Source organism: Cetorhinus maximus, chromosome 22, assembly GCF_964194155.1.
Source record: "Cetorhinus maximus chromosome 22, sCetMax3.hap1.1, whole genome shotgun sequence".
Lineage (NCBI taxonomy): Eukaryota > Metazoa > Chordata > Chondrichthyes > Lamniformes > Cetorhinidae > Cetorhinus > Cetorhinus maximus.
In genome coordinates, this window is record NC_135900.1 from 3,590,175 (window position 1) to 3,837,474 (window position 247,300).

Genomic DNA, 247,300 nt, shown 5'->3' on the forward strand with positions numbered 1-247,300 from the left:
CCAGCTCACCACCGGCTCTCTCAGCTCCTCCACTACTGCTAAATTATCAGACTGCATATCCGACATCCAGTACTGGATGAGCAGAAATCTCCTTCAATTAAATATTGGGAAGGCTGTGGGAAATGTTTTCAAACCTCACCACAAACCCAGTTCCTTTGTCATTGACTCCATCCCTCTGGCTGCCAACTCTCTGAAGCTGAACCGAACTGTTTGCAACCTCGCTATCGTATTTGACCGGGTGATAAGCTTTCAATCACTATGACCACCTAATTCCACCTGCGTAACACTGTCAGCCTCCGCCTTTGCCTCAGTTCATCTGTTGCTGAAACCCTCATCCATGTCCTCGTTACCTTGAGATTAGACTATTCCAGTGTTCTCTGACCAGCCTCCCACCTTGCATCCTCTGTAAACTTGAGCTCGTCCGAATGTCTGCTGCCTGGATCCTAATTCACACAAGGTCCTGTTCACCCATCGGCCCGTGCTCCATGTCCTACAATGGCTCCCAGTTTGGCAACACTGTGTATTAAAATTCTCGTCCTTGTTTACAAATCCCTCCATGGCCTTTCCCTTCCCTATATCTGTAACCTCTTACAGCCCTACAATCTCTGAGGTCTCTGAGGTATCTGCACTTCTCCAATTCTGACCTCTTGCACATCCCCAATTTTAGTCTGTCCACCATTGGTGGCTGCACCTAGGCTGCCTGGACCCTAAACTCTGGGATTTCCTCCCTAAACCTCCCTCCCCTCTGCCTCTCTCTCCTCCTTTAACACACTTCATAAAATTTTGATCAATTTTATCTTTGATCAAGTTTTTAGCCGCCTGTCCTGATGTCACTTTATCTGGCTCAGAATCAACTTTTATTTCATAACGCTCCAGTGAAGTGCCTTGGGTGGTTACACTGCATTGAAGGTGCTATATGAATGCAAGTGTTGTTTTATTCAGTGCCATTTATGTCCCTGTTGCCTCACGGCCAATACTGAAAGCAGAGGAGAGTGACCACGCTCCTCTGGGCTGAGAGGTGTCAGCTGTGGCTCAGTTCATAGCACCCTCGCCTTTGAATCAGAGGGTTGTGGGTTCATGTCCCACTCCCGGAAAACCAAGAACTGTGAATGTACTCGAAAGAGTTGCAATCTGTGACTGTTGATAACTCGAAAGAGTCTCCTCTGGGCTGAGCTGTCCCACCTCGGACGAAACAACTTCTGGTGCTGGGATTATGCTCATTGTCTGGCCCAGCGCAGTTCATTCCCCCCCCTTTTGCAAGATCATTACTTCTCCTGTCGACACTTGTTTTCTGTCAGTGTTGCCTCCTAAGGGCGGCTTGGCCAATGAGCAGACAGCAGCCATTCAAAGGCGAGCTTGGGGAGTCCTTTACTTCCCCTGTGCAACAATCAATCTGGGAGCTCATTAGTGCGCGGGCAATGCAGGGCTCAGCGCGGTCACACTGCACACAGCAAAGGGACAGCATGGGCTAAAACAGAATCACTTTTTGTTTCTGCTTAATTACGGGGAAAGCTTTTCATTGTCCAGCAGCAGGCGAGGATGGAGTCTGCCACTGTAGCAGACAGTTTTATCCGTTACTCTTCCGAGATCAGACTGTGTCCTCTTTATTGTTCCAACCCCGACACCCCGCCCGATGCATGTAAGCAATCACAATGCCATCAGATCGGCTCACCATCACGTCATAAATACTACACAAAAGTTAACCGCCTCACTTAAAGGACGACATTGCACGGCTGAACCCTTGTCCCGCACCTGAGGTGACAACGCCCAGGTTTAAGTTCAAATTTCAATGGTCAAAATGCAGCTTCAAATGGAGAATTCCCATCTGGGTTAAGCCTTATTGAAAAAAGGAAACCGAGTTTTTACAGCGGCGCAGCGCTCTCTCAGAGCTCGGACGGTCTCTGTACTTTGTTGGCAAAGCTGACCTTTTATTGCCCATCCCTTGTCCACATTTAGTACAACTGAGTGGTCATTTCAGGGGGCAGTCAAGAGTCAGCCACTTTGCTGTGGGTCTGGAGGCACGTGTGCAGGCTCAGACCAGGTAAGGACAGCAGATTCCTTCCCTAAAAGGACCTTAGTGAACCAGCTGGGTTTTTACAACGATGGTCAGTTTTACTCACAGCAAATTTTTAGTTCCAGATTTTGTAAGATGGAATTCAAGGTCACAAATCTGAATTCCCACTCTCTGGATTATGAGTCCAGTAACAAAATACTACAGATAATGCCCCAGACTCCACCATCACCATCCTTGGGTATGTCCTGTCCCATTGGCAGGACAGACCCAGCAGAGGTGGCGGCACAGTGCTATACAGTTGGGAGGGACATCGGAGTCAACATCGACTCCGGACCCCATGGCCTCATGGCATCAGGTCAAACATGGGCAAGGAAACTTTCTGCTGATGACCATGTACCACCCTCCCTCAGCTGATGAATCAGTGCTCCTCCATGTTGATCATCACTTGGAGGAAGCACTGAGGGTGGCAAGGGAACAGAATGTACTCTGGGTGGGGGACTTCAATGTCCATCACCAAGAGTGGCTCGGTAGCACCACTACTGACCGAGCTGGCCGAGTCCTAAAGGACATAGCTGCTAGACTGGGTCTGCAGCAGGTGATGAGGGAACCAACAAGAGGGAAAAACAATCTTGACCTCATCCTCACCAACCTGCCTGCCACAGATGCATCTGTCCATGACAGTATCAGTAGGAGTGACCACCGCACAGTCATTGTGGAGATGATGTCCCGCCTTCACATTGAGGATACCCTCCATCGTGTTGTGTGGCACTACCACTGTGCTAAATGGGATAGATTTCAAACAGATCTAGCAACTCAAGACTGGGCATCCAGGAGGTGCTGTGGGCCATCAGCAGCAGCAGAATTGTACTCAAACACAATCTGTAACCTCATGGCCTGGCATATCCCCCACTCTACCATTATCACCTAGCCAGGGATTCAACCCTGGTTCAATGAAGAGTGCAGGAGGGCATACCAGGAGCAGCAACAGGCATACCTAAAAATGAGGTGTCAACCTGGTGAAACTATAAAACAGGACTACTTGCGTGCCAAACAGCATAAGCAACAAGTGATAGACAGAGCTAAGCGATCCAACAGCCAATGGATCAGATCTAAGCTCTGCAGTCCTGCCACATCCAGTCGTGAATGGTGGTGGACAATTAAACAACTCACTGGAGGAGGTGGCTCCACAAATACCCCCATCCTCAATGATGGAGGAGCCCAGCACAGCAGTGCAAAAGATAAGGCTGAAGCTTTTGCAAACGAGTTAGCTATGATGGATTGGGAAATGTTACCGAAAGGGATGATGGTGGATAGGCAATGGCAAACATTTAAAGATCGCATGGGTGAACTGTAACAATTGCTTATTCCTGTCTGGCTCAAAAGTAAAACAGGAAAGGTGGCCAAACCATGGCTTACAAGGGAAATTAGAGTTAGTACTAGATCCAAGGAAGAGGCATACAAATTGGCCAGAAAAACAACAGACCTGAGGATTGAGAGCAGTTTAGAATTCAGCAAAGGAGGACCAAGGGATTGATTAAGAAGGGGAAAATAGAGTACGAGAGTAAGCTTGTGGGGAACATAAAAACTGACTGTAAAAGTTTCTATAGGTATGTGAAGAGAAAAAGATAGGTGAAGACAAATGTAGGTCCCTTATGGTCAGAATCAGCAGAATTTATAATGGGGAACAAAGGAATGGCTGACCAACTAAATATATACTTTGGTTCTGTCTTCACAAAGGAGGACACAAATAACATACCAGAAATGTTGGGGGACAGAGGGTTTAGTGAGATGGAGAAACTGAAAGAAATCAATATTAGTAGGGAAATGGTGTTGGGGAAATTGATGGGATTGAAGGCCGATAAATCCCCAGGGCCTGATAATCTACATCCCAGAGTACTTAAGGAAGTGGCCCTAGAAATAGTGGATGAATTGGTGGTCATCTTCCGAGATTCCATAGACTCTGGAACAGTTCCGCCAGATTGGAGGGTAGCTAATGTAACTCCACTATTTAAAAAGGGAGGTAGAGAGAAAACAGATAATTATAGACTAGTCAGCCTGCCGTCAGTAGTGGGGAAAATTCTGGAGCCTATTATAAAAGAATTAATAGCTGAGCACTTGGAAAACAGTGGCAGAATCGGACAGAGTCAGCATGGATTTTTGAAAGGGAAAACATGCTTGACAAATCTACTGGAATTTTTCGAGGATGTAACTAGTAGAGTTGATGAGGGGGAGCCACTGGATGTGGTTTATTTGGACTTTCAGAAGGCTTTCGACAAAGTCTCACAAAAGAGATTAGCATGTAAAATTAAAGAGCATGGGATTGGGGGTAATGTATTGAGATGGACAGAAAACTGGTTGGCAGACAGGAAACAAAGAGTAGGAATAAACGGGTCTTTTTCCGAATGGCAGGCAGTGACTAGTGGGGTACTGCAGGGATCGGTGCTGGGACCCCAGTTATTCACAATGTCTTTTAAAGATTTAGATGAGGGAACTAAATGTAATATCTGCAAATTTGCAGATGACACAAAGCTGGGTGGGAGGGTGAGCTGTGAGGAGGATGCAGAGATGCTTCAATGTGATTTGGACAAGCTGGGTGAGTAGGCAAATACATGGCAGATGCAGTATAATGTGGATAAATGTGAGGTTATCCACTTTAGTAGAAAAAACAGGAAGGCAGATTATTATTTGAATGGCTATAAATTGAGAGAGGGGAATGTGCAACAAGACCTGGGTGTCCTTGTACACCAGTCGCTGAAGGTAAGCATGCAGGTGCAGCAGGCGGTAAAGAAGGCAAATGGTATGTTGGCCTTCATAGCGAGAGGATTCGAGTACAGGAGCAAGGATGTCTTGCTGCAATTATACAGGGCCTTGGTGAGACCACACCTGCAATATTGTGTGCAGTTTTGGTCTCCTTATCTGAGGAAGGATGTTCTTGCTATAGAGGGAGTGCAGTGAAGGTTTACCAGACTGATTCCTGGGATGGTGGGACTGACATATGAGGAGAAATTGAGTCGGTTAGGATTATATTCACTGGAGTTAAGAAGAATGAGGGGAGATTTCATCGAAACCTATAAAATTCTAACAGGGGTAAACAGGGCAGATGCAGGAAGGATGTTCCCGATGGTGGGGGAGTCCAAAACCAGGGGTCACAGTCTGAGGATAAAGGGTAAACCATTTAGGACAGAGATGAGGAGAGATTTCTTCACCCAGAGAGTGGTGAGCCTATGGAATTCGTTACCACAGAAAGTAGTTGAGGCCAAAACAGTGTATGTTCTCAAGAAGGAGTTAGATATAGCTTTTGGGGCAAAAGGGATCAAAAGATATGGGGAGAAAGCAGGAGCAGGCTATTGAGTTGGATGATCAGCCATGATCATATTGAATGGCGGAGCAGGCTCGAAGGGCCAAATGGCCTACTCCTGTTCCTAGTTTCTATGTTTCTATGTTTCTAACAATCCACAGCCAGAAGTGCCGAGTGGATGATCCATCTTGGCCTCCTCCAGAGGTCCCCAGCATCACAGATGCCAGTCTTCACCCAATTTGATTAACTCCACATGATATCAAGAAATGGCTGAAGGCACTGGATACTGTGAAGGCTATGGGCGCTGACAGTGTTCTGGCAATAGAACTGAAGACTTGTGCTCCAGAACTTGCTGCGCCCCTAGCCAAGCTGTTCCAGTACAGCTACAATACTGGCATCTACCCAGCTATGTGGAAAATGCCCAGGTTTGTCCTATATACAAAAAGCAGGACAAATCCAACCCGACCAATTACCATCCCATCAGTCTACTCTCCATCATCAGTAAAGTAATGGAAGGAGTCATTAACAGTGCTATCAAGCGGCACTTGCTTAGCAATAACCTGCTCACTGATGCCCAGTTTGGGTTCCGCCAGGGCCACTCAGCTTCTGACCTCATTACAGTCTTCGTTCAAACATGGACAAAAGAGCTGAACTCCCGAGGTGAGGTGAGAGTGACTGCCCTTAACATCAGGACAGCATTTGACTGAGTGTGGCATCAAGGAGCCCTGGCAAAACTGGAGTCAATGGAAATCAGGGGGAAAACACTCCATTGGTTGGAGTTATACCTAGCACAAAGGAAGGTGGTTGTGGTTGTTGGAGGTCAGTCATCTCAGCTCCGGGACATCACTGCAGGAGTTGCTCAGGGTAGTGTCTTCGGCCCAACCACCTTCAGCTGCTTCATCAATGACCTTCCATCATAAGGTCAGTAGTGGGGATGTTCACTGATGATTGCACAATGTTCAACACCATTCGCAACTCCTCAGATACTGAAGCAGTCCATTTCCAAATGCAGTAAGACCTGGATAATATCCAGGCTTGGGCTGACAATTGGTAAGTAACATTTGTGCCACACAAGTGCCAGGCAATGGCCAACTCCAACAAGACAGAATCCAACCATCGCCCCTTGATGTTCAATGGCATTACCATCACTGAATCCCCCACTATCAACATCCTGGGGTTACCATTGACCAGAAACTGAACTGGACTAGCCATATAAATACAGTGGCTACTTGAGCAGGTCAGAGGCTAGGAATCATGCGACGAGTAACTTGCCTCCTGACTCCCCAAAGCCTGTCCACCATCTATGAGGCACAAGTCAGGAGTGTGATGGAATACTCCCCACTTGCCTGGATGAGTGCAGCTCCTACAACACTGAAGAAGCTGGACACTGTCCAGGGCAAAGCAGCCAACTTGATTGGCACCACATCCACAAACATTCACTCCCTCCACCAACAACGCACAATAGCAGCAGTGTGTACCATCTACAAAATGCATTGCAGGAATTCACCAAGGCTCCTTAGACACCACCTTCCAAACTCACGACCACTACCATCTAGAAGGACAAGGGCAGCAGATAGATGGGAACACCACTACCTGGAATTTCCCCTCCAAGTCACTCACCATCCTGACTTGGAAATATATTGGCCGTTCCTTCACTGTCACTGGGTCAAAATCCTGGAACTCCCTCCCTACAGCACTGTGGGTGTACCTACACCACATGGGCTGCAGCGGTTCAAGAAGGTCACCGCCACCTTCTCAAGGGAAATTAAGGATGGGCTATAAATGCTGGCCCAGCCAGCGAAGCCCACATCGCATGGATGAACATAATAAAAGTATGGTGCCTGGAGGACACGAGTGAATCAATCGGATTTTTGCAATAATGCAGCAGCTTTCCCAGGCAATTCATTGAATTTCATCTCACTATTTACTACAGTGGGATTTTGAGCCCATGACTGCTGGGTTATTAATCTAGTACAATAAACGCTACATTCACGCTACCAGCATGACTATATGCATAGCACTCTCATCTCTGAGCCAGAAGGCTGTGGGTCACTTCAGGGATATGAGCACATAATCTGGACTGATGTTCTCAGTGCAGTACTGAGAGAGCACTGTACTGTCAAGAGGTGGCCCCTTTTGGATAAGATATCAAACTGAAAAACCTTTTCGTGTGGCCATAAAAGATCCATGGTACTATTTTGAAGAAGAGCCGGTGTCCTGGCCAATTTTTATCCCTCAACCAACACATTACTAAGGCCAATTATATGGTCATATCACATTGCTGTTTCTGGGAGCTTGCTGTGCATTAATTAGCTGCTGAAGTTCTTACATTACAACAGTGACTGTACTTCAAGAAGTACTTCATTGACTGTGAAAGCTCTTTGGGATGTACTGAGGTCAGAAAAGGTGGTGTAGAAATGCAAGTTTTTCCTTTCTTTGACAGTATGATTCAGTTTCTGATTTTTTTTCTTGTAACCCATGTCTCTTTTGGTCAGGTTCGGCCTTTAATAGTTGCTCTAAGTCTGATATTAAATCTTACTCATTTTTTTTTCTCTCTAACAGTGGTTTCCTGAGGTCGATGATAGGAAAAATGGATTTTAAAGCCCTGGAGCTGGGAGTAGACAGAGCCAAGGTAAGCACACATTTTCAGTTCAAAATAACTAGCCTGCTCTGTGAGAATCTGCTCATTGTACTGTCATACCTTGATATCAATAGCCAACAGAAAAACTGTGTGCATTTATATAGCACTTTAAAACGTACCAAGGTGCTTCACAGGTATGTACTCAGACCAAAAAAAATGACACCACACCACATAAGGAAATATCCAGAGAGGTAACTAAATGCTGGGTCATAGATTTTAAGGAGCATCTTAAAGGGCAAGAGAGAGATAGAGAGTGGGAGTCAGGGAATTCCAGGCCTTAGGCCAAGCCAGCTGGAAGAATGGCCGCCAATGGTGGACTGATGGAAATCGTGAATGCTCGAGAGGCCAGAATTGGAAAAAACACAGCGATCTCGGAGGGCTGCAGGGCTCCTGCAGAGGAGTTTACACGAGATAGGGAGGGATGGCCACAGAGGGATTTGAAAACAAGAACAATAGTTTTAAAATTGAGGTTTTGCTGAACCGGGGGCCAATGTAGGTCAACAATCACAGGTTCAATGGTAACCCCTAGAATGTTGATAGCAGAGGATTCAGTGATGGTAATGCCATTGAATGGCAAGGGGAGATGGTTAGATTTACTCTTGTGGGAGATGGTCATTGCCTGGCAGTTGTGTGGCGTGAGTGTTACTTTCTATTTGTCAGCCGAAGCCTGAATGTTGTCCATGTCTTGCTGCATATGGCCATGGACTGCTTCATGAGAGTTGCGAATGGTGCTGAATATTGTGCAATCATCAGCGAACATCCCCACTTCCGACCTTATTTTGGGGGTAAGGTCATTGATGAAGCAGCTGAAAATGGTTGGGCCTAGGACACTACCCTGAGGAACTCCTGCAGCAATGTCCTGGAATTAAGATAATTGTCCTCCAATAACCACAACTACCTTCCTTTGTGCAAGGTACGACACCAACCAGTGGAGAATTTTCCACCTAATTCCCCTTGTGTTATGGCACAGTGGATGGTAAATGCTGAGTTGTTCAAATCCCAGAGGGAAATTTGAAACAACTATTTTACAATTTGTATATATTTCGAGATGCGGCCTTGAATTCAGTCATAATAAGGCAACTGAGTCTTACAGCTTTCTTACAAAACTAAATTAAACCTTTCTTAATAAAAAATGATTTTAAGCACATACCTTGGTTTACAAATTACTACTATGGTAACTCCTAGCTCCCCTGGTTAATCTAACTCCCAGTTACACTTCCATTAACACAACACTAAAACACTTAGGTTTAAAAAGACCCAGGCAAAGTAACATGATACAGTCAAATTCAAAGTGAGTTTTCTTAACTTCAGTTCTCGCAGACGGCAACTTGAGGCTTAGAGGCTGGTGGCTTTTCACACTTCTTAGATCTTAGAATTCCTTCCTCTTACACATAACCTCATCTCCTTTATACAGATTTCTCCATTTTCAATGTAAATCCCATTGTCCCAATACATCTTTTCATCTCTGCTGTCCAAATAATAAAAATCTTTCATAGTACCAATTTTATCAGTAAGCTTTGGGAAAAATAAACACACTGTTTGACTTCTTCTGGCTAAGTGTAACATTTCACCACCTCTTTTGAAATTCAAGTTACTCTGGTTTATCTAAAATGCAAATTTTTCCCTTACACCTCACATTCTAAAACTTCAGCCATGTTTACCTATATAACATTTCAAACCTAGCTTCTCTTCTTGATACATCAAAGCCTTCAGACCAGCTGTCTTTAATTCATTAAGTTCATCCCCACACACTCAGACACAAACACACACTATTCCTATCTTACAATAAATTCCAATAACGTTATGAAAATTGTTATATTATTGACTTCAATTTTGCTGGGTTCCTTGATGCCACTCTCAGTCAAATGCTGCTTTAATGTTGAGGGCAGTCACTCGCACCTCACTTCATGAGCTCAGCTCTTTTGTCCATGTTTGGACCAAGGTTATACTGAAGCCAGGAGCCAAGTTGCCCTGGCGGAATCCAAATTGAACATTGGTGAGCCAGTTATTGCTAAGTGCCACTTGATAACACTGTCAATGACACCTTCCATCACTTTGCTGATGATTGAGATGGGACAGTAATTGGCTGGGCTGGATTTTTCCTGCTTTTTGTGGACAGAACATAACTGGACAATTTTCCACTTTGTTGGGTAAATGACAATCTTGTGGCTGCACTGGAACAGCTTGGCTCGGGGCATGGCTAGTTCTGGAGCACAAGTCTTCAGTACAATTGCTGGAATATTGTTAAAGCACATAGCCTTTGCAGTATCCAGTGCCTTCAGCTGTTTCTTGATATCACATGAAGTGAATCAAATTGGCTGAAGACATCTGTGATGCTGGGGAACTGCAGAGGAGGCTGAGATGGATCATCCACTTGGCACTTCTGTCTGCAGATGGTTGCAAATACTTCAGCCTTGCCTTTTGCACTGATGTGCTGGGCTCTGTCATCATTGAGGATGGGGTTGATGTTGAAGCACTATTTGTTTAATTGTTACCACCATTCACGAATGGATATGACAAGACTGCAGAGCTTTGATCCTATCTGTTGGTTGTGGGATCGCTTAGCTCTGTTTATTGAATGCTGATTCTGCTGTTTAGCATGTAGCCCTGTGTTCTAGCTTTAACATATTGACACCTCCTTTTTAGTTATGCCTGGTGCTGCTCCTGGCATTCCCTCCTGCGCTATTTATTGAGCCAGGGTTGATCCCCTGGCTCGATAGTAATGGTTGAGTGAGGGATAAGCTGAGCCATGAGGTTACAGATTGTTGTTATATACAATTCTGCTGCTGCTGATGGCCCACAGTGTCTCATGAATGCCCAGTTTTGAGCTGTTAAATCTGTTCTAACTTAGCATGGTGGGAGTGCCACACAATCAGTGTGAAGATGGACCTTGTCTCCAGAAGGACTGTACGGTGGTCACACTGACCAATACTATCATGGACAGTATTACGACAGGTAGATGAGGACATGGTCAGGTAGGTTTTCCCCTCTTGTTGGTTCTCTCATCACCTGCCAGAGGCCCAGTTTGGCAGATATATCCTTTAGGTGCTTTAGGAGACCCGAGCCTGCCCTGACCACGGGTCTCTAGAGTGAACAGGGTCAGTGAAATACATAGACCGGTGTATGGTCTGAGTATAATTATTCTGTTCCAATATGGTGTTTATCTGGGTGATGCTTGAAAGCTTTAAAGGTGTTGTTTGGTCTCTGGTTCCACAGGAATGTGCTGGAGTGTGCTCCCCATTGTTTCCCATCATCCCCCTGCAGTCTCTCCAGGCCCCATGTGATCCTCAACGCAATCGATAGTTTTCAAAACTTGAAGCAATGCCAGCTAATTCTAGCAAACCGATTGAAAGTTATACTCTTGCTAACCGGATGCACCAAAGCTTTAGAAGACGCCCATCACAAAGGTCTCCCAGCATCAGCGGGAGATTATTTCCTGATAAACCTGCAGTAATTACATCGCTGAAACCTTAATCCCTGTTCATCAAAGACGAAGGATTGACTGATAATTAACATCTGCACATGGAGCCATTGCCAACATAGAAACCAGCAGAGGGAAAGGACAAAGTTCTGTTTAAGATTAACCCTTAGATTGCCCGTAGATCCAGGGAAGTAGCCACCTTCTTGAATCACCAATTCATTAAAAATATATTTTGGAACTATATCACCATTCCTTCATGGTCATTGGATCAAAATCCTGGGACTTCCTCCCTAATAGCACTGTGTGTACATCACACTGACCGCAGTGGTTCAAGAAGGTGGCTCACCACCATCTCTTCAAGGGACAACTAGGAATGGGCAATAAATGCCAACCTTGTCAGTGATGCCCACACCCTGAGAATGAAGAAAAATTAAATGTGTTTCAACCCTGTGGGGCTTGATTTTCCTCTGCTTAATGCCAAGAAACATTCAGTTCTTGGAGGAAAGCAAAGGGAAAAGGTTAGGGACATGTGGCACCTGATCTCTCTCTTCACGTCACGATTGGATTTTGAAGGATCGTTCAATGTGGAATATGGTATGTTAGCATTGTGGTTATGTTACTAGACTCATGATCCAGCAGCCTGGACTAATGATCTGGTGATAAGAGTTTAAATCCCACCATGACGGCTGGAGATGTAAATTAAATTAAATCTGAATAAAAAACACTAGTCTCAATAATGGTGACCATTGAATTACCAGATTGTTGCATCCTGGTCTGGCCTATATGTGACTCCAAACCTACAGCAATGGTTGACTCTTTACTGCCCCCTGAAGTGGCCTTGCAAGCCACACAGTTAGGTTCAAGAAAGTGGCTTATCAACACCTTTTCAAGGACTGTTAGGATCTGGTAATAAATACTGCCCTTGCCAGCAGGATAATAGCAGGTAACTGAAGGAGGGGTGATGTAATGACACCTCAGGCCTTATGCTTCTCTCTGTACAGCAACAGGAGCAAACAGGCCTTGGCACTGAGCCCTGATCCCCCGTGGATCCAGGAGGGTCTGTAGCCTCTGCAAACTTGAGCTCACCAAAGCTTTGTTGCCTTTAAACTAACCCTCACTGAGTACTAATCACCCGTCAATCCCTGTGATTTCTGCCCTAATTGGATCCCAGTTTAGCAGCCCCATGACTTTCAAATTTTTGTTTAAAAATTCTCCCGTGGCCTCACCCATCTCTGTAATCTCTTCTGGTCTTACAACGCTCTGAGATATCTGTTCTCCTTCAATTCTGGTCTCTTGTCCATCCCCCACTCCCCTCATTTGTAGCCTTGCCTTCAGCTATCTAAACCCTAAGCTCTGGCATTCCCTCCTGAAATCTCTCCACCTCTTACTCCTCCTTTAACACCTGCCTTAAAACCAACTTCTTTCCCCAAGCTTTTGGCCACCTGTCCGAATATCTCATTTGGCTCAGTGTCAATTTTTTGACTGACTGATACTCCTGTGAAGGAACTCAGGACATTTAAGCACATGAACAGTGTTATATAATGGTGCTATCTTATTGTTGAGTGACCTGAGAGGATGAGTAGCTCTTTCTCGTTCTCTTCTATTTCCTAAATGATGATGAATAATCTGCTCTGAAGACTCACCTTAATCTCCACTACAGGAAAGGTTAAAGCTGCAGCAGGCACACACTGGCAGTAATGTCTATATAAGATTTTGCTTTGGTAGATATAGTCAGCAGGGCAATGACAGGACAATCCATTCAGGAGCATGGTATTATGTAAACCTTTTATTCCCAAGCTTGGCTGAGGTGTCCTTCTAACATTTGCATAGGTCACAAGCCGCTATCTAGTTCGATATGCAGCATCGCTTCTCAATTATCCCTTTGATATAGTCCCATATATAAAGACACACTCACACTCGTACCACCTACTGATGCTTCAGGGACAGCTGGCAAAAGACGATCAGAATGTTTGTAATCAATTGAGAGTGGCTGACTCCATTTCTTTCACATAATGGAACGCTTTTGTTTTGTGTTCCTAGGGACCAGCACCTTATCAGTTCACTCGGTTACTTTTTTTTATCTTTCTGTGCTCGCTCGCAAATCCTCCTGGATTTATTGCAGATGCAGCCAGCCCAGTGAAAATAATCGTACAAGCGAAGAGGCTCATCAACTCCTGGCTAGAATGCTGAGTGATTCCAATGGGAAATTAACCAGACAAAAGAGGCAGTGGGGTGATAAATGAAGAAAAAGCTTCAGTCTTTTCAAGACCTTGGACAAGAGCTTGGTCAAAGCTCAGCAGTAATGTTAGTAAACCCTCTCTCTCGTGCTAAAGCATGGTTTGTTCTCCCAAAACCACCAAGTACAGTACTAGGGAACACCTTAAAGAGCACACAAGCTCTGTCTTCCCTTAATAGCCCATGGAGTTTCATACAAACAAAAAAAATAACTTGCATTTTTATAGCACCTTTCAGCCTGTCCCAAAGCACTTCACAACTAATGAAATATTTATTGAAGTGTCGTCACTGTTTAATGTAGGAAATGCAACAGCCAATTTGCGCACAGCAAGCTCCCACAAACAGCATTGTGATAATGATGTTTCATTGATGTTAGTTGAGGGATGAATATTCAATATGACAATTCAAAATACTGTCATGGGATCTCTTGTGTCCACCTGAAAGGGCAGAAGGGGGCCTCAGTTTAATGCCTCATCCAGCAGCCGGCAGCTCTGTCATGCCTCAGTAGTGTGGCTCAGTGTCAATTTTTGTCCCATTCACACTCCTATGCAGTAACATGGGATGTTTTAGCTCGTTAAAGGCACTATATAAATGCAAGTTGTTGAGAACAATCCAGAAAACTACAACAGTCTTCCATGACTGTATCCCTCATCGAGCTGTTAGTGGGGTTAGACCTATATGGAGGGTGGGCTTTATGGGCTCAAGCATATGAAGTTGGGGAAGGGGTTTTGTCACCCACAGCCACTGGACACGATGGTCCTACTGGATGTCAAACTAGAATCCCGAGCTGGGGCTCCAGGCTGTTCCAAATGGGGTTCGAACCCACCAACCCCTGACTTAGGTTGGGGGGGGGTGGTGGTGGGGGGGGGGGGGGGGGCGGATGTTAGGTGGGCACACTATCAATAGCCTTGCTGCATGGTCCTGAGTGACGAGCAGAAATGATGGGCTACAAATGTCCTTTAGACTCTCCAAGTTGACTTTTATGTTGCTTTGTGCATAATTTAAACTCAATTCCCCGTTCATTTGCTGTCCAGAAGAAAGTTACCATAGCAACCTCAAATGAATTGCAACATTTGGAATAAACACATCTTTGACCCAGCGCATGTGAACTGTGCTTCACTTCATACCCAACTTACACTGCATTGTGAACGCCCAAGGCTGCTGCAGGAAGGGGCCATCTAGAATCTAATAGGAGCTCTGTTGGAAACAAGTCACTTTAAATGTTGACTCACTGAAGATTGCTGGCCCAAAGATTATGTCACAAAAAGGCTTTGGCTGCGAAATGCCAGCTCTTTTCAACTTGGAATCACTTACTGGAGTGATTATTACAGATCCATTTTACGTTTACAGCAAAGTTTTCTTGTTTTTTTTCCTGTATGATCGGGCGCTGGGTGGAAAATCTTCGCTGTGACTTAATTGAATTGTACGCTTCTGTTCGAGAAGAAAAAAAAAATGTCCAGATAAAATCTGTGGCAGTAGAGACTGCGGATGTTAATCACCTTGACACATTAGGGTATAGAAAGCAGCACTGGGAGGAACGTTCTACCTCTTCACTTACTTTATAATTAGACTGACCGACTTGAATGCTTTGAAGTGTTGGGGTTAGTGCCAGGGGATTACTGAAAGTTATTAAATTGGATGCGGAATCAGTGCAAAAAAAAAACAGGTGCACTAACAATGGGGGGGAGAATGGAACATTAAGGTCTGAAGTCTTCCAGTTACAGGGACATTGTAAAATTCATTACATTTGAAAGGCACAGATAATGTGAGCAGCCAATGAATGCACCCTGAGTTCGCCAGAAAGCAGCTTTTAATCAGCCATTCTTTTGCTTGTCACTTCTCCTCCTCCTTGCTCAGCACTTAAATATATCTGAATCTTCTTGGTTGCCGATGTGCTTCCTTCGTTCCTTCCCTTCATTTACAATATTCCAAATGTGTCACCAGCTCTGATTGTGTTTGAACCGCACTTTAAAGTTCCACCTTTCGCCAAGGATTGTTTCTGACTTTTCCTTCTCCCATTTTGATTGGTTAAAAATTATAAATTTACTGGACTATCTGAAACATGAGGAAACTTGAAGCTGCACCAATTGTGTAGGAAAGTGTAACTAGTTCACCCACGATTAGTTACCCAAAATCCTAACTGGCACCAAGTCCAATTCATGCATGACTCTTTATGTTTGTTGATCCACACTGGCTCTTGTCCAGAAATGGCTTAGATTTAACATTTTTATTCTTATTTTCAAATCCTTCCAAGGCCTCCTCTCTCCCTCTCTCTCCCTGTAACCTCCACCAGCCCTACAGCTCTCCCAGGTCTCCATGTTCCTCCAGTTCTTGCCTCTTGCACTGCTCCAATTTTCTTTAGAAGAAGAGGCTCTGAAGAAGAGTCATATGAACTCGAAACGTTAACTCTGTTTCTCTCTCCACGGATGCTGTCAGACCTGCTGAGATTTTCCAGCATTTCCTGTTTTTGTTCCTAGTTTCTTTGCTCCACCATTGGCAGCCATGCCTTCATCTGTCCAGGCTTAAGCTTTGGAACCCTCTCTCTAAACCTCGCTACCTTTCTCTTCTCCATTTAAGACATTCCTTAAAACCTACCTCTTTGACCAAGCGTTCAGTGACCTGTCTTCATATAATATTACATGGCTTGGGTCCGATTTTCATAGAATAGAATCATAGAATAGTTAGAGAAAGCTATTCAGCCTGTTGTGTCTGTATTGGCTTTCAGAAGGAGCAATTCACCTAGTGCCACCTCCTCACCTTTTTCCCATAGCCCTGCATATTCTTCCTTTTCATATGATAACCTGATCCCCTCTTGAATGCCTCGATTGACCCTGCCTCCACCACACTCTCAGGCAGCACATTCCAGAAACTAACCATTTGTTGCGTGGGAAGTTTTTCCTCATGTCACCATTGCTTCTTTTGCCAATTACCTTAAACCTGTACCCTCTGGTTCTTGATCCTTCCTCCAATAGGAACAGTTTCTCCCTGTCTACTCTGTCCAGGCCCCTCATGATTTTGATTACCTCTATCAAATCTCCTCTCAAACTTCTCTTCTCCAAGAAGAGCACTTCCAACTTCTCCAATCTATCCACATCACTGAAGGTTTGTTCGATAGTTGCCCCTAGTGAAGTGCCTTGGGAGGTTTCACTATCGTAAATGCAAAAACTCTCTGACATCAAAGAGCTCAGAGGAAAAGTTTGATTCCCAATTGAGAACGGAGCGGGTACTGCATTCCCTCATTTGTCAGCTGTGGTTCAGTGGGCATTGCTGTCACCTCTGAATCGGGAGGTTTGTGAGTTCAAATCACACCACAAAGACTTGAGCACAAAATCCAGGCTGACACTCCTAATGCAGTACTGAGGGAGTGCTACGTTGTTGGAGGTGCCCTTTTCACATGTGACATTAAACCAAGACCCCAACTAACGTCTCAGGTGGACATAAAAGGTCCCACTCACTGTTTTGACGAAGAGCAGGGGAGTTCTCCCTAGTGCCCTGGCCAATATGTATCCCTCAACCGATCACTAAAACAGCTGATCTGATCATCATCTTACTGTTTGTGGGATCTTGCTGCATGTAAATTAGCCGTAAAGTTTCCTGAATTACAAGTGACTACAGATCAAAATGACTTCATTGGCTCCAAAACACTTTGAAACGTCATGAAAAATGGCAGATAAAACTACATGTCCTTTCCTTTCTGTCAAATTTTTACCCATGTGGCTGAACGGAATTCCAGTAAATGCATCACTGACTTTAGATGCTGAATGGCGAGAGTAATTGGGCCCAGGATATGGAAACATTCTACTTACAGAATCCAAAAGAGAAACTGAGCCGTTAAAACAGGCAGACGATGCAAGAATTTAGAATGGGAATTACAAGGGAAGAGAATTTCTGGAAGACATATATCGTGGAGCCAAGGCAGGAGCAAGAGGGGGGTAGTAGGAAGTGAGAACTTGTAGAAATGCCAAATTACAGATGAACAGAGCTTGGCAGTGGAGAAGCACATGGTGTGGAACCTGAATCAAAATGGTGTTAATCGCCTCTTTATCTTGTTCTGTCACAGAGACTTTTAAGAGTCGAGCCCCACCATCTGATCAATAAGTCCAGACTACCCGCATCCTGAGAAATGAGTAACAACGCAGTCAATTCACAGTGAAAAGGATGAATATTTTGCTTTAAAAAAAGAGACGCCTTAATGGTCAAAGACATCCTATCTATGTACAATCACAATCCAAATAATCCAGCATTCATATATTTTGCTTTTTAAATTTCTTATTCTGCTGTCTAGAGCCAGCTCTGGTTTGATGGTTGTCTCTGAGACAGAAAGTCAGCGCCCAAACTCACTTAAGTGACTTGAACACGTGGCCTCAGTTGACCCTACAGAGCTGCACTCTCGGAGGTGTCACCTTTTAACTGAAAGGTTAAATCGAGGCCCCGTCTGCCCTGTCAGTGGACCTTGCTGTGCATATCCTCTGCTTCTGCTTTACTTGTGTCGGCATCACAGGCTATTATCCATATTCCATCAACATTTATATGGTAGCGCTAGCTAAACCAGGCATGTCCTGCTGAGATCATAGTCTTCACTCTCTCACTTTTCCAGAACCGCTTCATCCAATTCAGGGTTGCGGGGAGTTGGAACCTATCACGACAGGTAATGGGTGCTAGGCGAGGGAGATTCTAGTCCAGATAATGAAAATTTTTTAATGGGAATAATATAAGACGGATTTTGAAAATTTCGAGTGCTGGGGCTATGGCTATTTCCTTTGGCAGCTTGTTCCTTTGTAGGATTGTCCTTGGGAAGAAAGATTGCTGATACACTGTCTTGGAAACAAATGGTTTGGGTGGATGCCAGAGGGCACCAGGTACTTACTTCTGACAATTCCCACCAGTCCGTTCCATATTTTACAGAACACGGTCACTGTATTTTTCTCCCTCCGTTACTGCAGTGATTTTCATTCCAAATCTTTGATCCAGGATGTGACACTGAAGGAAGAATTTTGCCCCCCTTGGGGGGAAAGTGCAGGGCCAATTAAGGCCCGCCCAGCGTGACGTCCGCCAGGAAACGCTATGCGAAAGAGCCTCAGGGAGATGAGTGCGCTCTTTCGAATGCACGTGTGAAAGAGCGCACTCATCTCCCTGAGGCTAAGTGCTGCCTCAGGGAGATCGGCACCAAATTCAGAAATGGTCAATGCACAAAATTAAAATTTCCCTGACATGTCCCCTCATGTGGCGCTGTCACATGATTTGGGGCACGTCCATCACTTTCATTCAAACTTTTATGAAATTTTAAAAAACCTACATGAAACCTCATCCCGCCCGTGGATGAGGTTTGATGCTTTTTCTGAAGCCCGCCAGGGCTCCCGGCCTGCCCGCCAACCTTAAGCTTGGACGGGCAGGTGCATTAACTAGCTCAATTACTTTTTAAATGGCCTCAACTGGCCGTTGACAGATCAGCAGGCACACAGCTGCTTCGACTGCGCCCCCTCCGACCTGAAAATTTAAATGACGCGGGGTAATGTCGGGAGTTCAGCCCAACATCATTCCGGGTCATTTTACGCGTCGGCGAGCGGGCCCCGCCCTCAATATCCTGACCTGAGTATATTTCCCAAATTGATTCGTGTAGAATCGTGCAGCATGTCTTTGGATCACTTCAATCTTATTTATATCTCTGGCCATATAAGAATCACACACACAACTTGGACAAACAAATGTTTGGTAAGCTGTAACTCTGATATTTTTGTTGCAATACCAAAGATTCCTACTCAGAAATGCAAGAACCTGGTTTGCGTTGGGTGTTACCTGCTGAATATGGAATCCCCGGTGAAGATTGCTTTTAAGATGAACCCTCAAGTATGGTTGTGTATCTACCTGTCGGAGAATTTGATTCCAGAACTTAAAGCTGGTGGATCCCTTTTGTTGGTAATGCACATGTCATAGCATTTGGCATTGAATACCATCTCCCATTGGTCCTGCTATTCTCGCAATTCCAGAAGATTATCTTGCAGTGAATTGATATGATTTTGAGGTTTCCCTGATGCGTAAGCCACACAGTCATCTGCAACTAGTCATACCCTGTTTTTTAACTTGTTGGGAAGATCATTTATTTATGTCAAGAAGAGTAGAAGTTCCCTGAGGCATTCCAGAGAGGACATCTCTAGGAGAGAGTGATTCCCCATCACACCACTCTTTGGGCCATAACTTCCTCAGAGTGGCAGTCAGTGCTGGATTGCCACTCCACGCCCAACTGCTCACCCAAAATTTCTTCCATGCCTTTTTCACCCGACCTTCCGACTCAGGCTGGGCAAGATCCAGGCAGAGCAGCTGTCTCCGAAGCACAGCAACGCAGTCTGGAAGGGTCGGATTGAAGAAGGACACACCCGCTGAACCAGGTAAGTTTAAAGGGCCAACTGAAATTGACAGGCCAGGGAGAAGGTAAGTGCCTCAGGTAAGTGGATAGGGTTTGGGGAGTGTGGGGGACCGGAGGTCGGGTGGGGTTGGGGGTGGATCGGACATCGGTGGGGGTTTTATGGTTTGGACATCAGGCGGGGTGGAGAGGGTCAGACATCGAGGAGTGGGGGGGTGGGGAGGGTCAGGCGTCCAGGGGGTTGAGGTTTCAGACATCAAGTGGGAGGTCAAACATTGGGGGGGTAGAGGGGAGTCGGACATTGGGGGGAGTGGGGGCGTTCGGATATCGGGGACGTCGGGTGTTGGACATCGGGGGGTGGGGGTAGATCGGACATTGGGCGGTAGAGGGTGTCAGACATTGAGGGGGGTGTGGGAAGATGGGGGGTGGATCAGAAATCAGTGGGGGGAGGCAGTGGGTGTTGGACATGTGGGAGTGGGGGAGTCGGGGTTTGGGGGGGGCTCAGACATCAGGGGATGAGCGGGAGTGTCAGACATCACGGGGGTGGGGGGATGGATTGGGCATCAGGGGGTGGGGTGGGATGGGACCTCAGGGTGGGTGTGTGGAATGTCAGGGGTGATGTCCGGTGGGGTCAGGAGGGGATAGGGCCTGCAAGTGGGGTGGATGTGGGAGTCTGCTCTGGTCGGGTGGGGGTGTCGGGATGGCGCGGGGGTGGGGGCATCGGGTTGGGTTGGGGGGATGGTGTCTGGCCTTCCGGGGTGGGGGTGGGGGGATCGAGTTGGGTTGGGTCGGGGACAGTGCCATGGGGAGTCGCAGGGGGTGTAGTCGGGGGTGTGGGGTGAGTCCTGTGGGGCAGGGGTGGGGGTGGTGGTTGGTCTGTGTCTTTACAATAGTTACCCAGACATTAGAGCAGGTTTTAATTCTTCTAACTTTTTCTGAGTGACTATTTGTGAAAAACAGCTGGAACCATCCGAAGTTTGCGATTTAAGTTGCATTTTCACAATGGTTCACAGCACAGGGCAATTACCCAGAGGATATTTGCACTTCTGGGCAATCGCCGTGGAAACCCTGACCTTTGAAGTTCCGAGTGGGATGCCCCAACGCATCTTTGGGGTACCCTCCCAAATCCGACTCTGGGGAGCTCGGAAGTTATAACCCAAGGTCTTCTGTTGGTAAGGAAGTGTCGGATCCAATTTAATAACGTCCCCCTGATTCCCTAATAGTGAAGTTTAGACAAGAGCTTTTCATGAGGAACTTTGTCAAAGGTTTTTGAGATTTCTAGTCTTGTCATGTGAGTAGTTTCATCTCTTTTGAGACTTGAAGCATTGACAGCCTGTGAAAGCTGTGTTTCGATTGATCATTTTGACTGAAGACCATGCTGACCATCCAGCAGAATATTGTGAGCTTCAAAGTGCTTCACCACATGAGAATGAACAATGTGTTCAAGCAATTTCTAAATGACACTGGTGAGGGATACCGGTCTGTAGTTTACTGGCTGAATTTTATCCTTTTTTTGAATATGCCAAATCATTGTCCTCGCAAACATCACTCCACCACACATCCCCGTCTGACAAAAACCCACTGGCTGGTTGAAACCATCTGTGCTGTACCCTCACGTACCACTCCAGGATGACCTGTTCAACCCATATGCCCCATATGGAGCCCCTTCCTGAGCAAGATCTACCAACACACACCCTTTAGATCAAGGAATGGGAAACATGGGAAGTCGCTAACAAGTTTCTTGTGACAAACCCCTTCTGTCAAATGGGAGGCTTTGAACTACCACAGTGACAATGGTCCTAGCTAAACAGGTTCAGGACAGGTCGGGGCCCCTGTGCTGCCAACCTCCACCACTGGGGCCTCAGTACAAACACCTTATGTACTTGTGGGGAGGCACAAACAACGCTGCACATCACCGAGGAGTGACCCCTCTACAGACTAAGTGACGGACTAATCACTTTAAACTCAGCAAATGAGGAGGCTATCGCTTGGCTTCAGGGATTTGTATTTGCTCAATAAATATGCCACAGATGTTAGCTTATCTGGTAGGTAGCCAGTGTTCATTGACTCTTAAAACAGATTGGTCCACATTGGAGCCAGTTCATCAGCTGCTAACTTTAAAATCCAAGGGGAGATGTCATCTGGACCGGGAGCTTTATTTGGATTTATCTTTTGCAATAATTTCAAAATGGCCTTTTTACTTGTAAATGAGGTTTAGTATGCCTGACCACTGTCTAAGCCGGGTATGTGTGTTAAATCTTCTTTGGTAAATACACAGGAAAATTGATCACTTAGTGCTCCTGTTTTACCCTTAGGATCACATATAACTCGATTGTCTATTTTGATGTCTGAAATGCCCACTTCTTCCTCTTTAGTTTTCTTAGTGAATAAGCTGCCGCTTTTCCTCATGGAATGTCTTATATTGACATCCCTGTTTTCATTGCAATGGGAGTGTAAACACACGGATCTCTGTGGGAATGTGTAACTTTCAAACCTGCAGACGGAGATTGCAATCCTGTGGGCGCCCTGGCCAAACGGTAGCAGGGATGAACAGGCTGCAGTTATGTGGAGAAGCTGGGGAAGTTCATCTTATAGGTTAAACAGGAATTTGATAGAGAGGCTCAAAATTATGGAGGGCTTTGATAGAGTAAATATGAAGAAACTGTTTCATTGGATGAAGACGAGCAGCCAGATGACCCAGGTTTAAGGTAACTGGATAACTGAGGCAGAGATGAGGAGATTTTTTTGTGCACAGTAAGTTGTCGTGATCTGGAATGCGCTGCCCGGATGAGATTCAATCAAAAGGGTATTGAACAAACACTTGAAAAGGAAAGATTTGCTGGGCTATGGGGAAAGAGCAGAGAGAGTGGGAGCAGCTGAATAGTTCTTTCAACGAGAAGGCCCAATTACGATGGGCTGAATGGCCTTCTTCTGTGCTGTATCATCCATGAGTCAATGGTCTATTTATTGTTCTATATCTCAGAGACCAGCCAAATATTTGTGTCCCACTAAGACTCAAGTGATAGATTTTGATTATCTTCAATGTAGTTTTTAAGGAATCTCTTTTGCTTTTTTCAGCAACTTTTCCTGTGTAATTTGGATTCAGAGTCATCCACAATCAGCGTCCAGCAGTTTCTGGTGGAGTTGAAGGCTGGTGGAATAAGCAGGGTCCACGAAGAGGAAGTCAGAAAGGAACTCCAACACACAAAGGCATTAGACCTGCTGGACTTCCTTACCTATCTGCCGCTTTTTGTCCTTATCCACAATTCAGTTGTCTCGAACCCACTGGATGATTCCCGGACACTCTGATGAGGTATGCAGGACCTGTTCATGTTCCAGAAAGAACGGAGAAATAACTTGCATTTATTTAATGCTTTATCACATTTCATAGGGTGTCACAAAGGACTTCACATCCAATGGGACAGATTGTGACTTTGTGTGATTGGGTAGGACAGTGATCGTGAGTCGGCAGACTGTTTTACATCTCTGTCCAATTGACCTCGTCGGAAATAAAAACGGAGGAGATGTAAAACGGGGGTTACCAACTCATTATCCTATCTCAGAGAGTCAGAATCTATCCCAGTCAATTACTTTGAAGTAATCTCTCGGCCAAATGCTGCAGCCAATAAACACACATCAAGATTCAATAACAATAATAAGGTGAATGAGCTGGACCAGAGTTTTACGTTAATTGGGTGGGTGGGTACCCAACCTGTGGGTACCCAACCTGTGGGTACCCAACCCGAATGCATGTGAAATTGCGTGAAATGACATCAGGCGTGTGTCCCGACATCATTGTGCACACGAGCGATATTGAGGTTGGTAAGTGCGCACGGGGGTCAGAGCTGTGCCACCAACAATTCAAGGGCCAATTAAGACCATTCAAAAGACCATTTTACGTTGCCCGTGCGATTTTGTGCTCATCACACTGGCAAAACAGGCGGGCGGGCAGTCCATTTTTAACAAATTGGCATCCATGGGCGGGATAAAAAGGGTCTGGAGCATTGCCATTGTGAGTAATGAGGTGTTTAGGAGATAGTTTGTTGCTTAGTGAAACTTGACAGCTTCACCTCTGTTTTGAGCTTCAGTCTTTGCATTGTGAGCCTTCATGTCAGGACACATTGGTGTCTCCAAGGCCCCTGCGGGATTTATACTGTGTGGGCCCTTCCGGCCAGCAGACAGCCTTCTGTTCCTCTGGTAATGGGGATTGTCTTCTCCACTGCTGGCAGCTCCTCTGAGGAGGAAGAGAGGGGCAGAAGGGAGAGGAGGCCAGGTGTCCGCAGGCAGCGTCCAAGGGAGTGACCTGTGGGAGGGAGAGGATCAGTCACATGGGGCATAGGGTCAGCAGGGAGCCCAAGGCGGAAGAGGCCGCAGAAGACGCCACTATCCTGCTGCCAGAGCGTAAAGCAATGCAGCTACCTCAATATGTCCGAGGTGCAGTGCTGAAGGAGGCTTCACCTCTCCAGGGAGACTGTGACCTCCATTTGTCAGATGATCAGGCCTGAGATCAGCTTCGACTGTGTGGGTGGACACCCCATGCCAGTGGCTCTGAAGGTCACAGTGGCCCTCAACTTCTATGTCTCCGGCTCTTTCCAGGGCTCAGTGGGGGATCTGTGTGGAGTCTCGCAATCAGCTGTCCACAGTTGCGTGAACCTGGTGACTGATGCTCTGTTCAGGTGGTACTGACATTTCTTCATTTCTGGATGGACAAGACCAGCAAGGCTGAGAGAGCCAGAGACTTCGCTGTGATTTCTGGGTTCCCCTGTATCCAGGGCACCATCGAATGCCCACATGAGGTGCTCCCTGTGCCTGGGCCTCTCCTCTCACAGGTCACTTCCCTTGGACACTGCCTATGGCCACCTGGCCTCCTCTCTCTTCTGCCCCTCTCTTCTTCCTCAGAGGAGCTGTGGGTCAGCCGGTGCCCTCATCAACAGGAAGGGATTCCACTCCATGAACATCCAGATAGTGTGTGATCACAGAATGCAGATTCTGCAAGTCTGTGCAAGGTCCCCTGGCAGCTCCCATGACGCTTACATCCTCCGACACTCACAGGTGCCGAGGCTGTTCATGTCTCCAGCCCGGCTGGATGGACGGCTGCTGGGTGACAAGGGCTATCCACTGAAAAGGTGGATTATGTACCTCACTGGTACCCAACAGCAGAACCAGAGCAGAGGTATAATAGGAGTCATGCCTCTACAGGGTGGTGATAGAGAGGATCGTTGGTCTGCTGAAGATGAGATTCAGATGCCCGGACTGTTCGGGGGGGAGCACTACAATACGCCCCAGAGCAAGTGTCTCTGACAGTCATTGCAGGCTGCACTCTCCACAATCTGGCTCTGGTAAAGGGGGACCCACCGGTGGAAGAGGATCTTGAGGCAGCTCCACAGGCCACAGATGATGACTCCTGTGGTCGATCAGAAGAAGGGCCCAGGGAAGAACACTGTGAGGAAGTGGAGGCAGACCTCTGGAACCATCAGGGTGGCAGGGACACCAGGTGGGCCTTGATCCAACGCTCCTTCAGCTCAGCTGCCAAGGCTCTGTTTCTGCCTCAGGCCAGGGCTGCCGCCTCCTTACCGAATATTTGAAACGACCCATTCCATTGAACCCAAAGTCCACCCCGTACCTGTGCAATAAAGTTTTGAGCCCCTCACATCCAGTATGCGATACTGGCGTGCCCTGTACCTATAAAACAAGTGAAGCATACTCAGGCCATTAACACAAAAGCAACATTTATATCATGTTGGCACTCACAGAAAATAAACATAACAATATAAGGTGTTAATGGTCACAGCAGTAAACAAATTAACAAAACATCACGGAACAGAAGATCACCCGTGAACAGTCCCTCTTGTGCTCACAGTGCCTTAAACTTATGTTTGCGAGCGCGGCGTCTTGGTGACCTCTCCTCACTGGCAGCAGCATTGGACACAGTCTGCTCACTCTGCTGTCCTGTTGGCCTTGATGACCTTGGCGGTTGTCCTCAGGCCAGTGGAGCCTGTGCAGGCCCCGCCTGGGAGGGAGTGGCCAGTGCCACGGCTGCCATCTCCCCAGTCATCACAGCCTCATCAGATGCCACAGTCACTGGCAGAGGGACAGAGGAGCTGCTGTTGTCATCCAGAGCGCCCTGAGAGAAGCCCGCAGAAACGACAAGCAGCTCATGCACCAACGTTAAGTCCGTCTGGACCTCCCTGCTCACCATTGATGAGCGGGCACCTAGCAGAGATACTAGGTGCCTCATCCATCTCCAACACTGGCAAAGACCTCCTGAGGACCTCCTGTTTGGGAGTGCAGGTCTAAGCGTGACTCCAGGAACCCCTGATTCTGTCCCTGGAGCTGCCTCTCCATGAGAGTCACCACTCTCTCAATGGAGGATGCAGTGTGCTTGGTGCTGAGGGTCAACGCAGTGCTCACAGTCCACACAGACTCCTCCATGACAGAGACCATGGCACGCAGACCCTCAGGAATCCCCGCCAGATCCTCCCATGCATTCTGCTGGACATCCAGCCTCTGCCGCCAATTGGACAACTCTAGAAGCCTGTCATCTGTCTCAGACTCAACATGATCCTAGCCTCCAGCAGTCCTCCAACTGCTGGCACCCTTGGCACTCTCTGACCCTTCCTGCTCCTCATGTGAGTGTGCCGTGCCCTCACCACTATGCACCGACACTGTAACTGATGATCTAATGCCCACCGAGGTGCTGGTACCTGTGTTGGTGGCTGGTGCAGAGAGGGGTATGATACAGGTGCATCTGACGGCCACTGGTCCACAGGCATCAAGGGTGGCTCCTTGGGGTCCTGCACTCGTTGGCTGGATGGCGATTCTAGGAGAGAAAAACAACATGTCATTGGTATCAGTCATCACACTGTCACTGTACATGCTGGGCGGGCTGGTGAGACAATGGAGATCTGCATCATGGTGCCATTGTCTTTCAATGAACAATTCGAGTACCCACAGGACTTGACCTCCAGCCTGGCATGCCCAGGAGGTGCAGACTCCATTGCTGCTCAAAATAAATGTTTCGTCAAACAACTCCAAAGCTACAAAGTGTCTCCTGGCAGCCTTCAGGGAGCTGCCTCTGCTGCTTTTAAATCCCCCACCGGGTCGCCATTGTACCCGGCGCCCAACAGGCTCCCACCCCCTTGCCCAGCCCTCCCGACCATTAAGCAGACGCATTTCATGCTGGGCGGCCCTTAATTGGCCACATCGGAAACACGATCCTGCCCAGGAGGGGATTAAACATCCGGTTCCGAGCCCACTGACCTGGAGCGCAAGCCAAGCGTGAAATTCTGGCCCTGGATTTTTTTTTTGGCGGCGGGGCAGAATGTTGATCAGGACATCGGGAGAACTGCCCTTCTCTCCTTTGGGCTGAAACAATGAATATCTAACATCTACCGGAATGGGCTGAGAGTTCCAAGGTTCAATGCCTCATCCGAAAACCAGCACCTCCAACGGTAAGGCACTCCCTCAGTACTACAGTAGGCTGCCAGCCCAGACTATGCATTCAAATCCACAAGCTTGTGACTCAGAGGGAAAGGCTGGTACTAAGTCGTGCCAAACGTCACAGAAAATAGCAAAGCCTTTTCAATTATTCCTGGTCACTCATTCAGAATGTACTCAGGAGCGAGAAGTGTAGGTAAGTTTAGATCATTGAACATTTGTCAAACATAATTCACATAAGGTCCACAATATCTAGTTGTTTATTCATGCTTAAACTTAAGCTCCACTATAAATTTAAAATTATCTTTGCAATTTATAGTATGTGTGCTTTATTGCATTTGTTAGTACAGTTAAGGCAGAAATTGTGATTATTCTCCTTATAACAGCAAATGTTAATCAGTGATTTAATAGAGGTGTTCAAATTAATAAAGGTTTTGATACAGTAAATAAGGAGAAACTGTTTCCACTGGCAGGAGGGTCAGTAACCAGATGTCACAAATTTGAGGTTATTGGCAGAAGAACCAGAGGCAGGGATGAGGATAAAAGCAGCGTGTTGTTGTGATCTGGAATACGCTGCCTGAAAGGACATTGGTAACAGCTTCAATAGTAACTTTCAAAAGGTTTTGCATGAATTTTTGATTTTTGGAAATATTTAGAGATCTATGGGGAAAGAGTGGGGGAGTGGGACTAATTGGATTGCTCTATCAAAGAGCTGACAAAGGCATGATGGGCCATATAGTCTCCTCCTATGCTATAGAATTTTATGATTCTAAAAAAAATGAGTAAATATTTGTGGAGTGAATTTCTTGACAGCACCGCACTAACAGTGGGGATTTACAGGCAACCAGTGCATATCAGAAATTCACAGGTCCACCACCCTCGATATTCTTCGATTGAAATTCATCGACAAAAAGTTACGCGCTTGAAGAAGTCGGGCTGGGGGTCAGAATTCTGTGATATATACTATCAATGGATGCATCAGAAAGCCTCTCCATTTTGAATGGCTGGGGTTTTAATTTAAAAGGCTGCCATAGACAACATTACTTGTCTATATAAAGGAAAAAGGAGGAAGAACATTCAGCCCATCAAACCTGTTCCAAAGTTGAGGAATTTCTGACACTGTTGCTGAAGCCCACCAGAGAAGGCAACCTCCCAAAAAAACCCACTTAAGGGGGTTAGCCATGGCTTGTCACCTCTGCTTGTCATGTGTTCAAGCCCCACTCCAGAGAATTGAGCATAAGATCTAGACTGACATGTCTAGTGCAGTACTGATGGAGCACTGCAGTGTCAGAGGTGCCATCTTTCAGATGAGTTGTCAAACCAAGGCCCTATCTGCCCACTCAGTTGAACTTAAAGATCTCCTGCCACTATTTGAGGAAGAACAGGGGGAGTTCTCCCTGGTACCTTGACCAATATTTATCACTCAATCAACATGCTGAAAGCAGGTTATCTGGCCGTGTGTCTTCTTGTTGTCTGTGGGATCTTGCTGTGTGCAAATTCGACTGCCACGTTCCCTACATGATAACAATGACTACGTTTTAAACGGTATTTTAGTGACTGCAAAGTGCTTTGGGATTCCCTGAGGCCATGAAAGTTGCGATAAAAATACAAGCTCCTTTTTCTATGAATTAAGATTGGTGCTCGTATTGTACCAATGCTCTTTCCAAGTTGCCTTCTCTGCCTCTTTAACTGCGGCTAACCCGTTGCAAAACTGAACACTGACTAAACTATGACATTCGTTGAACTGGTCAACAACCAGTTTAAGACAGCTTGAGGAGAAATTTGATATCAACCTTTTGAGCATCTTTATGAAAAATGCGTCAATTCAACATTTCTACCCTGCTGGTGGTAACATGGGGCAGGATTTTCAGGTCGGCAGGTGGGCGCGATCGGTGGGCCTGGGATCAGCGGGGAAACGGGCCACCGCCCGCGATCAGCCCACGAGCGCGATTTCACACCCACCCAGCATGAAACGTTCCCAATGGTCGGGAAAGGTCGGGCGCGGGCAGGGGCGTGTCGTGCGTCAGGTCCAATGGCGACCCAGCGGGCAGTTTAAAAAGGGCACCGGCAGCCCCTTGAAGGCGGCTGGTGAAGAAGCAGACAGTCTGCATTGTGGAGACGGTACTTATGGCCTCAGCAGCAACTGGAAATGCCAGGCGGGTGGGCAGGTTGGGTGGGCACTCGGCTCCCCACCTTTCGGATGAGTGCCTCGCCTTGCTCCCGCAGGAGGTTGCTGCCAGGGTGGGCGCCCTTGTCCCAAGAGATGCGAGGGAGAGGTTGCTACACCTGATGAAGGAAGCCTGGGAGGAGCAGGTCAGCAGCCATGATGTGGTGTGGCGCACGTGGGTGCAGTGTCGCAAGAGGTTCGATGACCTGCTGCGCTCAGCAAGGGTGAGTACCATATTGGCATGGATCAGTGTGCAGAAGTGTTAAGGGCTGGCTGTCCCTCTGTGGAGCTCAGGGGTGTTAGAGTCTGAGTGCCAACTGCCAATGACGCCGGAGCTGGCCATGGGGGTGAGCCCTGACTGTTTGGGCTGAGCGCCTTGCAGCTCGAGGGCCACGACTTGGATGTGCCTTGTGAGGTGTTCCCCAGCTGGGGTTGGCCAGGCTGCAATGGCACTGGAGGTAGAGAGTGGTCACAGACGGGCGGAGGCCCACCCAGCCTGCTAATGCTGACCAGGGTCGAGGAGGATGCCCTTGGGCTGGACAGCCAGCACGCTCTCCTTGCACCTGGTCGTGGAGAGGCTGGGGTGTCAGGCGAAGGTAAAATGTGCACAGAGGTGAGAGTTTTGGATTGTGCAACCATTCTAGTGTAGTCTCTTCATTAATGGGAGCCTCAAACCTGGAGTCCCCATTGATCGTTGAAAGACGATGGCACCATGATGCAGATCTCCATTGTCTCACCAGGGTGCCTGGCATGCACAGTGACAGTGTGATGACTTTAACTAATGACAACGTTGTTCCCCCTTAGATTCGCCGGCATGCACTCATTCGTAGGACCCCAAAGAGCCACCCCTGACGCCAGAGCGTTGCTGTGCTTCATCTGCACCTGCATCACACCCGCTCCCTGAACCAGGCACCAATGCAGATGCCAGCACCTCGGTGGGCATTAGATTGTCGACTACATTATTGCTGCACATTGGTGAGGGTACTTCACAGTTGCATGAGGTGCAGGCGGAGGCAGAGAGTGCTCAGGGTGCCGGCAGTCGGAGGACTGCAGGAGACCAGGATGATGCTGGGTCAAAGGCAGGTGATGAGCCTCTGGAGTTGTCCATTAGGCGGCAGATGCTGGATGTCCAGCGAGATGTGTAGGAGGATCTGGTGGAGATTCATGAGGGCCTGTGTGCCGTGGTCTCTGTAGTGGAGGAGTCCATGTGGAGCATGAGCACTGCGTTAACCCTCATGGCCGAGGGCACTGCCTCCTCCATTGAGAGAGTGGTGACTCTCATGGAGAGGCAGCTCCAAGGACAGAATCAGGGGTTCCTGGGGTTGCGCTCGGACCTGCAGCCCTCACACAGACAATCACCTCAGGTGGTTAGTGCGAGTGTGGGAGGTGGATGAGGCACCCAGTATCCCAGCTAGGTGCCTGTCCATCAATGGTGGGCAGGGAGGTTGACAGCGACCACAGGTTGGCGCATGAGCTGCTTGTCCTCTCTGCGGGTTCCTCTCAGGGCGCTCTGGATGATGGCAGCAGCTATTCCGCACCTCTGCCAGTGACTGTAGCATCTGATGAGGCAGCGATGACTGGGGAGATGCCAGCGGTGGCACTGGCTGCTCCCTCCCAGGCGGGGCCAGCACAGGCTCCACTGTCCAGAGGACGACCGCCAAGGTCATAAAGTCCAACAGGTCAGCAGAGTCAGCAGCTGCCTCCAACGCCGCTGCCAGTGAGGGAGTGGGGGGAGACACCAAGATGTAGCGCTCACAAACGGAAGTTTAAGGCACTGTGAGCACAAGAGGGATTGTTCACGGGTGATCTTCTGTTCAGTTATGTTTGGTTTGTATGTCTACTGGTGTGGACATCAACACCAGTAATGGTCATGTCAATGTGAATTCAACGTGGCAATAACATTAAATTTGCTTTTGTTGTGATACCCTGAGTATGCTGCACCTTTTATTTTGGTGCAGGGTACGCCAATGTGTAATGCTGGACGGGAGTGGCTCTAAACTTTATTGCACAGGCACTGAGTGGACTTTGGGTTCACATGACAGGGGCATTTCGGACATCCTGGATGGAGGTGGCAGCCCTGGCATGAGGTGGGAGCAGTTCTTTGGTAGCCTAGCTGAAGGAGCGTTGGATCAAGGCCTTTCTGGTGTCCCTGCCTCCCTGCAGGTTACCGAGGTCTGCCACCACACCCTCAGCGTTCTCCTCACCGTGCTCCTCTTCTGACTCACTACTGGATTCATCCTCTGTGGCCTGTGGAGCTGCCTCAAGATCCCCTTCCTCCATTGTGTCAATACCAGATTGTGGAGAGCACAGCATGCAACCACTATCAGTGACACCTGCTCTGGGGGGTATGTAGTGCACCCTCTGAATGACCCAGGCATTGGAAGCGCATCTTCAGACGACCTATGGTCCTCTCTACCACTGCCCTTGTGGAGGCATGGCTCCTATTATAACGCTGCTCTGTCTCTATTCTTGGGTGGCAGAGCGGCGTCATAAGCCACCTTTTCAGTGGATAGCCCTTGTCATCCAGAAGCCACCCATCCATCCGGGCTGGGCATTGAAGAGCCTTGGCACCTGGGAGCGTCTCAGATGTAAGTGTCATGGGAGCTGCCTGGGTACCTTGCACAGACTCGCAGAATATGCTTCCTGTGGTCACACACTATCTGCACGTTCATGGAGTGGAAGCCCTTCCTGTTGACAAAGGCACCCGGCTGACCCACTGGTGCCTTGATGGTCACATGTGTAGTCAATTACACCCTGGACGTGGGGGATCCCAGCAATCGCTGCAAAGTCTCTGGCTCACTCTGGCCGGCCTTGTCCATACGGAAATGAATAAAGGTCAGTACCGGCCTGAACAAAGCTTCTGTCCCCAGCTTGATGCAACTATGGACAGCTGATTGGGAGACTCCACAAAGATCCCCCACTGACTCCTGGAAAGCTGCATCGATGTTGAGGGCCACTGTGACCTTCAGAGCCACTGGCATGGAGTGTCCACCCACACAGTCGGAGCTGATCTCAGATCTAATCATCTGACAAATGGAGGTCACCAGTCTCCCTGGAGAGGCAGAGCCTCCTTTGGCATTGCGCCCCTGGCATGTTGAGGTGGCTGCATCTTTTTTTTTATTCATTCGTGGGATGTGGGCGTCTCTGGCTAGACCAGCATTTATTGCCCATCCCTAATTGCCCTTGTTCAGGGGATATTTAAGAGGCAACCACGTTGCTGTGGGTCTGGAGTCACATGTAGGCCGGACCAGGTAAGGGCAGCAGATTTCCTTCCTTAAAGGACATTAGTGAACCAGATGGGTTTTCAAGACAATCAACAATGGTTTCATGGCCATCATTAGACTTCGAATTCCAGATTTTTATTGAATTCAAATTCCACGATCTGCCGTGGTGGGATTTGAACCCCAGAGCATTACCCTGGGTCTCTGGATTACTGGTCCATCAACAATACCACTACACCACTGCCTCCCCGCCATCGCTGCCTGTAAGTCCTGGCAGCAGGTTAGTGCCATCATTTGTGGCCCATTCCACCTTGGACTACCTGCTGGTCCTGCACCCCTTGTGCCTGTGACTCTCCTCCCACAGGTCGCTCCCCTGGATGCTGCGTAGGGACACCCGGCCTCCTCCCCCTTCTGCCCCATTCTTCCTCCTCAGAGGAAGTGGCCTCCAGTGGAGACGACAATCCCCATTACCAGGATTACAGAAGGCTGCCTAATGCCTGGAAGGGTCCACATGGTCTGAATGAAGCCTTGAAATGCTAACAATGAAGCCCTGAACAGAGATGAAGCTACCACATACAAATAAGCAACCAGCAGCGAACTATCTCCAAAACTCCTCACTGCTCACACTGGCACTGCTGCTTTTTATCCCGTGCTTGGATGAGGTTTTGCAAAACGTGGGCTGCCCGCCTGCCTGTTTTGCCAGTGCGATGAGCACGAAATCACACAGGCAACGCAAATCTTGGTCAACTGCCTTTTTATTGGCCTTAACTGACCTCTTAATTGATGGCGGGTGTGGCTCCGACACCGGCGCTTGCCCGCCGACTGAAATATACCGCGCACTTTCACGTCCAATCGGGTCGGGTGCGTAAAATTCTGCCCATGAGGAAATACAATCTGCAGCACAAGGAGTGAACAACAAACACTACCGAGCATAAGAGAAATGCTATATAAAGTTACATTGTGAAGTATGCACCCCACCAAATCTCTGTTTCATTTGCAGCTGATCTGTTTCAGTTAAGAAACAGTTGTGTGCATTGAGGTATGTTATGCCTCCTAGAGACCTTAGAAAGGTATTCACGTTTTCAGTGACTGACTGGAAGGATCACATGACAGGATTTCAAGTTTTAACACTTCTACTATAACATTTTACATTGTGAGGTTGTGAAGAGGACATGAGGAGGTTGTAGACAGATATAGATAGGTTGAATGAGTGGGCAAAGATCTGGCAAATGGAGTTTAATGTGGGAAAATACGAAGTTGTTCACTTTGGCAGGAAGAACAAAAAAAGCAGAGTATTACTTAAATGGAGAACGGCTGCGTAATTCTGAGATGCAGAGGGATCTAAGTGATCTAGTACGAGTCACAAAAAGTTATTATGCAGGTACAGCAAGTCATTAAGAGGCTAATGGAATGCTATCCTTTATTCCAAGAGGAACTGAACTTAAAAGTAAGGATGTTATGCTTCAATTATACAGGTCATTGGTGAGACCGCACCTCGAATACTGTGTGCAGTTTTGGTCTCCTTATTTAAGGAAGGATGTAAATGCATTGGAGGCAGTTCAAAGGAGGTTTACAGATTGATACCTGGGATGAGTGGGTTGTCTTATGTGGAAAGGTTGGACAGAGTGGGCTTGTTTCCACTGGAGTTTAGAAGAGTGAGGGGTGATTTGATTGAAGTATACAAGATCCTGAACGGCCTTGACAAGGTGGACGTGGAAAGGATGTTTCCTCTTGTGGGTGAGTCCAGAGCTAGGGGGGCACTGTTTTAAAATTAGGGGTCACCCTTTTAGGACAGAGATGAGGAGAAATTTTTTCTCTCAGAGGGTTGTGTGACTTTGGAATTCTCTTCCTCAGAAGGTGGTGGAGGCGGAGTCATTGAATATTTTTAAGGCAGAGGTAGATAGATTGTCTTGTTAGGCAAGAGAATCAAAGGTTATTGGGGTTAGATGGGAGCAGGCTTGAGGGGCCAAATTGTCTATTCCTGTTCCTATTTCTTATAACAAACAAACTAAAAGCAACAGTGACTAAACATTATTTCAGTGGGCAACTTATAGTCTAAACTACAGAAAAATTTCCTTATTTAACCATTAAAATGTACAGTAAAAACCCCCCACAATTAGACTTTACTCTGTCCCTTAAGTGGACACTTCATCTCCAGGAACCATTGCAAGGCTATTCTTAGCTCCTGATGACTAGATCCCATTTTCACATTTCCAGCCAAATAACTTCTAATCCCTGAACTGATTTTCACAGTGAGGCTTACTCTGGAGATCCCCCCACTCTAGCCAAAGCTAGGCCAATCTTCCGGCCTTATTTAAATCCTCACAAATTTGGTCTCCTCAATTCGAACATGAGCTCCCACCCACATTCTGCATGGTGAACAACAGGGACTGACTGCCTCTATCGCTTTACTCTCTCACTCTCTCAGCTTCTTGCAGACTGCCCTGCCTGTGATATTCAGGCATATCTTAAGAAAAACTCTTGTAACCCAGTTCCGCAATGGTTTACTATGTCCTCTTCCCCTCTCAGAGCCAGTGTCCATGGCAACATGAATCAGAAGGGCCTTGTATCCAGGTATAAATTCTAATTAGTTATCATTTAGAACCCCCAACTCTAATCTCTACTGAAATGAAACACACAGTTTAAAGTATAACGGTTATAAACCTGACATCCCTCACATTTCCCTGTGAGACTCGGAGACAAACAGTCTACCCAGAGTCATCACAGATGCCCTTGCCTTGTCCCCCAGATATGAATGTCTTGCACGATCTTCCCAGGAATTCAATCCGTGCCTCACTGGCCCCATCGCAACCAAACCACCCAAACTTGTTTTTGAGTAGAATTCAGAAGAGGTCGTATGAGCCCTTTATTCCTCTATTTTACCCTAAATTAAAAAGACAGTACCAAAATATAACAATCATACCAACTTTGTATTTGAAACAGGCACACAAGCCATTATATTTGTGCAAAATACTTCATATTCCGATGTGTTCAATCTGTGATGCCTGTGTCACGTCCAAACTCTGGGCCCCTGGTAATCTCGGCCTCCTCCGGAGGTCCCCGGCATCACAGATGCCAGCCTTCAGCCAATTCGATTCACTCCACGTGATATCAAGAAATGGCTGAAGGCACTTGATACTGCAAAGGCAATGGGCCCTGGCAATATTCTAGCAATACTATTGAAGACTTGTGCTTCAGAACTTGCCGCGCCCCTAGCCATGCTGTTCCAGTACACCTGCAACACAGGAATCTACCCGGCAATGTAGAAAATTGCCAAGGTATCTCCTGTGCACAAAAGGACAGGACAAATCCAACCCGGCCAATTACCACCCCATCAGTCTACTCTCGATCATCAGTTAAGTGATGGAAGGAGTCATCAAAAAAGTGCTACCAAGTGGCACTTGTTTAGCAATAACCTGCTCACTGACACTCAGTTTGGGTTCTGCCAGGGTCACTCAGCTTCTGGACTCATTATAGCCTTGGTTCAAACATGGATAAAAGAGCTGAACTCCAAAGGTAATGTGAGAGTGACTGCCCTTGACATCAAGGCAGCATTTGACCGAGTGTGGCATCAAGGAGCCTAGCAAAACTGGAGTCAGAGGGGAAACTCTCCACTGGTTGGAGGCATACTGAGCACAAAGGAAGATGGTTATGGTTGTTGCAGATCAATCATCCCAGTTCCAGGGCATCACTACAGGAGTTTCTCAGGGAAGTATCCTAGGCCCAACCATATTTAGCTGCTTCATCAATGATCTTCCTTCCATCATAAGGTCAGAAGTGGAGATATTCGCTGATGATTTCACAATGTTCAGCACTGTTCGCAACTCCTCAGATACTGAAGCAGTCCATGTCCAAATGGAGCAAGACCTCGGCAATATCCAGGCTTGGGCTGACAAGTGGCGAGTAACATTCATGCCACACAAGTGCCAGGCAATGACCATCACTCCCTGTCATTCAATGGCATTACCATCGCTGAATCCCCCACAATCAACTTCCTAGAGGTTAACATTGACCAGAAACTGAACTGGACTAGCCATATAAATACTGTGGTTACAATTGCAGTTCAGACGCTAGGAATCATGCTATGAGTAACTCACCTCCTGACTCCCCAGAAGATGTCCATCATCTACAAGGTACAGGTCAGGAGTGTGATGGAATACTCTCCACTTGACTGGATAAGTGCAGCTCCAACAACACTCAAGAAGCTTGATACCATCCAGGACAAAGCAGCCCGTTTGATTGGCACCCCATCCACAAACATTCACTCCCTCCACCACCGACGCACAGTAGCAGCAGTGTGCATCATCTACAAGATGCACTGCAGGAACTCACCAAGGGCTCCTTAGGCAGAACCTTCCAAACCCATGATGACTACACCTAGAAGGACAAAGGCAGCAGATAGATGGGAACACCACCACCTGGAAGTCCTCCTTAAAGCCAATCACCATCCTGACTTGGAAATACATCGCTGTTCCTTCACTGTCGCTGGGTCAAAATCCTGGAACACACGCCCTAACAGCACTGTGGGTGTACCCACACCACATGGACTGCAACAGCTCAAGAAGTCAGCTCACCACCACCTTCTCAAGGGCAACTGGGGATGGGCAATAAGTGCTGGCCCAGCCAGCGAAGCCCACATCCCGTAAATTGACAAAAAAAAATCTAGCGCTCAAATTCCATGCAGCTCACTCCTGGTTGTGTTCATGCTTCTGGGTTGTCCTGTTTAGTTTGCCTGGAGGTTTGGATTCTTGTTGCCGTTACCTCACTAAACACACAACCTCTGCCACCTCGATAGACCAGAGCTATGCTGCATTGGAAAACCACCATCCTCAAGGTCACCAAGCCACATGCCATCCTGACTTGAAAATATATCGTCTTTCATGTCGCTGGGTCAAAATCCTGGAGCCCACACCACCCTCGTTCCCACCAGCTCAACAGGTGATGGAAGAGAAGAGGGATATAAATGGTTAATTTAGAATGATTTTTGTAGTCCTGGTGAATCAAGTATCTTCCTCCTGACCCCATAAAATCTGTTCCACTTCCACCCTCCCACCCTTCACACACACACACACACACACACCCCAGCCCTCTGTGATGATGAAACTCCCCTGCCTGCCTTGCACCTTACTCTGCTGGTTGCCAGGGCAGCCCCACATTAGGAGAGCTTAATCTAGCAAGTTGCATCGGTTTGTCCTTTTATCTCAACCCTGACCCCCACTTCCCCCTTACCCCCAGCAACACTTCCCCCCCCAAACAGTATGCAGCTTGCCTGTGCAATGTTAATCAAAGGAAGACTTTCATTCCTATATCGCCTTCCAGTGTTGGGGCAGTTTAAATTGCTTTACACCCAATGAAGAGCTTTTGAAGTGCAGCCTCTGTTGTAATGTAGGGACCATGACAACTAATTGAGCACAGTAAACTCCCAAATAGCAATGCACTAATGACCAGGTAATCAGATTTTAATGATGTTGGTTGAGAGATAAATATTTGCCAGGGCGCAGGGGAGAACGCCCTGCTCCTCTTTGAAATAGCGTTGCCAGGGCTTGAAAATTGAAGCTATAAAGGAAGATTGGACAGGCTGGGGTTGTTTTCCTTAGAACAGAGGAGGCTGAGGAGGGACATAATTGAGGTGTACAAAATTATGAGGGGCCTAGACAGGGGAGACAGTAAAGACTTGTTTCCCCTAGCTGAGGGGTCAATTACCAGGGGGCATAAATTTAAGGTGATTGGTAGAAGGATTAGAGGGGACATGAGGAAAAGCTTTTTCACCCAGAGGGTGGTGGGTGTCTGGAATTCACTGCTTGAATTGGTGGTTGAGGCTGAATTGCTCAACTCATTTAAAAGGTACCTGGGTCTGCATATGAAGTGCTGTAACCTGCAAGGCCTCGGACCAGGTGCTGGAAAGTGGGATTGATAAAGAGCAGCTAGCTTCTTTCTTCTCTTTTTATGGCCAGCACAGACATGATGAGCTGAAAGGCCTATTTCTGCACCATAACTTTTCTATGGTTCTAAGATTTTATAATGTCACATGGATAAAAAATTTATTTTGTACAATTAAATTCATTTTTTTGAACTTAAGGTGTCTTCAGTTTAAAAATTTAATGTATGTCAACTTTATTTGGAAACTTTGTCATTCTTTTGCAGACACCTGAGGTTGCAGATGAGGCCTTGGTTTGGCTCATCTGAAAGGTGACACCTTTGACATTGCAGCATTCTCTCAGTACCGCACTGGAGTGTCAGCCTGGATTTTGTGCTCAAATCTCTGGAGTGAAGCTTGAAACCACAACCTTCTGACTGAGAGTGCTGCTCACTGAGCCACAGCCAATAATTGTCTAAGGTCTGTGCCTCAAAATCAGGGGCACCTCTTTGCTGCAAGTACAGGTGATGGACTGTCGCATCGATCCAGTTTGGTGACACAGAAGTCAAAATTAACTTTAGGAGTAAAAAAATGATCACAAAAACTGCTGGATTTTTGTGGAAACAGAAATGATTAACTAATGGCCTTCAAGAAAGGGAATTTACCCCAACCCAATCTGATATACATAATCACTGCTGTAACATTGTTTAGTGATATAAACAATGCCTTTGTGCCATATTCAATAGGTATATATATGTATAGAGAGAGAGATGGGGAAGAATCGCTGCATCACCTGCACATAACGAAAAAGAATCACTGATGGGATTTCAAATTTCATTACTGGATATTAATGTAAAATTGTTTCTTTTTGATGGGAGGAGGATTAAAATTACCTTTGTATAATAAAGTGTCAGATGATTATCCTGAAAAATCAATTGTGATCAAAACTGTCACCTACAATTTTCAGGATCCCATTCCCTGAAATGCTCTGTATTTGTCAGTGAGCTGTGCTGTCCATGGTACTGAAAGTTTGTATTTATCTAAATCCCGGAGCTCCGTCCCTAACAGCACTGTGGGTGTGCCGGCACGACATGGACTGCTGTGGTTCAAGAAGGTGGCTCACCACCACCTTCTAGAGGGCAATTAGGGATGGGCAATAAATGCTAACCTTACCAGCGCCACCCACATCCCGTAAACTAATAGAGAATTGTGTTTCTGTAATGTTGGTGTAAATTAAAGAAGTACCCTAACCTTTCACTTTCACACATCCATCTACCAATTACATTAAGTAAATAACTCCTGCAGAAAGCAGAGACCAGTAATGAATGGTTATTTTTCAGACTGGAGAAATGTATACAATGGTGTTCCCCAAGCATCTACATTAGGACCACTGCACTTTTTGACATATGTTAATGGCTTGGATTTGGGTAAAAAGGGCATCATTCCAAAGTTTGCTGATGACACAAACTTGGAAATGTATTCAGCAGTGAGGAGGATAGTAGGAAACCTCAGGGGGACATAGGGTGGTGAAATGACAAAAGGTAAGTATAATTTTATGCAGCGATATGTGAACCGATGCATTTTGACAAGGAAGAACAAGGAGTGGCAGTCTAAAATAAATGGTACAATTTTAAATTGGATACAGGAACTGAGAGATCTGGGGGTGTCCACATTCAAATCTTTGAAGGTGGCATCACAAGTTGACAAGGCTGTTAAAAAAATCAGACCGGATCCTTCGCTTATTTATAAAGGCACAGAGTATAAATACCTTTATAAACTGCTTGTTGTATCTCAGCTGGAGTATTGTGTCCAATTCTGGTCACCATACTTTAGGAAGGATGTCAAGGCCTTGGAGAGGGTGTGGAGGAGATTTATGAGAAAGGTGCCAAGTATGGGGGAACCTCTGCTGCATAGAGAGACTGGAGAAGCTGCGGTTAGAGTAGAGCAGATTCAGGGGATGTTTAATAGACATTCAAAATTATGGACAGGTTTTGATAGAATAAAGCAATAGAGCTGGATTTCAATGCCAACTATTTGGCTGTAAAGTGCTTTGGGATAGCGCTAGGAGGTGAAACATACTATTTATAAATGTAGGTCAGGAAATGCAAAGTGAGCATCATATGAAGTGTTCTTTACAGTTTAAATATACTGATATAATCCGAAAAGAGTTCAACTATCAATTTAAAATAAAGAATATTGTATCTGGGGCATTGGGAGTTACTTTCACCTTTACATCTGCCAGAGGGGGTAAGAAGGATCTATTTCTGTTAGTAGAGAGGTCAATAACCAGGAGCTATAGGTTTAATTTAATTGGTAGATAGATTAGGGAGAGTTTAGGAGTAATATTTTTGCCCAGAGGGTGCTGGGGATGAAACTCGCTAGTTGAAAGGATGGTATTGGTAGAATCCCTCAACACATTTTTAAAAAAAGACCTGGATATGCACTTGAAGTGCCGTAACCTCATGACTACAGTCCAAGAGCTTGAGTATTGCTGAAAAAAGAGACAGTCTGCCAAAACTTTTCACCTTGCACTCACCAGGACAGGCATAAGAATGCCAAATTTCAAAGGGGGGGGGGGTGCAATTTATACAGCATGAGAAAAGGGGTGCTGATTGGTTGGCAAGTCAGCTCTGGTTGGTCAAGAGGGGAGCTTTTGACCCCCATGCTTTTGTTTATTCAAAAAAGGTGCAATGTCTGGATATATTCCTTTTGCCTGCAGAGGACAGAACCCTGCACATGAATATATGCAGCTTATATATGTAGCTTCTAGCAAGTGTAAGTGAGCTACATTGTGAGACCGACTGATAATCTTAAATTGGTTGTTAATGTAATTCTTAGCACATTCAGAATTGTTCAGCAAGTGCTGTCCATTCACAAAATCACATCTAGCACTAGGCATTATGCTTTGAGATTTGGAAGCACGGGTTGGTTGAATATGGTCAGTACTCTGCCTATTGCAAACAGCCAAAGGGATGTGTTGTTTGTTCTGATCCACCAATCACTAGCCCAAGAGCAGAAAGCTGAGACTAGGTTGGGTAGCAATTTTACAACTAGCATGGGCATGATGGGCCGAATAGCCCTGTCTGTGTTGTAAATGCTTCTATGTTTCTAATTTGATGGAGCACCCTGTCTGCCTGATTTTCAATGCATCAAAATCATTGGGCAGGTTTTGCAATGAGTGAACAATCTGTTGCACCAGATTACTGCACAGACGGTGAAGTTTAAAATTAGGCCCATTGTTGGAAAATCGTGGAAGGGTAAGAGATGTGCCACCTTCTACATTGCCTGGTTTTAGAAATTCAATAGACTATAACTTAATTATTTTTGGGAAAAATAATTTATGAAAATGTGCAGTTAAAATTTCAGTTTCTTTTACTCAACACCAACTTGTATTTATATGATGCCTTTACCATAGTAAAACATTCCAAGGCACTTCACATGAGCGTTATCAGACAAAATTGACACTGAGCCACATAAGACGGGTTCAGGGCAGGCGATCAAACGCTTGGTCTTAAGAGGTAGGTTTTAAGGAGCGTCTTACAGGAGGAAAGTGGGATAGAGAGATGGAGAGGCTGAGGGAGAGAATTCCAGAGCTTGGCGCCCAGGCAGCTGAAGGCAAGGCCGCCATCGGTGGAGTGATTAAAATCAAGGATGCTCAAGAGAGCAGAATTTGAGGAGTCTAGAGATCTGGACGAGTTGTGGGGCTGCAGGGAATTACAGAGAGAGGGCGGGGGAAGAATTTAAAAACAAGTGTTAGAATTTTAAAAATCGAGCAAAACTATGATTGCATAGTTTCTACTTTAGATTGGAGAGTATTGCCCCATCAATCTATCAGGGGAAAAAAAAAACCCTCAGCACTTTGGCCAGCATTTGTCGTGTGCCTACCAGTGCGTTTATCATTTGCATTTTCTGAAAAGAAGCAAAGGAAATAATTCTTTGAGGCTGCGGATCCCAGCCCTGCTTTATCGGCACTTCCTTATAGGCTGGGCATTGAAGAAAAGCATCACTCACTGCTCTCTGCGGCTTCTTGGTGTTCAGAGAAGCTTCAGTGTTGAAATTCTGTGGGTGTTTCAAAAAACACATCATGCAGAGCGTCTTTCAGAAGCTGCACACTTTCTAGCACGTTCTGTTTATGTGTCTCCCCTCCACCCCCCCCAAATACCCCACCCCCACGGGAAAAGCAGCAGCGGAGTGGCAGGCTAAGTAAGCTTCTTAAAACTACCTCCCTCGCCTCAACACAGATCATCAACGGCTGCCATTGAGTCCATTGATTGTAAGGAAGAATTTCCGGAACACACACACTCACACACAAGACGATTTTCCAAGGGCTTAAATGTGTGTGTGTGCGGGCAAAAAGAAGGGTCGCCCTTAACCTCAGGCCATTATCACGGTTAATGTTTGCAGTGGACTTTCTAAAAGAAAGTATTGTTGTTCGTTGCCAGGTATTCCCTAGCAACCGCAATACTACGCAGCCGCTCTAAATGCTTTAGACTGGGCTCCTTTGTCAGAGTTTCACCGCACCCGTCCTCTCTCCCCCACCCACCCCACCCCCCCTAAAAACACGTGCTTATCAACAGAAGAATATGTTAAGAGGGATAAGTTCTGTGTCTTTCCAATGGTTTGGTTTTAATTGCAAGTTGAGTTTTCCAAACAGCCTCGAAAGATGGTCCAGTTGTGCTTTTGTAAAGAGTTTTTTTTTGTACAGTGGGCGGAGATTATAAACTTTCGGCATCTTTATGTAAACAAAACAAAATCGCGAACCATATTTTTTTTTAAAAATGCGGATGTGCATACTGGATACATGATATGCGCTGCAGAGTTACAGCTAGAACATTCGGTTAGGTGGAGAGTTTAGAGGGACTGGGGTTATCCTCGGGGCGGTGCACGGTTTGCAGGCGAAGGGGCAGATGAGCTGGTTGAAAATCAGGAGCGGGTTTTGATGGATTAAATCACGAAGAAGTGTTCCCCCCCCCCCGCCCCTGGCAATTGGATCGTAAACCAGACGCACAAATTTAAGATAATTGGCACCAAAAAAAAAATCCGGGGGAGATGATTTTGTTTTACTCCGCAAATTATTATGATCTGGAATTCACTGTGGGCGGTGGAAGCAGATTAAACTTTCAAAAGGGAATTTTGTCTACACTTAAAATTTGGAGGGTTATGGAGCAAGAGTAGAGGTGTGGGACTAATTGGATAGTTCTTTCAAAGAGTTGGCACAGGAATGATGGGCTGAATGGCCTCCTGTCCTGTATGATGCTATGTGGATTTATTCTACATAACCCAAAATGTCTCCCTGGGTGTAAGTGAGAGAAATGTAAATTATTTTGCTGCAGTTACAGTGGAAATACAGCTTGGATCTGGTGTCAAAATCAGATGCCCTGGAACAAATGGCGGGAAACCCCTCTTCGGGAAAACTTTCAACACTGCACTTTGTTTCAGAGTACTCACACCTGATTGACACTCCACAACCTTGCGTCATTCTGAAACTGAATCTGTTTCAGATTAACACTGAGCTTGGATTACAAATGCTCTGCACCAGATACTGCCAGTGCTCTGATTCAGGGCCAAGACCATGTTAACAGAGAGGAGAAATACCTTCTGTAAGTGAATCTTCCTGAACCTCTTATTAGCAAGCACTGCTAGCACCAAGAAGCCCCAGTCAGGATTTGGTCACACAAATTGCATTGGAGCCTATGCTTTTTAAATTGCTTTTTTAATCATTGAGTAAACTTAACAGCTGTATGAGATGGGAAGAAAACAACTGAGCATTGTATTTACCTATTAGTTTATCATATGTCTCAGGAACATCCATAGAGTTAAACTTGACTTAAGTTGTGCATTTAGCAGAAGGTTATGGATTCAAGCTCCATTCCAGAGACTTAATCACACAATCTCCAACAAGAGAGAATCTAACTATCACCCTTGTCATTCAGTGGCATTACCATCACTGAATCCCACACTATCACCATCCGGAGGTTGTAATTGGCCAGAAATTGAATTGGACTAGCCATATAAATAGTGTGGCTACAAGAGCAGGTCAGAAGCTGGGAGTTCTGTGGTGAGCAACTCACCTCCTGACTCCCCAAAGCCTTTCCACTACCTACAAGGCACAAGTCAGGAGTGTGACAGAATACTCCCCACTTGTCTGGATGAGTGCAGCTCCTACAGCACTCAAGAAGCTCAACATCATCCAGGATAAAGTAGCCTGCTTGATTGGCATCCACCACCTTCAACATTCACTCCCCCCACCACCAATGCACAGTGGCAGCAGTGTGTACCATTGAAAGAAAGTGGCTTGCCATCACCTTCTCAAGGGCAATTAGGGATGGGCAATAAGTGATGGTCTAGCCAACGATGCCCACATCCCATGAACAATTAAAAAAAAAATAACTAGCAGAATAGTAAGGGGAACCAGTGGATGTGGTGTATTTGGATTTTCAGAATGCTTTTGATAATGTCCCACACAGGAGGTTAGTAAGCATTGTTAGAGCATGTGTGATCAGAGGTAATATATTGGTGTGGATTGAGAATTGGTTAATGAACAGAAAGCAAAGGGTAGGAATAAACAGATCATTCTCAGGTTGGCAGGCTCTGACTAATGAGGTACTGCGAGGATCAGTGTTTGGGCCCCAGCTATTCACAATCTGTATCAATGGTTTGGGTGTGAGACCAAATGTTAAATTTCCAAGTTTGCTGATGACACGAAACTAGGTGGGATGTGAGTTGTGAGGACAATGCAAAGTGGCTTCAAGGGGAGTTAGACAGTGAATGGGCAAGAACATGGCAGATAGATTATACAGTGAAAAAATGTAAAGCTATCCAGTTTGGTAGGAAAAACAGAACGCAGAGTATTTCTGAACTGGGGAGAGATTGGGAAGATTGGTGTCCAAAGGGACCTGAGTGTTCTTGTTCATAAGTCACTGAAAGCTAACATGTAGGTGTAATAAGCAATTAGAAAGGTAAATGGCCTTTATTGCAGGGGGATTTGAGTACAGGAGTGAGGAAGGCTTGCTGCAGTTGTGTAGAACCTTGGTGAGACTGCACCTGTGAAGTATTGTGTACAGCTTTGGTCTCCTTATCTAAAGAAGGATATGCTTTGCATACAAGGAGGGCAACCAAAGTTCACCAGACTGATCCGTGGGTTGGCAGGATTGTCCTATGAGGAGAGATTGAGGAGACTGGGCCTGTGTTCTCCAGAGTTTAGAAGAATGAGGCGATTTCAATGAAGCATACAAAATTCAAACAGGGCTTGACAGGGTAGGTACAGGAAGGATGTTTCCCCTGGCTGGGAAGTTAAGAACCAGGGGACATAGTCTCAGAATAAGGGGAAGGCCATATAAGACTGAGATGAAGAGGAATTTCTTCACTCAGAAGGTGGGGTATCTTTGGAATTCTATGCCCCAGAGGGCTGTGGAGGCTCAGTAATTACATACTCATGTTCAAGACTGAATTCGATTGATTTCTACATATTAAAAGCATCAAGGGATATGGGGATAGTGCAGGGAAATGGCATTGAGGTAGAAGATCATATGAACATACGAATTAGGAGCAGGAGTAGTCCATTCGGCCCCTCAAGCCTGCTCCGCCATTTAATAAGAACATGGCTGATCTGATTGTAACCTCAACTCCACATTCCCATTTACCCCCTATAACCTTTCACCCCCTTGCTTATCAAGAATCTCTCTTCCTCTGCCTTAAAAAATATTCAAAGACTCTGCTTCCACTGCCTTTTGAGGAAGAGAGTTCCAAAGACTCATGACCCTCTGAAAGAAAAAAATTCTCCTCATCTCTGTCTCAAATGAGTGGCCCCTTATTTTTAAACAGTGACGCCTAGTTTTAGATTCTCCTACAAGAGGAAACACCTTCTTCACATCCACCCTATAAAGACCCCTCAGGATCTTGTATCACCTCTTACTCTTCTAAAATCCAGTGGATACAAGCATGGCTTTTCTAACCTTTCCTCATAAGACCATGCACCAATTCCAAGCATCAGTCTAGTAAACCTTCTCCGAATTGTTTCCAATGCGTTTACACTTTCTTTAAATAAGAATACCAGTACTGTACACAGTACTATGGATGTCGTCTCACGAATGCCCTATCTAACTAATGCATATCCTCCCTACTTTTGTACTCAATTCCCCTCGCAAACAACAAATTGAGTAATTCTATTAGCTTTCCTAATTACTTGCTGTACCTGCATACTAAACTTTTATGATTCATGCTCTAGGACACCCAGGTCCCTCTGAATCTCAGAGCACTGCAATCTCTCACCATTTAGGTAATATGCATTTTTTAAATTTTCCCACCAAAATGGACAATTTCACATTTACCCACATTATATTCCATCTGCCAGATCTTTGCCCACTCACTTAACCTATCTATATCCCTTTGTAGCCTCATTGTGTCCTCTTCACAACTTACTTTCCCACCTATCTGTCATCAACAAATTTAGTAACCATACCTTTAGCCCCATCATCCTAGTTATTTATATAAATTGTGAAAAGTTGAGGCTCCACCACCCACGACAGTTTGCCAACCAGAAAAGATTCTTTAATGCCTACCCTCTGCTTCCTGCTAGCCAGCCAATCTTCTATCCATGTCAATATGTCACCCCCTACACCATGAGCTTATATTTTCCACAATAACCTTTGATGTGACACCTTATCAAATGCCTTCTGGAAATCTAAATGCAGTACATCTACTGGTTCCCCTTTATCCACAGCATTTGTTACCTCTTCAAAGGATTCCAATAAATTTTTTAAACATGACTTCCCTTTCACAAAACCATATTGATTTTGCCTGATTAACTTGAATTTATCTAAGTGCCTTGCTATAATGTCTTTAATAATAGCTTCTAGTATTTTCCCCATGACAGATGTTAAACTAACTGGCCTGTAGTTATTTCCTGCCTTCTATCTCCCTCCCTTTTTGAATAACGGAGTTACATTTCCTAATTTCCAATCAAATGGAACCTTCCCTGAATCTAGGAAGTTTCGGAAAATTAAAACCAATGCATCACCTATCTCCCTAGCCACTTCTTTTAAGACCCTAGGATGAAGTTGATCAAAACCTGCAGCTCCAGCAATTTGCTTAGTACCATTTTGCTGTCTTTATATTTCAAGCTAGTTTTGTCTCATACTCTAATCTTTTCTTCTTCATCAATTTTTAGTCATTCTTTGCTGTGTTTTATATTCTGTCCAATTTTCTGACCTGGCACCCATCTTTGCGCAATTATATGTTTTTTCTTTAAGTTTGATACTTTCTTTAACTTTATCTTTAACCCACAGGTGGTGGGTTTTCCCCTTGGAATTTTTCTTTCTCGTTGGAATTCTGTGTATTCTGAAATATCCCATTAAATGTCTGCCACAGCATCTCTATGGACATATCCCTTAACCTAATCTGCCGGTTCACTTTAGCTAGCTCTGCTTTCATGCACTCATAATCGCCCTTATTTAAGTTTAAAATGCTAGTTTTAAACCCACTCTTCTCTCCTCAAACGGAACGTAAGATTCAATCATATTATGATCGCTACTACCTAGGGGTGCCTTCAATCTGAGGTTATTAATTAATCCTATCTCACTGCACAATACCAGGCCTAGGATAGCCAGTTCTCTGGTTGGTGCCAGAACAGACTGTTCTAAGAAACTATCCCAGAAACATTCTATGAGTTCTGCATCTAGCCTACCTTTGCTCACCTGATTTTTCCAGTCTATGGGGAGAATTTTCTCCCCGTCGGGGGGGCTGAGCGGGAGCAGGCACGCAGCCGATTGCCGCCCGCGATTGGCTGCGCACGGCCATTTTATGTGGGCTGGCCAATTAAGGCCCGCCTAGCGTGATGTGCAACCAGAAGTGCTGTGCGCTCCCTGTGTGGGCGGGGGGGAGGAGGCTGAGTCGGGGTCTGCGCCCTTTCGTGCATGCGCGCAAAAGAGCGCAGAAATCTCCCTGAGACACAGAGCTGCCTCAAGGAGATTAGTCTGATTGTCAAAAATTTTAACAAAGAAAACATTTTTTTGAGACATATCCCCTCATGTGACAGTGTCACATAAGCTGGGACATGTCACTGAACTTTAATAAAAAGTTTTATTCAATTTATAAACACTTCATGAAACCTCTTCCTGCCCGTGGATGAGGTTTCATGATAAATGCGAAGGCTGCCTGGGCTCTCCGCCTGCCCAACAACCCTTAAGGTTGGACGGGCAGCTCAGTTAATTACTTTAATTAGTTTTTAAATGGCCTTAACAGGCCTTTGACAGTTCAGCGAGTGCGCAGCCAACTCCGGTGCGTGCCCGCCAAACTGAAGATCTAAATGACGCCCGGGGACGTCGGGACGCACGCCCGATGTCACCGCGTGCATTTTACGTGTCGGCGAGTGGTGCACGCCCCCGCACACCAACCTGAAGATTCTGGCCTATGTGTAGATTAAAATTCCCCATGATTATTGCCATGCCTTGCTGACAAGCTCCCATTATTTCTTCCTTTATCCCCTGCTCTACTATATGGTTACCCTGAGGCAACCTGTACACCCCTCCCACAAGTGACCCTGATCATTTTTCATCTCTACCCAAACCATTTCTACATCCTGATTTCCTGAACTTAGGTTATCCCCCTCTAATGTGCTAACACCATCCTTAATGAATAGAGCCACCCCTCTTCCTTTTCCTCGCTTCCTGTCCTTCCTAAATGTCATGTACCCCTCAACATTCAGGTCCCAATCTATGTCATCCTGCAACTATGTCTCTGTAATGGCTATCAGACCATACTTATTTATTTCCACTTGCACTATCAGTTCATCTGTTTTGTTTCAAATGCTACGTGCATTCAGATAGTGAGCCTTAGTTTTGTCCTTTTATTATTTTTGTAAACTGTAGCATTATCTGCTTATTTGTACTGTCCCTTCCTGTCATGGTTTGTTTATCATTTCCCATATCAATATCTTTCTCTTTAGCCTTGTCTCTACTCTTTGATTTAACACATCTTCCCAAATTTGATCCCTTGTCCCCACTATTTATTTCAAAGCCCTCACTACTTCCCTAGTTATACGGTTCACTAGAACACCGGTCCCAACACGGTTCAGGTGTAGACCGTCCCAATTGTACAGCCCCCACTCTCCCCAGTACTAGCTCGGGTTCCCCATTAACTGGAACCCACACCAGTCTTTGAGCCATGCATTCATCTCTCTAATTTTATGTACCCTATGCCAGTTTGCACGTGGGTCAGGGAATAAACCAGAGATTACCACCTATGAAGTTCTGCTTTTCAATTTAGTGCCTAGCTCCATACTGGCTATGCAGAACCTCTTTCCTTGTCCTGCCTATGTCATTGGTACCTACATGGACCACGATGACTGGATCCTCTCCCTCCCACTGCCAGTTCCTATAAAGCCCTGAACCCAGGGACCGGGCAGGCAACACTGCCAACTAGACTCTTGCTCTTTGCTGCTGAGAACAGTGTCAATGCCCCTCATTATACTGTTCCCTACTGCCACTACATTCCTTTTTGCTCCCTCCACTTGAGTGACTTCCCATACCACAGTGCCATGGTCAGTTTGCTCAACCACCCTGCACCCCCACTCTCATTCATTCAAGCTGAGAGAACCTCAGACCTATTGATCAATTTGCAAATGCTGAGGCTCATGCACCTTTGCCCTCTGGGTCCCCTTACCTGCCTCACTCACAGTCACACCCTCCTGTCCCTGACCACTGACCAAACCAGGAGACTCTATCCTCAGGGGTGTGACTGCCTCCTGGCACAAAGCATCCACGTAACTTTCCCCCTTCCCGATGTGTCACAGTGTCTGCAGCTCAGCCTCCAGCTCAATGACCCTGAGTCGAAGCTCCTTGATTTGCAAACATTTACTGCAGATGTGTTTGCCCTGGATCATGATGGCATCCAGGAGTTCCCACACGCTGCAGCCGTAACATATCAACTATCCTGCCATCCTTAATTTGTTTTAATTAACTATTTGATTATATTATTAAATTATTTATTTTCCTTTTTAAAATAATTATTAAACTTACCACCAGTTCCTCTACCATTTTAAAGCGTAGGAATAGAATAGACCTTAACCAATTATCAGATACTCATCAAACAGCTAGCTTCTTTCTCTGTAGTAGGGTAAGAACCAAATCCTATAGGGTGAAAAAGTTAGACAAAGCAAAAGCAGGGGAAAGGAACACATCCTTCCCCTCCTCACCTAACTCCCCCACTCACCAAACTCCCAGGCATACACTCAGTCCCAAACTGCATTTGTTTGCCATGATCTATTTGAAAGGCTGAGCAGGCTTGAGGGACCAAATGGCCTAATCCTGCTCCTATTTCCTATGTTCCTGTATTTGCATGTTATTTTTCTGTGTTTCATGCACACAAACACCCAAATCCCTCAGCATACCAACATTCCACCATTTCATATCACCTTTTTAAAAAATCCTACTTTTGCGTTCTTCCTACGAAAGTGGATAATTTCACATTTTCCCTCACTGTACCCCATCTGACTCCCCTTGCCCACTCACTTAAACTGCTATATTTCTTTGCAGCCTCTTTGCTTCATTCACACAAATCACTTTCCCACTTAGCCTTGTATCATCATCAAATTTGGATGCATTCCACTCGGCCCCTCATCTAAGTCATTGCTGTCAATTGTAAATAACTGAGGCTCCAGTATTAATTTTTGTGGTACCCACTGGTTACAAGCTGCCAACCTGAAAATGACCCGTTTATTCCCACCCTTAGTTTTGTGTCTACTAACCAATCCTCAACCCATGCTAACATATTACCGTTAATCCCATCAGCCCTATTCTTATGTAATAAACTCATGTGTGCCAACTTATCAATGCTTTCTGAAAATCCAAGTATACTTTAATCACTGGTTTCCTTTATCCATCCTACCCGTTATAACCTCAAAAGTTCTGATAGATTTGTCAAACGTAATTCCACTTTCATAAAACTATATTGACTCTGCCTAATCATATTGTGATTTTACAAGTGCTCTGATCCTTAATAATAAATTATAGCATTTTTCCTATTATTGATGCCAGTCTCACTAGCCTGTAACTCCCTGTGTTTTTCTCTCACTCCTTTCTTGAACAGTGGTTATGTCACTAACTTCCAATCCAAGGGGACTGTTCTAGAATCTAGAGAATTTTGCAAGATCATCCATTATCTCTGCAGTCATCTTTTTTAGAACCTTAGGCTATAGACCATCAGGATCAGAGGATTTTTTTTTGTCTTTCAGTCTCATTAATTCCTCCAGTGCTTTTTCTTTACTGATATTAATTACTTTAAGTCCTTTACTCTCCTTAGACCTTTAGTTCCCCACAGTTCCCGGTGTTCTCTTTGTGACTTCCACTGTGAAGACAGGCGCAAAGTATTTGTTCAGTGTCTTGCCATTTCCTTATTCCTGTGATAATTTCTCCTGTGTCTGCCTCTAGAGAACTCACAGTTACTTATGCTAAATGTCTTCCTTTTTACACACTTGCAAATGCTCTTACAATCTGTTTTTATAATTATTTTCCCCTCATATTCTATTTTCTCCCACTTTATCAATAATATGGTCATCCTTTGCTGATTTTTAAAACTCTCCCAATCCTCAGTCTATGACTCTTTTCACAACATTGTGAGTCTCTTCTTTTAATCTTACACTATCCTTAACTTTTCTAGGATGGGTGAACGCTGAACCCCAAAAAGGTATTATTGGCCATGTCTGGGGAGGTAACTCTTCCTTTCACATGTGCAGATTTTGGATAGTGGGGCTATTTCACAGATAACATGCAGAATGGCACTCTCAGACTGTACCCCAAAATACTATTTGGCCACTGTCAATTTTACCTCTTAGTTTGTGAACGGAATGAGTATCTTGTTTAGGAAAAATGTGTGATACTTTCTAACTGCTAATGCTAGGACTGGTCATTCACTGTGTGAGTCTAGCGGAGGTCTGCATCCCCAGTTGATGAGTGTACTATGTTGAGCTTTTTACAGAATAAAGCTTAGCACTGTTTATTTTCCTCTTTCACACGTTTGATGGTCCAAAGATAAGAATGCAGGCGATCACTGAGCTAACCCAATTTGAGTGACAGGAACCACAGTCACAGATCTCCCTGATGATGCAATTTAATTAGAGCCCTAATTACCTTACCCACACCTTGTCACACTCAATTACTATCTCACCATTGCGCTGTGTGACTCGCTTCACAGCAAAAAGATATTTTACTGAATTAAGAGTAACCCTAAACTATTGTCACCACTTGTGTAGTGTGTAGTAATCTGACAACAATGGGGGAGATGGTGCATAGATATAATGCACTAATAATCACACAATGACATAGAACTAAGATACAAACATCAAAAAGGACAGGGCAAGACTAGTTGGCCATTAAGACTGCCCCATTCAAACATTGTACAGCTTAGATACACCAACAACCCAACGCCTGTTATTGCAACCCTGGAAGTCACTTGGGCCATTATTGAGCCAGCTCCTGAAAAGCTACCCAATTAGTCCCACCTCTCCCACTACCACCCATTCTTTTCCTATAGGCCTGTAAATTTTACCTTTTCAACTTTTTATCCAATTCCCTTTTGAAAGTTACTATTGAATCTGTTTCCATTGCCCTTTCAGGCAGTGCATTCCAGATCACAACAACTCACCGCGTAAAAATAGGTTTTTCTCATCTCCCCCTCTGTTCCTTTTGCCAATGATTTTAAATCTGCACGTCTGGTTGCCAAACAGCCTACCAGTGGAAAATGTTTCTCCTTATTTATTCTATCAAAACCTCTTCAAAATTATGAACACCTCTATTAAGTCTCCCTGAAACCATCTCTGCTCCAAGGAGTGGCAAAGGAAATTGAATCAATTTAGGAAAACCTCTTGTTAATTCCCCACTGCAACCAGACGAGCTCCAGAAGGCCACATGAACTCATGAAAATACCTGCTAACATTGAGATATTCTTCACTCTTGGATACTCATCCATCTCCCTACTGAAGGAGCACTTGTGATACCTCACTTACCACATGTGCTGGCAATCTGTTCCAGAGGAGAACGTTTCTCTGTGAAATGTACTTACTGGCATCTAACCTAATTCTTTGATTCTATATTTTAGAGTAATGTCCCCCAATTATTGCATTACCATTCCATGCAAATAACCTATCATACCAGGCAGAATCTATTCCCTTCATTATTTTAAAGCCCACAATCCTATTTCCATAAAGTCTATGCTTCCCTGTTGAAAACAGCTCCAAATTTTTGAGCCGATTCAAACTGCCAGAACCAGAAGTTTATAGTTGTTTTATTATTATCTCTTTAGCCATCACTTGAAGGGAGATAGTCTTTACAATGATGACAGAGGCAAAGGTTTATCATTTAATCATTTTCAATGCCTTTGAACTCTTACTTTTGTTCCTGAAAAGTAGAACTCCTCAAAAGATCAGCAGAAAACCTGTTTCCCTTTAAGAAAGAAGAAGCTGTGCATTTATTGGGCTCCTTTTTACATTCTTGCACTGTCCCAGAACACTTTTACGAGCAATAGATTACTTTCGAAGTATGGTCACTGTTGTTATGTAGCCAGCACGACCATTTTCAGGAAATTCCTACTAACAGCAAATGATGGAATTTCAATAGGAAGAATGAGGGGAGACAGTAAATACCAAATAGTACGACTTTAAAGAATTTGCAGAGACCTGGAGGTACTTGTGCACTATCTTTGAATGCGGCAGGGCAGGTTAACAAAGCTGTAATAAAGTATATAGGATCCTGGACTTTATAAACCGAGACATAGGGCGCGATTTTCCACCAGCAACAGGTCTGGAAATTCCCGCCCAAAGTAAACAGACTTTTGGCTTCTCTCCGAATTTTCTGGTCCCATCTGTGCTGATTCCTGCCATGGATGGGACCAGGAATCCTAGCCAGAGTACAAAAGCTGGGATCTACTAAAGCTGTATATAACACTGGTTTGGATCCAGTTGGAGTATTGTGTTGAGTTCTGAGCATCACATTTTAGGAAAGATGTGAAGGCTTTAGCAAGAGTACAGAGGAGATTTACTAGATTTTATAGATAGTTCCAAGGATGAGCTTTTACAGTTACATGGACAGACTAGAGAAGCTCAGGCTGGTTCCTTGGAGCAAGGAAAACTAAGTGGAGATTTGATAGAGGTGTTTCAATAGAGTAAATAAAGAGAAACTGTTTCTAGTGGTTGAAGGTTTAAAACCAGAGGACATAAATTAACATCATTGACAAAAAAGCCCAAGACAATGAGGAAAAAGCTTTTTTACTTAATGTGAGGTTAGGGTCTGGAAATCACTGCCTGATACAGCAGTGGATACAGACCCAATTGGAACTTTCAAAAAAGAAGTGTAAAAAGTACTTGAAGGAGAAAAACCTGCAGGGATTTGGGAAAAGAGCAGGGGAGTGGAACTAAACTTAAATAAGGGTAAGGGTAATTACAATGGAATGAGGGCAGAGTCAGCTGGAGTGGACTGGGAAAGGATTTTAGCCAAAAGACGGTTAATGAACAACGGTGGACGTTTAAGAAAATCGTTCATGACTCTCAACAAAGATATATCCCAGTGAGGGAGAAGGATTCAAGGAAGGGGGTAAACAACCATGGTTAACAAAGAAAGTATCAAATTGAAAGAAAAAATATACAATATGGCAAAGATTAATGGTAAGACAGAGGATTGGGAATGTTTTAAAAACCAACAAAAGATGACCAAGAAGATAATAAAGAGGGGGAAAATAAACTTTGAGGGTAAACTAGCAAGTAATACAAAAACGGACAGGGTCAGAGCTTTAAATATATAAAAAGGAAGAGAGAGGTCAAAGTGAACATAGGCCTCTTAGGAGTGAGGCTGGGGAAATAATAATGGGGAACCAGGAAATGGCAGAGGAGTTGAATAAATACTTTGCTTCAGTCTTCAGAGTAGAAGATACTAATAGCATTCCAAAAATACTAAATAATCAAGGGGCAAAAGTGGGGTGGGAGAGGGAATAAATATAATAACTATCACTAGGGTAAAAGTACTATGGAAACTAATCGGGGTAAAGGCCGATAAGCTCCCTGGACCTGATGGGTTGATCCTACGGCATCCTATCTCCCTGTCGGGTGGGCTGGTTGGAAGCAGGCACGGGCGGGTGCGGAGCCGATCGCCACCTGTGATCAGCTGCGTGCCGCCATTTTGCGTGGGCAGGCCAATTAAGGCCTGCCCAGCGTGACGCGTGCCCAGAAGCGCTGAGTGGTACCTGTGCAGGTGGGGGAAGGAGGGAGAGTCGGGTCCAGCGCTTTTTTGCACATGCGAGCAAAAGATCACTTCAATCTCCCCGAGGCACGGAGCTGCCTCAGGGGGATTAAGTTCAGCTATAAAGGTTGCAAAAAACCAAAATAAAATTATTCAGACATGTCCTCTCATGTGACACTGTCACTGAGCTGGAATATGTTTATGAATTTTTAAGAAAAATTTTATTTAGTTAATAAACACTTCCTGAAACCTCCTCCCACCCATGGATGAGGTTTCATGCAAAATGCGAAGGCCACCTGGGCTCTTCACCTGCCCAACAACCTTAAGCCCTGACAACCACTTCAGTTAGTTTCTTCATGGCCTTAACAGGCCTCTGACAGTTCAGCGGGCATGCAGCCGACTCCAGTGTGTGCCCGCTGAACTAAAGATTGGAATGACGCGCGGTGACGTCGGGATGCACACCCGATGTCACTGCGCTTCATTTTATGCGTCGGCATGCAGAGCACATCGACCAGAAGTTTCTGCCCCTAGGATATTAAAGGAAGCAGCTACACAAATAGTGGATACACTGGCAGTAATCTTCCATGAATCCTTAGATTCTGGAAAAGTCCCAGAAGATTGGAAAACTGCAAATGTAACGCCCTTATTCAAAAACGGAGGGAGACAAAAAAACAGGTAACTATAGGCCGGTTAGCTTAACATCCATCATTGGGAAAATGTTAGAGTCTATTATAAAGGATGTAATAGCAGAGCATTTAGAAGTGCATAATATAATCAAGCAGAGTCAGCATGGCTTCATGAAGGGAAAATCATGCCTGACAAATTTATTAGAATTCTTTGAGGAGGTAACAAGCAGGATAGATAAAAGGGAACCAGTAGATGTAATATATTTTGATTTCCAAAAGGCATTCGATAAGGTACCACACATAAGGCTTCTTAATAAGATAAGAGTCCATGGTGTTGGAGGTAGTATATTATTATGGATAGAGGATTGGCTAACTAATAGAAGACAGAGAGTTGGGATAAGGGGAGCATTTTCAGGACGGCAACCTGTAACTAGTGGAATGCCACAGGGATCAGCCCTGGGGCCTCAATTATTTACAATATATATTAATGACTTAGATGAGGGAAGTGAATGTACTATCACCAAGTTTGCAGATGACACAAAAATAGGTGGGAAGGCAAATGGTGAGGATGACACAGAGTCTACAGAGGGATATAGACAGGTTAAGTGAGTGGGCAAAAACTTGACAGTTGAAACATAATGTGGGAAAATGTGAGGATATGCACTTTGGCAGGAAGAATAGAGGAGCTGAATATTATTTAGTTGGAGAAAGACTGAAGAAAGCTGCAGCACAGAGGGATTTGGAAGTCCTTGTGCATGAATCCCAAAAAGCTAACATACAAGTTCAACAGGTAATGGGGAAGGCAAATGGAATGTTGGCCTTTATTTCAGTATAAATGAATGGAGTATAATAATAGGAAAGTCTTGCTAAAACTATGCAAGGCACTAGTTAGACCTCACCTAGAATACTGTGAACAATTTTGGTCCCCTTAACTAAGGAAAGATATACTGGTGTTGGAGGCAGTCCAGAGAAGGTTCACTAGGTTGATCCTGAGTAGGGAGGGATTTTCTTATGAGGAGAGGTTGAATAGGTTGGGCCTGTACTCATTGGAGTTTAGAAGAATGAGAGACGACCTTATTGAAACATATAAGATTCTTAGGGGTTTGACAAAGTAGATGCTGAGAGGTTGTTTCCCCTTGTGGGAGAGTCTCGGACCAGAGGGCATAATCTCAGAGGAAGGTGGTGCCCATTTAAAACAGAGATGAGGAGGAATTTCTTCTCTCAGAGGCTAGTCAATCTGTGGAATTCTTTACTGCAGAGTGTTGTTGAGGTTGGGTCGTTAAGTATATTCAAGGCTGAGATAGACAGATTTTTAATCAGCAAGGGAATCAAGAGTTATGGGGAAAAGACAGGAAAGTGGAGTAGAGGATTATCGGATCAGCCATGATCTCATTGAATGGCGGAGCAGACTCGATGGGCTGAATGGCCTACTTCTGCTCCTAGGTCTTATGGGCTAAATAGATTGCTGTTTGAAGGAGCTGGACAAGCCTTGGTTGAATGTGTTGTACTATTCTATGATTTTAAGAAATGAGTGTGTCACCTGTTTTTGGTGGTGTTTGTTGAGGAAAGAGGTTTGGTGTGGAGGAAAGAATGTTGGCCAGGATACTGGGAGAATATCCTTGCTCATAAAGAGCCATGGAACCTTTTACATCCAGTGGAGCTAGCAAATTGGGCCTCAGCTTAACACCGGAAGATCAGATTGTGTTTGCTACATTTTAGTTGACAATATTTAGTGATCCAGAGAGGTTTTATTATCAAAAACTGATATATTGTAAATAATAAATTCAAATCCGGTCACTATATTACATATTATGTAAGAAGTTTAGATGAATTATATGTTTGACTTAGGTGCCCAGAATCAATTAATATCTATTCCGGGCTATAATTTGCAATACCTTTGCCAATAATAAATGGGTAAACACAGTGCATGGAGATTACTCTCCAGAAATAATGTATCTACATCATGTACTCTTAACAAAGCCTGATATGACCTCACCCCTCCTTTATTAAAGTATATGGCTTAACTAATTAATATGAAAGTTGATGATCACAATGAATGGGAGAAGCTTGTAAGCATACTAAAGCAATATTAAACAAATGAAATATTCTAATTAGATACAGGTATAGATATCAGGGTATAGATGTAGCATTTTGACTTACTAATTTTGTTTACATATGAGGATGCCCTTGTTTTTATATCTTGTTTTTCTTGAAATGCGTTTGTCCCCAGTCAGTGTTTTCTGATTTCTCATCCGCCATTATTACAATTGTAAATGTTACAGTTTTAAGCACTTACCGGCACTGGCTATGACCTTTTTGTATAGAACTGACTGCATAAGAGAACAGTCAAAGAAGCAGAATTATGCATTTGAAGCTTTTCATTGGGCTCAACCTTTGCTCGGTGGGTGGCTCTTACGCCTTCTGAGTCAAAACGTTATGGTTTCAAGTCCCACTCCAGAGATTTGAGCACATAACCCAGACTGATAAACTGAAAGAAAGCAAAAAACTGCGGGTGCTGGAAATCCAAAACAAAAATAAAAATACCTGGAAAAACTCAGCAGGTCTGGCAGCATCTGTGGAGAGGAACACAGTTAACGTTTCGAGTCCATATGACTCTTCAACAGAACTAAGTAAAAATAGAAAAGGGGTGAAATATAAGCTGGTTTAAGGGGGGGACAGGTAGAGCTGGATAGAGGGCCAGTGATAGGTGGAGATAACCAAAAGATGTCACAGACAAAAGGACAAAGAGGTGTTGAAGGTGGTGATATTATCTAAGGAATGTGCTAATTAAGGGTAGAAAGCAGGACAAGCAAGGTACAGATAGCCCTAGTGGGGGTGGGGTGGGGTGAAGGGAAGGGATCAAAATAGGCTAAAAGGTAGAGATAAAACAATGGATGGAAATACACCTTCAACACCTCTTTGTCCTTTTGTCTATGACATCTTTTGGCTATGTCCACCTATCACTGGCCCTTTATCCAGCTCTACATGTCCCACCCCCCCTTAAACCAGCTTATAGTTCACCTTTTTTCTATTTTTACTTAGTTCTGATAAACTGAATGCTGCACTGCCAGAGATGTTGTCTATCAGATGAAATGTTAAAGTGAGGCCCCATCTGCCCTCCCGATTGGTCAGAAAAGATCCTGTGGGATCTCTTTGAAGAACAGCAGAGGGCTTCTTCCACACCAATACCTATCAATAAAACAGATAATTTGTTCATTATTGTATTAGTTTGAGGGAGCTTGCAATGTGTAAATTAGCTGCTGCATTTCCTATGTTACAACAATAACTATACTGCAAAAATACTTAATTGGTTGTAAAATGTTTTGGAATGCTACCTGAGGATATGGGCTAGACCATTTAGGACTGAGTTGAGGAGAAATTTCTTCACCCAGAGAGTGGTGAGCCTGTAGAATTCATTACAACAGAAAGTAGTTGAGACCAAAACACTGTATGTTTTCAAGAAGAAGTTAGATATAACTCTTGGGGTGATAGGGATCAAGGGGTATGGGGAGAAAGCGGGAGCAGGCTATTGAGTTGGATGATCAGCCATGATCATAATGAATGGCGGAGCAGGCTCGAAGGGCTGAATGGCCTACTCCTGCTCCTAGTTTCTATGTTTCTATGAAAGACACAATAGAAAGGCAAGTCTTCCCTTGAGACAACAAAATTGAATGATGCAAGCTTACTTTTAATGGAAGCTTCAGCTGTTCATGTTCCAATACTGTAGACTTGAAATTAGGAAGGAACACAGGAACATAGGAGCAGGAGTAGGCCATTCAGCCCATCAAGCCTGCTCTGCCATTCAGAAGGATCATGGATGATCATCCATTTCAATACCTTTTCCCCACACTATCCCCACATCCCTCTATGTCATTGGTATTTAGAAATCTGTCAATCTCTGTTGTAAACAGACTTGATACTTGAATGGTAAGTGGGGACATTTACCATTCATACAACTTTCATAACCTTTCCCCACAAAAATCCAACGAATATGGGCTTATTTGTAGCCCCGATACCCCAATCACTGGCCTGTACCACTGACTTGAGTCTACTCTACAAGTAAATAGCTGCGGCAGCCACAGGATGTTCATTCATTAGGAATGGCAGAGAAGAGAATATTAGTAATCAGGAGTGTTGAAGCGTTTATATTGCATCGAGCGATATTGTATACATGTGTGTGTTTCATTGGATGAATGGATGTTGTTCTGAGCACTAACATTTTACAACATTGAGTTCAACAACTTCAGACCATGAGCTCTCTCCTCCATCCTCACCCCCTTTTTATCCCCTTTTTTCAATATTCCTTTACAGTTCTTAATTTTAATTTTTTCATTTTACAATTTTTATTTTTTATCCACTTATTTTTATTTTTTAGCTATTTTCATTTTTATTCATTGTTTTATCCCCCCCTTTTATCCTATTTTCAATCTTCCCCACCACCGTCCCCTCCCACCACCCCACCCCCACAAGGGCCATCTGTGACTTGTTCATGTTGTTCCTTCCAGAGGTGCTTACTCTTGTCCTGCTATTACCACATTCTGCTTTCTGACTTAATGCCACCATCAGCACCTCCTTTAGCCAGTACCACTATCATTAACACCCCTTTGTCCTTTTGTCCATGACATCTCTGGCAATCTCTCCTTTGCCTCCACCTATCACTGGCCTTCTATCCAGCTTCACCTGCTCCGCCCCCCCTTAAACAGTATAAATTTCATTACATTTTTATTTCTCTTTAGCTCTGAAGAAGAGTCATACGGACTCGAAATGTTAACTCTTTTTTTCTCTCCACAGATGCTGTTAGACCTGCTCAGTTTTTCTAGCGTTTTCTGTTTTTATTTCAGATTTCCAGCATCTGCAGCGTTCTGCTTTTAACACATTACAGATGGTGGATAATCAGGGCTTTCCATGGACCCAATATGGGCTTGGATGTTCAAAGGACACAATTCTGATTTGCAAGTATTAAGGCAATTAGATAACATTCATATCAACCAGACTGTTGCATGATCTTTCTTCTCTTGGTCCAGAAGTCACTTCAAATACATAGAATTTACAGCATAGAAACAGCCAATTCTGCCCAACTGGTCCACACCAGCCTCCTCTCATCCAATTTCATCTAACCCTATCAGCAGGTTCTTTACCCCCTCATATACCTATGTAGCCTTCCTTTAAGAACATCTACGCTATTTGCAACAACCACTCCATGTGGTAGTGAGTGCCACATTCTAACCTCACTCTATAGTAGTTTACAGTTGAATGCTTCATGAAGTCTTCACTGGGACGTATGGCTCTTATTATGTGGCGCTTTCTTGTCCGTGTTTGGTAATACCTAACCCACAGTCAACTTTGACCCTTGCTAGAAATGATGCAGCATTTTTATTACCATAATAAAGCTGGATTGTGAGTACACACAGATTAATCCTGGTTGCCGTATCGTATTCCACTTTGGCCAGAAGGCAATAAAGATAAATGTTATTTATCCTTCTGCTTTTAATAGCATTATATACAAATTAATCAGACTCCAAATTTAGAAAACAAAGAAATTATTTTGTGCAGACAATAGCTATTGGCCTTTAAGCTAAAGCACCTAAGGCTTTACTTTGCAGGCTATCAGCATTTCCAATTCAGAGTTTCACAAAGACGACTTGTAAAAGAACTAGAAGGAAATGTGGGTTTGAGTTGTACTGATCTGTCCACTGGCCACCACACTTTGAGGCAAGATAAGGGGAGGTGAGATTTGCAGAAATACTTAGCTATCTGCCACATCTTTTTGGTCTGTGGCCCCCTTAGTAATAGCTTTGCAAATCCACAAAAGAAATGCCACTATCGTTCTTGATGATCGGTAAGTCATTACAGTTTAAATTGCACAGCAGCTCATTAATCACAGAGCGGAGAGGCAATCTCTTCAAACCCGATGAATTGAAAGGCCCAGGAATAAGGCATGGTGAATTATGTTTAACATGCAGCCCTTGCTATATAGATATGCAAAGCGAAAATCACCATTTTCATGGTAAAAAGAACTGCTTATCGCTGATTTGCATTCAGCGCTCTGAATAGTCTTTTAGCCAGTATTAACTCAATGGATGCAGTGATCAAAAATTACCTATTTCGATAGACTAGTACTCATTGACGCCTCTCTTCCTTTCGTTAAACGGTCTTTGCTACATTATTTCATATTACGTATTAATATTCCACATTACTTATTATCCCGTGTTACTTATGCAGCACTTTTTGCCAACCAGGTTTTTTTTTTCTGGCCACTGCGCTTTATAAAACATGACTATAAAGTTGGAAAAGTGAAGGTTTGTCTCTAAATCGCACCCAAACTTACAAAAAGTGCAGAGAGAAGTTATAATACCAAGTTTACATCATTTCAACTGAAATGGAATATACATTATGAAAATAATATTTAACCATGTTAATTCTTGGGATGTGGGACAGCATTCTTTATCAAGATAACTTTTGATTTAGCACTTGCTTTGTTTTGTTTTATTTATTTTGCATTTTTGATGCTATTCTGGCAGTTTTATTTTATTTTTGATTTTTTTCCATTTTGATCGGTTTATTTTCCCTTTTGATGAAGTTTATCCAATTTCGAATTGATTGGGGTTTGCTTCTCTAAATTTTGATTGGCTTATGTTGTAGATGACGGGTTTTATTTTGATTCTGATTGGTTTATTTTGTAGCTAGGGGAAATTATTTGAATTTTGATTGGTTTGTTTTTAATGTCATAGATTTTATTTAATTTTTGATTGGCTTACTTTGTATGTGGTGGGTTTTGATTGTGAGTGTTGGTTTTTGAGAGGGGCGATGGAGGCAAAAATATAAAAGCTGGATTTTAAAGATGCTTAACCAGCCCTCCTTGGCATTTAAGAAGATTTAGATTCAGGAGAACACTAAGCGAATGACGGGTTCAGTTAAATGAATGTTGTTGCAAAAGGCGTAAAGTTTTAAATTAATAAGAGCTTCAAATTAGGGTTTTACTGTTGTTTCACAATTAATCTGCCCTTTCAGAGGTACATTAGCGTAATTTCATCTCGGATTCACTGCTCTCTTGGTGCCCGTAGTCCTTAATCGTAATGCATTGTTTGCTCAATATAACAGCCATATGGCAATTTTTCATTTACACTGTCACGGTCTAATTCTGATGGAAGCGCTTTGAATTTCAATCAAAAATGCATTTCACGCTAACAACGTGAGGCCTTTTCCTCTCCCCCTGGAATAATGTGCAACTCTCTGTGTGCCCATGTGGAAATTCAGATGAACCGTTCCTTTAATCAGCTTCACGGTGATGGGGGAAGAGAGAGAGAGACGGATTCAAGAAATCGATTGATAAGCTGATCAGAATGCGTTCCTGTCTTTTGTACTTGCCCATATAGGAAAGTTTTTAATTTAGTCTGAGTCATGCAAATGAACCTGTGTGCACCAAATTAACTCCAAAGGTAGACACGGTGCTCGGCGTATTTTAGTGACAGGTCAAACAGACTAACTTTTTTTGGCGTGAATCACAAGAATGGCTTTGAAATTTGGATTATGAAAGCTGGCGAGGCCAATCGTGTAGGTGAAAACTCAGGTTCGAGCCCACTACTAACTCCCGGATTGAGGCGCAAATGCAGTTTAAAGGGGTTATTGGAAATTACTCTGGATTCGGATTTTGCCTTCAAATAATGATCGGATCGATTGCTTGGTCATTTTGCTTTATCCCAATGAGTGAAACTTTCAATCCCTACAATTTCCTAATTAACAACACAGCGGAAAAAGAAAATTGCGCTTCATTAGCTGACGAGGTGGTGAGAGGCGCCGCATTAATATTATTTCAGTCTTTAAATAGTGAACTTGAAACAGCTCAAAAACGTTTCTTGTCGGGGGTGGGTGGGGGGTGCTGGAAGTGAAACCATTCGCATTTGCTTTGCCGATTGCATTTGAAATCCTCATTCAAACTCATCAGCCATTCCAGCCGCGGTTCGGACGAGTCCAATTTCATTATTGCCTCTCCTCTGAACGACGTGTTCGGGTCCGGTGCCAATCAGACTCAGCAAGAGTGAAAAGACAGATTAACCAAAGCGTGTTGACATTGACCATCCGTGCGCCGCTTATCTCGCTCTCAATCCTCAGAAACTTTTCTTTTCTCTCTCTCTCCTCCTCTTCTTTCCAGCGGTTTACTAAATAAAAGCAATTAGATATGGCATTTTTTTATTTTCATCACGGCTGACAGGCTGGTGGAGAAAGGCGATAATGATTCGTGACAGGCGAACCCTTAATTGTGCTGCCTTTTTTCTTCTTATCCTTTGCTGTGCAATGCAGCACACTCGAACAGCAGTAACAAAGTGCTGCATTATCTGAAAGCTGGCGCTAGCGGTACAACCAACCAGGGAGGAGAGCAGCATTATTCATGAGTTTCGGAGAGAGAGAAGAGAGAGAGAGAGAGGTGGGGGGGAGGTAGCGAGGGTTGTATAATTTAACTAACCTTTGAGTTTAAACAGAAGGCGTGCTGAGCCCTCCAAATGAAAATACTGCCTCTCAATATTCGGAGCCTCGATGCTTCATACAATCAGTCCATTCACACACAGACTGGGGTTTTGTGCGTCGGCTGCAGTCATTATTAATTCATTTCTTTTTAAATCTATAAAGTGTTTAAATCAAGAAAGAAAATGCATATTTTTATTTTAGATAAGTTTTAACAATGGAGCTTGTTACACGGGAACTTGTTTATGATTAATACCGGGTTGGCAGGTTACAGCTTCTGCGGGTTATTTATTGAAGGAATGAAACTTTTTTTTAAATTATACATAAACCAAACTCGTGGACAGGAGGAGACGGCAGGAGTGGTGTTTAAAGCAAATGTTCTGTAACTTTCTCTGGAGATTCTGCGGCCTGTACTTATCTTATTCTGCAACAGGCAACGCGTTTAATGGTCAGTTGCTGAGGTGAAACCAAAGGACATTTACAGTAGATTTATATTCGGCCGAGGGTTTGTTCCAATAATGTTTAATGCCGAATCCACCCACTTTAAACTCTGCGCTAAAAGTTTGTTCGGTGCAAAAAAAGTTATGAAGTTATTTGTTGAACATCTCTGCTTTTAAAATCCATCGATGCAGAAGAGATGGGAGGGAAAGTGGGGACTTGGGGAGGGCGGGGGTTGTTGTACAGACAATGGGCGTCCCGCCGCACTGCACTCACCCAGTGTGATTGCCCAAGTCCTCTCCCCGCCCCCCACACAAACACCCCCCACCTCCCCACCCCTCCACATCCCTCTCCCTGCATCCTCCCCCTCCTCCTGCAGCCCAGCTCCCGGGGACCTGCCGGACCTGTCACTCCTCTCCCATCGCACAATGGGCCCGCCGGCTGACAGGGGACGCATGCCGCCCGCCAATCAGACGGCGGCGAGCGCTCCGGGCCTGCGCCGCTCCCGCCCTGAATGCAGATGAGGCGGGAGGCACGCGCCGCGCCGCCCGCCTCACTCCCACCCCCCGCCCGCCCTTGGCCCGGCCTCCCTGCCACTCAGTCCCTGCCACTCCAAACGGCGCTTGCAGCCAGTGCATTGCGCACAGGTGCCGGCTATTCCTTCACCCCCACCGCCCCGTGTTAACTCTCACATGGTGAGAAGAGCCATTGCACAGCGCCCTCGAGTTTTATACATCTCTCCATTACTCGCCAATCTCCTCCAAATAACTCTGCAGGGGCAGGAACCTATTGGAACCATGTTCGTGAACATTGCATCAGGTCTGTGGATTGACAGCCAAACTTGAGTTAAACAGAGAATGCCTTTTCCTCGCCTTTTACTTAAACATACATGATAACGCAACATTTTTATTTTATCTTTTTTGCAAACGAACACACTCCCTGCTGCAAGTTCTCTTTAATGATTTAGCGCCGAGGCTGGGTGGATGGTTCTAGCCGTCACTGGATCCTCCCGGAGAGTTGGCGCTCGGAGCTGATCTCACTTCATGTGATTTGATGACCCAGGTTGTGATTTTCCCATGGCCGGCTGTTGGTGAACAGCAACCGGTCAGGATAGAAACAGGGGCTTTGTTTGGCGAAGGATTCGGTTTGGAACGATTTATCCGAAGTCAGTAAAGCGTGCCTCTCCCTATTTCTCAATCTCTTTGAAATCCCCGCGGCTTTATTGCCGCAGGTCTGGAAATACAGTGCGATATGTCAGCAGTGAATGGCCCGAATGGCCGCTCTAGTGTGAGGAAATATTTCGGGAACGGTAGGGGGTTAATATTTAATATTCAAGGTGAGAAGTGAGATGTTGTCCATCCTGTTATTGTTTCATATGAGAACACAGGCATGGGAAGATTGGAATTGAAAGATCGGTGCTGATGTGACTGGAGTGGGTTTTAACGGAGATTAGTTTGACTGCAAAGAGCAGTAGTGGTAGGATACAGGTGCCAATAAAAGGACAGCACTTGCATTTACATTGATATTCTTTTTGACTTTGTGCAGTCTCTAGTGTGTGAAAATCAGAGGCTCTAACAAGTAGAGTTGAATTACATACGAACACACGAATTAGGAGCAGGAGTAGGCCACTCGGCCCCTCGAGCCTGCTCTGCCTTTCAATAAGATCATGCCTGATCTGAATGTAACCTGTCTACCCCACATTCCTGTCTACCCCCGATAACCTTTCACCCCCTTGTTAATCAAGAATCTATCCACCTCAGCCTTAAAAAACATTCAAAGACTCTGCTTCCACTGCCTTTTGAGGAAGAGAGTTCCAAAGACTCATTACCCTCTGAGAGAAAAAAACTTCTCATCTCTGACTTGAGTGGGCGACCCGTTATCTTTAAACAGTGACCCTTAGTTCTAGATTCTCCCACAAGAGGAAACATCCTCTCCACACCCACCTTATCAAGACCCCTCAGGATCTTAAAAATTTCAATTAAGTCACCTCTTACTCTTCTCAACTGCAGTAGACATAAGTCTAACCTGTCCAGCCTTTCCTCATAAGAGAACCTGCCCATTCCTGGTATTAGTTTAGTAAACCTCCTCTGAACTCTTTCTAATGCATTTACATATTTCTTTAAATAAGGAGACCAAAACTGTACACAGTACTCCAGATGTGGTCTCAACAGTGCCCTATACAACTCTATACATACTTCCTACTTCTGTATTCAATTCCCCTCGTAATAAATGATGACATTCTATTAGCTTTCCCAATTACTTGCTGTACCTGCATACTAACCTTTTATGATTCATGCACTAGGACACCCAGATCCCTCTGAATCTCAGAGCTCAGCAACCTCTCACCATTCAGATAATGTGCTTTTTTATTTTTCTTGCCAAAATGAACTATTTCACATTTGCCCACATTATACTTCATTTGCCAGATCTTTGCCCACTCACTTAACCTGTATATGTCATTTTGTAGCCTCCTTATGTTCTCTTCACAATTTACTTTCCTACCGATCTTTGTGTCATCAGCAAATTTAGCCAGCATTCCTTCGGTCCCTTCATCCAAGTCATTTATATAAATTGTAAAAAATTGAGGCCCCAGCACTGATCCCTGTGGCACACCATCCTGCCCACCCATTAATGCCAACTCTCTGCTCCCTGTTAGGTAGCCAATTCTGCTTTTCTGCTTAAAATGTCCAACAGATTGGAATTCAGAACAGCATCAGCACATATGGCATGTTACAACACATAAGAAGGTAATTCGACCCATCGTGTCTTTACTAGCTCTTGAAAGAGTTCCCCAATTAATCCCACTCCCAGTTTCTTTCCTCTTAGTCCTTTAAACGTTCCCCGCCTCAAGTATTGATCCAATTCCCTTTTGAAAGTTGCTTCCACCTCGCGTCCGGGCAGCGGGAGGTCACTGCAACTCGCTGCCTAAAAACAAAAAATCTCCTCGCCGTTTCCGTGGTGGCTCTCGGTCCATGTGAGGCGATTTTTCAAAATCAATACCAAATATCCCAAATCCCGTTCTGAACAAATACTGAGAATCCCATGCAGCGCACAGTGCGTGAAGGCCAGAGTGCCCCTAAACAGCAGCAAGCACCAAATCCAGTCTCAATCACAGAGGTTATGGCGCTCAGGTTGCGATTTGATGATGAGGGGGATTTTCGCCACTTTGCCCAATGCCCCTTTAGAAAGTTCATTTCAGAGAGGGTAGGAATTCTAAGCTAAAAATCAGTCACTATGTAAAGCCTAGAAAAAAAAAGCACACGTTTGAATATCTGGCCCTATGGGCTTTTGGGGAGAGGTGACACATTTTAACCCCCTCCCCTCCTCCCCTATCATCTGGCTGAAATTACTTTTTTTTTAGTTCAGTTCCATAATTGCATCTCTCCCTCCTCCCGCCGCCCCTCACCCCTCAAACAGCGGATTATCCTGCAGTGATAGTGTCTCCATTTGAACCTTGACGCCTCTCTCAGTGGCTGGCCATTGTGTAGTGTGCGGTGCACTGGCCGATGGTGGGTTCCGCTTGACTGGGTGCACGCAAGCTGAATGTTCATGCAGTTTCCGAGGACGAGTAATAAGACAACCAAAAATAGACACAACTAACATTCCCGTCACGTCCCCACTAACTGACAGAAAATAGCTCACAAAACAACCGCGGCTCTTTTAGAAAGCTGACTCTTGCTTCTTTTATAACAACAAAAAAAATCACACCTCATATTTCTGGAGTTGCCGCTGTGAAGGGTATTTTCTAATCAAATCCCAGCTCTTAAAGCCCCCGAGACCAACCACTGTTTGACGTCTGGGTGCGTGATGATGAACAGAGAATAAACCACGTTACCTTCAATCTCATCACCTCTCCCCCACCCACCTCCGATTTTGCAGACATTTAACTTAATAAGTTACCAGGCTTAGTGCATAGCGTCGGGACTTTGAAGTCTGGAAGTTGGAGGTTCAAGTCCGGCTAGCATTCCCAGTGCAGTACGGTCAGGGTGCTGCACAGCCAAAGGTGTCCTCTTTCGGATGAGACATTAAACCGAGAGCCCGTCTGCCCCCCAGCGGGTTTCCTAAAGGTCCCCATGGCAACCATTGGGAAGAAGAGTAAAGTGAGTTCCCCCTGATCAATATTTATCCCTCAACCAAGATCAGGAAAAACAGATTACCTTGTCGTTATCACATTTCCGTTTGTGGGAGCTTGCTGTGTGCAAATTGGCTGCTGCACTTGCTGTGTGCAAATTGGCTGCTGCACTTGCTGTATTATAACAGTGGCCAAACTTCAAGAATACTTCACGGGCTGCAAAACGCTTTGGGACACCCTGGAGCTGTGAAAGGCGCCATATAAACGCAATTTCTCTCTTTCCAACTTGTTTGCACCAGGCTACGTCATGCTGCATCTAACTGTCAGAAGGTGCATTCGCTGAAGGATTTCGATGTGCTGGCACTCTGTTAGCCCCCTTGCGTTCAGCCCATGTCACCAAGCGCACTTTCCCCGCATCAACCGCGTACACAAGATTCGTTTCGAAACAATAGGGAAACAGTTATATTAAAAATACATTGAATCTATCGGTAGTTTAAAAAAAATGCTTTATTATGAAACTAACATGTAGAAAAACCAGTCATACGTGACACGCTTTTGTCAGTTTGCAAAAAAATCTCTCTATATATATATATTTGTGTGTGTGTGTGTGTGTGTGTGTGTATGACCCGAAGGACAATAGTGATAACACAGGACCGAGAAGTGATGATTGTAAACTAAAGTTTGGCAGGAATTCATTCAACTTTGCCGGGCAGTAAAATCGCACGGTCTCAAGGCAACGCACAACTTGGAGAATAAGACACTAGCAGGTTCTGCAGAATGTCAGAGGGGAATTCCCTCCTACACCCGAATCAGTGATTTCCCAAACCACAGGCAGTTAGAAGGTGAGAATGGAAAGGCGAAGATGAAGACATCACATGCTTCTGTGTCTAATCGCCATATACACATATTAAAAAAGAACATTAAGTCTTGTACAAAACTCTATAAATCCATCTCTCTTATATACAAAAATAGCTTAATATAATTCAGAACTGGTTAGCATAGATACAAATAGATTTTTCTTTTTTTAATTAAAAAGAACTCAAGGCCTGAAGCATCCTCTATTGAAAATAGTATAAAAGTATTATAAAAAAAACGCAGAACTCTTTGATTGGGTAAAGCATAATATGTGACATTGGCTTTAAAAAAAATACACACAAAATAGTGTTATTGTCACGGTGAAGAGTCTATTGGGGTTTTCTCTTCCATGGAGAGTTGGCAGTGAGGGACAATCTATTTGGGCCGGTAGTGCGGGGCTTCTGTCGGTCGATGCCCTTGTGTGGTCCAGACGGATTGCTAGACGTCCGGTGTAACTGAGGACCCGGGAGCGACTTTTACTCTTGGCTGTTTAGGCACTGTGTGTGATTGCATTCACGGACCACTTTTGTCGTTAAGAGTCCTTGGCAGTCCAGTGAAGGGAGTTGCAAAGGCAGGAGGTGAATCTTGTACCGCCGCCACCGGTACTTGGGTCCCGGGAACCTTTTTCTGTATCTTCCTGGCAGATCTGGATAGAATTTTTAAAAAAAATAAGGAGAGAAAATGATTTACAATTGTTCGCCTGCTTGCGCACACAGGTAGCAGGTTACAGGATGCAACAAAAGCCCCTCTATTGCAAACTGACCATTCGGCCCCATTGCAGAATGATGATACACACACAGATCAACATCTTCACTCAGATCAGCTCTGGGCATGTTGGCTGGAACCCGTTACCCAGGGGAGGGGGGAGGGGGGGGTGGCCTGTCTCCTACCTCCACCAGAGAGAGAGAGAGGGAGCCCCCGGCTGTACATCACATCTCTCGGAACAGCCCCCCACCCCCCAGGTTACTTCCGCGCCCCAGTTGCAGGTTCAGTCGACACGAGGAAGAATCAAACATGCAGGGCGGACAAGGGGCGCAGAGCGGGCGCAATCGCAACCCCAATATTCCTGTCCCCTTGAAATGACTATCGAGCGTGACAGACAAGAGGAGGGGGGGCGGTGGATGCGATAGCGCCCTGGAATATTGTTCCTAGTTCAATGTTAAAGGGGGTGGGGGGGGGACGGGACTGGATGTCCATACCTGCTGCAGAGAGAGAGGCAGAGAAGCAGCTCAAAACCAGCTTGCAAAGTCCAGAAGTTCCTGCTCTTCGGGACTCAGGGGGTCGCAAGACCCTTCATCCGAGGAATAGGAAGAGACGGGCGAGCCAGCCATGGAGTTCATGTCGTTGGAGAGGGTGGGAGAGAGCACTCCCGACTGGAAGGCGGCGCTGACCGCGTCGTGTTCGTCCAGGAGTTGCTGCAGGGCTCGGATATACTCCACCGCCGAGCGCAGCGTCTCCACTTTGCTCATCTTCTTGTTCGCGCTGCCGTTGGGGACGTGCTCCCGCAGGGTGGCGAAGCCCAGGTTGACCAGCTTGACCCGGTTCCTCTCCCTCTCGTTGCGCCGGGCCACGGCCGCCGGCTGCTGCGGGGGGAGGCTGTAGCCGAAGCCGCTGAAGTTCAGGCGCCTCTTGCAGCGCAGCAGCTCCGGCGAGCAGGAGCGCTGCCGCTTGAGCTGGGGCTGGAGGTGGCCGGAGTGGCCGGGGGAAGGGGCCCCTCGCTGGTGGCCCGGCTCCGGCCCCGGCTCCGGCTCCGGGTCCGCCTCCTGCCCACTCGGCGGAGCAGCGGCGTAAAGGCAGGCGGGCTGCAGGTAGGGCGGTTGGATGGAGGTGCTACCCATGCTGGGCATCAGAGCCTGGTGAGGGTGGGGATGGGGAGGGGGGAGAGGGAGGAGGGAGTGAGGGAGGGAGAGGCTGCTGCAAGGGGAGGGAGGGAGGGAGCGAGAGGCTGCGGTGCGAGGGCAGCAAACTCGCTCCTGCCGTGCGCCCAGCTCGTGTCGTTCGCGTGTTGCGCCGTGCGCCCCTCTCACTTCACTCGAGGCGGCTCCGGGATCTTCTCTCCACCTCCCCCACCCCCTCCTCCCCCCCACCCACCCCCCCACCACCTTGGTATTGTGTCCGTTCCCCGTGGCACGCTCCCCTTCCCCTTTTTTTGCTCCCAGCTCGACTGAAGCCCCTCGGCGCACAGGCGCTGCCTTTTCAAACCGCAGACTTGCGCCCCAGCTCCGCCCATTCCCCCGCTTCCCCTCCCTCCCTCCCTCCCTCCCCGTCCCCAGGGCGTGCGCCGGGCGCGTGCCATCCGGGATCCCAGAATAAACAACAAGCCAAACTCCCTCCTGGCCCCCTTGCAAAATCCATCAAGGAATAACGAGCTGGACCAACAAAGCAGCAGGAAACTCTTCCCCATCTCAAACCTTCAGTGCAAAAATAAAATATCGCTGAACCTTTTCAGCAAAAAAGTTATATTTCGATCCCTGGGGGGGTCAGAAAAACACAACTGTTCTTTTTTCTTGTGTGTTTAAAGTTTTGATGTTCTTTAGGTTATTGGCTGGGGTTAACCTGGTCTACAAATCAGCCCTTGGATGGTTCGATTTTTAACATTTGATTTTTAATGCGCCTTACACTGGCCACTGGAGTTTAATCACCTTGATTTTATAGCGGGAAGGGAATGCGGTTTTATTTGATGTCTGTTTATGTTTACCGAATGCAATCTCCCCATCGCGCCCCCGGGGGTATTGTGAAGGGCACCTCACAGCCCAAAAGAAACAACCGAAATCGCTTGGAGTTATTATTTTTGTTTTAGGGTTTTAAGCAGTTCCTGGTGTTTTAAATCTCTAACAACGTACCGAGCCTGACACGTGTTTTGATTAAACTTGGCACCGACTTTATTGTGAATCCAACTTGTAAAAACTTCGTCCGTCCACAACGCCGCCGCTTTTAACCAGTTCCTCCCCATGAGAGAGAGAGAGGGAGAGAGAGAGAGAGGGAGAGATTGGCAGATCTGAGCAAGTTTCTCCCATTGTTTAGCAGATTTTTTTTTTAGTTCATTATATTACAGAACACAGAGCCGGCTGTGTTCAGACACGCGCTGCTCTTTGCAAGAAAATTAAAGATCTTTGACGCAAAAAAACCCCCCCCAATCCTCTCAGCTGATGCCCCACTTTAGAAAGGGAGCGAAAACAGCACCAGAAGCGGTGAATTCCCCCTTCTCCCCTCCCGGGACTGCAGCACTCAACACCAGAACAGCAACTCTTTCTCGTTCAGAAGCGTGGATTCTATTCAAAAGCGGGCGGTTTTTTTTTTATACCTTGTTAATTGTTGGCCCTTATTATTATTATTATTGTTAATTTTTTTTTTCAGAACTATCTTCCAAGGGGCTGGTTAAGCCGCTTCTGAAACCCAATTAGTCCTTCGAAGTGAGCAGAGAGTTTCAGTTTTAAAGTGGGTAGCGCCGTGTGACACTTAATAAGACAATTGGAAGCCGAGGTTTCTGGCCCAGACACTTAGGCTGTTGGGATAGATTTCAGTTTAATCGCACAGGGGCCTGGAAACAAAAGGAGACCGTCATAAGCAAAGGGCTGTTTTAAATAGAAAGGATTGAAAAATTAAGTAAACACTTAAAACATCATTTATGTTTATGAATGCAAGTGCTGCATATTATATCATCTTCACTAGTAATATTCAACCATGATATACCTGACATTGCCAGTGAAGCTAAGCGATTGTTACCCACGATATATACGCGCAGATTTAACCCGAGTCTAAGATGAGACATTCCGATGGCCAGTGGCTTGTGTCGCGAGTCTTGTGAGGACAGACCCGAATTAAAACTGAGCTAATTGTTGGCCGCATGGGTTCAGGAGCCCAACTTCCCCACAGCCCACACATTTCTCTCTACTTAACCGGCAACTGGTGGGAACGGGAATCGCCTTGTTTTTAGGTGTAAGATTCTGTTTAATGGGATGGTCACATATTTACAAGCAGTGCTGTACTGAGCGAGGGCTCGTTTTTATAAAGGGGGGGGGGAGTTCTGCATGTTACACCCACCTTGTCATTTCAGTTATAAAAAACAGAAAATGCTGGAAAAGCTCAGCAGGTCTGGCTCTCTGGAGAGAGAAACCGAGTTAACTTTTCGAGTCCGTATGACCCTTCTTAGAAGAGCCTTATCGAACTCGAAACGTTAACTCTGTTTCTCTCTGCACAGATGCTGAGCTTTTCCAGCATTTTCTGTTTTCATTTCAGATTTCCAGCACCTGTGTGTTTGCTTTTATCATTGTTATTTCAGTTACTGTGTTTAGATCAGTTGGCTACCTTCTAAACATGAGCAGAGAGGTTGATATTCCACGCGACAAGACTGTAGAAGTGTTTAAGGGGTTTAAACTCGTCACAGTAACTCACCTAATGGCCCAGGCGAAGGGGAGAGAGATAAACTCTGGAACTTTCCGAGCAGCAACTGGAAATTAAAAAGAAAACTCGGTGGCACGTGTAGCGAAATTGATCGGTCTACAGTCATTGCACTGAGATGCGATTGGACAGCTCGGGTTCCCAGAGTTTGGAATGGATTGATGTGTCCACACGGGGCGACTGGTGATGCATGAGGGAGCGCTGGGGGCTGTGTTGTAGGTTTCTGTTGCTGTTTATTGACTTCCCCTGGTACCAGTTTCCTTTGGGCAGCGAGGGTTTGATTTCACAGTTTCGGGGCAGGGCTGCCCATGTCATTTTTGCTGTTGTTGGTGGTAGTGTTTTGGGAAGTAAAGCCACAAGGTGCTCCCAGCGACCGGCTTGTCCCCCTAGCCAGTTTGACAGAGTCCATTAGATACTGTCCAGCGAGGTCGAGAGGGACATGGTTTAAAACATTGGAAGCTGATTTAATTGAGATACTAAAATTATGAGGGTCCTAGATAGACTGGATAGGATCTATTTCCCTCAGCAGAGGTCAATAACCAGGGAGCATAGATTTAAAATAATTGACAGGAGGATTAGAGGGGAGCTGATTTTCAATAAAAGTGGTGGAAGCGGAATCCCTCGACGCATTTAAAAAGTAATTTGGATATTGAAGTGTTGTAACCCACAGGGCTACAGATCAAGAGCTGGCTAATTCCTGTTCAGCGAGCACAGGCAGGATGGGCCGAATGCCCTCTGTAAATTTTCCATGTTTCTATTTGCTATTTGCTAGGACGTTGCTGGTCCGATGGTCACTGCTGTTCAGGGATTCACCATTTCACCCAGGGTTGTGCTGCTCAGTGTCATCCCCAGGTAGTTAGTACTTTTCTGTGGGACTTAATAATGCATGGTGACTAGTGTGGTCCTATTGAAGGTAAAATTGCTTCTGTGTGATCTGTGGTCTTTCTATAAGAATAATGTTGTCATTTGGTGATTAATGTATATTTTTGGTGGCAGTGTTGATACTAACGTGCAAAGTTTGGTCCTCCAATGGGACTTTTTCAGGATGTTATTGTTACTCAGTTATTTATCTAATGTCCTTTAGGGAAGGAAATCTGCTGTCCTTACCTGGTCTGGCCGACATGTACCTCCAGACCCACAGCAATGTGGTCGACTCTTAACTGCTCTCTGCAATGGCCGAGCAAGCCACTCAGTTGTATCAAACCGCTAAAAAGTCAATAAAAAGGATTGAAACCGGGCAGACCACTTGGCATCGACCTAGGCATTGGAAACAACAACGGCAATCTCAGCCCGATCGACCCTGCAAAGTCCTCCTTACCAACATCTGGGGGTTAAGTGCCAAAATTGGGAGAGCTGTCTCACAGACGAGTCAAGTAACAGCCTGACATAGTCATCCTCACGGAATCAAACCTTACAGATCACATCCCAGACACCACCATCACCATCCCTGGGTATGTCCTGTCCCACCAGCAGGACAGGCCCAGCAGAGGTGGCTGCACAGTGTTATACAGTCAGGAGGGAGTTGCCCTGGGAGCCCTGAACATCAACTTTGGACCCCATGAAGTCTCATGGCATCAGGTCAAACATAGGCAAGGAAACCTCCTGCTGATTAGGACATACCGCCCCCCCCCCCTCTCAACTGATGAATCAGTGCTCCTCCATGTTGAACATTGCTTGGAGGAAGCACTGAGGGTGGAAAGGGCACAGAATGTACTCTGGGTGGGGGACTTCAATGTCCATCACCAAGAGTAGATCGGTAGCACCACTACTAACCGAGCTGGCCGAGTCCTAAAGGACATAGCTGCAAGACTGGGTCTGCAGCATGTGGTGAGGGAACCAACAAGAGGGAAAAACACACTTGACCTCATCCTCACTAACCTGCCTGCCGCAGATTCATCTGTCCATGACAGTATCAGTAGGAGTGACCACCGCACAGTCATTGTGGAGATGAAGTCCCACCTTCACATTGAGGATACCCTCCATCGTGTTGTGTGGCACGAGCACTGTGCTAAATGGGATAGATTTCAAACAAGACTGGGCATCCATGAGGTGCTGTGGGCCATCAGCAGCAGGAGAATTGTACTCAACCACAATCTGTAACCTCCTGGCCCAGCATATCCCCCATTCTACCATTACCATCAAGCCAGGGGATCAACCCTGGTTCAATGAAGAGAGCAGGAGGGCATGCCAGGAACAGCACCAGGCATCCAACAACCACAACCATCTTCCTTTGTGCTAGGTATGACTCCAACCAACGGACAGTTTTCCCCCTGATTCCTTGTTCATAAGTCACTGAAAGCTAACATGCAGGTGCAACAGGCAATTAGGAAGCCAAATGATATGCTAGACTTTAATGAAAGGGGATTTGGGTTACAGGAATTCTTGCTGCAGTTGTACAGGGCCTTGGTGAGATCACACCTGGAGTATTGTGTACAGTTTTGGTCTCCTTACTTAAGGAAGGATATGCTTGCCATAGAGGGAGTGCAACAAAGGTTCACCAGACTGATTCCCGGGATGGCAGGAATGTCCTGTGAGGAAAGAACGAGGAGACTGGGCCTGTATTCTCTTGAGTTTAGAAGAATGAGAGGGGACCTCATTGAAGTGTACAAAATTCTTATGGGGCTTGACAGGGTAGATGCAGGAAGGATGTTTCCCCTGGTTGTGGGGGGAGGTGTCGAGAACCAAAGGACACAGTCTTAGGTTGAGGGGTTGACTATTTAAGACTGAGATAAGGAGGAATTTCTTCACTCAGAGGGTGGTGAACCTTTGGAATCCTCCATCTCAGAGGAGGATCTCAGCCATGATCTAGTTGAATGGCAGAACAGGCTCGAGGGGCCAAATGGTCTACTCCTGCTCCCATGTTCCTATGTATTTTGCTATAGATGAGTACTGGTGGTTAATACTGATAATGGAGAGTAATATCACCCAGTGGAGGTTAGTCTTATTCAATGGAGATTGACATGCTTCACTGGAAGTTAGTGCTGTGTATAGAAGTTAATGTGATCTGTACAGAGGGGTTCTGTAGCATGGAAATTTGTGCTGTTGTATTTTGTTTTATTTGTTCACTGGATGTGGGCTTCGCTGGCTAGGCCAGCATTTATTGCCCATCCCTAATTGCCCCTTGAGAAGGTGGTGGTGAGCTGCCTTCTTGAACCGCTGCAGTCCATGTGGTGTAGGTACACCCACAGTGCTGTTAGGGAGGGAGTCCCAAGATTTTGACCCAGTGACAGTGAAGGAACGGCCGATATATTTCCAAGTCAGGATGGTGAGTGACTTGGAGGGGAACTTCCAGGTGGTGACGTTCCCATGCCTCTCAAAATGCATAATTATAACCTCAATACGGCAGCATTGTCTAACACTGAAACCAATCTCGACAAAACACGTCGCCCTGTGGGCCATAGAAATGTGGAAGGAGATTTTGTTTATATTTTTATTTGTTCTCAGTGACGAAATCAAATCTGTTGCCCGTGGTTTGTTGGTCTGGGGGGTAGTAAGAGACAAACATGTAGTGTGGACTTGGGTGGTGTACAGACCAGACAGTCCAGGATTGGCAGCTTGTCCTGAATGAATAAGATTAGTGAACCGCGAGATTCTTAATGCAGCTTTTATGCTCACTTCACTTTCTGCTGCCAGCCACAAATTATTAGACTTACTGAATTGAAATCCACAATGTGCCCTGGTGGGATTGGCACTGGTGACTTCTGGGTTTTAACCCAGTACCTACAGTGCTCAGTGGATTAGTAACCTGCAGTACTCTGGAGTTTAGGACTGAGCAGGGAAACTAATGTTACCCTTTGGAGATTTTGCTGTGTTTTAAGGTTAGAGGTGTGTGTCAAGGCAATGATGCTGCTATTATGCGTTGTACGGAGTTATTATTGTGAACGGGAAAATGCTACTCAGTTGGCAGATTAGTACTGAGAGTTGGGTTTAGTCTTCTGGGTGGAGTTTGTATCCTATACGTAAATTAGTACTGGTTTGAGGAATTAGTGCTGTGTTTTGAGGTTGGGTCTGGAGGGTAATGTTCATGAATGGATAATGTTCCGAAGGTCCGCAGAATTGCAGGGAGAGTTAATGCCGGTGCGGTGTGGGTGTGGGTGTCGGGCCGAGAAGGGGACGCGTGTCACTTTGTCCTCGGACTCGGCCTGTGGGCGGGAAGTGGAATATTTTAACCCGCCAGCGTAAGCCGCTCGGCGGCGATACCATCTTCACAATACACAGTTACTGTTAAACAGAGAGGTTATAAATCTGTCTTTTCCAACTCCGTAAATATCGTAAATGGGGAAAAAATGCAGGGCTAGGTGGAAAGGGCAAGAAAACTCTTCCAAAAAGCCAGCACAGGCAGGACGGGCCGAACGGCCTCGTTCTATTCGGTGCTTTTGACAATATTCTCTATGCTATTTGAACTTTGAAATTGCAAGGCGCCTGATTTTCCTGTTGATCCATCCTGCGCTATCAGCGAATATCATTAATATTCCGGAGCAGGATGCATTGGAATTCAGGCGCTGCATTGATTCAGTTTCAAACCCAGCAAGGAATCTACAAGAGACGTGGTCGCTTCACATCGACAAATAACTTATCACTGACTGGATATTGTCCTTTTTGGAACAAATCTGAAATTGTTGACCCGAATGTTTAATTCAAAAGCATTCGAACCTCCTCCACATTTTAACACGGCACCATGTTTAAAATGTACAGCAGCCTTTCCTTAATCGGCTCAAACAATCCGAGCCAAAGTTAGAGCCGCGCTGGGGAATGCTTTGGCTTTTTGCCTGAAAGGAGTCGGTGGATTTAACCTCGCTGTTATTTCTCGGTTACAGTTTGTGTTTATTTAATAGTGGGCAGATTGGGGAGAGAGAGAGAGAGAGAAAGGAAGGAAGGAAGGATGGATGGATGTTGGCCACGGCGATGGAGGGAGCACAAAATTTATGCCTTGACAGGAGAGCACAAGGAATAAACGAAGTGGACGCGTTGCTATGGACACGTCCATCTTTACAAAGTTAAGTTTCTGTGTTTGTCTTTTGAAAAGACTGCACACAAGAGCGGCAGGTGTGGGTACACAGGTGCATAGGCTGGATAAATATATCTCATAAATGTACCTCACCCAACTAATTTATCGGTTTCCTAGGTCTGGTGCGTGGCGATGAACATTACAGGAAGCGAATGAAAAGAGCCCAAAATACATGCAAAGATTAAAAGTGTATCTATTAATAATTTTAACGTGTAAACCGTGACATCTACTGGCGGAATTCCAGTACTGCAGCCTTCCGGGAGCTGTCCAGTATTTCCCTTTCAAATTTATTCCCGGGATTTGTGCCTCGCTGGGAAACTGCTTATTTATTTCCCATCCTCAGTTACCCTGAGAAGGATTTTGGTGGGTTTTCTTCCTGAACTTTTGGTTGCTGTTTTGATACAACTGAGTGTCTTCCTTGGCCCGAATTCAAATTCTCAAAACAGCCAGGATGATATTTGAACCCACGTTCGCTGGATTATGAGCTCAGTAAAATGTGTGAAGTTACCACCCGAGTGCGAAGACTTGACAGGCCAGAGTGGTGTTGGGGAAAAGCTGGCAGTGATGCCCTTGAAGATATGCCCATGCCCATACATACATTTTGACGGTGAAAGATGATTCAGCCTCTGTGATGGGCTCACAATGCTTTTACCAGAAATGGGCCATGACGAGGAAATATTTAATGATTAAAACCTTCTCCTCTGGGTTTTCCAATTGGCCCAGTGCTCACCAACACATAATTCTGTCATCATTGAATTTGGGATAAGTTGTAGAATTAACATAAGTGTTGCATGCAACAGGATTCACTTTAGCAAAGAATAGCTTGCATTTATATACTGACCCTCAAGGTTTCCCCAAACACTTTGCAGTCAATGGAGTACTTCTGAAGAGTAGTCAACTGTTGTAATGTAGGAACCAGACAATCAATTTTCACACGGCAAGCTCCCACGAACAGCAATGTGATAAATGACCAGATAATCTGATTTGTGATGTTGACTGAGGGGTGAAAATTGGTCAGGACACTTGTGAGAACTCCCCTGTCCCTTGAAATCGTGTCATCCGATCTTTTAACATCCACCTGAGAAGGCAAATGGGGCCTTTGTTTAATGTCTCATCTGAAATGAGGCACCTTCAACTGTGCAGCAGTCCCTCAGTACGGCACTGGGAGTGTCAGCCTCAGCCTTATACTCGAGTCTCAGGAGTGGGACTTGAACACACAACCTTCTGGCTCAGAGGTGACGAGCTACATTTAACTCCCTCAAGTGCACTTTTTTTTGGGAGATTTGTTCTTTGGGTGGGGGTTGGGGGCAGCTTCAGCAACAATATCAGAACTTCCTAAACAGTGAAACAGGTCTGAGGACTGAAGCTCCCACAAATAGCCATGTGATAATGACCTGATTAGAGGCTTCAGTGTTGGTTTGGGGAGAGAATGTCCCTGCTTTTCCAGGTAGCACACTGTGATTTTTTTCTGTAGAGCCTGGGTTTAACGTTTGATTTGAAAGACAGTGGAGGATGAAGCAGTTTGCTTTGTGGAGTTTGGAGCCACAACAAACATCACTAAAATGGATTTGCCTGGTCATTTACAACGTTGCTGTTTGCTGGGAGTTTGCTTTGCACAACTTAACTTCTGTGTTTACTGCATTGTGTCAATGGCTACACTTCCAAAGCACTTTATTGGCTGTAAAACACGTTGGGACATCCTGGGATTGTGAAAGGCGCTATAGAAATCCAGGTCTTTCTTTTTCTTAAATGCAGAATGGATCGATTCAGAAGAGAACAGCCGGAATTTTCCATTGGCAGTGTGCGTTATCGCGAGCAGTGGGGTGATTGGGGGGTGGGGGGGTGGGGTGGAGACAATATGGCAGGAAGGCCAAAAACCTGTTTTATGCCAATGTGAAACCAGTTTGTGTTTGTCCGCTCCGCCTGTCGATGGTGGGTCGCCTGTCCCAGCGCCACACGGCGGGACCCTAACTTCAGTACTTCAGCAGCTCATGATAAGCCCAGCTCACCAGAATCGCCCCCTTCGCTGGACCACACGGGCGTGGCAGCGATTCACAACAGCATTTAGAAGGCACACAGCTGGCGAGCTGAACTTCCAGGTGAACTCGGAGGTGAGTGCGCACTAACATCGCGCAGTGATCGTGAGGTTCGCCGGTTCGACCATTCGGGTGAGGGCATGGGGCAAGTCGCTTTTCCCCGGCTGTCTGACAGTGCACTGCTGGGGCAAAGGCTGCCCTGTGGTTGGGGCGGATTGGGGGTGGAGGTGGGGGCAAGGCAGCATGGTCTGATGGTGGTGTTGAAGCATATGTAGGGGGTGGGCACGGGAAGTGGTCACGCATTAGGGAAACCTGGTAGGAAGGGAGCATTCTCCTACAGCTGAGACAGTTCAGGAGCAGCTACATTGCCGTGTTTGGAGTCGGGCCTCTGACTTATCTGCCCCCTCAAGCAACACAGAGGCCTGAAATTGCCACCGAATACTCCTGAACTTTGCACCCCTCAGGCACAGACTGCAAACTAATGAGCGTTTGAGGGGGCTGCAGAATAGCTGGACGATTTGGCAAGTTGTACAATCTCCGTGCTAAAGCTGGGCCATGGAGCAGTCACTGCTGGAGGTGCTCACAGCCCCTCAGAATTTCACCATCCCAGTTTGGACCAGTCTCCCCCATGGTTCAGGTTAACAGTGCAGCCTTGCAGTGTGGGTTAGGAGAATGCCTGTGCCTGAGCTGAGAGCACAGCCTGCAGTCCAGTGGGCAAAGCTACCACCAATCGGTTGGGTGGAGTGGGGCGGAGGAGGTGGGTGGGATTTTGGGCAGCCATGCAGGGCACTAAACTCTGGCCATCCAAGTGGTGGCCAGCACTCTCCCGGGATGCATTAAGGGGCCTTGAGACAGAGCTGGAGCTGCACCCGTCAGCACGAGAGTTCCCTAGGAGACCAACGCTAACCCACGTGTCTCTCTCTTTCATCCTGCAGGAGGAGTAGATCAGGAGCATGGAGCCTGGTGAGCAAACTACAGGGCTCGTGGATTACAGAGAGCAGAGACAAAGGAGAAAAGAACAACGGAGGCGCCTGGCTGGACAGATGGAGGAGCAGCAACCCTCAGGAAGAAGGGGTGACTGGGGCTCCTGCACCCGCTGCTGGAGAGGCACAGTGAACTGTCATGGTTTGGTGCCTAGCTAGGCCCAGAGTCTATAGACAGCGCTTGTCATTCATGCAGATGACCGAGAACTGGTGTCATTGAAGACTGCACATGTCTAAGGAACTGGTCAGTCACATGTGCCTCCAGCTATGGGATTTGGCGCCATGGGGATTTGGAGGGCATCCATTGCCAGTGGCCGTGAAAGTTACCACGGTGCTCAAATTTTACTCCAGTGGCTCCTTCCAGGGTTCCACAGGTGACCTGTGTGGGATCTCACAAGCCTCCACACACAAATATATCCAGGAAGTCATGGACGCCATCTTCACAAATCATAGAACTTTGTGCATTTTTCCTGGGATCAGGAAAGCCAGGAAGCAAGAGCGCTGGGATTTGCGCAGATCTCAGGTACAGGGCGCCATCAACTGCGCTCATGTGATGTTGAAATCTCCGTGGCAACGAGCAGTCAACTACGTCAACCGCAAGGGCTTCCACTCGCTGAATGTTCAGCTGGCGTGCGACCACCACAAATGCATCCTACAGGTCAGCGCATAATTCCCAGGGAGCATCCATGACTCCAACATCCTTAGCAGGTCTCAGATCCCTGACATCTTCCAGGGTCCACAGAGGCTGCAGGTTTGGCTCCTCAGGGGCAAGGGCTACCCACAGAGGCCGTGGCTGATGACACCCGTGTGTCGGCCTCAGACTGCAGCAGAGCGACGCTATAATGAGGCTCATGCAGCAACTCGCAACTTGGTGGAGCAGACCATCGGGATGCTGAAGATGAGGTTCTGGTGCCTGGACCGGTCTGGTGGAGCCCTGCAATACAGTCCACAGAGGGTGTCACACATCGTCATTGTCTGCTGCACCCTTTACAACCTGGCACTGCAACGGGGAGAGGAGCTGGCTGAGGAGGAGATGGAGGAGCTGGAGGTCTCCTCCTCCGAGGAAGACGTTGATGGGGATGAGGGTGAGGAGGTCCTTGAAGAAGACAATGAAGGCGATGAGGCCATCGTGTTGTCCAGATGAGGCAGACTTGCTTGACAGGTCCTCATAGTTGCTAGATTCCTGGAGGATGATGATGACATGTAGGAGACACCATAGATCCTCACGTTGCATCCATGAACGTTTGACTCCAGTCTGGCTTATGGCAGCACACATACCCTCTGTGAGAATGCTCCTGTCATGGAGACGCAGTGGATGCCCATAGTCCCTACATCCCAGGAGGATGATGATGATGGGCAGTGAGGACACTCCATAGATCTTCACATAGCCTCTGAGAATATCTGACTCCTGTCTGGCTGGGGGCACAGATCACTTGCGCTCTGTGATCAGGGTCATATCATAGAGATGCAGTGGGGGAACTTTAATTTCTCCTGATCCTATGGCATCCTTCGTGAGCTGAACCCTTCAGGACCACACTGTCACTGGACACAGATGCTGATGGGTTGGGGGTTAGGGGGGGTGCCAGCCACATGTCAGAGGTGCTGGGAGCACACAGAGAGAATGGTGAACTCTGTGCCACTGGCCCAGGACATTCTGGCAGCGATGATAAACCCATCGAGGTGCAGGCATGACTGATATGACCAGTGACAGTGAAGATGCACCATCACTTTGGTCTGAAGGCTGCACAGACACAGGGAAGAGGCCCTGGACTGAGACACCTGCCTTTATCTTGTGTAGAAAGGTTTCACATCTGAGTGACACGAACACTGCTCATCAGAACAAGGAGCCACAGACAGGGAGACATTCTCGGGAGTTTAGTTACAATCGTCAACATTATGTTTAAGCGATTAACATCCTTGCTCACACGGTGAAACTACATTTTCTTAACCTTCCTAACCCTACTGCTATATCTTGGTGCTCCCCCGACATCCACAGTGAAGGTGGAGGTAGCCTGCTGACTGCAGGAGTGACATCCTGGACCAAGGTCCCCATGTCGGCTGCCATCCTGTCAGTGTTGACCTCGGTGCATTGCAATGCCGGAGCTATCACCTCAGCCTGAAGACGGACAGACTCCTCCATCGTGCTTTGCAATCTGAGGAGTGCAGCGGACATCTCTTCCTGATGTTCCCGAGCTTGTCTTCACTGTTCCAGCAACTGTGACATGACTGAGTCCAGAGGCTCCTCATCTGACTCAGACTCAGCAACGTTCTGGCCTCCAGCAGCTCCTCCGAGTGCCGGGGTCCTGGGAAGTCCCTGCCTCCGCCTGCTGTGGATCAGACAGTGCGATGTGCTCACCAGATTGTGATCCCGAGGCTTCTCTAAAGCTAGACCCCACTGAGGTGTGTGTCTCTGCGCTGGTGGAGGGTGTGGCTGAGCGCTGTGACAGGACTTCAGGGAGGGTGTTGTCAGATTTTTCTTCTGAGGTATCTTCGGGGCTTGGGTCAAGGACCTGGGTCATGGACTCTGTTGGCTGTTTGGCAGATGTGCCTGTGAAAGGAAGGAGAGATAATTAGTGCCTGACAGTGGCCTGTGAAACAGGACACATCACTCACAGCCTGGTTATCTGATGGATGTTGCACTGCTGGATCCTCACTTGGTACAGCAGCAAAGACCTCACCGTCAGCACAGGACCGGTCCCGGTCATCGCTGGCCAGCTGGATGGCTCTGTTTTCTTTTCAAAGCCTGTTAGGACTTTGATCTCAGGCATTCCTCCACCGGTCTGCGACCTCTCCCTCTTGTTGTGAGCTAGTTTATCCTGCATGGATAGAGATGGAGAGAGTGTAAGCAGGACACCTGCCAGGCCAGATGATAAGTATACCTGGCCTGTGTGGGTGGTGAGTGGTCCCATGGATGGAATGAGAACAATGATGGTGTGTGGGAGAGAGTGAATGGTGATGTCCCTTGAACTGGCAGTGAGTGAGGGCCCTGTGGGTGTGTGATGGGTTTGTGAGTGTGTGAGTTGAGAGTGATGAGAAGAGTGACTTACCCTGGAAAAACGATCATTCATCCTCTTGCGGCACTGGGTGGCTGACCTCTTTTGCAGGGCATTGGCGCTGACCATCGCTGCCACCACCTCCCAAGCTGGATTTGTCACCTTGCCAAGTCCGGGGGTAGAGGACTTCACGGTGAGTCTCCACTGCCAGTAAACGCTCGAGGGAGGCATCGCTAAATTTCCTCCCTTTGGCAGCCATAACTTTCCAGCAGCTTTCGATCCCTTAGAGAGAGAGAGAGAGAGAGAGAGAGCTCTGTGCAGGGGAGCCCTTCAAATATGGCGTCTGAATTACTGAACTCTGAGGTGACTGTAGGGTGGGCGAATCCATGGCCACCTTGTCAGGGACCCAGCGCGTTTCCCAGGAATGCATTATTAATGATAACGCCGGGAAGGGGACGATGTAGTGTGAAAACCCGCCATTGCACACTTAGTGGGACGATTCCGCCTAATGTAATCCTTTCTTCCTGTTACCTTAACATGATTAATGCTCCAGCTGATTCAATTACTTTATTGTTAATAATTTTCTTCAAACCCAGAACTGAGTTTCCAGTTAATTCACGTCAATTTTTTTTTGCCGATTTGTAATGGGGTAATGTCTCTGTTTGTTTTTCCAGTAATATCCACCCGGGTCAGTCCCTTCCCACAAAACTGGCCCTGTCCCAGGCCATAATTATGAAATCCCACTGATTGTGCTGGTCCCGGAAGACTCTTCAAGTTACGCTCAGATTCTGAGTTGCACAGGCACCAGTGTTTGCATTTTTAAAAAAAATTGCACATCATTAAGTAGTGAATTTATTAAGAAACTGACTATCCTGTGTAAGGGGAGGCAATGGCATGGTGGTATTGCTGCTGGATTAATAACCTTGAGACCCTGGGTAATCCTCTGGTGACCAGGGTTCAAATCCCACCATAGCAGGTGGTAGAGTTTTGAGTTCAATAAAAATCTGAAATTAAACATCTAATGATGATCATGAAATGATTGCTGTAAAAACCCATCTTTAGGGAAGGAAATCTTCTGGCCTACATGTGACTCCAGACTCACAGGTTGGCTCTTAAAAAAAATGCCCTCTGAGGGGCAATCAATGCTAGTGATGCCCACATCCCCTGAATGAATAGGGGAAAGTGAAGTCATGAAATGTTTCAATCCAAGTCTTTTTAAAAGTAGTTTTCAGTGACTTTATATTACCGGACACCAATATTAAAAATGCTTATTTTTGGTGATAAATCTATTTTGAGCTGTATTAATAAAGATTACCATGTTTAAAAATGCATTGAGAAATACTTCTAATGGAAACAGAAAGTAAACAATTACATTCCGTCACGGCGCTCAACTGCACGGGTCCAGGGAAGATTTTACATTTGTGATTATGCAAATAAATTTATCAGAATCTTGGAAGAAGTGCAGTGCAGAATTTCCCAATAACTCCCAGAGCAGGGAGCTCGACCTCAATTCTTCCTTCAGTTGAAATGTGTTATTTCTGCCTGTAGGTGGCAGAACAACACCATTCAGACAGTAAAATAGAAGCAAAATACAGCAGGTGCTGGAAATCTGGAAAAAAAACCCAGAAAATGCTGGAGAAACTCAGCAGGCCTGGTAGCATCTGTGGAGAGGGGAACAGAGTTAATGGTTCGAGTCCGTATGACTCTTCTTCAGAGCTGAAGATTCAAAGTGTTAACTCTGTTCCCCCCCCCCCGCCCCCCTCCACACAGATGCTGCCAGACCTGCTGAGCTTTTCCAGCATTTTCTGTTTCCGTTGCTGTTTAGACCACGATGGAAAATTAACCAGAATCTGTGCTAACCTGTTCATGCCCAACAAACTGAAGGTGCGGCCCAGTATGAAGCAGGACACCGAGGAGAATCGCCCTGTTCTTTGAGTTGGAGGCAAGAAGTTATTGTGATGAAATGATTCACTGTAGGTGAAGGGCTTTAGAATGTTCCAGAAAGATATATCTGAAGTACACATTTTTAATCCAATTGTTATTGAAAACAACATACTTTGGAAAATTATTTGTGATCCGTTTTAATAGGTAACATTTTGGACGATGGCAGATCTCAGATGCCAGCTGTGGCTCAGTGGACAACCCTGTGACCATTGAGTGGCTGAATATAGGAAGTTTAATCAGCAAGTGAAAAAGGAGAGAAAAGAGGCAAAAAATTTATCCCGGTCAAAAAGAAGGACTCGATGAGGAGGATGAACCACCCGCGGTTAACAAAGGTGGTCAAGGTGAGTATCCAATCAAAAACTAAGGCATACAAAGTGGCGAAAGCTAGTGGTCGGCCAGAGGATTGGGAATTTTTTAGGAACCAGCGGCGAATGACTAAAAAGCTAATAGAGGGGGAGAAAATTGATTATGAATATAAATCGGCAAGAAATATAAAGACAAACAGCAAGAGCTTCTACGGGTATGTAAAAAGAGAGAGTGGCTAAAGTGAGCGTGGGACCCTTGGAGGATGCGACTGGAGAATTGATAACGGGGAACAGAGAAATGGCACATAATTAAACCAATATTTTGCATCGGTCTTCATGGTGGAGGACACTATAAACATTCCAAAGGTATCAGGTAAGTAAGGAGCTAATGGGAGGAAAGATCTTGTAACAGTCTCTATGACGAGGGACAAAGTACTTGACAAACTAATGGGACTAAAGGCAGACAAGTCTCCAGGACCTGATGGCCTGCATCCAAGGGTTTTAAAGGAAGTGGCTGCAGAGATAGTGGAGGCATTGGTCGAAATATTCCAGGACACAGTGGATTGCCGGAGGGTCCCAGTGGATTGGAAAACCGCTAATGTGACGCTCCAGTTCAAGAAGGGAGGGAGACAAAAAGCAGGAAACTATAGGCCAGTAAGCCTAACATCTGTTGTTGGGAAAATGCTGGAGTCCATTGTTAAGAAAGAAATAGCAGGACATTTAGAAAAGCTTAATACAATCAAACAGAGTCAACATGGTTTTGTGAAAGGGAAATCAGGCTTGACAAATTTGAGAGATCTTTGAGGATAAAACAAGCAGAATTGATAAAGGGGAAAGGGTAGATGTAGTGTATTTGGATTTCCAGAAGACATTTAATAAGGTGCCACATAAAAGGCTATTGCACAAGATAGGAGCTCACAGCATTGAGGAGTCGATGTTGTAGTGGGATTGTCGCTGGGCTAGTAATCCAGGGACCCAGCATAATGCTCTGGGTACCTGGGTTTGAATCTCGCCAAGGCAGATGGTGGAATTTGAATTCAATAAAAACCTGGAATTAAAAGTCTGATGATGACCATGAAACCATTGTTAATTGTTGTAAAAACACATCTGGTTCACTAATGTCCTTCAGGGAAGGAAATCTGCCATCCTTACCTGGTCTAGCCTACATGTGCCTCTAGGCCCACAGCAATGTTCTTGACTCTTAAATGCCATCTGAACTAGGGGCAGCTAGGGATGGGTAATAAATGCTGGCCTAGCCAGTGATGCCCACATCCTATGCACGAATTTAAAAAAAATTGGGGGTAATGTATTAGCAATGGATTGGTTAACACACGGAAGACAGAGAGTTGGGATTAATGGGCCTTTCTCAGGTGCCACAAAGATCAGTCCTAGGCCTCAATTATTTACTGTCTAGGAGGGGACAGAGTGTAATGTATCCAAATTTGCTGATGATACAAAAATAGGAGGGAGGGCATGGTGTGATGAGGACATAAGGAAGCTGCAAGGGGATGTAACTAGGATAAGTGAGTGGGCAAAAAACTTGGCAGATGGAGTTTAATGTAGGAAAGTGTGAGGTCATGCACTTTAGTAGGAAGAATCAAAAGGCAGACTATTATTAAAATGGAGAGAGAGAGACTCCAAAAAAGTGCAGCACAGAGGGACCTGGGTGTTCTTGTGCATGAAACACAAAAAGTCAGCATGCAGGTGCAGCAAGTAATCAGGAAGGCAAATGGAATTTTGGCCTGTATTGCTAGGGGGTTGGAGTTTAAAAATAGGGAAGCCTTGTTACAACCGTACAGGGTGTTGGTGAGGTCGCACCTGGAGTACTGTGTATAGTTTTGGTCCCCGTATTTAAGAAAGGATATACTGGCATTGGAGGCAGTTCAAAAGAGATTCACTAGGTTGATTCCTGGGAAGAAGGGGTTAACTTATCAAGGACGGCTAAACAGGTTAGGCCTTTATTTATTGGAGTTTAGATGAATGAAACGTACAAGATTCTGAGGGGGCTTGACGGGGTAGCTGTTGAGAAGATGTTTCCACTAATGGGGGAATATTGAACTAGGGGACATAGTTACAGAATAAGGGGACACTCATTTAAAACCAAGATGAGAAGGAATTTCTTCTCTCAGAGGGTAGTAAATGTCTGAAATTCTCTACCCCAGAGAGTTGTGGACACTAGATCACTGAAAGCATTTAAAAAGGAGGTAGATAGATTTTTGAAATATTGGGGAGCTGAGGGCTATGAGAAACTGGCACGAAAGAGGAGTTGAGGTTTGGGGCAGATCAGCCATGATCTTATTGAATGGCGGAGCAGGCTTGAGGGGCCAAATGGCCAACTCCTGCTCCTATTTCTTATGTTCTTATGTTCTAAGAGAGTATGAGAAGTGTGACAGAAGTATAATAATTTTCATAATATTTTTCTGGTTTATTGTGAAGTAGGTGTATGGGTGTAAGTATAGGTGGTTCTGTCTGTTTGATTTAATTACATTTAGAGTCAAGTAGAACTGCAAGCTTCAAATCATCAAAAGAAGCTGGGGCAGGATTTTACTCCTCACGGGCAGGTGCACGCCTGACCCGATGGGGCTTAAAATAGCGTGAGGAGAGATCGGGCGAGTGCCTGACATCATCCTGCATGTGCACAATCTTTAGGTTGGCGGGCGCACATGGGTATCAGAACCGCGCCCACCATCAATTAAAAGGCAACTTAAGGCCATTAAAAATAGCAATTGATCCTGATTTTGCGTTGCCCGGGCAACTTCCCGCTTGTCTCATGGGCAAAACAGGCAGGCGGGCAGCCCACATTTTGCAAAACCTCATCCATGGGCGAGATGAAAAGGGTCAGCAGCATTGCCAGTGAGGAGTGAGGAGTTTAGGAGACAGTTTGCTGCTGGTTGCTTATTTGAACTTGACAGCTTCATCTCTGCTCTGAGCTTCATTCTTAGCATTTCTAGGCTTCATTTTAAGACTCAGTGGTGTCTCCAAGGCTCCTAGAGGATTTTGATCGTGTGGACCTTTCCAGGTATCAGGCAGCCTTCCCTTACCCTGGGAACGGGGATTGTGGTCTCCGCTGGAGGCACCTCCTCTGAGGAGGAAGGGAGGGGCAGGAGGCCGGGTGTCCCAATGCAGCTTCCAGGGGAGGGACCTGTGGGAGGAGAGGCGCAGGCACAAGGGGCGCAGGGTCAGCAGGAAGGCCAAGGAGGAAGGGGACACAGAAGACGTCACTATCCTGCTGCCAGGGTTTACAGGCGGCGATGCAGCTACCTCAATATGTCCGAGGTGCAATGCCGAAGGAGGCTCCGTCTCTCAAGGGAGACGATGACCTCCATTTGCCAGATAGTGGGCCCTGAGATCAGCTCCGATGTCCACTGTCTGGGTGGACATCCCATGCCAGTGGCGCTGAAGGTCACAGTGGCCCTCAACTTCTATACCTCTGGCTCTTTCCAGGGCTCAGTGGGGGAATCTGTGTGGAGTCTCCCAATCAGCTGTCCACAGTTGTGTCAAGCTGGTGACAGAAGCTCTGTTCAGGCGGGTACTGACCTTTATTCTTTACCGTACGGACGAGGCCAGCCAGGCTGAGCGAGCCAGAGGCTTTGCAGCGATTGCTGGGTTCCCCCGTGTCCAGGGTGTAATCGACTACACACATGTGGCCATTGAGGTACCAATGGGTCAGCCGGGTGCCTTCGTCAACAGGAAGGGATTCCACTCCATGAACGTGCAGATAGTGTGTGATCACAGGATGCAGGTTCTGCGAGTCTGTGCAAGGTACCCAGGCAGCTCCCATGACGCTTACATCCTGAGACACTCCCAGTTGCCGAGGCTCTTCAGTGCTCCAGCCCGACTGGATGGATGGCTGCTGGGTGACAAGGGCTATCCTCTGAAAAGGTGGCTCATGACGCCTCTCTATCACCCAAGAACAGAGGCAGAGCAGCATTATAATAGGAGTCAGGCCTCCACAAGGACGATGGTAGAGAGGACCATCGGTCTTCCTAAGATGCGCTTCCGATGCCTGGACCATTTAGGGGGAGCATGACAATATCCCCCAGAGCGGGTGTCACTGATAGTGGTTGCATGCTGCACTCTCCACAATCTGGCACTGGCAAGGGGGGGACCCACTGGAGGAAGAGGATCTTGAGGCAGCTCCACAGGCCATAGAGGATGAATCCAGTAGTGAGTCAGAAGGGGAGCACGGTGAGGATAATGCTGAGGGCTTGGAGGCAGACTTCTGTATCCTTAAGGGAGACAGGGACTCCAGGGACACCTTGATCCAACGCTTCTTCAGCTAGGCTACCAAAGACCTGCTTCCACCTCATGCCAGGGCTGCCACCTCCATCCCGGGTGTCTGAAATGACCCTTTCATTTGAACCCAGAGTCCACTTGGTGCCTGTGCAATAAAGTTTAGTGTCACTCATGTCCAGCATTACATACTGGCATACCCCACACCAAAAACAATTAAAAGGTGAAGCTTACTCAGGCCATTACGGCAAAAATAAAATTGATGTAATTTTCACAATCCAAACAAATTAATATAACCTTCTCTGGTCTTCATTCCCAGACCAGTAAACATATGGAAAACATTCCAGAACAGAGGATCACCCATAAACAGTCCCTCTTGTGCTCATGGTGCCTTAAACTTCTGTTTGCGAGCACCACGTCTTGGTGCCCCTCACCCCGCCACACTTTGCTGGCAGCGGCACTGGAGACAGCTGCTGACTCTGGTGTCTTGTTGGCCTTGATGACCTTGGCGGTTGTCGTCTGGCCAGTGATATCAAGAAATGGCTGAAGGCACTGGACAGTGCAAAGGCTATGGGCCCTGACAATATTCCAGCAATAGTACTGAAGACTTGTGCTCCAGAACTTGCCGCGCCCCTAGCCAAGCTGTTCCAGTACAGCTACAACACTGGCATCTACCCGGCCATGTGGAAAATAGCCCAGGTATGTCCCGTACACAAAAAGCAGGACAAATCCAACCCAGCCAATTACTGCCCCATCAGTCTACTCTCCATCATCAGTAAAGTAAAGGAAGGAGTCATCAACAGTGCTATCAAGCGGCACTTGCTTAGCAATAACCTGTTCACTGATGCCCAGTTTTGTTTCCGCCAGGGCCACTCAGCTCCTGACCTCATTACAGCCTAGGTTCAAACATGGACAAAAGAGCTGAACTCCTGAGGTGAGGTGAGGGTGGCAGCATTTGACCGAATGTGTCAACAAGGGGCCCTGGCAAAACTGGAGTCAATGTGAATCGGGGGAAAACTCTCTGTTGGTTGGAGTCATACCTAGCACAAAGGAAGATGGTTGTGGTTGTTGGAGGTCAGTCATCTCAGCTCCAGGACATCACTGCAGGAGTTCCTCAGGGTAGTGCCCTCAGCCCAACCATCTTCAGCTGCTTCATCAATGACCTTCCTTCCATCATATGTTCAGAAGTGGGGATGTTTGCTGATGATTGCACAATGTTCAGCATCATTTGCGACTCCTCAGATACTGAAGCTGTCCATGTCCAAATGCAGCAAGACCTGGACAATATCTAGGCTTGGGCTGACAAGTGGCAAGTAACATTCGCACCACACAAGTGCCAGGTAATGACCATCTCCAACAAGAGAGAAACTAACCATTGCCCCTTGATGTTCAATGGCATTACCATCACTGAATCCCCCACTGTCAACATCCTGGGGGTTACCATTGACCAGAAACTGAACTGGACTAGCCATATAAATACTGTAGCTACAAGAACAGGTCAGAGGCTAGGAATCCTGTGGCGAGTAACTCACCTCCTGACTCCCCAAAGCCAGTTCACCATCTACAAGGCACAAGTCAGGAGATGGAATACTCCCCACTTGCCTGGATGAGTGCAGCTCCCACAACACTCAAGAAGATCAACACCATCCAGGCCAAAGCAGTCCGCTTGATTGTGGATGCGGTGCCAAACATTCACTCCCTCCACCACCGATACACAATCGCAGCAGTGTGTACCATCTACAAGATGCACTGCAGGAATTCACCGAGGCTCCTCAGACAGCACCTTCCAAACCCACGCCCAATACCATCTAGAAGGACAAAAGCAGCAGGTAGATGGGAACACCACCACTTGGAAGTTCCCCTCCAAGCCACTCACCATCCTGACTTGGAAATATATCGCCGTCCCTTCACTGTCACTGGGTCAAAGTCCTGGAACTCCCTTCATAACAGCACTGTGGATGTATGTACATCTCATGGACTGCAGTGGTTCAAGAAGGCAGCTCAGCACCACCTTCTCAAGGGCAACTAGGGATGGGCAACAAATGCTGGCCCAGCCAGTGAAGCCCACATCCTGTGAATGAATAAAAAACAGTGGAGCCCGTGCTGGCCCCATCTGGGAGGGAGTGGCCAGTACCTTGGCATCTTCCCAGTCATTGCAGCCTCCTCAGATGCCACGGTCACTGGCAGAGTGGCATAGGGGCCACTGTCATCATCCGGAGTGCCCTGAGAGGAGCCTGCAGAGATGACAAGCAGTTCATGCGCCAATGTGAGGTCACTCTGGAACTCCCTGCTTACCATTGATGGATGGACACCTAGCTGGGATACTGGGTACCTCATCCATCTCCCACACTGGCGCTAACCACATGAGGTTATTGCCTGTGTGAGGGTTTACCGGTCCAATGGCAACCCCTGGAACCCCTGATTCTGTACCTGGAGCTGCCTCTCCATGAGAGTCGCCACTCTATCAATGGAAGAGGCAGTGGGCTCGGCCATGAGGGTCAACACAGTACTTATGCTTCACATGTACTCCTGTACAACAGAGACCATAGCATGAACATCCTCATGGATCTCCGCCAGATCCTCCCACACATCCCGCTGGACATCCAGCATCTGCCACCTAATGGACGACTTCAGAGGCTCATCATCAGCCTTCGACTCAACATCATCCTGGTCCCCAGCAGTCCTCCAACTGCCAGTGCCCTGGGCACTCTCTGCCTCCGCCTGCTCCTCAAGCGAGTGTGAAGTGCCCTCACCGCTGTGCACCGACATTCTAGCTGAAGATATAGCACCCACCGAGCTGCTGGTATCTGCTCTGGTGCCTGGTTCAGGGAGCGGATGTGACACAGGTACAAATGAAGACCTGTGGTCCTCCGGTGTCAGTGGTGGCTCTTTGGGGTCCTGCAAATGAGTGCGTGCTGGCGAATCTAAGGGAAAACAACGATGTCATTAGTTAAAGTCATCACACTGTCACTGTGCATGCCCGGCATCCTGGTGAGACAATGGAGATCTGCATCATGGTACCATCATCTTTCAATGATCAATGGGGACTCCAGGTTTGAGGCTTCCATCAATGAAGAGACGACACAAAAATGTTTGCACCATCCGAAACTCTCACCTCTGTGTACTGCACTCTTACCTTCCTCTGACACCCCAGCCTCTCCACGGTTGGTTGACCAAGGTGCATGGTGCCACTCCAGCTCCAAGGTGACCTGCTCGAATTTGGATAGGGTCAGGAGATTTGGGGGGCCTTGGCCTGTCTGCAACCTTTTAATGTTGTTGTGGGCTGTCTTCTCCTGAAAGGACAGAGGAGCATTAATGAGTCCACTCTCTACCTGCAGCACCATTGCAGCCTGGCCAACCCCAGCTGAGGAACACCTCGCTGGGCACATCCGAGTCGTGGCCCTTGAGCCACAAGGCACTCAGTCAAGGCAGCCAGGGCTCACCCCCTTGGCCAGCTCCGGCGTCGTTGACAGTTGGCACTCAGACTCTAATGCCCCTGAGCTCCACGGGGGTGTGGGGGTGGGGGGAGGGGGGGGGGTGGGATGGCCGGACCTTAACACTTCATCACACTGATCCATGCCAACACGATACTCACCCTTGCCAGGCGCAGCAGGTCATTGAACCTTTGGTGGCACCGCACCCATGTGCGCTGCACAACATCGTAGCTGCTGTCCTGCGCTACCACCTCCTCCCAAGCTCCTTTTGTCGGGTGCAGTGGCCTCTCCTTCCATCTCTGGGGAAGAGGGTGTCCCTCCTGGCAGCTATTTTCTCCAGGAAGACCGCATGGTAGTTGTCCGAAAACCAGGCGGCCATGCCCACCCATCCAGGCGCATTTGAGGCCATAGCTTCGGCCTTCAGCGTGCAGAAGATACGTTCTTCCCTGGCAGCCTTCAAGGAGCTGCCTGTGCCATTTTTAAACCGCCCACCAGGTCACCATTGGACCTGGCGCCCAACAGACCCCTGCCAGCCCTTCCCGACCATTGGGAAGATGCATTTCACACTGGACGGGCCTTAATTGGCCAGCCAGCATGAAATTGCAGTTGGGGGCCGATCATGGGCATGGCCTGTCTCCTGACTGATCCCGGGGCCTGCCAATTGCGCGTGCCCGCCAAGGGTAAAATTCTGGCCTACGTGTAGAAATGTGCTTGACATGCTAATGAGTATACATGGATGCTGGCTTAGCATGTAAGGTGTGAAGTGAATTTGTATTTTTGGATAAATGAAGGGATTGTTTGGATTTCAAAGGGATCTTTGTCTGTTGACAACTAGCCAGATAAGCAAGGCTAAGGAGTTTGTTTATTTTTCCCAAAGGCTACTGACAATGCTGGCAACATGAAAGTTTTTATATTATGATCAGGATTTTCCGGTTGTCAGCTGTGCGCGTCGGGGGCGAGCGGGAGCGGCTGCAAAATGGTTTGCCACCCACGATCGGGTTGCGACCACGATTTCATGCCAGTGGTGGGCCAATTAATGGCCGGCCAGTGTGAAGCACACGCTGCAATGCTCAGCGCTGCTGGAGTAGGGGGTGGGGTGCGGGAGGAGGGCGAGGGCGGAAGTCTGTGCATGTGCGCAGGAATGTGAGCTGAAGAATTGCGGAAACAAAAATAAAGATTTAAAAGATTACATAAACATGTCTTCACACGTGACTCAGCCACATGAAGAGGGACATGTTTAAAATGATGGTGAAAACTTTTTTTCTGCTTTTTTTATTTGCCATTGGAAACTTCGTCCCACCTGTGGGTGAGGTTTCATTAAAAATGCAAAGGCCGCCTGGCCTATTCGCCCGCCCCACCAACCCAACGGCTGAGCAGGCAGCAAAAAGTACAAACCAATTACCTGCTTAAGGGCCTCAATAGGTCTCTTAATTGTCAGCAGGTGCGCTGCCAACTCTCGTATGCGCCCACCAACCGAAAGATCACGAGGGCGCGTGATGACGTCGGGACGCTTGCCCGATGTTATTGCACGGGCTTTTGCGCCCAATTGTGTTGGGCGCGCTCACCCGACGAAAGTAAAATCCTGCCCGATGAGGAAGATACAGTTTGAAAGACATATGGAACAATAGAATTTACATATTAGAGAGCAAGAAACATATATAAAGGAGAATGAAAGCCTCTGTAAGGAAGGCCATGTAAGATCTAAGAGGAGTGCGTGAAACAGCCTTCAAGAAGCCTCCAGCCTATCTGTGCTGTAAATCTGCTATGTAAAAGTTTGGGAAAACCCTTTGGAATTCCACTGTCAAGTGGGTATTGTGTTAACTTGCTTGTCCTGTTTTAAATCTAGAATCTATTTTTGGACTGTTGCCTTAAAGGGGATGTACAACTGAGAGTCAGGTTAATTAGGAATTTTAGGATTTGTTATAGTCGTAAGAAATTGTAGTCTTATGTATGTGCTTAAAATCTTTTATTTTGTTAATAAATATTTAAATTTAATTTTTAAAATCTCTAAAAGCCTTGGTGGACTCATTACGTCTGAATTCAGTGCACACACGTTCTTGTAATAAATAACAATGACAAAACCGTTGTGATGGCGTGACCAATTTCCCTCTTGGATTTGGCCCAACTGGCACTCACCATCTGCCACGGCTTAACAGGAGAGACTGGCAGCTAACATAAAAGAGAATCCAAAAGCCTTCTATAAGCACACGAATAGTATAAGGACAGTAAGATGAGGGGTGGGGCCAATTGGGGACTCAAAAGGTTATCTGCACATGGCACCAGAGGGCAATGGCTGTGGTACTAAGTGCTTTGTGCCTGTCTTTACCAAGGAGGAAGATGCTGCCAAAGCCATATTGAAAGAGGACATAGTTGAGACATTGATAGGCTAAAAATTGATAAAGAGAGAGTATTAGAAAGGCTTGTTGTATTTAAAGTTGATAACTCGCCAGGACCAGATGGAATGCATCCAAAGATGCTGAGGGAAATAAGGGTGGAAATTGAAGAGGTACTGGTTTTAATCTTTCAAACCTCCTTGGATATGGGGGTGGTGCCAGAGGACTGGAGAATTGCAAATGTTACTCCTTCTTCAATAATGTGTGTAACAATAAATCCAGAAGGTATCAGGCCTGTCAGTTTAAGCTCAGTGATGGGAAAGCTTTTAGAAATGATAATCAGGGACAAAATTAACAGTCGTTTGGACACGTGCAGATTAATTAAGGCAAGCCAGCACGGAGTTGTTAAGTGCAAATTGTGTTTAACCAACTTAATTAAGTTTTTCGATGAGGTAACAGAGTAGGCTGATATGGGTAATGCTGTTGATGTGGTGTATATGGACTTTCAGAATGCTTTTGTAAAGTGCCGCATAACAGGCTTGCCAGCAAAGTTCAAGTTCATGGAATCAAGGGGACCAGTGGCAGCATGGACACAAAGTTGGCTGAATGATGGGAAACAGGGAATAATAGTGAACATCATTTTTGGACTGGAGGAAGCTACAGTAGATTGTGGTGTATAAGTCGACCCGACATATAAGACAATTTCATTTCTTTGGCCCCAAAAGTCATGTTTCTGGATATATTTGGTGTTTTCAGCCACGACATTAACAGGCAGCTTCAATTTTTCACCCCACAAATGATAGTTTTACTTAGTGGTACCGTATAACTGAGTGCATGGGATCAAGCAGGCAATATGGGCTGTGTTGGAAAGATGAGCGAGAGTTTAAGACATGCCCGCAGAGAGTACACACTGCATGGTGAATGACAAAGATGACGAGCACCTACACACACACCAGCAGTTTAGTTTTATACTCGGCGTATAAGTAACCCCATTTTTGGATGGATTTTTTGAGGCTTCATAGGTCTACAGTATATAGTAGTGTTCCCCAGGGATCGATATTAGCAGCGCTCATTTTCTTGGTACATATTAATGACTTAGTCTTGGATGTACAAGGCACAATTTCAAAATTTTCCAGATAGGAACATAGGATTTAGAATTGGAGTAGGCCATTCAGCCCTTCGAGCCAGTTCTGCTATCCAATAAGATCACGGTTGATCTGATTGCGGCCTCAACTCTGCCTTCGCGTATGCTCCCAAAAACCTTGATTCCCTTGTCCATCAAAAATCTGTCTAACTCAGCCTTGAATAAATTCAGTGACCCAGCCTCCAATGTTTACCTCTCATTCTTCAAAACTCCAATGGGTCCAACCTTTTCAACCTTTCTTCATAAAATAAACTCCTCATCCCAGGAATGAGTCAAGTGAACCTTCTCTGAACTGCTTCTAATGCAATTATATCCTTTCTCAAATACGGAGACCAAAGATCAGTTTCAGGCTGAGAGAGCAGTTGATAAAGCTTACAGTATCCTGGGCTTTATTAATAGGGGCGTAGAGCACAAGAACAAGGAGGTTATATTGAACTTGCATAAGACACTAGTTTGGCTTCAGCTAGAGTATTGCATTTAGATTGTAAATAGTTGAGGCCTCAGCACTGATCACTGGCACTCCACTAGTTACAGGTTGCCAACCCGAAAAGACCTATTTATCCCTCCTCTCTGCTCCCTGTTAGCTAACCAATCCTTTATCCATACTCATCTGTTACCCCTCACACCATGAGCTCTTATCGACACTAAACTTGGAAGTATAGTGAACTGTGAGGAGAATGGTGATAGACCTCAAGAGGACATAGACGGTCTGGTGGAATGGGCAGACATGTTGCAGATTAAATTTAATACAGAGAAATGTGAAGTGATACATTTTGACAGAAAGTATGGGGGGAGGCAATATACAATAAAGGATACAATTCTAAAGGTGGTGCAGGAATAAGAGATCTGGGAATGCACGTGCACTAATCATTGAAGTGGCAGGGCGATTTGGAAAAGTGGTTAAAGGGCACATGGGATCCTGGGTTTTATAAATAGAGGCACAGAGCGCAAAAGCAAGGAAATTATGATCAACCTTTATAAAATACTGAGATAAAAACAAAAAACTGCGGATGCTGGAAATCCAAAACAAAAACAGAAATACCTGGAAAAACTCAGCAGCCTTCCGGACTGAATATTGAGTTCAACAACTTTAGATCTTGAACTCTCTCCTCCATCCCCACCCCCTTTCAGTTTCTTCCCCCTCCCTTTTGTTTTTTCCAATAAGTTACGTAGATTTTTCTTTTCCCACCTATTTCCATTATTTTTAAATCTATACCTTTTATGCCCTTTTAGTCTTATTTCCACGCCCCACTAGAGCCATCTGTACCTTGTGTGTCCTGCCATCCATTCTTAATTAGCACATTCTTTTAGATAATATCACCACCTTCAACACCTTTTTGTTCTTTTGTGTGTGACATCTTTTGATTATCTGCTCCTATCACTGTTTGCTTGTCCCTACAACCACCCCCACACACTTCTCTCCCCCCAACCCCCACCTTAAACCAGCTTATATTTCACCCCTCTCCTATTTTTACTTAGTTCTGTTGAAGGGTCATTTGGACTCGAAACGTTAACTGTGTTCCTCTCCGCAGATGCTGCCAGACCTGCTGAGTTTTTCCAGGTATTTTTGTTTTTGTTTTGGATTTCCAGCATCCGCAGTTTTTTGCTTTTATCTTAGAGTTGTTCTCCTTTGGAAGGGGGAGGTCGAGGGGGGATTTGACAGAAGTGTTCAAAATCATGAAGGGTCTGGACAGAGTAGATAGGGAGAATCTGTTCCCACTGGACTGAGGGGTTAAGAACTAGAGGACACCAATTTAAAGTGTTTGGCAAAAGAACCTAAGGTAGCATGAGAAAACATTTTCTTACCCAGCAAATGGTTAGGTTCTGGCTCTGCCTGGGAGTGTGGTGGAGGTAGGTTCAGGTATGACTTTCCAAAGAGAATTGGACAATCAGCTAGAGGGAAAACATTTGCAGGGCTACAGGGAAAGGGTAAGAGAGTGGGACCAGCTGAATTGCTCTTGCAGGGAGCTAGCACAGACTCAATGGGCCGAGTGGCATTCTTCTGTTCTGTAACCATTCTATGTGTCAGAAGGTTGTAGGTTTGAGCCCCAAGCATATAATCTGGGCTGACACTTCAGAGCAGCACTGAGAGAGTGCTGCACTGTCAGAGGATGAGATGTTAAATCAAGGTTCTGTTTACCCTCTCAGGCATCTTGAGGAAGGGCGTGGGAGTTCTCCCTGCTGTGCTGGCCAATACCATAAAATTAGATTGCCTGGTCATTATTTATTACTATTTATGGGACCTCATTATGTGCAAATTGGCTAACACAACAACAGTGACTACACTTCAAAAAGGACTTATTGTTTGGGAGATGCTTTGGGACATCCTTACAATGTGGATGTACCTACACCACATGGACTGCAATGGTTCAACAAGGTGGCTCACCCCGCCACCTTCTTAAGGGCAATTAGGGATGGGCAATAAATGTTAGCTTCATCAAACTGTAACTAGTGGAGTGCCTCAGGGATCCGTGCTAGAACCTCAACTATTTACAATCTATATCAACGACTTAGGCGAAGGGACTGAATGTGCTAAATTTGCTGACGACACAAAGATAGGCCGGAAAGTAAGTTGTGAGGAGGATACAAAGAGTCTGCAAAGGGATATAGATAGGTTAAGTGATTGGGCAAAAATGTGACAGATGGAGTATAATGTAGGAAATGTGAACTTGTCCCCTTTGGCAGGAAAAATAGAAAAGCAGTAAATTATTTAAATGGAGAGAGATTGCAGAACTCCAAGATACAGAGGGATCTGGGTGTCCTGGTACATGAATCACAAAGGGTTAGCATGCAGGTACAGCAAGTGATTAGGAAAGTAAATGGAATGTTGGCCTTTTTTATGAGGGGAATTGAGTATAAAAGTAGGGAAGTGTTGCTACAGTTGTACAGGGCCTTAGTGAGACCACATCTGGAGCACTGTGTACAATCCTTCAACAGCACCTTCTAAACCCATGACTTCTACCACCTAGAAAGACAAGGACAGCAGGTAGATGGGAACACCACCACCTGCAAGTTCCCTTCAAGTCACTCACCATCCTGACTTGGAAATATATCACCGTTCCTTCACTGTCACTGGGTCAAAATCCTGGAACTCCCTCCCTAACAGCACTGTGGGTGTATCTACACCACATGGACTGCAACGGTTCAAGAAGGCAGCTCACCACTACCTTCTCAAGGGCAACTAGGAATGGGCAATAAATGCTGGCCCAGCCAGTGACACCCACATCCCTGTGAAAGAAAGAAAGAAAAAAAATGTTTTGGTCTCCTTACTTAAGTAGGGATTTAAGTGCATTAGAAGCAACTCAGAGAAGGATCTCTCATCTGATTCCAGGGATGAAGGAATTGTCTTATGTGGAAAGGCTGAACAGATTATATTTGTACTCATTGGAGTTTAGAAGAATGAGAGGTGTTCTTATTGAAACATATAAGATCCTGAGGGGTGTCTGACAGGATGAAGACTGGGTGGATGTTACCCCATGTGGGGGAGACTAGGGGACACAGTTTAAAAATAAGGGATCTCCCATTTAAGATGGAGACGATGACCAATTTTTTTCTCTCCAAGAGTTGTTAGATTTTGGAGTTCTCTTTGCCAGAGAGCACTGGAGGCTGTGTTATTGGATCTATCAAGACTGAGTTAGGCAGATTTTTGATTGACAAGGGAATCAATGTTTATGGAGGGCAGGCAGGAAAGTGGGGTTGAGACCATAACAAGGACAGCCATGATCTTATTGGATGGTGGAGCAGGCTCAAGGCACCAGATGTTTCACATTCCTTATCATCTTGTGATCTTTCAACAACAGTCACATCCTCTGAGTGAATAAGAAAAGCGAATTAAATACTTGAGCAAGGGAATTTGGTGGTAACTGTATTCTCACAGCACCGAGAGTCCTTCATGGAGGGGGGGGGTGAGGTAGTGTCAGGGGAGGGGGAAGAGCTGCCGCTGCGGGGATGGGGCTGTAAAATGCGGCGAGACATTCTAAACTTCTTTGGCTTCGGCGGGAACATAAAATCCCGCTGGCGTAAAATTTCACCCCAGGGAGAGGTTGCCCGAATTCATGAAACACTTTCGGTCTAGGCTGTGCGAATTTGGAAAAATAGGCCTTATAAAAAACAACAACTTACGTTGAAATGGTGTCTTTAATTCAGTAAAATGTCCAAAGACACAAAATTTGACACTGAGCCACATAAGGAGATCGTAGGGACAGGGGATCGAAAACTGGGCTGAAGAGGTCGATCTTAAGCAGCATCTTTAAAGAAGGGAAGAGAGCTGGAGAGGTTTAGGGAGTGAATCCCAGAACTTCGGACCCAGACTGCTGAAGGCACAGCTGCCAATAGTACAGCGATTAAAAGCAGGAGTGTGCGAGAGGAGGAGCACAGATATCTAGGACAAATAAAAGGAAACAGAACAAAAACAGAGAATAACAGCAATGTAATTCTGATTTATTGGGGCTGAGCTTTTACTTGAACTCCACTCCCCTTATTTGTCTGAGTGCTGGACTGGACAGAGTGGTTAGTTTTGTCTCTCTCACTCCCCTTTTCCTCCACCAACCTCTTTATTTGTTAATCACTGTCATATTTATTTGAAATTTATGTCCCACCCCCCCCCCCCCCCCCCCCCCCCCCTCCCTCCCACCCTGCACCCCCACCCTCTGAAAAAGGCTGGGAGGGCTATAGGAGATTACAGGAGTAGAAAGAATGGTTGAAGGAATGCTGTCAGGCTATTCCTATCATTTTGCAAGTAAGGACCTCGGCTTATGAAAATAAATCGGGATCCAAACCCTGCTAAACAGCATTCTGTGGCAATAGCTGCAGGAACTGAGGCATTGTCAGTGTTAGGGGCATAGACGAGGAAAACTTTAGGTCAAGGCTGCAAATCGGAGAGAGGAGACCACCAGTGATCGAATTATCGATCAGGGAAGAGGTGTGTACCTAGCTCAGGTTGAATGCACCAATGAGATAAGCAAGGCCAAAGATCCCTGCCCTGAGTTGCTGAATGAGATTCGGCAGTGCCGGGTTTGTAGGAGTGGAGAGTTTAGTCTGGTGAGCTGAACCAACTTTCAAACTCCTGTGGGAGCAACTCCAAAACTTCAGGCGACAAAAGCAGCAAAGTTGTGAAGAAACCTTTAGACAATGGATGTGGCATTGTGCAAGAAGAATGTAGAGAATGCTAAGGTAATCTCGGAGCTGCTAATTCAGATTTAAATGTAAAGATGTGCTGGGGGACTTTATTCTTTTTCATCCTTTCATTCTCATTTCATCAGGCCTCTCTCAACGCAAACACAAACCTTTAACTCTTTCAACTACTGTGAATGCAAGAGACAAGAAAAACTCAGCAGGTCAGCCTACCAAGGGTTTGTCTTTTCAGAAGTTAACCAGCATGCGGTGTAGTCTCTGTTTTAATCTTCTTTCCCTTCCCTTACTGCCTTCTTTGCAATAGAGACAGTGGTCTTGTACCATTTCTCTGTGAAGTGAGAAAGGAAGACTTGGGGACAGCAATAACGTAACCCACCCATCAGGAAACTGAGGAGATTGGGTACAACACTAATTTTACACCCTGCCCAAATTAAATCAGTGGACAGTGATATTGGCAGATTGGAAAGCCAGCTGTTCGCCCAGCCTGAGGGAGTCCTGCCTGGGGAGACAGGTTCAAATCACTTCATTGTGTTTAAACTTTTGATTGAGAAACAAAATATTTCCTGACTTTGATCATATTATATAATAATACAGAACAGAAGGAGGTTATTCGGTCCATAGGGCAGAATTTTCTGCCTGTCGGGCAGGCGGTGGGCCTGACCCAATCTCCAGTGGGCGGGGAGCCAATCCCCACCGGAGAAGTGGGCCCCGCCACCATTTTACGTGGGCGGGCCAACTAAAGCCCACCCAGCGTGACGTCCAGCGGGAAGCGCTATGTGCTCCCTGTCCAGGCAGGGGAGGGGGAGATCCCCCAAAAGCGAGAGTGTGCTCTTTCACGCATGCGCATGATAGAGCGCACATCTCCCTGAGGCTAAGTGCAGCCTCAGGGAGATCGCTGACACTTTAAAAAATATTAAAAATAGAAAAAAGAAAGTCCCTAACATGTCCCCTCATGTGACAATGTCACACAAGATGGGAATTGTTCATAATTTATATTATAACTTTATTAAAATTTTTAGAACCCTGCATGAAACCTTATCCCGCTGCTGGATGAGGTTTCATGTTTTCTCTAGTTGCCGCCGGGGCTCCTGGCTGACCCGACAACCTTAAGGTTGGACGGGCAGGTCCTTTAATTGTTTAAATGATCCTGTCAATGGCTTCAAGTGGCCATTGACAGGTTGGTGGGCCCACAGCTGATTTTGCTGCGCCCCCGCCTTCCTGAATATTTAAATGGGGCAGGGTGACATCGGGGCTTCCGCCCAATGTCATCCCGCGTCATTTTACATGTCGGCGAGCAGGCCCCGCCCCCTGCTCACCGACAGCAACATTCTGCCCATTGTGTTTAAACCTTTGATTGAGAAACAAAATATTTCCTGAGCTGGATCATATTACATATTAACACAGAACAAAAGGAGGTTATTCGGCCCATTGAGTCTGTGCTGGTTCTTTCGAAGAACAAACCAGTTAGTCCTTCCCCCCTCCCCTCTTTCTCTATTGCCCTGCAAATTTTTCACCTTCAAGTATTTATCCAATTCCCTTTTGAAAGTTACTGTTGGATCTGTTTCCAGCGCCCCTTTGGCAGCACAGTCCGAATTCTAACTGCTCCAGATTTATCCACATTTTCTCCTTCTGCATCTGTATTTATAACAAAAATTGGGAACTCAGGCCAACCAGATTGACAATGTTGGAATTACAACAAATAGGATTCAGGGTTATTAGAGATGGAGCAAGGGCAATAATGTGATTGTGAATTAGATGGGTTCAATGGCTTCTCCTGCCTGAAACTTTTACTGCATAAACAACTCGCGATTGTATATCAAATTCACCTTAGTTCCAAGCTGTGGGTGTACCTGCACCAAGTGGAAAGCAGTGGTTCCAGAAGGCAGCTCATCACCACCTTCTCAAGGACAATTAGGATGGGCAATAAATGCTGGCCCGGCCAGAGACACCCACATCCCGTGAATGATTAAAAAAAAAAGTTGTTCCAAAGGAGCGTAATCAGACACAAATTAACACTGAGCCAAAGAAGGATGTCTGGGTCAAAGCTATCTCATAGTTCCACTGCCCTGCTCTTACTCTATTCAGTCCATCGCTCTTGTGCCAGTTCCCTAATTGGGTCTTCCCTTAGTCCCATTTCCTCACCCTCTCCCCCATGCCCTAATAGGTTTTCATTTTTTTGTATATTTATCTATCTCTTTCCATTGTGTAAGCTGCATCCACCAACCTCCCCAATAGCGCATTATATGTCCTAACAATCACCTGTAGGGAAGAAAATATCTCCTAACTTCTCCATTGTTTATTTGGTAACAAACTTAAATTTATGACCCCTGGTCACTAACCAGGGTAAGAGAGTGCCCAGGGTGCGGTTGGCCCTGCCTTTTTACAAACCCAGGCTCAACTGACCTGGCTGATAGTCCCTGGAAAGGCCCTGTGCCGGGCTTATGGTGAAACCATCATGGGAGCAGGGTGGCGGATCTTCTTGGCTGGTGGTCACCTGCTTCAACCGGTGGGATGGCAACGGAGACAAACTCTCGTTAGTTGAGCACTACAACGTGGAGAAGGCACCAGCAAACCACTTTGCCGAGCATTACCGAGGACCAGCACAAATCAAAGAGAAAGCTCAACAGTGTCAAGGTGGTCCCCTTCAGCCCAGCCATGTTCTACCAGATCGTCATCATGCTACTCTCAGCCTCCAAAAGAAGAGCGCCAGCATTGGAACATGGGGTGTGCGAACCCTGTTATGACCTGGAAAGTTGATGAACGTCAAGCGTAAAAGGGGGCGTTTGAATGTTAACATTCTTGGTTTGAGTGAACGTGCCGAAAAGACACAGGTAATTTTATGTCAGGCTGCATCACACTCACCTACTCAGGAGGTCAAGAGCATGAGTGAGCAGGTAGGAATCCTCCCAGATGAAGGAGGATGAAGATGTGTGCTGGGTTACTGGGCTATTTCGGACAGAGTGATCAGTTAAAATCAGAGCCCAACCTCTCACTCTTGTCACCATCCAAATCTCCACGCCAACATCTGACAATGAAGAAGAAGATATTGTGCATTTCTGTGAAGATCTGGTTTAAGCCAAACACCAATGCAAAACAAGTGAAGTGATTTTAGTAATGGGTCATCTAAATGCAAAAGCAGGTTCTATGAGGAAAAGCAACATAGTCGGACCTCATGGCCTGGGTGATCCTAATGAAAGAGGGGAAATGTGGATCGATTGATGTACAGCAAATTCTAAATACCTGGTCCAAGGAGCATCCACGAAAGTAATACACCTGTAAAAGTCCAGGCGACAGGACCAGGAATCAAATTGACTATTGTGACAATAAGATTCCGAAATGCAGTTCAACAAGCAAAGGTCTACCCAGGTTCTGACTACAGAAGTGACTATGTACCTGTAGTTTGCATCCTCAAAATAAAGCTGAGAAAGTTGAAAAAAAACAGTGGGATTAAAGAGACTAGTCGGTCAAAGAGATTAGTCAGGGGAGGTGGTGGCGATGACGTAGTGGTATTGACACTGGACTGGTATTCCAGAGACCCAGGGTAATGCTCTGGGGATCCTGGGTTTGAATCCCACCAAGGCAGAATTCAATGAAAAAATTCTGGAATTAAAAGTCTAATGATGACCATGAAACTATTGCCAATTGTAGTAAAAACCCATCTGGTTCACTAATGCCCTTTAGGGAAGGAAATCTACTGTCCTTACTTGGCCTGGCCTACATGTGACTCCAGACCCCAGATCCACAACAATGTGGTTGACTCTTAAATGCCCTCTGAGCAAGGTCAATGAGGGATGGGCAATAAATGCTGGCCAAACCAGAGACGCCCCACATCCCAAGAACAAATAAAAAAAATTATGAACTACTCAATACGGAGAGTTCAATTAAAGAAAAAAATAAATAAAATTCGATCAGCTTGAAGGCAAAGGAAACCATTCAACATGGGAAATGCTCAAAGCATCAGTTTTAGAATCATCAAAAATCACCATTCCAATTATAGAGAAAGAAACAAAAATGGATGACAGATGAAATATTGGACCTGATGGAGGACAGACAGAAGGTGAAAGAAATAGATTAATGGAAATATCAGGGGCAGAATTTTTCCGTCGGCGAGAGGGCCCCACCCCCAACTCGCCGACGTGAAGATGATGCGGGGGAACCCCCAACGTCATCCCGGTCCCTTTAAATATTCAGGAAGGTGGGCGGACAGCGAAATCAGCTGTCCGCCCGCTGACCTGTCAATGGGTAGTTAAACCAATTAAAGGCCCTGCCCATCCAACCTTAAGGCTGGTGGGCAGGCCAGGAGCCCCAGGGGGCTTCTGAAAAAAACATGAAACCTCATCTTCATGTCTGTTTTTAAAAAGTTTAATAAAGTTTTTGTGATATTTATTAACACGCCCCATCTGGTGTGACATTGTCACATGAGGGAGACATGTTAATAATTTTTTTATTTTTCTATTTTTAAAGTTTCAAACACTGTCAGCGCTCTCCCTGAGGCAGCACTTAGTCTCAGGGAGATGTGCGCTCTTCGCACGCATGCATGAAGGAGCGCACTCTGACAGTTGGGGAATCCCTCCCCCTCCACCCCACATAGGGAGTGCATAGCGCTTCCCATCGGGCAGCCCGCTGGGTGGGCCTTAATTGGCCCGCCCACTCAAAATGGCGGCGGGGCCCGTTTCAGCGGCGGCGATCGGCTGCCCGCCCGCCACCGAGCCGGTGGAGCCCGCCCGCCTGTCAAGGGCAAAATTCTGCCCCAAGAATTGGATAAAAGGATCAAACAAAAACGTGTTGAAGAGAAGGAAAAGTGATGAACAAAACATGTGATGGAATAGAAAACATAAAAACACAGACTCAAGGGAAATGCATAAGACACTAGGGAAACCACAGGAAAAGTTGGACGTACATCTGGTGGATGCATCAAAGGGAAACAAGGGGATGTTATCAAGGAAAGGGACCCTACAAGACGGACTGAATACACACGAGACTTATTTGAGGACAACTGACAAGAAAAAAAGCCAACAATTAAGAAAAAAGATGGATGGTTCATGAAAGATGAAAAAGAACAGCAATAAATACGATGGAAAATGATAAAGCCAAAGGTCCGGAAGATATAGTCACTGAACAAATTAAAAGTTTATAAGACTTTGGAATAGACAAACTGACTCTTATCTTTAAGAAGTTTACGACATAGGGAGTAACCTAGGAAAATGTAAGTAAATCAATAGTTATTCTGCTCCCTAAGAAGCCTGGAGTAATTGAATGTGAATTCCATTGCACTATGAGTCTGATGAGTCATGTTACTAAGATCCTTCTTTGAGCAGTAATGAATAAGGGCTTAGAGCCTTAATAGGATATACCGATAATACTGTTCTTTTTGCTGACTCTGAAGAGAAACTGCAAAAGGCTTTAGATAGAGTAGTGAGTGAAAATGAGAAGAAAGGGCTGAGCATAAATTGTCAGGAGAAAAAACGTCTAGTAGTATCCAAAAAGAAAATCATACCACAATGTAGGATTACAGGGAAGAATCAAGAAGTCACATAGGTAGGCTAATTTTGGAAATATGTTAATAGCAAACGGAAAGTGTGACCAATAAATAAGATGAAGGACTGGAATGGCCAATGATGCATTTGAAAGAATTAAAAAGGTCATGATGAGCACAAATGCTGAGAATCCTGAAATGCTACATCACACCAATTTTTACATATGGAAGTGAGTGCTGGATGATCAGTGAGGCGATGCAAAGAATTGAGACTGCAGAGTTGTGGTTTTTGAGGTGAATAATGAAGATATCTTACATACATATGAACATGCAAATTAGGAGCAGGAGTAGGCCACTCGGCCCCTCAAGCCTACTCCGCCATTCAATAAGGTCAAGGCTGATCTGAATGTAACCTCAACTCCACATTCCTGCCTATCCCCAATAACCTTTCACCCCCTTGTTAATCAAGCATCTAAATAGCTCTGCCTTAAAAATATTCAAAGACACTGCTTCCACTGCCTTTTGAGGAAGAGTTCCAAAGACTCACAGCCCTTTGACAGAAAAAAATTCTCTTCATCGCATCTCTTTCTCAAATTAGTGACCCTTTATTTTTAAACAGTTCTAGAACAAAAACAGAAAATGCTGGAAAAACTCAGCAGGTCTGGCAGCATCTGTGGAGAGAGAAACAGAGTTAACGTTTCGAGTCCGTATGACCCTCCTTCAGGGCTGAAGAGAAGTGGAAATGTGATGACATTTATACTGTTTAAGGAGGCAGGTGAAGCTGGATAGAAGGCCAGCGATAGGTGGGAACAAAGGAGAGATTGACAAAGATGTCATAAACAAAAGGACAAAGGGGGCGTTAATGGTAGTGGTAAGGACTAAAAAAAGTGCTAATAGTGCCATAAAGGTAAGAAAGCAGAATGTAGTGATAGCGCAACGAAGGTAAGCATTGTGTGAAAGAACAGCATGGAACAAGTAACAGATGGCCCTTTTGGGGGTGGGGTGGGGGGAGGGGGCAGTGGTGGGGAAAAAAGGATAGAAAATGGGATAAAAGGGGGTGATAAAAAAAAAGAGGATAAAACAATGAATAAAAATAAAAATAAATTTAAAAAGTGGATAAAAAATAAAAACGAATGTAGAAAAAAGGGATTGAAAAAAGGGTGAGGATAGAGGAGAGAGTTCATGGTCTGAAGTTGTTGAACTCAATGTTAAGTCCAGCAGGCTGTAAAGTGCCTAGTCGGAAGATGAGGTGCTGTTCCTCCAGTTTGCGTTGAGCTTCACTGGAACAATGCAGCAGGCCAAGGAGTGACATGTGGGCATGAGAGCAGGGTGGTGTGTTGAAATGGCAAGCGACAGGAAGGTCTGGGTCATGCAAAGTGGTCACCCAGTCTGTGTTTGGTCTCCCCGATGTAGAGGAGGCCACATTGGGAGGAATGTTTGGGCCCTTGGACAATGAGGGAGGAGAAAGTAAAGGAGAGGTGTTGTACCTTCTGCGATTGCATGGGAAGGTGCCGTGGGAAGGGGATGAGTGTTGGGGGTGATGGAGGAGTGGACCAGGGTGTCCTGGAGGGAACAGTCCCTCTGGAATGCTGACAGGGAGGGTGAAGGGAAGATGTGTTTGGTGGTGGCATCATGCTGGAGTTGGCGGAAATGGCGGAGGATGATCCGTTGAATGCTGGTGGGGTGAAAAGTGAAGACAAGGGGTGCCCTATCATGTTTCTGGGAGGGAGGGGAGGGTGTGAGGGCAGAGGTACAGGAGATGGGTCGGGCACGGTGGAGGGTCCTGTCAACCACAGTGAGGGGGGAAACCTCGGTTAAGAAGGACCCTAGTTCTAGATTCTCCCACAAGAGGAAACATCCTCTCCCAACCCACTCTGTCAAGACTCCTCAGGATCTTAAAGGTTTCAATCAAATCACCTCTTACTCTTCTAAACCCCAGTGGATACAAGCCTAGCCTGTCCGACCTTTCCTCAAATTTTTTATTCATTCACGGAATGTGGGCTTCGCTGGCAATGCCAGCATTTATTGCCCATCCCTAATTGCCCTTGAGAAGGCGGTGGTGAGCTGCCTTCTTGAACCGCGGCAGTCCATGTGGTGTATGTACACCCACAGTGCTGTTAGGGAGGGAGTTCCAGGATATTGACCCAGCGACAGTGAAGGAACGGTGATATATTTCCAAGTCAGGATGGTGAATGGCTTGGAGGGTGCTTCCAGGTGGTGGTATTCCCATCTATCTGAAGCCCCTGTCCTTCTTGATGGTAGCGGTCATGGGTTTGGAAGTTGGTGTTGAAAGAGGCTTGGTAAGGTCCTGCAGTGTATCTTGTAGATGATACACACTGCTGCCACTGTGTGTCAATGGTGAAGGGCGTGAATGTTTGTGGATGGGATGCCAATCAAGTGAGTTGCTTTGTCCTGGATGGTGTCGAGCTTCTTGAGTGCTCTGAAGAAGAGTCATACAGATTCGAAACGTTAACTCTGTTTTTACTCTCCACAGAAGCTGTTCAACCTGCTGAGTTTTTCCAGCATTTTCTGTTTCTGTTCTTGAGTGTTGTTGGAGCTGCACTCATCCAGGCAAGTGGAGAGTACTCCATCACACTCCTGACTTGTGCCTTGTGGAGAGGCTTTGGGGAGTCAGGAGGTGAGCTCCTCACCGCAGGATTCTTAGCCCCTGAACTGCCCTTGTAGCTATAGTATTTATATGGATGGTCCAGTTCAGTTTCTAGCCGTTTAAATACTGTCTGCAAAAAATAAGAACACGTACAAAAATATTTAATAGAAAATATTCACACACTCCATTTCTTTTGCAACAAACTAGAACTGACAAGACGAACATTTATTCACCATTTGTAGTTGCTCTTGAGAAAGTGGTGGTGGTTCTTGAACCATTACAGCCTGTGTGGTGCAGGTACACTCAGAGTGCCATTAGTGAGGGAATCCCAGGATTATGATTCAGCGACAGCGAAGGAACAGTGATAAATTCCCAAGTCAGTGTGTGACTTGGAGGGGGATGTGGAGGTGATGGTGCTCCCATGCAATTTCTGCCCCAGTCCTGCTTGGTGGTGGAGGTTGTTGGTTTGGAAGGTGTGGTCGAAGAATAATGTGCAGTCATCTTCTGGGGCTGATGCAAAATTGGAATTGGCTTTGCAGTCAAATCCTGGAGTTTTTGGTTTACTTACTGCCAATCAGTACCATGATGTTTCTTTTATTTCCTTTATAGAAGTCGATGTACATTGAGGAAAAGTCTACCAAGGGCAATGTAATATCCCTTATTTTCTCATTGAAGGAGGAGATTGGAGCCTTGGCCAAAGCCTTGCGACTGTTTGAGGTAATCCCCATTGAGTTACCCATCTACTTGTGGTCATTAATCACTAAACTCAGAATCTGAGATTATTTCTACCCCATTTATGTTGGAGAGATTAACCAAAACATCTGCATTTGCTTCTGTCCCGTCATCAGTTCCACCTACATCTTTCTAATTTGTCTTTCTTTTCAACAACTGCAGTTTGCTAGAACAGAATTTAATTACCGTGCTTATGACATTTTGGGATAAAGTATATGAATAATTTGGGACAATGAGAAGGAGGACTCCACCTTTAAGAATCCAGTACAATAATGTGCTTTAACTCCTCTTAAAGTGTATTTATATTAAAGGTATGTGCAGTTGATTTGTATCTAAAGCCATTCTGAGTTCTTCTTTCTATAGCTTAAGTCAATGGATTACATCAAAGCATCAGGATGTTACAAGGTTTTGTGCATGCACTTCAAATCCAAACTATTCAAGCCCACACCATCACTGGGAGCTGCAACTGGACATAAAAAGCCTCAGGCACTAGGGAGTTCACCTTTGAGTTCCTAGTATGATGGAGAACTGCATCACAGATTCCTCCACAGTTACACTCCAGTTCGAACTTGAATTCCAGCTTGGGTGCAACTGTGTTCTTCATTTCATTAACTAGCAGGGTTGGAAACTCAAGAAGTCTGCCTCCTGTCTAATACAAAAGGTGTCCACTTTAGCCGCACACCTCAGATTTTTCACAAAATTCCTGAAGATTGGTCTTCTGCAAGTACACATTCAGTTGCTTTTGAAAGTTCCTCCGGAATCTTATTCCACAATATTTTCAGGTAATGCATTCCAGAGCATACCAACTCTCTGTGTGAAGAAAATTCTAATTTCCCTCTCAATTCTTTTCCGAATTACTTTAAATCTGTGACTTTTAGTTATTGACCCACTTGCCAAAAGAAACTGTTGCTCTGTCCTTGCTCTATCAAAAGCACTTAAAATTTGGTCCAACTTCAGCTGCTTCAGTAATGACTTTCCTTTCATCATAAGGTCAGAGGTGGGGATGTTCACTGCTGATTGCGCAATGTTCAGCACCATTTGCGACTCCTGAGACACTGAAGCAATCCATGTCCAAATACAGCAGGACCTGGGCAGTATCCAGGCTTGGGCTGATAAGTGACAAGTAACATTCATGGCACACAAGTGCCAGCAATGACCATTTCCAACAAGAGAGAATCGAATCATCGCCCCTTGATGTTCAATGGCATTACCATCACTGAATCCCCCAATATCAACATCCCTAGGGTTACCATTGACCAGAAACTGAACTGGACTAGGCATATAAATACTGTGGCTACAAGAGCAAGTCAGAGGTTAGGAATAATGTGACGAGTAACTCACCTCCTGACTCCCCAAAGCCAGTCCACCATCTACAAGGCACAAGTCAGGAGTGTTATGGAATACTCCCCACTTGCCTGGATGAGTGCAGCTCCCACAACACTCTAGATGCTCGACACCATCCAGGACAAAGCAGCCCATTTTATTGCCACCACATCCACAAATGTTCATGCCTCCCACCACCGACGCACAGTAGCAGCAGTGTGTACCATCTACAAGATGCGCTGCAGGAATTCACCAAGGCTCCTTCAACAGCACCTTCAAAACCCATGATTGCTACCATCTAGAAGGACAAGGATAAGGACAAGGCAGCAGATAGATGGGAACACCACCACCTGGAAGTTCCCCTCCAAGCCACACACCATCTTGACTTGGAAATATATTGCTGTTCCTTCACTGTCGCTGGGTCAAAATCCTGGAACTCCCTTCCTAACAGCACTGTGGGTGTACCTACACCACATGGACTGCAACAGTTCAAGAAGGTAGCTCACCACCACCTACTCAAGGGCAACTAGGGATGGGCAATAAATGCTGACCTAGCCAGCGAAGCCCACATCTCATGAATGAATAATAAAATATATATATATATAACTCAAATCCCTCATTCCTAGCTCCATTCTAGCAAATATCCTCTGTACCCTCTCCAAGTTCTAGGAATCAGTGTTTAAACATATACATATTGTGTCTTTTTTTTTTGTTTCTGACCATGTTCTTGTTACAACTGTGCAGGATGTTGGTGAGGCCGCACCTGGAGTACTGTGTACAGTTTTGGTCCCCTTATTTAAGAAAGAATATACTGGCATTGGAGGCAGTTCAGAAGGGATTTACTAGGCTAATTCCTGGGATGAAGGGGTTGACTTATCAAGAACTGCTAAATAGGCTAGGCCTTAATCCATTAAAGTTTAGAAGAATGAGGGGTGATCTTATTGAAACTTACAAGGTTCTGAGGGGGCTTGACAGGGTAGATATTGAGAAGATGTTTCCACTAGTGGGGGAATGTCGAACTGGGGGATGTAGCTACAGAATAAGGAGGCACTCATTTAAAACTGAGATGCGAAGGAATTTCTTCTATCTGAGGGTAGTGAATGTCTGGAATTCTCTACCCTGGAGAGTTAGATCACTGAAAGTATTTAAAGAGGAGGTAGATAGATTTTTGAAATATCGGGGAGTTGAGGGCTATGAGGAGCTGGCACAAAAGAAGAGTTGAAGCCTGGGGCAGATCAGCCATGATCTTATTGAATGGCGGAGCAGGCTCGAGGGGCCAAATGGCCTACTCCTGCTCCTATTTCTTATGTTCTTATGTCTCAGGGATTCTGTTAGATCATCACAATCAGCAGATCCAGGATCCTTCCTGAATTCCCAGAATCCCCTAGGACGAAACTACCCATTTCCCTCTCCCCCAACACAGGGAGTGATGCCTCTATGTACTTTATTTCTGCTGCTTTGCTAAAGCTTTGTAAATATTTGTGTTCTAAATGACGCAAACTTATCCAAGGTCAGCATCTATATGCAGGTCACTCTCAGTTAAGTCCTCTCTACTTATGCAAGTGGATTTAACAGGTCAGATAACAGTAAGGGGTCACTTTCTATGTCAGTAAGCTGCAGCATCTAGTGTCCTATTGTTTAATGTAAACTGTTATTACCTCTGTTAAGTAAAATGCTAAACTCACAGTTTATAGTAACTAAGGACCATTCGGCCAAAGATATAGAAAAGGAGAGTCCTGTCACTATGATTTTTCACTATTGTCCATTAACAGAAATTCACCAAGGTGCCTTAGACAGCACCTTCTAAACCCACGACCTCTATCATTTAGAAGGACAAGGGCAGCAGACAGATGGGAACACCACTACCTGGAGGTTCCCCTCCAAGTCACTCACCATCCTGACTTGGAAGTATATCGTCGTTCCTTCACTGTGGCTGGGTCAAAATCCTGGAACTCCCTTCCTAACAGCACTGTGGGTGTACCTACACCACATGGACTGCAGCGGTTCAAGAAGGCAGCTCACCACCACCTTCTCAAGGGCAATTAGGGATGGGCAATAAATGCTGGCCCAGCCAGCGAAGCCCACATCCCATGAATGAATAATAAAAAATACTTGTATCAGCCATTGTTAATGACTCGATATGGGAGTCGGTCAATTAATACACCAAAGCCCTTGTTAACCGAGTTCAAGAACATGTGTGTCCTTCTATACTTTTCTTACAGGGATTCTCCCCTCTAATCCTCTCCCAAAGACACTGACATCCTACTAAGATATACATATGTATTTTTGAATTTATCATTCTGGGGATGTTGGTGTTGCTGACAAGTCTGGCATTTATTGCCGTACCTAGTTGCCCCTTGAGAAGGTAATGTTGGACCATCTTCTTAAACAGCTGCAGTCCATGTGCTGAAGGTGCTCTCACAGTGCTGTTAGTAGCATTTTGGCCCAGTGACATTGAGAAAACGGTGATTTACATCCAAGTCAGGATGGTGTGTGACTCAGAGCTGGTGGTGTTCCCATTCATCGGTTGCTCTTATCACTCTAGGTGATCGAGGTCACAGGTTTGAGAGGTGCTGTCGACAAAGCCTTGCCACATTGCTACACTGCTGCAGTGCATCTTGCAAATGGCACTTTGCACCAGTGATGGAGGGAGGGGATGTCTAAAGTGGTGGATCGGCTGTCAATCAAATGCAGTTCATTGTGCTGGATGGAGCCAAGTGTCAGGAAGATATAATCATTCTCATAATGTTGTTGAAATTTATTGTAAAATAGTGCAATCTGTGTCTGTATGTGTCAATGTGTGTGTGTGGTGTGTATGTGAGAGAGAGACTTAATTGGATTAAAGGCAGCTGGTCTGAAGGCTTTGATGTAACAGAAGAGAAGTTAGGTTTGAAATGCTGAATAGGTAAACATTAATGGAGTGTTAGAATGTAAGGTGTAAAGGAGCATTTGCATTTGTAAATAAACTAGACTAGCTTAAATTCAAAGGATGGAGTGAAATATTACACCTAACCAGCAGAAGTTATGAAACAGTGTGTTTATTTTTCCCAAAGATTACTGGTAAAACTTAGAGATTTTTATTATCAGGAAGGTAAAATCCAAAGACATATTGAAACAATGGGTCTTTGCAATTCAATGGGGAAAATATGTATAAAGGAGCGAAGGCTATATGTAAGGGTAGGCATTCTAAGATTCAACAAGTGTGAAATGCTTTCAGTCTTTATGTACCAAACTGCTGTCTCCAGGGGCTGAAGTTGAGAGAACTCACTTTGAATTCGACTGTTCAGAGCATTGTTAACTTTGCCTGAGTCTTTTAAAATCTGTGTGTTTTACTGTTGCCTTAATGAAGGTGCAACTGGGAATCAAATTAACTAGGGGATTTAAAAATTATTGTAGCAGTAACTTGTAGACACATGTATGTGCTTACAATCTTTTCTTTTATTAATAAATGTTTAGTTTTATAAAAACCTAAGACTCGGTGATATTTTACTGAATTCAAAGCCCACATCTCGAAACATACAAATTGAAATTAGTTGTGACAGCTGTTTCAAGTTTCCCTCTGGGATTTGAACAGCTCAGCATTTACCATCTGCTGCGTCATAACACAAGTTTCTTGAGTGTTGTACGAGCTTCTACATATGGAGTTGGGCTCCAGCTGGTCCCTCATCCAGATATTCTTTGTGAGAGCATCAGTGGGCTAATTGACCCTCACAGAACTTCAAATGACCATTTTGTCCATTGCCCATACAGCTCGAGCAGAGATCACTGGATTTTGCCCAGGAACTCAGGTCAGGGCTGATTGCCACCTTCCTAATTCTGGAGGTGTTGAGGTCAGTAGTTTGTACTGTCAGCCTAACTGAGGTCATCTATTTCAGCACAGGCTTAGCTGATCACCTGCCATATTCAACAGATAGTGAACTCTAGACGGATTTCTTCCTCGATGCTTCCTCATGTTTCTTGGGTTCCTAACAATGTGACGCCATCTTCTACCTAATTCACTCTTCCCTATATTGAAATGTTCAGGTCAATTGAGAGTCAGCATGAGCCTTGAGTCATTACAAAGAAGCTGGTATCAGTAAAAATGGCCATGAGATTGTCAGGTTGTATAAAAGCCCAACTGGTTGGCTGATGTCATTTAGAGGAGGACATCTGCAGTCTTTTACCTGATCTGGGCCTACATGTGGCTCCAACAACAACAACATTCTAGCACATTTAACATAGTAATTGTAGTGATTGAAGGTATAACCTTTGCTACTTCTGCCCTTAGGGGTCATGTGATTGTTCTGACGAATGAGACCAAAGCATGGGTAATCTGAGGGGGCGTAGCTTTCTAGTCATGGGCGTGGTTCAAGCATGTAGCTTCTAAAAGAGCTCTGTAATAAAGTTATCTGTTTCAAGTAGAAACCTGTCCACTCCATCAAGTAAATTACATTTGGCAATGAGTGTAAAATAGCTCTGATGCTGCACCTCACCTTGTGAATGTGAGTAAATCAGTTCTTAAGGAAAAAAGAAAAATATACTGACCAGTCATGGCACTCTTCAGCAGAACTGACCCTTATGATGCACCCATGGAAGACTGGAGCCAGCACATAGAACGCCTAGGTTTTTATTTCATGACTAATGAAATAAACGCGGAAGTGAAGCAGTAAGCAATTCTTCTGAGTGTCTGTGGTTACCACTTCCGCAGCCTGATGGCCTCAAATGCGCCCAGTTCTAAATCTTTTAACGAATTGGTAGACCTCGTGAAGACGCATTTGTAGCCGAAGCCATCGGTATTTACACAGAGATTTAAGTTTAAATCCAGAGTAAGGGCCCCGGGTGAGTTCATTGCAACTTATATAGTGAAATTGAAGCAGTTGACTGAGCACCGTGACTTTGGAGATACGCTCAATGACAGGTTGCGGGACCAGTTGGTTTGTGGCTTTCACAATGATGCCATTCAGCACCGTTTACTCACAGAAGTTAACATCGATTTGTAGCGCACCATAGAAATAGCGCTAGCAATGGAGAGTGCTGAGAGGGACTCGCAGGCTTTACAGAATGTGTAACATGGCCCCGTTCTTCAGCTGGGGCGGGAAACGACTGCCGGACCTGGCACGAAAACCAGAGACAGTTGCTAAGCGGAGGACAGTCTCTGCTGCTCGGAAAAGGAAAAGGCCCAGTGGAAACATTTCAGCAGCGATTCAGGAGTAAATCTGTTACAGATGTGGGGGTAACCTGCAGATTTAAGGAGGTAGAATGCCATTGCTGCCACAAGAAAGGGCAGGTAATAAAGCAATGCAGGGTAAAGTCAAGAGAACCAATCAGACAGCAGACCAAGATGATTGAAGCAAAATGTAACAGGACCAGAAGCTGCTGACACCAATATCTATTCCCTGTTCACTGTCAAAGCAGTAAAAACTGAACCAATAACCATCACCCTTCAAGTGAATGGGAAGCCTCTAGTCATGGAGGTAGACATGGGAGCCTCAAACACAGTGGTGGGAGATCACACATTTAAATACTTAAGTGAAGGTACCCAGCTACTGAATCTGGAGCAAACCACAGCTCAATTGAAGACATACACTGGAGAGTCAATGCAGGTAAAAGGCATCGCCACAGTACCTGTGTCCTATAGGCAACAGACAGCCCAGCTTCCAGTGATCATAACGACAGGTGAAGGACCTAATCTTCTGGGCAGAGACTGGTTACTAAAAATGAAGCTCAGCTGGTCAGAAATCTATCGATTGAGAACAGGGGGAATTCCTGAGCTGTTAAATATGACTGTGTGTTTTGTGATGATTGAGAAAGATAAAAGGCTTACAAGCAAAAATATATGTAGATTCGGAGGGAACACCCGGTTTCTTTAAGGCCAGATCTGTGCCTCATGCCCTAAAGGAGAAGGTGGGTGCAGAATTGTGCCGTGTAGAGAAGCTGGGCATCATCCAGCCAGTCCAATGTTCAGAATGGGCAGCGCCCATAGTCCCTGTGATGAAACCTGATCAAACTATTCGCATTTGCGGAAACTACAAATTAACTGTGAACAAGGCTGCTAAACTAGATAAATATCCTATCCTGAGGATTGAAGGTTTGTACGCTAAGCTGCTGGAGGTAAAATTCTACACCAAGCTGGACATGAGCCATGTTTACCAACAGCTGGAGCTGGACAGCACATCTAGAGGGTGTGTAACCATCAACACTCACAAGGGCCTGTACCAATATACATGCCTACACTTTGGTGTATCGTATGCCCGTGCAATCTTCCAAAGGACCATGGAAAGCCTATTTCAAGGACTTCCCCGAGTAGTAGTGTACCTGGGTGATGCTCTGATCTCAGGGCCAATGGAAGCTGAACATTTGGCCAACCTGGAAGTGGTTTCAAGAAGATTTTTGGAAGCTGGTGTATGATTGAAGAAAGAGAAATGTACTTTCCAAGCGACAGATGTCGCTTACTTGGGTCACCGAGTGGATGCCATGGGGTTGCGTTCAGTAGAGGAGAAAGTCAGTGTCACTGAACTCAAGTGTTTTTTGGGCATGACTAATTATTATAGTCGCTTCTTGTCAAACGTGTCAACAGTTTTAGCACCTTTACACTTATTATTGAAAAAGAACCATCGTTGGTCATAGAATTCGCAACAAGAAGAAGCTTTTGTGAAAGTCAAGAAGCTATTACACTCGTCATGTCTACTGGTACATTATGCCCATCAAAAGAATTAATATTAATGTCTCCTTATGATGTGGGAGCTGTGCTGTTACACAGGATGGAAGATGGTTCCGAAAGGCCAATTGGCTACATCTCCAGAACCCCCTCTGCAGCTGAGAAGGGTTATTCACAACTTGAAAAGGAAGGTTTATCAGTGATATTCAGAGTGAAGAAATTCCATCATTATCTGAATGGATGACCTTTCACCATAGTGTCGGACCATAAACCATTAATGGGTTTATTCAGTGAGGATAAAGCCATTCTGCCAAAGCCTCAGCAAGAATTCAACATTGGACTTTGATATTTTCTGTGTATGAGTATACCTTCATGCACCGTCCTGGTGTGCATATTGCAAATGCGGATGCACTCAGTCGTCTTCCGTTACCAGATAGCATTGTACATGCTCCAGTGCCACAAGAAGTTGTGCTTGTGTTGAATTTCTTGGACTCTTCGCCTGTATGTGTGAAGCAAATAAGGAATTGGGCAAACAGGGATCCAATTTTGTTAGAAGTCCGAGGCCTGGTATTGCAAGGATAGTCGAATTCACCAGTGTCTGAAGAGATAAGACCATTCCATGCCCATAAAACAGAGTTAAGTTGTCACAATGGAGTCTTGTTGTGGGGTCAAGAGTCATTGTCCCTTTGCAAGGGAGAGAACCACTCTTGACAGAGCTTCACGGTGCACACCCAGGCATATCAAAGATGAAGATGCTTGTGCGAAGCTATGTCTGGGGCCAGGCATAGACAGTGATATCGAAAGCAGAGTCAAGCACTGTCCCCAGTGTCAGCAACACCAGAAGTTGCCCGTTTCAGCCCCACTGCATGGGTGGGAGGGGCCTGGTTATCCGTGGGTTAGACTACATTTGGATTATATAGGGCCTTTTTTTAAGTACCATGATTTTATCGATCATGGATGTGCATTCTAGGTGGACGGATGTGTATGAAGTTAGATCACTGACATCGTGTGCAATTGTTGAAAAGCTTCAAACCAGCCAATGTTTTAGTTTACATGTCCTATCGGAAGCCATTGTTTCAGATAACAGTACTGTCTTTATTAGTACAGAGTTTCAGAGATTCACGAGTTTAAATGGAATTAAACATATTATAACAGCACTATATCATCCCTCGTCAAATGGGTTAGCTGAAAGAATAGCGCGCAAGCTTTCTAATCAGGAATGAAGAAGTTATCCAAAGGTACTCTAGAAACTCGACTTTCACATTTTCTTCTCAATTATGTACAACTCCTCATTCAACTATGGGTTTAACACTGTAGGAATTATTGATGAAGTGCCTCTTACGTACAAAGTTATGTGTCAGGAAGATATAATAGTTTTCATAATGTTATTTAGAATTTATTGTAAAATAGAGTAAAAGTGTCTATGTGTGTGTGTGTGTGTGTGTGTGTGTGTGTGACTTAATTGAATTAAAGGCAGCTGGTCTGAAGGCTTTGATGTATCAGAAGATAAGCTAGGTCTGAAATTGTAAATAGGCAAACATGGGGCAAGTTTTAGAACGTGAGGTGTAAAGGGAACATTTGCATCTTTAAATAAACCAGAGTAGCTTGAATTCAAAAGAGGGGTGAAATGTTTCACCTAGCCAGGAGAAACTAAGAAACAGTATGTCTATTTTTCCTAAAGATTACTGGTAAAACTGGTGCTATGATAGATTTTGATTATTAGGGAGGTAAAGTCCAAAGATATAGTGAAACAATGGGAATTTGCATTCAAAGGGAAAAATATGTAGAAAGGAGATGAGGTTATGTGTAAGGAGAAGGCATTTTGTAAGATCTAACACAAGTGTGAAAAGCCTCAAGTTGCTGTCTACAAGGAACTGAAGCTGAGGAAAACTCATTTTGAATTTGACTGTCCTGGGTGTGTGCTTTGCCTGGGTCTGTTTAAGTCTATGCCTTTTACTTGTTGCCTTGATGGAGGTGTAACTGGGAGTTAGGTTAACTAGGGGAGCCAGGGGTTATCATAGTGGTAATTTGTAAACCTATGTATGTCCTTAAAATCATTTTTTTTATTTAATAAAGGTTTAATTTAGTTTTGTAAGAAACCTATAAGGCTCAGTAGTCTTATTACTACTGAATTCAAGGCCGCATCTCGAAATATATACAAATTTCAAAACAGTTGTGGCAGGTGTTTCAAGTTTCACTTTAGGATTTGAGCAGCTCAGCATTTACAATCGGCTGTGCCATAACATTAAGGCTGTTGTTTCCAAACTTAGAAGGGAAGGTAGAGAAGAATCAGAGTAGTCAGAAATTGAATCATGATATTTATAGCAAAGCTTGAAGATTTACTGTGGGAGATACAGTTTTCATGTGGAATTCTGGAAATTGACCTGTGTCAGTGAGCAGGCAGTAGTGCTGCTTGATAGCACTGTTGATGACCCCTTCTATCACTTTGTTGATGATTGAGAGTATATTGATGGGGCAGTAATTGGCTGGGTTAGATTTGTCCTGTTTTTTGTGTAAAGGACATGCCTGGGCAATTTTCCACATTGCTGGGTAGCTCCAGTGTTGTAGCTGTACTGGAACAGCTCAGCTACGGGAGCAGCAAGTTTTGGAGCACAAGTCTTCAGTACTATTGCTGGAATGTTGTCAGAACCCATAGCCTTTGTAGGGCAGTGCCTTCAGCCGTTTCTTGATATCACGTGGAGTGAATTGAATTGGCTGAAGACTGGCATCTGTGATGCTGGGGTCCTCAGGAGTAGGCCAGGATGGTTCATCTACTTAGCACTTCTGGCATAAGATGGTTGCAAATGCTTCAGCTTTGCCTTTTGCACTGATGTGCTGAGCTCCCTCATCAATGAGGATGGGGATATTTGCAGAGCCTCCTCCTCCTCCTCTCATGAGAGTCAATAACCACCGGACACATGTTTAAGGTAATTGGCAAAGGAACCAGGGGGAGAGATGAGATGGATAATTTTTTACACAGTGAGTTGATCTGGAATGTGCTGCCTGAAAGGGCGGTGGAAGCAGATTCAATAATAACTTTCAAAATGGAATTGGTAAATACTTGAAGGGAAAGAATTTGCAGGGCTGTAAGGGGGACTAATTGGGCCGGCACAGTGGGCCTAATGGCCTCCTTCTGGGCTTTATGATTCTAAATTCTGTGATACCATGTCCTAGTTTGCTGGCTTAACTTTATTTGTGTACAGTGGATGGGATCCAGCAACCTCTATTGGGAGCTTGCCTCTGGGAGAAGGACTACAGTAAAGTTCCACTGTTTGCGGGGATTCCGTTCCTGTGAAACCTCGCAAATGGCGTAATCACAAGCAATGGACATGCTTTTCAATGGGACTCAACTAGATCGGTTCCAACCATGCGAGGGCAGCATTAGTTTGGGCAGTTACTCTACAGCAAATTGTGGTGCAGTACCTGTATGCGACAGACAGAGGAGCCTCTGAGCAATATATCGGTGAAGATTTCAAACTTGAACAAAGCTGCTATTGCAGCTCTGGACCAAGAGATTTGGATGTTTCTGGGCTAATCCCTTCACTCAGGCTGCACTTCAGTTGCAATCCTTCCAGCCTCTGCTCCATCATGGCTGCCGTCTCCCCCTGGGTAAGAGGAGAGAGGGAGAAACAAATGTGGATAAGCAAACATTGATCATGTGGTGGGCGACGTGGTGTACAAAGTGCGGGTAAGTGAAAACGCAAACAAGGGAGTCGCGAACGGCAGGACTTTACTGCAGAATTTAACTGGCTGCAACCCCTTCAAGGACTAGAGCAGATAGTTCTGTCAGGAACAGGTTTCCACATCACAATATCTGAGGCCGGTTGGCCAGATTGTTAACAGGGTAGCACAGTCCAGTTCAATCCAATTTTCATAAGGGCTTTGAGTTAATCATTGGCTGAGATTTTCTCCTACATTTTCAGATCTGGCCTTTGATAATTCTTTAGGTAGGAAAACAAGGCAAATGATATGAATTTGCATTCCTGACAAAAGGACATTGACCTGAAATGTTAACCCTGTTTCGCTTTACACAGTTGCAGCCTGTTTTGCTGAATATTTCCAGCATTTTCTGTTTCCTGAACAGCTTGTATTTATAAAGTACCCTTAACATAGTATAAAATATCCCTAGACACTTCACAGGAGTATTATCAGACACTGAGCTGCACACGGAGGTATTAAGGCAGGTGACCACAAGCTTGGTCAAAGAACTGGGTTTTCAGGGGTTTCTTAAAGGAGCAAAGAGAGGTCGAGAGGCAAAGAGGTTTAGGGATGGAATTTCAGAGCTCAGGACCCAGGCAGCTGAAGACACAGTCACCAGTGGTGGAGTGATTAAAATCGGGGATGTGCAAGAGTTGGAAGAATTGGAAAAGCACGGAGACCTTGAAGGGTTGATTTAGTCTGCAGGTACAGCAAGTGATCAAGAAGGCAAATGGAATGTTGTTGTTTATTGTAAGGGGAATGGAATATAAAAACAGAGATGTTTTGCTACAACAAAAACAAAAATTGCTGGAAAAACTCAGCAGGTCTGACAGCATCTGTGGAGAGAAAGGCAGAGTTAACCTTTCGAGTCTGTATGACTCTTATGTTTTGCTACAGTTGGACAGGGTGTTGGTGAGACTATATCTCGAATATTGTGTACAGTTTCACACCTGGGGCAGAATCTTCGGCTTGGCGGGTAGGGGCGGGTCCCGCTCACCAAGGTATAAAATGACACGGGCTGATGTCGGGCGTACATCCCAACGTCATTGCGCGTCATTTAGATTTTTAGCTCAGCGGGTGCGCAGCCGAGTAGGCTTCCTACCCACCGGACTGTCAAAGGCCTATTAAGGCCTGTTAAAAAGCAATTAAGGAAATCAGCTGAGCTGCCCGTCCAACCTTAAGGTTGTTGGGCAGGCGAAGAGCCCAGACAGCCTTCGCATTTTTCATGGAACCTCATCCACGGGCGGGATGAGGTCTCATGAAGGCTTTAAAATTTTCAGAAAATTTTTTATTAAAGTTGATGCACTTGTCCCAGCTCATGTGACAGTTTCACATGAGGGGATATGTCATAAAAAATTTTTCAACACTTTATTGAACTGGTAAAACTTAAAACTAATCTCCCTGAGGCAGCTCGGTGCCTCAGGGAGATTTCTGCGCGCTTCCTTGCGCCTGCGCGACAGGGCGCACTCCTGACTCAGGCAACCCCTCCCCCCCCGCCCACACAGGGAGCGCATAGCGCTTCCGGGCACACATCATGCTGGGCAGGCCTTAATTGGCCCGCTTCAGTAAAATGGCAGTGCCCAGCCAATCGAGGGCGCCGGTTGGCTGCACGTCCAATCGCGCCCACCCCCGCCACAGCTCCCCCAACGAGGAGAAAATTCTCTCCCTAGAGTACTGGGCATAATTTTGGTCTCTTATTTAAGAAAGAATTATACAGGGCCTTGGTGAGACCACACCTGGAATATTGTGTGCTGATTTGGTGTCCTTATCTGAGGAAGGATGTACTTGTTATAGAGGGAGTGCAGTGAAGGTTTACCCGACTGATTCCTGGGATGGCGGGACTGACATATGAGGAGAGATTGAGTCGATTTGGATTATATTCGCTGGAGTTCAGAAGAATAAGGGGGGGGATCTCATAGAAATCTATAAAATTCTAACAGGACTAGACAGGGTAGATGCAGGAAGGATGTTCCCGATGGTGGAGGAGTCCAGAACCAGGGGTCACAGTCTGAGGATATGGGGTAGACCATTTAGGACTGAGATGAGGAGAAATTCCTTCACCCAGAGAGTGGTGAGCCTGTGGAATTCGCTACCACAGAAAGTAGCTGAGGCCAAAACATTGTATGTTTTCAAAAAGAGTTAGATATAGCTCTTGGGGCGAAAGGGATCAAAGGATATGGGGAGAAAGCGGGAGCAGGTTATTGAGTTGGATGATCAGCCATGATCATAATGAATGGCGGAGCAGGCTCGAAGGGCCGAATGGCCTACTCCTGCTCCTAGTTTCTACGTTTCTATCTTTCTATGGGTATAATTGCATTAGTAGCAGTTCAGAGAAGGTTCACTCGACTGATTCCTGGAATGAGGGGGTTATCCTATGAGGAAATGTTGAACAATTATACATTGGAGTTGAGAAGAATGAGAGGTGATCTTCTTGTAAGATACAAGATCCTAAGGGGACTTGACAGGGTGGATGCTGAAAGGATGTTACTCCTTGTGGGAGAGACTAGAACTAGGGGACACTGTTTAAAAATAAGGGTCTCCCTTTTAAGACAGAGATGAGGAGAATTTTTTTCTCTCTGATGGTTATGAGTTTGTGGAACTCTGTTCTCCAGAGTGTGGTGGGGGCAAGGTCATTGAATATTTTAAAGCTGAGTTAGATAGATTCTTGATTGACAAGGGAGTCAAAGGCCATAGGGGTAGGAAGGAAAGTGGAGATGAGGCCACAATTAGATCAGCCAAGATTCTATTGAATGGCAGAGCAGGCTCAAGGGGCCAAATGGCTTAGTCCTGCTCCTAATTCATCATCTGTATGATCGATGGTTGTGGGCTTGGAGGACGTTACAGAAATAGAGAGGGAAAGCTTCCGATGGTTCCCATCAGGAATTCTTCAGCTTTGCTCACCAGGATTTTCCGCCTATAATTCATAAAATCTACTCCAATATTTGCTGTTTTCAACTCACCATGTGTAAGATTGATTGAGAATAGTTGTCTCAGCGGGATCCTGCTGTGTACAGATTGGCTGCTGATTTTGCCTAGATATAAACTGACAAAAATGGAGGTAAAGTGCTTCAGTACATCATGAAAACAGAACACTGCCCTTTTAAAAAAAAGCATAGCGTTCAATGCAGTGAATACACAGCCTGCTAGTCAAGCTAATTAACCCATCGCTTTAGAAAGATGGCCCTAGAAATAGAGGCCAGCAGCTTTTGATGACTTGAGTTTGAGAAAAATGTTGCACAAATGCAGGTTACATAGAATTACATAGAACGTATAGCACAGGAACAGACCATAAGATCATAAGAAATAGGTGCAGGAGTAGACCATTCGACCCTTTGAGCCTGCTCCACCATTCAATAAGATCATGGCTGATCTGTTTGTGGCCTTAACTCCACTTCCCTGCCTGTCCCTCATAACCCATAACAAACAAAAATATGTCTAACTCAGCGTCGAATATATTCAATGACCCAGCCTCCGCTGCTCTCTGGGGAAGAGAATTCCAAAGATCCCTGACCCTCTGAGAGAAGAAATTCCTCCTCATCTCCACCTTAAATGGGAGACCCCTTATTTTTAAACTGCACCCCCGAGTTCCATATTCCCCCACAAGGGGCAATATCCTCTTAGCATCCACCCCGTCAAGTCTCCTCAGGATCTTAAATGTTTCACTAAGATCACCTCCTATTCTTCTAAACTCCAATGAGAACCTTTCCTCATAAGACAACCACTTGAGCCCAGCAGGTCAATGTTAATGTTTATGCTCCACACAAGTCTCCTCCCACCCCTCTTCATCTCACCTTATCAGCATATCCTTCTATTCATTTCTCCATCATGTGTTTATCTAGCTTCTCCTTAAATACCTCTATGCTATTCCTCTCAACTACTCCCTATAGAAACATAGAAAATAGGAGCAGGAGTAGGCCATTCGGCCCTTCGAGCCTGCTCCGCTATTCAATATGATCATGGCTGATCCTCTATCTCAACGTCATATTCCTGTAGTCTCCCCATACCCATTGATGCCTTTAGAGTCCAGAAATCTATCTATTTGCTTCTTAAATATATTCAGTGACTTGCCCTCCAAAGCCTTCTGTGGTAGAGAATTCCATAGGTTCACCACTCTCTGGGTGAAGAAATTTCTCCTCATCTCAGTCCTAAATGGTCTACCCCATATCCTCAGACTGTGACCCCTTGTTCTAGATCCCCCAGCCAGAGGAATTATCATCCCTGCATCCAGTTTATCCAGCCCTGTCAGAATTTTATATGTTTCAATGAGATCTCCTGTCATTTTTCTAAACTCCAGTGAATTCAGGCCTAATCGGCCCAATATTTCCTCAAACGACAATCCTGCCATCACAGAAAACAGTCTGGTGAACCTTTGCTGTATTCCCTGTTTGCCAAGTATATCCTTTCTGAGGTAAAGAGACCAAAACTGAACACAATACTCCAGGTGTGGTCTCACCAAGGCCCTGAACAGCTGCAGTAAGACATCCTTGCTCCTGTACTCAAGTCCTCTCGCAATGAAGGCCAACATACCATTTGCCTTCTCAACTGCTTGCTGCACCTGCGTGCTTGCTTTCAGTGATTGGTGTACAAGGACACCCAGGTCCCTTTGTACATCACCATTTCCCAATCTATCACCATTTAAATAATACTCTGCTATTCTGTTTTTCTACAGAAGTGGATATCCACGTTATACTGCATCTGTCATGTATTTGCCCACTCACTCAACCTGTCTAAATTACCTTGAACCCTCCTCATCGCTCACATTGCCACCAAGTTTCATGTTGGCAGCAAACTTGGAAATATTGCATTTGGCTCCCTCATCCAAATCATTGATATATATTGTGAATAGCTGGGGCCCCAGCACTGATCCCTGTGGTACCCCACTCGTCACTGCCTGCCACTCTGAAAAAGACCCACTTATTCCTACTCTCTGTCTCCTGTCTGCTAACCAATTCTCAATCCGTGCCACTATATTACCCCAATGCCATGTGCTTTAATTTTATACATTAACCTCTAATGTGGATCTTTATCAAAAGATTTCTGAAAATCCAAATACACCACATCCACTGGTTCTCCCTTATCTATTCTGCTAGTTACGCCCTCAAAAAACTCCAGTAGGTTTGTCAAACATGATTTCCCTTTCATAAATCATCATTGACATTATCTAATCCTGTTTGACATTTTCTAAGTGTCCTGTGTATCCTTTATAATAGACTGTAGATTTTCCCTACTACTGATGTTAGGCTAACCGGTCTGTAATTCGCTGTTTTCTCCCTCCCTTCTTTTTTAAATAGTGGTGTTACATTTGTCACCCTCAAATCTGCCAGGACTGTTTCAGAATCTACAGAGTTTTGAAAGATGACAACCAATGCATCCACTATTTCCAAGGCCGCCTCCTTTAGTACCCCGGGATGTAGATTATCAGGCCCTGGGGATTTATCAGCTTTCAGTCCCATTAATTTCTCCAGCACTAATGTTTTAGTCATACTAATTTCCTTCAATTCTTCCTTCTCGCTAGGCCCTTTGTTCCCTAGCATTTCTGGGAAGTTATTTGTATCTTCCTCCGTGAAGACAGAACTAAAGTAGTTGTTTAATTGCTCTGCCATTTCCTTGTTCTCTATTATAAATTCTCCCATTTCAGACTGTAAGGACCTACATTTGTCTCCACTAATCTTTTTCTTTTTACATGCTTATAGAAACTTTTACAGTCCGCATTTATGTTCCTTGCAAATTTTCTCTCATACTCTATTTTTTCCCCTCTTAATCAATCCCTTAGTCCTCCTTTGCTGGATTCCAAATCCCAATCCTCAGACTTACTACTTTTTCTAGCAACTTTATATGCCTGCTGGTTGTGAGTTCCACAATCTCATCACTCTCTGGTAAAGATGTTTCTCCTGAATTCCATATTGGAATTATTAATGACTATTTTATATTTATGGCCATTATTTTGTTCTCCCACATTATTTTGTTGTTCCCCGCTAGTGGAAATATTTTCTCCCTATCAAACTCTTTTGTAATTTTAAAACCTTCTATGAGGTCACCCCTCAACCATCTCTCTTCTAGAGAGAGGAAACTCAGCCTGTTCAGTCCTTCCTTTCAGAATTCTTACAGGACTCGACAGGGTAGATGCAGGAAGGATGTTGCCCCTGGCTGGGGGTGGGGGTGGGGGGGGTCTAGAACCAGGGGACACAGTCTCAGAATAAGGGGCAGGCCATTTAGGACTGAGATGAGGAGGAATTTCTTTACTCAGAGAGTAATAAATCTTTGGAATTCTCTACCTGGAGGCTCAATCATTGAGTATGTTCAAGACAGAAATCGATAGATTTCTGGATACTAATGACATTGGGAGTATGGGGATAGGGCAGGAAAATGGCATTAAGGTAGATGATCAATTATGATCTAGTCAAATGTAGGCTTGAGGGGCTGAATGGCCTACATCTGATCCTATGTCCCTATGTTTCTATGTTCCTTTATACTTATCTGGTACAATTTCTGAACTCAGCTGAACAAATCACTGAATCCCCCACTATCAACATCCTGGGGGTTACCATTGACTAGAGACTGAACTGGACCTGCCATACAAATATTGTGGCTCCAAGGGCCAGTCAGAGACTAGGAATCCTGCGACGAGTAACTCAATTCCTGGCAGCAGTGTGTACCATCTACAAGGTGCGCTGCAGGAACTCACCAAGCCTCCTTGGACAGCACCTACCAAACCCATGACCACTACCACCTAGAAGGACAAGGGCAGCAGATACATGGGAACACCACCACCTGGAAGTTCCTCTCCAAGCCTCTCACCATCCTGACTTGGAAATATATCGCCGTTCCTTCACTGCCGCTGGGTCAAAATCCTGGAACTCCCTCCCTAACAGCACTGTGGGTGTACCTACACCACATGGACTGCAGGGGTTCAAGAAGGCAGCTCACCACCCACCTTCTCAAGGGCAATTAGGGATGGGCAATAAATGCTGGCCCAGCCAGCGAAAGCCCACATCCAGCAAATGAATTTAAAAAAAAACTCTGCTGTTGCAACCTTGGGGCTGCTTATTCAAAATACACATTGCAGCATCAAAGTTCTGAGAAGGGAAACCGCTTGAGTAAATATACCTTTTAGTTCCTCCCTGTGTCACGTAGACATCATCTGGCTGGACAAGTTCTTTCATTTTGTGCCAAATGTCACAAAAAGGACAGTTGGAAAATAATATTTTGAGAAGAAAGATTTTCATGCAACCTATAGGATTTCTTGTCTAGTTTCCACCTTTCCTGTCCCATTTCACTTTTCGTCACTTTATAGTTCAGGGAATGATGCAATTATTTGTACAGTGAGTTTGAACAGCTTGTTTGGCTCAGAAACATATTTTTATAGCATGCACTGATCTCCACCTGCTTATCCTCCCACTTAACCTCCCACTCCCGCTCATCCTCCCACATCTCCTTTTGATCCTCGACAGTGCTTTATAAACAGACACCACGCGATACAAGTCGCAAGTGGCACTGGCAGTCAGGCCGATCGCTGGTGTCGACGTGTTGAATTCCAACCTTTTCCAAAGCAATTTCATCAACTTGGGTGCCTGACTTTCTGTGGTGATCCACAGCTGGGGGCTCCTGACCAAACAACGGAGGGTTTGTCAAATGAGTCCTCGGTTAATACGGTCAGGTTTTAAAACTGTGATCTTAAAGAGAAAGGTTAGTTGTATCAATGATAGCATCTGTTAAAGGCACAGCATTTCAGGAAAGCGACCTGGTGTTCAACTGGTTCAAGAAAGCCAAAGCAACAAGTTTTGTATTGGACCCAAAGGTGTTGGGTTATTGCCTTAGGTGTTAGCACAAAGCAGACAAGAACAAGTCAGCAGCTTATGAGTAATTTCTATAGCATCTTTCACAACCTCAGGATATCCCAAAGAGTTCACAGGCAACAAAGGATTTTTGAAGTGTATTCACTGTTCCAGGCCACACCTGGAGTATTGTGTACAGCTTTAGTCTCCTTATCTAAGGAAGGATATACTTGCCCTAGGAGGAGTTCACCAGAAGTTCACTAGCCTGGTTACTGGGATGAGGGGATTGTCCTATCAGGAGGGATTGAGTAGACTAGGCATACATTCCATATGCCGGAATTTTTCCCTCATTAGGTGAGCTCGGCGGCAGCGGGCTGGGGGTGGCCGGGAAGCTAACCGCCACCCGCGATCGGCTCTGCTCTGCGATTTCACGCGAGTGGGCCAATTAAGGCCCGCCCTGTATGGATGACGAGCGGCAGCGCTGAGTGCTGCCTCTGCAGGCGGGAGGGAGGAGGGAGAGCGGGCCTGGTGCGCAGTTCACGCATGTGCACGGAGGAGCGTTTAAATCTCCCTGCGGCTCGGAGCTGCCTTAAGGAGATTGAAGCGCTTTGTAAAAAAACTAATAAAGACAATAAAAATGTAATAAAACACGTCCCCTCATGTGACTGTGTCACATGAGATGGGATATGTTTTTAATTTCAAAATAAAGTTTTTACTTAATGTGCTTAAGCTTTAGGAAACTTCATCCCGCTCGTGGATGAGGTTTCCTAAAAAATGTAAAGGCCGCTTGGCCTTTTCGCCTGCTCGACAGCCATTGGGTTGGACGGGTAATGTAAAATTCCAGTTAATTACCTTGTTAATGTCCTTAATGGGCCTTTCAATTATTGGTGAGCGCGTAGCTGACTCTGGCACGCGCCCGTCAAATGAAATGTTGTGTGAGTGCGCGATGACGTCGGGACGCACGCCTGATGTCATCGCACTTCATATTACGTTCGGACATGTCGGGCACGCACCCATGCGCCGAATGTAAAATTCTGACCCATGGGGTTTAGAAAAATGAGAGGTGATCTTATCAAAACGCATACATTTTTTTTAGGGGGTTGACAGGGTAGAATGCTGGGAGGATGTTTCCCCTGGTTGGGGAATCTAGAGCATGGAGCCATAGTCTCTGGATAATGAGTCAACCATTTTGGCCTGAGAAATTCCTTCACTCAAAGGGTTGTGAATCTTTGGAATTGTCCACCTCAGAGAGCTGTGGATACTCAGGCTCTCAGTATACACAAGACGGAGGCCAATAGATTTTTGGGTACAGTTCTAAGGAAATTAAGGAATGTGGGAATAGTGCAGAAAGGTGGAGTTGAGATATTAGATTTGCTATGATCTTATTGAATGACAGAGTAGGCTCAAAGGGAAAATGACATTCTCCAGCTCCTATCTCTTATGTTCTAGTGTAGGAAAAGTGGCAGCCAATTTGTGTACAGCAAGATCCCAAAACAGCAATGTGATGATGACCAGATAATCTGGGCTTTTAGTGATGTTGGTTAAGGGTGAATGTTGGCCAGTGAGCCAGGGAGAACCCTTTGAAATAGTGGCCCTGGGATCTTCCGCCTCAGGGATCAGACAGGGCCTCATCCGAAAGATGGCACCTCTGACAGTGCAGCATCCACCTGGCACTAGACTGGTTTTGTCAGCATGGGTTATGTGCGCAAGCCTCTGGGATGGGGTTTAAACACACAGCCTCCTGACTCCAAGGTGACAGCACCACCCACTTACTCATGGCTGAGACCAATCTACTTGTTTTCTGTAGTACAAATTACAATGAACTGTGTTGTCTCAATACTGAATGGGACACAGACATAAACAATAAGGTCAGCCAGCCAACCAATGTGTTTAGCAATGGAAAACTTCACTTGTTAGCACAGAGAAGCAGAGCAGGGTTCTACAATTTCACATAAGCTGAGAAGCAAAATGTCATGTTTGTTGTGTTAACTTACCATGATCGAGTATCACAATGCATGCTCACGTCAATGACCTTCCTCTATTGATTCGAGAATATTCAAGAGCAATAAACTAAATACTTCTCCACCCTCTGTAACCATTAGCTGATCCAAAACTAGCCTTGTGCCCCCACCATCCCCTAAACTACACTGGTCCCTGGTCAGGCATCACCTCAATTTTAAAATTCTCATCCTTGCTTTCAAATCCCTTCACAACCTCACCCCCCACAGTACCTGTGCAATCTTCTCCAGCCTTACAACCCTCAGTGCCCAGTGGTTAAATACATTGAAGACAGTGATTGTCAGGTTTATGGTACTAAGGGACTCAAGGGATATGGGGGGTAGGTGCGGGAAAGTAGTGTTGAGGTGGAAAATCAACCATGAACTTATTGAATGGCAGAGCAGGCTAGAAGGACTGAATAGCCTATTCCATCTCTGATTTCTCATTTTCTTTTGTTCTATATAAATGCCAGTTGCTTCTGATTAACGCTTTTGGCTAGATTTGCTCCATTTAGAGACCCCAACACAGAGCCTGTTGTACAGAATAGGACGAGGTTGTGGCATAGTGGTATTGTCACTGGGCTAGTATTCCAGAAACCCAGGGTAATGTTCTCGGGACCTAGGTTCAAGTCCCACCACAGCAGGTGGTGAAGTTTAAATAGAATTCAATAAAAACCTGGAATTAAAAGTCTAATGATAACCATTGCCAATTATTGTAGAAAGCCATCTGGTTCACTAATGCCCTTAAGGGAAGGAAATCTGCTGTCCTTACCCTGGTCTGGCCTATATGTGACTCCAGACCCACAGCAATAAAGTTGACTCTTAAATGCCCCCTGAACAAGGGCAGTTAGGGATGGGTAATAAATACTGGCCTAGCCAGTGACACCCACATCCCATAATCAAATAAAAAACACAGAATGTTTACCCAACTCATTTTTGTTAACATTCAACTGTTAGTTAACCTCCTTCCTTTTATCTTTTGCAGGGACTCACTTCAAGTAAGTACAAGCTGCTTGATGGTATACAGTATAGACCTTATTGACACCCAGTATTGGTGATCAATCTAATCTGTCTAGAGAGAGGCTTTCAATTTTTAGTTCTATCTTTTGAGCCCCTCAGAAGAACCATGCTCTTTTATACACCTTACATTGCCTACATCAAAGGCACATGTCACAAATAAGACTTAATGCGCATTTGTTCCTGAATCATTTGAAATCTGTCTACTTACATAAACAGTTGTAGTTGGTTACTTCAAAAATACCTTTCTCAAACAAGGCTTCCTGACAACTATTCTCAAATCCTTTATGGCTTTATCATCCATTACCTTTTCATACAATAGTTTATGGTTCTCTCTACCTGTAGTTATTACAATAGATGTTGTTCCAGTCACTTATTTTCTTGCACAAACATTTTTCATAGATATTACTCACACAGCCAGGGCAGGAAACATGCTGTTTCTTTTGAAAGTATTGTGGTTCCAAGACATGAGGAAGTTCGATGATTAGCCTGTAATCCTTCCAGATGTCCAACATACAACTCTCCAACACAAAAGCAAAACACAGGTGCTGGAAATCTGAAATAGAAACAGAAAATGCTGGAAATACTCAACAGGTCAGGCAGTGTCTGGTGGAGAGAGAAACAGAGTTAACGTTTCAGGTTGTGACCTTTCATCAGCATCCAGTTTCCTTACAATCCCTAGAAAAGCATTTGAGCTTGAGAAGGGAATAGATGGCTCCAATGGCAGATTTAGATGAGGAAAGATGGGAGAAGGCTCAAGTGGAGGATAAACGCCAACAGGGACTTGTTGGTTTCTGTGCCAGATACCCACGTAATCCTATCAGCACTGAAGCAGTACACACGGCCTCATCATTGTGGGAGGGGGTGAGAGGCTTGTCCTGAAACCATCTGCCCCCTAGTGACACCTATATTTCTCCTCTCCACAAGAGCTGCAGGAAGGATGTAAATGTGTTGGAAGCAGTTCAGAAAAGGCTTACTAGACTAATACCAGGAATGGATGAGTTGTCTTATGAGGAAAGGTTGGACAGGGTAGGCTTATATCCACTGGAGTTTAGAAGAGTGAGAGGTGACTTAATTGCAACATAAAAGATCCTGAGGGGTCATGACGGGGTGGATGTGGAGAGGATGTTTCCTCTTGTGGAAGAATCTAAAACTAGGGATCACTGTTTAAAAATAAAGGTTTGCCCATTTTAAACAGAGATGAGGCAAAATGTTTTCACTCAGGGGCATCATGAGTCTTTGGAACTCTCTTCCTGAAAAGGCGGTGAAATATTTTTAAGGCAGGGTGGATAGAATCTTGGTAAGCAAGGGGGGGATAGGTTATCGGGGGTAGGCGGGATGCAGATTTTAGGTTACTATCAGATCAGCCATGATCTTATTAAATGGTGGAGCAGGTTCGAGGGGCAGAATGGCCTACTCTTGCTCCTTGTTTGTATGTTCGTATGAACCCCTTATTATTTAATTACTTTTTAAAAAAGCTATTTTCCAGGTGCAGAGCCCAATTCTTCAATAACTTTATAATCAACTTGTACTTTTTAAATAACCCAAAGTTTAGACACGACTCAAAGTGTGTCTGGATGGAGGGAGCAGTGAGTGCTCCAATGAGATCTTGTCTAATTTAATCTTGAATGCTTACTGGTTCTATCCTAACCTTCAACCCTGGAAGTGAATCACACAGCCTAGCAACTCTCTGTGAAGACATTTCTCCCGCTCTCTGTTCTAAATCTCTGGCATTCACTCTTCTGTCTCTGACCCCTTGTTGTTGACTCTTCAATCACTGGAAACAGCTTGCTTCATGTCCTATCATAATTTTTAAAGAAGTTTTTTTTATCACATCCCCTATTGTTTTAACAAAGAAAAGGCCCCAACTTTTCAATCTTTCTTGATGATTGCAGACTAGTGAATCTGCACTGTACCCTTTGCAAAGCCTCAATATCCTTTTCTATTGTATGGATTCCAATGCTGCATATGGCCCTCTAACAGAAGTCTTATTAAGATAGTGGCAGGATGTAAATATACCCCACTGGCTTGTACCAATATTCTCGCTGGGTACCTGATTGAAGTGGGTTATTGGGTACCCTCCTGTAGCTGAGTTCCCCTTCTGATTCCCATCTCTGTTATATGTCCTGTTTTCGTATGAGAAGCCCACAGCCGCCTCAGGGCCCCGAGCTGTATAACAGTGATGTATATAGTACATTAAACGTTCAGACACGAAGCTGACCAAACAGAATTTCTACCCTTGTGTGCTCTTGAGTTCAAATGCTACCACAGGGAAAGTTGTAACTCTGAATTCAATAAAAGGGATGGCAGCGAACCAAAGTGATCATAACAGCTGTTGTTTCCAATTCATTCATGGTGTGTGGATGTCGCTGGCAAGGGCAGCATTTATTGGCATTTATACCATCCCTAATTGCCCTTGAGAAGGTGGTGATGAGCTGCCTTCTTGAACTGCTGCAGTCCATGTGGCCTGGGTACACCCGCAGTGCTATTCCTGTTTTCCTTTCGGGCCGCTTGATGCAACAGGATGCATTACTGCCCCTCAGCACGCCCCCGCCCCCCCGTCATCCCCCCCAACAGGGCAGTTAAAAGGAAGCATCTTGGTGTGGGATTGGAGTCACAAATTGACATAGACTGAGTAAGGACAGCAGGTTTCCTTCATACTTCATACTTCCAGATTCTTTCCTTCCCACAAATGGAATTCAAATTCCCAAATTGTCATGTTGGGATTTGAACTCTTGTTCTCTAGATTATTAATCCAACAAAATAGCCACAATGGTATTGCACCCAGTGCTTGACGTAATAGAGGTTGACACTTTCCAAAAGACATTTGAAATGGTGTCATATAAAAGGTATAAAGGTAAGGTATAAAACATAAGAGCTCAAGGTATTAGGGGTAATATACTGGCATGGATAAAGGGTTGGCTAACAAACAGGAAAGAGAGCGAGTTGGGATAAATGGGTCATTTTCAGTTTGGCAAACTGTAACTCGTGGAGTGCCACAAGGATCAGTGCTGAGGCCTCAGCTATTTACAATCTATACTAATGACTTGCATGAAGGGACCAAGTGAATTTCTGCCAAACTTGCTGACAATACAAAAATCGGTAGGAAAGCAATTTGCGAGGAGGATACAAATGATGGAATCATCTGCTTCCGTTTCTGGCAGGCGTCATTGCAGGGAGGAGCGGAAAATATCGGGAAATCGCAAAAATCGGTTTCACGTTGTCATGAAACCAGTTTGCAATTACCTGGCAAACTACACTTGGCTCAGGGCTTTGAGGTCTGTTTGCCTACCTTGCTTCGGGCAGTACTCACAGTCATCAGCGCCAGGCTTCACAGACAGCACCACATCACTTTTAGGGAGGCTCACGGGCAGGTCTCTACCTTCCAGACCAGCTGTAATGCCGCGGTGGGTTTTCAATGGCTGCAGGGTTCGGGCTGTGCTGGGGAAGGGGGGTATACCAGCGTGTGTGTGGGGCACATGTTGACCTGTGCAAGTGGCCTCAAGATGGTGAGGGCTGAGCAGGCATTCTCCAGGGGAGATGGAGCCAGATGGAGATGTGAGGATGAGTGTGAGAGAGTGAGTGGTGATGTCCCTTGAGCTGCCAGTGAGTGAGATGCCAGTGAATGTGTGATGGGCTTGTGAGTGTGTGAGTTTAGAGTGATGAGACGGTTGCCTTACCCTGGCAGCATGGATGAGATCATTCATCCTCTTTCTGCACTGGATGGCCAACCTCTTCTGTGCAGCGTTGGCACTGATCACCACTGCCACCGCCTCCCAAGCCGGAATGATAAAATTGCTGGTCCTCCTGGGCCAGGGCGGGGGTAGAGGACATTACGAAGGGCCTCCGAAAGACATTCCAGTGACGGATCACTGAACTCTTCTTGGCTTCACTGGAGCAGTCCTGGGCTGCCGGCATTGAGAACTGTGTGGGTGGCTGCAGTTTAGATATGATACCCGGAGAGAGGAAGCGGTGAGATAACGGTGTGACGGGCGATTCAGAGGCCGCCCGCCAGCGAGATGGCGTGTTTCCTGTGGCTGCATAATTAATGAGATGGGAAGTGGATGACACGTCGCGAAAACCCGCCATTGTGGCCGGCGGGTAAAAGTTGTTTATCACGCCCACTACCGCACCTAGTGCAATTCTGAGACAATTCTGCCCAAAGAGCCTGCAAAGGGATATAGACAGGTTAAGTGAGTGGGCAAACATTTGGCAGATGGAGTATAATGTGGGAAAATATGAACTTGTTCAATTTGGCAGGAAGAATAAAAAGCAGAATATTATTTAAATAGAGAGAGACTGCACAATGTTGTGGTACAGAGGGATCTGGGTGTCCTGGTACATGAATCACAAAAGGTTAGTATGCAGGTGGGACAAATAATTAGGAAGGTAATTGGAATGTTGGCCTTTAAAATATGGGAATTCTAGATACAACTGTACAGGGCATAGATAAGACTGCACCTAGAGTACTGTATACAGTTTTAGTCTCCTTACTTAAGGACATACTTGCATTGGAAGCAGTTCAGAGAAGGTTCACTAGGCCGATTCCTGGGATGAAGGATTTGTTTTATGAGGAAAGAATGAGCAGGTTGGACCTATACTCATTGGGGTTTAGAAGAATGAGAGGTGATCTTATTGAAACGTATGAGATTCTGAGGGGACTTGATCAGGTGGATGCTGATCCCCCTCATCAGGGGAATCTAGAACTAGGGGGCACAGTTTAAAATAAGGGACTCCCATTTAGAATTAAGATGAGGAGGAATATCTTCTCTCAGAGGATCGTTAGTCTTTGGAATTCTCTTCCACAGAGAGCGGTGGAGTTTGGGTCATTGAATTCATTCAAGGCTGAGTTAGGTAGATTTTTGATAGGCAAGGGATTCGAGGGTAATTGGGGCAGACAGGAAAATTGAGTTAAGGCTACAACCAGATCAGCCATGATCTTATTTAGTTCAGTGCTGAGGAAGTGCTCTATTGTTGAAACAGCTTTCTTTTGGACGAGACATTAAACTGAGGCCCCATCTGCCAACTCAAGTGGATGTAAAAGATTCCATGATGTTATTGGAAGAAGAGCAGAGGAGTTCTCCCCATTGTCCTGGACCAATATTTATCCCTCAACTCACATCACTAAAAGCAGATTATCTGGTCATTATCACATTGCTGTGTGAGGGAGCCTGCTAAGCATAAATTGGCTGCCATATTTCCGACATTCCAAAGCACTTTGGAAAATATTGGGAGTATGGAAGGTGCTGTAGAAATGCAACAGGTTTCCTGCATTAAATTTAAAAACAGCAGTTTCCTAAAAGAAAGCACAAGTTTATTTTCTTTTGACTTTGGCAGGAGAAAGGTATGAACCTCACTCACATTGAATCCAGGCCTTCCCGCTTCAAGAGAGGAGAGTACGAGTTCTTTATCGACCTGGACTGTAAGGATATGGTCAGCCTCGAGGAGATCCTCCTCGGTTTGCGACAGGAAATCAGCGGCACTGTTCATGAACTTTCACGGGACAAGATAAAGGACACAGGTACCTGAGTCTTATTCTCTCTCGATTATTAAACAAGGTCGGTGCAGTTAGGGGTCGTGGGAAACTGCTGTGTGAGGATGGGGCAATGTAGGGTGGGGGGAATTGTACAGGATGAGGGTAGTTGAATAGGATGTCCAGGTTGTGTGTGAGGGATCATGTATGCGGGATGGAGGATTGTGTGTGGGTATGGGGGGAGTGTGTGTGGGTATGGGGAGAGTGTGTGTGGGTATGGGGGGAGTGTGTGTGGGTATGGGGGGAGTGTGTGTAGGTATGGGGGGAGTGTGTGTGGGTATGGGGGGATTGTGTGTGGGTATGGGGGGAGTGTGTGTATGTATGGGGAGATTGTGTGTGGGTATGGGGAGATTGTGTGTTGGTATGGGGGAAGTGTGTGTGGGTATGGGGGGTGTGTGTGTGGGTATGGGGAGATTGTGTGTGGGTATGGGGGGAGTGTGTGTGGGTATGGGGGCAGTGTGTGTGGGTATGGGGGGAGTGTGTGTGGGTATGGGGGGTGTGTGTGTGGGTATGGGGTGTGTGTGTGTGGGTATGGGGGGAGTGTGTGTGGGTATGGGGGGAGTGTGTGTGGGTATGTGGAGAGTGGGTGTGGGTATGGGGAGAGTGTGTGTGGGTATGGGGGGAGTGTGTGTGGGTATGGGGGGAGTGTGTGTGGGTATGGGGGGAGTGTGTGTGGGTATGGGGAGATTGTGTGTGGGTATGGGGAGAGTGTGTGGGTATGGGGAGAGTGTGTGTGGGTATGGGGGGAGTGTGTGTGGGTATGGGGGGAGTGTGTGTGGGTATGGGGGGAGTGTGTGTGGGTATGGGGGGAGTGTGTGGGTATGAGGGGAGTGTGTGTGGGTATGGGGGGAGTGTGTGTGGGTATGGGGGGCATGTGTGTGGGTATGGGGAGATTGTGTGTGTGTATGGGGGAGTGAGTGTGGGTATGGGGGGAGTGTGTGTGGGTATGGGGGGAGTGTGTGTGGGTATGGGGGGAGTGTGTGTGGGTATGGGGAGATTGTGTGTTGGTATGTGGAGGGAGTGTGTGTGGGTATAGGGAGATTGTGTGTTGGTATGTGGGGGGAGTGTGTGTGGGTATGGGGGGGGAGTGTGTGGGTATGGGGGGAGTGTGTGTGGGTATGGGGGGAGTGTGTATGGGTATGGGGGGATTGTGTGTGTAGGTATGGGAGGAGTGTGTGGGTATGGGAGAGTGTGTGTAGGTATGGGGGGAGTGTGTGGGTATGGGGCGAGTGTGTGTGGGTATGGGGGGAGTGTGTGGGTATGGGGAGAGTGTGTGTGGGTATGGGGGGAGTGTGCGTGGGTATGGGGGAGTGTGTGTGGGTATGGGGGGAGTGTGTGGGTATGGGGGGAGTGGGTGGGTATGAGGGGAGTGTGTGTGGGTATGGGGGGAGTGTGTGTGGGTATGGGGGGCGTGTGTGTGGGTATGGGGAGATTGTGTGTGGGTATGGGGAGATTGTGTGTGGGTATGGGGGGATTGTGTGTGGGTATGGGGGGAGTGTGTGTGGGTATGGGGGGAGTGTGTGTGGGTATGGGGGGAGAGTGTGGGTATGAGGGGAGTGTGTGTGGGTATGGGGGGAGTGTGTGTGGGTATGGGGGGCATGTGTGTGGGTATGGGGAGCTTGTGTGTGTATGGGGGAGTGAGTGTGGGTATGGGGGGAGTGTGTGTGGGTATGGGGGGAGTGTGTGTGGGTATGGGGGGAGTGTGTGTGGGTATGGGGAGATTGTGTGTTGGTATGTGGAGGGAGTGTGTGTGGGTATAGGGAGATTGTGTGTTGGTATGTGGGGGGAGTGTGTGTGGGTATGGGGGGGGAGTGTGTGTGGGTATGGGGGGAGTGTGTGTGGGTATGGGGGGAGTGTGTATGGGTATGGGGGGATTGTGTGTGTAGGTATGGGAGGAGTGTGTGGGTATGGGGAGAGTGTGTGTAGGTATGGGGGGAGTGTGTGGGTATGGGGCGAGTGTGTGTGGGTATGGGGGGAGTGTGTGGGTATGGGGAGAGTGTGTGTGGGTATGGGGGGAGTGTGCGTGGGTATGGGGGGAGTGTGTGTGGGTATGGGGGGAGTGTGTGGGTATGGGGGGAGTGGGTGGGTATGAGGGGAGTGTGTGTGGGTATGGGGGGAGTGTGTGTGGGTATGGGGGGCGTGTGTGTGGGTATGGGGAGATTGTGTGTGGGTATGGGGAGATTGTGTGTGGGTATGGGGGGATTGTGTGTGGGTATGGGGGGAGTGTGTGTGGGTATGGGGGGAGTGTGTGTGGGTATGGGGGGAGTGTGTGTGGGTATGGGGGGAGTGTGTGTGGGTATGGGGGGAGTGTGTGTGGGTATGGGGAGATTGTGTGTGGGTATGGGGGGAGTGTGTGTGGGTATGGGGGGAGTGTGTGTGGGTATGGGGGGGGAGTGTGTGTGGGTATGGGAGGAGTGTGTGTGGGTATGTGAGGAGATTGTGTGGGTATGGGCGGAGTGTGTGTGGGTATGGGGGGAGTGTGTGTGGGTATGGGGAGATTGTGTGTGGGCATGGGGGGAGTGTGTGTGGGTATGGGGGTAGTGTGTGTGGGTATGGGGGGAGTGTGTGTGGGTATGGGGGTAGTGTGTGTGGGTATGGGGGGAGTGTGTGTGGGTATGGGGGCAGTGTGTGGGTATGGGGAGATTGTGTGTTGGTATGTGGGGGGAGTGTGTGTGGGTATGGGGGTAGTGTGTGTGGGTATGGGGAGAGTGTGTGTGGGTATGGGGAGAGTGTGTGTGGGTATGGGGGGAGTGTGTGTGGGTATGGGGGGAGTGTGTGTGTCATTGAATAACCCACTATCAAGATCCTGGGAGTTGCCATTGACAAGAAACAGAACTGGACTAGCCATAGAAATACCGTGGCTAAAAGAGCAGGTCAGAGGCTAGGAATTCTGCAGAGAGTAACTCTGCTCCTGACTGCCCTGAGCATGGCCACCATCTACAAGGCACAAGTCAGGAGTGTGATGGAATGCTCCCCACTTGCCTGGATAAGTGCAGCTCCTACAACACTGAAGAAGCTTGACACCGTCCAGGACAAAGCAGCCCACTTGATTGGCACCCCATCCACAAACATTCACTCCCTCCACCACCGATGCACAGTGGCAGCAGTGTGTACTATCTACAAGATACACTACAGCAACTCACCAAGGCTTCTTTGACAGCACCTCCCAAGCCCGTGACCTCTCCCATCTAGAAGGCCAAGGGTAGCAGATGCATGGGAACGCCATCACCTGGAAGTTCCTCTCCAAACCACTTACAATTCTGACTTGGAAATATATCACTGTTCCTTTACTGTCGTTGGGTCAAAATACTGGAACTCTCTTCCTAACAGCACTGTGGGTGTTTCTACAACTTTTAGCACATTCCTTAGATAATATCACCACCGTCAACACCCCTTTGTCCTTTTGTCTATGACATCTATGGCAATCTCCTCTTTGCCTTCACCTATCACTGGCCCTCTATCCAGCTCCACCTGTCCCACTCCCCTCTACCAGCTTATATTTCACCCCATTTCTCAATTTCCTTTGTTCTGATGAAGGGTCATAAGGACTCAAAATGTCAACTGTATTCCTCTCCGCAGATGCTGTCAGACCTGCTGAGTTTTTCCAGCTATTTTTGTTTTTGATCATTAAAAGCAGATTGTCTGGTCATTATCACATTGCTGCTTTATGAGAGCTTGTTGTGCAATTAATGGCTGAATCGCTTCCTACATTACAACAATGACTACACTTCAAAAGTACTTCATTGGGACGCCCTGAGGTTGCTAAAGGTGCTATATAAATGCAAGTTGTTTTTTTTTCTCTAGTTGTGTGGGCTGGGGAAGAATGTCCCCATATTCTGTTATTAGCTCCCAGTGAGTGAGGATTCACACTGAGAGAACGAAACTGTGAAAAGCATCCTATAAATTTGTAAAACGTGCACCATTTCTGCACCGTGATATTGATGAGCTTTGTGACATTGAGATAAAGTGTAGCAATTTCCCTCCCGTGACCTTGAATCCAGCTGCTGTTTTGGAATAAATTCTCAGGGAATAATTCCACTTCCATATATAAAAATATTAACTTAGCTTTATTAGTGACAGTCCAGCTGCGTCAATAGAGGGAAAATCACTGCTCCTGCGGGCTCCTTTTGGATTTATTGTCATGTTGTCATTCATTAGGAGCTGGCCAGATCATCAATACAAATTTCTGTTTGGGAGAATTACAGTGAGACTCTTTTTTTAACAAGTATTTTTTTTTTTCAAAGCAATGTATTCATAAGTTGCAGACAGACAGGTGCTGGAGATAACAGAATGAAGCTTTATATTTGCTGGAGATTTATTATTTTTCGCAGAGTTGAATTAAAGTCCAAGATGCTGAGAGACGAGTCTTCTTTCCCAAGTTCCCCCTCACCCTGAGGCAGTGTCGAGTTGTTAACTCTGTTTAGACAAGAGCTTAATGAGTGTTGTGAATTCTCATAAATTTAACAAATCTTGGGGCATCTAACCTCATTCAGAGTGACCACAGTGCTGGGTGTTCAGGACAAAGGCATAAAAACTGCTGTTTGACAAACGAGCAGGTCAGTATAAATGGCTAATCAGAAGCTCTGCTCACTGCCCTCTTTTATGGTCTGTTCCTTGGCTGACCTGCTGGTTACCTCCTAACCATCAATGCAGCCAGTATCAGCAAAGTCCGTGGAAAAGAATTAAGGTTATAAATGGCTGCGGACAATTAAATTAGTTGGTCTAATTTTAATATTTGCCAGTCCTCATTCACTGTTCCTTTCCTTTCCCTTCCTGTTTAATATTCCCTTATTAGAAGTTATTCGCTGTCTTCATTTTTTAATAGAATTTATACTTGGCTACGTGCTTCTCTGATCCCTTTTACAGAGCCCTGCTCCGTCCATCTGCTAAACAATGGGATTTCTCATAAATTAAAATTGTTTCATTAGACTTTAGAGTTAATCACTAATTAGGTTTTGCATTGACTCACATCTAGCGATGAACTTGTTTAGCAGGTTGATGTGTTCATGTGTGTGCATGTGTGTGTCTGTGCGCGCGCGCGTGAGTGTCTATCTGTGTGCAGAGTGTTTGACTGCCTGTGTGTTTGGAATAGAAATGCAATCATGTACTAAAGGTCCTACCTGGCTTGCTGTAGTCATGTGACCTCTGCCACGAGGCACAGAGTGGGGCCAGCCATATTACATTCAGTTCTAATAAAGACATTGTACTAGAAGCACTGTGCTCTTTGAGCTTGTAATAATGTATGAGTGCATACATGCATAAGTGTGTGTATATATGTGTGAGTGTATGTATCTGTGTGTGCATGGGTGTGTCTCTGTGTGCATAGCTGCAATCATGCGTGATTGTATGTGTGTGTATGCATAAGTGCATGTGTGTTCTGCACATGTGTCTGTGGGCAGAATTTTACATCCCGCATGTGGGTGCATGCCCGACCCGATCAGGCGTGAGTGTCCCGATGTCATTGCGCACTCGCACGATATTTTGGCTGGTGGGCGCGTGCGAGAGTCATCAGCGCACCCACTGGCAATTAAGAGGTCTAGTAAGGCCATTAATGTAGTGATTGACCTGGATTTTTCACTGCCCTTTCAATGTTAGGGTTGGTGGGTGGGCAAATTGGGCAGATGGCCTTCGGACTTTTGAGGAAATCTAATCCAAGGGCGGGATAAGGTTTCCGATATTAATTTTAAAAAAATGTTTGGGCAGAGTTTTTACCATCGATACGTTTAGGTGAATGATTCTTACAGGTGGGAATTTTTCCTGGAATTTAATAATGTTTATTTCTGGCTTTAAAATTCTTCAGCTCCCTGAGGCAGCTCTCTGCCTTCAGGGAGTTATCATTGCGCGCTCCCCCACGCCTGCGCTCGCCCTCCTCCCGCTCCCACCCCGGTAGCGCTGGGCCTTTCAGCGCACGTTACACGCTGGCTGACCGTTAATTGGCGAGTAGTCAGGAGCCGAATGCGGGCGGTGGCCTGTTTCCCAGCTGCTCCCAGGCCTGCCCACCATGCCTGCCTGGAGACCCGAAACGCCTGCCCTACATGTCCGTAACCCACTTTTTTAAAGACATTGCAACCAGATACAACCTTCTTTTATCAAACACAGAGGGGTTAATCTCGATGTGCATCACCTGGCCAGTTATGTATTGTTCAACTGCACAAAGGAAAGACAAAAGATGATGCCCCGATTAGTGGGAGGTGAAAGGTGATATTACCGGGATCTGTCCTGGGATTGTTCTTGTTCTCTGGATACAGTCCTGGGCACAGAGGGAATAAAATTTGCTGCTGATAAAAAATTAGGTAAACATTCAGGAAAAATGAAGGGGATTACAGGAGGGCACAGGCCAGTGTGGCAAAAGAACATAGCATTACATAGAATATACAGCACAGAAACAGGCCATTCAGACCAAACAGTCCGTGCTAGTGTTTATGTTCCACTTGAGCCTCCTCCCACCTTTCCTCATCTAATTCTATCAGCACAACTCTATTCCCTTCTCCCTCATAGGTCTGTCTAGCTTCCCCTTAAATGTATCAATGCTGTTCACCTCAACTGCTCCCTGTGGTAGCGAGTTCCACATTCTCACCATTCTCTAGGTTAAAACTTTGTTCTGAACTCCCTATTGGTTTTCCTGGTGACCATCTTTTATTGATGTATGGAACCAAACTCTAAATGGTAACATCCTTGCTGGAGCTGAAGAAGACGGATCTATGAGTGTATGGACACATTTCACTTTCAATATTCAGTCAGGATCTATAAAGGGTGATCAATCAGGATCTAAAAAGGGTGACTGATGGATCCTAGGTCGCTAGTTTAGTTGGACTAATGGATCCGGGTAGCACGCTGTTCTCGGGATGACCGAGTTGGTATCATAGACAGAACAAGATCAGCAGACGGTTCTTATATAGAACACATTCTATTTATTTACAAAGGAACTCAGCAGCTACACTTGTGTACTTACAACTCAAATCCTGTCTCTACATTACAGACTCTTACTCTAGACTACTAACTACTGACTACAGACTACTAAGGTAACCCGCGCTACTCTATCATAAGATCATGTGATCTTCTATTATAACATTCTTCTTAAAGGTATATTACACATCAGATTACCACATTCCTCCCCCTTTACTCAGAAATATATTTTACAGTTACAATTACAATTTTTCTCAAAATATCAAGTTATCTACACAGATAAGTAATTTACAAATTTAGTCTTTCTGGGGGTTTCCTTATGCGTATAGAACGTCTCAGCTCAACAGCTTCAGGTGTTTTGTGAGGAACCTGCTTTTCTGGTGTTGTCTGAACATCAGGTTCTTCGGCGGGTACCTGCAAATCTGTTTCCTCAAATCCTGCAGGTACGGCCGATCCTTCAGACACACCTGTACCTCAGATGAGTTCTTTCAACAGGAGATGTTGACACAGTCGCGAACACTGGAGGAATCATTTCCTGATATCTTTGTTTCTCTCCTCCTTATATGATCTATATGTCTCTGTATGACTCAGTCTTCTACTTTCACGTGGTAAGAAAGAGATCCAGTGACTGCACTTATTTCACCTGATAACCACTTAGGTCCTTCACCAAAGTTTTTCACATATACCATTGCTCCTACGGTAAACTTTCTGTCACGACTATGCCAGTCATGTACAATTTTATGACTTCCCTGACTCTTTTCCACCTTCCCCCCTAAATTTGACGTTACTAAACTCAATCTCGGTCTGAGACGGCGTTTCATCAACAATTCCGCAGGTGTGTCGCCTGTTATCGTGTGAGGGGTGGTTCTATAATGGAAAAGAAAAAGTGCTAACTTGGTCGCTATGGAGTCTCCAGTTAATGTCTTCATACCATTTTTGAACGTTTGAACTGCTCGCTTAGCCAGTCCATTCGAAGAAGGGTGGTATGGTGAAGTTTCTACATGAATAATACTGTTGAGGCTGATAAACTGTTGAAACTCAACACTCATAAATACCATGCAATTGTCTGATACGATCACTTCTGATTGTCCGTTGATGGAGAAACTTTGTCGTAGCTTGTCAATTGTAGCGGAAGATGTTGGTGACTTTACTTCATATATGTCCATCCACTTTGAGTGAGCATCAACAATGAGAAACATTGTTCCCATGAAAGGTCCCACATAGTCAATATGCCGATCAGCAGATGGTTCTTATGTAGAACACATTGGGCTGAATTTTCCCCCCGTCGGGCGGGTTGTCGGGTCCATGCCGCCATTTTACGTGGGTGGGCCAGTTAAGGCCCGCCCAGTGTGACTTGCGCCTGGAAGCACCTGTGCGGGCGGGGGGAGGGATTCCCTGAGTCCGGCTCTGCGCTCTTTCGTGCATGCGTGTGAAAGAGCGCAGAAATCTCCCTGAGGCACCTCTGTGCCTCAGGGAAATTTGTTTAAGTTTTAAACATCTGAATAAAGTAATTTAAAGAAATGTAATCAAGGTATTCAAAATCATGAAGGGCTTAAAATTTAATTAAAAGACTTCATGAAACCTCATCCCGCCTGTGGATGAGGTTCCATGATAAATGCGAAGGCCGCCTGGGCTCTTCACCTGCCCAACAACCTTAAAGTTGGACGGGCAGCTCAGTTAATTATATCAATTCGTTTTCAACAGGCCTTAATAGGCCTTTGACAGTTTGGCGGGTGCGCAGCCGAGTGTGTGCCCGCCGAACTGTAAACCTAAATGACGCGCGGTGATGTCAGGATGCCCGCCCGACATCACCGCGCATCATTTAACATGTCGCCAAGCGGGCCCCGCCCCCACTCACCGACGGAAAAATTCTCCCCATTCTATTTATTTTCAAAGGAACTCAGCAGCTACACTTGTGTACTTAAAACTCAAACCCTGTCTCTACATTACAGACTCTTATCCTAGACTGTTAACTACTGACTACAGACTACTCAGGTAGCTACTCTGTCATTGGATATTAAGATCATGTGATCTTCTATTATAACATTCTTCTTCAAGGTATGTTACACATCAGATTACCACAGTGACCAATCAGGATCTATAAAAGGTGACCAATCAGCTCAAATAGATCATTATCGATCACTGCATTCAATGTAATCAAGGTATTCAAAATCATGAAGGGCTTTGATGGAGTAAATAAGGAGAAACTGTTTCCAGTGGCACAAGGGTCAGTAACCGGAGGGACACAAATTAAAGGTAATTGGCAAAAGAACCAGATGAGCAGTAAAACGTTTCAGGCAGCGGGCTGTTGTCATCTGGAATGCACTGGCTGAAAGAACGGTGACAGCAGATTCAACAGTAATTTTCAAAAGGGAATTGGATAAATATGTGAAAAGAAAATATTTACAGTACAGGGCTACGGGAAGCAGTGGGGAGTGGGACTATTGGTTAGCGCTTTCCAGGAACCAGCATGGGCATGATGGACTGAATGGCCTTCCTCTGTGCTGCATGATGTCGGATCTACAGTGTACATTTACCATGTACAAGCCCAGACAACAATAACTACTTGCCTGTAACATAATAAAATGTCCCAGGGTGCTTCACAGGGCATAATAAATCAAGACTTGGCACCAAGTCAGATAAGGAGATTTAACAGCAGATCTTCAAAAGCTTGGTCAAAGGGGCAGGTTTTAAGGAGCATCTTTAAGGAGGAAAGTGATGAAGAAAGGTTGAGAAGTTTAGGGAAGCAATTCCTTCTCTCCTTCAATCTCTCTCTCTCTCTCTCTCTCCCTCTATCTTTTTAAGATGCTGCTTAAAGTCCATCTCTTTGAAAAGGCTTTTGGTTACCTATCCATATACCTCTTCATGCATCTCAGTGTCAATTTTTTGTTTGATGATTGATTCTACAAAGTGCCTTAGGCTGTTTTACTATGTTAAAGATGCTATATAAATGCAAGGCGCTGTTGTTGTCAACTCAGCACCACATCCCATCCTATATTGTTGTGTCAGCCATGGCTCAGTTGGTAGTGCACTCAACCCTGAGTTAAAAAGTTGTGGGTTCAAATCCCACACCAGTGACGAGTACAAAAATATAGTTTGACACTCCGGCGCATTTCTGAGGGAGTCCTGCGCTCTCAGAGGGGTCATTGTTTGGATGAGATATTAAACTGTGGCCTGACTGCTCTTTTGGGTGGATATAAAAGATCCCATGGCATTATTTCAAACAGCACTGGAGTTACCCTCACTGTGCTAGCCAATAGTTATTGCTCAACCAACATCAATAAAACAGGTAATCTGGTCAGTATCACATTGCCCTTTGGGGGAGCATCCTTTGTGCAAATTAGCTGCTATGTTTCCTACATTATAATAGTGACTACAGGTACTTCATTGGTTGCACTTTGGGACATCCTGAGGATGTGAAAGGTGCTGCATAAATGCAAGTCTTTCTTTGTTATGCTTATTCTTTGTTCTTTTTTTTGCACTTTATGAGATTCTTAAGGATAGTATTGTGAAATGACCCTGAAGGATAAAATAGAACCATAGCCCAAAGCACAGTATTAGGATCTTGCACAAAATGGATAAATTATATTTCTGAAGCATGTAATGCTCATGCAATATGGACTTATGAAGGATAACCCCGAAATGGACACTTTATCCTAAACAAAAATGGAGTGGAGGGGTCAGGTGATCTTTTCTTTCCTGCAATTACACATGGAGCTACAAGATCCTTTGAGCTAATCTTCATATCTGGACAAGTCTTGACAAAGTCATTAAAATGCAAATAACTTTCTGGACATATCTTTGAGAAGTAATTAAAATGCAAACAACTCTTCCTGTGTTGAAATGCTGCACTTCTCCATCTCATTTATAGACCGGGTTCACAATACTGTCTTTGACTCCAAAGTTAAAATCCAGAGAATGGGTGTGAAGAGCCTTATTTATCACAATGGCATGTGAATGGGTGATACTCAGACTCCATTTGATAATGGCCTTGCCATCAGAAACTATTTGTGAGGACAATGGAAAGAGATGCATTGGTCACATGACAAGAGGAATACTATTAACAAAAAATATTTTATTTCCTTGTTTTTTCTTTCCTTTTCTCCTTTTTCAGTTCCATGGTTTCCTCGGACAATTCAAGATCTGGACAGATTTGCAAATCAGATCCTGAGCTATGGGTCAGAGCTTGATTCAGATCATCCTGTAAGGACATTATTTCAGGAAAATAAGCCATATTATATTAATGCAAACAAAATAGGGTTGAGAGGAGGTTCATGTGGAGTGAGTGCTGCATTGTCAGATGTGCCAACTTTCAGATGAGACATTAAAGCAAGATTTGTCCTCTCAGGTGGACGCTAAAGATCCCATGGGACTATTTCAATGAAGAGCAGGGGAGTTCTCCCTGGTGTCCTGGTCAATATTTATGTCTTAATCAACAGCACTTTAAAACAGATTATCTAGTTATTATTTGTGCTGTACCTGGGAGCAAATTGGTCACTGCTTGTCCTACGTTACAACAGTGACCACACTTCAAATATGCTTCATTGGTTGTGTGAAGCGTTCTATGATATCCTGAGGTCACTATATAAAAGTAAGTTCGATCTTTTCTTTCTGTTGCTGCCCATGTTACATTCTATCAGTCACCACATGAGGGAGCAAACCGATATCCACTCAGAAATTAATATTCCCCTTTAAAGATTTTGCAGTGTGAATATCAATTTGTAAAATAATGTATTTATCATCAGTGTGTGTGTGAAACAACCTCACCTAGCACTGACGGACATTATTGTGTTGATGGGATTGATAGCGAGAAACTGTTTCATCTGGTGGGGAAATCCAGAACAAGGAGGTATAACCTTACATTAGAGCTAGCCTGTTAGGGGTAATGTCAGGAAGCAGTTTTTCACACAAGAGATGGTGGAAATCTGAAAGTTCAAACAGAAATATTCAACAATATATATCACTTTTCAGATCCTCAGGATAATCCCAAAGTGCCTCATAACCGGTGAATTACTTTTGAAGTACATTCGCTATTGTTACAAAGGCAATTGCAACAGCTGATTTTGTGTACCGCAAGATCCCATTAATACCAATGCACTGAATATTTGCCAGGACGCCTCCCCCACTTTCCTTCGAATAGTGCCAAGGGATCTTTCACACATTAGCTTAATTTGGTTAATAATGTTCTCCTGAATGAATTTTAAGAATTCTGCACCCTCTATATCTTTAACACTGATTCTATCCCAGTTAATATTATGGTAATTGAAATCCCCTACTATTATTGACCTTTTGGTATTTATTAGCAATTTGACTACTTATTTGCTCCTCTATCAGCCTCTGACTCTTTGGGGGTCAATAGTACACTCCCAATGGGGTGATTGCCTTTTTTGTTGTTCAGTTCAACTCATATGGCTTCATTTAATGTTCCTAGCATACCACCCCTCCTCACAGCTGTCGTCGTTTATTTTACTAATATTGCAACCCCACTCCATCCTTTTCTAACTCCCCTCTCTATCTCATCTGAAAACCCTGTAAACAGGAATGTTGAGCTGCCATTACTGCTCTTCTTTAAGCCATGTTTAGTATGGATATTATACTTCCATGTGTCCCAGTGTCCTCAGCTCATCTCACTTACTCACTAGACTCCTTGCATTGAAATATGTCTCATTAGTCACTGAATGGCTCCTTTGTTGTATATTTTCTAGCCTTTTCTTCCTCTGCCTTCCACACTTGCTTGCTAATTTTCAGCCTTCCATTTCCAGCTTTGCCTCTGTCCCTTCTGAATCTACTCCCAGATTCTCATCCTCTTGTCAAGCTAGTTTAAATGCTCCCTAGCAGCACTAGCAATAGGTGCTGCCCCCCTGCCACAATATTGGTCCTGGCCCTCTTTCCACTGTGACCCTGCTGTGCTTCAGTTTGAATTCTGGGGCCCTCTTGCATGATGCTCCTTACTCTTACAACTCTCCAATATATACACGTATGGATAAGTGAACGTAGGGACACACACACACAAAAGCACAGATACGTACAGATACAGATACAAATATGTACATACACAGCTACATAGCACACACACATATAAATAGATACACATATATAGACACAAACAAACACAGGTATAAACATAGATAAAGATATAACTATGTACACACACACACACACATTCAGATATAAATGCATTCACGTACAAACACACAAATAAATGCCAATTACAGACAGCTGTAGATTTTGAGATAAGCTGTTTTTCATGATTAAGGTTGTGGAGTTTTGCCAGTGCAGTACAAATTGCTGCTATTAGAGTGTAATTGAGGTAATATAATAAGATATAATTACTCTTCTTAACCAAAATGCATTAGGATTTAAAAAGGGGTACCTTTTTTCAGATTGACAACGTTATGATTATGCATTTGCTAAATTAGACAGTGGCTCATCACTCTGATTGTACATCCGGGCCTGGAGCTTAAAATATGTCAATCAAACATGCCGCCTGCCGTTACTCAACCTGTCATTGATAGACCGAGAGTCTGAGCTTTTCCTCTTGTGTTACACTCGCAGGGTTTTACAGACTCAATGTATCGAGCCCGCAGGAAGGAGTTTGCAGACATTGCATACAACTATCGACAGTGAGTACAGCAAAAGCCAATGAGCCTTCAGCTCTCCAAATATACCGAATATAGGGTACATGAAGGGGCTTTAATAGAGCAAATAGAGAGAAACTGTTTCCACCAGTGGGAGTGGACTTGGGGCTTGGTAACCAGAGGACACAGATGGAAGATAATCGGCAAAGGAAATGGAGAGGAGATGGGAAGTAACATTCTTTCTTGCACAGCGAGTTGCTGTAATCTGGAAGGCACTGCCTGAAAAGATGGTGGAAGCAGATTCAATTGGAACTTTCAAAAGGGTAAATTGGAAAAATACTTGAAAAGGAGAAAATTTACAGTGTCATGGGGAAAGAGCAGGGCTTGGCAAGTGGGATGAATTGGTAGCTCTCCCAATGAGTTGGCACCAGCATGATGGGCAGAATGGCCTCCTTCTGTGGGGTATGATTCTATAATAAAATGCTTGCAAATAGCTAACCCACATCCCAAATACAGTTGTGGTGCTTTTGCTCCTTTGACTAGCAGAAGTGAATGGAACTGTGCCTATAAATATATTTATTATGCAAGCAGCCTTTGTTGTCTAATTGCTCAGCTTAATCAGACACAACTACAAAGGCCTGAACACTGAATGATGCTGCTCTAAGCAATCTTCACCGTAACACTGAAGAGGTTAGAATTTACATTTAAGTGGGGACTGTACACAATATTATAATGATGAGTCATTTAGGGTACTGATGTAATTCACCTTTCATTATTCCACCTTTCTTCTATCACAGCTGTGCTGAGCAGTTTTAATTCTGCACACCACCATCTTCCATCCTCACCCCTTACAATTAAACTAAAGGAAGTAAATTAGACAGTTTGTTCAAAAGAAAGTTCCTTGTGAAACCTTTCTGGCTTGTCTATAAATTTGATACGCTAGTTTTTCACAGTAGGTACAATGGCTGAATGGCCTCCACTTGGCTCAGGTGTAGTAACTATGCAGATGTGCTAAGGTTAATAATATTCATGGACAGAAATCACCAGTTTGTGATTCCCTTGTGAGTGTAGAAACACAGAAACAGGAGCAGTCCATTCAGCCACTCAAGTCTGCTTCAACATCCAGTTAGATTATGGCTGATCCGCACCTCAAATCTGTTCACCTGCCTTTGCTCCAAATCCTTTGATTCCCTTAAGCAACAAAAATCTACCAATCTCAGTCTTGCAAGCTCCCACTGACCCTATGTACACAACCTTTTTAAAAGGAGAATTCCAGATTTCCACTAGCCTTTTTATCAAAAACTGCCTCCTCGTTATTTCACTCCCTAAAGGCCTTCGATATAAAATGGTGCTCTTTGTTCTGGTCACCCCCTCACCAGAGGAAATCATTTTTCTGTATCTATCTAATCAATTGCCTTTATCATTTTAAACACCTCAATCAGACCACCTCTCAATCTTCTAAACTCAAGAGAATACAAGCCAAGTTTATCAACCCTTCCTCATAATTTAATATTTTTAGCCACCATATCATTCTGATGAATCTGTGTTGCACCCACAAGGCCATTGTATCCTTCCTCAGTGGGAACTGAAGATGGAAGTTGACATGCCTGTTTGTGACCTTCCTGATGTTATGATCATAATGGTCAGAAAACTGGGAGCACCACAAACCAGGCAAGCTAATCTCTATGCCCATTGCGCAAGTGTGCGCTTTATAAAAATGTATTCATTCACAGGTGGTGGATGTCGCTGGCAAGGCCAGCATTCATTGCCCACCCTAATAGGCCTTCAGAAGGCGGGTGATGAACCACTGCCTTAAACCATTGCTGACCATGTGGTCAATGTGCTGTTAGGACTGGAGTTCCAGGATTTTGACCCAGCGACAGTGAAGGAACGGTGATATATTTCCAAGTCAGGATGGCGAGCGACTTGGAGGGCAACTTCCAGGTGGTGGTGTTCCCATGGGCCTGCTGTTCATGTCCTTTTATATGGTAAAGTTCAAAAGCTTGGAAAGTGCTGTCGAAGGAGCCTTGGTGAGTTCCTGCAGTGCATCTTGTAGATGGTACACACACTGCTGCTGCTGTGCGTCGGTGGTGGAGGGAGTGAATGTTTGTGGATGAAGTTCCAATCCAGCCGGCTGCCTTGTCCTGGACAGTGTTGAGCCTCTTGTGTGTTGTTGGAGCTGCACTCACCCAGGCAAGTGGACAGCATTCCATCACACTCCTGATTTGCACCTTGTCGATGGTGGACAGGCTTTGGGGAATCAGGAGGGGAGTCACTGTCCGCAGAATTTCTAGCCTCTGTCTGGCTCTTGTAGCTCTGGCATTTATATGGCTGGTTCAGTTCAGTTCCTGGTCAACAGCAACCCCACTGGTCAAGGTCTGTGCAAAAATAGTGTGAGCGTGTTCAATGTTCAATCGGAGATTCTAGCCTGGTGTGAGCAATAATTTTAACACTAATTTAGACTTACATTACATAGAGAAAGCAGTTTTATTTCTTTTAAAAACTTTATGTCCAGTTACATAGGATCACAGAATTGTTACAGTACAGAAGGATTAAGAAAGTCCAGGATATTGTATGCTTTATTAACTACTCTCGCAACCTGTCCTACCACCTTTAATGATTTATGCACATACACACCCAGGCCCCTCTGCTCCTGAACACCCTTTAGGATTGTACAATATTTTATATTGTCTCTCCATGTTCTTCCTACCAACATGTATCACCTCACATTTCGCTGCATGAACTTCATCTGCCACCGATCTGCCCACTCCACCAACTTGCCTATGTCCTTTTGAAGTTCTATACTGTCCTCCTCGCAGATTACATTGCCTCCAAGTTTTGTATCATCTGAAAATTTTGAAATTGACCCCTGTACACCAAGGTCTAAGTCATTAATATATATCAGGAAAAGCAAGAGTCCCAATCCCAACCACTGGAGAACTCAACTGCAAACCTTTCTCCAGCCCAAAAACATCCATTAACTTTGTACTTTTCTGATTTTGTTTCTTCAATTATTAAGCCTCTTGACTGTGAAGCTTATCCCCTTTCATCACATCTGTCAATAGTTCTGTGGCTCAATTCAATCGCCAGCCAAGCTCATCATATCCAGGACTGTTCTCCAGCAATGGGACTGCTAATTAGTACAAGTTGATACAAATGTTTACAAGGTACCAGAATGTACTACCTTCCCCTTCAAGTTTTCTTTTTCTCACAACATTCCTTTCCTAAGTTAGGCTCTTTGAGGCTAACATCAGTTGCAGCATCTGATGTACGAAGGATAAACTTCAAGATCCAAATAGGCACATGTGGCATTGTCAATCAGCAGATTGCAAATTGCAAAACTGAATATGGTAAGAGTTTTGTAAGGTAAGGATGTGGAGCCAAGGCAAGGAAATGGAGTTTCAGATCAGCCATGATTTGGTTCAATGACAGAACAGGTTTGAGGTGCTGAATGACCTCTTCCTGTTCCTATGTTCCGAGTTAATGTTAATCATTCAATGCAAGAGAAGCAGCAGCAATTGGAGGCCACACTCTCTCAGCTTGCTGCATCTTTAAATGTTAGCTTCATGTAAATTTCTCATTCTGTCCCGTCAAAGTGGCGATGTGATTCCCAGAGTAGAGTACACGGAGGATGAGATAAAAACCTGGAGTGTTGTGTTTCGAGAACTGAAGACGCTCTACCCAACCAACGCATGCAGAGAACACAACATCGTGTTTCCACTGCTGGAGCAGTACTGTGGCTATCGGGAGCGTAACATTCCACAACTTGAGGATGTCTCCAAGTTCTTACAGTGTGAGTAATAAAAAGAAAACAAGAATTTGCATTTATATGGCGCCTATAACATAGTAGAGCATCCCAAGGTTCTTCACAGAAGCCATTATCAGACAGAATTGCAGGAATGCAAGGACCTTGGCATGTTGTAGGACTGGAGGAGAGATGGGGAAGGGCAAAACCACGGAGGAATTTGAAGACCAGGATAAGAATTTTAAAATTGAGCCATTGGAGGACCAGGAGCCCATGTAGATCAGCGAGCACAGGGATGACTAGTAAACAGGACTTATTGCAGGATAGGATACCAGCAACGGAGTTTTGTATAAACTGAAGCTGATGGAGGTTTGTATATAAAGGTTGACTTTTCCAATTGCACGTTCTAGCCGGGGTCACTATGAAGTGTGATTTTCAGTCCATTAACACACAACCACAATACCATGATAGGTGAGAAGTGAGATTCAAATCAGGAGAATTTAAATGACAAAAAAACGTGATTCCTCCAAGGATCAAAACCTGGCCCATCGAGATTTTCATGGTGTTGATGCATTTTGTTACTTGCTAATTGAAGGAGAAAAGCTTCCAAAATAGAAACTGACTCCTGCCTTTTATTTGATGGTCTAAAGCTTGCACAGGGTTCCGTCTGCGCCCGGTAGCTGGTCTCCTGTCCTCCCGGGATTTCCTGGCAGGTCTCGCATTCCGTGTCTTTCATTCCACACAGTACATCCGACATGGATTGGAACCAATGTACACACCAGAACCGTAAGTGTTCCCTTTTAATGGGGCAGCTTTGTTCTTAGCAGCAAGGTAAAAGCTTGGAACTTCCTAAGTGAAATTATTCCATGTGTATGTTTGAAAGGGGCAGCAATCTCAATAGTATATTGTTCCCATAAACTGTCATAAAATTAGCAGCGTTCCTAATCTAACCTCATGACCTTGAAGGAAAAGGACAGAGGATGCATGGGAACAGCACCACCTGCAAGTTCCCCTCCAAGGCACACACCATCCTGACTTGGAACTATATCATGTTCCCTCATGGTCAAAATCCTGGAACTCCCTCTCCAGCAGCGTCGCTGGGACACAGCAGTTCAAGAAGCTGGTTCACCATCACCTTTGCACCAGCAACTAGGGGATGGGCAATAAATGCTGGCCTTGCCATCAACATCAATATCCAAGAATTACATTGGAAGGATGGTATTTTTAAATTAGAGTCTCAAAATATTGCCACCTGATCTCTTGCAAAGGTCTCATCTGAAAACAACACTTCCAAATGTGTCGTGCTTCCTCAGTACTGCACCGGGAGTGTCAGTTTAGATTTTGTGCTCAAGCCTTTAGAGTGGGACTTGGACCCACGACATTCTCACTCAAGAGACAAGAGTGTGACCCACTCAGCCACAACTAACATTTTGAGACGTCCTCTGCATTTGCTAAGCTTTTGAATAAATTAAAATTATTTATTTATCCTCCTTTACCACTTCCTTTCCTTTCTGTTCCTTTAAATTGCTTTCTCCTCACAGCATCCAGTTGCACATTAACTTAATCCAAGACAATGTGCCAGAAACCTGTCGCAAAAGAGTTCAATAAACATTCCAAACATTTTCAAACAGTTGGTTGTGAGCAAGAAGCACTCGTCTGAAAATAGCGAGGAGGAAGATTAATCCAAATTCATTTCCAGCTCAGGTACCTTGTACCTGATTACCATCATAATCCACCATGATCGATCCCAAAGTATTCAAAAATTGGTGCTAACTTTCTTGAACGTAAGAAGGCCATTTGGCCCCTCGAGCCTGCTCCATCATTCAATACAATCATGGCTGATCTTCTACTTCAACTCCACCTTCCATAACCTTTAATTCCCTTAGTAACCAAAAATCTATCAACCTCAGTCTTGAGTATACTCAGTGTCCGAGCGTCCACATCTCTGGAGAATTCCAAAGATTCACGACCCTTTGCTAAGAAGTTTCTCCTCATCTCAGTTCTAAGTACCCTTATCCTTAGACTATGATGCCAAGTGCTTCACTCCCCAGCTAGGGGAAACATTCTCCTGGCATCTACTCCATGAGGACCCTTAAGAATTTTATGGGCAGGATTTCCCGGTCGGTGAGCGGGGGTGGGGCCCGCTCTCCGCTGTGTAAAATGACATGGGATGACGTCGGGCGGAACTCCAGATGTCACCCCACGTCATTTCAATTTTCAGGTTGGCGGGGACTCAGCCGAATCAGCTGTGTGCCTGCCGACCTGTCAATGGCCTATTGAGGCCATTGACAAACTCATTAACATCATTAATGGACCTACCCGCCAACCTTAAGGTTGGTGGGCTTCAGAGAAAGCATGAAACGTCATCCACGGGTGGGATGAGGTTTCATGTAGGTTTTTTAAAATTTAATAAAAGTTCAACTAAAAGTGATGGACATGTCCCAACTCATGTGACAGTGTCACATGAGGGGACATGTCAAGGAAATTTTATTTTCCTGTTTTTAGCATTTTTACATTTGGAGCCGATCTCCCTGAGGCTGCACTTAGCCTCAGGGAGATGAGTGAGCTCTTCCGTGTGCATGCGTGAAAAAACGCACTCTCGGCTCAGGGAATCTCCCCCTGCCCGCACAGGGAGCGCATAGTGCTTCCTGGCTGACGTCACGTTAGGCAGGCCTTAATTGGCCCACCCATGTAAAATGGCGGTGCACCCCCGATTGGTGCACCTCCACTCGCCCACTCCTGAACTTCCCCCCCGACCGGTGCAGGGGGGGAATTCTGTCCTAGATAAAGAAGTTTATCCTGAATTATCTATTGAATTTATTAGTAACAATCTTATAGTTATGGCCCCTAATTTTGAACTCTCCTACAAGTAGAATACCCTATCAACTCATAATTGTAGAGACCTATATTAAGTTACCCCCTCTACCTTCTCTCTTTTCCTGAGAAAAAAGTCCAAGACTGTTCAATCTTTCCTGATAGTTAAAACCCTTAAGTTCTGGTGTCATCCTTGTAGATATATTTTGCACCTTCTCCTGTGCCTCAATATCCTTTTTCTAATATACAATCATACGTACATATGAACACATGAATTAGGAGCAGGAATAGGCCACTCAGCTCCTCACCCTGCTCCTCCATTCAATAAGATCATGCCTGACCTGAATGTAGCCTCAACCCCATATTCTTGCCTACCCCTGACAACCTTTCACCCCCTTGCTTATCAAGAATCTATCCACCTCTGCCTTAAAAATATTCAAAGACTCTGCTTCCACTGCCTTTTCAGGAAGAGAGTTCCAAAGACTCTCAACCCTCAGGGAAAATAAATTCTCCTCATCTCTGCCTTAAATGGGCGACCCCTTATTTTTCAACAGTGACCCCTAGTCCTAGATTCTCCCAAAAGAAGAAACATCCTCTCCACATCCACCCTGTCAAGGCCCCTCGGGATCTTAAAGGTTTCAATTAAGTCAATTCTTACTCTTAAATTCCAGTGGATACAAGCCTAACCTGTCCAGCATTTCCTCACAAGACAACCCACCCATTCCTGGTATTAGTCTACTAAACCTTCTCTGAACTGTTTCTAACACATTTCCATCTTTCTTTAAATAAGGAAACCAGTACTGTACACAGTACTCCAGATGTGGTCTCACCAGTACCCTGTATAACTGAAGCATAACATCCTTACTTTTGTAATCAATTCCCCACACAGTAAATGATAACATTCTATTAGCTTTCCTAATTACCTGCTGTACCTGCATACTAACCTTTTGTGATTCATGCACAAGGACACCCAGATCCCTCTGCATCTTGGAGCTCTGCAACCTCTCACCATTTAGATAATAACGTTCTTTTTTATTCTTCTTGCCAAAATGAACGATTTCACATTTGCCACATTATACTCCATTTTCCAGATCTTTTCCCACTCACTTAACCTATTTATGTCACTTTGTAGCCTCCTTAATCCTCCTCACAATTTACTTTCCTACCTATCTTTGTGCTGTCGGCAAATTTAGGCACCATTCCTTTGGTTGAGGCCCTAGCACTGATCCCTGTGGCACACCACTCGTCACATCCTGCCAACCAGAAAAAGACCCATTTATGCCAACTCTCTGCTTTCAGTTAGCTAACAATCTTTTATCCATGCCAATATGTTACCCCCTACACCATGAGCTTTTATTTTCGACAATAACTTTTGATTTGGCACCTTATCAAATGTCTTCTGGAAATCTAAGTATAGCACATCCACCGGTTCCCCTTTATTCACAGCACATGTGACTCCTTCAAAGATCTCCAATAAATTGGTTAAACATGATTTCCCTTTTACAAAGCCATGTTGACTCTGCCTGATTGCCTTGAATTTTTCCAAGTGCTCTGCTATAACACCTTTAATAATAACTTATAACATTTTCCATATGACAAATGTTAGGCTAACCGGCCTATAGTTTCCTGTTATCTGTCTCCCATCCCCCCCTTTTGAATAAAGGAGTTACATTTGTTATTTTCCAATCTAATGGAACCTTTCCTGAATCTAGGGAATTTTGGAAAATTAAAACCAGTGCATCAACTGTCTCACTAGCCACTTCTTTCAAGACCTTAGGGTGAAGTCCATCTGAACCTGGGGATTTGTCAGCCCACAGCCCCTACAATTTGCTCAATACCACTTCCCTGGTGATTGTAATTTTCCCGAGTTCCTCCCTCCCTTCCATTTCCTGAGTTACAGCTATTTCCATTTCTATAGTGAAGACCGAAGCAAAATATCTCTTTAACTTGTCCACCATCTCCCTACTTTCTATTATCAATTTCCCAGGCGCACTCTCTATAGGACCAACTCTCACTTTGTTAACTCCTTTCTTATTTAAATATCTATAGAAACTCTTACTATCCATCTTTATATTACAAGCTAGCTTTCTCTCATACTCTAATTTTCACTCCCTATTAGTCTTTTTGTCATTCTTTGGAGATGAGAACTGTTCACAATACCCCAAGTGTGGTGTTGCCAAGGTTTTATATAGGTTTAGCATAACCTCTCTCCTATTCAATTCTATCCCTCTAGAAATCAACCACAGTGCTTGACTTGCATTTTTATGGCCTTATTAACTTGTGTTGCTATGTTTAATGATTTGTGTATCAGTACTCCCTGTTCCTCTATCCCATTAGGACACGAATGATATATTACCCTTTAATGTGTTGCTCCCCATCTTTAGGGATGTGTGTCACGAGTTGCTGGGACATGTGCCACTCTTTGCCGACCCGAAATTTGCCCAATTTTCACAGGTCAGTTCAACATGCTTCATATTACGTCCCAAAGCATTTCAAAATATTGACATGAAGAAAGTTGCTTTGAAGAGGCATAGTTTTTTCCCTCTCTCGCGTTCTTTCCTTTATTCATTCACAGGATGTGGGGGTCAGTTGTAAGGCCATTCTTTAATGGCCTCCCCTAATTGCCCTTGCTCGGCCATTTCAGAGGGCAGTTAAAAGTCAATCATATTGCTGTGGGTCTTAAGTCACATGTAGGTCGGACTGGGTAAGGATGGTAGATTTCCTTGCTTAAATGGCATTAGTGAACCAGATGGGTTTTAAACAAAAATCTAGAATTACATCATCAGTATTTTTTGTATTCCAGATTTATTTATTGAATTTAAATTCCCTAGCTGGGAAACTCCATGGTGGGATTTGAATTCAGGGTTGCTGAATAATTAGTACAAGCCTCTGGAATACTTGGCCAGTAACATAACCACTATGCTACTGTTCCTTTAACTTCCTCATCCGTGGAAGTCATGAGTGAGGTTAAGTCCTACTGAGCCTCAACAACAGGTATGGGTCTGCTGCTAAATTCATGGAACCCATTTTGTTAGGCACCCAGCAGGCAGGCAGGCATTAGTCCCCCCGAATATATTAATTGGGGCCAACCACCTACTGAAGGAACCCTTGCTGAAAATAACAGCCTATTTCAATGGATGTTAAACTGCAAGGGAAGGGGATGGAGGGGTTGGTGGTGCTGGGGGTGATGGGGGCTGTGGATCCCTGGTTCCTTGGTCTATACCTTGTCATTGGGAGATGCATGAGGGAATTAGCCTTAAAATAAAAGCAAAATAAAAGTGGATGCTGAATATCTGAAATAAAATTAGCCCTAATATCTGATACTACTGCACAGATCTCAGCAGCAGAAGTTGCTGAAGAAAAGATGTACCCACCTGTACTGTTGTAAGATGTTGTGTGTAGTTCAGTAGGTCTCATGAAGAGGTTCTGAGTCTTGTATAGTTTAACAGTAAGTGTTTATTAACTACTAGTGACTATATACATAGATACAGTGTCAGGCCTAAGCTAGGAGTTGTCTCCATGCTTGCCTCTACACATGTCTCTGTCTAGTACAAGTCTGCCCGCTAAACTCAGGTCATGTGTTCCTTTACGCAACAGTGTGGGCGGTACTGTACCCAGTCCCACGTTAACCCTTTCTATGCCAGACCAGACCCTTATACGACATGTACCTTCTTCTACACCGTGTCTGAATGGGCAGGCCACTGGTCAGAACATACCTGGAGCATTGTGTCCACTTCTGGCTGGGGAGACACAGGGGGAGACATTCAGGCAGTTTTCAGGAGAGCCACAAAGGCGATCACTGCTGCCGTGGTCTGAGTTATGAAGAAAGACTAGAGAAACTTGGAGATTTTCAGCCTATAAACAGGGTGACGTTATAGGTGCATGAATCTTTAAGTTAAACTATGGCAACAAGTCAAAGGGACACTGCTTCAGATTCCCTTCTTCCCTTCATGCTTTCAGCTACCCAGGCCTAAACTCTGGATTCCCATCCCTAAATCTCTCTGCCTCTCTCTCCTCCTCTAAGATGCTCTGTAAAAACCCATCTCTTTGATCATGTTTTTGGTTTCCAATCCTGGTATTTCCACCTTTGCTTTGGTGCTTATTTTTGCCTGAATATATGCCTGTGAAGTGTCATGAGGGGTCTCTCCATGTTAAAGGTGCTATATAATTACAAGCTGTTGCTGCTATAGTAAAAAAGGTGAAATTTAAGACTGATGACAAGAGGCTCTTCACTCAGCAGGGAATGGAATTGTGTGGGATAGTGGTGGAATAGCCCCTAGAATGATTTAATATACCATTAATAGAGGGCATACTGGGTAGCTTTCTTTGCAAATGGCCATCATCACCTGAATCTAACTTGTGTTCTAGCTGGTATACATCTTCCAGTTAAGGGATGTTACTGAATCGACTTGTTTTTTGTTCCCCATTGGTTCCTACAGGAGATAGGACTTGCCTCCCTGGGCGCTCCAGATGAATATATTGAGAAGCTCGCGACGGTATGTAGGGAGTCTCTTATGTTCTCTTCATTTCTGTCTGTCTGCAATTTAAATTTTGCCAGGCCTATTGGAATTTAGATAAGCAGGTGAGGGAGAAAGGAATTGGAAGGAATGCTGATAGGTTTAGATGAGGAGGGGGTGGGAGGAGAATCTTGTGGAGCGTAAACACTAGCATGAACCATTTGGGCAGAATGGCCTCTCTCTGGGCTCTAGATGCAATGTAACTCTACGGAATTCTATAACTGTGAGCTGTTCTGGTCTGCATGTTATAAAAAAGCTATGGAGGCATTGGAGACAGTGCAAAAGAAGATTTACCAGAATGATACCAGAAGTGAGAGGTTACGTCTGTTTGGAAAGGTTGAAGGGCAGGCAGGACGGAGGCAGGGTGTGGGGCGGGGTCTTTTCTCCAGAAAAGATTGTGGGGTGACCTGATAGAGATCGTTACGATTATGAAAGAGGTTGATAAGTTGGAATGTAGAAAAGATGTTTACATTTGCAAAACTAGGGGCCATAAGTATAAGATAGCCACTAATAAATTGAATATTGAAATTCAGGAGAAATGGTTTTACTCAGACAGAGATTAGAATGGGGAACTCACTGCCCTAAAGGAGTGGTTGAGGCAAATAGCATCAATGAATTTAGGAGGAAGCTATTTAAGCACTTGAGGGAGAAAGGAATATAAGGATATGTTTTCTTTTATTTGATCCTGGGATGTGAGTGCCTCTGGCTAAGCCAGTATTTATTGTCCATCCCTAATTGCCCTTGAGAAGGTGGTGGGGAGCTGCCTTCTTGAACCACTGCAGTCCGTGTGGTGGAGGGATTCCCACAGTGCTGTTAGGGAGAGAATTGCAGGATTTCGACCCAACGATGATGAAGGAATGGTGATATATTTCCAAGTTAGGATGGTGTGTAACCTGAATGGAATATTGATTAGCTTTTATGAAGAGGATTGGGAGGAGGCTCATTTGGGGCAGAGACTCTGGCATGGACCAATTGGTAAAATGGCTGATTTCTGTGCTGTAAATACATTGTAATACTTTTAGAATGATTGATTGTTAAAATGCACAATACTGCAGTTAACATGATTAGAATTAAAGCATGCTACTGCCGTGATATACCAAAGTATTGTTCTTGTTCTTCCTGTCACAGTACATAGAGGCTTAGAAACTCCCTGAAAATTGTCCATTTGCTATTATTGGATATTAGTGAGTTCGAAATGTTTGGGAATTGGTGGAAATCCTAGCAGATTGGTAAAATGCTACAGTATTCAATTTTGCATAATTATTCACTGCTTCAGTTGTGGGTTTGGACCAGAACAGTTAAATTTAAAGGGATGCGGACCAAATGGAGAATGTAGCAGATTAAGAGAACAAGAAGCCGTGCAGCTTTCAGCAAGGTACAGCCTGTAGGTCAGATTTAGCCAAGACTGTTGAGGCAAGGGTCAAGCAGTGAACTTCAGGAGCAGAAAGGAGCTTGCAGGCAAATGATGGGGCAACAAAATGTTGGATTCACTTGCTAATGGTTTCTTAAGTGGAGGTGATGCCAGATAGGGTGGTTATGAGGCTTTTTTTGTCTTTCTGCCACCATGGATGTGGGGGTAGGCTAGAGACTGCAGCTGGCTGGTACTGGCTGTGCCAGAGTATGGTTCACGTTGGCAACAGAAGTCCTTGCAACAAATGTTGATCCAAACCCTGCAAAGGCAGTTCCCACACCTGTCACCAGGTAAGTGCAGCAGTGCCTGAAAATATGGCTGGCTACATGGGCTAAATGAGCTGCGAGTCAAGTCCTGCTGGCTGTTAATCACCCTGCAATGGCTCCTTTCATGCAGTGTCATTGAAAGTAAGACAAGCTCCTGTCACAATTGCTCTTGCAGCTTCCTTGAGAAAGGGAACGGCCATCTTCACCGGCCAGAAGAAGGTACGCTCACCTCCATCTAGAGATGTGGGTGCGCATGTACCAGTGCTTGGGCACAGGGCACTTCTCCAGTCTCTGCCAGCCCCTGTTAATCTTCTTCCTTTTTCTTCTTCCCTCTTTCAAGTGCATCAGCCAGGGGCATTCCCATTGGGAAACCTCTTGTTGGAGGTAATAGCACTGGAAGCCACAAGAAAGTAGAACAATTGGTAGAAGAGAAAAGGGAAACCTGACTGCCAGCAAGAAAAGAAAATGATAAAAACTGTCTAGAGTTGGTGATAAATTCCAGAATCCATTACTGTTCCCTTTAAATCACAGCTGATTCCCACATAATGCTTGAAACCAAGGGCATGTACACCAAAGCAACGGAAATTAGCCTGGATGGCATCCTTGCCTCCAAATTAACATTAGAATTAATGCCTGTACAATGATGTATACTCATGTCAATGATGGTAAAGTGGATGAAGATCAGTTAGGGCAGAACTCCTTCCAATGCAGCTCCTGTTTGCGCAACAACTTTATTTCTAGTAAAGCCTGGGAAACTGAATGAAGAATATTTGATTGGAAAGTCAGAGAAAGAAAAAGGCCATCGATGGGATAGATTGAGTAAAACAAACACGTTTCACAGTGAATTTAATAGAATAAGCATCGATTGAAATTGAGTTAACAAGGAGACACAAAAACTAAAATTACGATTATTGTAGACTAGAGCTGTGTTATAGAGTTGATTTTTCCAGGCAACTTTTCTTGGTGGACACATTTAACTTTATTTACAATACAGCAGCAGTAACTACACGTGTGCATCAAACTCCATAAGGAAAGAATATTCCCTTGGTTTGTTTGCCCTCCCCAAATGCATTTCTTCACACTTTTCTGGATTGAATTCCATTTGCCACTTTTCTGCCCACTCAACCAAACCATTGATATCATTATGGAGACAACAGCTATCCTCTTCACTACCAACTACATGGCCAATTTTTCTGTCGTCTGCAAATTTCCCCATCATACCTCCCACATTTATGTCCAAATCATTAATATATACAACAAACAGTAAGGGCCCCAACCCTGAGCCATATGGAACACCACTGGAAACCACTTTCCATTTGCAAAAACATCCATCAACCAATACCCTTTGTTTCCTGTCACTGAGCCAATTTTGGATCCAACTCGCCACGTTCTCCTGTATCCCATGGGATCTCACTTTCCTGACCAGTTTGCCATGTGGGGCCTTGTCAAATGCCTTACTGAAATTCCTGTAGACAACATCCACTGCACTACCCTCATCAATCCTCCCTGTTACTTCCTCAAAAATGCTATTAATTTAGTAAGACACGATTTCCCCTAACAAAACCATGCTGACTGTCCCTGATTAATCTGTTCCTTTCTAAGTGACAGTTTATCCTGTCTCTCAGAATTGATTTCCAATAATTTTCCCACCACTGAAGTCAGACTGACCAGTCTATAATTTTCTGGCACCCTTTTATAATAATGGTACAACAAACGCAGACCTCCAATCCTCTCATACCTCACCAGTATCTAGTGAGGATTGAAAAATGACCCTCAGAGCTTCTGCTATTTCCTCCCTGGCTTCCTTCAACAGCCTGAGATACAACCCATCCGGCCCTGGTGATTTATGCACTTTCAAGGATGTCAGTCCCTCCAGGACTTCCTCTCTCACTATGCTTATTGTATCTAATGTTTCACACTCCTCCTCATTAACTAGAATGTCTGCATCATCCCTTTCCTTAGTGAAGACAGTGACAAAGAACTTATTGAGAACCCTGCCCACATCTTCGGCATCAATGCACCATGTACATCTCTGATAGGCCCTACCTTTTCCTTAGTTGTTCTCTTGCTCTTAATGTACTAGTAAAACATCTTAGGATTTTCTTTGATTTTACCTGCCCTCGTTTTGTCTCTTTGCTTTCCTAATTTCCATTTTTATATCACCCCAGTACTTTCTATACCCCTCGAGGCTTTCTACAGTATTGAGACTTTTGTGACGGTCATAAGCTTTTTATTTCTGCTTTATCTTGGCCTACATGCTTCTGGATAACCAGGGGGCTCTAGATTTGGTGGTACCACCCTTTTTCTTTGTGGGCAGTGTCTACACTGTGCCCGTAGAATCTCGCTTTTGAATGCCTCCCACTGATTTAACACTGTTTCCCCTCCTAATAGTTGTATCCAGTCCAGTCTCATCAGTTCCCCTCTTAGCTTCGTAAAATTTGTCTTCCCCAATTTCAAACTTTCACTCCTATTCTATCTTTGTCCTTTTCCATGATGATGTTAAATCTAGCTGTATTATGGTCATTATCTCCAAAATGGTTCCCCACTGCTACTTCATCCACTTGCCTAGCTTCATTTCCTAAGACTAAATCTAGAATTGCACCCCCACTCTCATTCGGCTTGTTATGTGCTGGCTAAAAAATGTTCTCTTGAATGCAGTTCAAGGATTTTGCACCCTTTGTGTCCTTCACACTGTCATATCCCAATTGATATTAGGGTTGTTGAAGTCCCCAACGATTACTGTCCTATTGTTTTTGCATACAGAAATCTGCCTACATATTTGCTCTTCTAATTCTCTTCCACTATTTGGGAGTCTATTGTACATTCCCAGCAGTGTGGCTGCCCCTTTTTTATTTCTGAGTTCAACCTCTCATTTGATGCCTCATTTAGTATATCATCCCTCCTCACAGCTGTAATTGATTTTTTTAACCAATAATGCTACATCCCCACTTTTTTTATCCCTCTCCCTATCCTGTCTCAAAACTCTATATCCAGGGATGTTGAGCTGCCACTTTTGCACTCCTTAAGCCAAATTTCCATTATAGCAATGATATCATGTTACCATGTGTCTATATGCGCCCTTGGCTCATCGGCTTTATTTGTTATTTTCATTTACATATACATCTTTTAACACTGCCAAATTCCTGTGCTGTACACTTTTTAACCTGTGCTTCTTCTGTCTTTCAGAGTCACTCACTAATTTTCCTTCTCCCATTCCCTGCTCTGACTTTTCCCTCAGGTTCCCAACCCCCTGCCAATCTAGTTTGAACTCCCACGCCCGCCAACAGCACTAGCAAATCTCCCTGCAAGGATATTCATCCCAGTCCTGTTCAGGTGTAGACCATCCAATTTGTACAGGTCCCGCCTTCCCCAGAAACGGTCCTAATGCCCCAGAAATCTGGTGCCCTCCCTCCTACACCAGCTTTCTAGCCATGTGTTTAATCGCTCAATTCTCCTACTTCTATACTCACTTGCATGTGGGGCTGGGAGTAATCCTGAGTTTACTGCTTTAGAGGTCCTGCTTTTCAATCTTCTTCCTAGCTCCCTAAAGTCTGCTTTCAGGACCTCATCCCCTTTCCTACCTAAGTCATTGGTACCAACATGGACCATGACCTCTGGCTGATCACCTTCCCCCAGATGAATGTCCTGCAGCCATTCCGTGACACCAATGACCCCTGGCACCAGGGAGGCTACATACCATCCTGAGTCATGCCTATGGCCACAGAAACACCTGTCTGTTCCCCTAACTAATGAATCCCCTATCACTCTAGTTCTTCTTTTCTTCTTCCTCCCTTCCAGTACAGCTGGGTCACTCATGGTGCCACAAACTGGGCTCTGATTGCACTCCTCTGAGGAAACAGCACCCTCACCAGCTTCCAAATCAGAAATCTGATATGATAGCGGGACCCCAAGGGACTCCTGCACTTCCTTCCTAGTTTTATTGGACTGCCTGATGTTCACCCATTCCCTTTCTACCTCCAGGCTCCTAAACTCTCTCTCCACATATCTCTCAGCCTCACGGAAGTGCCACAATGACTCCAGCTGCCGCTTGAGCTCTGAAACCTGGAGCTCACTGTTGTGCAGCTGGTGACACTTCCTGCACATCTAGGACATTGAGAGCATCCATGGCTTCCCACATTTTACAGGACACGCATTCCACATGACCGAACTGTCCTGCCATGGCTTCAATTTACTTCTTTTACATTTACTTTATTTTACTTTGGTTTTCTTCTATTAACTTTATATTACTTGGCCTTACTTAATAAATCTTACCAAATGTACTGTTCCTACTTTATTTTAAACCGTAGGAATAGAATAAACCTTGAACACTTAATAGATACTCACCAGATACTCACCAAACAGCTACCTTCTTCTCCAACCAATCAAATTGTTTCTTTCCTGTGATGTCACAATTTGTTTCTTTCACTCTCCTTTCAAACTCAATGCAGGCTGGTTCTGAGCAGCTGACAGATCCGCCTCTCTGACTGCTCTTCCCAAAGGGAATTGGATAAATATTTGAAAAGGAAACACTTATAGGTCTATGTGAAAAGAGCAGAGGCAGTGGGACTAATTAGATGGCTCTTTCAAAGAGCCAGTACAGGCATGATGGGCCAAGTGGTCACCTTCTGTGCTGTAAGGTTCTCTTTGTGCTATTCTAATGCCTGTTCACCAGCTTATTTTAGTTTTAATAGGATAGTCCTGTTTTAAAATAGCACAAAGAGGAATTTGGTATGCTGGCACTAAGGACTTATATGAGAATAATGACATCATTAAGCTTACATCTCTGTAATTCTTAAGGTGCAACACAAGAAATACACGTAAATTGCAGGTTGTGGAGAAACAACAACCTTGAGGAAAAATCTCAATAAAACATGTATATATTCCAAGTTATAATGAAATTATAGGCTTAAATGTAGCAATAGAAAACATTAACACTGCTCAATAGAGTACAAAGTCTAAACCTTAGGCCTCCAGCCTCTTATCTAAAGGAAGTTCTTTGATCTGCCTTTAAGCTCAGAAGCACTACCTTAAAGGTAAAGCAATTATATATCATTATCCCATGTCTTTCAGCTTTCAATGGGATGTAGAAACAAAATCAAATAATTAGAGAATTAAAACATTGCCAATTATAGCCTGGATCTTAAATAATGAGAACAATAGGATCAACACTTCTAACTGATGAATGCTTTAAAATGCTGCAGCTGGGACAAGTGGAACAGTGGCTTTGAATCCGGCCCAGACTGATGGGATTCACTAGGTTGACACTCCCAGTGCAGTTTTGAGGGAGCAGTGTGCTGTTGGATGTGCCATCTTTTGGATGAAGAAAGCGATAGGGAGTGGGATGAAGCTGAAAAAATGGGGTGTATGCCAGACCTTAAATCATTAATACAGGTGGACCTGGGGGTATATTTGCACGAATCATTGAATGTGACAGGGAGGGTTGAGAAAGTGATTTCAAAGGCATATGGAATCCTGAGCTTTATATATAAAGACACAGAGCACTAAATTAAGGAAATTACAGTGAATCTTTATAAAACATTGGTTCAGCCTCAAATGGAGCATTGTGTCCAATTCTGGGCACCGCACTTTGGGAAAGATGTGAAATCACTGGAGAAGGTGCAGAAAAGCTTTATGGGAATGATTCCAGGCATAAGGAACTTCAGTTACATGGATAGAGTGGAGAAATTGGGACTGTTCACCTTAGAGGAGAGAAAGTAAAGAGGAGATTTAAGGGAGGTATTCAAAATTATGAGAGGTCTGGACAGAGTAGGTTGGGAGAAGCTGTTCCCATTGGGGGAAGGATTGAGGACCTTTTTCATGCAGCAGTTATGTCATGCACTGTCTGAGAGCATGGTGGAGGCAGTTTCAATTGTGGCTTTCAAAAGGGAGTTGGGTAATAATATGAAAAGAAAAATGTTCAGGCTGCAGGGAAAAGGTGGCGGGTTTGGGGGGAGGGGCAGGTGGGGTGGTTTTGCCTGGTATGGGATTAGTTAAAATGCTCTCGCAGAGAGCCAACATGGACTCAATGAGCTGGATGGCCTCCTTCTGTGCGGTATGATTCTATGAAATGTTAAACTGAGGATCCGTCTTCCTTCTCTGCTAGTGTGAAAGATCCCATGACTGCTATTAAAAAAGAGCAGGGGAGTTCTCTCCAGTGTCCCGACCACTACTTATCTCTCAAGCAACATCACTAAAAAGCAGATTATCTGGTCCTTGCTGTTGATGGGAGTTTGCTGTGTTCAAATTGGTTGGCCTATTCCCTACATTACAACAGTGACTACACTTCAAAAGTAGTTTGCTGTCTACAAAGCATTTTGAAATATCCTGAGGCCTTGAAAGGTGCCATATAAATATAAGACTTTAGAAGCTGATCCACATGGCATTATTTTTTCAGGCACGACTCATAATACTGAGGCTCCAATATGGCTGGAATGGTACCAGGACCATGTGAGACTTGAGGAGTATTTGTCCCTTCCCTCTTGGCCCAGGTCCATGTAAGATCCCCATGCTCAGGGCTAAGAGGTGTGGCCAACAGCAGAACCAGTGAATTTTCAGTGGTGATGGCAGAAGGGCTAGAACGCTCAGGGACAACTGCTGCCTACAGGTGAAAAATCCTTCGGGAAAGAGGACTTCAAGCACATATGAGGAAGATAACAGGAAACCATCTTGTATCCTATTCCCTGTTCATTGAAATCGGAAATGGGAGGCTCCTACAAGCAACTGAAGAGGAAAGCACAGGATAACAAGGAGAAATGAGCAGAGGGCCTATCCTTGAGCAGATTGTCACTATAACCTGGCGGGCAGGAGGTGTGCCCACATTTTCACCTGGAAGTGTGCCATCTGCCACTTTGGAAAAGCATAAAAAACACATCATGGGACAGACAATACCCTAGCTTTGCATATGAAAATGGTGGTTAAAGTTTATTTGAGATCGACTTGTTGTTAGGCAGTAAATTTGGTTAGTCTCAACCCCATTATTAGTGACTCAGAACTCTCAGCACAAATGCTTGCGTTGGCTGTTCAATGGTCACATTGTGTGGCCTGAGAGAACTTTGACGAACCAAGATGAATTTTTTTTTTATGTGCAGAGGCTGTAATCTCAGGATAAAAGGATGAAAGCCGCCATTAAAATTGCACGCAAAGCTATTTCACGCAAACTTTTGAGGAACCAAGATTTCTCCGAATGTACTGTTTGTTTCACTCAGAGCTTCGGCTGGAGCTGGAGAATTCACTCCCGAGACGCCCTCTGAGATTTGAGGTTGTGGTGCAGGATGGGGAGTTGGGGCACACTTGCTTTAAATTTAAATCTGATCATGCACACCTGAATACAGTGTGACAGACTTACATAGGCAACTCCATTATAAATGCAGGGATAGGAGTTTGCCATGGAAAACATTGACACAAAAATTTAATGCCAGGTTCCATAGACATTAAAGAGGTGCAAGATTTTTAACAAAATGGTTCAGTGAACATCAAGGCTTTTCTCTTACTGCGCAAATGCAAAGGATCACATGGGCAAGAGATGTTATAGGCCATGTGATGTTTTGGCCATGTGATATTATGGGTATATGGTATTATAAGCACATGGCGCAATGCACACGTGATGTTATGGCCCCGTGACCTTATAGGCCCAGTTTTGTTCTCTGCACGTACCCACAAATTGCTGACCTCCGTGTGCAATGAGGAAACCTGTACACTCATTTTCTCAAGCAAGTCAGGTGGATAATGTGTTTTGCCACTGAATCCTTCTCCTGTCTTGTTCCCAGGTGTACTGGTTCACAGTGGAGTTCGGCCTCTGTAAGCAGAATAAAGAGATCAAGGCCTATGGCGCAGGACTGCTGTCTTCCTTTGGAGAACTGCAGGTCTGTCATATTCCATTGCTCTTCACACCCTGAGATTTGTCTTTCTATACTCACCGATATAAGTGCATGATCTTTTCTTTTTCCTTTTCAGTATTGCCTAACGAATAAACCAGATCTGCGTCCCTTTGACCCGGACCAGGTGGCCTGTCAGAAATATCCAATCACCAACTTCCAACCAGTCTACTTTGTCGCAGAATCATTTGAAGACGCAAAGGAAAAAGTGAGGTAACCTGGGACATTCGGAATATTAGGGACAGGAGGAGGCCATTCCGAGCCTTGAGCCTGTACCACCATTCAGTTAGAATCATGGCAGATCTGTATCTGAACTCCATTTTCCCATCTTTATGCCTTATCCCTTGATGCCCTTACCCAGCAAAGTTTATCAGTCTCAATCCTGCAACCTCCAATTGATCCACAGTCTTTTGATGGAGAGAATTACAGATTTCTCCTAGTCTTTGTGTGAAGAAGCGCTTCCTGATTTCACTACTGAAAGGCCTGACTCTAACTTTAAGATTATGTTCCCCCGTTTTAGATAGCCCCACTAGAGGAAACAATTTCTCCAATCCACCCTATTTTGAACAAATCAATCAGATCGTTCCTTTATCTGCTTAACTCAAGGGACTACAAGACAAGGCCATGAAACCTGCCCTCCTGGGGGAGGCAGTGGGGTAGTGGTATTGTTGCTGGACTAGTAATCCAGAGTCCCAGGGTAATGACCTGAGTTTGAATCCAGCCACAATAGATGGTGGAATTTGAATTCAATAAAAATCTGGAATTAGAAGTCTAATGATGACCATGAAATCATTGTTGTAAAAACCCATCTGGCTCACTAATGCCCTTTTGGGGAAGGAAATTTGTCATCTTTACCTGGCCTACATGTGAGTCCAGACCAACAATGTGGTTGACTCTTAAATGCCCTCTGAACAAGGGGCATTTGGGGATGGGCAATAAATGCTGGATTGGCCAGTGATGGCTGCATCCCACAAATGAGTTTTTAAAAAAATAATTTAACCCTTTTAGCTCTGGTATCATCCTGATGAATCTGTGCTGCACCCCTCCAGGGTCAATATATCCTTCCTGAGTGCTATGTCCAGAACAGAACACAGTTACTGCAGAAGGGCTCGAAACAGAGGTGTGTCCAGATGCCGCACGGCTTCCACCTTTTTGTATTCCATCCTTGTTGATGTGGAAAAAAAAATGCCTGACAAATACACAGCGGAATCTCTGAAAAGTGAAACCAAGTGATGAATGTACCATGTGACCTGGGAATCAGTAGTCAGCAAAGACTAGCAAAGTGTCATTTATTAATCCCCATCTGTGATGTTGTGAATTGGTATCAGGGAGCCTGGGGTGGGGTGTTGCATTTAGCGTCAGTGTACCTGAACAGAAAGGAAACTATTGGCCATTGTCCACACAGCTGAGCAGCTTTCTCCCAATATCTGCTGGAAGTGCATGTGGGTGAGGACAGAATCAGGCACTGCTGTGAAGATTTCCGCTGTCAAGTAGCCTGCCAGTATCCACAGTGTCCAGATTCTGATGTGGAATTTTGTGTAAAATACTCTAGGACAGTTCCATAGGTGACAACTGCCCTTAAGTATAAATCAAAGGAGAGGTGAAGGAAGGAACAAAGGGAATCTTAATAGTGACTGACTTCCCCCTTTTGAACCTGTACCAGGTTAACATAACGATGGAGTCTTCCCTCTGCTAACGTCAAACATCTAATAAGTTTGGACAGTCTAGTTTAGGTCTGGAACACAAGATTCCCTGAAAAGTTTACTCATGAACTGTACCATGAGAGGTCGACTATTTACTGAACATTTTCATTCAGCAAAAAGTTTATTCAATGCAGTGCAGAGCTGGTAACGATGAAAATTAATTCCACATAATTTAAGATTGGAATCATTTGGACAATCCGAGGCTATTCTTTTTTATCATATAGCAATGTACAGGTGTTGCGTGTGCCTGGAGGCTGTCAATTCATTAAAGTACCTGAAGGCTAGAAAATATATCACTGGTGTAAATGTTATTGTCTTTTAAGTGGGCAATGCTGATTGGGTGAAATTCATTTACACTTTCACAGCTACCAATCAACAACACCCAAATAGCACGAAATAGCACTTAATTTTGCTAATCAGCCAAAGATGTGAGCTGTGGTTTTTAGTGGGTTAACATACTCACCTCCTGAGTGGGTTTGAGTCCCATCCCAGGGACCTGAGCACAAAATCCACTCGAGTGCAGTACTGAGGGAGTGCTGTCTTGGATGAGATGAAGAACTGATGGTCTATCCTCCCTATTAGCTGAGCATAGATGATCTCCTGGTCCATGTCACCAATATAGTGTTATGTTACTGAGCTGATAAACAAGGGTGTGTGAGCTCAGATCTTATCATGCCAGATTGAGGATTTGAATTCTCTTGAAAATATCTGGAAATAATAAGAAGCTGGTATCAGTAAAAGTGCCCATGAAATGCTGGGTTGTCATAAAAGTCCAACTATTTCACTAATTTTCTTGAAAATATAGACCCAGGAGTAGGCCATTCGGCCCCTCGAGCCTGATCTGTCATCCAACAAGATCATAACTGAAGGTCTACCTCCACTCCACTTTCCCGCCCTATCCCCATGTCTCTTTTTATCCCAAAGTCTATCAATATTGAGGAAGAAAACCTGCTATCCTTTCCAGATCTGGCCTATACGTGACTCCAGTCCCATACCAATGCCATTGCCTCTTAACTGCCCTCGCATGTGACTTAGTAAACCACTTTGGCATATCAAACTCAGGACAACTGAGGATGGGCAAGAAATGTAGGGCTTGCCAGTGACACCCATGTCCCGGGAAGAAGTGAATCCTATTCAAAGTAGATCAGGGGAGTTTCCCTGGCGTCCTGGTGAATACTTATCCTTCAACTAAAATCACTGAATCGGATTATCTTCTTGAAAAGCAGAATACTGCGGATGCTGGAAATCTGAAATAAAAGTGGAAAATGTTGGAAATACTCAGCAGGTCCGGCAGCGTTTGTGGAGAGAGAAACAGAGTTAACGTTTCAGGCCGGTGACCTTTCGTCAGAACCGGGAAAAGTTAGAGATGTAATAGGTTTTGAGAAGGGTTGAGTAGGACAAAGATAAAAGGAGGTATGTGACAGGGTGGAAGATAGGAGAGATGAAATGACAGGAGAGTTAGACTTACAGGACTAAAGGGAATGGTGATGGAGCAAGGAAAGAAAGAAAGAAACAAAAGCGCTTAGAGCAGGCGCTACTGTTTGAAAGCGAAAATAAGAGAAAAGTCAAGATATGCAAAGAAAAGGAAACTAAATGAAGGGATAGAGTTTATGGTCTGAAGTTATTGAACTGAATGTTGAGTCTGGAATGTTGTAAGGTGTCTAATGGAAAGATGAGGTGTTACTCCTCCAGCTGACTGGAGCAGTGCCGCAGGCTGAAGACAGAGAGGTCAGAGTGAGAGCAAGGTGGAGACTGAAGCTGACAGGCCACCGGCAGTTCAGGGTTGTGCTTGCGGACTGAACAAGAGGTTTTCTGAAAAGCGGTCCCCTAGCCTGTGTTTGGTCTCCCCAATGCAGAGACTACCACATTGTGAACAATGAATATAACAGGAGGGCACACTTTCTGAACTTTAGAGCCACCTACGATAAGCTTCAGACATTTGAGAGCCACAAGACATGGACAACCTTTACAGACATGTTTTTATTACTATTGCCTTAAGTAAGAAGATGCTTGCAGTTGCCAAGGCAAATCACTGCTAGAGGTAGAGGCCCTTGCGAATCCCCATCCTGGATACAAGGTTGAAAATCTGGCTGATTTGTTGTCAAGGAACTCCATCAGGTGTTGACCTGTGAGGGCTGCAGGATGTTTCAATTTTACAAATTTCATCACAGAGTAAAGTGATTCACAGTAGAATGTTGTGCCAAAAATTGAAAAAAGTTGCCCAGCAGCCTTCACGGCCTGAATTTTACATTCGGGAGCACACCCGACCCAAATGCTTGTGAAATTACGTGAAATGACGTCGGGGTACATCCCAACGTCATTGCGCACTCGAGCAATGTCGAGGTCAGCGGGCACGTGTGGGAGCTGCGCCCGCCAACAATTAAAGGGCCAATTAAGGCCATTAAAAAGCCAATTGCCCACGATTTTACATTGCCTGTGCAAATTTGCACCAGTCGCATGGGCAAAACAGGCAGGCATCCCGCTTTTAACGAATTGTCATCCAAGGGCGGGATAAAAAGGGTCCGGAGCATTGCCATTGTGAGTAGTGAGGAGTTTAGGAGATAGTTTGCTGCTGGTTGTTTCGTGAAACTTGACAGCTTCACCTCTGTTTTGAGCTTCAGTCTCATGAAGGCTGGCAATGCAGGAGCTTATTATCTAAATAGTGAGAGATTGCAGAGCTCTGAGATTTAGAGGGATCTAGGGCTCCTAGTGCATGAATCGCAAAGGCTAGTATGCAGGTACAGCAAGTAATTAAGTAAACTTTTATTTTAATTCATTCATGGGATGTGAGCTGGCCAGCATTTATTGCCCATCCCTAATTGCTCTTGAAATAATAGAATGTTATCATTTATTGCGAGGGGAATTGAATACAAAATAGAAAGGTTATCCTTCAGTTATACAGGGCATCTGGAGTACTCTGTACAGTATGAGTCTCCTTATTTAAGGAAGGATGTATGTGTGTTGGAAGCAGTTCAGAGAAGGTTTTTTAAGCTAAGACATGGAATGGGCAGGTTGTCTTATGAGGCTTGGCCTGTATCCACTGGAGTTTAGAAGAATAAAAGGCAACTTGATTGAAACTTATAAGATCCTGAGGGGTCTTGACAGAGTGGATGTGGAGAGGATGTTTCCTCTTGTGGGAGAATCTTGTTCTAGGGGGCACTGTTTAAAAATAAGGGGTCGCCCATTTAGAACAGAGACGAGGAGAAATTTTTCCTCTGAGGGTTGTGAGTCTTTGGAGCCCTCTTTCTCAAAAGGCGGTGGAAGCAGGGCCTTTGGATATTTTTAAGGCAGAAGTAGATAGATTCTTAATAAGCAAAGGGGTGAAAGGTTATTGTGGGTAGGTGGGAATGTGGGGTTGAGGTTATAATCAGCTCAGCCACGATCTTATTGAAGAGCTGAGCAGGCTCGAGGGGCCGAGTGGCCTACTCCTGCTCCAAGTTTGTATGTTCATATGTGTGAAAACTGTAACCTGTCTGAGTAAGGCCAGAAATGATCTGATCCTTTCCCTGGAGTGCCAAGTTGGGAGTTTGAAGGTGCTGCATTATATCAGTAACAAAAGATCAGAAGCTGCACCCATTCATCATCTTCCAATTGTGGATATGATCTTCCATTTTCTCTCATGCAAGTGGCGATAGACTCCAATAATTCTACAAACCTATTTAAGAAATCATTGCTTGGTAACCACCTCACAACGCAGTAGAAAGAAACATGGTTAGGTCTGTCTTCAAGATCCAGCTCTTCAGTGAAATTTCTAAGTTGTTGGTGTTTTCCCATTTGAACGGGCGGAATTAATAATTTCTAGGACAGTTTTCACAACATTTTTGTACGTGCTTGATCGATAAATGATTATGATGAATGATGCAATGAAGAGGGAGAAACTCTGGAAATGTGGGGTCACTGGGCGGAATCTTCCTTTCTGGAATCTACGTTCATTGGCCGATGAAAACGTCAGCGTGACTCCCATTGAGCGGTGAGACGGCTGAACACGTGCAATCTTCCACTCTTCAGCTCATTAACTATGCATCTGCGAGGAGCACAGTGAATCTTGTGGCAGGGCAAGCAGGAAGTCGCCCGCCACGCCTCTTCCTCATGGGATCGAAGACCCTGGTGCCATACCTAAATGGCCAGTCAGCCATTCACTCAGTGCAGACCAGGAGCACTTCATTACTCCTCCAGAGTCCATGCAGCTGCCGCTCGTACTGAAGAGGCTGGCAGATGTGAGCAACCATGTCCCAGGACGTACGAAGGCACCTCCGGGCATTGCCTTTTGTTCGTTTCTATGTAGGAACACTGCCTGCGATAGACCGATGGCCAGGCCAACGCTCACTGTTGCAGCGGACCCTTTTCACCAGCATCTTGACCTTCTTGAGGCCCCGCTGCCTCTTGCTGCTCAGGCTCTTGATCCTCCTGGCCCTGTGCCAACCTGCGACAGCTCCTCCTTCTCCTTGCCTGGATAAGGGCCGTTACTAAGGCAGGGTTGCCTGCAGCCTGCATCATCAACGCCTAAGTGGACCTGTGAACACAGAAGTAATAAATTATTGAGCTTATCCTTTACAGGTTTCCTTCCATCTCAAAGCCAGTATTTCCAGCATTTTCTGCAGATAATCTTATTGTTAGTTATTGGGGTTTGTTGCACGCAGACTCTCTATCCTGTTTTCTAGAATGGTGACCAACTTCCATAAGTGCTTCATTGGCTGTAAAAGGTGTTGAATTGTCCTGCAGTCATGAAAGGTGCTATATAAATGCAATTTCTTTCTTTTAATCTTCACCCAATAAGGACTAAAACACCAAACAGTCGAATCACACAGATTGTATTTTGTTATTTCAGTAGTTGTGCTGGTTTTGCATTCCCAGGTCAGAGATTCACGAGAGTCCATCTCCGAATATTTCTGGGCAATTGACAACAATATTTAAGCAGCAAACTCTGCCCTCCTCATTTTACACGAGAACTGAACCGATCCATCTGACATTTGTCTTTCTTTCTCCTTCAAAGGAAATTCGCTGCCACAATCCCTCGGCCCTTCTCTGTCCGTTATAACTCTTACACCCAAAGTATTGAAGTTCTGGACAGCATCGGGCAGCTGAAGGACCTGGTTGACAGCATCAGTGGTAAGTGTCTGATTCAGAATGATCAGGCTGACGATTGGCTCAATCACAATTGGGCATGCGTACCAATTCTGAATATTCAATGAGCTTTAACTACATTTGTGCATGCACCCTATTTTTATGCAGTCCACTTTAGATTTTGGATTGGGAGACCATGAGTGTGTACTTGCACCTCCCATTCTGCAGTGAATGGCCACTTCCTATCCTTGAGTAAGCTAATTATTTACAAACATAGAAGGACGCAGAGGTTGATACTCCAGTGCAGTGCTGAGGGAGTGCTGCACTGTCAGAGTTGCACTTTTTTTGATGAGGCATCAAACTGAGGCCCCATTTGCCTTCTCAGGTGGACAGAAAAGATCCTGTTGCACTATTCTAACTAGAGCAGGGGATTTCACCTCGGCGTTCTAGCAGCTTGGTGTTCTCATCTCCACCAGCATCACAAAAACAGATGACCTGGTCATTATCACATTGCTGTTTTTGGGATCTTGCTGTGTACAAATTGTTGGAGGTGCTGTGTTTCAATGGCTATTAAACCGAGTTCTTGTCTATCCATTCAGGTGATGTAAAAGATCACACTGCAGCAGTTGAAGAAATCAAGGAATTCTCCCAGTGTTTTGATCAACATCTCTCCCCTGATAAATATCACCAAAAGCAAACAGGTCCCTCATTCACCACATGACTGCCATTTACAAGTAACCAATTGGCTGTGGCTTGGGATGTTCGAAGGTTATAAATAGAAGGGCCTCAAGAAGAAGGCCAACCACTGCATTCTCAAGGCCAGCTTTGCCAGCAATGCCCATATCCCGAGAATGCATAGATAAAACATGGCCAGCGCTAGTTCACCCCGTCCAACCAGGTGTACTACCTGCTGAGGGGTGGAAATGGGATCCAACTGGAAGTCCACTCCAAGGAAGAAACTCCAATGAAGCCCCTTCACAAATGGGACCATTGAGGCCAAAGCAAGGGTCTCTCTAGGGAGGCCCGACTCCTGCCCCACCCCAGGGCAGCACACTTTGGCCAGAGTTTCCATCCCCTTCAGTGAGAGAAAACCCTAAATGCACCTCCTAGATGCACAGGGCCCACCAGTCCCATCTAAAATGGGGAAACTTACCCCCTCTACACCTCCCGCTCCCCACTGAAAATCCTGCTGCCCCAGGAAGGATTGCCAGGATCCATGCTGAAGATCCCAAAGATGCATCCCAGTAAATTCCCGAAGATATACTGATTTTCAGCAACTTAATATCTATAACACAGGAGGAAATTGCAAATAATATGGTGTCAATCTGCGGCAGTCAACACAAAAAGGACAGAGCCGTGTGTGTCCTCTCATAAGGAACGCTCTGAAGAAATAACAAGAAGAGATGAGGGTTATGTAGTAAAATATCTGTATTTTCAAACAGCGTTTGATAAGGTGCCACACAAGAAACTTACGATGAAATTAAGATGAATACAAATGCATGGATAGAGAGATCGTTGGTGGTCAGAAAGCAAAGGGTAGAAATAAAAGAACGTCTTACAGACTAGACAAATGTAGCTTGTCATATTCTGCAAGGGTCTGTGCTGGATGAGTGGAAGTGGAGTTGGGACACTTTTTTTATGTTTTATCTTTTCATAGGATGTGGGCATCACTGGCTGGCCCAGCATTTATTGCCCATCCATGATTGCCCTTGAGAAGGTGTTGGTGAGCTGCCTTCTTGAACCGCTGCAGTCCATGTGGTGTAGGTACATCCACAGTGCTGTTAGGAAGGGAGTACCAGGATTTTGACCCAGCGACAGTGAAGGAACAGCGATGTATTTCCAAGTCAGGACGGTGAATGACTTGGAGGGGAACTTCCAGGTGGTGGTGATGTTCCCATGGGTCTGCAGTTCTGGTCCTTGTAGGTGGTAAAATTCACAAGTTTGGAAGGTGCTGTCGAATGAGGCTTGGTGAATTCCTGCAGTGCACCTTGTAGACGTACACACTGTTACTACTGTACTACTGTGCGTCGGTGTAGAGGGAGTGACTGTTTAAGTTGGTGAATGAGGTGCCAATCAAATAGCAGGCTGCTTTGTCCTGGATGGTGTTGTGATTCTTCAATGTTGTTGGAGCTGTAATCATCCAGGCAACTGTGCCTTGTAGATGGTGGACAGGCTTTGTTGAGTCAGGAGGTGAGTTACACAAGAAGACCACCAATCATCACATTCAAAAGTGCTTAGGATTTGAGAGTATTGGAATTTATTAACTGGAGTGCCAAATTTTGATCAAGATTGTGAAAGATTGTAGGAAAGGAAGATAGGTGGCAGATACAGTTCAACAGTACAAAGAGCTTGTTTCCACGTGTAGGGAGTCTAAAACTAGGGACCATTAATATAAGACAGTGACTAATAAATTCAATGGGGAATTCAGGAGAAACTTCTTTATGCAGAGAACAATGAGAATGTGGAACTCACTACCACAGGGAGTAATTGAGGTGAATAGTATACAATAGATACATTTAAGGGGAAGTTGGATAAACACATGAGGGATAATGGAATAGAAGGATATGTTGATAGGGTGAGATGAAGAAGGGCTGGGAGAAGGATCTTTTGCTGCATGGGCTGAACTGCTTATTTCTGTGCTGTAAATACAATGCAATAAAAGATTGTTTATCACTGGTTTAGAAGCTCTGTGAGCCTGACAAGTTTGCTATAATAAAGTAAACACAGCAGCAAAAACATGTTTTTATATGGTGCCTTTAATATAATAAAATACCCCATGGTGCTTCACACAAAGGTTATCAAACCAACCTTTACACTGAGCCACAGACGGAGTTATTAGGCAAATGAGAAAAAGCTTTGGTCATAGAGATAACTTTCAAAGAGCATCTCAAAGGAGGAAAGCAAGGTTTAGGGAGGGATTTCAGAGCTTGGGACCCAGGCAACTGAAGGCACAGCCACCAAAATCAGGGATGAGCAAGAGGCCAGAATTGGAGGAGCACAGAGGTCTCGGAGGGCTGTAGGGCTGGAAGAGGTTACAGAGATAGGGAGGGTGAGGCTATACAGAGGTAATGCACAATAGGTTGCATGTGAATAACCGGCATGGTAATAGATTGAAACCGATTGAACAAAAAAAATGCATAAATTCTGATTGTTGTTGTTGTTTAAATTTGCAGGTGAAATCGGAACTCTCTACCACGCTCTCAGGAAACTTGAGTGAAGGTGGCAAAGGACAAATTCTTACTGTGAAAACCAAGTTATCAATAAGTGTGCAAGGACCCTTCAAAAAGAAAAGTACAGAATGAGAGCAGTACATGCAGCCCACCAGCTGATCACCCACTCTCCTCATACACACTCTACACAGTTTTCCCTCTTCAACCCACTCAATTGCCCAAGTGGGATAGCCCACTGTAGACAAAATTTCTAAGAAAGCGAAAGCCTGTGAAATTCATTGCCAGCTTAAGAAGGTAATTGTAAGGACATCAACCCAACCTTATATTCCATACTGTTTAAATTTGACTAGTTGCGTTCCAGAGATGACACGTCCATGATCCCAGTGGTATAAAGGCTTGTTGTAAATTTTGGATCTTCGTCTACAACTATCCTAATTCTTCATAACTTTCATTCCATTCATTTGAATCCTACGACATTGAAGGAAGCCATTTGTCCTGTCTTGCTGTTGCTCGTTCTTTGAAAAAGCTATCCAATTATCCCCACGCCCATACTGGGGACCCCATAGATGTGCCACTATTTTCATTTGCAAGCAATTTCCCAATTCCATTTTGATAGTTACTGTTGAATCTGTTTCTGCCATTCTTCCAGGCATCGCATTACAGATCACAGTAACTCGCTGTGGCAAAAAAAACATGTATTTTTATCTCCCCCTCTCATTCTTTTCCCAATTATCTTCAACCTGTGGCCCCCTGGTTACTGACCTTCCTGCCAGTGAGTACAGTTTCTCCTTATTTACTGTATCAAAAACCCTTAACGTTCTTGAGTAGGTATATATCTGTTCCACTTGAAACAGTTTTTGGGCTGGGAATAATGGGGTTTTCTGTGCTGACACAGATCTCCCAATGTGAACGTATTGATTCCAATGCCCCCAATCGCAAGAGCCACTGAAACGTGTACATTCCATACATCCAGCTAGTTTGGTTGGGCTCGTCATTAACCGCACATAAGAATATCATGGCTCTAAGGGCCTCTAAGGCCAGTGCACAGGCAGCTTTAATCAACACTGGATCAAAGGGTTTTGCTGGGGCTCCATCGTAGATAATGATTACCTGTGTGGGGGAAAATATACTGTTCCCTGACCTCGCTTTACACTTGTTCTTTTTGAACTTGCTGGGGGGAGGTGATGGGGATGGGTGGGAAATTTTCCTGTATTGAGCCAAATGATCTAAAACACTCGAGACGCATAGCCACATGATGTTGTAAAGCCCTGTGATCAGGTACCTGTATCTCTGTCAATACCAGTATCCCTTCCCTACACTAGTCAATAGCCCTGTCATCATTAGCTTTAGCAAATGTTCATATTTATTCTGCCACGTTGTTCATGTAAACAGCGTACGATCCAGGGAACACCCTGCAGCGCTCCATTAGCCACTGCCTCCTGTATATTCAGTTCTAAAACATGCCACAGATTCACTCTGCAGACAAGAGTCATTTTGAAAATGCAAATGAGAACGAGTGTATTTTGCTGGGGTTGCTTTCTTCCTCTTAAACCAAGTGTGATCTCGAGCTGTCCGGATTGAGTCTTTAGCCACGGGTTCAGTGGTTCTTTATAATGCTCAATGCCTCGGTCTGCAGCTCTTATAATACAGCAATATTACTAACTTGAAGAGACCACCTGAGGCCCTTTTGAGTAGAAGCATATTTATGCAAAATAGTTACATTTGAATGCTTTGAACGATTCTTTTTTTGCTCTTTATTTCACCCCTCCTATTTTGTACATCTGTCAGTCCTCGTTTAAAGCAGGCACTTTTTGGATATAGTTTGCGTCTTTCACTAATTCTCATTGAAATATAAAGATAAGGTCGAGAATTTTCCCCATGTCGGGCAGGGCTTGCGGGAGCGGGAATGGGAGCGGGAGCAGGCGGTCGGTGGCGATCAGGTCCGCGCCGCCATTTTACACGGGCGGGCCCATTAAGGTCCGCCCAGCGTGTTTGGCGACTCCCGGGGACGGCGGGAGTGGGCGGGAGGAGGCGGACTGGCCATCGCCGCTGGGTCGAATGGTGACCCCGTGACCTGTTTAAAGGCCAAGCCGCAGCCGCTCCGAGGCTGCTGTACACGGCCAGAGGTCGGGGCCAAGGCACCTCGAGGCCGGCCATGCAGGAGGGTAGGGCGGGTGGTCACTGTGCACCCAGGGTTTCAGACGAGTGTCTTGCTGCCCTCCTGGAGGAGGTGGCAGCACGGCGGGAGGTGCTCATGCCCCAGGACAGGGGAAGGAGGCCACCCCACTTAACCAAGCGTGTATGAGAGGAGGTAGCGGAGGTCATGAGCTCCCACGACGTGGTGCGGTGCTCATGGGCCCAGTGCTGCAAGCGCTTCAACGACCTGCTCCGCGCGGGAAGGGTGAGTAACACGTTGGCACCGTTCACTACACCCATCATGTAAGCTTCTCCCCCACTGGCCCCCGACCCATGTCTGAGTGGCCTGAGTGCAATGGGTCAGTGAAGGCATGTGTCCTTAGCTGGGCGGGCCAGCAGATTTTCCCTATGCGTTGGTCAGCCTGAGAGGGTGGTGGTGAGATAGGTTCTGCACCCACAGCATCTGGCGGACTGACACCCACATGACTGTGGTGGGGGCAGCCTGAAGGGTCTGCACCCAGGTGCACTGCTTGAACTCCAGGAAATGTCGAAGTCAGGGTGACAACACGGTGGGAGGGGATGTTCAAGGCGGCGAGGCACAGATCAATCTGCTTCCCTCTGCGCTCCACATCATTGTGCCTCCTTACAATGGCAGCTACAACTGTGCGTTCCCAACTGTGATGAAGGCAGCGTGTGGCCAAGGGCTGGGAGGGGGTGTTGGGGAAGGACACACCTGGCATATTTGTGTGAGTGCTGGCCAGCAGCAGGGGAAGGATGCACTGCACCCCTGCAATGGGCAACTGGGCTCGGGGTGGGCCGGCCGCCAGGAGATTGACGGTACAAGTATCACTTATCAATGCTATTTTTTCATTTCCAGGAGAAGAATTCTCATAACCACGCCAAGCGGCTGAGGGCTGGCAGTGGCCAGGCCAGATTTTGCTGCTTAGCCGTTTTGAGCAGGAGGCCCTCGACCTGGAGAGGCGCCACGCACCCAGGTCACTGGAGCTGGAGAGGCTGGGGTTCCACAGGCCCAGGTCACTGGAGCTGGAGAGGCTGGGGTTCCACGGGCCCAGGTCACTGGAGCCGGAGAGGCTGGGGTTCCACGGGCAGATATGTATAGCCAACACTCACATCACCGATAGTCTCCAAACATCCATGGCAGTGGCAGCTGATTGTTGAGTGAGTGACATTTCCAACATGGCTTGCCCAGTACGTGTGGAATGATGAGCGCTTGATGATCCGGGGGACAGAATGTACATGTACATGGACATTGCCCGCACGCTAACTGATCGTGTCTTTACTCTTCCTTTCAGCATCGGCGGTGCAGGGCGGGGACCCGGAGCAGCAGAGGCCCCCCCTGACACCTGAGGGCCATGAAGTTGCACAATCAGAAGCATCACACCATCTCTGCCAGTCAGGCACCAGCGCAGATACTGGCACATCGGTGGGCATCAGATCTTCGGCTAGTGTCCCGGGTCACAGAGATGAGGGCACTTCACAGTCGCTGGAGCAGCTGGCGGAGACAGAGAGTGCCCATGGTGCCAGCAGTCGGAGGACTGCAGGGGCCCAGGCACATGCTCAGTCCATGGCAGATGATGAGCCTCTGGAGTTGTCAGCAATGCCAAGTGCTGACATGCAGCCAGATGCTCGGGAACATCTGGTGGAGGCACATGAGGCTGTGCTTGGCTTGGTGTCAGTGGTGGAGGAGTCTACGCGGACTGTTGCCGATGCATGGAGGGATTGGCAATGCTCATGGAGAGGCAGCTCCAGGGACAGGATCAGGGGTTCTTGGGATTGCGCTCGGACCAGCAATCCCTCACAGAGGCATTGACCTCATGCGGTCAGTGCCCGTGTGGGCGGTGATTTGGGCACCAGGTATTTCACTTCTGTGCCCATCCATCTACGGTGAGCAGGGAGGGCCAAATGGGCCTCCCGTTGGCGGAGCAGCTGCCTGTCGTCTCTGTTGATGCCTCTCAGGGCTCCGGATGAGGGCGGCAGCTCCTCCGCCCCTCTGCCAGTGACCGCAGCACCCAATGAGGCTGCGACGACTGGGGAGATGCCAGCTGCGGAACTGGCAGCTCCCTGCCAGGCAGGGTCAGCACAGGCCCCACGGGCCAGAGGACGTCTGTCAAGGTCATCGAGGCCAACAGGACATCAGAGAGAGCCGGCTGTCTCAGATGCCAGTGCCAGCGAGGGGGCACCAAAAAGATGTAGCACCCGGAAACATAAAATGAAGGCACCTTAGGCACACCCTGGGTTCATCACTGGTGGTTTTTTGTTGACCCCCGATGAGTTCCTTCTGATTGTGTGTGAAGTACAACACCATTTTATTTCTGTTATGTCAAGAGACTTTTGTTACAACATTAAATTTATGTTGTCTAAAATGGCTGGGGGTGCCTCTTTTCTTGGGCAGGTGCATGGATTCCTGAGATTTGATCAGTGATTTGTGTGTCATTTACATTTATTGACTGGGCCCATCGTCAATGCTCCTATCCAGACAGATTTTGCACTAAGGTCTCCAGGATGGAGGTTACAGGCCAGGCTTGTGTTGGAGATCCATATGTGCTGTGCTAGCTAAAGGTTCCTTGGATTGGAGTGTCCCAGGTGTCCCTGCCTCCCTGGAGTATGCCTGGGTCAGCGTGTACCCCCTCATCATTTCCCTGTGCGTTCTCATCCTCGGACTCACTGCTGGACTCGTCATGTTCAGCCGCAGCCACTCCGTCTACATGTTCTTTGTCCACAGTGTCCCCTCTCTGCAGCGCAAGATTATGGAGAGCGCAGCATGCAACCACTATCAGTGACACTCGATCTGGGGGGTACTGGAGTGCGCCCCTGAATGGTCCAGTCATCTGAAGCGCATTTTGAGAAGACCAATGACTCTCTCCACCACAGCCCTTGTGGAGGCGTGACTTCAATTATACCGCTGCTCAGCTTCTGTTCTTGGATGGCGGAATCATGAACCACCTTCTGAGGGGATAGCCCTTGTCACCCAGCAGCCATCCATCCAGCCGGGCTGGAGCACTGAAGAGCCCTGGAACCTGCAAGTGTCTGAGGATGTAGGCGTCTTGGGAGCTGCCTGGATACCTTGCGCAAACTTGCAGGATCTGCATCCTGTGATCACACACTAACTGCACGTTCATGGAGTGGAAGCCCTTCCTGTTGACGAAGGCACCGGGCTCACCTGCTGGCACCTTGATGGCCACATGTGTACAGTCTATAGCACCCTGGACACGGGGGAACCCAGCAATCGCTGCGAAGCCTCTGGCTCACTCTGCCTGGCTGGCCTCACCCCAGTGGTAGTGGATGAAGGTCAATGCACATCTGAACAGAGCATCTGTCACCTGCTTGACACAAGTGTGGACAGCTGATTGGGAGACTCCGCAAAGATCACCCACCAACCCCTGGAAAGAGCCAGAAGCATTGAAGTTGGAGGCAGCTTTGACCTTTTAGAGCCACTGGCATGGGGTGTCCACCCACACAGTTAGGGGAGATCTCAGGGCCAATCATCTGACAGGTGGTGTTGACTGTCTCCTTTGAGAGACGGAGCCTCCTTCGGCACTGCACCTCAGACATATTGAGGTTGCTGCTTTGCCTTCTGTAAACCCTGGCAGCAGGATAGTGGCGTCTTCTGCAGCCCCTTCCGCCTTGGACTACTTCTTGGCCCCGCACCCCTTGTGCCTGCGCCTGTCCTCCCAAAGGTGGCTCCCCTGGAGGCTGAATGTGGACTCCTGGCCTCCTCCCTCTTCTGGCCCTCCCTTCCTCCTCAGATGAGGTGCCTCCAGTGGAGAAATCACCTCCCATTCCCAGGCTCAGGGAGGCTTCCTGAAATCTACAGGACCCAAAACAAACTCTCACTGCAAAGTGCAGACCTGAAGGTTATGAGTCCTGTCCGAGCAGCTGCTGTGCGTTTGCAATTTTTCCACCTCACACAGGCAACTTTCACTAACTTCTGAGCAGTAACTTTTAAATGTCTGGATTCGCGAACCCACTGAGCCCTCTCCTGCCGCCCGTGGATGAGCTTCATGCAAATTTCTAATACCCGCTTGCTCACTGCGCCCGTGCGACGCGCTGAAGATCACACGGGCGCGGCAAAATCCAGGCCAATTGGAACTTCAATGGCAGTCGCGTAACGGACATCGTCGCGCACCCACCCACCGAAATATCGCGATGGCGCGCAGTGACGTCGGGACGCTCACCCGACATCACCATGCGTCGTATTACACATCGGCGTGCGGGTCCTGGCCCCCCAGGCGCCAAAGGAAAAATTCTGCCCGAGGTTGAGGCAAAAGTTCAGGATTTCTCAAGCTTTGTTTTCCATATCGATGTGTTGAGTAGATCGTAAAGGACCACATATAAAGTCAAAATCAACATTCATTCAATTGTATCCACCTGATACTAACGCATCTCACTTTTTAAAATTAATTTACAGGATGTGGGCGTCGTTGGCTGGGCCAGCATTTATTGCCCATCCCTAATTGCCCCTTGAGAAGGTGGTGGTGAAGCTGCCTTCTTGAACCGCTGCAGTCCCTGTGGTGTAGGTACACCCACAGTGCTGTTAGTGAGGGAGCTCCTTAACGAGATCCGTAGATGTAAAAATGAGATATGTGGTGTTTCAGCTAATTACCTGAATAAATATAATCTAATAAAATGGCATAAAAGGAAACTATTCCAATTCACAATAAGGAAATGTTGCGAATAACCTTTCTGAAACCTGCAGATCTAAGAAAAGTTCAAACAGGATAGAGCAGGAAATAAAAGCAAAATACTGGAAATCTGAAATAAATCATAAAGTCCCGGGAACACTCAGCAGGTCTGGCAGCAACGGTGGAGAGAGAAAATGAGTGAACATTTCAGATCAATAAACTTTTATCAGAACTGGAAGATATAAGAGATTTAACAGTGCCTAAGCACAGCTTTGGCCTCCATGTTTAAGGAAGATATACTTGCACTGGGGCCTGTACAGCAAAGGTTCACTAGAGTGGTCCCTGTGATGAGAGGTTTGTCCTATGAGAGGTTAAGTAAATTGGGCCTATACTCTTTTTGGAGTTTAGAAAAATGAGAGATAACTTCATTGAAATGTACAAGATTCTGAAGGGGTTTGATGGGGTGGACGCTGAGAGATTGTTTCCAATGGTCGGGGAATCTAAAACACGGGGGTCACAGTGTCAGGATAAGGTCATTGAGGACTGAGATGAGCAGAAATTTCTGTCAGAGGTTTGTGAATCTTTGGAATTTTCTACCCCAGAGGGTTGTGGATGCTCCATCATTGAATATATTTAAGGCTGGGGTAGGCAGATTGTTGGGGTCTCAGGAAACAAATGGACGCGAGGAGTGGGCAGAAAAGTGAAGATGAAGCAGAAAATCAACCATGTTCATATTGAATGGCAGAGCTGGCATGAGGGGGATGTATGGACTATTCCTGCTCCTATTTCTTATGTTCATATATTCGTAGACAAATTTTGCATGCTTACTTACCTAAAAGCTGTTCATCTCTATCGCCCAGTTCTGATGGAAAGGCATCAAGCTGAAAGCTAACTCTGTTTCTCACACCACTGACGCTGCCAGGCCTGCTGAGTATTTCCAGCATTTTCTGGTTTTTAGTTGAAGTCAGACAGAAGTATAATTGCAAATAGGATTGGGCAACCTGGGATCTAAGGCCTGGAATTTCAGGATCCAAGAGCTGGATATGGCCCATGGGCTGAGGTTAGACGTCATCTCTTTAAGCGATATACATTAGAAATCTATCATGTTGAGTTAAGAAATCTTGAGTTAATAAATTTATTTACAGTTTTAAGCTCTCAGAATTAATATATAAGGACACAGAATTTAATATAAACCACATTTATTATAAACTGCTTAAGGATTTTTCAGCCCAACAGCTGTGGCAGGAATTCTGAAGCAAAAGGAAGTTGTTTTTCAATGTTCTTCATTTATCTGAGAAACAGCGTTTTAAAAGAATTTTCAGATGTTGCAAAACATTGCTACTCTTTTATGAAATTTACAACAGAATCCAATATTTTGATGATATTGAGCACCCTGTTTGCTGATTGTTGGCATTTTTATAAAAACACCCTGTGAATTTAACTATTCAAATGATCAAACTGTATGAGAGTTTCTTTTGCTGCTTGATTGCTCTGCACAGCTAAAAGATGGTGATTCACTTTACACACCTTACCAGCGCTACACGAAAAGGCAAAGAATTGAAGAGGCTTCCAATAATATTTAAAGATACAATTTAGCACACCAATTGTCTCACCACAAAAATATATAGAACATGCATATGATAAATAAAGCATTAATGATGTAATGCAAAAATGAGGTGCACATTATATCTGTCAATATCATAAATGTAATGTTATATCTAATAAATGAGTATACAGGTTTTAAAAAATTTGTTATATGATGACTTTTACTTACCAATGTATGTCTTATTTGCACAGTCTACACTGCAATATATCCCAATGAAGTATAGCACAACTGATTGTTGGAAAATTTCTCCTCATCTTAATCCTAAATGATCGGCCCCTTATCCTGCAGGGGAGCGGGAATAGGTGGACTACTCTTTCGGAGAACCAGTGCAGACTCGATGGGCCAAACAGCCTCCTTCTGCACTGAAAAGATACTCTGGTACTGTGAAACCGTGGTTAATCCTTATGCCAACTCCTTTGTAAGTTTCACTCTCAGAACAAGTGCACCTCATCATAAAAATACAAACTCACCCAAACAAGTGTTTTGTCAAAATGAATGTGTAAAACATGTAGAGTTCACAAATAATTGTACAACTATAAAGAATCCTATACTGCAAAATTTACACATGTATACACACGATAACTGTAGCAACTCCAACAACTGTTTCAAGATTCTATGGAAACAAAGGAACTGGAGAAGGCCATTCAGCCCCTTGAGCCTGTTTGACCATTCAATTGAGATCATGGCTGATCTGTACCCTAACTCCATCCACCCACCTTGGCTACATAACGCTTGGCTAGCAAAAGTCTTTCGACCTCTGAATTAAAATTATTAATTGAGCTAGCAAATACCACTTTTTGTGGAAGAGAAAAAATGCACTCTGATCACGATCTATAAAATCACGTCTTTCTTATAAATTCATTCATGGGATGTGGGCATCACTGGCTGGGCCAGCATTTATTGCCCATCCCAATTGCCCTTGAGAAGGTGGTGGTGAGCTGCCTTTTGGAACCTCTGCAGTCCATGTGGTGTAGGTACAACCACAATGCAGTTGGGAAGGGAGTTCCAAGATTTTGACCCAGTGACAGTGAAGGAACAGCGATATATTTCCAAGTCAGGATAGTGAGTGGCTTGGAAGGGCACTTCCCGGTGGTGGTGTTCCATGTGTCTAGTGCCCTTGTCTTTCTAGGTAGTAGCGGTCATTGGTTTGGAAGGTGCTGTCTAAGGAGACTCGGTGAGTTTTTGCAGTACATCTTGTGGATGGTACACACTGCTGCCACTGTGCATCGGTGGTGGAGGGAGTGAATGTTTGTGGATGCAGTGCCAATCAAGCGGGCTGCTTTGTCCTGGGTGGTGTCAAGCTTCTTGAGTGTTTTTGGAGCTGCACTCATCCAGACAAGTGGAGAATATTCCATCACACTCCTGACCTGTGTCTTGTAGATGGTGGACAGGCTTTGGGGAGTAAGGAGGTGAGTTACTCAGGGCAGGATTCTGAGCCTCTGACCTGCTCTTGTAGCCACTTGTGTCTATATGGTTAGTCTAGTTCAGTTTCTGGTCAATGGAAACTCCCAGGATGTTGATAGTGGGGGATTCAGTGATGGTACTGCCGTTGTATGTCAAGGGGTTATATTCTCTCTTGTTGGAAATGGTCATTGTCTGGCATATGTGTGGTGTGACTGTTACTTGCCACTTGTCAGCCCAAGCCTCGATATTGTCATTGGCTTACTTAGTCCACTGAGTGTTCACAGTACCAAGAATTGAGATATCCATATTTAAATGCCAGCCTTGGCTCTGATTTTCACTCCAAGCTGGTAGAGGGCTTTAGAATCCATTATGATGGGAGAAAATGCAACAGCACAGTTTGTATACAGCAAGATCCACAAACAGTAGGTGGGGTGAATTAACAATTAGACTGCTTTTGTTAATGTTGGTTGAGGGTACAGTATTAGTCAGCCTAGTCACCTCTGGGAGGTCTTGTGGCACAGTGGGTAGTGTCCCTACCTCTCAGCCAGAAGCTCTGGGTTCAAGTCCCACTCCAGTGGTGAATGGCAATGGAAAGTGTGTTCATAATGTGGCTAAACAGGTGGATTATCAGCCTGTAAATGCTTCCAGGTGGTAAGAGCAGAAGAGTTTCCTGATCAGCCATACTGCACAAGGCAAGGTTCTACTGCAGTACTTTGCCAAGCATAATCATGGACCAATCCAATGGAAGTCCATGGTCACCAATACCCTCTTAGGGCATGGTACCTCCAGGAGGAGGAGGAGTCACAGCTGAGAATGTGATAACGGGTGCTCTTCCTGAACTGTTGCAGTCCAACATGGAGAAGGTGCTTCCAGAATGTTTTCCTTTAAATAGTGGCATGAAGGAATGAGTCTCTGTGAGTTCCTGCAGTGCACCTTGTAGATGGTACACACTGTTGCCACTGTGCGTCAGTTGTGGAGGGAGTGAATGTTTGTGGATGTGGTGCCAAACAAACGGGTTGCTTTGTCCTGGATGGTGTCGAGCTTCTTGAGTGTTTTGGAGCTGCACTCATCCAGACAAGTAGGGAGTATTCATCACACTTTAGAATGAGCTTTAGAATGAGATGCTGGAGGATATCATACAGAGACTTCCTTCACTGTAATGACCACGAAAAAAAAATCAGTGCAAAAATAGAATCACGATTAGTTGAATTTTGTGTTAAGAATCTAGACACTGGCACTAATCCCGGGTCTATAGGTGAATTACATTACACATTGTTCATCAACATCGTAAAATGTGCATCAAATGAGTGCAGAAAATGCAACATGCCAAATTCAACTTAAATTTGCTTTAAGGGAATTGATAAGATACCACTTGCATGGACTGCAGCGGTTCAAGAAGGCAGCTCACCACCATTTTCTCAAAGGCAATTAAGAATGGGCAATAAATGCTGGCCTTTGCCAGCGACACCCACATCCCATGAATAAATTAAAAAAACATTTGAGGGGTGAAATCTCAGAGGGCCTCGGAGTTGTAGGATGAGGATTGGGAGATTTGTGAAGCTTTGAAGGATGCAGGAGACAAGAAAATGTGCTGAAGATGAAGCAAAGAGAAATGCAGATAATTAATATCTAACAGCAAGAACCATCCAGATCAAAAGCACTTTTAAATTTGCATTAGCCTCTATCTAGCTCACTCATCCAGAGCCACTTTGTCCGATTCAGGGTTGGAGCCAACCCAACAGGCAATGGGCTCCAGGTTGGTGCCAGTGTCTAGATTCTTAACACAAATTCAGCTAATCACAATTCTATTTTTGCACTGATTTTTTTTTTCGTGGTCATTACAGTGAAGGAAGTCTCTGTATGATATCCTCCAGTGTCTCATTCTAAAGTGTGATGGAATACACCCAGGACAGGACACCAGCCCATCTCAGGGCACACACTCTGAGAGGAAATCAGGGCACCTGAGATCAGGATCAAACCCAGGTCCCTGAAGCTGTGAGGTAGCACCGCCCTGATCCCTAGCTCAGGGTAAACATATCTGAATACATAATTTAATTATTGTGACTCAATTTAAAGGGCTTTGGGGAGTGGGATTCACTGGATTGCTCTACCAAAGAACTAACCCAGGCACCATGGGCCAAATTGCCTCCTGCTGTGCTTTATCATTCCATGATGCTAAAAGGTAACGTGGAAGCATCATCCAGCGAACTGGAAATCCCTTATCCACAAGGCCAGGTCACTTTTCATCTCTGGTGCTGAAATTAACCCATTTCAGGGCTTGGGGTCGGTGTCCCATTATACTTTCTCATGCCCTGTCTCTCAGTAATTAGTTCCTGCAGTTTCCTGCATTCTCTTTGTGAGCCAAGGATTTTCTTTCCATCTCCTAACCAGCTCAGCTGTTAGATATTTCATGCCTTTGGCAAATGAATTTCCTCCCGCTTCAAGCTAAACGCACCACTCAGTGACTGACAGTAGCGGGAGCAGACCCGAGCTCTAACATGTCTAATTGTCTCTGCATGTTACATATTCCAACACAGAAACAGGCCATTCGGCCCAGTTGGCCCGTGCTGGTGTTTATGCTCCACGGGAGCCTCCTCCTTTCATCTCACCCTGTCAGCTTGTTCTGTTACTCCCTCCTTCAAGTGTTTATCCAGCTTCCCCTTAAACACGCCTATTCGATCCACCTGCACTACCCTATGTGGGAGCGAAATCCACCTTCTCACCACTCTCTGTGCAAAGGAGTTTCTCCTGAATTGCTGTCTCGCCCTCTGACACCAACTATTATAAAATTATACAGGTGTGTCAATTCCTCCCCTAACAAATAGCACATGAACCACACAAGCATTTTTGTTGGCAGAATAATCTAGAGCTTGTCGCTATGATTCCTGACGGGCATGTCCATTAGAAATACCCAATACCGGGGCTGTATCTCTCTCTCTCTGCTTCCCAGCAGCGGTGTCCATTTCTCATTGACTCAGTTTCTGTCCGCCCTGTTCTCGCCCTGCCGTCTGCTTTCGCTGTGACCCTTCGGCTCTGTTTCACCTCCTTGCTTTCCTTTTCCCCAAGTATGTCAATTCTGGTTTATTTGTACCTGAAGTACTCATCTTTACTCTCGCTCTGTGCCTTCCCCTCTAAATGTATAGACAGAACTATCTGTTGACTTTTCTGGCGAACATTTTAAATGTACAATAAAAAGTTCTACATCATGGTGAATTTTTTGAATTTTTTTTCTCGCTGGAGAAAATATTGGAAATCCGAATAGATAACTGATCGTTTTAAAAGCGCACGAAACGGGTCAATTCTCACGGAAAGCTCATTCTCTCCCATGCAGCCTCTGTAACAAAAAAAATCATTAACAGACTGGACAGCAAACTCCAGTTAAGCCAAGTTAAAGGCAACCAGCAGTCTCTCGGTCCTAAACCTATCGTAAATCCACCTCGTTCGGCAAGCTACAGAAACTGAAGTTTGCAGAATATTTTGGATTGGACCGCAACGCACACGCTCGGAATTTCTGCTTTTCTCTCCCATAACGAAAACACTTCTTAGATTCTGTAAAGCGATTAAAAAATATCTGAACGGACGCTTTGTTCAGCTAAAGCCGCTGAAATTTATCACATCCCAATATTCTTCCAGTTCGAATATATAAAGATAAAACCTGACACACTTTAAATGAATCGATTTTGAATTCGCCGAGATATATTGACGGTGGAATCAGCTATTTTATTTTTTACACTTTGTTTAATGTGACCGATTGATTCTGTCGCCATTTACAATATAGATGAGTGCGGGAGTTTGACATTTAGCCGCAGATTAGCCTCGGAATTTCTGGTACCTAAACCCGGGCAAAATGTATTTGTCTTTTCGAACAGATCCAACACCGATTGAGCGCAAAAGGTTGGAAGGATGTTGCGCCAATCTGGTTAGTTTGTCAAACTGGAATGCAAATATAACCTCAACATCAAAGCAAAATCCGTTCCCTCTGAATATTCTTCAGCTCTCATTTAAAGAATTTTCCCTAAAAGGATCCAACTAAGAAAAAAATATCTTATTTCGTATGTTATCCGTCAAACGAATCTTCCTAACGCGCCCCAGAGCTAGAAGCGAGGGCGCTACTTGTCATGTATCGCGCCCTGACGGCGTGTTCCTGTGGGATTTGGGATTGGGGGGTCTCTCACCTGTCCTGAAAACAGGGAATAACAAAATACCCACTTATTTTGTCTCTAATTGCGCGCAATGTTGACCCAGGGCGATCGTTTGCTCCCTAACATCACTGTGGGTGTACCTACACCACGTAGGCTGCAGTGGCTCAAGAAGGCGGCTCACCATCAACTTTTCAAGGGCAATTAGGGATGGGCAATAAATGCTGGCCCAGCCAGTGACACCCACATCCCAAATGACAAATTCTGAGCATTGCACATTGAGCCTCTAACCGCAGCACGAGCAGATTTAAATGAATAGGAGGGAAGTCTAGCTTGAATTAATTTTAACCATTCATTGTGTACACACCATATATATATAAACATACCCCTCGATATAGAATCATGAATGATACAGCACAGAAAGAGGCCACGTGTACATTCTTTAACATGTGCACACACACGTACACGGCGTTTATAAAGACTTTGTGCAGCTTTAAACTTTAATAACTTTGATTATCCACATGTTAGAAACAAACTGTAAACGGCATATCAAAACATAATTCATAAAATTATGATTAACACGATGCAGGTCAAATGTCTAGGCTTCAACATAGGGGTCATCCTCCGGGATACACGGATCAACCCGATTGTGGACATTTTCAATCAATTTCAACATCTGAAATAAATGGGAAATAGCATGACTATGCCGTTTCCAGTTCGCTTCTATCGCTCGTTTTTCCAACGTTATTGAAGTTTAAATTTGAACAAGAACATTATTTACACTCTCGCATAATATATTTAGAATCGCACAGTATCCGTGTATTACTGTTCTATTTTAATTGTATGGCTTGTTTCAAAGCCTTTAGTCGCGATTTAAAGAGTGGAGCTCCACAATTCTCTAAATGGAAATGAAAATAATTCTTGAAACTCGACCCAATCCCATCTTTAAATCCAGACACAGCGTTTCCAATCTGTCAACTATTCAGTGAAATCTCAGCCCAGTCTCGTTCCTACATTGACTCCAAACAGGTAACACGCACTTTCAATTCCAAACTAACACAGAACATGCTGGAAAAACTCAGCAGGTCTAACAGCATCGGTGGAGGGGGGGAAAAAAAACTTGCACTTTCAATTGTCTCGTTTTCCTTTTGCTATTTCTGAAGTATTTACTGGTAAAACTTCACTGAGCATAAACCTCTCGCTCGATCGCCCTCTCAACTATCTCTGAACGGTGGTTGAAAGGAAAATAGAAATCGAAAGCGCTACGAGTATTGGAAGCAAAATAAAACCCCAGTGAGGGAAACTGAGGCGGAAAGGGAGGAAAACGGATTGTAGCACAGAGATTTAACTTTCCGCACACTACATGTCAAGCGGTCATCGCGAAAGGACTCTGTCCTGAGGGACACTATTACTGAGTTATTATTACTGAGAGGGGAAAGGGAGGAAAACGTTGTTCTGAAGCACATTATTTCTGAGTTTCACTATTCCCCTGTCCTTGATTCCTTGTCTGATTAGGGAGCTGTCGCTTAGAATCTCTGGTTCAGGACCTGGGTCAGCGACACCAGGTCTGGATCTAACACACACACAGAGCGGGAAACCAGAGCTTCTGTCTGGCGAGAGAACAGAGAGAGAAACGAATAATTAATTGAGAGAGAAACCGAGTGAAGCAGTGACTAAAAGAGAATGAACAATCATGTACGAAAGAGCAGTAAAGAGCGAGCAACAAGTTGAGGCTATTTCGCGAATTTCAAAGTGAATTACTTTAATGAACTTCGAATACAAATCGAAAACCAGCCTACAAATTATATCGAGATATCGTTCAAAATCTCTGCACTTTCTATTCTCAAACATTGAAAAAGGGGATTGTATTTACACAACACTTATCAAGGAATTAAAGCCCGGAGAGATTCACTACCAATGGATTAGGTTGGAAATACAACGATTGTTAATGTGGACAATAGCAACAAAAAAAAAGAGCAACAATCTGGATGGAAACATGTCGCTATCAAAGATTGGGTTTGTGACCTTTCCTCTCGCTTCCTCCCCCCCACCCCCCACCCCACCCCCCTACCCCTTCACCTGATTTCTCATTGAATCTGCTGAAAATCTCCAGCATTGACCCCGCTTCACGATTCAGCATCTCATTACCTTTCAGCAATTGACGCATTCCCAATGTTTCCACCGGCTCCGAACATGTGGATCTACCCACACACATTGCGTGAAAAAAGTTTCCATAATTCATTCACCGAGTCCCAATAAATAGCGGGTCCCCCACACGCACATTCTTCACGAAATTCGAGCTCTCGTTAACAAGAGAATTGCCCCGGCGATTCACCTGCCCAGGTTATATATACTGGACTGGGCTGCTCTCTCAATGAAGACCGAAGTTGCTCCCCAGTGTCTCCCGGCAAAGAGGAGAAGCCTGATTGAGGATGACCGGGAGGGCAGAGAGCCGGGTAGCTCTGTCCCCGAACCCGCTGACCAGTCGCTTGACTTCACTTTGGACCAAGAGGGAGGCAGAGACCTGGTAACTTTCATCTTTACTCTCCGAAACGCCAAGAGTTCTGCTCTCTCCCACGCCATCAACATTTTCGAGGTAGGTTTAATTGTTCAACTGGTTTATGATGAAGAGAGTTATCTACAGGTTAACCTGTGGCAGGTCTCCAAGGTACTGAGGAGCACAATGTCTTGGTTTTGTATCAGGTTCTTTGTAAACATCTCTCCTCTGAGGTTTTAGTTTTATTACAATTTATTTTTAAAAACAGAAGTGTAAAGCAATCTAAATAAAAGCAGGAAGGTTCGGGAATCTACACGACAGGTCCAACAGAGTAGAGACATTTTGAAACAAAAACAGAATAGAAAAATTGAGCGAGGGCACGGGGGGTGGGGTGGAAAGCAGGAGAATGGCACCAAGTCATAATGCTCATTTGGAGAGATGGTGCAGACGCGATGGGCCGAGTGGCCTCCTGCTGCGCCGCAACAGCCCTGTGATTCGGTGAAACACTCAGCAGGTCAGGCAGCAACTGTGCAGAGAGAAACAGAGTTAATGCTTCACCCGGATGAATGTCCTGCTAAAAGGTCATCTCAAGCTGGAACATGAACTCTGCTCCTCTCCCAATAGATTCTGTCTGACCTGCTGAGTATTTCCAGCGCTTGTTTAGTTTGTTTTTATTTCAGATTTCCAGCATTGTGCTTTAGTAAGAGACATTTTGGGATGGGTCCTGACTGCTCCTTCAAGCTTGGAGTGCAAACGCAAAGGAAAATCCGCAGCCGACTCCCCTTCAAACCCGGATTTCAACCTCGATCCAGGTGCCAATCTGGATTTCAGATTTGGGTGAATTAGAGAGGAATTGCTAATCAGTTCATTGTGTCCAATGTAAAAGTAACCTCAGGCATTTGGGTGCAGAAGGGCTGAGTGTGTGAAGATGTGTGTGTGTGTGAGAGAGAGAAGGGGTATGTGTGATGAGGAATGTGTATATGTGAAGGGGTGTGGGTGATGAGGGGTGTGTGTTTGTGTGTATGTGTGTGTGTGAAGGGGTGTGTGTTGTGAAATGTTTGTGAGTGTGTGAAGGGGTGTGTGTGTAATGAGGCATGTGTGTGTGAGTTTGTGAAGGGGTGTGTGTGATGAAGTGTTTGTGTGTGTATGTGTGAAGGAGTGTTTGATGAAGTGTGTGTGTGAAGGGATGTGTGTGATGAGCTGTGTGTGTGTATATGATGAGGTGTATGTGATGAGATGTGTGTGTGTGTGTCTGTGTAAAGGGGCGTGTGTGATGAGCTGTGTATGTGTGAAGGGATGTGTATGATAAGACTTGTGTGTGTGTGAAGGGGTGTGTGTGATGAGTTGTCTGTGTGTGTGTGAAAGTGTGTGTGTGTGTGTGTGTGTGAAGGGGTGTGTTCAATGAGGTGTGTGTGTGCTTGACCAGGTGTGCATGACCAGGTGTGCATGTGATGAGGTGTGTGTGTATGAAGGGGTCTGTCTGATGAGGTGTGTGTGTCATGAGCTGTGCGTGTGTGTGTGTGTCTGTGTGTGTGTGAAGGGGTGTGTGTGATGAGTTGTATGTGATGAGGTGTGTGTGTATGAAGGGGTCTGTCTGATGAGGTGTGTGTGTGATGAGCTGTGCTTGTGTGTGTGTGTGATGAGTTGTATGTGATGAGGTGTGTGTGTGTGTTTATGTGCTGTGTGAAGGGGTGTATGTGATGAGGTGTGTGTGCATGTGTGTGTGTGTGTATCTGCCTGTGTGAAGGGGTGTGTGTGATGAGGTGTGTGTGTGTGCATGTGTCTGTGCGAAAGGGTGTATGTGATGAGGTGTGCTTGTTCGCGTGTGTGTGTGTGTGAGATGAGTGGTTTGAAGCATGTGATGAGGTGTATGTGATGAGGCGTGAGTGTGTGTGTGAATGTGTGTATGTGTGTGATGAGGTGCGTATGTGTGTATGCGTGTGTGTATGAGGGGTCTGTGTGATGAGGTAGACATGTGATGAGGTGTGTGTGATGAGGCATGTGTGTGTGAAGGGATGTGTGTGTGATGAGTTGTGTGCGTGCAATGAGATGTGTGTGTGTGCACGAAGGGGTGTATGTGATGAGGTGTGTGTGTATGTGCCTGTGTGAAAGGGTTTGTGTGATGAGTTGTGTGTGCGTGCAATGAGGTGTGTGTGCATGTGTAAAGGGTTCTGTGTGATGAGGTGTGTGTGATGAGTGTGGGAAGGTGTGAGTGTGAAAGGGTGTGTATGAAGGGGCATGTGTGAAAGGGTGTGTGTGAAGGGGTACGTGTGAATGGGTGCATGTGAAGGGGTATGTGTGAAGGGGCTTGTGTAAGGGGATGTGTGTGAAGGGGTGTGTGTGAAGGGTTGTGTGTGAAGGGTTGTGTGTGAAGGGGTGTGTGTGATGAGCGTGTGAAGGGGTGTGTGTGATGGGGTGTGTGTGATGAGCGTGTGAAGGGGTGTGTGTGAAGGGGTGTGTGTGAAGGGGTGTGTGTGAAGGGGTGTGTGTGATAAGCGTGTGAAGGGGTGTGTGTGAAGGGGTGTGTGTGAAGGGGTGTGTGTGAAGGGGTGTGTGTAAAGGGGTGTGTGTGATGAGTGTGTGAAGGGGTGTGTGTGAAGGGGTGTGTGTGAAGAGAGTGTGAAGGGGTGTGTGTGATGGGGTGTGTGTGATGAGCGTGTGAAGGGGTGTGTGTGATGAGCGTGTGAAGGGGTGTGTGTGAAGGGGTGTGTGTGAAGGGGTGTGTGTGAAGGGGTATGTGTGAATGGGTGTGTGTGATGAGTGTGTGAAGGTGTGTGTGAAGGGGTGTGTGTGAAGGGGTGTGTGTGAAGGGGTGTGTGTGACGGGGTGTGTGTGATGGGGTGCGTGTGACGGGGTGTGTGTGAAGGGGTGTGTGTGACGGGGTGTGTGTGACGGGGTGTGTGTGAAGGGGTGTGTGTGACGAGTGTGTGAAGGGGTGTGTGTGACGAGTGTGTGAAGGGGTGTGTGTGACGAGTGTGTGTAGGGGTGTGTGTGATGAGTGTGTGTAGGGGTGTGTGTGATGAGTGTGTGAAGGGGTATGTGTGATGAGTGTGTGAAGGGGTGTGTGTGATGAGTGTGTGAAGGGGTATGTGTAATGAAGGGATTTGTATTTGAACAGCTCCTTTCCGCAGTGCCTTGGTGTTGAGGATATTGTTGTGTATTTACAAGCATTCCTCATTTCCTCTCAAAATGAGTCTATTTCCTTTCCCAGGTTGAATCTGAATTGAATCCGGTGATACTTTCAAATTCTTCATATAGAATTCAGTGCGAGATATTGTAAAAAGTCAGGGATTTCCAAAAATGTAATCACCCATTCACAAGACACAGGTTAACTCAGGTTAATTTTAACTTTGGGGGAATGGGCGTAGCATGAACAATATCACAGTGACCATTCATTATTTCCTTGATTTCACCAGAAGTTAAATCCATTAAGACTGAGAATACACAACCACGTCAATTTCATCCATTTTATATTGAGTTGCCAACTCCCCAAGATTGTCCTGGAGTCTCCAAAAATCATAGATTGACCTCCTGGACAGCCTTGTAAATAACTCAGGGCAAAATTCATAGAGGCATTCAAAAATGTATTAGTTTAAAACAAAAACAGAAAGTGCTGGAAAAACTCAGCAGGTCTGGCAGCATCTTTGGAGAGAGAAACAGAGTTAACGTTTCAAATCTATATGAGTTGCTTTCAACTCTTTAATTTAATTCCTTGTGAAAAAAAAAAAGGGATATGGGAATATTGGCTCTGAAACCTCCAGGAATATGCCCAGCCAGAGTTGGCAATGCTAAGTGCCGGCACCCTGGTTCAAAGTTAAAACGGCCTCAAGTGAGGCTGGAATGAAAGGATTGATGAAGTTGATTTGGTTTTGTAGACGGTTGAAGCTCAAATCCACCACATGGAAAGCAGAGCGGTTAGAAAGGACAAAAGTCGGGTGGATGACCTGGATTTCTTCATCAGGTGTGAGGTGCACAGTTCCGGAGTCAATACCCTGATAAACTCTTTAAAAGGAATGGCTGAAGATGTCAGTATCAGTAAGGAGGAGAAAGGTAAGGGATCTCTATCATGGGTCACCTCTCAGGAACCCAGACTGAAACCCTGACAATTGTTTTATCCAATTTTTATTTGATAAGACTAAATTTATAATGCAGCTTCAGCTCTGGTGTGAAGCAAATTTGTTTCACGGTGAATCTTCAAATTCAGAATCAAAGCCCAATTTGATTGGTCCCTGGGGAAAGACGTAGGAATATGACTACTGCTGGCAGGTTGCGATTTCTGTGCAATTCTGTGCAGAGCTCCTAGATCCATCTCCCCACATGCTGAGATTGTAGAGAGTCAGTCTGAAGCAGCTTCACCCTATTCTGACTTTACAAAGCTGTAGCATACATCAGGGGCAGAATTCTGCCCTTGTTGGGCAGGCTCAGCAGGGGTGGTCGGGAAGCTGACCGCTGCCCGCGATCGAGGCCGGAAGGTGATTTCACGTTGACGGGCCAATTAAGGGCCGCCCAGCATGAAAGGCGAGCGGCAGTGCTCAGAGCTGCCTGTGCGGGCGGGGGGAGGAGGAGGGCGAGCAGCGCATGCGCAAACTTCACGCATGCGCGCAAGTGCGCGTTCAATAGTCTCCCTGAGGCTCAGAGCTGCCTCAGGGAGATGAAGAGTTGCTTAAAATTTTAATAAAGAAATGAAAAATGTAATAAAACATGTCCCCTCATGGGACTTAGGGACATGTTATTAATTAAAATTTAAAGTTTTTATTTTATTTTTATTTGCTTTAGGAAACTTCATCCCGCCCGTGGATGAGGGTTTCCTAAAAAGTGCAAAGGCCGCTTGGCCTTTTCGCCTGCCCGACAACCATTAGGTTGGACGGGTGGTGAAAAATTTCATTCAATTATCTTTTTATTGGCCCTAACAGACCTTTTAGTTGTCGGCAGGTATACTACTGACTCTGGCGCGCACCCGCTGAATGAAATATCGTGCGGCTGCACGTTGATGTTGGGACACTCGCCCAAATTCAAGGCGCCCTATTTTCTGCTTCAGCAGGTCAGGTGCACACCCACCCATCGGGCTAAAAGTTTTGCCCCAGGAGTGGACAAGGGTGCTGATTAAGGATTTACAGGGCAATATTATGGGTATGTTTTACAACTGACCACTCCAACTGTAGAGTCAGACCTGCCTGGGGCACATGTAACGGCAGGTGTGACATTCTCAACGGGTCTTTCCTTGGGGAATGGATGGGAGGCGGCTGGCTCTCATTCAGACCATCCAGCTGGTCTCAGCAATGGTGACCATGAAACTATCATTGATTGGTGTAAAAACCCATCTGGTTCGCTAATGCCAACCTTACCTTATCTGGCCTACATGTGACTCCAGACCCACAGCAATGTGGTTGACTCTTAACTGCCCTCAAAGAGCAATTAGGGATGGGCAACAAATGCTGGCCTACCCAGCGATGACTACATTCCATGGAAGAATGAATTAAATGAGCTGCAGGCAGTGGAGCCTCTGTGCGGGAGCAGTGAATTGTAAAAACTCTTCCGTTATGAAATAAACCCAGTCCTAAATCTCTGAATGGTTTAAAGGTGATGCATTTTTTCTTTTCCAGTCCCTTGGTTTCCTAGAAAAATACAAGATCTTGACAGGTGTCATCATCTGATTACCAAATTCGAACCTGATCTGGATCAAGACCATCCAGTGAGTGTGTTAGTGTCTGGAACCTCTGTGTACAGCAGATTGTTATTGGATCAGGTACAACAGAAACATTTATAAAAACCCAAACGATAGGGTAATGGCAGTAATTAAGCATTTTTTCCCAATTAAGGGTTACCAAGATCTGGAGTATAGAGAACGCAGGTCTCACATCGCAGGTCTGGCACTTAATTATAAGCAGTAAGTATATCTCACTCCATCATTGAGCTTCTGTGAATTCATAGGAGAATATGCTCAAAAAACATCTACACTGCAATTTTCTCCTGCTCGATGAAGCTATAAATCTTTATGAAATGTACGCATGTTAAGAGTTAAATTAATATCAAATGAATCCTTAAATACAGATTGAAAGCTGATACGTTGAAATGTGAAGTTTGACATGTCTTTTTCAACAGGGGAGAGCCTTTACCAAGGGTGGACTACACAACAGAAGAGATAGCAACATGGTGAGAACCCCCTTGTAATTTGTGCAGTATTAGGATTCTAGTTGAAACATGTGTACCACAAGTATATAGCTGGATATGGGACTATTATTTATTTGTTCATTCATGGGATGTGGGCTTCGCTGGCTGGGCCAGCATTTATTGCCCATCCCTAATTGCCCTTGAGAAGGTGGTGGTGAGCTGCCTTCTTGAACCGCTGCAGTCCATGTGGTATAGGTACACCCACAGTGCTGTTAAGGAGGGAGTTCCAGGATTTTGACCCAGCAACAGTGAAGGAACGGCAATATATTTCTAAGTCAGGATGGTGAGTGGCTTCGAGGGGAACATCTAGGTGGTGGTGTTCCCATCTGTCTGCTGCCCTTGTCCTTCTAGAAGGCAGCAGTCGTGGGTTTAGAAGATGCTGTCTAAGGTGCTGTCTGCTGAATAAGGCAGATGAGTTGAGGGCACAAATTAACACATGGAAGTATGATGTCATTGCTATCACAAGAGACATGGTTGAAAGAGGGGCAGGATTGGCAGCTCAATATTCCACGACATAGGGTCTTCAGGCAAGACAGGGAAGGAGGTAAAAGAGGAGGGGGTATCGCAATATTGATCAAGGAATCAATTACAGCAGTAAGGAGGGATGACATCTTAAGAAGGCTTCTCAAATGAAGCCATATGGGTAGAACTGAAAAGCAAAAAAGGAGCAATCACATTGCTGGGAGTGTACTATAGGCCCCCAAACGGTCAGAGAGAAATAGAAGAGCAGATATGTACACAAATTTCAGAGAAGTGTAAAAATAATAGGGTAGTAATAGTGGAGGATTTCAACTTCCCCAACATTAACTTGGTTAGTCATAGTGTGATAGCTTTAGGGGGAGCGGAATTCACAAAATGCATCCAGGAGAGCTTTTTAAGCCAGTACGTAGAAGGTCCTACAAGAGAGGGCGCGGTCCTGAACTTAATTTTAGGGAATGAAGCCAGGCAAGTGGTAGAGATATCAACAGGGGAGCATTTTGCAGATAGTGATCATAACTCTGTTAGATTCAAGGTTGTTATGGAAAAGGACAAGAATGGGCCAGAAATCAGAGTTCTAAATTGGGGGAAGGCCGATTTTAATAAGATCAGATATGATTTGGCCAGAGTGGACTGGGAGCAGCTGCTTTTAGGTAAATCTGTGTCAGAGCAGTGGGACTCATTCAAGAAGGAAATAGGGAGAGTACAGGGCCAACATATTCCAGTAAAGACAAAGGGTGGGACCAACAAATCCAGGGAACCCTGGATGTTGAGGGATATACAGGATTGGATAAAGAGAAAAAGAGAAGCTAATGGCAGATACCGAGGGCTCAAAACAGTGGAAGCCCTAGAGGAATATAGAATGTGTAGAGGGGACTTAAAAAGGAAATTAGGAGAGCAAAAAGGGGGCATGAAAAAACATTGGCAAGTAAAATAAAGGAAAATCCAAAGTTATTTTACAAGTACATTAAGAGTAAGAGGATAACTAGGGAAAGAGTAGGGCCCATTAAGGACCATAGTGGTAATTTGTGTGTAGAGCCGGAAGACATAGGTAGGTTTCCAAATGAATACTTTGTGTTGGTGTTCACAAGTGAGAGGGATGACGTGAGTATGGAAATCAGGCAGAAGGAATGTGATATAATTAAAGAAATTAGCATAAAAAGGGAGGAGGTTCTGAGTGGTCTGGCAGGCTTAAAAGTAGATAAATCTCCAGGCCTGGATGAAATATATCCCAGGCTGTTGAGTCAGGCAAGGGAGGAGATAGCAGGGGCGCTGGCAATAATTTTCAATACCTCTCTGGCCACAGGAGAGGTGCCAGAGGACTGGAGGACAGCCAATGTGGTACCGTTATTCAAGAAGGGAGGAAGGGATAAACCAGGGAACTACAGGCCAGTCAGTCTAACCCCAGTGGTGGGGAAACTATTGGAAGCAATTCTGAGGGACAGACGTAATCTACACTTGGAGAGGCAGGGATTAATCAAGGACAGTCAGCATGGTTTTGTTAAGGGGAGGTCATGTCTGACCAATTTGATTGAATTTTTTGAAGAGGTGACCAGGTGTGTAGATAAGAGCAATGCATTTGACATAGTCTACTTGGACTTCAGCAAGGCTTTTGATAAGGTCCCACATGGGAGACTGATAACGAAGGTAAGGGCCCATGTGATCCAAGGCAATTTGGCAAATTGGACCCAGAATTGGCTGAGTAGCAGGAAGCAGAGGGTGATGGTCGAGGGGTGTTTTTGTGACTGGATGCCTGTGTCCAGTGGGGTTCCACAGGGATTGGTGTTGGGTCCCTTGCTGTTTGTGATATTTATAAATGATTTAGACTTGAATGTAGGAAGGTTGATCAGTAAGTTTGCGGATGACACAAAAATTGGTGGGGTGGTAAATAGTGAGGAGGATAGCCTTAGATTACAGGAGGATAAAGACGGGCTGGTGAGATGGTCTGATCAGTGGCAAATGGAATTTAATCCGGATAAGTGTAAGGTGATGCGCTTGGGCAGGACAAACAAGGCACGGGAATACACAATGAATGGTAGGACCCTGGGAAGTACCGAGGATCAGAGGGACCTTGGTGTACATGTCCACCGGTCCCTTAAGGTAGCGGGACAGGTATAAGGTGGTTAAGGTGGCATATGGGATACTTGCCTTTATTAGCCGAGGCATAGAATATAAGAGCAGGGAGGTTATGCTGGAACTGTATAAAACACTTGTTAGGCCACAGCTAGAGTATTGCGTGCAGTTCTGGAATCCGCATTATAATAAGGATGTGATTGCACTAGAGAGAGTGCAGAGGAGATTTACCAGGATGTTGCCTGGGCTGGAGAATTTTAGTTATGAGGAGAGATTGGATAGACTGGGGTTATTTTCCCAGGAGCAGGAGAGATCGAGGGGGGACATGATCGAGGTGTATAAAATTATGAGGGGCATAGATAGGGTAGACAGGAAGGAACTTTTCCCCTTGGTGGAGGGATCAATAACCAGGGGGCATAGATTTAAGGTAAGGGGCAGGAGGTTTAGAGGGGATGTGAGGAAGAATTTTTTCACCCATAGGGTATTGGGAATCTGGAAGTCACTGCCTGAAAGGGTGGTAGAGACAGAAACCCTCATAACATTTAAGAAGTATTTGGGTGTGCACTTGCGATGCCATGGCACACAAGGCTATGGGCCTAGTGCTGGAAAATGGGATTAGAATAGTTAGGTACTTGTTTGATCAGTGCAGACTCAATGGGCCGAAGGGCCTTTTCCTGTGCTGTAGACGTCTATGACTCTATGAGTCTAATTGGCTCAGGAGACTTGATGAGTTCCTGCCGTGCATCTTGTAGATGGTACACACTCCTGCCACTGTGCATTGGTGGTGGAGGGAGTGAATGTTTGTGGAAGGGGTGCCAATCAAGCAGGCTGCTTTGTCCTGGATGGTTTCAAGCTTCTTGAATGTTGTTGGAGCTGCACTCATCCAGGCAAGCAGAGAGTATTCCTTCACGCTCCTGACTCGTGCCTTGCAGATGGGGGACAAGCTTTGGGGTGTCAGGGGGTGAGTTATTCTCTGCAGAATTCCCAGCCTCTGACCTGCTCTTGTAGCCACAGTGTTTATATGGCTAGTCCAGTTCAGTTTCTGGTCAATGGTAATCCCTAGGATGTTGATAGTGGGGGATTCAGTGATGGTAATGCCATTGAACATCAAGGGGTGATGGTTAGACTCTCTCTTGTTGGAGATGGTCATTGCCTGGCACTTGTGTGGCATGAATGTTACTTGCCACTTGTCAGCCCAAGCCTGGATATTGTCCAGGTTTTGCTGTATTTAGACATGGACTGCTTCAGTATCTGAGTCACCGGGAGTGGTGCTGAACATTGTGCTGCATTGGTCATGTTACAGGGTGAGCAAGGCAGATGTTCCTACGTTCAAAACAAGCATGGTAAATTAGTAAATCTGCTCAATGTTAGACTGACACCAGAAAGAAAATGGCTAGTCATAAAACCACAACCGGTTCACTCAAACCCTTCAGGGAAGAGAACCTACTCTCCTTAATCTGTCTGGGCCAACTGTAAATACAGCTGGATTGGAGCCTGTTCCACTGTCATTCAATTAGGTCATGGTCGATCGTTACCTCAATCCTATTGACTCACCTTTGCTCCATATCCCTTGATACACTTCCTCACAAAAATCTATCAATCTCAGTCTTCAAAAATGACAATTGACCTCCAGAATTTTGTGGGAGAGAGTTTCTGATTCCCACTACCATGTGATCACACACTATGTGGTTGGCTTCCAAAGTCACTGGAGATGCATCAGTTTAATGAGAGAACTCACAAACTTCTCAGGATATCTAGGGATGGGTAATAAATGCCAGCTCTTCCAATGTTGCCCATAATTTGCAAATAATAAAATGATTTTGATTTGTTTCCATAGCAATGTTGGAGTGGTCATGAAAGAGACACCAGGATGGTATGTTGCCTCCCTGGTGCCAGGGTCCAGGATGTCTCTGATCGGGTACGGGACATTCTGAAGGGGGAGGGAGAACAGCCAGAGGTCGTGGTACACATTGGCACTAACGGCATAGGCAGGAAGAGTGACGAGGTCCTGCAGCGGGAGTTCAGGGAGTTAGGCAGAAAGTTAAAAAACAGGACCTCTAGGGTTGTAATCTCAGGATTACTCCCTGTGCCACGTGCCAGTGAGGCTAGAAATAGGAAGATAGTGCAGCTGAACACGTGGCTGAACAGATGGTGTAGGAGGGAGGGTTTCTGATATCTGGATCATTGGGATCTCTTCTGGGGCTGATGGGTTGCATCTAAACTGGAGGGGCACCACTATCCTGGCTGTGAGGTTTGCTAATGTCACTCGGGAAGGTTTAAACTAGTATGGCAGGGGGGTGGGAACCAGAGCAATAGGTCAGCAGGTGAAATAAATGACTGGGAACTAGTGAATATGGCCAGTAGGACTAAGAGGAAGGGCAGGCAGGGAAAAATTACTGAACACTGTGGGACTGGGGGTCTGAATGCATTTGTTTCAATGCGAGAAGTATAACAGGCAAGGCAGATGAGCTTAGAGCTTGATTAGTACTTGGGACTATGATGTTATTGCTATTACAGAGACTTGGTTGAAGGATGGACAGGATGGGCAGATAAGTATTCCAGGATTTAGATGTTTCAGGCAGGATAGAGAGGGATGTAGAAGAGGTGGGGGAGTTGCACTGCTGGTTAAGGGGAATATCACAGCTGTACGCCAGGAGGACACCTCGGTGGGCTCATGCAGCGAGGCAATATGGGTAGAGCTCCGGAATAGGAAGGGTTCAGTCACAATGTTGGGGGTTTACTATAGGCCTCCCAATTGCTGGCGGGAGATTGAGGAACAGCTATGTAGGCAGATTTTGGAAAGATGTAAAAGCAATAGGGTTGTTGTGGTGGGTGATTTTAACTTTCCCTATATTGACTGGGAATCACTTAGTGCGAGGGGTTTGGATGGTCAGAATTTGTAAGGTGCATCCAGGAGGGCTTCCTGAGACAATATGTAGATAGTCCAACTAGGGAAGGGGCAATACTGGACCTGGTATTAGGGAATGAACCCAGCCAGTTGGTCGAAGTTTCAGTAGGGGAGCATTTCGGGAAAAGTGACCATAATTCAGTAAGTTTAGGTACTGGTGGATAAGGATAACAGGAGTCCTCGGGTTAAGGTGCTTAATTGGGGGAATGCTAATTATAACAATATTAGGCAGGAACTGAGGAATCTAGACTGGAGGCGGATGTTTGAGGGCAATCATCAACTGACATGTGGGGGGCTTTCAAACGTCAGTTGATAAGAATTTAGGACCGGCATGTTCCTGCTAGGATGAAGGATAAGCATGGCAAGTTTCAGGAACCTTGGATAACGAAGGATATTGTGAGATTAGTCAAAAAGAAAAGGGAAGCATTTGTAAGGGCTAGAAGGCTGGGAACAGATGAAGCCCATGGAGAATATAAAGAAAGTAGGAAGAAACTTAAGTAAGGAGTCAGGAGGGCTAAAAGGGGTCATGAAAAGTCATTGGCAACCAGGATTAAGGAAAATCCCAAGGCCTTTTATACATATATAAAAAGCAAGAGGGTAGCCAGGGAAAGGGTAGGCCCACTCAGGGACAGAGGTGGGAATCTACGTGTGGAGCCAGAAGAAATGGGAGTGATACTAAATGAGTACTTCTCATCAGTATTCACCAAAGAGAAGGACTTAGCGGTCGATTTGTCTAGGGAAGAGTGTGCAGATAGCCTGGATCATGTTGAGATCAAAAAAGAGGAGGCGTTAGACGTCTTGAAGAATATTAAGGTGGATAAGACCCCAGAGCCAGATGGGATCTACCCAAGAGTTCTGAGGGAGGCAAGGGAGGAGATTGCTGGGGCCTTGACAGAAATTTTTGTATCCTCACTGGCTACGGGTGAGGTCCCAGAGGACTGGAGAATGGTCAATGTTGTTCCATTGTTTAAGAAGGGTAGCAGGGATAATCCAGGAAATTACAGACCGGTGAGCCTCATATCAGTGGTAGGAAAATTATTGGAGAAGATTCTTCGTGACAGGATTTACTACCAGTTGGAAGCAAATGGGCATATTAGTGAGAGGCTGCATGGTTTTGTGAAGGGGAGGTCGTGTCTCACTAACTTGATCGAGTTTTTCGAGGAAGTGACAAAGATGCTCGACGATGGAAGGGCAGTGGATGTTATCTACATGGATTTCAGTAAGGCCTTTGACAAGGTCCCTCATGACAGACTGGTACAGAAGGTAAAGCATTTTGGAAGTCTAATACAGGTAGGAATTATACAGTAAATGGCAGAACTCTTAAGTGCATCGACGGGCAGAGGGATCTGGGTGTACAGGTCCACAGGTCACTGAAAGTGGCAACGCAGGTAGATAAGGTAGTCAGGAAGGCATATGCCATGCTTGCCTTCATCGGCAGGGGTATTGAGTATAAAAGCTGGGAAGTCATGCTGCCGCTGTATAGAACCTTGGTTAGGCCACACTTGGAATATTGCATGCAATTCTGGTCGCCACATTACCAGAAGGATATGGAGGCATTGGAGAGGGTGCAGAGGAGGTTTACCAGGATGCTACCTGGTCTGGAGGTTATTAGCTACGAGGAGAGGTTGGAGAAACTCGGATTGTTCTCACTAGAGCAACAGAGATTGAGGGGCGACTTGATAGAAGTTTACAAAATTATGAGTGGCATGGACAGAGTAGATAGTCAGAAGTTTTTTCCCAGGGTGGAAGAATCAATTACTAGGGGACATAGATTTAAGATGAGAGGAGAAAACTTTAGAGGAGATGTGCGGGGCAAGTTTTTTACGCAGAGGGTAGTAAGTGGCTGGAATTCGCTGCCAGAGGAGGTGGTGGAAGCAGGTACAATAGTGATGTTTAAGAGGCAGCTTGACAAATACATGAATAGGATGGGAATAGAGGGATATGGACCCTGGAAGTGTAAAATGTTTTAGTTTGACAGGCAATATGATTGGCGCAGGCTTGGAGGGCTGAAGGGCCTGTTCCTGTGCTGTCCTTTGCTTTGTTCATGAATTCAGAGTCTGCTCAAAGTCTGTCCCTAAGAAGCTACTCAGATGGGATTTTAAATAAGGCTTATACATACTGTTATCAATTTCTATAAAATAAACTCTGCAAACAGATTAGATTTAATATTATTAAAAGTAGCAAATGCTGAAATTCTGAAATAAATGCAAAAAAATCCTGGAAATTTATAGCAGCCCTGTCAATATCTGAAAAGGAAATCGACAGATTAAGGATCCTGGTAGGAGCTGCCTTTGATGTTGATTTCCCTTCCTAATGTAACCTGCGTTATGTTTTCATGTTGACGACACTGTGTATTTCGAGTATTTTTGTGTTTATTTCCTTGTATTACATTACTACGCTCCAAAAATATTTCATTGGCTGTGAAGTGCTTTGAGACATCCAGTGGTTGTGAAAGGTGCTATACAAATGTAAGCCTTTCTTTTGTAACATAATCTTGGACTAGACAGGCTGCATCATTTTGGTCTTAACTGCAAGAGGGTTGGAGTACAAGACTATGGAAGCCTTGCTGCAATTGTTTGGCGAGGGCACACCTGGAGTACTGCGTACCACTTTGGTCTCTGTGCCTAAGGAAGGATATTCTTGCTTTATAGGAGGGTGGAACAAAAGTTCCCTGATTCCTGAGATGCGAGGGTTGTCCCAAGAAGAGAGATTGTAGAATGGACCAATACTCGCTGGGATTTAGGAGATTCAAAGACGATCTCATTGAAGCGTTTGATTCTGAGAGGGCTTGACGGGGTAGGGGTTGAGAGAGTGGTTCCCTGGCTGGAGAGTCTAGAACTCGGATCCTAAACTCAGGATAAGGGGCCAGCCATTTATGAATGAGCTGGGGGGAAATTTCCTCGGTCAGAGAGTTATGAATCTTTAGAATCCACTACCTGGATAAAGATGTTCTGTTGTTGAGTCTATTCAAGGCTGAAGATAGTGAGAATTTTGGACTCTAAGGGAATCAAGGGATATGGGGATGGGGCGGGAAAGTGGAGTCAGCCATGAACTTATTTAAGAGCAGGTTTGAGTTACCGAATAGCTGACTCTACCTCCTAATCCTTATGTTCTTATCAAGCCATTGATGTGAATATAGAAATCTATCCTTTTGATTGCAAACTAATTACAGCTTTATTTCTCAATGGCCCTTCTTATTTTATTGTCACAAGGCTCATCCCATTTTGTATTTTGAGTTTCTACAGAGACCAGGGAGTGGACTTCTAAATGTCTTGACTAATGAGTGGAGTTTGGCATCACAGTGGTTATGTTACTGGATGAGAAATCCAGAAAACACAAGTTCAAGCCCAGCATGACAGCCTGAGATTCTGAATTCAGTTTTCAAAGCTCTGGAAACAAAAAGCTAATACCAGGAAAAGTGACCATAACGTTGTGAAAAACCCGACTGGTTCACTAATGTCCTTTAGGGAAGGAAATCTGCCGTCCTTACCCGGCCTGGCCTACATGTGACTTCAGACCCACAGTAAAGTGGTTGGCTCTTAAATGTCCACTGCAGTGGCCTCGTATGCATGAGCAATGAGTACTGGTCATGCCCAAGTCCTGAGAATGAATTATAAGACGCTTCTGATAACCTGTGTGCTTCTTATGCTAGGAAGAAGGTCTACAATAAGTTGTCTACCTTGTACCCAAGTCACGCCTGCAGGCAATTTCTGGATGCCTTCCAGATTCTGGAGAAACACTGTGGTTACCAGGCAGACAATATCCCTCAGCTTCAGGATATCTCCAGTTTCTTGAAAGGCAAGTATCCTCTCCCATTGGAGCTTCAGGTCTGTTTTGACAGTGATCGTGAAGCATAAAGTTAATCCAACTCCCTGACCGCCCTGATTTTTTTTCTTTCATTTTCTAGAGAGGACGGGTTTCCTTCTGCACCCCATTGCTGGTCTCCTGTCACCCCGTGATTTCTTAGCCAGTCTGGCATTCCGAGTCTTTCAATGCACTCAGTACATCCGTCACTCCTCATCCCCAATGCACTCTCCTGAACCGTGAGTCTAATATTTGCGTGTGTGTGTGTGCCTGAGTGCACATGGGTGTGTGTGTGTGAGTGTAGGTGGTTGTCCATGTATTCATATGTGCATGCATGTGTGCATACATTTGCAATCGTGCACCTATGTGTGTTAAGTGTGTGTTCTGTGTGTGTACTCTGTGTGCGTGTATGTGAGTACATGCAAACATGCATGTCTAAGTTCTGTGCATGTATGTGTATGTTCTCTGTGTGTATGAGTGCATGGTTGTGCGTGTGTGTTTGTGTGTGCATGTGTCTCATATTCTGCGTGTGGGTGCATGCTTGTGTGTGTGATCACTTGTGTATGTATGTTTTCTGAGTGTGCTATTTGTGTGCCTGTTCTGATTCTTTGTTTTGTATGTGGGTGATGTGTTCTGTATGGGTGCCTGTGTGTGTTCTGCATGTGTGTGTGTGTGTGTGTGTGTGTGTGCTGTTCTGAGGGGGGTGGGGTTGTGGGTGTGTGTGTGTGTTTGTTGTGTATGGGTGCTGTTCTGTGGGGGGGGGGGGGGAGGGGGGGTGTGTGTGTGTGTGTGTGTGTGTGTGTATGTGGGTTCTGTGGGGGTGTGTGTGTGTGTGTGGGTGGGTGTGTGTGTGTGTGTGTGTGTGTAAGGGCACGTGAGCATGTTGCATGTTATCTTTAGCTTTGGTTACTCCTCTTACAATTATTTTTTTCAAACTTTTTAAAGAAAAATTAGGGATGACAGTAATGAAAAAAGGGAGATTGAGCAATAATGATGAGAAAGTAAAATAAAATAGAATTTCTTGTTAATTGTATATTAATTGTGTATTAATTGTTTGCAGGTGGTAGGTATTATTTGTGGTTTCATTTGAGTACAAATAAAGAGTTACTTCTTGAAACTGTGGTGTGACTGAGTTAGGTGGTATATGCTTGTAATATTTCACACTGTAAATAAATTGGCTCCAGTGCAATCCTTTACCAAATGGCTTTCCAGATTAGAACAGTTCTTTCTTTCATCACTCTATGCAGAAATTCTAATGCAGAAATACAAGTAAAGATTTTTGTAATAATATAGTTTATGATTTGAAGCTATTTCATACACAAAGAAATTATTTTCAGGTGAATTAAATTAACCTCGCCACAAGTCCAATGTGCTATTCATTGTACATCACAAAAGTGAGGAATATTGAGTTGGTCATTTGAAAAAGACCCTTCTTAATTTGTGTTATCTTTCTCTCCAACTAGTCCCTCCTCTTTCTTTCTCTCACCATCTTCTCAGGTTAAGCTCCACAAGTTTGTGCCTGAGATGAACAGCAGCCTTGATGGGCTGAATGTCTGTGTCTTTGCTGACACCTTCTTTGATTGTACATCAAACAACTCTCAATAATGAAATCTGGTGCTGTAGAGGGTTACAGCCCAGAATGAGGTCATTTAGCCCATCATATTTTCTATTGCTCCCATTGCCTTCCCCTCTGCTCTTTGTCCTGTATCTACAAATCTCGAGAACCTGGGATTGTTCTCCTCAGAGCAGTAAATAAAGAGAAACTGTTCCCACTGACAGGGGGGGTCAGTAACCAGAGGGTACAGGTTGAAGATAATTGACAAAAGAAAAAGAGGGGGAAATGAGTTTTTTTACACAGCGAGTTGTTGTGATCGCTGCCTGAAAGGGCGGTGGAAGCAGATTCGAGAGGAACTTTCAAAAGGAATTGGATAAGTGCTAGAAGGAGAAAAGACTGCAGGGCTTTAGGGAAAAGAGCAGGGGGAATCAGACTTAAGTAGATAGCTCTTTCAAAGGACCAGCACAGCCATTATGTGCTGAATGGCCTCCTTTTGTGCTGCATCATTATATGATTTTCTACATACGTATAGTAAAAATTCTGTCTCTGTGCTGCATTTAATGGTCACAATTTTTAAGTAGGTTCCAGTTTCATAGTAACCCGTGAGTCAGGAGTGGGTGATCAGAGTGAGGATTCAGTCAGGAGTGAGTGCTCAGAGTAGAGTGGCAGGTCAGAGTAGAGTGAGCGGTCAGCCAGCAATGAATTTTCAGCCAGGACTGAGTGATTGTGAGTGGTCATTCAGTCGTGAGTGGTCAGTCACGAGTAATGGTCAGGCTGGAGTGGGTTGTCAGCCAGGGGTGATGGTCAGTCAGGAGTGAGTGGTCAGGTCTGAGACGGTGCTTATAAAAGAAATTAAAATTATTAGTGACACTGCCATCTTTCTTTACAGCGACTGCTGTCATGAATTGTTGGGACACATTCCTATGTTGGCAGACAAACAGTTTGCACAATTCTCACAGGTAAAGTCTCCCATCTTGCACTAGTATTTTCTATTTTATTCAAGGTTCCAATTATCTTATTGTTTTGTACAATTTCCACACCCTGGCATTTTTCTCAGTGAAGTTTCAATGACTGAATAATTTTTACACCTAACGATTGCAGGAGCAGATTCTTTAACTTGCTTTTTTTTTTACTGTTTGGGTATCTGGGAGAGAGGGTAGACATTAGTTTGTAAACATAGACAACAACTTGCATTTACATAGCACCTTTAAATTAGTAAAATGTCCCAAGGTGCATCACAGGAACGTTATCAGACAAAAATTAGCATCGATTTAAAAAGGAGATATTAAGACCAAAATCTTGGTCAAGGAGATAGGCTTACACAGCATCTTAAAAAGGAGGAGTGACAGAGAGGTTGAGGGAGGGAATTCCAGAACTTAGGGCCCAGGAAGCTGAAGGCATGGCCGCCAATGGTGGAGCCATTAAAATTAGGAGTGTCAGGAGGCCAAAACATCCAAGAACAAATATCTTGGAGAGTTGTGGGGCTGGAGGAGATAACAGAGATAGGAAGGGGGCGAGGCCATGGAGGGATTTGAGAACAAGGATGAGAATTTTAAAACTGATGCACTAATGAACTACATGGGCAAAGTGATCTTCTAAAGATTACTACAAAGTGTGACTGTATCTCTTTCAGGCATCACTTGTGGCCCAGTGCTAACACCCTTGCCTCGGAGACAGAAATCTGTGGCTTCAAGCCACACTCCAGAGGTATATGATTCTATGATTTAAGTGTATAATCTAACCTGGCACTTCAGAACTTCAGGGGTTCACTGTCTTTCAGATGAGGTGCTGAACAGAGGCTTTGTCCGTTCTCTCCGATGGAGGTAAAAGATGCCAAGGCACTATTCAAGGGAGGGCAATGGAGTTCTCCCAGTCTCCAGGCCCACAGTTAAATCTCAGCCAGCATCACTAAAACAAACTGTATAGATATTTATCTAACTGCAGCATTTGAGAGCTTGCAGTACACAAATTAACATGACAACAGCAACTACACTTCAAAACTGAAGGTGTTGAGAAGGGCTGACATATCTAATGATATAAAATTGCTCCGAGTCTTCACATTGAGGATACCCTCCATCGTGTTGTGTGGCACTGTCACTGTGGTAAATGGGTTAGATTTTGAACAGATCTAGCAACTCAAGACTAGGCATCCATGAGGACATGTGGGCCATCAGCAGCAGCAGAATTGTGCTCAACCACAATGTGTAACCTCATGGCCCGGCTTATCCTACACTCTTCCATTACCACCAAGACAAGGGATCAACCCTGGTTCAATGAAGAGTGCAGGAGGGCATGCCAGAAGCAGCACCAGGCATACCTAAAAATGAGGTGTCAACCTGGTGAAGGTATAACACAGGACTACTTGCGTGCCAAACAGCATAGGCAGCAAGTGATAGACAGAGCTAAGCGATCTCACAATCAACGGGTCAGATTTAAGCTCCGCAGTCCTGCCACATTGAGTTGTGAATGGTGGTGGACAATTAAACAACTCACTGGAGGAGGAGGCTCCACAAATATCCCCATCCTCAATGATGGGGGAGCCCAGCACATCAGTGCATAAGATAGGGCTGAAGCATTTGCTACAATCTTCAGCCAGAAGTGCCGAGTGGATGATCCATCTCGGCCTCCTCTGGAGGTCCCCAGCATCACAGATGCCAGTCTTCAGCCAATTTGATTCACTTCATGTGATATCAGGAAACAGCTGAAGACACTGGACCCTGCAAAGGCTGTGGGCCCTGACAATATTCTGGCAGTAGTACTGAAGACTTGTGCTCCAGAACTTGTTGTGCCCCTAGCCAAGCTGTTCCAGTACAGCTACAACACTGGCAGCTACCTGGCAATGTGGAAAAATGCCTACATATGACTGTGCACAAAAAGCAAGACAAATCCAGCCAATTACCACCCCATCAGTTTACTCTCCATCATCGGTAAAACGATGGAAGGGGTCATCAACGGTGCTATCAAGTGGCACTTGCTTAGCAATAGCATGATCACTGACTCAGCTCCTGACCTCATTACAGCCTTGGCTCAGACATGAACAAAGGAGCTGAACTCCCGAGGTAAGGTGAGAGTGACTGCCCTTTATATCAAGGCAGCAATTGACCGAATGTGGCATCAAGGAGCCCGAGCAAAACTGGAGTCGGGGAAAGCTCTCCACTGGCTGGAGTCATACCCAGCACAAAGGAAGGTGGTTGTGGTTGTTGGAGGTCAATCATCTCAGCTCCAGGACATCACTGCAGGAGTTCCTCAGTATAGTGTCCTTGGCCCAACCATCTTCAGCTGCTTCATCAATGACCTTCCTTCCATCAGAAAGTCAAAAATGGGGATGTTCGCTGATGATTGCACAATGTTCAACAGAAAAGACGGTGGCTGAACAATGGGCCACCTTCAAAACAAAAGTATTGCAGGCGATGTCGATGTATATTCCCGTGAAGGGGAAAAATAGGACAAATAAACCCAGAGCGCCCTGGATGATGAGAGACATAGAGGTGAAGATGAAAAGGAAGAAATATGCGTACGACAGATGTCAGGTAGAAAATACAATGGAGAATCAGGCTGAATATAGAAGGACCAGAGGGGAAGTGAAGAAACTAATCAGAAAAGCAAGGATAGAGCATGAAAAGAGGCTGGCAGCGAACATAAAGGGAATCGCAAGGTCTCCTATAAGCATGTAAATAATAAAAGGGCGGTAAAAGAAAGAGTAGGGTCGATTAGGGGCAAAAAAGGGGACATGCATGTGGAGGCTGGAGAAATAGTGGAGATGTTGAATGAGTACTTTGCATTTGTCTTTACAAAGGAAGAAGATACTATCCAGGCTGAGGTGAGAGAGGAGGTAACGGGTACATTAGAAGAATTTGCAATTGAGAAGGTGGAGGTGTTTTGAAAGGCTATCTTTACTTAAAATAAATAAGGTACCAGGACCGGATGAGATGCATTCAAGAGTAATGAGGGAAGTGAGCTTGGAAATTGTAGAGAATTAGTGATAATCTTCCAGTCTTCCTTAGACACAGGGGAGGTGCCAGAGGACTGGAGAATTGTGAATGTTACACCCTTGTTCAAAAAGGGGTGCAAGGATAAAGCCGGCAACTACAGACCAGTCAGTCTGACCTCAGTGGCAGGAAAACTTCTGGAAACTATAATACTATAGCTTAGACAAATGCAGGATAATAAAGGAAAGCCAGCTTGATTCATTAAAGGGAAATCATGTTTAACTAACTTGTTAGAGTTTTTTGAGGAGGTAACAGAGAAGGTTGATAAAGGGAATGCTGTTGATGTAGTGTATATGGATTTTCAAAAGGCATTTGATCCAGTGCCACACAACAGACTTGAGCAAAATTCTAGGTCATGGAATAAAAGGGAAAGAAGGCACTTGGATAAGAAATTGGTTGAGTGGCTGGAAACAGGGAGAAGGGTCATGAGGACTTGAAATGTCAACTCTTTTCTTCTCCGCCGATGCTGCCAGACCTGCTGAGTTTTTCCAGGTAATTCTGTTTTTGTTTTGGATTTCCAGCATCCGCAGTAGTTTTTTGTTTTTATATCTATAGTAATGATAAATGGTTGTTTTTCAGATTGGAGGAAGGTTTGTCGTGGAGTTCCCCAGGGGTCAGTGTTGGGACTCTTGCTCTTCATGATATATAATGACCTAGACTGTGGTGTGCAGGGCATTATTTGAAAAATTGTAGATGATACAAAGATTGGAAATGTTGTCAACTGTGATGGGGATAGTCTTGAACTTTAAAAGGACATAGACATGTTGGTGGATTGGGCAGACAAGTGGCAGATGAAGTTCAATGTAGAGAAGTGTGAGGTGATTCGTTTTGGCAGAAGAAATATGGTGAGACAGTATAAAATAAAGGGAGAAACTCTAAAGGAGATGCAGAAACAGAGGGGCCTCGGTGTATACATACATAGATCATTAAAGATGATAGGGCATGTTGAGAGAGCAGTTAATAAAGCATATAGTATCTTAGGCATTGAATACAAGAGTAAGGAGGTCATGTTGAACTTGTATAAGACACTAGTTAGGCCTCATCTGGAGTACTACGTCCAGTTCTGGGCACCACACTTGAGGAAGGATGTGAAGGTACTGGAGAGGGTACAGAGGAGATTCACAATAATGATTCCTGGGATAAAGAACTGTAGCTATGAGGATAGATTGGAGAGGTTGGGACTGTCTTCCATGGAGAAAAGAAGGCTGAGAGGAGACTTGATAGAGATATTCAAGATCCTGAGGGGTATAGACAGGGTAAATAGTGAGAAACTGTTCCCACTCAAGAGAACATCAAGAACTAGAGGGCACAGATTCAAAATAATTGGCAAAAGGAGTAAATATGATGTGAGGAAAAAGTTGTTCACCCAGAGGGTGGTTGGATCTGGAACAAACTTCCTGAGAGGGTGGTGGAAGCAGGTTCAATCGAGCTATTCAAGTGGCAATTGGATTGCTATCTGAAAAGAATGTGCAATGTTACGGATGTAAGGCAGGGGAGTGGGACTAGGTAGAATGTTCTTTGAGAGCCAGTACAGACTCAGTGGGCCAAATGGCCTCCTTCTGCACTGTAAAGATACTGGGATACAGTGATGCGTGACTCCTCAGATACTGAAACAGCCCATGTCCAAATGCAGCAAGACATGGTCAATATCCAGGCTTGGGCTGACAAGTGGCAAGTAACATTCACGCCACAGAAGTGCCAGGCAATGACCATCTCCAACAAGAGAAAGTCTAACCATCGCCCCTTAACATTCAATGGCATTACTATTGCTGAAACCTCCACTATCAACATCCTGGGGGTTGCCATTGACCAGAAACTGAATTGGACTAACCATATAAATACTGTGGCTACAAGAGCAGGTCAGAGGCTAGGAATCCTGTGGCAAGTAACTGGATGAGTGCAGCTCCCACGACACACTAGAAGTTTGACACCATCCAGGACAAAACAGCCTATTTGATTGGCACCCCATGCGCAAACAATCATTCCCTCCACCACCGACGCACAGTGGCAGCAGTGTGTACCATCTACACTGCAGAAACTCACCAAAGCTCCTTTTACAGCACCATCCAAACCCACAACCACTACCATCCAGAAGGACAAGGGCAGCAGATAGATGGAACACCGCCATCTGGAAGTTCCCCTCCAAGTCACTCACCATCCTGACTTGGAAATATATCGGCCGTTCCTTCACTGTCATTGGGTCAAAATCCTGGAACTTCCTCCCTAACAGCACTGTGGGTGTACCTACACCACATGGACTGCAGCGGTTCAAGAAGGCAGCTCATCACCACCTTCTCAAGGGCAATTAGGGATGGGCAATAAACGCTGGCCCAGACAGTGACGCCCACATCCCGTGAATGAATTAAAAAACATGTTTAGGTTTTTTCAAGCGCTTTCATGTACAAAATATTAACTCCATTCATGTGGCGGAGATGTTACTCTTGATGCGTTACCATCGTTACCGATCATTAACATCAAAACTGTAAGGTTGGCCATTCTACCTCCTGTAGAAATGATCTTTAAGGCAACATTAACATCACATCCTCGGTGTTAATGCAAAATTTATTCCCTACGTTTCTCGTCTCACTTGATTCCACCCCCAGGGCCAGAATATAATGCCTGTTGGGCGGGCGTGCGTCCGACCTGACTGAGTGTAAAATGGGGCGCGATGATGTCAGGCGAGCCTCCTGCCGTCACTGCGCAGTCGCGCGATATTTTGGTCGGCGGGTGTACACACGGGAGTTGGCAGCGAGCCCACCGACAGTTAAAAGGCCTATTAAGGCCATTAAAGATTTAATTAAATGCTATTTTTTGCTGCCCATCCAGCCTAAAGGTTGTCGGGCGGGTGAAAAGGCCAAGTGTCCATTGCACATTTTAGGAAACCTCATCCACGGGCGGGATGAGGTTTCCAACAGCAAATAAAAATGAAATAAAAATGTTAACATTTCATTAAGAACATGTTTTATAACATCTTAAAAATGTTATTTTTAATGTTCTGAGCTCTTCCTCTCCCTGGGGCAGCTCGGTGCAGGGAGCTTTTCCAGCGCAAACTTCCCCGCTCGCCCTCCCCCCCCACTCCCGCACCTCCCCCTCCCCCCACCCCCGCCACCTCCCCCCACAGGCCGCTGCTATGTGTGTTTCATGTTGAGCGGCCTTAATTGGCCCGTCAGTGTGACATCGCGGTCCGGCCCTGATCGCAGGCAGCGGTCAGCTTCCCGGCCACCCCCGCCCGACTGATGAGGGGAATAAACCTCCCCAGAAGTTAACAGGAGCTTCCTATTGGCTAACAGTGAGCACAAGTCACATCAGGGCAGGGCATCTACCTGCTCATGTGACTCACCCCGATCCCAGCCAATTTCTCACTGCCAAAGAAACGGAAAAATATATGGACGGATTTCCAAAGAATTTCTGCCTCTGTCAGTGAGACACGATTGGTAGTGAGAGGGAAAACTCCAGCAACGGCTTAGCTGTAGGAGGCAGAGGGTGATGACAGAAGGATGCTTTAGTGACTGGAAGCCAGTGTCCAGTGGCGTACCACAGGGATCTGTGCTTGGTCCCTATTATTTGTCATTAATATAAACGACACAGATGACTATGTAGGGGGTAGGATTAGTAAGTTTGCGGATGACACAAAGATTGGCTGGATGGTTAACAGTGAGGTTGAGTGTCTTGGGCTACAGGAAGGTATAGACGGGATGGTCAAACGGGCAGATAAGTGGCAGATGGAATTTAACCCTGAAAAGTGTGAGGTGATACACTTTGGAAGGAGTAATTTGACAAGGAAGTATTCAATGAACGGCATGACACTAGGAAGTTCTGAGGAACAAAGGGACCTTAGCGTGTGTGTCCATAGATCTCTGAAGGCAGAGGCGCATGTTAGTGGGGTGGTGAAAAAGGCATATGGGACACTTGCCTTTATCAATCAAGGCATAGATTACAAAAGTAGGGAGGTCATGTTGGAGTTGTATAGAACCTTGGTGAGGCCACAGCTGGAGTACTGTGTGCAGTTCTGGTCGCCACATTATAGGAAGGATATGATTGCACTGGAGGGGGTGCAGAGGAGATTCACCAGGATGTTGCCTGGGATGAAACATTTAAGTTATGAAGTGAGGTTGGATAGACTTGGGTTGTTTTTGTTGGAGCAGAGAAGACTGAGGGGGCGACCTGATCGAGGTGTACAAGATTATGAGGGGCATGGACAGGGTGGATAGTGAGAAGCTGTTCCCCTTAGTTGAAGGGTCAGTCAGGAGGGGACACAAGTTGAAGTTGAGGGGCAGGAGGTTTAGGGGGGATGTGAGGAAAAACTTTTTTACCCAGAGGGTGGTGACGGTCTGGAATGCGCTGCCTGGGAGGGTGGTGGAGGCGGGTTGCCTCACATCCTTTAAAAAGTACCTGGATGAGCACTTGGCACGTCATAACATTCAAGGCTATGGGCCAAGTGCTGGGATTAGGTAGGAAAGTCACGTGTTTCTCATGTGTCGGTGCAGACTCGATGGGCCAAAGGGCCTCTCCTGCACTGTGTGATTCTATGATTCTGTGACTCTGTCTGAATCTCCGAAAAAATCCCAGCATTGGATCTCCAAACCCAATCACAATGTAATTTGCTCGAGGGAAACTGAACAGGAGTATTTTTTTAAAATAATTGACCATGAGATCAACTACACTCCCTTCAGGACATTCCATTTTAAATACCCAAGACCCTGCATTGCTATAGCAACACTTGTAGAGCATGTATTTTATGGAAATAGTCCCATTATTGGCAACAGTTTTTTATGGGATTTTGTGTATCAGCAGCATTTATTACCCAATGCTGACCTGAGATGGGTGATGGGCCTTCTCAAGGCTTGATACAACTGAGTGATTTGCTAGGCCACTTCAGAGGGCAACTACCAGTTGCTGTGGGACTGGAGTTACATATAGACTCAGACTGGGTAAGGACATCTGGCTTCCTTCCCTAAATACATTCGTGAATCAGATGGGTTTTTACAACAATCCAATAGCTTCATGGTCACTTTTATTGAAACCAGATTTTTCTTAAACTGAATTCAAATAGGATTTGACCTTATGTTCTCTAGGTCGTTATTCCATGTCTCTGGATGACCAGTTCAGTAATATAACCACTACATAACTTTAACATGCACATCTATATTTGGGTCAATATATGAGATACCTTGGAAGTGCTAGAGGGTTGCTGGTAAAATACTTCTGCCCAATTTTCCTTATATTCTCATCCCAGATCTGCCCAAATTCAGGCACAATAGCAAAGGAATATAAACCCTTACAGCTATAGATCTTCGAACCAACAACACATCTAAAAGTGTTAGTGTAGCTGAACATTAGAATAATCAGGTATTAATGTGACCTTCTTTTTTTGTATGTAGGAGCTTGGCCTTGCTTCATTAGGAGCATCAGATGAAGATATTGAAAAACTATCAACAGTGAGTAATCGAGAAACAGAATTACTAATAAAGAATTAAAATACCTCTAAATCTTCTAACAAAATCAAAATGATTTAACGAAACAGAACAAATCCCAATTTATACCTATTAGGAAATTAATACCCTAAAGTGAATCACTTTCAGATTTATTTCTTTCAATACTGTTAAAGTTTTAGAAATGTGCACCAAAACATTTAATTCTCATTTTTGGGATTTTATTTATAGCTAACCTGCTTTATAGTGATCACCACCAGGTGGTGCTGATACATCATTTGTTACTGCTGGGGTTACTGTTCTCCTTTGAGAAGCTCCTTAAAAGCTCCACCTCTTTGACCAAATTTTTAGTTACCTCACCTAATATCTCCTTCCATGGCCTGGTGCCAAGTTTTGTTTCTTTAGGCTCCTGTGAAATGCCTAAAGGTGCTACATAAATGCATGCTGTTTTTGTTTGAGTTACTCTTGCCCCATAATTGGTGTTAGTGTAAATGTTGCTTGTCAGCAAAGTGACAGAAGGTGTCGGCGACAGTGCTATCAAGCGGCACTTACTCAGCTATAACCTGCTCACTGACGCCCAGTTTGGTTCCGCCAGGGCCACTCAGCTCCTGACCTCATTACAGTCTTGGTTCAAACATGGACAAAAGAGCTGAACTCCCGAAGTGAAAGTGACTGCCCTTGACACCAAGGCTGTATTTGACTGAGTGTGGCATCAAGGAGCCCTAGTAAAACTGGAGTCAATGGGAATCAGGGGCAAAACTCTCCGCTGGTTGGAATCATATCTAGCACAAAGGAAGATGGTTGTGGTTGTTGGAGGTCAATCATCTCAGTTCCAGGACATCACTGCAGGAGTTCCTCAGGGTAGTGTCCTCGGCCTAACCATCTTCAGCTGCTTTATCAATGACCTTCCTTCCATCATTAGGTCAGAAGTGGGGATGTTCACTGATGATTGCACAATCTTCAGCATCATTTGCAACTCTACGGATGCTGAAGCAGTCCATGTCCAAATGCAGCAAGACCTGGACAATATCCAGACTGGGCTGATAAGTGACAGGGCACATTCACGCCACACAATTTCCAGGCAATGACCATCTCCAACAAGAGAGAATGTAACCATCTCTCCTTGACATTCAATGGCATTGCCATCGCTGGATCCCCACCACCAACACTCACTCACTAAAGGGATTAGTTTTTTTCTTCATTTACTCCATCAAAACCTCTCATCATCATGAAAATCCTCCATTAAGTCGCTTCTTAACTTCATTTGTTCCGAGGAAATCAGTTCTAATGTTTCCAATCTCTTTTCATTACTGACCTCTCGCATCTCTGGAACACCCTGGTAAACTTCCTCTGTATTGTTTCTAAGGCCTTTACATTCTTTCTGAAGTGTGGTGCCTAGAACTGACCACAATACTCCCAGCTGAGGCCTAACCAGTGGTTTTTAATTCATTCACAGAAAGTGGGAGACCCTGGCAAGGCAAGTATTGCCCACCCCTCGATTTAGAAAACTCTAGCATGATTTATTTGATTTGAACTTTGTAAAACACTGGTTAGGCCTCAGCTGGAGTAACGTGGGAAACTCTTGGCACCATATTTCAGGAAAGATATAAAAGCACAACAACACTGTTACAGTTAGTATTACTGATCGTGGATTGCGCTATCACTGCTGCTGCATGATATACATGACACCCAACTCTCTTGGACCTTTTCCACTTCTTGAATAAAAAGGATTTGACAAACACCTTTTCTGGCGTCAATTCCAACTGCTTCTCACTGGGATCCTGAAATTTACACTTGCCCTTTGAAACATAACTTCGTGTTTGTAACCACCTATAATTTGGTGTAATTTCTAAAGGATCAATGAAATGGAGTTGACACAGATCAACCACAATTTAACTAAATGGTAGAACAGGTTTGAGGGGCTCAATTGTATGTTCTTTGTATAATTTTTTTGTTTGTTTATATAGCTTTACTGGTTCACAATAGAATTTGGGCTCTGTAAACAGAATGGACACCTGAAAGCGTATGGGGCTGGACTGCTGTCTTCATATGGAGAGCTGATGGTAAGAACCCAGTAATTAAACAATCAAATGGGAAATACACAAACCGGTGTAAACATACAGAAAGAACACTTTACACTGTTTGCTGTTGGAAGCACAGCTACAGTAAGTTCTTTCCAAACGTGTCTGCAATTTCACTATTCATTTGTGTGTGCTTTGCCTGAACAGAGTTCTGAAGAAGTCACTCGGACTCAGAACGTTAACTCTGTTTCTCTCTCCACAGACGCTGCCAGACCTGCTGAGTTTTTCCAGTATTTTCTGTTTTTATTTCAGATTTCCAGCATTTTTGCTTATATCTTAGCCAACTGAGCTAACCATTTCACTATAACAAATGAAAACCTAAATTGTATTTTTAAGGTGCCTGATCTAATCTCCTCCGATGTGGGCTTCGCTGGCTAGGCCAGCATTTATTGCCCATCCCTAATTGCCCTTGAGAGGGTGGTGGTGCACCCCCTTGTTAACAACTGAGTGGCTTTTCAAGCCATTTCACAGGCAGTTAAGAATCAACCACATTGCTGTGGGTCAGGAGTCACATACATGGGCAGACCTGGTAAGGAGGACAGATTTCCATTCCCTAAAGGACATTAGTGAACGAGATGGGCATTTAACCATAATCTGGTGGTCACCATTACTGAGACTAGCTTTTTTTTCCTGATTTATTTAATTAACAGAGTTTAAAATGCCCCGCTGGCAATGGTGGGAATTGAACTCATGTCTGGGGGTTATTAGCCAAGGCCTCTGAATTACTTGCCCAGTAACATATCGGCTATGATACATTGGGTGCTTGTGTAAAATGGATGGTAATGAGTCAGCAGACTATCTTACACGGCAATGATTTCAACATTAATAAAGATTGTGAGAGAGTTTAAAAACCCTGTCAATTCGCTCTCAGCTGCTCCGCACCAGGCCCTAAGTTCTGGAATTCCCTCCCTAGAACTCTCCACCTCTCATTCTTTCTCCACCCCTTTAAAAAGCACATTAAAAACTATCCCTTCCACCCAGCTCCTGTCTTAATATCTCCTTGTGTGTCTCAGTGCCAAACTCTGCCTGATTTTGCTCCTGTGAAGCACCTTGGGACATTTTACTGTGTTGAAGGTGCTATATAAATGCAAGTCGTTATTGTAAATTTTCCTGCAATCTTAGAGGCCGGAACCTTCTGGCCCCTCCTGCGCACCCTCCGCCCCCCCCACCACCCCCCACCACCACCCCACCCCCACCCCCGACTTCCCCCGCCCCCCTGACGGTGGGTGAGGGGCTGGAAAATTCCGGCTTTAGGCTATTGAGGATTTTTCCACATATAAAGAGACCGGTGATGCCAGGCCAGCTGAATATTTCAGTGAGGCGATGGAAACAGTACAGGAATTGTACCAGCCACGAGCAGTCTGACTGCCTCCTTGACGCTCTCGTTTTCTTTCAAAGACGTGTTAGAAAAGGAACAGACTCGGGCTGGAACACTATGGCCCCGTCACTGCAGGGCCGGGGCTGTAAGATGCAGCGAGCGCTCTGAACTCCATTGACTTCTGTGGGACAGTAAAATCCCCCTGTGGTAAAACTCCACCCTTGCATTTTATAGCGAGACTGTCTTGGCTTCAGGATGTCCCAAAGTGCTTCACAGTCAATGAAATACTTTTGAGGTGTGTAGGCACTATGGCAATATGGGAAATGCAGCTGTTCGTTTGTGCGCACAGCAAGCTCCCACAAACAAAGCAATGTGATAATGAGCAGAGAATCTGTTTTTTTTTTGGTGACGCTGGTTGAAGAATAAATATTGGCCAGGACACTTCCCCTGAAGCAGAGTCATATAGACTCGAAATGTTCTGTTTCTCTCTCTCCACAGATGCTGCCAGACTTCTGAGCTTTTCCAGCATTTTCTGTTTTTGTTTCACCTTCCCTGCTCTTGCTCCAGGTGGTACCATGGGACCTTTTAGGTCCCCCTGACCATGCAGACACCACCTCAGTTTAACACCATATCCAAAAGCCTGCACCTCTGACAGTGTAGCACTCTCTCCGTGCTGTGCCAAGTGTCAGATATTGTACTCAAGTCTGGGGAGCAGGACTTGATCCAGCTTAGACGACTTAGAAGCAAGTGTGTTTCCCACTGAACCATAAAGCTGTACTTGGACTTCAGAGACCGAGGCTAATGCTCTGGGAGCAGGGGTTCAAATCCCGCCATAGCAGCTGGTGGAATTTAAATGTAAGTAATAAACGTGGAATTGTGAGGCAGTCTCAGCAATGGTGACCATGAAACTATCATCGGTTGTTGTAAAAACCCATCTGGTTCACTGATGCCCTTTAGGGAAGGAAATCTGCCGTCCTTACCCGGTCTGGCCTACATGTGACTCCAGACCCACAGCAATGTGGTTGACTCCTAACTGCTCCTCTGAAATGGCCCAGCAAGCCACTCAGTTCAAGGGTAATTAGGGATGGGCAACAAATGCTGGTCTTGCCAGCGATGCCCACATCCCATGAAAGACAAAAGACATCCGTGCTGTGGAATTTTCTAGGTCCCTCTGAGAGGGGCCACAGGGCGTCATTTTACAAATAATCAACAATGCAGCACTCCAACAGTACTGCACTGGGCAGTGTAGGCCCAGGTTATGTGCTCAATCATTGAGGTACAAAGTCTTCATAGAAGGATTGGAAGTGGGTGAGTTGGAGAAAGGTGGATACTGTATACCCGGACAGCTGCTCTCTAAGATAAACCTTTACTTTTATTTACTCGGGTTTCACCTGTTTGAAATTGATATCTACAAAGAGCCTATGCTCAGGTTTCCTGATGGATCCTCATTTAAGTACTATCGGGGCTGGTAATGTGCCTTGCACACTGGTGGTGAGCAGACCAACAGAATGCTAGTAAGAGTGATGAGCTACCACATGATATATATGACAGGGTTCGTCCTCATGGTTTGCTGCGTCCACATATGTATGGGCTGCCCAAGTCACATAAAAGTGATGTCCCTTTATGCCCCATCTTATCTATGACCAGCTCTGCACAGCAATAATTGGTCAAATGGTTGGGTGAATTGTTACAGACAGTTTTGAGCAAGTTTTCCAGGTACACAATGAAGGATTCCTTCACATTTGCAAAGGCGATACAGGGCTTGGATCGACAGCAATGCTGCCCAGTGCTCATTTGACATTTCTAGCCTATTCACCAATGTTCCACTTAAGGAAGCCATAGATATTTGCCCTGCAGCACTATATCATGCGATCTAGACCATTGTGTGGATCAATATTCATTGAGCTTGTGAACTCGGGAATCCATGCAGTTGAGCTCAGCTTTACCGACACCATCTATGCTCCCTATCAGCGCGGTGGGTGTACCTATACCACATGGACTGCAACGGTTCAAGAAGGCAGCTCACCACCACCTCAAAGGCAATTAGGGATGGGCAATAAATGCTGGCCCAGCCAGCGACACCCACATCCCATAAATGAATAAAACAAATAGATGGGGTTGCACGGGATCCCCTCTAGGCCCAGCTCTCACAAACATCTTTGTTGGGTTCCATGAGAAATGTGTCTTCGATGAAATGACACCCAACCTCCTACCCCTCCTCACAGAAACTAGGAGCAGGAGTAGGCCATTCGGCCCTTCGAGCCTGCTCCACCATTCAATATGATCATGGCTGATCCTTTATCTCAACACCATATTCCTGCTTTCTCTCCATACCCTTTGATGCCCTAATATCCAAAAAATTATATATTTCTTTCTTGAATGTACTTAGTGGCCCGGCCTCCACAGCCTTCTGTGGTAGAGAATTCCACAGGCTGACTACATTATGGGTGAAGAAAGTTTTCCTCATCTTAGTCCTAAATGGCCTGCCCCCTATCCTGAGACTGTGGTCCCTGGTTCTAGACGCCCCAGCGACGGGAAACATCCTCCCTGCATCCAGTCTGTCTAGCCCTGTTAGAATTTTATACAGTTCAATCAGATCACCTCTTATTCTTCTAAACTCTAGCGAATACAGGCCCAGTCAAACCAACCTCTCCTCTCACAACAGTCCTGCCATCCCCAGTATCAGCCTAGTGAACCTTCACTGCACTCCCTCTATGGCACATGTATCCTTTCTTAGGTAGGGAGACCAAAACTGCACGCAATAATCCAGGTGTGGTCTCAACAAGGCCCTGTATAACTGCAGCAAGACATCTCTACTTCTGAACTCAAATCCTCTTGCAATGAAGGCCAACATACCAGCATTGTTTGCTGCACCTGCCTATTAACTTTCATTGACTGGTGTATAAGGACACCCATACCCCTTTGTACATCCACATTTCCCAATATATCACCATTTAAATAATAATCTGCCACTCTGTTCTTCAGACCAAAGTATATAACTTCACATTTTTCCATGTTATACTGCATCTGCCATGTGTTTGGCCACAAACACATGTCTAAATCGCCCTGAAGTCTCCTTGCATTCTCCTCACAACTCACAACCTCCCCCAGTTTTTTGTACCAACAAACTTGGAAATATTGCATTTGGTTTCCTCATCCAAATCATTGATATATATCGTGAGTAGCTGGGGCCCAAGCACTGATCCCTGTGGTACACCACTAGTCACCGCCTGCCACCCAGAAAAAGACCCATTTATTCCCACTCTCTGTTTCCGGTCTGTCAACCAACTTTTAATCCATATCAGTATATTATCCCCAATCCCATGTGCTTTAATTTTGCCCACAAGCCTCTTATGTGGGACCTTATCAAAAGCCTTCTTGAAATCCAAATACACCACATCCACTGGATCTCCCTTATCGATTCTACTAATTACATCCTCAAAGAACTCCAGAAGATTAGTTAAGCATGATTTCCCTTTGATAAACCCATGCTGACTTTGTCTTATCCTGTTAATGCTTTCCAAGTGTTCTGTTACCACGTCTTTTATAATAGACTCTAGCATTTCCCCCACTCCTGATGTTAGGCTAATTGGTCTATAATTCTCTGTGTTTTCTCTCCCTCCATTTTTAAATAGTGAGGTTACATTTGCCACCCTCCAATCTGTAGGAACTGCTCCAGTGTCTATAGAATTTTGGAAGATGACCACTAATGCATCCAATATTTTCAGGGCCACTTCCTTTAGTACTCTGGGTGTAGATTATCAGACCCTGGGGATTTTTCAGCCTTTAACCTCATTGATTTCTCTAGCACCATTATTTTTACTAATACTAATTTTCTTCAATTCCTCTCTCTGATTAGACCCTTGGTTCCCTAATATTTCTGGGAAATTATTTGTATCCTCTTTTGTGAAGACAGAACCAAAATATATATTCAATTCTTCTGCCACTTCTTTGTTCCCCATTATAATTTCCCCCATTTCTGACTGTAAGGGACCTATGTTTGCCTTAGCTAATCTTTTTCTCTTCACATATTTATAGAAGCTTTTACAGTCAGTTTTTACATTCCCTGCAAGTTTACTCTCATTCTCCATTTTCCCCTTCTTGATCAATCCTTGTGTCCACTTTTGCTGAATTCTAAACTGTTCCCAATCCTCAGGCTTGCTGCTTTTTCTGGCAATTTTATATGTCTCCTCTTTGGATCTAATGCTATCACTAATTTCTTTTGTAAGCCATGATTGAGCCACCTTTCCTGTTTTATTTTTGCAGCAGACAGGAATGAATAATTGTTGTAATTCAAGCATACATTCCTAAATATTAGCCATTGCCTATCCACTGTCAACCCTTTTAGCAAGGTTCCCCAATCCATCATTGCCAACTTACACCTCAAACTCTTGTAGTTCCCTTTATTTAGATTCAGGACCCTAGTTTCGGATTCAACTTCTCCATCCTAATGAACAATTCTATCATTTTATGGTCGCTCTTCCCCAAGGGACACAACAAGATTGTTAATTAATCCTTACTCATTACACAATACCCAGTCTAGGATAGCCTGCTCTCTAGTTGGTTCCTCAAAATATTTGTCTAAAAAACCATCACGTACACACTCCAGGAAATCATCCTCCACAGTATTATTGCTAATTTGGTTTGTCCAATCTATATATAGATTAAAGTCACCCATGATTACAGTTGCACGCTTATTGCATGCATCTCTAATTTCTTGCTTAATGCCTTCCCTTACATCTCCATTACTGTTTGGGGGCCTATAGACAACCCCCACCAATGGTTTCTGCCCCTTGGTGTCTCTTATCTCCACCCAAACAAATTCCACATCATGATTTTCTGAGCCAATATCCTTCCTCACTATTGCATTGATTTCATCCTTTATTAACAGTGCTACCCCACCTCCTTTCCCTATTTGTCTGTCCTTCCTAAATATTGAATACCCCTGGATGTTCAGTTCCCATCCTTGGTCACCCTGCAGCCTTGTCTCCGTAATTGCAACTATATCATAACCGTTTATATCTATTTGCGCTGTTAATTCATCTACCTTATTGCGAATGCTCTGCATATTGAGATATAATGCCTTTAGACTTGACTTTTTAACCTCGTTAGTCATCTCAGCTTTATTTTGCACTATGGCCCCATTTGTTATTCGCCCTTGTTTTTTCTGCCTTCCACTTCTGCTTCTTACTTTTCTGTCTTTCATTTCTATCCTTGTTTCCCCCTCCTCTATCTCCCTGCTCAGGTCCCCATCCCCCTGCCATTCTAGTTTATTTCGGATATGTGGATGATACGTTTGCTATATTTAAATCCACAGCTTCATGTAACAATTTCCTTACGTGTTTTAATGGGCTCCATCCTGTGCTCAAATTCACCTTAGAAGTGGAGGGGTCAAATGAACTTCCCTTCCTTGGCGTATTGGTTGAGAAATTTACCAGGGGGGTTCTCTACCACTGTCTACAGCAAGCCAATCTTCACTGGTCAATATACACATTGAGGTTCTTACAGTTCCATACGCTATAAGATTGGCCTCATCAGCAACCTCGTAAATAGGGCCTGAGCCATTTGCTCACCACACAAGCTTGATGCAGAAATAGGGGCATCAAAGACATCCTGCGGGATAATGGCCGCCCTGATCAGATTATTTCACGTTGTATATCACACAAACTCATGAACGGGCCTAAGGCCGTCACTTTCGGCCCTGAAAAGTGCCCAGTCTACCTCAGATTACACTGGAAGGGCAAAGATATCTCAAAAATTTGAACAACAGGTGAAGCTAGCTGTTTCACGCTGCTACTTTGCAGTAGCAACTCAAGTGATATTCACCACTAACAGGATGCTGCTGTCAAGCCAAAAAGACATTCTGCCTATCACACAAATGAGCAATGTGGTACATGAATTTCAGTGCCAGTGTGATGCTAGGTATGTAAGCCGTACATCCCAAACACTGGCGGATTGTATCAAACAACATGTCTCACCCACTGTTCACAGTGGGCAAGGTACAGACTGTACCCAGCCAGCCCGTGCTTACAAAACTCAAAACACAGTGTCCATCATTAGATGTGATTCTGCAATTGGACAGCATCCGCTAAATAATCCTCAATGTGCTAAAAATTACACTGACAACCAATTTAAGACCATCAGTCAGGATCACAGTGTGGCCCATTTACGTGTATTGGAAACTCCATTTTTAAAAATTCATTCACGGGATGTGGGCTTCTCTGGCTGGGCCAGCATTTATTGCCCATCCCTAGTTGCCCCTTGAGAAGGTGGTGGTGAGCTGCCTTCTTCAACTGCTGAGGTCCATGTGGTGTAGGTACACCCACAGTGCTGTTAGGGAGGGAGTTCCAGGATTTTGACCCAGCGACAGTGAAGGAACGGTGATATATTTCCAAATCTGAATGGTGAGTGGCTTCCAGGTTGTGGTGCTCCCAACTATCTGCTGCCCTTGTCCTTCTATATTGTAGTGGTCGTGGATTTGGAAGGTGCTGTCTAAGGAGCTTTGGTGAATTCCTGCAGCGCATCTTGTAGATGGTACACACTGCTGTCACTGTGTGTCAGTGGTGGAGAGAGTGAATGTTTGTGGATGTGGTGCCAATCAAGCGGAGCTACTTTGTCCTGGATGGTGTCAAGTTTCTTGAGTGTTGTGGGAGCTGCACTCATTCAGGCAAGTGGGAAGTATTCCATCACATTCCTGACCTGTGTCTTGTAGATGGTGGACAAGCTTTGGGGAGTCAGGAGGTGAGTTACTCACCACAGGATTCCTAGCATCTGACCTGTTCTTGTACCAACAGTATTTATATGGCTAGTCCAGTTCAGTTTTTGGTCGATGGTAACCCCCAGGGTGTTGATAGTGGGGGATTCAGTGATGGTAATGCCATTGAACATCAAGAGGCGATGGTTGGATTCTCTCTTGTTGGAGATAGTCATTGCCTGACACTTGTGTGGCGTGAATGTTACTTACCACTTGTCAGCCCAAGCCTGAATATTGTCCAGGTCTTGCTGCATTTGGACATGGACTGCTTCAGTATCTGAGGAGTCGAGAATGGTGCTGAACATTGTGCAATCATCAGTGAATATCCCCACTCCTGACCTTATGATGGAAGGAAGGTCATTGATGAAGCAGCTGAAGATGGTTGGGCCGAGGACACTACCCTGAGGAACTCCTGCAGCGATGTCCTGGAGCTGAGATGATTGACCTCCAACCACAACCATCTTCCTTTGTGCTAGTTATGACTCCAACCAATGGAGAGTTTTCCCCCAATTCCCATTGACTCCAGTTTTGCTAGGGCTCCTTGATGCCACACTTGGTCAAATGCTGCCTTGATGTCAAGGGCAGTCACTCTTACCTCACCTCGGGAGTTCAGTTCTTTTGTCCATGTTTGAACCAAGGCTGTAATGAGGTCAGGAGCTGAGTGGCCCTGGCAGAACCCAAACTGAGCATCAGTGAACAGTTCTGTTGAAGGGTCATGAGGACTCGAAACATCAACTCTTTTCTTCTCTGCCAGTGCTGCCAGACCCGCTGAGTTTTTCCAGGTAATTCTGTTTTTGTATCAGTGAACAGGTTATTGCTAAGCAAGTGCCACTTGATAGTACTGTTGATGACCCCTTCCATTACTTTACTGATGATGGAGAGTAGACTGTTGGGGCGGTAGTTGGCCGGATTGGATTTGTCCTGCTTTTTGTGTACAGGACATACCTGGGCAATTTTCCACATAGCCGGGTAGATGCCAGTGTTGTAGCTGTACTGGAACAGCTTGGCTAGGGGCGCAGCAAGTTCTGGAGCACAAGTCTTCAGTACTATTGCCGGAATGTTGTCAGGGCCCATAGTCTTTGCTGCATCCAGTGCCTTCGGCCATTTCTTGATGTCACATATATTGACACACAGGGACCTGTTCTTTGCAGACAGAAAGAACATGTACACACATTGCGCCTGTTTCAGCTAAACAAAATAAGTGACAGCCATTCGCTTGTCCATTGCACAGGGCAATGTCTTGACCAATCAAAGTCAAGCTATCTGATTTAAATTTTAAACAATGCTTGGCAGTTAACTGTCGGTCACCATCAACTGGTTCATTCTCCATGGCAACGCCTCTACTAATCAGAGTCCACTTGCCAACCAGTCAGCACTCTGTTATCATACAGTAGAAATATGTTGTTTCCCCTGACATTGGTATTCTTGCAACAAAAACAGAAAATGCTGGAAAAACTCAGCAGGTCTGGCAGCATCTGTGGAGAGAGAAACAGAGTTAACGTTTCGAGTCCATATGACCCTTCTTCAGAGCTGAAGAGAAGTGGAAATGTGATGGAATTTATACTGCTTAAGGGGGGATGGGGGGGCAGGTGGAGCTGGATAGAAGGCCAGCGATAGGTGGGAACAAAGGAGGGATTGACAAAGATGTCATGAACTAAAGGAAAAGGGGGGTGTTAATGGCAGTGATTAGTGCTATTCTTGCGATTGTCCTGATGAGTGCAAATGAAAAACTTCCACAAAAGATGTCTCTTGTTTAACAATACTCAAGAACGCTAGTCAGTAAAATAAAATCAAAACACTGCGGATGCTGGAAATCTGAAATAAAAACAGGAAGTGCTGGAAGTACTCAGCAGCTCAGGCAGTATCTGCGGAGAGAGGAACAGAGTTAGTACTCTGAAGAAGAGTCATATTCAACTCGAAACGTTAACTCTGTTTCTCTCTCCACAGATGCTGCCAGACGCGCTGAGTTTTTCCAGCCTTTTCTGTTTTGATTTCAGAAGGTCAGGCATTGCCTGCCTGCACTAGGCAAAGAGTAGGTGTTTGATGTCGCAAAAGACTGACTGAATGATATTTTCTGTCATATGCAGTATTCCTTATCGGGTGAACCTCAATACAAAGCTTTCGACCCTGAGGTCACAGCAATCCAAACGTACCAAGATCAGACCTTTCAGCCAATCTACTTCGTATCAGAGAGTTTTGAAGATGCAAAATCCAAACTCAGGTAAGAACACTGATCAGATCCTACACTTTCCACACAAACATTTGAACCAATGATCATTGAGAATAGTGGGGGGGTTAATATATTTTAACATAAAAGCAAAATACTGCGGGAATCTGAAATAAAAACAGAAAATGCAGGAAAAACTCAGCGGGTCTGACAGCAACTGTAGAGAGAGAAACAGAGTTAATATTTCGAGTCTGTTTGACTGAGATCTGAAGAAGGGTCATATGTACTCAAAACATTAACTCTGTTTTTCACCACCCTCTGGGTAAAAAAGTTTTTCCTCACATCCCCCCTAAACCTCCTGCCCCTCACCTTGAACTTATGCCCCCTTGTGACTGACCCTTCAACTAAGGGGAACAGCTGCTCCCTATCCACCCTGTCCATGCCCCTCATAATCTTGTACACCTCGATCAGGTCGCCCCTCAGTCTTCTCTGCTCCAACGAAAACAACCCAAGTCTATCCAACTTCTCTTCATAACTTAAATGTTTCATCCCAGGCAACATCCTGGTGAATCTCCTCTGCACCCCCTCCAGTGCAATCACATCCTTCCTACAATGTGGCGACCAGAACTGCACACAGTGCTCCAGCTGTGGCCTCACCAAGGTTCTATACAACTCCAACATGACCTCCCTACTTTTGTAATCTATGCCACGATTGATAAAGGCAAGTGTCCCATATGCCTTTTTCACTACCCCACTAACATGCCCCTCCGCCTTCAGAGATCTATGGACACACACGCCAAGGTCCCTTTGTTCCTCAGAACTTCCTAGTGCCATGCCGTTCATTGAATACTTCCTTGTCAAATTACTCCTTCCAAAGTGTATCACCTCACACTTTTCAGGGTTAAATTCCATCTGCCACTTATCTGCCTATTTGACCATCCTGTCTATATCTTCCTGTAGCCCAAGACACTCAACCTCACTGTTAACCACCCGGCCAATCTTTGTGTCATCCGCAAACTTACTAATCCTCCCCCCCACATAGTCATCTATGTCGTTTAAATAAATGACAAATAATAGGGGACCGAGCACAGATCCCTGTGGTACGCCACTGGACACTGGCTTCCAGTCACTAAAGCATCCTTCTGTCATCCCCCTCTGTCTCCTACAACTAAGCCAATTTTGAATCCACCTTATCAAATTACCCTGTATCCCATGTGCATTTGCCTTCTTTATAAGTCTCCCATGTGGGACCTGGTCAAAGGCTTTGCTGAAATCCATATAAACTACATCAACTGCACTACCCTCATCTACACACCTGGTCACCTCCTCAAAAAATTCAATCAAATTTGTTAGGCATGACCTCCCTCTGACAAAGCCATGCTGACTATCCCTGATCAAACCTTGCCTCTCCAAGTGGAGATCGATTCTCTCCTTCAGAAAGTGTTTTTGAAGTGTTTTCCTTGTTGTAACATAGGAATTATGAGCACAGCAAGATCCCACAAACAACAATGTGACAAATGACCAAATATTGGTCAGGACACTAGGGAGAACTCCTTTACACTTCTTCAAAATAGTGGGATGGGAGAGGGTCTCTTAATATCCACTAGTTGGGGCTATAATTTAAGGACTCACCATCAGTAACCATACTGAGGATATCAGCCTTGATTTTGTGCTCCTGTCTCTGGAGTGAGTGTAGTTCAGTGGACCACAGCTGTCACAATACCACAATGCATCATCTGCTTTCTCCCCAGACTTGGTTTTGCCAATGCGACCTCACCTGTGGTAGGGGTGAGTCCAGTGTAGCCATTCTGGTGGTGGTGGGTTACAGTTCACTTAGAGGGTCAGAGTTGCTGTGGTAACATGCATGTTGTAGCCTGGAGCTGTGAATGGTGATGGCAGAGGTTCCTGTGTATTTTCCATCACATGACACTCAACCTGTTTGGTTGTGTTATGAACATACTTCCCTTGACCATCAAGGCCAGGGATGGGACTTGAACCCAGATCTTTAGGTTTAGGAGCAGGGATGTTACCCACTGCACCACAAAACCTCCATGTGGCCATTCTCTTCAGAGACAAAGGGAGTGCACAATGGAAGATTTGACCCCACTGTTCCTCGTTTCGGGCAGTAATGCTCGTTTTCCTTTTTTTCTCCTGAACAGGGTGTATGCGTCTAAGATCAGGAAGGGTTTCTCACTCCACTACGATCCACTGACCTGCAGTGTGGAGATACTGGACAAACCACACAAGGTCAAGAAAGCTCTTACCCAGATGCAGGATGAGCTGAAAAATCTCTGCTTTGCTCTAGATCAACTTTCTTAAAAGAAGATTCCCCACAAGAGGTTCGAAATTCCATGAGAGGCTTTCCCTCTGTGACCTTGAAGGAAGTTCCAGTGGAAAACCTGGAGAGATGGAAGATGATCAGGAGAAACCAATAAAACTTTATAAAAATCCTGAAACTAGACCCTAAACAGCTGAGTTTAGATCTGAACTTCTATGTGTTCAACAATGTACAACAAAAGTATAAAATTGCTGCATTTGTGTGTAAGTATTTGTGAATATGTGTATATTAGTGCTTATGTATGTATATATGTGTGTCATGTGTGTGATTAAAAATCCTTAATCCTTGGTGGAGAATTAACAGGCACAACGAATGACAAGGAGAATAACCTTCACTTCAAGAAAACAATTGTAAAATGTTGCAGATGCTGGAAATCTGAAATAAAAACAGAAAATGCTGGAAATGTTCAGCAGGTCTGGCAGCGTCTGCGGAGAGAGAAACAGAGTTAACGTTTCAGCTCGATGACCTTTCACCAGAACCAAAGGGTAAAGTCACCCTGAAAGGTTAATTCTTTCTCTGCCTCTGCAGATGCTGCCGGACCTGCTGACTTCTTCCAGCATTTCCCATTTTTACTTTGTTCATTTCAGTGATTGTTTCAAAGTGGAAAACTCTTTATTGGATATCGCAGTTACAATAAACATCATCTACAGCAACAACCTGTTCCTTCAACTTATTCATTCACGGGGATGTGAGTGTTGTTAGTAAGGCCAGCACTTATTCTACTTTTCTCTTCTTACACCCATTGGCGCATGAGGCAGACACAATACATGCTCACATCAGTTTCTATAGCTAGTTTTGCCTGGAACAGGAACTAGGCTATAACTTGAGAGGCACCACTCCACAACAAGTAAGGCTGACCAGGAGACTCTCCCATTCTTACCACAAGTGCGTTGGAAGGATTTACAAGTTGATAAACAACCTGTTTGGCCACATTCTGAATGCACCTTCTTTGCCCATCAAGTCCTGGAGTGGGGCTTGAACCCAGAACTACCAGCTCAGAGTCAGGAACACTTCCCACCACACCACAAGACTTCCTCAGCATGTTGCTGTCTATTACCCAGCCCTAATTACTCTTGAGAAGGTGGTGCTGAGCCACCTTCTCGGTCTGCTCCAGCCTATGTGGTGTAGGTACACCCACCGTGCTGTTAGGGAGGGAGTTCTAGGACGTTGATCTAGTGACGATAAGGCTACATGTCCAAGTTGGGATGGTGTGTGACTTGGAGGGGGGGCTTGCAGTTCCAAAAAAAACAAACAGTCAAACTATACGCAGTGGATGGTAGGGAGGGAGAAAATCATTGGTTGGGGTGTCTAGGTTGAGGAAACATATCCTAAAATTTTGATCCAGACTCAGGAGTGATTTGAGGAAACACTGGGTAGTAGAAGTTTGGAATTCTCTTCAATAACAGCAATCGATACTGGAGCAATTGTTCATTTTAAATCTGAGGTTGATAAATTTTAACCAACATTATCATCAAACCAACAAAGTTTGCAGATGATACAAAAATTAGCCGTGCAGTTGAGAGTGAGGGGGAGAGCTATGGACTGCAGGAAGATATCAATGGGCTGCTCGGGTGGGCAGAAAAGTGGCAAATGGAATTCAACCCAGAGAAGTGGGAGGTGATGCATTAGGGAAGATCAAACAAGGTAAGGGAACGTACAATAAATGGTAGGGTACTGAGGAGCGTAGAGGAAGGGAAGGACCTTGACATGCATGTCCACAGGTCTCTGAAGGTAGGACAGGTAGATAACATGGTTAAGAAGGTGTAGGGTATACTTTTCTTTTTTGACTAAGGCCTAGAGAATAAGAACAAGGAGATTATGCTAGAACTATATAAAACACTAGTTAGGTCACAACTAGAGTACTGCATACAGTTCTGATCACCATACTGTAGGAAGAATGTGTTCACTCTCGAGAGGGTATGGAGCGGGTTTATGAGGGTGTTGTCAAGAATGGAGAATTTTAGTAACGAGGAAAGATTGGACAGGGTGATGGGGCTGTTTTCTTTGGAACAGGAAAGGCTGAGGGGAGGTTTAACCGTGATGTATAAAATTATGGGGAGCCTTGAAGGAGTGGATAGGCTATTTCCCTCAGCAGAGAGGTCAGTGACCCGGAGCGTAAATTGAAAATGATTGGTTAAAAGGATTGGGGGTGTGTAAGTTGAAGAGAATGCTTTGCGCTCAGAGGGTGGTGAGGATGTGGAACTCACGGCCTGAAAGGATGTTAGAGGCTGAGACTGTCATTGCTTTTAAAAAATACTTGGAAATGCACTTGAGGTGCTGTAACCTACAGGACTACGGGCCAAGAGCTGGAAATTCAGATTAGGCTGGATAAATATTTCTCGGCTTGAAGAATCACAATGGGCCAAATGGCCTCCTTCTGTGCTACAAATGTCTATGAAACGCTGGCCCCATCTGCCCTCTCAGGTGAGGGTAAAAGAACCCACGGTGTGGTTTCAGAAACAGCAGGGGTGTTTTCTCCAGCTTCCTGGCCAATATTTACCCAACATCATTAAAAACAGATTATTAGGTGATTAGCACCGTTCTGTTTGTGGGAGCTTACTGTGTACTGAATGGCTGTTGTGTTAGCTATATTACGCCCTGTGACTACATTTCAAAAGTACTTCATTAGCTGGTAAGCCCGTTCAGGCATCCTGAGCTGCTCTAGGAATGTTAGTTTGTTCCCTTCTTTCTTTTTAAACATAAAAGGAGAGTCCCTCCTCGTAGGAGCATCGAGCGAAACCAGTCCACACACCCTTTTTACAGCACTAGCTGCTCTATTCTGGTAAGTTTAAAGGCCCCAAAGCCATTTTGACAAGCTATAGTGAAAAGGTAAGTGTGTAAGGTCAAGTGGTGATACAGTGCACCATCCATGGGCTGAACCACCTTCTGTTGACTGCCTCACCAGCCTCATATCTTGAATCCTTCATAAATTTGAGCTCATCCAAAACCCTGCTTCCTGTATCCTAACTTGTACCAAGTCCCATTCACCCAGCTTCCTGATCTACACTGGGTCTCAGGTAAGCAATGCCTCGATTTTAAAATTCCACCTGAGTGTTGATTCCCTCCACAGTCTCTCCCCTCCCTATCTCTGTGTTCTGGTGAAGGGTCATACGGACTCGAAACGTCACCTGTGTCCCTCTCTGCCGACGCTGTCAGATCTGCTGAGTTTTTCCAGGTACTTTTGTTTTTGTTTCGGATTTCCAGCACCCGCAGTCTTTTTGCTTTTATTTTAAGTGTGTAAGGTCAGTGGATGAGGGGTTAAGGTGGGTCGGGGATTGGTGGGAGGTTAGGAGGGTAGTCGGTTCAAGGCTTAGTCGATACAGGGTAATCGCCCATCAGAAGTCCGAACTTCCTGAGCAATTCCCACATAGGGTGTGTACGGGGGCCGCTGGGGTATGACCATCCAGAGATGGGACGTTCTGGGCCAATGATGTCTCCATGAATGGTTCTTGACACTGGTATTCTTGTTATTCTCATTTGGACCACAAGGTGGCAGCCATAGATCAGATTAAAGTCTGGTTCTGCCTGACTGGGAGATTTGAGTGTTTACAGGGGCAGAAAGAATATAAATACAACTTTATTTTGCTTAGTTCTTGCTTACAGGCAAGTGGTGATACAGTGCACCACCCATGGACTGAACCACCTTCTGTTGACTGCCTCACCAGCCCCATATCTTGAATCCTTCATAAATTTGAGCTCATCCAAAACATTGCTTCCTGTATCCTAACTTGTACCAAGTCCCATTCACCCAGCTTCCTGATCTACACTGGGTCTCAGGTAAGCAATGCCTCGATTTTAAAATTTCCACCTGAGTGTTGATTCCCTCCACAGTCTCTCCCCTCCCTATCTCGGTAACATCCTCCCAGCCCTACAATCCCCCAAGAAATGTGTGTTCCTCCAATTCAGGCCGCTTCCTCATCCCTGATTTTAATCACTCCGCCATTGGCAGCTGTGCCTACAGCGGCCTTAGTCCAATGTTCTGGAATTCCCTCCCTAAACCACCTCACACCTCTAACCCGACCTTTGAAACACCTTCAAAACCTAACTCTATGACCAAGCTTTTGATCACCTGCCTTAATATCTCCTTACGTGGCTCGGTGTCAAATTTTATTTGATTATGCTCCAGTGGAACATTACTAAAGGTGCTATATAAATGCAAGTTGTTTGTGTATGTGCGCGTGTGTGTGTTTGTGTGTGTTTCTATGTGTGTGTGTGTGTGCGCGTGTGTGTGTCCATGTGTGTCTGTGGGTGTGCCTGTGCGTGTGTGGGTGCGTGTGCAAGTGTGCAAGTGTGTGTTTGTCTGTGTGTGTGTGTGCGTGTGTATGCGTGCGTGCGTGAGTGTATGTGCGTGCGTGTTTGTGCGTGTGCGTGTGTGTGTGTGCATGTGTGTGTGTATGTGTGTGCGTGTGTGTGCGTGCATGTGTGTGTATGTGCGTGCATGTGTGTATGTGTGTTTGTGTGTGTGTGTGTGTGTGCGTGTGTGTGTCTGTGTGTGTGTGTGCGTGTGTGTGTCTGTGTGTGTGTGTGCGTGTGTGTGTGCAAGAGTGTGTGTGCGTGTGTGTGTGCGTGTGTGTGTGCAAGAGTGTGTGTGCGTGTGTGTGTGCGTGCGTGTGTGTGTGTGTATGTGCGTGCGTGTGTGTGTGCATGTGCGTGTGTGTGTGTGCATGCATGTGTGTGCGTGTGTG

At 45.2% G+C, this 247,300-nt stretch overlaps 4 protein-coding genes across 7 annotated transcripts in view; 3 read left to right on the forward strand and 1 right to left on the reverse strand.

Annotated features, from left to right (window-relative positions):
• Positions 1–39,894, forward strand: part of LOC144696402 (uncharacterized) — a 204,430-nt gene extending 164,536 nt beyond the window's left edge. Inside the window, exons 14-16 of the mRNA XM_078567646.1 lie at positions 7,875–7,944; positions 23,049–23,283; positions 38,940–39,894. Coding sequence (XP_078423772.1) covers positions 7,875–7,944; positions 23,049–23,279 — 301 coding nt within the window. The 3' untranslated portion in view covers positions 23,280–23,283; positions 38,940–39,894. The remainder of the gene's footprint in view (positions 1–7,874; positions 7,945–23,048; positions 23,284–38,939) is intronic.
• Positions 39,895–71,560: 31,666 nt separating this feature from the next.
• ascl1a (achaete-scute family bHLH transcription factor 1a) lies at positions 71,561–72,169 on the reverse strand. The gene has a single exon (XM_078567597.1). The coding sequence runs from the start codon at positions 72,167–72,169 to the stop codon at positions 71,561–71,563; it is 609 nt and encodes a 202-aa protein (XP_078423723.1).
• A 31,931-nt stretch (positions 72,170–104,100) lies between these two features.
• Positions 104,101–185,554, forward strand: pah (phenylalanine hydroxylase). 3 transcript variants are annotated; one of them, XM_078567647.1, is made up of 13 exons: positions 104,101–104,317; positions 112,972–113,079; positions 140,880–141,063; positions 152,096–152,184; positions 154,537–154,604; positions 158,156–158,352; positions 158,955–159,090; positions 163,503–163,572; positions 165,558–165,614; positions 175,079–175,174; positions 175,266–175,399; positions 181,883–181,998; positions 185,127–185,554. In XM_078567647.1, exons 1-13 carry the CDS (start codon positions 104,276–104,278, stop codon positions 185,168–185,170), a joined length of 1,341 nt encoding a protein of 446 aa, XP_078423773.1. In that variant the 5' UTR covers positions 104,101–104,275; the 3' UTR covers positions 185,171–185,554. The 3 variants fall into 3 exon arrangements, with proteins under 3 accessions (XP_078423773.1, XP_078423775.1, XP_078423774.1); XM_078567649.1 differs by lacking the exons at positions 104,101–104,317; positions 112,972–113,079 and adding an exon at positions 124,535–124,742; XM_078567648.1 differs by lacking the exons at positions 104,101–104,317; positions 112,972–113,079 and adding an exon at positions 132,299–132,439.
• Positions 185,555–201,425: 15,871 nt separating this feature from the next.
• th2 (tyrosine hydroxylase 2) lies at positions 201,426–242,596 on the forward strand. 2 transcript variants are annotated; one of them, XM_078567650.1, is made up of 12 exons: positions 201,426–201,647; positions 205,424–205,598; positions 207,152–207,240; positions 207,368–207,435; positions 207,651–207,701; positions 216,830–216,975; positions 217,085–217,220; positions 219,426–219,495; positions 227,907–227,963; positions 229,925–230,020; positions 240,198–240,331; positions 242,437–242,596. In XM_078567650.1, the coding sequence occupies exons 1-12, from the start codon at positions 201,426–201,428 to the stop codon at positions 242,594–242,596; spliced, it is 1,404 nt and encodes a 467-aa protein (XP_078423776.1). The 2 variants fall into 2 exon arrangements, with proteins under 2 accessions (XP_078423776.1, XP_078423778.1); XM_078567652.1 differs by lacking the exons at positions 216,830–216,975; positions 217,085–217,220.
• Positions 242,597–247,300: the final 4,704 nt, after the last annotated feature.

What these genes read in the sequence shown, in the direction of transcription:
- pah (XM_078567647.1), top strand. Translation starts at nt 104,276, where the DNA reads ATGGATGTGGCATTGTGCAAGAAGAATGTAGAGAATGCTAAG. An exon ending in ATATTGAGAAGCTCGCGACG is followed by an intron (nt 165,615 to 175,078) that starts GTATGTAGGGAG and finishes TCTTGTTCCCAG; the next exon opens with GTGTACTGGTTCACAGTGGA. An exon ending in CCTGGTTGACAGCATCAGTG is followed by an intron (nt 181,999 to 185,126) that starts GTAAGTGTCTGA and finishes TTAAATTTGCAG; the next exon opens with GTGAAATCGGAACTCTCTAC.
- th2 (XM_078567650.1), top strand. Translation starts at nt 201,426, where the DNA reads ATGAAGACCGAAGTTGCTCCCCAGTGTCTCCCGGCAAAGAGGAGAAGC. An exon ending in TATCAGTAAGGAGGAGAAAG is followed by an intron (nt 205,599 to 207,151) that starts GTAAGGGATCTC and finishes TTTCTTTTCCAG; the next exon opens with TCCCTTGGTTTCCTAGAAAA. An exon ending in ATATTGAAAAACTATCAACA is followed by an intron (nt 227,964 to 229,924) that starts GTGAGTAATCGA and finishes TTGTTTATATAG; the next exon opens with CTTTACTGGTTCACAATAGA.
- ascl1a (XM_078567597.1), bottom strand. Translation starts at nt 72,169, where the DNA reads ATGGGTAGCACCTCCATCCAACCGCCCTACCTGCAGCCCGCCTGCCTT.